This window comes from Watersipora subatra, chromosome 4, assembly GCF_963576615.1.
Source record: "Watersipora subatra chromosome 4, tzWatSuba1.1, whole genome shotgun sequence".
NCBI classification, from domain to species: Eukaryota; Metazoa; Bryozoa; class Gymnolaemata; order Cheilostomatida; family Watersiporidae; genus Watersipora; species Watersipora subatra.
The window spans coordinates 29,419,386-29,675,547 of record NC_088711.1 but is presented as its reverse complement, the minus strand read 5'-3'; the positions used below and the strand labels follow the sequence as shown (position 1 = coordinate 29,675,547).

Genomic DNA, 256,162 nt, shown 5'->3' with positions numbered 1-256,162 from the left:
TAGGAACAAGTAGACATTGAAAAAAAAGCCGTCAATTTAACCAAAAACATTTTTCTAAGAAGTCGCGATAATAGTGAGTAAATCTTAATGTTCACAAATAAGAGAGAAGACAAGTCTGCGCTGATGATAAGTATTTTTCAAGTGGAATTTAAAGCAAATAGTAAGTTGGTATATTGTGTCAAGTGGAATTTAAAGCAGATAGTAAGTTGGTATATTGTGTCAAGTGGAATTTAAAGCAAATAGTAAGTTGGTACATTGTGTCAAATGGAACTTAAAGCAAATAGTAAGTTGGTATATTGTGTCAAGTGGAATTTAAAGCAAATAGTAAGTTGGTATATTGTGTCAAGTGGAACTTAAAGCAGATAGTAAGTGGGTATATTGTGTAAGGTGGAATTTAAAGCAAATAGTAAGTTGGTATATTGTGTCAAGTGGAATTTAAAGCAAATAGTAAGCTGGTATATTGTGTCAAGTGGAACTTAAAGCAAATAGTAAGTTGGTATATTGTGTCAAGTGGAATTTAAAGCAAATAGTAAGTTGGTATACTGTGTCAAGTGGAATTTAAAGCAGATAGTAAGTTGGTATATTGTGTCAAGTGGAACTTAAAGCAAATAGTAAGTTGGTATATTTTGTCAAGTGGAACTTAAAGCAAATAGTAAGTTGCTATATTTTGTCAAGTAGAACTTAAAGCAAATAGTAAGTTGGTATATTGTGTCAAGTGGAAGTTAAAGCAAATAGTAAGTTGGTATATCGTGTCTCCGAGCTAATCAAACCTCAAGCTCAAGATGTTCATTAGAATAAACTAAATCAGGCTCTCCTTGCAGAAACCTAATGCAGGCCTTATGCTGTGCTCTTAGCCTATATTATTGTGGTCGTGTTACTGCTACAACCCTTAATTGATGCAATGTTCATTCTACAGGCATATTTGTTATAGTGCACAGTATATGGCATTATACTGTACAAGATTCCATTAAAATTTCTAAGCCAATTTTAAGTTGAAACCAAGTATAATTGTTTTTCTTATTCTTTCACCTAGACAATGTTTAATAAAAATAATGTATATTTAATGCATCACTTATTTTAGTTGGGTTTGTGAATGGAGATGATGGAGCGCTCAATCAATGCTTATAAGGGCTAGTATTATTAGCGTCTACTAAGTGCTTATAAGGGCTAGTATTATTAGAGTCTACTAAGTGCTTATAAGGGCTAGTATTATTAGAGTCTACTAAATGCTTATAAGGGCTAGTATTATTAGAGTCTACTAAATGCTTATAAGGGCTAGTATTATTAGAGTCTACTAAATGCTTATAAGGGCTAGTATTATTAGAGTCTACTAAGTGCTTATAAGGGCTAGTATTATTAGAGTCTACTAAATGCTTATAAGGGCTAGTATTATTAGAGTCTACTAAATGCTTATAAGGGCTAGTATTATTAGAGTCTACTAAATGCTTATAAGGGCTAGTATTATTAGAGTCTACTAAATGCTTATAAGGGCTAGTATTATTAGAGTCTACTAAGTGCTTATAAGGGCTAGTATTATTAGAGTCTACTAAGTGCTTATAAGGGCTAGTATTATTAGAGTCTACTAAATGCTTATAAGGGCTAGTATTATTAGAGTCTACTAAATGCTTATAAGGGCTAGTATTATTAGAGTCTACTAAGTGCTTTTAAGGGCTAGTATTATTAGAGTCTACTAAATGCTTATAAGGGCTAGTATTATTAGAGTCTACTAAGTGCTTATAAGGGCTAGTATTATTAGAGTCTACTAAGTGCTTATAAGGGCTAGTATTATTAGAGTCTACTAAGTGCTTATAAGGGCTAGTATTATTAGAGTCTACTAAGTGCTTATAAGGGCTAGTATTATTAGAGTCTACTAAGTGCTTATAAGGGCTAGTATTATTAGAGTCTACTAAATGCTTATAAGGGCTAGTATTATTAGAGTCTACTAAATGCTTATAAGGGCTAGTATTATTAGAGTCTACTAAGTGCTTATAAGGGCTAGTATTATTAGAGTCTACTAAGTGCTTATAAGGGCTAGTATTATTAGAGTCTACTAAGTGCTTATAAGGGCTAGTATTATTAGAGTCTACTAAATGCTTATAAGGGCTAGTATTATTAGAGTCTACTAAGTGCTTATAAGGGCTAGTATTATTAGAGTCTACTAAGTGCTTATAAGGGCTAGTATTATTAGAGTCTACTAAGTGCTTATAAGGGCTAGTATTATTAGAGTCTACTAAGTGCTTATAAGGGCTAGTATTATTAGAGTCTACTAAGTGCTTATAAGGGCTAGTATTATTAGAGTCTACTAAATGCTTATAAGGGCTAGTGTTATTAGAGTCTACTAAGTGCTTATAAGGGCTAGTATTATTAGAGTCTACTAAGTGCTTATAAGGGCTAGTATTATTAGAGTCTACTAAGTGCTTATAAGGGCTAGTATTATTAGAGTCTACTAAATGCTTATAAGGGCTAGTATTATTAGAGTCTACTAAGTGCTTATAAGGGCTAGTATTATTAGAGTCTACTAAATGCTTATAAGGGCTAGTATTATTAGAGTCTACTAAATGCTTATAAGGGCTAGTATTATTAGAGTCTACTAAGTGCTTATAAGGGCAAGTATTATTAGAGTCTACTAAGTGCTTATAAGGGCTAGTATTATTAGAGTCTACTAAATGCTTATAAGGGCTAGTATTATTAGAGTCTACTAAGTGCTTATAAGGGCTAGTATTATTAGAGTCTACTAAGTGCTTATAAGGGCTAGTATTATTAGAGTCTACTAAGTGCTTATAAGGGCTAGTATTATTAGAGTCTACTAAGTGCTTATAAGGGCTAGTATTATTAGAGTCTACTAAGTGCTTATAAGGGCTAGTATTATTAGAGTCTACTAAATGCTTATAAGGGCTAGTATTATTAGAGTCTACTAAATGCTTATAAGGGCTAGTATTATTAGAGTCTACTAAGTGCTCTCTTGCCATCATTACACACCAAATGCGGAAGGAGTTTAGCATTCTATTTTTGCAAAACTAGGAGCCAGGCGCAGGACAAGAAACCTTGAACATTAGCTTTGAATCTGTACTCAACTTACACCAGGGTTATTTTAGTTGTTAAATACAATCATATACAATCATATACAAACCTACAGGTTGATTAGAAATATTCATCGTAATCCTCATTATAATCAATACATAATCGTCCTCATTAATTGGATATTTTATATTTACCCCACGATGGTAAATATAAATACGCTTTAACTATAATAGATATCATTTCTCGCTATACAGAAGCTGAACCTATTAAAACAAAAACTGCCACTGAAGCTTCAACGGCTATACAAAAAACATACTCTAGATCTCCGCTAAACTATCTAACAACGATTATGTGCGATAATGGTCGAGAATTTATGGGTGAGTTTATCAAGTTGATGAAAGCACATATTAGTAATATTCAAAGGTCTTTAGACATGAAAAAGTAGCATTTGCACAAAGATTTAATAAGACTTTATCAACAATTTGTTTGCGCACTAATACAACGAAGAAATCAAAACTAAACAAACTAATCGCAAGTGAGTCGATCGACTTACCAAAGTAATAAAAGCGATAAGCGATGAAGAAACTAGAATGATTGGCACAAAGCCAGCAGATGCGATAAGATTAAAACCGTAACCGAGCACGAATAAAAAAATGAAGAGGTTCCAGATGAGATACGAATTGAATAGATTGTGCGCTAGTTATACCAACCAGGAGAAGAAGCTAGTTATACCAACCAGCTAGTATCAACTTATACCAATCAGGAGAAAAAGCTAGTTATACCAACCAGGAGAAGAAGCTAGTTATACCAACCAGCTAGTATCAACTTATACCAATCAGGAGAAGAAGCTAGTTATACCAACCAGGAGAAGAAGCTAGTTATACCAACCAGCTAGTATCAACTTATACCAATCAGGAGAAGAAGCTAGTTATACCAACCAGGAGAAGAAGCTAGTTATACCAACCAGCTAGTATCAACTTATACCAATCAGGAGAAGAAGCTAGTTATACCAACTAGGAGAAGAAGCTAGTTATACCAACCAGCTAGTATCAACTTATACCAATCAGGAGAAGAAGCTAGTTATACCAACCAGGAGAAGAAGCTAGTTATACCAACCAGCTAGTATCAACTTATACCAATCAGGAGAAGAAGCTAGTTATACCAACCAGGAGAAGAAGCTAGTTATACCAACCAGCTAGTATCAACTTATACCAATCAGGAGAAGAAGCTAGTTATACCAACCAGGAGAAGAAGCTAGTTATACCAACCAGGAGAAGAAGCTAGTTATACCAACCAGCTAGTACCAACTTATACCAACCAGGAGAAGAAGCTGGAGACAAAGATTATGGAGCAACTGATCCGATTTAGTCTGCAATCACGTATTTGATTGATAAAATCGGAGGAAAATCGGCAACCTTTGTACACTTGACAAGGTATTGAAGACAGAACACTTATGAGACAGCTACAAGCCATACCTACCGCTACACAATATTTGCATATCGAAATAAAATAATTTTTATATTTAAAAATATAAAAATTTACATTACTTTCGAACAACTCTCGGTAGTCTATTGTTTTGCATTTTTATATTACAAAGGTACTCGCCGCCATTTTAGAACCCAACATCGCGAGGCTTTCTGGTTTAAAATCAATGGGTCTAATTTTAAAACACATTTTTGTCAACACATCGAGATTCTACTACTCCCGCTGCCATGTTATATAATATTATAACATTATAATTGTTCATTGTTTATGTCATGCTGAACCTCTTAAATGATGGATTTCCCTAAAGGATTTTCCATTGCCTACTTGAATATAAGAGGCTTATCTTCCAAAATGGATGAAATCAAGTATTGGATTTCTAAGTATAAATTTAAAGTTATTGGTTTTTCTGAGACATTTCTTGGAGCTAAACATGGTGATAATTACTTTAAAATTTCTGGTTACAATATGATAAAGAATGATAGAAGATATAACTAGGGTGGTGGCTTGTTATGCTATGTTCACTACTCCATTAATTTCAAGCCTTTGGAAGTCGCTATTAACAAAATTGGTGCTCATAGTCGTTCCATTAAAGTCATTCCAGTTATTTCGAGACTTCACATAGTGTCTTTTGTTTATAGACCTCCAAATTCAACAGTAGATTGGATAACAAAACCTTCAAACTTCGCGAAAGATTGTTACAGCAACACTCAAGAAGTTTTGATACTGGATGATTTCAATGTCAATTTGTTGAACACAAAAGTGAGTTCCAGTGGGAAAGCAAAATATGTAATACACTGTCTTTAAAACAGTTGATTGGTGAACCCACAAGAGTAACTGGAAACTCCTCGACATTAATTGATCATGCGTGTACATATTTTTCTCATCATGTCAAGTTTTCTGGAGCACTCAAATTGTCTATGAGTGATCATAATTTGGTATTTACTGTAAGAAAAATTGGTGTTGCACATAAATCATTTCCTCGGATAATCACTTTTAGAGATTATTCCAGATTCGTTCTTGACAATATTTCAAATAAGTTTTCCTCCATCAGATGAAATGATATTCTGATTAAAAAGAACACTAATGACATGATTAACTTATTTAATCAAAAGTTTTTTCTGGCTGTCAATAAGTTAGCACCTCTTAAAACAAGAAAAGTCAAGTAATAATTTTTACCTAACTGGCTTGACAAAAAGTTACAGCAAAATATAAAGCTGCGAGAAAAACTGAGAAACTGCAAAGATTGGATTGCTTACAAAAAGCAGCCCAATTTTCTCATAAATTTCATTAAAAGAGAAAAAAAAATTTATCGACGAACTTGTTAAACAGTCAAAGCTTGGTGATACGCGCAAGCTTTGGCAAGCTTTGAATGTAAAAGATAAGAAGCCTCAAAGCACTTGTTTAACATCTTCAGAACTTAACTCACATTTTGTGTCTATTGCAAGAAAACTTTCAAGTTCAATTTTGCCGGCATCTAATCCTTATTTGTCTTGTCAAAACACTGAATCGAAGACCACACTGAATGAGTTTCTAAAATTCACTCCTCATGATATTGTAAAATACGTTGGTAAAATACCCAATTCAAAAGCATCAGGCTTAGACAATATTTTTGTAAAAATTATGAAAGCCACTTTTCTACTCATTGTACCTATTATCACTGATATGTTTAACAGAATATTGATTGATGGCTGTTTTCCTTCAGCATGGAAACATGCACGAGTTACTCCATTGTTTAAAGGAGGAGATAATAGCAACCCATCAAATTTCCACCCTATTTCAGTACTCCCTATTTTATCTAAAGTTTTTTAAAACCACTTAAATATCCACATCTACTCTTATTTGTCCAAAAATAATATTTTACATCCTTATCAGCGTGGTTTCAGAAAAAGTCCCTCATGCGCCGGTGCTGTTCATAAATCTCAGGCTGTTCAGATCTTAAAACAAGGGGTGAAAAGATTTGTTTTTGGATTTTAGCAAAGCTTTCGACTATCAATCACAAAATATTATTTCATAAGCTAAAATTTGCTGATTTTAGAAGTAAATCGTTGCAAATACTTTAATTCTGTTTTCACAAAAGGCGTTAAAAGTTTGTCACGAATGACAAGGAATCATTGACGCAAGACATAGGTGTTGGTGTTCCACAGGGGTCTCTTATTGCTCCAGTATTATTTTAAATATACTGTATATAAATGATCTTCTCAGACTTATTCCAAGAGGCTTTGTCTACGCCGATGATACTGTCTTTTTAAGTCATCACAAAGATGTGCAACTTCTTGAGGTAAACTGCAATCTCATCATGCAAATTATCAGCAGCTGGTGTACCTCAAATCATATGACAATCAATTTACAAAATTCACAATTTCTTCTTTATAAAACTGATGAAAACCTTGGAAACAGTTTTACTCTTAAGTTTAATAGCAAACCTATTACTTGACATGACAGCGGGTTCTCAACTCATTTCAACTTACCTGATATGAACAAACGTCATACAACCTCTCACAATGATTTTGGAAATATCATTGTCAGCTGCTTTAACAATCTTCCACCTAATATCCGTTCTTTTAGCAGAGAAAGGCATTTTAAACACTAATTGTCAAATTATTTATTCAATTTTAATGGCTGTTGCTTTTTTGCTTTTGTTGTTTTACTATTGTTGTATGTCCTAATTTGAAAAACATTTTCATTTTTAAAATGGAACTATTGCCCATAAAGTACTATATATAATATTATATAATATTATATAATAATAGGCCTACTATAATAGTATTATATAATATTATATAACATTATAATATCTTATAAAGCGTTTACATCATCTTTTAATATATAATTTGTTACCATTAATTTTATGCATATAATGTCACATTACTCTCTGTTTTTTTGGTTGAAAGACATGAGTTTGTGAGACTTAAGCGGGTTGTCAGACTTGAGTAGGTTGTCAGACTTGAGGTTGCGGTGTTATTATTTGAAGTTTTGGGTTATTAAAACTTTGCCACATCAAAATACACGGTTAATGGCGGTTAAAATTACCCATGGTGAAATTACGGTGAAATATAAATTTTGCATGTAGGCGCACTAGGTAGGCGCAAGCTCATCACTAGGTTTGGAGACGAGATCTTTAAGCTCATCCCTAGATTCAAGTTTTTTATTTTTGTGCTTCACACGATTAAAATCTTTTACCATTTCTTGATGCCTTATTTTTCAACTTTTGATTGTCTCTATGAGATGTATTTATAGCCAATATAAGAGGCGCTAAAAGTACTCCCTATTTACACAGGTGGAGTCAAGGATATCGGTTGTAATCATAAGTCTTGTTTATGACTACAACCTATAACTCTGCGAAATGTTAGGCAAATTATAAAAATGTGATCAAAGACGAATAGATAAAACCATAGATATATAAACCTAGGTAAACCATATAAAAACCATAGATATAAAAACCATAGGTATATATATCTATGGATAAAACTTATCTATAATATTAAGAGCGTGATAAGTTTTAACAGATTTTGCTCTGCCACAAATTATGGCATTGTGAGGATGTCTTGGTAACAATTCATTCATTCATACTACTGATCAATTCTACTTAGTTGATTGTTGACAAATGATATTCGTTTGTGGCTAACCAAAAACCCAAAAGCTTTACAATCGGCGATTGTAGCCTTTTTGCTAACTTTTAAGTTAATGTAATCCTTAGATTCCAATGCCACTAAATAGTTCATCCTTCATCATCAGTATTATAGATTTCAGGTCGATGACTAAACAGTATTTGTCATCGTAAAACGACTCTTGGCTGATTTCACTCCCAAAGCAATTGTCAGTCTTAAAATACTTTTTAGCCTGATACAAATATGGAGCAAAATAGTCAGCAGTAAACCGCTGATTAGTTGCGTCATCACTAGTCAACGCTAGGGCTGTTGTCGGCATCAAAAAACACGAGTATCGCTCTAAGACTCTCGAATGTGGCATTTATATTAATCTCAAAGTCTGATTCTTTTCTTTTGACTTCTTTAGTCATATGCACTTTATAGTAGTTTATAATGTGCGAGTAGTTTGAGTATTTTGTATGATACTCACAGCTACACTAGGCTCAAGAATGTAGTCGTATTCTAGGCAAGTGTTTTTAAGGAGGTATTGTCCACTAGCGAGCTTGAGGTGAAGCCCTACATTGTTATGAATAGCTTGCGGAGTAAAAACCGCATCATTCCGAAAGACCCAAAATTAAATACATATCTTTCACCGTGAATTGATCCGAGAGTATCACTAGCAGCCCTAATAATACTATGTCTCTTCTTTTTAGTGGCTACTGATGGGATACCTTTTTAGTGGCTACTGATTGGATACCTTTTTGCATCAACACTTTTCTGTACTCGTATTTAGGATACCAAAACTCATGATATATAGCCAAATGATCATATTTACTGGTTTCCGTAACGGTGTTACCATTTATGATCATTTGAAACTTTTTTATTACAGCTGATGTGAGATGATCGGGATCGCTGGTTTTGTCTTCACCATCATTAAGGTTTAAAATTATACATGAGGCTTAGCGAATTGAGATAAATGAAGCTGCTCGGCGTTAGTTAATTTTGAACTTTTAACAACCCGCTCATTGCCAACATACGCTTCTGATGGATTATGATTTACTTTGGCGTGTACTTTATACTTCTCCTTTACGAGTTCTCTTCTTTAGGCTTTGTCTATTTCTCATAGACGCTTCGCAATTTAGTTTTCTGTGTACATTCATTATACAATAAATATTATATTATCTCTGTTATATAGTAAATATGGAAGTAAAAGGCAAAGAATTTGGTTTTGATACAAAAGACATTTAGCAAACCCGTATCCGAACAGCCGATTAAGTTGGTTGACTATCCAGTAAATAATGCTAATTCTATTTTAAGACATGCTGGATTGCACGATATAGACATTATTATTTGAGCAAGATTTACCAATAGTGTAAACCATGAATTTAAATGTTTGCTTTCGAGTATTATCGTTGATGAAAAGCCAAAAATGGTGGCAAGTGAAATAATGCCATACATGTACAGCGAGCCATTCATGATGCAAAATTGCAGCTTCCATCTCCTTCTAGATACGATCCCACAAAAAATATGACTGAAATTCAAAGCCTAGATTTAATGGGAAGCTTCTAATTTAAATCACAAGGATATGATTGTGTACCATCCGAAGTAAGTTAGGAAAAGTGAAAGATGGAAGATGGCCATGTTAAATACTTGAGCAGCGATACAAACTGGAAAGATTTAACTAAAAACGTGACCTCGGAAAGTTTGTTAAACCCAACACATCTAAACTCACTCATCAAGAAAAATGCGATTTAAGATGGTTTAAACCGGTAACTAATCAAGCAAAAACAAATGAAACGGCCATATTTGAAGGAGAATATTTACAACGACTGCCCCAGTTACAGAAAAAAGTATCAATGATTTTACAATTAGTTTAGATGATCAATCGAATACTATAGCAAACCTCAACGAATCAGAAATTACGGAACATGAGATATGAAGATTAGATCAAGCGGCTCAAACTTTGAGTAGAAACATCGTGATTCAAATGTCAAAACTCCTAACGGTAAAGCTAGGTATCGAAGGGCAAAACCAAAATATCGAATAAGATCTCACGAATGCTGCGCTCAAGCCAAACTCAAAATATTTGAAAGAGAAAAAATGGCAATTTTTAATAGTTTAAACGCCGTACGTGTGAACAGGCCAACAGTCAAATCATATCCATCAAAGAAACCAGTTCACCAGTTCAAAGATGAGAGACTATAAGGTTTTGCCAAAATATTAGTCTGCTATTTTCCGAGCAAAGACTATTGATTGTCGCATTACTATCATCTACTGTATAGGCTTATTGATTTGATTACTAGTTCAACCAGGCAGCTCTAATAGTGTAAGCACTTCTAATAATGGAGGAGGCAGTTCTAATAATGGAGGAGGCAGTTCTAATAATGGAGGAGGCAGTTCTAATAATGGAGGAGGCAGTTCTAATAATGGAGGAGGCAGTTCTAATAATGGAGGAGGCAGTTCTAATAATGGAGGAGGCAGTTCTAATAATGGAGGAGGCAGGTCTAATAATGGAGGAGGCAGTTCTAATAATGGAGGAGGCAGTTCTAATAATGGAGGAGGCAGTTCTAATAATGGAGGAGGCACTTCTAATAATGGAGGAGGCACTTCTAATAATGGAGGAGGCACTTCTAATAATGGAGGAGGCAGTTCTAATAATGGAGGAGGCAGTTCTAATAATGGAGGAGGCAGTTCTAATAATGGAGGAGGCAGTTCTAATGATGGAGGAGGCAGGTCTAATAATGGAGGAGGCAGTTCTAATAATGGAGGAGGCAGTTCTAATAATGGAGGAGGCAGTTCTAATAATGGAGGAGGCACTTCTAATAATGGAGGAGGCACTTCTAATAATGGAGGAGGCACTTCTAATAATGGAGGAGGCAGTTCTAATAATGGAGGAGGCACTTCTAATAATGGAAAAGGCAGTTCTAATAATGGAGGAGGCAGTTCTAATAATGGAGGAGGCAGTTCTAATAATGGAGGAGGCAGTTCTAATAATGAAGGAGGCAGTTCTAATAATGGAGGAGGCAGTTCTGGCACTGTGAATGTCGTTAAAAAGGGTTTAAAAAAGCTGGCATCTTTCTTAAAAGGTTTGGCAGAAAAAGCCACCCGGTATCATTGGGCCATTAGTATCAACCTTATTAAAGAGGGGAGCAGAGGTAATCCCATTTTCTGCCAAACACCTTTGGGTATAGGCATAGCATTGATAAATTATCCAACGTATATTAACGAGTAAATTTGTAAAAGCTTTTTATACAATTATTTGTTTTAAAGCTGCCAACAAAAAGCTTCCTATTTTTGCTGCTCATCACTAAGTGTACAGCCTAGAGTAGGTTCCCTTAGATTTGGATAAGGGGATTCTGTTGGCTTTTTTTCAAACAACTTTGATATGATCAAAAGCCGAGTTTATCAAATATATCTCATTGGTAGCATCCCCAGGGTTGATACTCTGAACGAAACACCCACCTGGCTAGGCAGACCTGCCAACCCAAGAGTGGGGCAATGTGTGAGATTTGGTTTTGGGGCAATTGATGTATCAATGATAGTATATATAAAATTGTGGAAATTGGGGCAAAAATCTCACACATTTTCATTTTTTCTTTGGGGTGATTGCGTGAGTCTCACGCCCAATGCATGAGAGTTGGCAGGTATGTGGCTAGGCCCAGACTTTGATATTGCACCCTCGATCATCTGGTTGATCAATTTGAAATACAAACCCTAAACACTGGGAGTTTTCTAGGGGGCGCCCCAGTTCCATGCCCCGCTAAACATCCAATTCATAAGCTATAAAAATAATTTCCACTAGGCCTATAGCATGTGCATCCCCTATGTATCTAGGGGAACACCTAATCAAGCCAATCAATGAAAGAAATTGTTCAGCAAAATTAAGTAAATTATATTTGCCCCCCCCCCCTAAAGTAGCAAATTCACTGACAGTGCCCCATGGTCTGAACCCCCCTAAAACGTGATTTTGGGCCGAGCTTAATGGGCCTTTTTGAGGGAGTATCAACCCTGAGGTAGCATCTTGCTTTCTAATGAAACATCTTAATTCTTACTTGCTTTCAACTTCTACTAAAATTTACTGCAGTGACCGGTCTCTGGTTAATAGTTTTTATCTTATTTTTTTTCTACATAGATTTTTGGGATAAATCCGTTATAGTAGAGCAGGAGGGCGTCAAAAAGCTGTCAAAAAAAGTGATTTATTCCTTTTGGAGGTGGGCTACGTGATAAGAGTGGCACTTAGATTAGAATTTTGAGCTGATTTCAAATATCTGGTTTCTACACCTTTCAGACTGTTCATTTTTGAGCAATTTAATTAATATATTATTTTAATTAAATGAATGTCTGTAATGTTTCATGTGCTTCTACCAACAATGTAATAATGAAAATGGCATATAAATACTAAATAATTAGCAATAACCTAAGTTGGAATCAATTCTGATAAAATTAAAAAATTTATTCTTTAATTATTAAAATATTAGAATTGTATTACATAATATTATGTGTTCCCATTTCGGTTGATATTGTGGCAGCTTTACAGCTTGTCCTTGTTATTCCGCAACTCATATATCATTACAGATCTGCAAAACAAAATGAAAAGTATTTTTAAAGACTCAGACCATGTATATATAACATTTTAGTATACATATATTTATCATTAATGCTTATTATGTCGAACCGTTTACTTTGTTATGCAAGTGAAGTCGCAATTAGTCAGTCTTTTATACGGTGTGACACATATGTATTCTAATTAAACATGAAGTGCCCCATTGGTTGCATTACCACTCAAATGCTAAACTTCTAATTCACAGTCATCTGAGTCTTCTGTATCACTACTTTCATCACCATCCTCTTTATTTCTATTGCGACAGCAGCTGCTTCTGCACATGTCTGTACACTTGAGATCTGTATTGTTGCACTGACAGCGACGAGACTGGCACCCAGTTTTGCATCGACAAAACATGTCCACGAGCACATCAGGAGGTGCTGATTGTTGTGTTATCCATCTAGCTTTACGCTCTCCATTTCCCATAAACCATCCATGTTGCTGGGGGATGGGGCATTGATGATGATTTGCTTGGCTCTTCACCATATCGCGGCCTGATAGGCAGCCTTAGATATATGGAGATTTAACTCATCTAGTGTGGGTGGTAGGTTTGGTTGTGATGTCCGAGACGGTGAGCAGATCTTATACCTTGCTTCATTGATGGAATTTGTCTCTTCACCACATAATCTGCATATGAATGTCTCAACAGATCATCTTATTGCACCATCAACTTCAAAATCTGTTCCCAATGATTTCAGGGTGTTACAGAATTGAAGATTGTTCTTTAGCAGCTTGAAGAAAGTTATCTTCCCGTTGGAATAGAATGCGCTTACACTGTCATATCCACTTAGAGCATGGAGCCCGAGCAGTGCTTTGCATCGTTCGTTCGGATGTGAGGACAGTAGGCAGACAGCCTGTTTACATATCTCAACTGCTTCTTACCACAGCAGTAAATGAGTTTTTATAATGACAGTTCATTCGCTAGAGATAGACAGCTTAGGCAAACATCTGTGTCTTGGCACTTGGCTACAACTTTTAAGCTGGGTTTGTCTTCCATTAGCTTTGCGATATGTGATAACATACGCGTATCTGCTTCCTCGTGGTCTGGTGTCAAACTATCTATTTGGTTTACAGCGATTGATCCATCAAGGTCATAGCTGATCATGTGGCATTCTTGAGAAAAAGCTGTTACAAGATCTAGTTTCTGTTTCACAGTTGACTTCCTCCATGTATCCTTTAAAAATTTCACTAAAGCAGTCTTGTTTGAGCCATCTGCTAAAAATTCAGAAGTTCGGACTAAACACAGCAACCTTCTGCCTTCCTTTCACACTTCTATGACTTCTCTCACCTCCTTTAATGCTGATATCAGGGTATGTGTCACAAACAAAATCCACACGACATGTGTGATACACGCTTGCAATACTAACTGTCCGTTGCAAAAGCTGACTGGCAACCATGCCAAAAGTTGGAGGAGCTTTCAGAGTCTGAATTTCGGCCATAGCATCAACCACAACAGCGTCAAAGACTGGTAGCTGATCCTGATTAACATAGATTGATGGTTGAGCATCAACATCTTCGTCAACAGCAGCCATCAGAGCCGGCTTGGCAGTCTTCGATATAAAGCCATCAGAGTTAGCCAGGGACCAGCTGATGTTGTCAAAAGAGAATGATAACACTTTTCTCAAATCCATGTTACACTGTTGGCTGATCACTAATAAATTCTCAAACAGTCTGTGCGAACACTCTAGGACTTTTTCTTTCGATTTTTTCTTAGCTGAAGATAATGTGGGGAAGGTTTTGAGCTTGTTTGACTTGATGGATGCATTGAAATCAATCTCTTGGGTGCTTAACCTCCTCTGGACAAATTCTGAAAGCTGTTTCTCTCCTATCACATTTGCTATTTCAAGATCTTGCTTCACTTCAATGGAGGCTTTTGCACCACTGGTAATATGTACTAGCTTGGTGGTTTGAAACGCAAACGGATTTATTCTTGCTGTTATGAGTCTTTCATGACTTCCCTCATTTTCTCATCAGCCTTCCATGCCTTTACATGCATCTCATAACTTGCTGCATCCGAATCACCAGGCACTAGCATCTTCCTCATGTCTGTATGTACAGCTGTTCGTTCTGGGTGAGATAGAGTCCAGCATTGAGAGGCCGATGACTTCCTGGTAAACCCTATGATTCCACCATGAGACTTTGAGTCTCTTTTAACTGTTTGCTCAATAGATTGATCATAAGCGATAGAGCTGAATGGACAGTGATGTCGTGAGTGATAAGTAAAATACCCCTTCTTCATAAGAGCCTCATACACCTTGCTATGCGATACTTTCAAATTAGTCATCTCAGTACAGCATGCCATATCTAGCGTAGTTTGTGTGGTCATATGCAAAAAACCAAGGAAGGATCATACATGTAATTTATCTATAAATTTATGTCCAAATTGTAGGCTATAATACGTTATGTAAACTGCAAAGAGTTAATTTTGCTGCTCACAAAATGTGCAGACAAAAATGAAAATGTTTTCTTTTTCTCCCACCAACGTACCATCATCATTGAGTAATCATCATGAATTTGTAAAGCTATAAATTTCTGATCTCACCTCTTCTGCTGTATCACATTCTTTCTGTCTCTTCTCATGTCTTTTCTCAGCTCTTTTCATAACGAGTTTGTTATAATACTTTTTATAACAGGCATAATGACAACAAGTCTGAACTCTCATCAACGTTCTCAATGCTTAGCACTTTTTGAGCAATGCTCGCTTTTTCTAATATCAACCATCTGTTTGAATACTGTTTGGCTGTCTCATATTGAAATTTAGTCACTCTGACTAGGGTTTCATTCACAGACTAATCAAGACAGTGAAACAAGTGGTCATGCTGCATCCTTGGCATGGGTTAAAGAGTGGTGAAAATTGACTCACTTAATCTTAAATAAAAGCATTTATTAATTTTTGAGATTATAAAATAGTTTTCTTTGTCTGATATGTAAGGTTTTCCAACCAAACTTGGAGTTGCCCCCTCCCATTTCGAAAGTGTTCTCTAGCTCAAAAATGTGCAAACACATAGGTGTAGAAACATTATAATTGAATCAGCATAAATTTCTGACTATAAAACATCTTAGTTTGAGTAGCCCACCCTCCGAAGGAAAAGGCTGAAAGATAAGTTTAGGCCAGTTTATGTCTCTGCTCTACTATTATGATTACCAATGGAGCGACCGACATAATGTAACATCGCAGCCAAGCCGCATAGACGGAAGAGAACAACTCCCTTTCAGTGCAGCTGATGCATCAGGTGCAGTGTGTATTGTGACAAGCTGTTGTGTTGCTCGCCGCTCGACGGGGGGACAACTACGCAAAAACAACAGCTTGTCAAGACAGGCTAGGCTAGTACGTACATGTACTGGCCTTTCTTTACCTGTTCGAACATGTAATGTACATGTACGAACGGTAAATTATAAATACCGTTGTGTTTGCATATGTACTAGCGTAGCGCCTGCGGAGGTGCTAGGCTAGCGCAAATATTATCGTAACTACAGCGGCTCCATTTAGTCGCTTCACAAATATGGCCAAGCATTAGTTCATGCCTGTGAACATAATATGGAATTTGATGATAATTTTGATATTTGTAATGTTAATCGAAATTCGTTATCTGCCGATTATTGATGTTTTTTAAATGCTATTTTGTAAACTTTCAGACGCTTATGTCGTTGGATGGAAAACGTTGACGGGGTTATAAATTTATAATACAATTGCTAGCAACATCGTAATTAGTGGACCAAACCAATTGTTTCACATTGTTATGTAATGTCTGGTTGTGCATGCCTACCACGTACGTCTGCTTTGTGTATTCTGCTAGAAATTATTAAACAACAAAGCTTGGGCTGGTTACCTCTATCATCATCAAACATCCAGCTTTATTTTATTATTACATTATTATTATTATTTTACAAAGTATGGCACATAAATTGTTTTTTTTTGTAGCTGTTAAGTCATTGCTGTGTGGTCTGGATCATCATGCCTAAAAACAAATCCGTGGGAGGACGAAAAAGTGTTAAAATAAAGAAACTAGCGCCAAAGAAAGCTAAGCCAATCTATGTTTCTGACGATGATATGCCTGATGAGACAGGAGAGTCGTTCTACAAGGATGCTATAGACCTACATAATGATCAGAGTAGGCGCATTATACTGCTTAATATTCATCAGATCTCTAGAAAGTATGCACAGCTTTGTGCCAAGAGTGTTTCTTCTGTTCAAACCATATTGGCAAAGTCAAAATGACAATATCATCGTTCCTCTTACGTGTTATGTACGGGTCTATTGAAACAGCTGTAGACAAGAATAAACATTAATTAGTTATCCGTTACTTTGAGAAGAATTAGCGATATTAATTTCACAACAATATTGCATGAAACAATGTGCTTAATGTTATCTATCCATTCATAATCTTTTTGGAGTTTTAGTAGACTAGTTATAAATTAACAAACTTTTTCCCTCTGTGTAGTACATTGCACTAGTATTTTAGTTGACAAGGATTCTGATTATGAATATATGGCTGGTGCAATGCCAGAAGCCAGAGCTCCAAGGAGAGAGCCTGTGTATGACTTTTCTGACTCAGACGATGGAGAAGAAATGGAGCAGAGGCTGCGCAAGATAGAGGCAAACATACGACGCAGACAAATGGTCAGTTGATTTAATACACCCTCAGTGGTTAATCAGCACCCTTTCCTATCTATGCAATTTGAGAAAGTCTAGCTAAGCCTAAAAACTAAACACACAGTCGGTTTTTATTGATGCCGGACAGTTCTAGAACATTCTATTAATCACATTTTGCATTGCATGACAATACCTTGTCACCTTATCTCATCTAGTTTAGTAGATTACCCAATTGTTCAGTCACTGTTTAGGTTCCACTAAGCATAATGATTGTTGTCTTTAATTGCTCTTCATACCCATTTCATGTTGATCAGTGTTATGCAGTAACATCAAAATAGTTTTGTAATGTATTGATCCTAGGTTAAAAAATTCTATCAAAATACAATGAGTTCAAAAGTTTTTTGCTTAATACTGGGAATTAAGACTGTGGAGTTGTCTATTCAAATTTGTAAAAGTCAAACCTCTACTTATGAGGATCACCTCAAAATATGAATGTTTCAAGACACGCTGTGCAGTGCCATATCCCAACATATCAGCTTCGTGCATTTCCTGACTGAGCTCATATGTCAATTCACTCGTATTTCAAAGCAGCTATTTCCTATATAAAATAGCTAAATACAAATTAATTTGTTCCCATTCTTCAAAAAACACATAAAAGCGAGATTTTACAATAGAAAATGTTTTTAAGTCTATCAATTTACTACACCCGCTCACAAAGTAACAAATACTTATCTAGTGTTATGATATGCAATAAAATGTGATATTCTTATGTACAGTACTGTATGGAGTCCTTATCTTTGAGACAGATGGTAGCGGCTAACGACAGTGTTGGCGGAAGAGGAAGAGAGATATTAAATTTAACTTCAGTAAATTTGGCTTCATATGCACACACTTGAAATAAGTTTTTACAGAAATTTTACACTAAACGTAATTATGAGTTTTTTATTAGTTTTAATTTTTTTTCTTTTTTCTCCTCGGTTTCGTTTTTACATTTAGCCGGCCATTTTAAGTTTATCTTTGATCTCTCCTTCATAATCTTACGAAGATCACATAATCACAAGATCACAAAGTCCTCATATATTTCGCTGTTCATATCTCAGATGATCATTTCAGTCACGCTATCTCCGGCTTACTGTTTGCCTTCGTTTCATTTTATAAGAAGCCTATCCATCTCGTCATGAATATCATCACTGCGCCGCTTGCAAACGATGGTTAGTTCTTTGGAAGTGTTGATGCCCTTAATAGTATCCTTCTGCTTGATGATGGTAGATATTGTGGTGGTACTCCTCTCATATTGGTGAGCCAGCTCAGTCATGCTTACACCACTCTCATGCTTTCTATCATTCTATGCTTGATATCGATTGTCATCATACACTTCTCGCTATCTTTCATTGTACTGGCTTGCTTTAGATCTATTGCTTATTCACTTAATTCTGCACTGATTAACACAAACTAAAAACTTGTAACAAATCAGTCAGACGAGAAATACCGAGCAATGCTGTTCTCATAAGCAGCATCTCGCATGCTTTATGGTTTTCTTGCATAACATGCTCCTCTCATTTTGTTTGATGCTGTTGCTTGGAAACTAAACAGTTTAGCCAGCTTAAAGACTTTCACATAATTTAAAACATTGATATAACATTGTGTTCAGGACAATCTGAAAACATTGATATAACATTGTGTTCATGACAATCAGCAAACATTGATATAACATTATGTTCCGGACAATCAGGAAACATTGATATACCATTGTGTTCAGGACAATCAGGAAACATTGATATAACATTGCGTTCAGGACAATCAGGAAACATTGATATAACATTGTGTTCAGGTCAATCAGGAAGCATTGAAATAACATTGCGTTCAGGACAATCAGGAAACAATGATATAACATTGTGTTCATGACAATCAGGAAACATTGATATAACATTATGTTCCGGACAATCAGGAAACATTGATATACCATTGTGTTCAGGACAATCAGGAAACATTGATATAACATTGCGTTCAGGACAATCAGGAAACATTGATATAACATTGTTATCAGGACAATCAGGAAACATTGATATAACATTGTGTTCAGGTCAATCAGGAAGCATTGAAATAACATTGCGTTCAGGACAATCAGGAAACATTGATATAACATTGTGTTCAGGACAATCAGGAAACATTGATATACCATTGTGTTCAGGACAATCAGGAAACATTGATATAACATTGTGTTCAGGACAATCAGGAAACATTGATATAATATTGTTATCAGGACAATCAGGAAGCATTGATATAACATTGTGTTCAGGACAATCAGGAAACATTGATATACCATTGTGTTCAGGACAATCAGGAAACATTGATATAACATTGTGTTCAATACAATCAGGAAACATTAAATTTTATATAACATTGTGTTTAATACAATCAGGAAACATTGATATAACATTGTGTTCAGGACAATCAGAAAACATGAGGATTAAAAATGCAAACTCTCAGCACTCATGAAATATAGGGGATTAAGAGAAACAGCATCAGCTGTTGCTGCCATTTTTCTTGCTCACACTGGCATCACTCCTTGCTGCCACAAAATTAACGTCGAACAAGCTTAATGATTGTCTTTTCTAGTCTATTTTTGCCTGTTATATTTGCTGTGAGCCCTACTTGAGTAACTCTTATTACACTTTTGCCTCTTGTTGGTCACGGCACTCTTATAGCTAATAGATTTCTATATGTAAATGATTGCCTGAAATAAGAACTCTTGAGACAAGTCGACCAATCAAGTCAGGTCTACTTTCATTTAACAACTTTAGTCATCATGTAATATCTGAAGGTTGGGTACGGATCAATCATCATCTAATCTTTAGAGGATGGATACAGGTCAATCATCATCTAATCTCTATATGGATACGGGTCAATCATCATCTAATCTTTAGAAGATGGATACAGGTCAATCATCATCTAATCTCTAGAGGATGGATACGGGTCAGTCATCATCTAATCTCTAGAAGATGGGTATGGGAGTCATTCATCATCTAATCTCTAGAAGATGGGTACGGGTCAGTCATCATCTAATCTCTATATGGATACGGGTCAATCATCATCTAGTCTCTAGAGGATGGATACGGGTCAGTCACCATCTAATCTCTAGAGGATGGATACGGGTAAATCATCATCTAATCTCTAGAAGATGGATACGGGTCAGTCGTCATCTAATCTCTAGAGGATGGGTACGGGTCAATCATCATCTAATCTCTAGAGGATGGGTACGGGTCAGTCATCATCTAATCTCTAGAGGATGGGTATGGGTCAGTCATCATCTAATCTCTAGAAGATGGGTACGGGTCAGTCATCATCTAATCTCTAGAGGATGGGTACGGGTCAGTCATCATCTAATTTCTAGAGGATGTGTACGGGTCAGTCATCATCTAATCTCTATATGGATACGGGCCAGTCATCATCTAATCTCTAGAGGATGGGTACGGGTCAGTCATCATCTAATTTCTAGAGGATGTGTACGGGTCAGTCATCATCTAATCTCTATATGGATACGGGCCAGTCATCATCTAATCTCTAGAGGATAGATACGAGTCAGTCATCATCTAATATCTAGAGGATGGGTACGGGACAGTCATCATCTAATCTTTAGAGGATGGATACGGGTCAGTCATCATCTAATCTCTAAAGGATGGTTACGGGTCATTCATCATCTAATCTCTAGAGGATGGTTACGGGTCATTCATCATCTAATCTCTAGAGGATGGGTATGGGCCAGTCATCTAATTTCTAAATGATGGGTGCGGGTCAACCATCATCTAATCTCTAGAGGATGGGTATGGGCCAGTCATCATCTAATCTCTAAATGATGGGTGCGGGTCAACCATCATCTAATCTCTAGAAGATGGATATGTGTCAGCTATGTTAATAATTACACATCTTTGTCTCAGCAATTATCACAAACCTCTAATTTCACTATTAGCTTTCTGATCCTCAAGTTGGTAAATGAACAATTGTCATAGTTGGATGCCTTTAATACCAACTCCAATCTATACTGAATTCTGGAAATGAACCTTCAGTGCAAAATTTTCGCGTCCAACCATTGAGCCATAGTTTTCTTTGCGTAAACTTCTGTAGTGAGCTATTATTAAAATCGATTGTAAACATTTTTATAGTAATTTTGAATTGAATAATAGAACTCGGAAATATTTGTGGTATTTGAAGAGAAGCTAACTCCAAATCCTACTCTCAAAGAACATAATTATACTGCGTGTTGCTGATTTTTTGTTGTTGCGAGAAGTCAATTGATAGCTCATCATAACCGGAAAGCAATGTGTTTTGCAGACCAGCTTTGGTTATGACTAAATAAGATCGTAGGTATAGGAGCTATATATAGGATAGGTATAGGAGCTATATATAGGATAGGTATAGGAGCTATATATAGGATAGGTATAGGAGCTATATATAGGATAGGTATAGGAGCTATATATAGGATAGGTATAGGAGCTATATATAGGATAGGTATAGGAGATATAGCTTATTAAGTTTCCATTCTGCTTTGCTTTATAGCATGAGAGCAGTGGTTCAGAGGAGGAAGAAGTTGGTGATGATGAGGATGTCAAGGCTAGAGCATGGGGAAAAAAGAGAGAGGACTTCTACGGAGCTGATGTTACCACCAAGATAGATGTGGGTGTTTCATCCGACGATGAACAAGCAGGTGTGAATTAATGCCATGAGAATGATGATTGATGATAAATAAGTGGGATATATAATTGCACTTATTCAGAATTAGCTAATCAGAGCGTTTGTATTGCTTGTAGTAAGTTTGACCTTTTAATAAAGGTCAATTGTTCTAAACTACTAAAATGATCATATTTCCCAATAACATGACAGTAAGTGATAGTAAGTATCTTTAGTAAGTGATAGTAAGTGATAGTAAGTGTCTTTAGTAAGTGATAGTAAGTGATAAGTGTAAGTATCTTTAATTGCACTTTAAGCAAATTGCAAATTACTGACTGCTGTTTAGCAACATGAAATTAGTTTAGAAATTATGCGGGTGCAGGATGATGTATGTCTGATGTCAGGATGATGTATGTCTGATGTGAGGATGATGTATGTCTGATGTGAAGATGATGTATGTCTGATGTCAGGATGATGTATGTCTGATGTCAGGATGATGTATGTCTGATGTGAGGATGATGTATGTCTGATGTCAGGATGATGTATGTCTGATGTCAAAATGATGTATGTCTGATGTGAGGATGATGTATGTCTGATGTGAGGATGATGTATGTCTGATGTGAGGATGATGTATGTCTGATGTGAGGATGATATATGACTGATGTGAGGATGATGTATGTCTGATGTGAGGATGATGTATGTCTGATGTGAGGATGATGTATGTCTGATGTGAGGATGATGTATGTCTGATGTGAGGATGATTTATGTCTGATGTGAGGATGATGTATGTCTGATGTGAGGATGATGTATGTCTGATGTGAGGATGATGTATGTCTGATGTGAGGATGATGTATGTCTGATGTGAGGATGATGTATGTCTGATGTGAGGATGATGTATGTCTGATGTGAGGATGATGTATGTCTGATGTCAGGATGGTGTATGTCTCAAAAAGGGTAAAAAAAGCAATAACACTTACTACTAACTGAGAAAACCAGCAGTAATTTGTAGAATTACATCTGCCCAATTTTATGATTATTGATGAATTTAGTGCTAAATGTAGGAGGCAATTTAAACTAATTTGTCACCTGTGTCAGAAAGGTTTGGTAAGGCAAAATGGTGGAATAACCATAAATCTAGGTTTAAACCTCTCTTTTGAGACTTTGTGCAGGTTTCCCATTACAAAGATTTTCGCCAAATCAAAAATATTTATAAGGAACTATGCAGTAGATCATCACGAAATTCCGTGAAACTGTAGAAATTGGAAATGCAAGTCCATCATGTAATACTAAAAGTATTTGAATATTTCAATCAGTTGTAGTAACAAGATAAAAATTTGTGGATTTTCATTTGTTGTGCATTTATCATTATCAAAATTGTGATAATTTTCCAAAAAGCTGATAAGGTATCTGCTCGCATATGATTTAAATATGATTCATTTACATATTGTTGTTGGCCTTTTCATAATCTTTCTTATAAGAGTTGAGTAGCTGATGAGTTGATATGATGAGCAGCTCACCAACACTGTTTCCATCACCTTTAAAATCTCCTGAGCATGTTCATGGTCGGGAGTGTATATTTTAGGGTGATTTGCCTATCTGACACTTTAGTTTCTAACCATTCTATGGACAGCAATTAACCTTCAGCTCTTCGCAGACAATATATTTTTCTAGCCGATGCCTTTTGTAATCAATTAACAAGTGTCTTTTTAGAGGCAATCATGGAAGAACAAGAAGCAAAGTTGATGCAGCAAAAAATGGCAGCTGACATCACAAATTCTGATTGTGGATTAGACTTGTTTGATGGTGTACCTGACACTATCGCATCATCTGCTGCCACAGATCTGAAACTTCCCTCATTCTTTTCTAAGCATTCCGAAGTGCCTCAAACTGTGCAGGTTGACTTCTCCAAGATGTCTGAGAAGGAAAGGGCTCGCGCCTTTAAGCGCATTCACCCGGAGTACCTGCCTATTTACACGGAGTTTAAAAAGATGACAAAAGAGCTAAAAGAAAAGCTGTGGCCGATGCTGCAGCTAGGAGCGTGTAGCGTTATTCCCATAAGTCCAGGACTGAAGGTGATCAGCGATAAGTGTCAGCTGATGGAACTGTTTGTTGAGTGTGCTCTCATCTTCTTTCTATTGGTTGCTGAGAGAGAGGCTACGAAAGGACACCCTGTCTTTGAACGAATGCTCAGTCTACAGAAACTTATTAAGAAATATGATGAGATAGAGACAGAAACGTTTAAAGCTCAGATAGAAAAGGCATTGCAAATGGTATGGCTATTTATATTCTTACCGCCATGTTGGTTTCTGTCCCTTAAACTTGGACTTATTTCGTTGAGTTATTTTCTGTTTCTGTTGCATAAAGTTAATTTTGTTTTTGCTCATGAAGCCACAGACACTTTCATATCTTAGTTTCTCTAAATTAAGCTGCAGATCATTTTATATAGTTAACTTGGGACAACAAGTTTCAGATCGCTAATGCAAAAAATACTGGATCCTCGAAATCATTAACAAAGTAGCAAATATTACACTCTGTCTAAGTATATTGGTATTACACTCTGTGTAAGTATATTGGTATTACACTCTGTCTAAGTATATTAGTACTACACTCTGTGTAAGTATATTGGTTCTATACTCTGTGTAAGTATATTGGTATTACACTCTGTCTAAGTATATTGGTTCTACACTCTGTGTAAGTATATTGGTATTACACTCTGTGTAAGTATATTGGTACTACACTCTGTGTAAGTATATTGGTTCTACACTCTGTGTAAGTATATTGGTTCTACACTTTGTGTAAGTATATTGGTATTACACTCTGTGTAAGTATATTGGTTCTACACTCTGTGTAAGTATATTGGTATTACACTCTGTGTAAGTATATTGGTACTACACTCTGTGTAAGTATATTGGTACTACACTCTGTGTAAGTATATTGGTTCTACACTTTGTGTAAGTATATTGGTTCTACACTGTGTGTAAGTATATTGGTTCTACACTTTGTGTAAGTATATTGGTACTACACTCTGTGTAAGTATATTGGTTCTACACTGTGTGTAAGTATATTGGTTCTACACTTTGTGTAAGTATATTGGTTCTACATTCTGTGTAAGTATATTGGTACTACACTCTGTGTAAGTATATTGGTATTACACTCTGTGTAATTATATTGGTATTACACTCTGTGTAAGTATATTGGTATTACACTCTGTGTAAGTATATTGGTATTACACTCTGTGTAAGTATATTGGTATTACACTCTGCGTAAGTATATTGGTTCTATACTCTGTGTAAGTATATTGGTATTACACTCGGTCTAAGTATATTGGTATTACACTCTGTGTAAGTATATTGGTACTACACTCTGTGTAAGTATATTGGTATTACACTCTGTATAAGTATATTGGTACTACACTCTGTGTAAGTATATTGGTTCTACACTCTGTGTAAGTATATTGGTACTACACTCTGTCTAAGTATATTGGTTCTACACTCTGTGTAAGTATATTGGTACTACACTCTGTGTAAGTATATTGGTATTACACTCTGTGTAAGTATATTGGTACTACACTCTGTGTAAGTATATTGGTATTATACTCTGTGTAAGTATATTGGTATTACACTCTGTGTAAGTATATTGGTATTACACTCTGTGTAAGTATATTGGTACTACACTCTGTGTAAGTATATTGGTATTACACTCTGTGTAAGTATATTGGTACTACACTCTGTGTAAGTATATTGGTATTACACTCTGTGTAAGTATATTGGTATTACACTCTGTGTAAGTATATTGGTATTACACTCTGTGTAAGTATATTGGTACTACACCCTGTGTAAGTATATTGGTATTACACTCTGTGTAAGTATATTGGTATTACACTCTGTCTAAGTATATTGGTACTACACTCTGTGTAAGTATATTGGTACCACACTCTGTGTAAGTATATTGGTTCTACGCTCTGTCTAAGTATATTGGTATTACACTCTGTCTAAGTATATTGGTTCTACACTCTGTGTAAGTATATTGGTTCTACACTCTGTCTAAGTATATTGGTATTACACTCTGTCTAAGTATATTGGTTCTACACTCTGTGTAAGTATATTGGTTCTACACTCTGTCTAAGTATATTGGTATTACACTCTGTCTAAGTATATTGGTTCTACACTCTGTGTAAGTATATTGGTTCTACACTCTGTCTAAGTATATTGGTATTACACTCTGTCTAAGTATATTGGTACTACACTCTGTGTAAGTATATTGGTAGTACACTTTGTGTAAGTTTATTGGTAGTACAAATGGCTCTAAGCTGATGCTTGATATAATCTATAACTTTGGAGTAGATGGCAGAAGGCAGAGAACAAGAGGTCATGGAGGAAGTTGGTACAAGCTTTCAAAATTCTTCTATGGCAGTGGTAGGCTTGTTATTATCAGCTAGACTTGCAGACATAATGATTTTCTTTCAGAATGTGAACAAAGTATTATTTTCGTAGCTCCATGGAATGAAATTCAGTTCTTTTAAATTCAAAAGCTGGGGAACTTCCTGGCAAATGAAGACAATGCTTTTGAGACATATACATATGTACCCATAGTAATGGGGCTTTATGATTATTTTAGGACAATGAGACTTCTGTACGTCATAAGAAGACAAAGAAAGAAAGAAAAAGTAACGAGACTATAGTTTCTAATGAGGCATATAATGAAAACCTTGTGGAGACTACCATAGTGTCCGGCATGTCCAAGGTTAGTGCTCATTCAGCCACTCATCCAAGTTTAAGCTGACTGTTGTTGTTTGCCGTCTCACACGATTTTGAAATTACCTAGCTGTCATGCCTGCTATGGATTGGACAAGGAGTAGCCTGTCTTGACAAACTTGTTTTTGCGGAGTTGTTCCCCGTCGAGTGGAGCGAGCAAAACAATGGCTTGTCACAATACAAACTGCACCTGATGCATCAGCTGCACTGAAAGGGAGTTGTTCTCTTCCGTCTATGCGGCTTGGCTGTGATGTTATGTCCGTCGCTCCATTGGTAATCACAACGGATTTCGCGCAAATATTTATGTAGAAAAATTAAGATAAGAACTTTAAACCAGAGACCAATCTCTGCTGTAAACTTTAGTAAAACTTCAGAACTTAGGCAAAAACAACAACTAAACAGGTTATTTGTGCGCTCAGTCAGTTTTATTTGTATTTTTGTATCAGTCAGTTTTATTTGTTCTTATTGATTTTATTCTTAATTAATTTATTCTTAAATTCTACTAAAGTTTACCGCATAGACTGGTCTTTGATTAAACGTTTTAATCTTATATTTCATTGGTATCAGTCAGCTTTATTTGTTCTAAAGTAAATTCAGTTTCATTGCTCGCACATTCATTGTTTTTAGTTAATTAGATTATAAATAGATAAGTTATATGGATGCCGAAATTCAGTTACCATGGCCTCTGCTACAGAAGTTCAACATTAGCCAGATCAGGCCATTACAGTATTCATGACTTTTTGCAACCTCAGTTGCTATGTTAATGTTAACGTTTTTATTTATTTTTTCTACATAAATTTTTGGGCTAAATCCGTCATGATTGCCAATGGAGTGACCGACATAACATCGCAGCCAAACCGCATAGACGGTAGCAAACAACTCCTTTTCAGTGCAGCTGATGCATCAGGCGCAGTGCGTATTGTGACAAGTTGTTGTTTTGCTCACTCCGCTCGACGGGGGACAACTCCGCAAAAACAACAGTTTGTTGAGACAGGCTAGACAAGGAGTTGTACCTTCCAACTCTACATTTCAATACACGAGCTCGTCGTAACATCCTGCCAGTGTTTTTAGAGTTCATCTACTCAGCCTGTTAGCGAGAAGTCGCTCGCAGCCCCTGAGAATGTTACAGCTCAAGCGCTCGAACCGATACAGAAGAAAAAGAAGAATAAAGGAACAGCTGTAAAGGTGATACTATGTTGGCTAGCATTCTGATGGTTTAGTTATATACAAACCCCATATACTCTCACTCAACTAAACCAAACTTAATAAGATTGTTCACTGAACACGCTCTAGTCATTTACGGAGACAACAATCTTTAAATGTCACTGTTAGCAGTGACGGTTGCTCTATTAAAAAATGAAATTTTTGCGCTTGACTCTCTCAGTTCCATGTCTTTAATAAAGTCTACACTTCATCAGGAATTTCTATTTATTGTTATATATTTAGTAGAGTTACGGTTTCTAGTTATTATAACAACCACGTGTATTAAAGCTATGAAAATACTGTAACAGCATGTATAACAAGAGCATTTTCTTCGACGACAAGCCATGATTGGATATTGGAAAAATTAAGAAAAAAATTGCCACGCATCTATTTCAAACACGGAAATTCAGGTTAACAACCAGGCACGCTACCATCTGTACCACTAGACCAACTTGCTGCCTTGTAGAATAATTGTACAGATGGTTATTACGCATGATAATCTCTCATGACGCACCCGACTCCCTGCGTAGTAGTATTTTATAATAATATGTATTTGGATTCATTATAATAGTCATTATGGATCATAAATTCCTCTCTCAAGAAGGCTGGCCAATAGTAATAATAATATAATAATAATATCGTTTATTTCTATAAATAATAACCTCATTTCGTTGGTTTGTTGCTGCCCTAAAGTACTTATTACAACTAGAGAATAGAGAATCATTCCAACCATCCTATTAAGTCAACTACATTATACAGCTGTAGAGTTATCATCAGCTAGCTAAAGAGTTGTCTGTTTCTTACTGCAATCATGGATGAGGGAACAACTCCAACGGCATCAGCTCAGACGCATCTGTTGAAGCATGATTGTCAAAAAATCAAACTTTTTGTAGCAATTTTATCCTGTTCATTGTCATTCAACATCTTATTTGCCAATGACGGTGTTGCGTACTGATTCTTAAAAAATGTCTCAGAATCCAAGCTTTTTACGATCCACACTATGGACATCCCAGCTAATATGTTCCTTCCTCACCACATTACACTCAATGCGCAGTTACGGCGCAACTAGTAGATTGTCTAATACTCTAGTGCTTTTCATCTCATGGTGATGAACATTCGATAAAAACGCCCTGCGTGTATTCACAGACAAAAATGTTTGTGACTGTGATTAATCCTTGTAGCATTTTTTTTAATTCATTCTTTTATTGTCAGTTTGGATCAGTAAATTTTTATTAAGAATACTGTCACTGATTTCACTCTATATTTTAGGTTATATGTCAGTTTTTGTAACTCTAAAATACGTTACCAGAGTATCATGTTTACGTAATGTTATAATAAGCCATTGCTCATATAAATTTTTATTAAAGGCTCATTTAGTTTGCCTATGATCCATTACACTTAAATCCAGCAATTGCAGCACCTGCAGTCGATTAGTCTTGATATACCCTAGGACACTTATGTATTCACCTCATCTAACTTTCGCGTTTTTGCGGAGTCATCCTCTCGCGGAAATTTCATGTGCGAAACTAAACTATCATAACGAACGAGCGAAAACGCGAAATTAAATAGCTTTGTTCATTGATAGTCAGGCCTGTATTCACTGGTTGCGAGTTGAGGCGGCTAATGTTAGGCGACTAGTAATGAACACCTAGGGTGTGGAGGGGGCGGTGTAAGCCCCCAACAGGTTTCTCTCATGTAGGGCCTCCAGCCGGGCCTCTCGTTTGAAGTTTTAAAAATTTTTATCGGAAAGTATCAACATTTTTCTATTTTTTGAGATTTGTTTTGTTTTAGGTGATGTGACTGATGAGACATTTTTAAATTAAAATAGGCAAAACTTGACCTCAGTTAAAACGCTCAGAAAAAAGACATCTTTTTCTTTTGAACGTTTTAACAAAGATTAATTTTGCAGGTTTTATTTTAAGTTCATTCGGAGGTGTTACGCTTTCGATGGGACATGGCCAAGCGGGTGTTTGGTAAAACTTGATCTTTTGCAAACCTTTTTAAAAGTCGTTAACAAGAATATTTTGCTGCTGATGATAATAATGACGCCTAAGAACTACTAAAAGTTGATGTTTGTCTCTATGGCTTGGAATGAAGTGATATTCTACAGCGATAAAAACCGTGTCCATGGCCGTTGGGCAAATAACTTTTCGAATAAATGATGTTGAGGTCGAGTTATCTGAAAAATTCCCAAAAAGTTGGGTGGCTCAGCCGGCTCAGGGTATACGGGCCTGTTGATAGTCCAAGAAACAAATGGCAGCAAGCGATCAAATTGCATTATCGACCTTGCCCACACCACTCTACCTGCGGTTCAAAATTACAAACTAGTCGCAAATTGAAATTTTTTCTATCAGTAAACTGAACCTGAGGGATCTAATTATGTTTGTTCCACTGCATTTATTTTCACATCACTATATTTTCGCACTCATCAGAGCTGGGAAATAAAGTTGCTGCAAAATTTTACTCTGTATGCTACTCACGAAACTAAATACTAGCGAAGTATAAGTGTCCTAGGGTAGTTGGTGACCGACACCTTCTCTCGCAACTACAGAAGCTTCCAAAAATTTTCCCATAATCCTAAGTATTCATGTTGCACTGAGTTTCAGTAGTGATTCCAAAGTGACATTGAGTGTAAAGTGCTACTAGTAAATACATTAATGGTTTTTTTAACAGAAACGCATGCAAGACCTGTTGGATGTTGGTGAAGATCATGAGCCAGTAGAGGAAGAGAAGACCCTCACCACTGGAGAAAAGGAAGCCCTAGAGTATTACAGTTTGATGAGGAAAAGACAAAGGGCAGGCGAGGAGAACGAACTCGGTGAGTCAGCTTTTTCAGCCACAATACTCATTGATTGTGCCTTGTACGACTCATGGTTAGTGTTATCTATCTCCTAGCCATGCTATTCACTGCAGAGGAGAATGAAGGTGAAGTGGACATGATAGAGCCATCTCATACAGATGGTACCTTGGAGACAATTGGTGATAAACGTGCAATAACGGAAGAGATGCAGAAGAACAGAGGTATTGTGAGGCTATGCTTTTCTTTTTTACTTTGATATTTCATAGAAGCTAATTGAGATACATGAGTTGTAGCAGTAATTATACTATTTAAATAATCTACTAACAAGTAATTCAAACTAGCCATATGTCAAATTATGCTTGATTTTTGGAGTACCGAGTCTATTTCGGACTTTTCAAGATCACCAGGTGCCAATTACTAGGCTTTCAGAGTCAGCAGTGTTTATTCACGTAAGGACAACCAAAGAACGTAAGACTTCATTCAGTCCGTAAAAATGTTGTCTTTACTTTGTGTTCTGAAGAATATTTAGACTAAAGGAAACAATATTTTGCAGCACTAAAAGCTTAACTACTGACAAATGTTTCCTGAGAAACGAACATAAAACACACCCGTGTTGGCCTATGTTAAATGACAATTAGTTGAAAACAGTTAGTGATTTTTTCATGTTCCACTTGACATTACCTAGTTTTACTAAAATGTTCAGAGAGCATTAGCAATACACAAGCTTGATTGAAAACTTCAAAGTTCGCTAATATGTAATACTGATGATGGACACTGTGTAAAGTCTTGGTTATTATCAATATTAATTTTTGCTAATTGGATTGTCGTTGGACGATTGTCGTTGGACGATTGAGTGTTTTGAAATTTTGTTGTACGCATCAACTTTTAATCATTCCTTGCTGAAAAATTTTACAATTTAATCAGACTTTTATCATAAAACATCTCAAATGATTTACAACAGCTTAATCAGACTTCTATCATAAAACATCTCAAATGATATACAACAGCTTAATCAGACTTCTATCATAAAATATCTCACATGATTTACAACAGCTTAATCAGACTTCTATCATAAAACATCTCAAATGATTTACAACAGCTTAATCAGACTTCTATCATAAAACATCTCAAATGATTTACAACAGCTTAATCAGACTTCTATCTTAAAACATCTCAAATGATTTACAACAGCTTAATCAGACTTCTATCATAAAACATCTCAAATGATTTACAACAGCTTAATCAGACTTCTATCATAAAACATCTCAAATGATTTACAACAGCTAAATCAGACTTCTATCATAAAACATCTCAAATGATTTACAACAGCTTAATCAGACTTCTATCATAAAACATCTCAAATGATTTACAACAGCTTAATCAGACTTCTATCATAAAACATCTCAAATGATTTACAACAGCTTAATCAGACTTCTATCATAAAACATCTCAAATGATTTACAACAGCTTAATCAGACTTCTATCATAAAACATCTCAAATGATTTACAACAGCTTAATCAGACTTCTATCATAAAACATCTCAAATGATTTACGACAGCTTAATCAGACTTCTATCATAAAACATCTCAAATGATTTTACAGTTGAGTTTTGTTCACCTATACACCGATTGTTATTAAATAATTTGGTCTGTTACTTCTAGAAAATTATTTTTATGAACTCTACCCACTGTGAGCAAAAAACTGGCTTGTTACATACATGTAGACCACCACCACCTACATTAAAACATTACATATTATATTTGAGTATGGCGCAGCTGGCCTAAATCCTATTGTAGAGAGAAGGAAAATGGCATTTTTCTACAGATTTTGTGCAGAAGTCTTGGTGTTATATCTTATTGCAGTGAAGATTTACATTGATAACACAGTTAATATACGCACAATTTATGCCATCATTGCACAACTTGTATCGGTTTTTAAAACATTCATAACCTGCATGTTTTATGGTAAAGGTTTGACGGCTAAGAGGCCGAAGCATCTCAAGAATCCGAGAGTCAAGAACAAGCTTAAGTTCCAAAGAAAGAAGAAGATTCACAAGACAATGGTGCCACAAGTTCTCACCGAGATGAACAGATACTGTGGAGAAGTTGGTGGCATTCGGGCTGGTCGTGTTAGGAGTGTTGCCCTATCATAGAACTGGGTTCTAAAGCAGATTTGTCGCATCTGTATAATACTACCACAGACATCATCACCAGCAAAAGAATTATATTTCATTGAGATGATGTGCAACTCTATGAGATAATGTCATGATATATGAAACAGAGTGGGTAATCATGAGCACAAAAAAGTGTTTGTTATATAATACTTTTGTACTTTTGATGCCTATTACGTTTCAACTTCGATGCTATCTCTGAAAAAATTAGACAAGTTTAGCTTTTGATGTATCGATAAATTTTTAAATAGGGTAACATTTCAAGTTTTGACATTGTGGATGCAATGAGTACTGGTTAGAGAATGTAGTTTGTAAATGAGCATAGATTGGGCACTAATAAAATTTCAAACACATCTGTGGCATTAGTTATTTTGCCAAACTAAAGGTATTCATTAACGAATGTCCAGACAACTCTGTTTCTCCGCTTAATTAAATAAAAGCCAACACCGTGCTTTACGCACTAGTGTGCTTGTTTGTAAGCCTGAATACTACAGGAAGCTTGTTTCGCTGGAGGATAAGAGCAGGTTCAGGCCTGTACTCACTGGTATCAAATTGTGGCGGCTAATGTTAGGCGACTAGTTATGAACACCTGTGGGTGTGGAGGCAGACCTGCCAACCCAAGAGTGGGGCAATGCGTGAGATTTGGTTTTGGGGCAATTGATGTATCGATGATAGTATATATAAAATTGTGGAAATTGGGGCAAAAATCTCACGCATTTTCATTTTTTCTTTGGGGTGATTGCGTGAGTCTCACGCCCAATGCGTGAGAGTTGGCAGGCATGTGTGGAGGGTGCGATGTAAGCCCCTAACAGGTTTCTCTTATGTAGGGCCTCAGCCGGGCCTCTCATGTGAAGTTTTAAAATTTTTTATCGGAAAGTATCGACATTTTTCTATTTTTTGAGATTTGTTTTGTTTTAGGTGGTGTGACCGATGAGACGTTTTTAAATCAGAATAAGCAAAACTTGACCGCAGTTAAAACGCTCAGAAAAAAGAACATCTTTTTCTTTTGAGCATTTTAACAAAGATCAAATTTTCCCGATTTTTACGATCATACCGAGGTTTCCACGCTTTCGATGGGACATGGCCAAGCGGATGTTTGGTAAAACTTGATATTTTGCAAACCTTTATAAAGGTCGTTAACAAGAATATTTTGCCATTGATGATGATAATAATGACGCCTAAGAACTACTAAAAGTTGATGTTTGTTTCTATGGCTTCGAATAAAGTGATATTCCACAGCAGTGGTTCCCAACTACCTTGGAGCCATGGACCCCCTGAGCTCCTGATCTAAAAGTCACGGACCCCTTTATAAACATCATAGTATATTGCGTTAATAATAATGCATTGTAAATTGAAATGTTTTATTTTTCATGGATCTTAGTTAATTGCTGAAATTGAAGAGGGAGAGAGAGAATTACTTGTTTGTTGGTTTGAGGTTTTGTTGTTTTGTACTACTAGCCAGAAATCAGGTACTCTCCAGCGATTGATGCACATAAGGTCTGGACTCAAAAAACCTAACAAGACCACGCGACCACCCCGCGGAAACTGCATTAGCCCCGAAACCCAGGCTAGCACAATCCCAACAGAGCCCGATCATTAAACCCCTCCCATATGATAGCCATCGCCTATCCTTTTAGGGTTTTATATCATTGATCCAACCACTATAAGACAGAAATAGCTGTAAATAGCTAGCTAGGAAAACCAATGCTGGCACCAGCCTGTGAACCCCCTCAAAACTTCCTGTGGACCCTTAGGGGTCCATGGACCACCAGTTGGGAACCACTGTTCTACAGCGATAAAAACCGTCTCCGTAGCCGTTGGGCAAATAACTTTTCGAATAAACGATGTTGCGGTCAAGTTATCTGAAGCAATTTATCATTGCGTGCGAACAGACCAAACAAATCCGTTTGAGTTAACCTTATGTTTGAGATGAAATGTTACATTTTATCCGAGGGCGAGTTACCCGAGTTTGACTTTACTTAGCCGCGGAAAGTTCCTAAAAAGCTGGGGCGGCTCAGCCGGCCAGCCGCTCCAGGGAATACGGGCCTGAGCAGGTTAGGTGTAATATCTAGTATGTCTGGTGTGTAATAATAGCTACCTATGTTATATCAATGATATACAGCCCCTGTATACCAATGATATACAGGGGGCTGTATATCATTGGTTGTATTTAGCCGTCTATAACAAAATATAAAAAATTGACACAAAATAATCTCAAGTTATCAGTTGCAACAGCTATCTCAAAGCAGAGCAAACAAGCACTAGAATAGAACAAAACTGAATATAACATATAAAAGCATTTGTTTACGGTGACAATTTATAATACGTACATATATTGGTACTACATAATGTAAGATGTCAATTAGTCGGAATTCTCAAACAATAATTTGGTATGACTATGATCGTGTAGGTGAATGATTAATAGTGGAAATTACATGACATATACGTCGTTGGTACCATTGAACATAAAACCCCTGGAATGGCAATCACGTGACTTTTACGTTGATAATAATACGTAAAGTATGCACCATATTGGAGAGCTAATCGAATGCTAGTTCCGTTTGTAAACAAACGGTGAACAATGACAGAAATGTACATGTTGAATAGTTATTTTCCAGCTGGGTGTTAATGAAAGCTCCTCCTACACAATGTTTAGAGTGTCCTGATAGAAGAAAACCTATTTATAACATATGGAGTGGGATATATCGAATGATAAGTAGATGTACAATAGATTTTCGTGGACCATGTTACTCATACAAACTGTTGTATTACAAATGAATAAACCCAGCAAATGATATATTCAGGCAAATAACAACTGATCCATTATATTAAAATTTATATTACATATGCATACATGCATATGGAAAAACTTAACACATGAAGTATTTCGATAAAAACAACACATAGGTATGCTGCCAAAACAGAAACTGTTTTCAAGATTTAAGTGATAATAGCTTATGAATGTATGATATGTATAATACAGTATCTGTAAAAGATGGAATGAACTACTGCAACAACTAAACGGAAATTAAAAACAGTTGTAATAAAGGATAATCAAAATAATGCAAACAAGGAAATGCAGGAATTAGTGTAATCAGATGATTAAACTTATACATACACGTTAGAGAAACTGTGTAAAAGGAGATTTGTATAGAACTGGATATTGAGCCAAGGTGCATCAGAGTTTCTTAGATCTAAATCAGATTAGGAATAACAGCACAACAACAGCTGCCGATGAATATTACAGTGATTACATTGTTACTGGCCTTTAAAAAGTACCACCTTAGTATTGTATGCCACAAAGATGCACCTTGCAGTTTGAGTGTAGGATTTTAGCATAATGATGCTGTCGAAGATCATAAAACGACTGAATAAGGTTTTTCATCAATGACGCAGTGGTTGGATATGCCATCTGCCGTATCCGTAAGGTGTTTCCCAAAGCATAACACATCACTAGATCTTACACTACTGATAAAATACACCACACAATGGAGTGGATCTGGCTTGGTATTAACACGAAAGTATTGATCTGCAACTAGCAGGATCCTGATGGCATCGTCTGATGGACGCACCAATCCTCCATTGTTTTGTAGCTTGAGTAGAGTATAGAGATGTCAGTACTGGATACTCGACTTAGTGGTAACCAGCAACTGACGGCCAATGTCACGACAGCACTTTAGTTAGCTTTTGCACAATGTAGCCAGCTATATAGACTATACTGTTACCTATAACAGAAATTTGACATCTGAAATCATTGAGTTCCACAAACTGATCAACTTCTGGAGTAGCCTGTATGATGAGAATCTCGTTTTGAGCAGTAACATTACCTGTCTTACTAGCATCTGATTCTGCACCACATTTGCTGATAAGTTTGCGAAGGTAGCCTTAAACTGAGTAACAGTAGGATTATTATTCCCAACCCCTAAACAAAATCATCAATTATAACAATTACATAAAATCAACAAAAATGAATGTCTTATTCACATAAACATAGTACCTTAATATACAACAGTACATTTAATAAAATAAACAAAAATAAAACAGCTCCAAATGTTGTTTGAGGTTTATAAATTTTTTTTTAGATATAGCTACTTTACGTTGAGCAACCTTGCAGCACTGTGCTTAACAATATGGTTTTAAATTCAATCATTGAAAAGTATCATTCAGCATTGAAAAATATTACCTTTAAATGACTTCAGTCGAACGTTTTAACCTGCTGTCAAAACATGGATCAATGAAATGTTCGTTGCAGATAAGTGCTCAAGGATCAGGCTTATTCACTCTTCTGTGGTTGCGATACCATTGTGAATAACGAGAGTTCTCAGTTGCTTTGTTTGGAAATCTAAAAATTAAAATGAAACTGTAGTAGTTAGTTAGCAACAGTAGTAATAACAATAATATTATTACTCTTATCTCCTTACTGCTAGCTAGATCCAAGTACAACAATAAATAATATTATAAGCACGACAAACATTTCCTTCAAATATAAATATTTAGAAATAACCTAATGGGTTGTAGTTCCAAAATATTAATATAAAAAAATTCCAAATTTAAATAATAAAAAACCTTCGTTTTGAAGGAAGAACATTTTACTCACTAGCTTATTAATTTATTTAATCACCGACAAAATACAGTCAAACTCGTACACTCAGTAGTGACACTGATCGACTCTCACTCACCCAGTGACTAGTGTAGTAGAACTAACTAGTGGCAGTACTAACTAGTAATAGCACAACTATTAGTAGTCGTAGACTTGAGCAATAGTAATAGAACTAGTAGTAGAAGTGACTCACTTGTGAAATGTCATGCCTTTTCCTTTAAAAGTCCATTCTTGCGGTTTTTGCAGTTCATGGAATAGCAATAGCACTGTGCACCTACACCCTTATCTCTCGTACATAAATTATTAGTAGTAATCTCAGTAGTCTGTTCCTTTGATTGAGCGGTGTATTCGTGACCTTCCATAGCTGTTAAATCTGAAATTACTTGAACATTAACTGATAATGGCGTCGGCCAGATTTCCGTACTCGCAAATGACCTTTGCCCTTCCAGGGGTTTTTAGTTCAATGGTTGGTACCAGAGCCGTATAGTTTCACAGTTTTTTTTATGGTTGTGAAACTATACGACACTGGTTGGTACGTTTGGAACTTGTAGCCCAAGGTCGATTCAGAAGCCTAATAGCTCACATGATAAACGGCTCAGCAAAGCCAACAATAGACTGCTCTGACGCAATTGGCAAGGACTATATCACTGACATAGATATAGAACAGGCGTCACGAATTGCGCGGCATAGATTTATCCATCACATAAACAATAAGTGCTAAGCCTAATCGGAAACGACTTCAGGAAAAAAATCCAGCCAGTTATACTTCAATATGGTGTCTGTAGAACTATATGGTGGAGTGTTCTCTTCAACGCTGTTCAATCAATTACTCTCGCCTTCAAATCAAGTAATTACAATAAATATATCATACGTGCCCATTTTATGTAGTCAGGCCTGCCAACCCAAGAGTGGGGCAATGCGTGAGATTTGGTTTTGGGGCAATTGATGTATCAATGATAGTATATATAAAATTGTGGAAATTGGGGCAAAAATCTCACGCATTTTCATTTTTTTCTTTGGGGTGATTGCGTGAGTCTCACGCCCAATCCGTAAGAGTTGGCAGGTATGTCGGCTTATATATTTGCTGCCAAGACGTATTCGTTATATTATATTTTTTGTTATATTTCTGCCATCGTTAACTTACATAAGCTTTCAACCATTTCTATTGTTGTCGGTACTTCAAATTAATAGTTTCTTGATTACTTTTTTCGGTCACTTTCTGTACAGACCTGCCAACCCAAGAGTGGGGCAATGCGTGAGATTTGGTTTTGGGGCAATTGATGTATTAATGATAGTATATATAAAATTGGGGCGAAAATCTCACGCATTTCTCACGCATTTTCAATTTTTCTTTGGGGTGATTGCGTGAGTCTCATGCCCAACGCGTGAGAGTTGGCAGGTATGTTTCTGTATTATATCTGAATACCTCTGAATTTCTTTGTTGGACACTCTAAATCACTAGGTGCAAGTGGAGTACCTCAGGTGAAAACTATGTGCTACAGCGTTATTAGGTTGTTGCAGCGTGTAATGATTGTGCAGTTTTTGGCAGTACTCTCATGTCACATACAATTCTCGGTAAAAAGTTGCTTTAAAGTTCTTTGTAAAGTATACTGGAGGCAGCGTAAAAGCTTATTGAAGTGAGTTTACCACGGCTAGCTGCGCGTGTGACTATCATTGTTTCAGATCTGTTTTTTGATTATTTCATCATAACCTGATGAGAGAATACTGTGTCGTTTTTCATCTTGGAGGATTTTAGTGAATAAAGCCACCATGTGGTTCGCCTTCGCCTGGATAGGGTTGGAAGACTTGAAGCTGCTTGATTGCTCATGAACCTAACAGGTCTCCTCTGTACACCTTTGATCGAATTTATATAGCTTTGTTGGTAGGGTCCCATAATGTATCCAACCATCCATCCTTGTATTGCAAACCAACCATCATTTGACACTATTTTTACTCATGTTGTCTGTTTTTTAATTAACAAAAAACTATGCTGTTTTTAGGAAGGCATTCTACTTGGTCGCGTTGAACTTCAGACAAAGAACAGCATCAGTGACAATGATATTAACGACCAGAAGGAATGCTTGGTCTACAGTAAGACAACCTTTTATTTAGTGCTGTCTATTACTACAATTGCATCAAGTTGAAATCAATTTCGCTGTCAAAATATTGTTCAAACATTGTTTATATGTTCAAAAGACTGTCTATATTTAACTAGAATGTACATAACATTAGCTTAGCATAGGTTATGATTTTACAACTTTCTACTTTATTGGCTATTAAATAACTTTTAAGTAATTAGGCCTACTGTTTACAATTATGTATGTCAAACCTGACAATCTGTTTTGTAGTGATTGAGAGCACTCTTAACTTTCCTACTCCAAGGTGTTTTTACGACAAAGATGGGCGAATTTTACCAGAGAAAATACAGAGTTTACTTAATGGTCGTCCAATTGAGGTAACTTCCTTTATATATAGCTCTCCGCTAATGCTGATGTTACAACTTTGATAGAAAAACAGTACTCAAGTTTTGGCCAAATTAGTACATGGCATTGTGATTTGTGAAACAAGATGATTCGGAGTATTAGCCATGTCAAACTTAGTGGACCAGAACAAAATTAATTTAGCAAGCTTACAACGGATTTGTTTAACAGTTGTAATGAACCCTATTTTTTACGTTGCATATCTAGAAGTCACGATGTAAGAACATTGTGCAGGTGAGATGAAAAGAAAAATAAACGCACACAGACATTGTTTTACCATTTATTAAATACTACATGCTAAGGCTGGTTTCAAGCTAGCCATAGCATGAAATAGCTTACCACTAGCCATAGTTAGCTAGTGGTAAGCTATTTGCTTTGCCGCTTCAAATTATTAGCAAGAATTCCAAAATAATTCATTCTGGAGTAAGATCTAAGTAATTAACAACCCATACAAAGTTATTTGAACAATTCACAACTGATTTGCTGATCGATTTCAAATCACCGCATGTATAATCCCTGGCTGATGCCATCAACCAGTCATGCTGTATAGGTATGGCTACAACTATAGTCATGCTGTATAGGTATGGCTACAACTATAGTCATGCTGTATAGGTATGGCTACAACTATAGTCATGCTGTATAGGTATGGCTACAACTATAGTCATGCTGTATAGATCAGCTGAAAGCTTGTCTATACAGCATGACAGCTATGTCTATACAGCTTCAGCTATACACGCTGCGCTGAAAGCTGTATGTATAGCGATGCTACATGGTGTATAGTCATGCTGTATAGTCAAATATAGATGAAAGCTTCAGCTATACGGCTTAAGCTATGAAAGCTGTGCACTCACATCATGATCATAGTAATAGTAATAGCAAATGATACTATAATTTAAAATTGTCTACTCTTTTATGTAAAAGATTTGTCACAACATACTTCAAGCTGCTAGTGAGTCATATAGCCCACTCATGAATCATCTTATACATCTCTGCATCTCTGCTACTTTAACATTTTATGCTATAGAAGCGAAAATTTAAATGAATGACATATGATTTTCTTGTTTTACGTTATTTTATTTTACGATTCTTTAGGCATTACGCTGAGAGCCTCTGGGCACAAACTAAATAGTTCTGATTATATTTTGAGGTGATATATCTATATATATATATATATATATATATATATATATATATATATATATATATATATATGTTTATACATATATATTTATATATATATATGTATATATATATATATTTGTTCTGCAGTTTTTGGTTAGTGTACATGCATGTACATAAATTTTGTATAACACGAATCAAACCACAAGCAATTAAACACAATTTTCATAATTACTCACTTATGCTATCGTCTAGCACATGCAAATTTTTAATTAAAAATATTTGAGACCATTCTATTCATAATGCGTTATTCAAGGATTTTTACTAATTAAGAGCAAGGATGATCGCCTAGAATTATTGCTTTGCTATTTTCTAGAAGGTGATAGGCTGGTACAGATCACGGCAGCATGCAGCTTTTGAGATGACCATGTGGGAAAGAAGCATTCACTACAATCTTTCTGACTATATGTTGACGCAGCAAGGGGAAAGTCGGACTAACCTCATGTTTGGCATATTTACCTCCCAATCAAGCAAATATTTTTCTACTAGGCTACAGAGCACAAGGTTCTTGGTTCTCAAAGACTCTGGGTATGCCTGAATACCATTACATATACTTTGGTAAATACTTTATAAAGCTTTGCAGTGAAATTATGTTTTGTAGAAACTCAACAACTTTTATGGTACATACTCTACATTGATTAATACTTGAAAGGACAAATGTAAACAGCAAATAAACAATTATGAAACAAATAGCAGACATGTTTGCTGCGAACAGTGAGCTGTGGTACATAAGTGGGCTAGTAGTAAATTGACATCATATTTAATAGTTTTACCTTTATGGCGGATTGCTCCTCGCGAGAATGTAGCATACTTATGTATGAACACCTTCAGCACTCAACGTTGTCATCTAATGAGGAGTTGTTTCCTTTTGCCATTTTTGTTAAAAAAAGGTTAGACAACTTGCACTCATACATTTATCTCAAAATAACATGGAAGTACATGTAAATTAAAAATATAGCATATGTTGGCCAATGTTACAAGCTTAGTTTATATTGTTAGGTTTTGTATAGGGAATACTATGTGGCACGTTGCACTCGCTATATACATGTATAATATATTGTATAATAATTATACATTGTTACTCTTGTTACATTATACATATTCTTTAGAGGTGAGAGCAAAGTCGTGGCTTGTATAGCTAAGTAAAAGTGAGAGCTTTTATTTATTATAGTTTATTGGATTGACTAGCCAGCAATGGAAAGACTTGTTTGCCACAATTATGTATGCGAGACCAGCTGTTCACAAGAACCGGTTTGACATAGCAAATCCTTTGAAAATGTGGTTTCACTACATATAGAAGTATTGACAATCTTGATAGATTGTCTCATCTCAACTTATTATGCTGGATGCTAGGCATAGGACTGATCAGGCTCTCATATCTTTGAACCAAATTTTAATTCTGGTCATTTATTTTTTATTTGCAGTTTTGTGTAATCTTTTGTACGACTTAAATTAATAATTTTTGTCAATGTAAATTCTCAAGCCTTGATAGTAGCACATTTTTGAAATAGGGATTTATTTTGCAGGAAGTTTGCTCCTGTCGCAATGAATATAAGGAACCTAGGCAATACATCATCAGAATACAAGTTTCCCGTTTGCTCGGATTACTGCACATCCCAAAAGTACAGGGCCATATGCGACAAGCACCGGTAGGTTACTTACTACAAGCAAGATGGTAAAATCTGGCAAGTTCAGTTAGCTGCCTTTAATCACTGCCTTCTCTGTGGTTTCCAACTTTTTCTTAAGATTATGTTTGATCTGGTCACATGATGAAACTACTCATCTCTCAACCACAATCACAATCATGCTTCTATGTACTATGTACTATATGTACTGGTGATTTTGTACAAGGCAACTGGTCTTTCCCAAGCTATTATATAACAATTTCAAGTTGGAAAAGGCAGTAAATGCATTCAATTATACTTCGTTGGGAGTGTATGTTCATTTACGTCAAAAAAAATTTCATGTATATAACAATATATAAATTTCATGTATATAACAATATATAAATCTCATGTATATAACAATATATAAATTTCATGTATATAACAATATATAAATTTCATGTATATAACAATATATAAATCTCATGTATATAACAATATATAAATTTCATGTATATAAATTTTATTCTATTCTCTAAATCAACTTGTGGTAAGTGTAATCATATATTTTATATTGTTAACATTATATTGCTAACATAGAGAACCTGATATCAATATAGGAGGGGACAATTACCTGAATCAGGATCGGCTGATCAGGTGCCGATCTTAAATCAATCTAATGTTTGAAATGCTTTCTCCAAATCAACTATTGGTCATAGTAATATTATCTTAGCTAGGAATAATAGTAATATTATTTCTATTTAGACCAAAATATTATCTTAGCTTAGTGTAATATAGTCTTCTATTTACTAGCCATGTCTGTCGTTTGGATGATAGATGATTATTTATTTCTGGAATCTCGCTCCAAACTAACGCCCAAAAATAAGCTCACTCGTTTGCCATTATTTAGCCTGTTGTCCATTTGTAGCAAGCGAGTTACTCGTCGCTAGGATTGGTTCTGTTGACAATGATAGAAGACTTGTCTCACAGAATATGATCAAACACCAACAGTACTTAATAAAAACATTTGTCCTAAATTTGTCAGTTAGTTGATGCACATGCACTTTGATAATTGCATTCTTCCATACATCAAAAACTTCATTTGTAATTAATACATGGATATCTTCTTTCTATTTTATGTCATTAAATAAACACTCAACCATGGAACACAAAAGATCTTTAAAGAAAAAGGTTTTAGTAAGATTGGCTTGAACAACAGCTGGACAAGTAGGTGTAATTTGAGTCGTGACATCTTAGTGACAAGATCACAGATGAGCATTCATCTCAGCGTCCTAGACCACCCATTTAGTTCATGTAGTTAGTATATTGTTGACAAACCCTCCCATGCTCTGCGCACATGCTAGCATTTTTGCAATTGCAGGGCAAGACTAGTTGATGAGCCTCATCAAACAGTGCACTCAACCAAACAAATCGATAGCATATCTAATGACATGTGTCAACAGTTACAGGTATGTCAGCTTTTCCCCATTGCTGGAGTTGTCTTTTCTTTTATCTTCACTTCCATGGAACACTTTTTATAACAGCCCTATCAACATGTAGGACTTGTGCAGAGAAGTTGAAAAGAGTGAGGCAGAGAGGACTACATTGCTAGAGGAAGTAGAAGACATGAAAAAGATTCTCTGTCTCACAATTTCGCAGTCTGTAAATTTAAACCCAGCAATCAGGGAATCGGAAAGCTTTATAGGTGAAAGCCATGAGCCTCTTAACTTTGAACAACACGAAGGTATGTTTGCACAAAAGTGAGCATTAATGGTAGTGTGTATATGTTAGCATTTGTCAGCTTTGCAAGCTCTAGTTAATGCACTAGTTGATAAATGTTCACCATTACAAGCCGCCAAACTTTTTGTGCTTATAAAACATCCCATTACTATTAGGAATGTTCCTATATTTGCTAGTAATTGTATTTTATTACAAACTTTGCATCAAAAATCATCAAATTCTAGTGTTCAAACATGTTTGTTACAAAATTGATCATCAGCGGGCTGCTTCAAGGTAACTGCATTGAGAACAAAAACATTTAACGTTTGTTGTTAGCTATGAACAGTAAATTGTGATATCTTCTGTTAGAATCTACTTACTGAGTCCAACCGGCTCTAGCTTTGTAGTTTAGCTTAAATTATCAGTATTACTGTCAGGATAGTACTTAATGGTAGACATTGTACTTTAGCATTAGTTACCTATTATAGGGGGCCATCTTAATCTGGACCGAGTTATGTAATTGTCCCTAGCTTCTAATAGTACTTTGTTCGTATAGCTGTTCTGTAGTTGCTATCTTTGATAGTGTTTAATGCAGACCTGTTATTTTCTTGACATTTATGTACTATTATCTTGGCATACGGTGCTAAGTGCCTTGAGCCAAATGGATATCATAAAGGTTGATTTGCAACAAAATTCACATTACGGTTATTTAATACCAAAAGATTCACCATGTCTCACTCTCCTGTGTTGTAGGTGCAAAATATGTAGAAATGTGATTATAAGCTCTTAAAAACTCAAAATGAACAGTTCATCGCAGCCATCACGAAAACGCGGTAGATCGGAATCCCTTTCCAAAATGGCTCAAATGGGACGTACATGGAGATGGACACAAATGCTTCTGTTTACACTTTCATGCAGCCTCATTCGTCGAAATATTTTCACAAATATACTTCACACATTCAATAAAACCATGTTTATTGTCCTTGCGCGTCTGTTTCATCATCATTGTAATGCTGTCACATTGAGCACCGATATCTCAAAACCTACCGTAAACATTTGTTTAATTTTTTACCTTACCTCGAAGGTGTGCATATCATCCTCAGATAAACATGAAGAGCCTGTTGGGCACTTGTAATAGTCGAAAAATGCTGCAGAAATTATTCGCGCTGTTTAGCAGGAAGTATGAGTCACATGATTAGATTACGACCAGACAATTAGACCAAGCCGAAACAAAACTGTAAAGTAGCGAGCATCTATATTTGATCAGGCTTTCCGGTAGAACCCTGAAGTGTTTGTCATAAACTAGTGATACGAGACGTTTTAAATTGACCCTTTTATTGCCTTTAAATTCACATGATAACATCACGTGTCAAAACAATAACCAAAATGTTTAAGAACGTCATCAAAATAAAGAGATTCTAAACTACGGCATTTTCGTGATGGCTGCGATTAACTGTTTGTTTTTGAGCTTTTAAGAGCGTGTAATTACATCTCCACATATTTTGCACCTACAATACATACCTACCTACACAAATTTTGATTTCACATAACTGTAATGTGAATTTTGTTGCAAATAAACTTGAAATTCTATTATTAGCAACTGCCTTGTTTCAGAGCCTCGAGGGACAGTTGAATACCTCATTGACTTTGAGGACTACACAGCGAATCAAATGACTCCCGAAGCTAACCGTGTAAATGAGTGGAGCGGAGATGCCGTCGTTGAAAACCTAAACACGAATGATGGGCAATTACCTAAAGCTAAAAAAACTGGCATCGATGATCTTCTACTGCTGCCTAGCAACAGTTCCAATGATTTGGAGGAGTCTTTTGTCTTAGTTGGTAAGAACAGTGGCACATCACTTACAACTGTCACCCCTCAAAATAACTTGGCGACAGCGATGGATGATGATGAAAAAGACATGACACATTCTAGTCCTCCAGCATCTCCTATATATTGAAGCAATGCTCGAGATTTGTCCATGGCATCTTCAGTGAAGCGGATGCAATCAGTGATCCTATCATCTTCACAGATATAATCAAGAATAATTGCTGTTATTTCTGCACTTGCTCAATCATTACACGTTTTTTTTGTTTTATGTTCACTTTTTGTGAAAAAATGTGCAGCTTTAGTTATTGTGCCTTGAAAATGCATCATATCATGTAATTGTAACAGACAGCGCACACCTTTGCCATTGTGACTATATATTTAATACTTGACATACTTTGCACAACATTGTTTATGGCTCACCAATGCTATTTCTCAATTTAAAGAAACAAGAGCAGCCCTCGTAAGTCTGAATTCAGCCATTAAAAACTGGTAAAATTCAACATTTGCTCAAATCCAATATATCTATTCAGTCTGTGCCAATGTCAAATGAAAGGTATGTATAACTATATATTAATAGGCTTATCAGACTAACACAGTAAGCCATATATCCTTCACAGCTAGCCCATGCTTCATTACAAAATTATTTGCCAGATTTATTAAATTCTGAAACTGATAACACGCTATCCTTGGAATCTGCTAGCTATTGCAGGTAAGGAAAGCTGTTGAGTGGACAAATCAACATCCCCATGGGCTTTACCAAAGTCTCTAAAGATTGCAGACGTTGTTGCTCTGCGCAATGATGAAAACTGAGGTATTGCGTTGTTTCGTAGTATCCATTGCACAGTTTTGCGTCTTCTTTCTTCTGGTGACCATTTGCACAGAAGTTTTTTTTTTTCATCTTCATAGAACTTCCTAATGGAGTAATAACTTGTGCAGTTACCGGGAAGTAATGATTGATATTCCTTGCTTCCACGACTGAGGTTTGTTCCGGCAGTACTGGCCCTTGTACGGCTCTTTTTCCTAATCGCTACTGCTGGAACAGTAACTGTTGGAGCAACCCGGTGCATAGTTTCTTTGTGTTTGAAATCTACATCTAGTAAGCAGTTCCTTACACGAAAAGGATCTGAATTTGTTGTTGAAGGCAATAGTTTAGCAATATTGTTTTTCTTTGTTGTGTTGGAGGTCTTACAAGGCTCAATCGGCGGTTCCTGGCAGCTGTAATCCGGCCTACTTCTTCGTTCGTCGATACAGACGAGACTGTTTTCCCTGTAGACCATTGTATAGGCATGAATATCTCGAATTTCTCTTTGCAAGTCTTCAATCTAAAATTGCATATATAGATTACACTGTCAAAATTAGCTCAACACACATCTGCAAAGTTATTGCTGTGAACAAGAAACATTTCTCTCTCAAAATACATGTAAAAGTATTGTAGAGTTGTGTGAATTTAATATAGCATTATCTCGACATCAGTATCATCGCTGTAAACTGCAATAATGCAAAGTATTAGTTTGTTTTCCTATCTGTTCTGTGAGTTGTTTCCTCAAGTCTTTTGACCACTGAAAAAACCTTAGTAACAAGTTACCTGCTTTGCCAAATCTTCATCACTTCGCTTTTCTTCAGATCTAATCCGCAAGATTTCTTTGGTATGCCGCTCCCTTATTCGATCATTTTTTTGCAAGAGAACATGGGTTGTGTCTGCAGGTGTCTGACGATTTTTCATTGCTGCCATTCCACTGTTAAAAAAAGTCTACTAAGAATGCAACAGAATGTATTTTCAAACAAGCCAGTTCAAATAGCTAATACATCAAATATCTTTCTTTGTTAAATCGCCTAAATAAACCTTACCTACACTATAGCTGTCAAGTCCACTACAGCTTTAAAAGCTGGCTAGACTGGTGATGTCTTTTATCACAAATCCTTAGAGGTGATGTATGGATGAGGCCACCTCATCAAATAATGACAATACAAGGTAATTGTCAAAACGTGATAAGACACCGAGCTAGCCATCAAAGATATTGATTTAACAATGTTACCATAACAGAGCGTGATGTATATAGCTATAGCATACTCATAGTTCGCAGTAAATTCAACAACACTGGAAAGTCAATAACCATATCCGATGTCCCTTTATTCCGTGAGTTTTGACGCTATATTAAGACCGTTATTAATTGTTAATAGAAAAGCATATTTTTATTGCATTTTGGATGAGTATTTACCAACGGCAAACTCTCAAGGAGAAACTGTGGACCAAACAAATGGAGGCAATCAATAGGTTAATTGTGTGATATGTTTAATAGTAGCAGGTTTTGTTGTGCAACTGCGTATTATAGCATGACTATCACATTGATTATCGGTCTCCCACGAAATGAAGTGACGTCGCTGACTTTCTATTTGAAGCTAATTGTTTTACTTCACAAACATAACAACAGAGTGATTGTTCAAAACATGGAGGCTATTCTCCTGTCCCACTCGAGCCCAAAGCAATTTCTGTTTCAAATTTATAGCTGATTTTATTTGATAACAGTGCCAAATTCTCTGACTCACAGCACACTTGATTGCAATATAATACACAATAAAATAAGAACCATTGTAGCTGTAAAAAGAGGCAAGCATCATCTACCAATATAATGCATCAAAGTAATCAACTCAACCAATTTTTTTATAGGTGTGTCTTATTTACTGATGAGTAGTTATGAGAAGTAATTGATTAACTTTTATTAGATGAATATTACATTATAATGTCGTTAGGTTTAGCTTTGTATTGCATTGATTCCGTAAAAACCACCATTAGCCTTAGCCAAGGAACTACAAACTAACCTGCTACACCTCTTTTTATTTTTCATAAGATTTGATCTTCGCCATCAAATACAAAATTTTACACGAAGTTAAAACTGCAGTTAGTTACCTGAATGAAGACAGTCCGTTGCCAGCACCAATCTTATAGTTTATTCTGCATTCGCTCGCATCAGCAATAGATTAGGATGTGTCAATAGTCAATGGCTTTTCTAGCCTGACAGGTAAACAGCGTCGCAAGTTCCTAATCTTTATAGCCAACAAGCTGTTGTTAGTCAACAATGAATGTCAGTCCTATCTGAGCTAGCTCCTCCTGTTAGCCTTGTCAGTGTAAACCTGTCACACTTCATTAGTAGCAAGACAATGGACTAGTGTTGCGATTCTGTACAAGAAAGTGAACACTGAATCTACACGAATTGCTGAAACACAATACAAGTTGGTGAAGAAATATTTTGTACACATCAGAACAGTTATAGGTCTTGTCAGATTTAAGATAACCTAGTACTGCGTATTACACAAGCTGTAGCCAGGTTCAGCAACAAGAATATATATCATGCATAAATTGACTATCGATGTAAAATCTCCACTTACGACAGTTGCTGTAGACTTAGAATTGAAAATGGCAACATGTTAGTGAATTGGTAAAGCACGCTGCAGTATCTATAAGATACTTGTAAACACATATGAAACTCTTGATGTGGATATCTCGTACACAGGTCAACTCCAACATTTGCAGCCAACTTTCACAGTGAATTTCAAAATAGAGAGAAATGCATAAATTTAAATTCTTAAAGCAGACAACTATTATTTACACTAAATATGATCTAATCTAATAGACGAATTATCTGCTAAACACAACAATTTAGCAAGCTGTACCGTATACAAACAAAATTTATTTTGAGAAGAGGAAAAAAGCTGGTATATTCAAACACTGCAAAGTACCCTGGCTGCTATTAAAGTTGAAGCATCCCTTTGAACGTTCATTTTGTACTCAAAAGATTGATATGGCTAATCCGGTAATAAAGAGATCAAAGCTTTAACACATTGAAAGTTTTAATTCACACAATATTTCTGTGAATGCATAGATAATTGTCAAAACCAAGACTGTACAATAATTGTATCTGCAATTGGAGAAGGGAAGGCAACTCTTGATACAAGAAAATGATAGAACGGTTGACAAATTTATCCAGTGAGACTTCATCATTCGATAGCCATGAGCTCCACTTCAAATATTAACCTTGCATTAGGTGGTATTCTTAGAAGTGCAGTTAAGGAAAAATAGCATCTGTGTGAAAAACATAGTCTGAGGCAGGGCAGCAAGTAAAAACAATCATTGACATGTAGTTATCAACTAAAAGCAACCGTTGATCCTGAGCTTAGTCAGCAACCGTTGATCCTGAACTTAAAGTCAGCAACCATTGATCCTGAGCTTAAAGTCAGCAACCATTGATCCTGAACTTAAAGTCAGCAACTATTGATCCTGAACTTAAAGTCAGCAACCATTGATACTGAGCTTAAAGTCAGCAACTATTGATCCAGAGCTTGCGTTGAGTAAGTGTTGGGTAACTAACTTAAAGACAATGATCAACAAGTAACATGTGAGACTTTTATAACTCAAGTGCAACTACTATATATGTACTAACTACTACTGTACGACTACTATATATGTACTATCTACTACTGTACAACTACTATATATGTACTAACTACTACTACTGTACAACTACTATATATGTGCTAACTACTACTGTACAACTACTATATATGTACTAACTACTACTGTACAACTACTATATATGTACTAACTACTACTGTACAACTACTATATACAGTCAAACATGGATAACTCGAACTTCAAGGGACCGAGCAAAAGTGTTCGAATTATCCGAGCGTTCAAGTTATCAGAGCACTGTCACAAGCCCATATATTTACTTATTTATTAGTAGATACATGTACATATACAAACTATAATATAAATCAAAAGCACAAATGGCTTGTTTCAAATTAAATGCTTCTATGTAAAGTTTAAAACGTTTTCATGAAAAAGTATAGAGATTTTTCTATCACTTGAGATTGGTTTGTTTGAGGTGATGTTATTGCCAGGACGTTTTTCAGATTGACATTGGCAAAACTTGATCGTTGTTGAAATGCTCAAAAGAAAAGACATTTTTTTCTTTTCGGGTTTTACCCACGATCAATTTTGCCGTTTTTTCTTGAAGTTTATGCAGATTACCTTACTTTACCTGGGATTCGTTAAGAGCAACACTCCGAGGCAGTTCAATTAGAAGTTTTACGAGGTTTTACGGTACATTCTATATCACTCACGCTTTTTAAATAGATACTTATTGAATGTACACACGTATTCTGTGTTTAGGTCAAACGATGAATAGTTTTTTGTAGCTCAGACAACGTATACGTTTAATAAAAACATTTTTTAAGACGTTTTAAACATTCAACATTCCGACGTTGATTCAACACGGAATCAACGTCGGAAAACTATTCATCACGGGCTAGCCGGGTCACGCACTCAAGGATTTTCGCCACGCACATACAAAACAACATGCGATTTTTGTTTTGTATGTGCGTGGCGAAAATCCTTGCGCGCGTGACCCGGCTAGCCCGTGCTATTCATCGTATCGCAGTATAAATCAAATTTCACCAAACTTTTAGAAAAGTCGTTGACAAAAATATTTTGCCGATGGTGGTAATAACGACGCTTATGAATTACGAAAAGATGAAGTTTACCTCTATGGCTTTGAATAAAGTGATTTTCTAAAGCGATAACAACCGTTTCGGTAGCCGTTGGGCAAAAAAAACAGTTCGAATTAACAGTGTTGAGTTCGAGTTATCTATAGCAATTTATCATTACGTGGGAACGGATCAAAGGAAATGTTCGAATTAACCATGTGTTCGAGCTATCCGTGGACGAGTTATCCATGTTTGACTGTATGTACTAACTACTACTGTACAACTACTATATATGTACTAACTACTACTGTACGACTACTTTATATGTACTAACTACTACTGTACGACTACTATATATGTACTAACTACTACTGTACAACTACTATATATGTACTGTCTACTACTGTACAACTACTATATATGTACTAAATACTACTGTACAACTATTATATATGTACTAACTACTACTGTACAACTACTATATATGTACTGTCTACTACTGTACAACTACTATATATGTACTAACTACTACTGTACAACTACTATATATGTACTAACTACTACTGTACAACTACTATATATGTACTAACTACTACTGTACAACTATTATATATGTACTAACTACTACTACTGTACAACTACTATATATGTACTAACTACTACTGTACAACTACTATATATGTACTAACTACAACTGTACAACTACTACAGTCAAACATGGATAACTCGAACTTCACGGGACCGAGCAAAAGTGTTCGAATTATCAGAGCGATCAAGTTATCAGAGCACTGTCACAAGTCCATGTATTTACTTATTTATTAGTAGATACATGTACATATGCAAACTATAATATAAATCAAAAGCACAAATGGCTTGTTTCAAATTAAATGCTTCTAATGTAAAGTTTAAAACGTTTTTATCAAAAAGTATGGAGATTTTTCTATCACTTGAGATTGGTTTGTTGTTTGAGGTGATGTTATTGCCAGGACATTTTTTTAGATTGACATTGGCAAAACTTGATCGTTGTTGAAATGTTCAAAAGAAAAGACATCTTTTTCTTTTGAGCGTTTTACCCACGATCAATTTTGCCGATTTTTTTTGAAGTTTATGCAACTTCAAGAAAAAGTTACCAAAGAAAAATCCCTTACTTTACCTGGGATTCGTTAAGAGCAACACTCCGAGGCAGTTCAATTAAAAGTTTTACGAGGTTTAACGGTACATTGTGTATCACTCACGCTTTTTGAATGGATACTTATTGAATGTACACACGTATTCTGTGTTTAGGTCAAACGATGAATAGTTTTTTTAGCTAAGACAACGTATACGTTTAATAAAAACAATTTTTAAGACGTTTTAAACATTCAACATTCCGACGTTGATTCAACACGGAATCAACGTCGGAAAACTATTCGTCACGGGCTAGCCGGGTCACGCACTCAAGAATTTTCGCCACGCACATACAAAACAACATGCTGTTTTTGTTTTGTGTGTGCGTGGCGAAAATCCTTGCGCGCGTGACCCGGCAAGCCCGTGCTATTAATCGTATAGCAGTATAAATCAAATTTGACCAAACCTTTAGAAAAGTCGTTGACAAAATTATTTTGCCGATGGTGGTAATAACAACGCTTATGAATTACGAAAAGATGAGGTTTACCTCTATGGCTTTGAATAAAGTGATTTTCTAAAGCGATAACAGCCGTTTCGGTAGCCGTTGGGCAAAAAAACAGTTCGAATTAACAGTGTTGAGTTCGAGTTATCTATAGCAATTTATCATTACGTGGGAACGGACCAAAGAAACCGTTCGAATTAACCATGTGTTCGAGCTATCCGTGGACGAGTTATCCATGTTTGACTGTATATATGTACTAACTACTACTGTACAACTACTATATATGTACTAACTACTACTACTGTACAACTACTATATATGTACTAACTACTACTGTACAACTACTATATATGTACTAACTACTACTGTACAACTACTATATATGTACTGTCTACTACTGTACAACTACTATATATGTACTAACTACTACTGTACAACTACTATATATGTACTAGAAATTCCACTGTCATACAGCCCACGACCAAAGTGATAATAGAAGAAGAAAGGCTACTGATGGTTGAGAAATGCAATATTAGCAGTCAAATGGCACTGCAGTGCAATAGGATAACTGCAATGGTAGCCGTAATGTACTGGGTGTGGGTGTTATTATATACAACAAACGGCAATAATGAAAGGAAAAGATTATATGTTTATATCTCTCCTCCTGCAATAGGAGAAATGCAATATTGGCCAATATTAGAAGTAAAATGCACTGATATTATTAGAATAACCGATATTATTAGAATAATTAATATTATTAATATAGTAATAATAGAAAACCAATGCACAATTTTGTTTACATTTCAAAACGTCATGCATGTAGCTAACAATATCAAGAAGTTGTGATATTTATATAGAATTTTAGAAAATCTATTTAAAAGTGTTTGGTCATGACAAACAGCAATAATGAAAGGAAAAGATATGGTTATATCTCTCCCCTGCAATAGGAGAAATGCAATATTAGAAGTAAAATGCACTGATATTATTAGAATAACCAATATTATTAATATAGTAATACAGTAATAATAGAAAACCAATGCACAATTTCGTTTACATTTCAAAACGTAATAGCAACCAATATCAAGAAGTTGTGATATTTATATAGATTTTTAGAAAATCTATTTAACAAAACTATTTAGAAAAAATAATAACAGTAACATATTGCCCATCATCGATGTTGTTAGTGTGACTATAACACTTCAATATTCATCCAAATTTATAATTAAATATTGTAATAATCTCATAAGAATCGTTAGAAAAAATATCATCGTCATTTCCTTTACTTTCACTGCTTTGGAGATCAGTTAGAATACCAAAGTACTCAAAAGTTTCCAAAATGTCAGTTACTTTGAAATCGACAAAAGAGAAATGATTTCAGTACTTCTACGTTAATTACAGAAACCTTCGGCAATTCGCCAATGCTATAGACTGGTGAAATGTGCACATTAATCTTTCATGAAATGCGCACGACTTCATGGTTATATTCTCTGTCGCTCGGTGGTTCGTTTGCCGGTCTTAATTTTGATAAAAGCAAGGCTTGGCAAGTTTTAATAACGATTTTCGGCCAAATTAATCTGTCTATTTGTGTATAATCCGATCAGATGGGTAAGGTTTAGGAATATGTCGACAATTTTCAAAGACTTGATAACATATTTAAATATGTTTTTATGTGTTTTGTAGCGTTATTATACTTAAACGACTCTACACAAAAATGGTTAAATTTGTTGATGAGATTTCGGTACAAGGATTTGCGACGTTGTTGATGAATAATTTTCGCGAGTTGTGTGCACATGCATTTATCGTAAAACTCTCAAACATTCGCTCCGCTCGTTTGGTCGTGGGACTAACTACTACTACTGTACGACTACTATATATGGTATGCACTAACTACTACTGTACAACTACTATATATGTACTATCTACTACTGTACAAAGTTCTACTATATATGTACTAACTATTACTGTACAACTACTATATATGTACTAACGATTACTGTACATCTACTATATATATATCTTGTAGCATATGCTTCAGTTAGTGAGCTTGGGTAATGCCTAGGTAAAGTCCTCAACAAACGCAACGTAAGTTTAAACATGACTTGCTCGATGCTGATGAGTAACTAATTTTACTGAAATCAACTTTGAAATCTCAAACTGAATGATTCACTATGTTTCCATGATGCGCAGTGCTTCGGAGTTGCGCTATCTCCGAATCATGGAAACGGCGTCTTCGCACTGAAATCACTGCGCACTGATCAGTGCGAAGCCAGTGCAAATTCGCAGCAAGGAAACAGAGACTGCGCAGTGGCTGCGCATAGCTCTCATGCCGTGGAGACGGATTCTTCGAGGGCCATAAACTAGTACAAAGGTTGTCCTGCTAATCTTGTTTTTTTGCTGTTCTTCCGATCTTTTTGGACCTAAATTTAATTATGGTCTGCATTCACGAGGATGATGAGGTGATTACTTTCCTGGAATTTGTTATCGATGCCAACACTTTTCGAAAAATAGGTGGCTAGTCCTAAATTAACGTTTAAATAATATATTACTTGAAAATACTTTATTAAAAATATATTACTATGTAAAAAGTGTGTTAAGGTTTGTAAAACCTTGTGAATGTGTATTGTAAATAAAAGTATAATGACGACAGAATCATAAAAAGACCGTTTATGATGTTCGGTATCCGTGATCGATTCTATTTCTCCATCAGGCGATTCGATTTATACAATTTCTCTTCTCTGGCTAATTTGCGATATTTGCTGAAAACCACTGCGCAGCATGGAAACGTACAATCCTCTCGACTTCGGAGGGGGCTGCTTCGCAGTACTGCGCACCATGGAAACATAGTGATAGTGTAGTGCAACTGTGGTAAGAGGTTAAAGGTTGATTTGCAACAAAATTCACATTACAGTAATACTTCAACTTACGAGTGCTCCAACGTACGAGAAACGTGAGATACGAGCCAGCTTTTGAAGCAAGTTTTAGCACTAACATACGAGCCATATTTGAGATACGAGCACGTGAGTCAGTTGCTAAGTATGCCGGAGGTTTTATGTTTTATGACAAAAGCATCAATCTGTATTTTTCAACTGCACAGGTTATACTTTTGTACCGTGTTTTTGTGCACGCTTTTCAGTGCAGAATTATGTGAATTAAAAGTACTGTGCGTAGACCGAAAGTTTGCCAGTAAAATGAAAAATAATGCAAAGAAAAAGCAAATGATAACAATTGATATTAAACGGAAAATTGTTGAAAAATATGCGAAATGTGTATGCATGTTTGAGCTAGCTCAGCAATATGACAGAAATACATCCACAATTATCAAACAGAAGGATTATATTCAGGGCATTTAGCTCGCAAAAGTACTAACCGTAGTTTCTAAACGGCGCGGTGATCTTCACCACCGCTGATGGAGAGACCGCTCAGGCATTGGATATAAGATAAACAATTGGCCGGTGACAGCGTAATTGAAACAACGCTATTTGAAAAGGCCGTTGCTATCTATCAAAACTATAAAAATCGACATTCGGACAAGTTGGCTAGTGGTCGTGCATTAAACCTTTGTGACGACACCTGTGTTCGTCCTAATCGCGACATGTTGAAAGGGCGACAAAGGCAAACGTCCTTAGATAGGTTCATCTTAAAACGGCCGGCTAGTCGTGAAAGCGAAACAAAGGAAAAATTAGCTAACTAGTGAGAAACTTCAAACTATGAACGCTGAAGAAATTTTAATTACGTTAAGTTAAAAATGAAAGTTTGCTTTTAGATTTGCTTTTAAGTTTGTCTTTTAAGACTTTGATAAAATCCAAATTTATCAAAGTCAACTGTTGCAATGAAGGATAACTTATATATCTCTCTGGCAAATGCTAGCGTTAGCTGCTATTGTATGTATTTAATTTTACAATTTAATTTAACACATTTCCTTGCATTCTTTTTTATTTGTTGCTTTTTGAAAGCAAGCGGTAAGTTAGGACAATAACCAACATGTTCTTTCTGTTACAATATCTTGTTTTGAGTGTTTTATTTGCATTTTACAGAGTAAGGAAACCAATAAATATATATTTAATTGTTCTATATATAAATAAATTGCACCCCAACATGCGAGTAAATTGACATACGAGCTCAATCTCGGAACGCATTAAGCTCGTAAGTTGAAGTATGACTGTACAGCTATTTGGTATCATAAGATTCATTATGTCTTACTCTGCTGTGTTGTAGGTGCAAAATATATAGAAATGTGATTACAAGCTCTTAAAAGCTAAAAAACGAACAGTTAATCGCCGCCATCACGAGACTGCCATAGATTAAAATCTCTTTCCGAAACGGCTCAAATGGGATGTAGTTGGCCAAGATGGCATCCGTTTACACTTTTACGCAACCTCATTCGTCGAAAGATTTTCACAAATATACTTCACGCATTCAATAAAACCATGTCTATTGTTCTTACGCGTCTATTTCATCATCATTGTAATGCTGTCATTTTGACACTGATATCTCAAAACCTACCGTAAAAATTCGTTTAATTTTTTAACCTTAGCTCGAAGGAGTGCATATCATCCTCTGATGAACATAACAAGCCTGCTGATCACTTGTGATAGTCGAAAATGCTGCAGAAATTATTCGCGCTGTTCAGCAGGAAGTATGGGTCACATGATCAGATTACGACTAGACGATTAGACCTGAGTAGAACATAGAAAAGTATAGACAATCATGTAAACATTGTTTTATATAAAGCCTCACTTCCGGTGGCGGCATAAGTTCAGAACATTTGCATACCTTGCATTGAGCTGAAGTTTTTTTACGGTTTTTGAAGCTTAGAACTAGGGCTAAAAAATATATATATATTGACTGGAAAACTTTTATATTAGTCTAAACTAACAAAGAAGTTTAAATTGTAATAATAAAAAAAAATTATTATTCAAAAACGGAATTTACCAATTATTTGATATACAATTTTGGAGTTTTTTCAAACATTCGGGAAAGGAAAACTTTTAATATATGGGAATCACCAACAAAGTAAAGAATGGAGAACTAGAATTTTTGTGGTTAAGTAACCCTAGCTACTTTTTGAAGTGGGTTTTTGGAAGGTGAAAGTTAGTGTCTCAGTAATATGTTATCAATTGGAGGTGTGGCATTTCCACCACCACAACTAGCCAGCTATGACATCATTGTCTGAAGTCTAAACTCTTATAATCTTAAACTCAGAATTAGACCAAGCCGAACAAAACTGTAAACTAGCGAGCCTCTATATTTGGTAAGGGCTCTTCAGTAAAACCTGAAGTGTTTGTCATAAACTAGTGCAACGAGAAGTTTTATATTGAACCTTTTATTGGCTTTTCAATTTAAATGAGAACATCACGTGACAGAACAACAACGAAATGTAATGACTTCGTCAAAGAAATAAACTGATTTCAATCTCCGGCGGGTTTGTGATGGCTGCGATTAACTGTTCGTTTTTGAGCTTTTAAGAGCTTTTAATCACATTTCCACATAATTTGCACCTACAACACAGCAGAGTAAAACATGGTGAATCTTTTGATACCAAATAACTGTAATGCGATTTTTGTTGCGAGTAAACCTTCAAGTTGAACATAAAGCCCAGGTTCCCAAATCGATTAAGAGACTCCGACGGTAACTTGCGCAGCAAAACGTTTGCGAGGCTAAGCTCAGCGGCATCTGTTCACATATACGCTGCATCGCTAAACATAATCGCAGATCATATAAAATGTTCGTTCGCCATGCCGTTTCTATAATGGTGAACTTCACCTGTACAGGTCATTTCGGGAAAGTTTTGCCTTCGTCCTTTTGCGAAATTTGAACAGCACTAAACTATTGCGTTGCCGCCGGTAACAACCGGCGGTCCTCGGCACATAGGTTTCCATTTCACCGCTAATAGCCTGCGGTGCTGTCGCCGGTGCTTTGCGAGGCTTTAGCTGCTATTTAGCGAGTCTCATTGAATACCTTTGTTGAACATTTTGAATTACAGACCGAAAACTTTTACCCTTCGAAGTAGTCAGGGAATTACAATTACGTTTATTTTAGGAAGGCAACTCCAGAGTAGTGATTACAAACGCATTGTAGCTGATGAAACATCTCGCGAACCCCTTTGTGTAAAATCACAAGGCATCACAAAAACTTAAAGACACTGTGGGCACTAAGTATTAAACAGTTTGGGCAAATGTATTAAACAGTATTGAACATAGTCAATATTAATAGTCACAGTGTTACCGTTACAAAAAGATTTTTCCATTTTATTTGGAGTGATTTATAAATTGCAAATGAACTATGTAATTAGAGGCGAGAGTTGACAACGATGATTGTAACATTGCAGGGGAGTTTCATGATCATATTACGGATATGCTTGGGCATTTCTAAACTTCAACTCATGCAATTATTTTGAATCAAAAAAATAAAAGCAGATCAAGTCATCAATCGCCAATGATTTGGCTAGTGCTTGCCAACATAGAATATCTAGCGCTTGCTAAGTAAAATCTAATTCATGACCAAATCTGTTTCGCGGCACAACGACTTTCAAAGTAATATTGCCATTGTTGTTTGAAATAAACACCAAAAAGCAAAATTACATTTACAAGGAAAAAATAGGTGGGTGTAAAATATAACAATAGAGACCAAGCATTTTTCAATATGGGAACAACATCGGGATATCATTCAAAACAGTTAGAACAGGACAGTGTATGAAAGAGATATAGCCAGAAACCTTTCAACAGTTGTGAATGTGCATACCGAAGTTGCTGCAAATGAGAGTCTGACCCAACCATTGGCCATTGTTGAAATGCTAAAACTCTGCTACAATAATCTCCATGCAACCAGTAAAAACTAAATGTGTAAAGGATACTTTCCCTCGAGTCCCCTTTTGCCATACGCCCACTCAGGTTCTATTGTAATCTCAGCTTTTTCACCGAGACTCATGGTAAGTAGAGCCTCATCCCACTAATAACATACAGAAGAACCAGCATCTCAACACTATTACCCACTAATAACATACAGAAGAACCAGCATCTCAGCATTATTACCTACTAATAACATACAGAAGAACCTGCATATCAACATTATTACCTACTAATAACATACAGAAAAACTAGCATATCAACATTATTACCTACTAATAACATACAGAAGAACCAGCATAACAACATTATTACCCACTAATAACATACAGAAGAACCAGCATCTCAACATTATTACCTACTAATAACATACAGAAGAACTAGCATCTCAACATTATTACCCATTAATAACATACAGAAGAACCAGCATCTCAACATTATTACCCACTAATAACATACAGAAGAACCAGCACATCAGCATTATTACCCACTAATAACATACAGAAGAACCAGCATCTCAGCATTTTTACCCACTAATAACATACAGAAGAACCAGCATCGCAACATTATATTACCCACTAATAACATACAGAAGAACCAGCATCTCAACATTATATTACCCACTAATAATATACAGAAGAACTAGCATCTCAACATTATTACCTACTAATAACATACAGAAGAACTAACATCTCAACATTATTACCCACTAATAACATACAGAAGAACTAGCATCTCAGCATTATTACCCACTAATAACATACAGAAGAACTAACATCTCAACATTATTACCCACTAATAACATACAGAAGAACTAACATCTCAACATTATTACCTACTAATAACATACAGAAGAACTAACATCTCAACATTATTACCTACTAATAACATACAGAAGAACTAACATCTCAACATTATTACCCACTAATAACATACAGAAGAACTAGCATCTCAGCATTATTACCCACTAATAACATACAGAAGAACTAACATCTCAACATTATTACCCACTAATAACATACAGAAGAACTAACATCTCAACATTATTACCTACTAATAACATACAGAAGAACTAACATCTCAACATTATTACCTACTAATAACATACAGAAGAACCAGCATCTCAACATTATTACCCATTAATAACATACAGAAGAACTAACATCTCAACATTATTACCTACTAATAACATACAGAAGAACTAGCATCTCAACATTATTACCTACTAATAACATACAGAAGAACTAACATCTCAACATTATTACCCACTAATAACATACAGAAGAACTAACATCTCAACATTATTACCTACTAATAACATACAGAAGAACTAGCATCACAACATTATTACCTACTAATAACATACAGAAGAACTAACATCTCAACATTATTACCTACTAATAACATACAGAAGAACTAACATCTCAACATTATTACCCACTAATAACATACAGAAGAACTAGCATCTCAACATTATTACCCACTAATAACATACAGAAGAACCAGCATCTCAACATTATTACCTACTAATAACATACAGAAGAACTAGCATCTCAACATTATTACCCACTAATAACATACAGAAGAACTAGCATCTCAACATTATTACCTACTAATAACATACAGAAGAACTAACATCTCAGCATTATTACCTACTAATAACATACAGAAGAACTAACATCTCAACATTATTACCTACTAATAACATACAGAAGAACCAGCATCTCAACATTATTACCCACTAATAACATACAGAAGAACTAGCATCTCAGCATTATTACCCACTAATAACATACAGAAGAACTAACATCTCAACATTATTACCCACTAATAACATACAGAAGAACTAACATCTCAACATTATTACCTACTAATAACATACAGAAGAACTAACATCTCAACATTATTACCCACTAATAACATACAGAAGAACTAACATCTCAGCATTATTACCCACTAATAACATACAGAAGAACTAACATCTCAACATTATTACCTACTAATAACATACAGAAGAACTAACATCTCAACATTATTACCCACTAATAACATACAGAAGAACTAGCATCTCAGCATTATTACCCACTAATAACATACAGAAGAACCAGCATCTCAACATTATTACCTACTAATAACATACAGAAGAACTAACATCTCAACATTATTACCTACTAATAACATACAGAAGAACTAGCATCTCAACATTATTACCTACTAATAACATACAGAAGAACTAGCATCTCAACATTATTACCTACTAATAACATACAGAAGAACCAGCATCTCAGCATTATTACCCATTAATAACATACAGAAGAACTAACATCTCAACATTATTACCCACTAATAACATACAGAAGAACTAACATCTCAACATTATTACCCACTAATAACATACAGAAGAACTAACATCTCAACATTATTACCTACTAATAACATACAGAAGAACTAACATCTCAACATTATTACCTACTAATAACATACAGAAGAACCAGCATCTCAACATTATTACCCATTAATAACATACAGAAGAACTAACATCTCAACATTATTACCTACTAATAACATACAGAAGAACTAGCATCTCAACATTATTACCTACTAATAACATACAGAAGAACTAACATCTCAACATTATTACCTACTAATAACATACAGAAGAACTAGCATCTCAGCATTATTACCCATTAATAACATACAGAAGAACTAACATCTCAACATTATTACCCACTAATAATATACAGAAGAACTAGCATCTCAACATTATTACCCACTAATAACATACAGAAGAACTAGCATATCAACATTATTACCCACTAATAACATACAGAAGAACTAGCATCTCAACACTATTACCCACTAATAACATACAGAAGAACTAGCATCTCAACATTATTACCCACTAATAACATACAGAAGAACTAGCATCTCAACACTATTACCCACTAATAACATACAGAAGAACTAGCATCTCAACATTATTACCCACTAATAACATACAGAAGAACTAGCATCTCAACATTATTACCTACTAATAACATACAGAAGAACTAACATCTCAACATTTTTACCCACTAATAACATACAGAAGAACCAGCATCTCAGCATTATTACCCACTAATAACATACAGAAGAACCAGCATCTCAACATTATTACCCACTAATAACATACAGAAGAACTAACATCTCAACATTATTACCCACTAATAACATACAGAAGAACTAACATCTCAACATTATTACCCACTAATAACATACAGAAGAACCAGCATCTCAACATTATTACCCACTAATAACATACAGAAGAACCAGCATCTCAACATTATTACCCACTAATAACATACAGAAGAACTAGCATCTCAACATTATTACCCACTAATAACATAAAGAAGAACCAGCATCTCAGCATTATTACCCACTAATAACATACAGAAGAACTAGCATCTCAACATTATTACCCACTAATAACATACAGAAGAACTAACATCTCAACATTTTTACCCACTAATAACATACAGAAGAACTAGCATCTCAACGTTATTACCTACTAATAACATACAGAAGAACCAGCATCTCAACATTATTACCCACTAATAACATACAGAAGAACCAGCATCTCAACACTATTACCCACTAATAACATACAGAAGAACTAACATCTCAGCTGTATTATTACCCATTAATAACATACAGAAGAACTAACATCTCAACATTATTACCTACTAATAACATACAGAAGAACTAACATCTCAACATTATTACCCATTAATAACATACAGAAGAACTAACATCTCAACATTATTACCCATTAATAACATACAGAAGAACTAACATCTCAACATTATTACCTACTAATAACATACAGAAAAACTAACATCTCAACATTATTACCCACTAATAACATACAGAAGAACTAACATCTCAACATTATTACCCACTAATAACATACAGAAGAACTAACATCTCAACATTATTACCCACTAATAACATACAGAAGAACTAACATCTTAACATTATTACCCACTAATAACATACAGAAAAACTAACATCTCAACATTATTACCCACTAATAACATACAGAAGAACCAGCATGTCAGCATTATTGTCCACTACTGTAGTAGTAGCTAATAGTAGCAGGTAATAGTCCGAAAACTGGCCAAAAGTACGGTAGCTAAAACTCTACAAACACTGACAGATTAGAGGCTAAAGAAACAACATACCCCTCTGATAACAATTCCTTTGCCAACTTTGAATGCCAGCGGCTGAATTTTGCCTCGCCTCTGTGCTGAAATGATAGAATAATCAATTACAGCGGACAACTCGGCAAACTAAGACATTGTTTCAGATGCAGCCCAATAGTATACAAGAATCTGCTATTCAGAACAGCCGAACATCAGAGACCTTAACAACAAACATGAAACAGAGGACAAGATGTAACAAGCAATCATTTCTAGACATAACTCCTACTGTAAGATGCAATAACTCCTTCTTTATTTGACCATGGATATTGCCAAACTATATATATATCCCGTGAAGTATATAACTAACTCTATATATATCCCGTGAAGTTCGAGTTATCCATGTTTGACTGTATATATACAGTCAAACATGGATAACTCGAACTTCATGGGACCGAGCGAAAGTGTTCGAATTATCAGAGCGTTTAAGTTATCAGAGCACTGTCACAAGTCCATGTATTTACTTATTTATTAGTAGATACATGTACATATATACAAACTATAATATAAATCAAAAGCACAAATGGCTTGTTTCAAATTAAATGCTTCTAATGTAAAGTTTAAAACGTTTTTATCAAAAAGTATAGAGATTGGTTTGTTGTTTGAGGTGATTTTATTGCCAGGACGTTTTTTAGATTGACATTGGCAAAACTTGATCGTTGTTGAAATGCTCAAAAGAAAAGACATCGTTTTCTTTTGAGCATTTTACCCATGATCAATTTTGCCGATTTTTCTTGAAGTTTATGCAAAGATTACCTCACTTAAAGAATAGAGAAAGCATAATATTATTATGCTTTATTAGTTATCTCGAGGTGTTGACTGATGTTCTAAAAAAAGAATCAAGGAGATTGAGCCACTAGAAGCTGAGATATAGCCAGCCAAACATAGGTCTACCTAATAAAGAATCAGAGGAAAACCCTTCGAAAATCCCGAAAACTGTGACGTATAAAATCGACTTAATGTTCATGTGCCGGAGTTGGGCACCCTTACCGCCGTTACGTATAATGATTGTTTTGGCTACGAGATGTGAAACGCTTCTCGCGATAGTAAATAATTTACAGACTAGCTCTGGTTTCTCAGGAAAATCAAGCAAACATTCTGTGGTAAAGGCATTTGCCCACAACCCCTCGCCGTGATTTTTCAAAACAGAAGAGCAGATTTTGACTATTGTGCTTCAAATTTTAACTCGATCTCCACGGATATGCTCCGAAGATCCTCTGTTCAACGAACGGCGCGTGTATAGTCTATATGCGACATCCGCGATTGCAGTTCGTTTAGAATAAGATATGAGAATGTGAATTTTTGTTCATTCATCATTTTTCTATTGTGTATCTACTGCAGCATTTAGTTGATTTTCATGATTATCGTCACTATTAACAGACTGTAAGTTCACTACAGCCATAATCTTAAAAAGAATAACTTGACCGTGCTGCTCTTGCTGTAAGAAAAAAAAACGATAACTTTTGATTTGATTTTTCTATTGATCTATTATTTTATCTATGGTTATTTTTTATGACTAATATAATAATCATAATGCATATTGTACAAAATAATAATATAACTGCGTATAGAATAAATGATGTAACTAATGTAATTTGTAGAAAGTAATAGCAGAATGTTGCGAAATAATAGATGCGTGTAATTATTTTATTCTAAAACTAATCTACACGTCAGAGGGACTGGTTCGGAATTCTCAGAGCAATGATTGTTAGGCCCAATTTGATTGTTCTATACTTCCAGGGATTAAACCAATTAAAACGCCGTGTTTGTTATAGGAGAGCGCATTAGTTGGCTTAATTGACCAATGGCACATAAGTTGATTTTATGCGTCATATATTGATGATTACCAAAACACTTATGTTTTTTGGTAGACCTGTGTTTGGCTGGCTATATCTCAGCTTCTGGTTGGTCAATCTCCTTGATTCTTTTTTTAGAACATCAGTCAACACCTCAAGATAAATAATAAAGCATAAAAATATTATGCTTTCTCTATTCTTTAAGGTTAGAAGGCACCCTCAAAATAGTACTGTTTTTCAAAAAAATTATTTTCAAGAAAAACATGTTTCCTATATAATTCAAGTGTGCTCTTTCCATTGCTGCCACTAAAAAGTATGTCAAACCACTTTAAAACACTTATAACTTGGACTGAATGTTGGCCACTTCCAGAGACAATATGTCCAAGATATTGATCGCTGCCGGGTGGTACGTAGAAGCAAGGCAGCTGAACCTGTCATAATTGCTGCTAGGAAGGCAAACAGAAAGTCAGCTGCACCAAATGATAATACACATTCAAGTGGAGGGTTTTAATAATACATATTCAAGTGGAAGGTTTTAAAAGGGTATGAGACAACCCATATGCCCATAACTGTAAAAAAATCATCCGTTTTCTATTCCCAAACTTTAGGCAACGTTTTCTCATTATTTGCTTTTTGTCAGTGTTTTCAATCTTTAAAACGCTGTCATTTTGTCAATTTTAATGATATCGAGTTGAAATTTTGTATGGCTAATCCTTGAAACCTAACTGATGTTTTATGGTCTCAGAATTTTTCTTCTTTGTGTACGGGGTCCAACCTACGATCCAAACTCCAACCTGATTTTGCATATATGACTTTTTGCCTCTTTTTACCTGAAAAAAAATTGGAATTGAAAATTCTGCTCCCATATTGACATGATATACACTGTTTGGCACTATAATAACAACTTTTAAAGTGGGTACACTTAGATTTTCATCCAGATATTTTGCATGAAAAACATGACTTCAAAACCACATTCTGATTCATAATTGAGAACCGCTTGTCTGGTGAACAAACCAAGTATACCATTGGATATGTCTCAAAAAACCACACCAGAATATGACATTTGTAAGTTTGTAACACTATATATAGATGGGGGGTCTCTCCGAGGGTGCCTTCTAACCTTAACCTGGGATTCGTTAAGAGCAACACTCCCGAGGCAGTTCAATTCGAAGTTTTACGAGGTTTTACGGTACATTGTATGTCACTCAAGCTTTTTGAATGGATACTTATTGAATGTACACACGTATTCTGTGTTTAGGACAAACAGTGAATAGTTTTTTTAGCTGAGACAACGTATACGTTCAATTACAACAATTTTTAAGACGTTTTAAACATTCAACATTCCGACATTGATTCAACACGGAATCAACGTCGGAAAACTATTCATCGTTTGACCTAAACACAAAATACATGTACGTTCAATAAGTATCCATTCAAAAAGCGTGAGTGATAGAGTGATATACAATGTACCGTAATACCTCGTAAAACTTCTAATTGAACTGCCTCAGAGTGTTGCTCTCAACGAATACCACTTTCCTTGCTTCCGAAGGGCGATCACTAAGCGGATGTTTGGTATAAATCAAATTTCACCAAACCTTTAGAAAAGTCGTTGACAAAAATATTTTGCCGATGGTGGTAATAACGACGCTTACGAATTACGAAAAGTTGAGGTTTACCTCTATGGCTTGGAATAAAGTGATTTTCTAAAGCGATAACAACCGTTTCGGTAGCGGTTGGGCAAAAAACAGTTCGAGTTAATGGTGTTGAGTTCGAGTTATCTATAGCAATTTATCATTACGTGGGAACGGACCAAAGAAACCGTTCGAATTAACCATGTGTTCGAGCTATCAGTGGACGAGTTATCCATGTTTGACTGTACTTTCAAGGAAATAGAATAATTGCCGTTCCATATGATGTCGTGAATTTCCTATACTGAATTGCATATATTCACAGGAAAAATTGAGAGTTTGGTCGTATCTGCTAGGACATACAGAATAAAAACATGGAGTAGACCATAGAATTTATTTTCATTCATAACATTTTGAGGGCAGAACCGTTTAATGAACTAGTAAACTTCACTAGTAAACATAATTGGGCCATGCATCATAGTTTCTAAACAAATAGCAGTCAAATTACTGCTGTTTTGTGCTTCAAAAAAACAATTCCACAACATTCTAAAGTGCAAACAAGTGATTTTGCTTTTCACATCAACTATGAATGATGCAATAAATAAATTACCAGTCGATACCAAATTTATATTTCACCTGAAGATCTATTTACAGAGATTATTTGTTTGTGATAATTATAGATCAAAAGGAGGCCACGACTCCAAATTTTCATTTTCCACACTATTTTTACTATTGTTATAGCACATTGTTATTGTTAAATGCACCCCATTAGCTGTTGTTCATTGACCACTGTGTAGTACCGAGTGAGCTACAAATGTATGAACATTTAAAAATACCAGATACTAAGGATAATTCTGCTGTTATCTTTTATAACAGATCCAATCTGTTTAGATGGAATTTCAAGAGGTTTTAGTCAAGTAATAGAACGTCAAGTTGTTTTTAATGAAATTTTCTTCAAGTACGGTTACATTAATTCTAAGAAATTAGCACTCAGATAACCTTTAGAACATTGCGAATGTTTTCTATGGGATGTCTTATCGGGTTTCCAATAGATCTTGAAAAATTAAAATACTTCAGTAGGACAGTTTTTGCAAGTACAGTTGATGCCCCTACAACATGAATAATCCACCCCGAGAATGCTTACGTTATAGGGATTTTACATAATACAAAGCGCAAAATACATGTAAATAGCCTAATCTGTCCCTTAATATTCCTAAACCCACAATTTTGGCCCTTCAAAAAGGAAGAAATTGAACCAAACCATTCAATTCCTGTACAGCAGCTGTTCAATATCTGTACAGTAACTGTGGTATTATTGGTCAACAAGCTTTCTCATTTTTCTATCACCTTCATTTGGTTTAGGATTAGTGATTACAGTAAATTTTACATTCAGTTAAAGGGAGTGACACCTTCAATGTCAATTTAGATCAAGTTTTTCACTTTTTTTCTACACAGCCAAATCTATGCTGCCAAGGAAAGAAAAATATTGCATATTTTCAAAATGTTAAACAAAAATATATCTTTACTATAATAAGAGTGGTGTCTGCCTGTCCATCCGGGGTCAGGGTTGGAGGTTTGAGTATAAGATTGCTTTCAATGGCACTCCAACTGGTGACATTTAGCTTGGCAAACCGACACTCTAACACCTGAATTGATCAAACCTATTAGGTTATAGGAGCGCCTACTGTAATGATGTTCATAGAGGTAACACCTGAATCGATCAAACCTATTAGGTTATAGGAGCGCCTACAGTAACTATGTTCATAGAGGTGAGAAACGGTTCAAATATTTTATCTTTACACCAGGTGAATTTCAGAAACTCTTAAGGCACATATTTACTGGTGATGAACGACTGCTTGTGTAAACCCTTTTCAAATTAACATTTAAAATTTTATATTAGCCTTTTGCCCAAAGTCCTACTTGCTAAAAATAACTTTCATGGTGTAAAGAATATATAAAATAATATTGTTGAAGATGATGCAAAACATGATGTGCAGAACATATCCATCATTTTTTTACGTCATCAAGTCGTTTGCACATGCGCTCGTTCACAAAAAAGTTGCCATATTTGTAGAAAACGATAGTTTTTCTTTGATTTATTAGTACTTTTAAGTGTTGTTTTGATACTATAATAAAAAAATTGCAAACAAAAACATCGTTTTCGAATTATCATTGCAAAAGCTTTGTGTTTCTAACGATAAATTTGTCTATAAAGATGGCCGACAACGATAAAATGACGTCACAAAAAAACGAAGGATTGAATACATAATAGCCCCCTTGCCACCTGTGCTGAAATCTTGTCTGATAGATGGATCTATGAAGTGTAATCAGAGTTGTATTGACTGGTACTTTTGCATAGCTTGACTCAATTCCAATGGACCAAATATTAAGTTCAAAAAATTTTATATTTCACCCATCTAAGTGAAAACAGGTGAGTCCACAAACTGCCAACCAGGCGGAAGAATGGCTTTAATTACACTTTTTCAGAATCGGTGAGTTAATTGATTTCAAGAAAATTGACGTTGTTTTGCGTTCACTATTCCGGTCAACTCATAAAACCATTTGTTTTGTACTGGAATAAACTAATCGAATGTGACCAGTAAATTTGTTCTACAAATTGATACTAATAATGACTAAATAACGTTGACTATACATGACTTTTTGGGATGCAGTTGGTTTCGCCATATATTGGAACATATTCTTTTCAAAGATGGCGGCGTGCTTATTTTATTTAGTAGCTAGTTTCAGGTGTGGGTAGCAACTGAGAACTTAGCTGATACAAAGGCCGCGATGAAATAAGTTAACTCGACGACCTAATTACCGTAGACTGGCAGAATTGTAGTCGGTGTAGACTAGCAGAATTGTAGTCGGTGTAGACTAGCAGAATTGTAGTCGGTGTAGACTAGCAGAATTGTAGTCGATGCAGACTGGCAGAATTGTAGTCGGTACTCAAATGTTTACACAGCATTTCGAGGAAACTATTATGACAGATTTTCAATTTCCTTTAGTTGAGGCGTTTGAGACATTTATAATAATGTATCTGTAGGTAGAATTAAAATTTTATCCTAGCAATCATGAGCAAATACAACATAAAATATATGCCAATAGAGCCGCGTAGGACTAGACTTTTATCGTAATAGCCGATGTGAATACGAGAGATAGACAGGTTGTATCAATAATTAAATCATTTTGGGCATGTCGTTTTTTCCCTGAGCGTTTTTATCGCGATCATCTTTTGTCGATTTTAATCTTCAAATATCTTGAAAATGAGATCGTCTAACACAACAAACAACATATCAACTGATAGACAAAAACACTTTCTTTTAAAATCAACAAAAATTTGACGGAATCCAATCTTTAAAAAAAGGAACATTTTCATCTAACATACTAGACCTTCCTCAGAAGTACTCAAAATTTTATATACATAATCTTCATATTAAAAATTGATAACAAAATAGTATGTTAACCTTAGTAACTATAGTTACCTAAAATAACATATGTATTTGGTAGTTATGATCTGCAAAAAAATGTAACATTACTATGTACAGACGTACCATGGGGAGCTCTTATCCTTGAGATAGATGTGTAACTTAAACTCTGAATTTAACTTAAATGAATTTAGCTTACTAAACACACACATAAAGCTAAGTTTTAGTATGTTTTTTAATAAACTTTAATTTTGTCATTGTCTTAATCTTTATTACCTGTTTTAAGTTTCGTTTTCACTATAACTATAATACACACATAAAGCTAAGTTTTAGTATGTTTTTTAATAAACTTTAATTTTGCCATTGTCTTAATCTTTATTACCTGTTTCAAGTTTCGTTTTCACTATAACTTATAACGAATAAAGCTGAACTGAGAAAGAATGAGCATCGTATCTCTCTCAGTCGTTGTGGGAAAGATTTCGGCGATTGACCGCCAAATTTGAATTTGGAGAGACATTTTTGTTGATACCAAATGACGAAAAAAATACCATATGGCAAAAAAAATACCATATGGAAGGAACAAAAACATGAGTTCCACATCGTAAGGCAAAAAAACCATAAAACAGACGTTGTAATATGATGGCGCACTGTACTATTGCAACTAATAACTTGAGCATTTTCCAATTCCAAAAAAATTCCCACTATTATTATAGTGGGAATTACTATTATTATAGTTCCCATCATTATTATTATTATTGTTAAAAATAAGTAATCACTGTTACTAGTAATATTGCTCAATAGATAATGAGCAGAAGTCCATTGAACTACAATTTGTGCAGCCTTGGGAGCTACAATGCCTCATTCACCTAATAAAAATGAAGAAGAAATTGCAAAAAAATTAACATTTTTAGCAAATTTAAACCCAGCTCAGTTCTCAGCTCTCTAAACATGTTTTCTATTGGCTTAATGCTGGCAGATGATTGTTTCCTTTTGTTTTGGTATAAACGCAATAGGCTCACTAACAAGAAACATTTTATACAAGTCCTACAAAAGCAGCAGCACACGTCTCTTGGCCATACGCAAATGTGTTGAGCCAGACTATGAAACTAGTGGTACATTTGGTTACGTAATGAGCTAAAATACATGAACTAGTAAAAGCATCCTTGAAGGAATCAACTCTTTATGGTTCATTGAATACTATCATCCAGATATAGAAACACAGTGCCGATATGAGTGTTATGGTGCGTTTACACTGGCCGATTTTGTCACCGATTTTGTCGTGCACAGACAAATTTGATGAGTCGGTGTCGGTGTCGGTAGGTGTGAACAGAAAAATCGGTGTCGGCACCGATCTGAAAGTCGGTGTCGGAGCTACCCAGCAGTGCCCGGTTGCACCGACAAGTCGGACGCTCATCAGCCAATCAGAAGCTAGGAGCCTCTGGTTAAATGAGCCTAGGCTTTAATGACAGTGCTAAGTTTATGAAACGAAAGGGCTAGGTTTAATGAGAGGCTAGAAGACTGTCATTAAACTTTCCCTCGTTCTCTTTTTAATAGTGAACCAGCATGGCTAGCAACGATGTGAACGCGAGAGTACCAAAAAATCAAGTTTTTTTCTTTAATTTAAATTAATTAAAAGTGAATAGCCAGTTGTACGACTACTACTAGTTCTACTACTAGTACAACTGTAAAGAAATTTCCCGGTCCTTACTTGGCACGATTTAGATTATGTCATACAGAAATAAATTGCGTGTGATTTCATTCAATGTTTTATTAGCGAAGGAAATTCACTAGCTGAGGAGCGTACGGCCATTTGCTCTGTCTACTAAGTGAGCGTTGCTCCCTTATATACAATAAAATTGCCCGTTCCGGCTAACGGGACCGAGTGAGAACACCGGCTAGCAATGTTTAAATGGCCAATAATTAGGCCCGCTAGTGGGTTGATATGACAACATAAACGACGACGATATTGATAGCATAACGAGTAACAAGGCCAACAATAAAAAGGCAATAAAGAGAGAATAAGAAGGACAACTCATATAATAAAATATTTACAGACATATAAAATATATACAAACAAATAATTACAAGAAGTGTAAAGTGTTGGCCCGGCGTCCATCACACTACTACTACCACAAATATACATTCACCATTCAATCTTCTTCATTATTCATTTTATTTATTGTAATTACTCGGACGAAAGAACTGTACGTACAGTTCTTTGCTCGGATTTTTATTGCCTCATTATTCATTCATTGCTTGGCATTCAGTAGTTGCTTCTAGCAGTAGTAGTAGGAGCAGTAGTAGTAGTGTAGTACTAGTATATAATTTTCCACATCAGGTGCGTTGATTTTTATGTGTACTCGTCTTCGCGTGGTCGGGTGAAGGTCAGAACGGCGAAACGCTGTGATTGGCTGTTGGTACCGACAAAAATCGTTTGATCGTTGCAATGTAAAGTGGGAGTCGGTGTCGGCACCCATACGTGAAATGTCGGAGGTACCTGTCTGAGTCGGGGTATTGGCACCTAATCGGAGTCGGTGTCGGCCAGTGTAAACGCACCATTAAGTATCTGAATCGGTATCGGCCGATCTTTTCTTAAAAAATCAGAAACTTCAGATACTTTTTACACTTCTTACGACTGGCTACATCGATAGTGATAGAAGACAAAGACGTCTCACTGAGAGAATTGAATCACTAACGGTAATTAAAAGAAACATTTATGTGCTCTAAACTTGTACAGGTGCAGCAGTTCATTCAGCAGTAGAAGAGAGACTTCATTATCACAAAGAAAGTTGTACCACTAACAGTAATTACCATTATTAATAACAGATTTCAAGAAACGAGGACTGATTTGTTACTAGATGCACGGTATGTCAGTATGTGAATATATATACATGTATATCTTTTTTCCATAAATACAAACAAATAAATACATCAATATTTATATTTTCTTTGCATTACATGTATATTTATATTTGCATAAAAAAATTAACAATTATCTATGCAACACAAAAAAATCTGAATCGGTATCTGAATCGAATTATTTTTCAATATGAATCGGTATATCGAATCGGTATCTGAATCGGCGAGTAAAATTGGAATCGGGGCATCTCTAATCTGTACGGCGATAGGAAGTTTTGAAATTTCTATTAAATATTATATCTAAATATGCTCATAATCCAATGATATTTGGTGAAACAACGGTAAAATAGTTCAGCAACATACAACAAATGTCACCAAAAATAAAAATAATGTGTTTCACAGTTTTCAGGTTAAAACCATAAAAATTCATACATAGTTAAAAACTTATTCAAATCTTTACAGTAGCATCATATCCATCGAGCACACATTCATCATCGTTTATGACTAAAAATAATCTGCAAAATTATGGTTAGTATCATATAATTCTTCATCTGCATCACAATCATCTATGACATACCAAAAAATGGGTCGTATTAATTTTTTTCGCGATATCATCCTCGTAAAATTGTTATTATAACGAAGTAAGTAGATAAAGATATTTAAAAATGGCTAAAAATGGAAGTAAAATTCCCTATCTAATGCCTTGTGCAAGAAGTAATCTGATTGTTCCCGCTTGTACTTTAGAAACAGCATTTGTAAACAGCGCTATATGTATGCACAATTCTAACCACCAGGGTTTCTGACACACCCTACACTAAGCTGGAATATCGGCCGTCACGGTTCAAAGGGTTAAGGCAAGTAGTAAAACGATTAAGCCAAAAGGCACGGTCAAAATGTTTTAGCAAAAGGCCATTGTTTTTATTACACTTTAAGATGTGGTTGCGTCAAAAAATTTGATTTAATGGAATTAAGACCCATAAAAGGCTAAAACATCAACTACAATTTGATGCCATTTTTGTCTTTGTCGACCGACCCTGTCCATAGATATATGCGTTTGAATGAGGCCCTCTTTTAAAAAGCTCACGTTCCAGTGGGTGCTTCTTTCGTGACGTCACAAGCAATACATCTGAAAAGAAACCACGAGCGATAAATATGAGGTCGCTCCCTTAGCCAATCATCAGCGCAAAATTTTTATATAGGCCGTAATAAATGTTATCACTCGAAACACGCGTTGTCTGTGATATCAAATTTAGGGATTTTACTCTATTATTAAATCGCATGGACATCGATATTTACTAAATTAATTAACATCGTTACTTTAATGAATTACTCGATCGACACGTTTTATTGGCGAACAACATAATTGTAAAAATTGCTGTGAAGTTACTGCGAAGGTGACTCCGAGTTTTCTTGGCATCAGGTAGTTAAAGTTCTACGGAGGAAGATCGGAGAGTGGAGGTAAATTTATCTTTTACTTTTGAGTCTCCTATAGAGTTTCCGGTTGAGTTTACATTCAGATTATATTTCCCTGTTTGAGGCTAAAATGTAATTTCCTGCACGTGTGAGATACATATGTACAGTGAGTTCTTGACGGCTTCTTTTTAATCTTTAGCATCTAGCAATGCAATGGCTTAGATTGATGAATATACTTAAGGTAATATTTTAGTACTCATTAATACATGTACTAATTAATAAAATTATAACTTTTTGCTATCACTAATCATCGTTTTATATTTTTTTATCGGTTCACCTAACTACATTTGCTTCACATTTTCTGTGGCAGTTTTATCTAGTAAATTAGATTTATGATGACTTTAGATGTTCACTTTTCAATTGTAGAAAGTGAAAAAAATCGATTGATCAATGCAAATCTTTAACTTCCAGAACCGAAGCTTCGAATCGTTGGCTTGTGCCTTTGTTAAACACTTATTCATTTTTAAAATTACACTCGCAATCTATCAAACTCCCAATTTGAAAGCTTTCAGTAGATACGCTTTAGAATGACATATCTATGAATGACATATATTTATTGCATTTGTTTTACTGATTACAGGATGTTTATGTTGTCCCACCAGCCGAAGCAGCTTTGTCAGTGTGGAAACTGCCATAAAGGGGAAAGAGAGACTTGAATGTGTGCTGCATAAGCCATGATGTTTTGTTTGAGTTTGTTGCAGTAGATGAATTTGTCTTATTGTATCAGCTAAAACTACGTGAGTAGCCACGACTTGATGAATATTTTTAATAAAAGCTATATGTCGAGATGAAAATCTTTTTGCTTGTAAAAATTATACAATAAAATTATATGGTTGAAGATAATGCAACACATGATTTGCAGAATATTGTAGTGAATTGGACACGGTATATGGATGTCCGCAAACTTGGGGAATGTGAGTTCAAATCCAGTTTGCAGCAGACTTCCCATCCTTAAAACTCTATCACTATGTATATTCTTTTCAAAGACGCAGCTTGCTTAGTTAACTTACGGTAGTAAGAAATTAGTTTTCGGTGTTGGCAATGATATACAGCCCCGCCCCAAGGATAGGCGACGAACATAATGTGGGCAGGGCTTTTGGGAGGCTGTATATCGTTAGTGTGACTAGCGGCGGAACTGTGCTGATACAAAGACCTTATTCTACATAGTTTGCTTGACAGAATTACCGTAGACCGGTAGACTTGGTAGTCGGTACTCAAATGTTCACACAGCATTTGGAGAAAGTGAGTAAAACAAATTTTCAATTTTCGTTATTTGAGGCCTTTGAAACATTCATAATAATGTATCTGTAGCGGGGTCTAAAATTTTATTCTAGACAACACAAGCAAATACAAAATAAAATATATGCCAATAGAGCTGCGTAGGACTAGACTATTATCGCACTAGCCGATGTGAATACGAGATATATTGACAGATAAATCACGTATGACATCATTTTGGGCAAGCTTTTTTGGCCTGAGCGTTTTTACCGCGATCAGATTTTTTCGATTTTAATCTTCAAATATCTTGGCAATGAGATCGCCTAACACAACAAACAACATATCGAGTGATAGAGAAAAAAAAACGCTTTTTTTTAAGATCAACTCAAATTTGACGCAACCACATCTTTAACTAGACTATCCAATAACTGTCTCACCATGTATGTTTGTGTCGAAAACCTTTCCATTCTCCAGACTGCCCTTGTAATAAACTTTGACTGTGTCTCCTTTTTGTGGATAGTTAATCTTATTGCCTTTCTTTTGTATGGACTTTTTAAACTTTGGAGGGCCAGACTGCAAGTGAACGATGGCTATCTATGAGACTAATCACTACCCAAGCAATCGCAGGTGTATGCTGGGTAAGCAATAGCTACACTTTAAAACATAACTCAGCTTCTCAGTGTGTGTGTGTGTGTGAGTGAATCCAACCTTGTAAAGCTCTAAGGTGTGTGTGTGTGCGTGGTGGTGTGTGTGTGGTGGTGTGTATGGTGGTGGTGTGTGTGGTGTGTGTGTGGTGGTGTATTTGTGGTGGTGGTGTATGTGTGGTGGTGGTGTATGTGTGGTGGTGGTGGTGGTGTATGTGTGGTGGTATGTGTGTGTGGTGGTGCGTGTGTGTGATGATGCGTGTGTGTGGTGGTGGTGTATGTGTGGTGGTGGTGTATTTGTGGTGGTGTATGTGTGGTGGTGGTGTATGTGTGGTGGTGGTGTATGTGTGGTGGTGGTGTATGTGTGGTGGTGTGTGTGTGGTGGTACATGTGTGTGGTGGCGCGTGTGATGGTGCGTGTGGTGTGTGTGTGGTGGTGCATGTGTGGTGGTGTGGCGTGTATGTGTTTGGTGGTGTAAGCGTGTATATGTGTGTACGTGTCAAAAAAGGCCTGTTTACTTCTTAAAAAACACACAATATGAATGACTTCAGACAATACTATGGCAACAAGGTAAACAACATAATCAATACAATCCAATCAATACAATCCAATCAATACAATTGCAACCATTGAAATAACTTACCGTAAAACCTCTAATTGAATGCCACCTATATTTGAACGCCACCTCAATTTGATGGCCACCCTAAAGAAGGGCTGATTTGACCGCCACTTTAACATTTTTTGATCTTTACGAACCCATAATATCAATTGATCAGTAAAAAAGTGTCCACAAAATCATATTAATAATGAATCAATAGCAATTAACTTTTTTGTTGTCCAATTCTAAAGCTTTTCGTTTGTTTTCATTACAACTTTGAAAGCAACACTAAAAATAATTAATAACTGTCGCAGGCTAAAAATTCCTTTTTTAACACGGTCTTGATACTTCGAAGCACATTCCGAACAAATGATGTAAATATTTTTGCTTTAAAAATGTTAATTTTTGTTTCTGCGTGTAATATAAGTATGGTTCGTTTATGTCACTTGTTCATGAATATATATTTGCAGCAGCTGATAGATTATCATTATACAAAATATAATTTTGCAGATTTATAGCATATTATTTGATAGCATCATTGCGGTTATCTGATCTTACAATTGATCGACGGTCGTTGCTTTTCTTCCATTGCACATAAAAAAGTAGTTTTGGCTGCAAACTGTAGCAAAAATATCAATGAGTGCAAAGAACTTGTATTCAACATTGTTAAATATACATGTGGATATAAAATAAAAACATACCTTCAAAGTTAGAATGAAATAAAAACATGCCTTCAAAGTTAGAATAAAATAAAAACATACCTTCAAATTTAGAATGAAATAAAAACATGCCTTCAAAGTTAGAATGAAATAAAAAATTGAGAGCTCTAACAAATCACAAAGCAAAGGCTACAATACCATATCAGATAAGTGCAAGCAATAGATAACTGGTAGAGATATGTCTCAGCTTCTCCATGCATATCTTATTTTTAAAAAAGATATTTGACCAGTTGAAGGTAAGTTAGCAGATTTATTGCATCCAAAAGGTTTAATATCGGTCCTCTGGAAAGAGAAGGCAAAACATAGGCGAAATTCGCTTTGCCGGTAAAAGGGCTAAATTTATCTTCACAAAATTCTGACGAGCTATTTGAAAAATACAACGCCAGCCTCTATATGAACGCCGCCTCAAATTGACCGGCACTAAAGCAAAGGGGTTGAAAAATAGAGCGCCATGGTGTTCAATTAGAGGTTTTACCATACATGCAAATGTAAATTTCACAAAGCCACTTACATCAACTTCCAATTTCGCAGTAGCAGCTGTCATCTTCTCAACGGAATCACCAGCTGAGGCAGCAGACTTAGATGACTCATCAACATCTCCTTCCTTGCGGAACGCCTACGCGATCATAGAGATTTAAGGTATGACAGGTTTACAATCTTCAATAAATGACAATTGGTTCATCTTGCAAAGAGTAAAATGTATTTATAACGCTAAAGAAGATTATCACAAACTGACATGTAATAAAATTTGTAGACTTGTGAAATGTTGACCAGCAACATTGACCAGCAACATTGACCAGCAACACTGACCAGCAACATTGACCAGCAACATTGACCAACAACGGCTTGTAAGGATACCAACAGAGAAGAATTCTATATTTATAACACAGCCATATTTGGGTGCGCAACAGGAAAACCAAAACTTGACTAGGAGAAAAATCTCCCATTGGCTAAAATTTAGATATCACAGATGCCTGTTTAACAAGGAGTATTTGTCTGTACGCAGGTTGACTAAACAATTGCTCAACAAGTGAAACACATGCAAATGTTAAAGGCCAAAAATAGAATTGCTAATTATTAGTAAGTGCATTAACGAGTTGTTCACTAAGGGTCACTAACCTTAACAATAGAGAACGACTCTTGATTTTCCGTCAAATGTTTTTGAAAAGTTTTAAAAAATCAGCTGAAAGTATTGGCGAAAGCGAGGCAAAGACTGCCAAGCCTCAAAGAAAAGATAATAAAAATATTAAAACGAGGACAAAATTAGAGTTAAGTTTAGTACAAGATTAAAACTTTAAGCTTTAAGTGTGTGTTTAGTAAGAACTTCATACAGCATTGTACATAGCAATGTTACATTATATTGCAGATCATAACCACAAAATAGGTATTTGTTAATTTGTGAGCGTAGGTAGTTTACAACAATTACAACAATTCGGAGATGGGCACTCGAGTTAACATGCTTGCTCGTGCAACCCTTAAGGTGTAAACACACTAGGCGATTTTATCGCGAGCGTCATGAGGAGGGCGGAGATATCGCTAGCGTGTGCATAAACACACTTGAGCGATTCACTAGCAAGCGATATAATGGGCACGCCCACAAACTGCCAATAAAATTCCGTATCATTAGTTTCTTCGGAGTTGTTAATAAATTTAGGTCAGTCAATATGGCGCCGTCTAGGCGGCAACGTAAACAACTTACGCATTTGTTACTAAACCTGTCTCACTTTCACGGATTGTACACTGCCTACACTACAAGGAGACATAAGAAAAAACGATTATTGCATTTTAACTGTAATATTTTGTAATATTTTTATACATATTTTATTTTGTAGTGGTTTTTTTATATTTAGGCCTAATGTATTAAATATTTACCGTTCTCAAGATGGTCAACCTACGCAACGATTGACTCCAAATGTTGGTTTTCAACTTGGATTTTTTGTAATTTTTGTTTGTTATGGTGCACAGGACTGGGAGTGCTATTATTAAATTTATGAACAATTCAGTGCTCGTTCTGAAGATGTTTCAATATTAACAAAATAGCAAATTGTCGCTGCTGTACGTTGGTGAACATCGATAAGAAATAATTACCCGCCATAAAATTGCATTCTGGTAAAATCCAACCAATCGAAATGCATCTCGCTAGCGATAAAGTTGTGCAGAGAAAGTCTAACGTTATTGCTCTGGATGAGCACGCTGGGTGAATTCTAGCGCAGATTAGCGCAACGCAGCGCGATATCGCTCTAAATATCGCCTAGTGTGTTTATACCTTTAAGGTTGACTTGCAACAAAATTCACATTACAGTTACTTGGTATCAAAAGATTCACCATGTCTTACTCTGTTGTGTTGTAAGTGCCAAATATGTAGAAATGTGATTACAAGCTCTTAGAAGCTCAAAAAGAAAAGCCGCCGTAGATTGGAATCTCCTCATTTCGATGATGTAACCACGAAATTTGGCTATCGTCTTGTCACGTATGTTCTCACGTGAGTTGAAAGGCCAATAAAGAGCTCAATATAAAACTTAACGTAGTACTAGTTTATGACAAACACTTCGGGTTTTACCGAAGACTCCGTATCAAATTTACAATGTAGATGCTGGCTAGTTTACAGTTATGTCTTGGCTTGATCTAATCGTCAAGTCGTAATCTGATCATGTGACCCAATACTTGGCAAATAATTTTTGCAGCAATTTTCGATTATCACAGGTGACCAACAGGCTCGTCATGATTATCAGACAATGATATGTATTACTTGGAGCTAAGGTTAAAAAATTAAACGAATTTTTACGGTAAGTTATACGATATCAGTGCTAAAAGTGACAGCATTACAATGACGATAAAATAAACGCGTAAGAACAATAGATACGGCTTTATTGAATGCGTGAAGTATATTTGTGACAATATTTCGATGAATAAGGCTGCATGAAAGTGTAAACAGAAACCATATTGTAACAACTACGTCCCATTTGAGCTGTTTTGGAAAGAGAATCCAAACTACGGTGGTCTCGTGTGGCTGCGATTAACTGTTCGTTTTTTTAGCTTTTACGAGCTTGTAATCGTATTCCCACATATTTGGCACCTACAACACAACAGAGTAAGACATGGTGAATCTTTTGATACCAAATAACTGTAATGCGGATTTTGTTGCAAGTCAACCTTTAAAGCTCATCTCCCAAATGAATTGGAGTTAATCGATTCTCTGGTATCTCTTACTTACTGTAGAATTGTATTGACTACGAGCACTCGACAAGTAAGAATCAAATTGAGTCTTTACTGTCACCATAAGAAATTAACTTGATTCTCTACTTTCAATAAGCACAACGATGTTTCAATGTTATTACCACGCTGACGGAAAATCCATCATGAATAGGGATGTTCTAAGTTACCCGATCTGTTACTTGATGTGCACCAAATCAAAGATTTCAGTGCAGTTTTATGTTGCCAGCCGCACACATTTTTTCACAATAACATTGCGGATTTTTATTGGTCAATAATATGTACTACACACTAATATAACATAGCTGCATGGTAATATGTACTACACACTAATATAACATATAATATAATATAGCTCCATTGACAATAAGCTTACATATTTATAAGCTTTAAAACTGCTCACAAATAATTTCATTTTTACAAAAAGCCTTTAAAACGACTCACCTTTGTACCTATACAAAAACATTGTTCACAGATCGCGGTGTTAACAGATCCATCCAAAAATATCCCACCATAAATTTATGAAGCTAGGTTATCGTTTTACCAAAGCGAACCAGTTACATAATTTCTCCTGTACTCACAAAACATTATAAAATCATGCTTCAATTTTTTTTATTTCCAGTTTAGGAAGAATGAAAGGAATTACTGTAAACCGCGACCTAAACGTACTTCTGCAAGTGAAATTCTTCAAAACTGGACCAAAGATAGTTATGACTACTACATTTTTATAGTAGATAATGTGTGTCTGCGCTTTGGTCTGCAACTGAAAAAATGATAGCGTTTTTCTTTTGCAGCTGGTTTAACTAAACTACAAAAATATTAAACATTTCTTGTTTTTCAAATGCATTGATTGTTGTGCAGAAGTTTTTGCTGATACTAAAAAGCGTTAAATTGAATTTATATGAGTGAAACTGCTTTTACAAAAAAATAGAAATGTATGTCAGCAAAAAATGGTAGGCAAGACATAATTCCATCCACAAAAGCAATGAAACCCGTAGTAAAATAGTTGATACTTGCTATACAAACAGTCAATGGACTGAAGTAATGCGTGTAGCTAAATTGGCGATTGTAGGTTATTTTGTTATATGTATTGCCATAAGTCAAACTTTTTATTAGAACTTATATAGACAATCAATTTAGTTTATTTGGGAGAGGTAAATCGAGTCATTGAAGTTGTTTTAGACTAAGGAATTGAGAATTGAATTAAGCCTTTGACCAGGTATAAGCCCCCCCCCCCCCCAAAAAAAAAACAACTGAATCTCGTGAATCTCGTGTAAGTTATTTTCGAAAATTCAATAAAATCGATATTTTATGAACATGCATTCCCTAGGACACTTATGTATTCGCGGCATCTAACTTTCGCGTTTTCGCGGTGTCATCATCTCGCGAAAGTTTCATGTGCGAAACTAAACTATCATAACAAACGAGCGAAAAAGCGAAACTAAATAGCTTTGTTCATTGATACTGTATGATTGAATTTTATAACGACATTTATTTTAACGTTTTTAACGACCACTATAGCATCGTTAAAATATAAACCGACAAAATAATTTGACTGTCAACATTTATTACGTTATTATTTTGCAATTATTTAGGATTATTTTCCCATTAGGAATGATTTATAATGATAGGAATTTGATGTCAATGCACATGCATTAGTTAGCGTTATCGTTTGCTGGGGACGTGAATCAATGCAGTGAGCACCGTGTGTTGAAAGAAAATAAGACACTCGCAGTACTACACAAGCAGCATGGCTCTGGAAAGGTTTGGATTCACCACTGACACCTCTTCAATAACTTGTAATTTTTTTAGATTTGCTTTGTTTTAAGTGATGTGACTGACGAGACGTTTTTAAATTAAAATAGGCAAAACATGACCGCAGTTAATACGCTCAGAAAAAAAACATCTTTTCCTTTTGAGCGTTTTAACAATGATCAATTTTGCGATTTTATTTTAAGTTCATTCGGAGGCTTTTACGCTTTCGATGGGACTCGGCCAAGCGGGTGATTGATAAAACTGAATCTTTTGCAAACCTTTATAAAAGTCGTTAACAAAAAATATTTTGCCTCTGATGATGATAATAATGATGCCTAAGAACTACTAGAAGTTGATGTTTGTCTCTATGGCTTGGAATGAAGTGACATTCTACAGCGATAAAAACCGCGTCCATGACCGTTGGGCAAATAACTTTTCGAATAAAGGATGTTGAGGTCAAGTTATCTGAAAGAATTTATCATTGCATTGGAACTGACCAAACAAATCCGTTTGAGTTGACCTTGTGTTTGAGATGAAATGTTACATTTTATCTGAGGGCGAGTTTTTCGAGTTGGACTGTACTTACCGTAAAAAATTCCCAAAAAGTTAGGGCGGCTCAGCCGGCCAGCTGCCCCAGTGAAAACTGGCCTGTTGATAGTCCAAGAAACAAATGGCAGCAAGCGATCAAATTGCATTATCGACCTTGCCCACATCATTCTACCTGCGGTTCACAATTACAAACTAGTCGCAAATTGAATTTTTTATCGGTGAACCGAACCTGAGGAATATAATTATGTTTGTTCCACTGCATTTATTTTCACATCACTATATTTTCGCACTCATCAGAGCTGCGAAATTAAGTTGCTTCGAAATTTTACTCTGTGAGCTACTCACGAAACTAAATACTAGCGAAATATAAGTGTCCTAGGGTAGCTCAAATCTTAAATTTATTTATATGAACAAAAGTTTTCGTACATAAACATTCATTTATATATCTACTACTAAAAAAATACAACCATGTGCAAGTGTCCCTGTATGAAATGCTTGGAAGCATTTTTTTTTTTCGATAGAGTCAAACGTTATAATGTAGCCGTGAGAGCCACCATAACGATCGTTTTCTTTGTATATTCCAAGTATATTAAAAGTTCAAAAAGTTTACATCATTTCTATCATTTGAATTATTTTTATTCTGATCAGACAAAAAATTGCTAACGATCGCAGGATCAAATTATCTTTTATTTTACCGTTTTAAAAGTCGAGCCGATGTTGACTGGTTTTTTCAACTTTTATTCTTTTCTAAGGAGGCACGATTTGTTCAGCTTTTAGCACAAAGCAACGCCTCTCAGATAATCGTTTCGTATTGTAAATCATCGACTGAAATCTTTTTGATGATATTTAAAACTTACTGTTTTCGTTTCCCCAGCCAAAGGGTCAAGGGAGGTTTGCAATGAATTGGCAACTGAATTGATTTTTACACGACAAGATGCAAAGGAATTTGGAATTGAATTATTAATTTTTTGATGACATTTGAATCCTTTTTAAAACCTTATAAACATTTCTGCAACAAAACACACATTTTTCAATTGTAATATCCAGCTTTAGGTGGTTTTCATAGTATGGGAACAGATCAATTAGTATTTACTTATTTTATATACGAAATACTGCTTTGAGATACAAGGGAATTGACATGCGAGCTCAGTCCCCGAACGCATTAAGATGGTATGTCTAGGTATGACTTGACAGCCAACTGTTAGAGGAGCAAGTAATTTGTGGACCCAAGATTGACAAGTGTCCGATCAATAACTAGACACAACGGCCAGACATGAACTTATACACCTTTGTCTCACAGAGCTCTACATAGAACTTATATACCTTTGTCTCACAGAGCTCTACATAGAACTTATATACCTTTGTCTCACAGAGCTCTACGTAGAACTTAAATACCTTTGTCTCACAGAGCTCTACATAGAACTTAAATACCTTTGTCTCACAGAGCTCTACGTAGAACTTAAATGCCTTTGTCTCACAGAGCTCTACATAGAACTTAAATACCTTTGTCTCACAGAGCTCTACATAGAACTTATATACCTTTGTCTCACAGAGCTCTACGTAGAACTTATATACCTTTGTCTCACAGAGCTCTACGTAGAACTTATATACCTTTGTCTCACAGAGCTCTACGTAGAACTTATATACCTTTGTCTCACAGAGCTCTACGTAGAACTTAATGCAATCATCTTTAGATTTTATCTTCGCTATGTTTTTGAGAGCTCCTTTTAACTTCTTCTCTGCCAGAAACTGAAAATGATGTAAAGTAATAAGTAGTGAGTGGTAGTAGTGAGTAGTGATATTATTAGTGGTGGCAATAGTCAGTGACAGTAGTAGTGAGTGGCAGTAGTAGTGAGTGGTGGTAGTAGTGAGTGGTGGTAATAGTCAGTGATAGTAGTAGTGAGTGGGAGTAGTAGTGAGTGGTGGTAGTAGTGAGTGGTGGTAATAGTCAGTGATAGTAGTAGTGAGTGGGAGTAGTAATGAGTGGTGGTAGTAGTGAGTGGTGGTAATAGTCAGTGATAGTAGTAGTGAGTGGGAGTAGTAGTGAGTGGTAGTAGTAATAGTGAGTAGTAGTAATAGTAGTGAGTAGTAGTGAGCGGTACCTCCTCTCCAAATCGATTTGACATCCTGATAACTCACTATACGAGTTGATATTCTATGACCAAGCAGCTGCAAATTGACAGTCATAACTCGGGCCATATAAATTCGAGTAGTATACACAAGGAAATATGATATAGAGCATAAATCCAGATCGTGTTTCATTTGTGATGTCATTGTAGAACATTCTCACAGTATGCAAAATATCCAATATTCTTTGATTGTTCCATTAAACAACAAATTGATGGTAAATTAATAGGAAGGAGAAAAGAAAGAAAATATATGACACAAGAATCTAATTAGAAACCACATCGTCTACACATTCTCCGCAAGTATGACTAAGGAAAAAGCTGGCAGGGCACACTTTAGCGCAATTTGCCATATTAAGGTTCATTTCAAATGAGAGTGGTTTCTTTACTTCCCTGGTTTGATTACCACCTGAATCAAACATACTTATGTGCAGCCATTACAGTATACAGTAAAGGAGTGGTCACACGAGAGCCGAAACAAACTAAGCGATGCAAAGTGACGTCGGTGTCAGTTGTAAACTGTTCGGCTGAAGACATATCGGGCTGAAACGAACCATTTCGGTCCTGCTCGAAGTTTCATGGCCGAACCCCCACTCTTATTGGCTGGTTAAAATTCTAGCGAGCGCGCGTCGCATTTTTCCTTACGTGTGTGAGCAAAGTTATACTTCGTCAATTAAACAACATGAAGCAATTTACGACAAAGCTCACTCAGACTAAATAAAAAAGAGATGGCGTCATTTACGATATTTGGTCCTTTTCGAATGAAATGCGAGCACAAAACCATATAGAATTTGTTGGTAAATGAGTAAAATAATTAAGAGACGTCATCCATTGCCATATGATGATATATTATAAAAGGATGTTGCCGGGCTTTACTCAAGCACAAAGTAGCTTGTGATTGTGTTGCATAAATCTAACAAAAGGGTGTGGTTTTCCTTCGTGTAGAATAGAAGATATGTAGAAGTAATATGTCATACTCATCCTGATGAAGAATCTTTGACTGATTAATTTATGTAAAACCACAGTACTATGATAAAGACTGTTTTTGTTTGTTAAGTGTACTCAGCATTGAAAAACATTCATATGTTAACAAAAATATAATTTTGTTGATGGGAAGAGTTGGCAAAATCTTTGTATCGAGTAATTTATTTGGAGCAACTGAACGATCTTCTGATAAATCTGCTGCGTAATTATAATTAATAATTGGTGCTCAAAGTTTTTTGTTCACAATAGAATACAATAGCTCAAATACATAAAAACTACCAATGAAATTGTGTCCTGTCTCCATGCATATGGTATCTAGGAAGTGAAGTGACTTCGTATGCCGTGTTGCATGTGGCTTAACCGAACCAGCCTCCGAACCAAACCTAAGTAGGTTTGGCCATCGTGTGACCACGGCTTTAGGGTATACAAGTTAAGGTATATAGTTAAGTATACAGTAAATTACAATACAAAAGATACTGATGTTTCCATGTTGATATTTGTTGAATCTGGTCATATGTATGGGTGGAGGTAAGTGCGGATGGATATAAGTATGAGTGAATACATGGATGGGTGGATGTAAGTATGGGTGTAGGATGCAAGTATGGGTGGATGTAAGTCATGCAGACTGTAATTCAAAGGTTGACTTGCAACAAAATTCACATTACAGTTATTTGGTATCAAAAGATTCACCATGTCTTACTCTGTTGTGTTGTAAGTGCCAAATATGTGGAAATGTGATTATAAGCTCTTAAAAGCTCAAAAACAAAAAGCCGCCGTAGATTGGAATCTCTTTATTTCTATGACGTAACCGCGAAATTTGGTTATCGTCTTGTCACGTATGTTCTCACGTGAATTGAAAGGCCAATAAAAAGCTCAATATAAAACTTAAAGATGTAGTTGCGTCAAAAAATTCAATTTAATGAAATTAAGACCCATTAAAGGCTAAAACATCAGCTACAATTTGATGCCATTTTTGTCTTTGTAGACCGACCCTGTCCAGAGATATATGCGTTTGAATGAGGCCCTCTTTTAAAAAGCTCACGTGTCAGCGGGTGCCTTTTTCGTGACGTCACAAGCAAGGTATCTGAAACGAAACCACGAGCAATAAATATGAGGTCGCTTCGTTAGTCAATCATGCGCGCAAAATTTTTATATAGGCCGTAATAAATGTTATCACTCGTAAAACGCGTTGTCTGTGATCTCGAAGATTCTCGTAATTAGATCATTCATTCTCATCGTTACTGATTCAACGCGTTTCAACAATTACTAAGTTATACATAGTTTTAAAATGGCTTCAAGTTCGAGCGACCGCTACTCAAAGTTATCTGAGCAACTTTTAGTAAAAGATTAGAGTAGACAGCCTATGGTCAAAGCTGACAGGCGTCAGCAGCGTTTTGCTGCAGAGGAAGACAGAATGGAGGTAAATTAACTTAGAGTCTTCTATACCTAAGTAAATGTAATATTTTTTTAGTCATAAATACATATACCAATTAATAAAATGATAATTCTTTGCTATCTCCAATCATCGTTTCATAGCTTATCTGCCATTTTACCTAGCTATAAATTTTTTTTCGAATTTTCTTTGGTAAATTAGAGTCATGATTACAAATTATTTTCACTCGTAGGAAGTGGGTAAAATCGATTGATCATTGCAAATCTTTAATCTCCAGAACCAAAGCTTCGAATCGTTGGCTTGGCGTACTTGTGCCTTTATTAAATGTTTATTCGTTTTTTTTAAATTACACTCGCAATCTCCAATTCAACTTGCAATCCAACTCCCAATTCGGAAGCTGTCAATAGATACGCTTTAGAATGACATATCTATGAATGACATATTTTTTGCATTTGTTTTACTGATTACAGAATGTTTATGTCGTCCCACCAGCCGAAGAAGCTTTGTCAGTGTGGAAACTGCCATAAAGGAGAAAGAGAGACTTGAATGCGTGCTGCATAAGCCATGATGTTTTGTTTGAGTTTGTTGCAGTAGATGAATTTGTCTTATTGTATCAGCTAAAACTATGTGAGTGGCCACGACTTGATGAATATTTTTAATAAAAGCTTTATGCCGAGATGAAAATATTTTTGCTTGTAAAATTTATATAATAAAATAATATTGTTAAAGATAATGCAAAACATGATTTGCAGAATATTGTAGTGAATTTGATATGGTATATGGATGTCCGCAAAACTGGAGAATGTGAGTTCAAATCCAGTTTGCAGCAGACTTCTCATCCTTAAAACTCTATCCCTGTCTATATTCTTTTCAAAGACGTGGCTTGCTTATTTCACTTAGGTAGTATTCGGTAAGAATACTACTAGTAAGAAACTAGTACGTAGACGGTGTAGGCAATGATATACAGCTCCGCCCCAAGGATAGGCGACATAATGTGGGCGGGGCTTATGGGAGGCTGTATATCGTTAGTATGGGTAGCTGCTGAACTGTGCTGATACAAAGACCGCGTTCTACATAAGTGACTTGACAGATTTACCGTAGACCGGTAGAATTGGTAGTCGGTACCCAAATGTTTACACAACATTTGGAGAAAGTGAGTAGAACAAATTTTCAATTTTCATTATTTGAGGCCTTTGAAACATTCATAATAATGTATCTGTAGCAGGATTTAAAATTTTATTCTAGCCAACATGAGCAAATACAAAATAAGATATATGCCAATAGAGCCGCGTAAGACTAGACTTTTATCGCAAATACCCGATGCGAATACGAGAGATAGAGACATGCTGCCTAACGCGTGACATCATTTTGGGCAAGTCTGGGCACGTTTTGGTGGCCTGAGCGTTTTTACGGCGATCAGATTTTTTCGGTTTTAATCTTCAAATATCTTGGCAATGCGATCGCGTAACACAACAAACAACATATCAACTGATAGAGAAAAAAATGCTTTCTTTTAAGATCAACTTAAATTTGACGCAACTACATCTTTAACGTAGTACTAGTCTATGACAAACACTTCGGGTTTTACCAAAGTCCCCGTATCAAATATAGATGCTCGCTACTTTACAGTTTTGTTTCGGCATTATTCAATCGTCAAGTCGTAATCTGATTGTGACCTAAAACTTCGCAAATAATTTTTGCAGCACTTTTCGATTATCACAGGTGACCAACAGGCTCGTCATGATTATCAGGCAATGATATGTACTCCTTCGAGCTAAGGTTAACAAGTTTAACGATTTTTTACGGTAAGTTATAAGATATCACTGCTAAAAGTGACAGCATTACAATGACGAGAAAATAGATGCGTAAGAACAATAGACATAGTTCTATTGAATGCGTGAAGCATATTTGTGAAAATATTTCGACGAATAAGGTTGCATGAAAGTGTAAACAGAAACCATCTACCACAACTACGTCACATTTGAGCCATTTTGGAAAGGAAATTCAAATTACGACGGTCTCGTGTGACTGCGATTTTCTGTTCGTTTTTGAGCTTTTAACAGCTTGTAATCACCTTTCCACAAATTTTGCACCTACAACACAACAGGGTAAGACATGGTGAATCTTTTCATATCAAATAACGGTAATGTGAATTTTGTTGCAAGTCAACCTTTAAATACTTTATGTACATCAACTAAAAAGGCAAGACTAGGATTCTGGTTACATGATGCGTAATTTCAGACGATATTGCTTGATGAGATCCATTAAGCAAAGCTTTCGTATTTTCTAAAATCCTTTGTACAATATAAAACTATTTATGAAAATAATGTAGTAGGCAATATTTAATAGTTGTAGACCAACAATTTCCTATCATACTTGAAATGTAGCATGTTCTTGTATCCATGCTATGACCTCTTTTTTTCCAACTGTCTCTCCTTTTAATACTTCTTCTGTCCAAGGTAATTCAACATCCATGCTTGCAAATATCTAAATAAGAACAAATATATCATTGAGTAAATCAACTCGAGCCATGCAATCAATACTGCAAAATATGTATGCCAAGGTAGCGTTGTAAACTAACACTGTTTAATACCAGAACAAGGAAGATTGCTGTTAAGTTATATTTTTTATTTCCATAAAAATCAAAATTGAGCAAAATATTGCAATTAACTAGAATGGTTCCATTAGCATTTGCTGTTCTAGCTCTAGTAACATGTGTGCACAAAAGGTTTAAAAAATAGTAACCGGCACGCATAGGCCTAATTGAGAATTGACATGGCAACCATCATACGTGCTTGCATCATACATGTGTCGCGGCTTGAGAAGTATATTAATAATTGAGAGTTTATACAAAACCATGAAAGTGATTCGCTAAAAATATAAAAGGTAACTCATCAACACATGTAAAACTATATAACAATATGCACACACTATCACTAGATTTATATCAAGCTGTTGACAAGTACTAATCTACTATCAAAATCTTTATATTATACTGTTCATAAGTACAACCCTATCATTTATATTTAAATCAAACTGTAAACGCATGCCTACTATCAACATATTTACAACAACAAATAAATGTCCATCAGCCGTTAAAAATATTTGTGAGACTTTGTAAAGATAAATATACTATCAAAACAATTAAATAAGAAGATCAGTCATTTTTTACCTTTTCAGTAATTTGTACAAAAAATTTCCAAAATAATAAGGTGGCTTTATACTAACACACAAATCGCCTTTATAAAATTGAAATTGATCATAGCAAATTATTTATTCTTTGCATTAAAGTAAGGTAAAATAATAATTTAATAAGGTTTATAGTCCGAACCTCGACTGGTTTGAAACTCGACGAGTTTGTATATCGACAACGGTTGGTCCAATCTCGACAGCAGTTTTACTATTTTACCGTCTACTATTTTCATAGTAAATGAGCGATTTATATGTAAAAGATTTATTTGCGCAAAAATATATTGTTATCCATTTGATGCAGCACTCCCCAGCTTATGTAGGCCTAACAATATTTTGCCCAACCTAAATATAGAACGAATGCTAAAACAAGTAACAATCATAAATATGGTTGACTGTTTTGCTAGCAAAATGTTTTATTTGAAGACTAAACTTCAGTGAGTAGCTTTGGTTTTTATTTTTTGAAGTGAGGATAGAACTGCAAAAAGACATTAATTATTTGTTTTTAATTAAATTATTAAATTATTGTAAAACTGCATCAGGCTTTGTCGATGTTCGGACCAACCTTTGTCTAGATTCGGACCAACCTCTGTCGAGATTGGGACTTGTCTAGGTTCGGACTTGTCGATGTTCGGACTGTTTCCCATTTAATAATACAACCCAACTGAATTGTCCAAATGAATGCTAATGAACAACTACAAAAAAGTTCAATTTAAACTGCTGATGCACCCAGACCTGCCAACTCAAGAGTGGGGCAATGCGTGAGATTTGGTTTTGGGGCAATTGATGTATCAATGACAGTATATATGAAATTGTGGAAATTGGGGCAAAAATCTCACGCATTTACATTTTTTCTTTAGAGTGATTGCGTGAGTCTCACGCCCAATGCGTGAGTCTCACGCCCAATGCGTGAGAGTTGGCAGATATGGATGCACTCGACAGTTTTAATACACAATGCGCGAATAGACTTTCCTTAGCTACGGGCTTTCCTGCTGGAAGATAGAAATCGACATAATGAGTTATACAGATTTAAAAAAGTGAAACCAAAGCGTGCAATAAGTTTAGCATATTACTTAAGTATTGGCAAATATACACCCACACAATTAAAGCAAGCAATCTCAATAACAGTTCCACAAAATAACTAAACTATGTACTCCTACACTCCTACACTACGCGAAACATGCTGCCGGAAACCGAACGTTAACCATTAATCATTATACATTATAGAGTAGTGTGCGAATCTTTATTTCCAAAACAGTAGATAGCACCAGTTCAACCGAAGTTCTATATGCGAAATGATCGGTCTGTTCATTCAAAAGGTAATATCATAAATATAGTAAACCCCACTATGTCTATGGGTAATTGTAGCCTATTCAGGATAGACTCGTCATTGGATAGACTGCCCTTCAAAACAACTCACTCGTGGGCAAATGCACGGCCGAATATTGTTGTCAAGATGGGATTACTCTTAGCCTGTGTTGACAAACCGTTGTTTTTGCGGAGTTGTATACCGGCGAGCGGAGCTCGACGGGCCGTGTTTAAAGCACATAAATTTTATTATTATCTAGTTCAATACATCAGAGTATTTGCTTTGAAATTAGCCTTTATTCAACACACAAAAATAATAGAACTATGAAATACAGGGTGTAAAAAGTATGTCCTGCAATAAAAAAACACTTGGTTGCTGCAATGATATACAGCCCCCTGAGGGGCTGTATATCATTGGTTGCGGTTCCTACAATGTGATGACTGAATGATGCTAAATTATTTTTAGCCTTAGGTAGTCGACCCCCTTTCGCTGCCATTGAGGCTGCGCTTTTCTGTTTCCAATCAGTGCTGTACTAGCCTGGGCATGGCTCTCGTGGGGATTGGGAGAGAGCCTGGGACACATAACGAAAAAAAGGTAAGAAAACTTCTGTAAAACTAGTGACATACTGTACGTATGTTACATTTGATGCTCAGACTGATACTAATGGAAGCGTGTCGTTAGATTCAGATCTCACGATATATTGGGCGTTGAGCGTTTAAAAGTCTATCGTCGTGGTGACGTGACTCGATTTAGTGAAAGGCAGTAGTTCAACGTTTGCAGTTTCATTACATTTCTCTAATGGGTCTAATAAAAAATGACAATTATATTATCTTCGTAGGAAGAACCTCGGCATTTTCTCTCCGTTCGGTCAAACAAAGACAGTACGATATTTCATTTTTACATTTGTACCAGTATCGAGAGGTACCAGAATCACCGTATTCCAAGTGTTGATGAATAGCTTCTGGTAGAACAATAACCTTTTTCATACACACTGGTTGTATTATGTACTTTAGAGTTATCTTCCCACTATTGTACCAATATTATATTCGCATACCTTGTCTGTCCCATTTTGTGTTTCCTGTCAATAAACAGTTTCCTGTCACCTACCGCATGGATCACATCACGCTCACTATTACCATACTCTTACGTTATCAGAAACACCTACCAACAATACCACATGATGGCCAGTACTAATATTACATCGTGAGAACATTTATGTTAATTCCTTGCTAAAAGGTTTGTTGGTGTAATCTTCTTTCAATCGACGCTAAATATGGCAAAGTTTAACCCACCGGCAAAATTTGACTTTGTACCGGAGAAGTGAGCTGAGTGGTCCACCAGGTGGGGAAGATTTCGTAGCCTGTCACAGCTAGATAAGCAAAAAAATCAGCTGCAGATCGATAGTTTGCTGTATACAATGGAATCTAAAAGCGAGACAATTTTCAATTGCCTGGGACTGTCTACAGAAGACAAACAAAATTACACAAAGGTGAAAGGTTTTGACAAATACTTTTCTCCAAGGAAATACGTTATATTTGAGAGAGCAACATTCTTCAGATGTGACCAGCTTCTCGGTGAGTCTGTTGAAGAATTTATTCGTGCAATAAACCACATGACGGATAGATGCGACTTTGGAGATCGTAGATCAGAGCAGATTAGAGATCGGATCGTAGTGGGAATTGCGGACAAGGATGTTAGCAGAGAAATGCAAAAAATGGAACTGGACCAGCTTACTGAGGAGAAGGTAGTTGCCATGGCGAGACAAGCTGAGCAAGTTAAGCGTCAGATGAAGTTGTTGTGTCGGGGTGAGGATAACACCTCTGTCGACGCTATCCATAGCGATAATCATCAGAGACGTGAGCCAAGTCGCAATAGCCATCGCCTGCCCCCAGCCTCTGGCTATCAGCAGCGCCAAGGGCAACATCAACCATGTAGAAACTGTGGGTACTACCAGCATTCGAGAGATAGCTGTCCTGCTCTGGTGCTGTTGCCGGAAATGTTCGAAAATAGGACATTTTTCGTAAGTATGCTTGATGTCAGCCGGTAAGCCTAAGCCAGATTCCAACAGCCGTACGTCTGTCGATGAGATAGAGGCAGAAATAGAGAGGGTCTTCTTAGGTGAAGTTCAGAATAACCAAAATTACAGTAACCCATGGATGAAAAGTATTGATGTGCACACGGGTGAGCCAGAGTCCAAACCTGTGTCCATTAAGTTTAAACTTGACACTGGTGCTGACGTTTCTGTTATAACTAGTAGCTTGTGTTCTGGTCAAAGTTTAAAACTAAATGACAAGATTTTAGTAAGCCCTGGAAATAGTAGAGTACCTGTGCTAGGTTATTTTTCAGCAAGATTGTGCGTAAATAATGCTGAACACTATGAACGTCCATATGTAGTCAACCAGACAAAAGCGTTGCTACATAGAAATGCATGCATTGAGTTAGGTCTGGTAAAAGTCAGTTGTATTGTCGATCATGTGCATACTGTTAACCATTTTAAATGTGAATTTCCTAAGCTGTTTCAGGGTCTGGGCTGTATGAAGCAGGAGGCTGGTATCATGCTGCGAGCAGGTTGTCAACCGTACGCCATAAACACACCAGGAACTGTACCTTATCCGTTGCTCGACCACGTCAAGTCAGAACTCGATGAGTCAGAGCTCGCCTTGAGGGAGTAATTTGCCACATGGATGATGTGTGTATATAGGGAAATGACCAACAAGAATACGATAATAGAGTCCGTGCTGTGTTAGATCGAATGGTACAAGCCGGTATGACACTAAATGAATCCAAATGTCAGTTTGCCTGTCGGAGCATCAAATTTTTAGGCCACGTAATAAGCTCCAATGGCGTTAAACCTAACCCCGACGCCATCCAGGGCATCCGAGATTTTGCGACACCAAAAAATCTAAGTGATGTGCGGAGTTTTCTTGGCATGGCCAACCAACTCAGTAAGTTCACTATGCGTCTAGGTGATCTCAGTACACCGCTCAGGAGTTGCTCTGCAAAAACTGTCCGTGGTACTGGGGAGACCGGCAAGCTAAAGCCTTCACCAACATCAAAGATGAGCTGTCCCAATCTGTAGAGATGGCGGTGTACAACCCAACTCGCAAAACTATCATCCAGTCAGATGCATGTAGGAATGGCATTGGTGCTGTATTACTACAAGTACAGCCCGATGGTACGCTTTGTTTAGTTTACGCTGCATCACGAGCACTCACCGACACTGAGCAACGATATGCCACGATTGAACAGGAAGCCCTTGCTATTGTATGGGCATGCGAAAAGCTGAGAAATTACATTATAGGCATGACTGTTAGTATTCAAACCGATCACAAACCGCTCACCTCTTTATTTAGTGACACAGAACTCAGCAAAATGCTTGCTCGCATTCAACAATTTGGCATGCGCATGTTACGCTTCCGGTACCGGATGGAACACATTCCTGGGAAGCAAAATATTGTTGCTGATGCACTTTCCATTCAAAGGCCGTTCCTACTGTGGAGGACATAGCATTCTTGGAGGAAGTAGAAAATCATGCTCGCAGTACTCTGCTTTACTCCGCTTCCAATGAGAGACTCGGCAAACTCATAGAGTCACAGAAAAATGATGAGGTATTGGCAAAAATTCACCACTTTGTTAATACATCGTGGCCTGCGTATATGACGTCCAATGACTCGATAGTACGTCCTTTCTTTGAGAATTGCTCTAGAATAACCATAATTCATGGAGTACGTGTTTTCAACGATCGAATAATCATTCCGCTCGCTGACCATCTCGAAGTGCTACAGAAAGTTCACCAAGGCCACCTAGGCATTACTAAGTGCAGAGATCGAGCAAGGAAGTCAATTTGGTGGCCCGGTATGTCGCAACAAATTGCGGAAATGGTACGCTCATGTGAATCGTGTCGAAAATTAGCCCGAGTTCCTCCAGAGCCACTGATGAGATCAGAGTTCCCGTCTCGCCCATGGGAGCGTGTTGGTAGAGACCTATTTTATTTTAAAGATTGTTGGTATCTATTGCTAGTTGATTATTATTCTCGTAATGTCGAGGTCGCTATGCTGAAAGAGCTCAACAGCCTGGAGACCATTGGTCACATGAAAAGCATCTTTGCACATCACAGAATTCCTGAGCTACTGGTTTCAGATAATGGGCCCCATTACTCTTCGATAGAATTTCAAATATTTGTCACCGGCTATGGTTTTAAACTCATCACTAGTTCGCCAAAGCACCCGTAATCGAACGGCGCAGCCGAGAGAGCCGTTCAAACTATAAAGTTCATGCTGAAAAAAGAGACCGACCCTTATCTTGCATTGCTGGCATATCTTTCAACAACCATTGAGAAAGGGTTATCTCCTGCACAGTTGCTTATGGGCCGACAACTCCGAATGACTGTACCATCACTTCCCGTCATGCTGGAGGCCTCTAAGCCTAACCTCCAAAGCATTCGTGCTCAAGAGGAGGACCAGAAAAAGAAAAGCAAGATCTCCTATGACAACCAACACCATGCCAGAGAACTGCCACTGCTTGACCCTGGACAACAGGTCTTTGTTCCAGATTTAAACCATGAAGCTGTAGTAGCAGTAGCTGTCCCAAATGCTCCTCGGTCCTATCTTCTCTGAAACTCAAGTGGAACTTCAATTCGTAGTAACCGAATTGACATATGACCAATCGAAAATATAGCTGACGATGTTAAACCGCCACCAAACAATCCAAAGGGGCACTATATATTGAGGTCTGGTCGTACGGTTAGGCAGCCTGTGAAGCTCGACTTATGAATCCAACAGAGTGGTGTTAGCCCCCTGGTTCAGACTCTAGCACTCAAGGTTCTGTAACCTTTGTAGGTCGCTACACTCTTGTTAATATTAATGTGACAATCATTTCCCAATCAATATGTCTTTATGTAAATGTTACGCTTTCAATGGTCATGTTTGTCGGAGAAAGAGAAATGTTGTATTATGTACTTTAGAGTTATTTTCCCACTATTGTATCAACATTATATTCGCATACCTTGTCTGTCCCACTTTGTGTTTCCTGTCAATAAACAGTTTCTTGTCACCTACTGCATGGATCGCATCACGCTTACTATTACCGAACTCTTACGTTATCAGAAATACCTACCAACAATACCACAACACTCACTTCTACATGTATGCACGAATTGTTATTATTAATTCAACGTATTTAGGATTTTTATTTTTTCATTTCATATTAATGGTATCATTACCTAATCCTCTTTTGTTGTAATCGTAGCAAAACCGACTTAGTTTAGCTATTATTTGCTGATTATTTTACATTTACATCTGAACCCATTTATAATTGTTTTATCTTTTAATTTATTTGACCTGCACAAAAGATTTTCCTCATGGTATGAAGTTTGAAAGTTACAGTTGTTTGACAAAGTCCTCTCTTAATTTATTTCAACTACACAAAACACTTTTCCCATGATATGTAGTTTGAAAGTTAGACTGGAAAATGTCAAATACAAATCAATTTATTGTGCAAAGACTTTTGTATCGCCCAGACAACGCCGGGTAGCACAGCTAGTACATATATATGTATATATATGTATATACTTATATATATATACACGTATGTGGACAAATCAAATGTGGACAAAGAACAAATCAATTTTCTGTCCAAAGACTTTTTATTACCCAGGCAACGCCGGGTGATACAGCTAGTATATATATATATATTTATATATATATATATATATATATACTCATGCTACAGACAGTACTGTTTCGGCTATTGAAGCCTCATCAGTGCAGCTCAGAGCTTAGGCAAGGGACACAAATCCCATTACCAATGAGAGTTGACTTCCTGCCACGAAACAACTAAGTTGTCTCGCAGACTTTAAGAAAGTCAATGTGCTGGCACCAGAGTGCTCAAATCACAAAAGTGATGAGCTTTGCACAAAGGCTAATAGTGCCGCACCTCTCACAGAGCGCTCAACCAAACCGAAGTAAGGGAGCATATACTCATGCTACAGACAGTACTGTTTCGGCTATTGAAGCCTCATCAGTGCAGCTCAGAGCTTAGGCAAGGGACACAAATCCCATTACCAATGAGAGTTGACTTCCTGCCACGAAACAACTAAGTTGTCTCGCAGACGTTAAGAAAGTCAATGTGCTGGCACCAGAGTGCTCAAATCACAAAAGTGATGAGCTTTGCACAAAGGCTAATAGTGCCGCACCTCTCACAGAGCGCTCAACCAAACCGAAGTAAGGGAGCATATACTCATGCTACAGACAGTACTGTTTCGGCTATTGAAGCCTCATCAGTGCAGCTCAGAGCTTAGGCAAGGGACACAAATCCCATAACCAATGAGAGTTGACTTCCTGCCACGAAACAACTAAGTTGTCTCGCAGACGTTAAGAAAGTCAATGTGCTGGCACCAGAGTGCTCAAATCACAAAAGTGGTGAGTTTTGCACAAAGGCTAATAGTGCCGCACCTCTCACAGAGCGCTCAACCAAACCGAAGGAAGGGAGCATATACTCATGCTACAGACAGTACTGTTTCGGCTATTGAAGCCTCATCAGTGCAGCTCAGAGCTTAGGCAAGGGACACAAATCCCATAACCAATGAGAGTTGACTTCCTGCCACGAAACAACTAAGTTGTCTCGCAGACGTTAAGAAAGTCAATGTGCTGGCACCAGAGTGCTCAAATCACAAAAGTGGTGAGTTTTGCACAAAGGCTAATAGTGCCGCACCTCTCACAGAGCGCTCAACCAAACCGAAGGAAGGGAGCATATACTCATGCTACAGACAGTACTGTTTCGGCTATTGAAGCCTCATCAGTGTACCTCGGCTATATATATATATATATATATATATATACGTACCTCGGCTATATATATATATATATATATATATATATATATATATATATATATATATATACGTACCTCGGCATATGTACCTCGGTATATATACGTACCTCGGCTATATATATATATATATATATATATATAGCCGAGGTACGTCACAAAGCCATTACCGGATACAAGAAACGCCTTCGGCAGGTCCTACGGAGCCAGCTCAATGCCAAGAACCAAGTCATGGCAATAAATACCTACGCACTGCCAGTAATAAGATATCCAGCAGGCATAATAAAGTGGACTGAGGAAGCCATCAAGGAAACAGATATAGCAACTCGTAAACTGCTGACCATGCATGGAGCACTCCACCAAAAATCTGATACTACTAGATTGTATCTTAATAGGAAAGATGGCGGTAGGGGACTCAAAAGTGTACAGCAGACAGTGAAAGAGGAGGAGCAAAGCATCAAAGCATATGCAGCCTCCATGGCCATCTCAGATAAGTTGCTAGCTGAATTTCAATCGGCTGCTCTTACAACGGACCTACGCCCTGATGATGAGGAAATTGACTGGCACACGAAACCTCTTCATGGTGCTTACCACCAACAAATATCTAAGGTTGGCGATCTTCACCAGACATATATGTGGCTGAACAAAGGAAACCTAACGGCCAATACAGAGTCGCTAATCATGGCAGCCCAGGAGCAAGTGCTCCCAACAAGGCAACTCCAAACGAAAATCTATCACACTAGAGACGATCCTAGATGCAGACTGTGCAAAGATGCACCTGAGACCATCCAACACATCATCAGTGGATGCAAGCAGCTAGCAGGGAACGCATACACTGAGCGGCATAATCATGTCGCAGGTGTTGTGTATAGAAGTCTATGTGATGAGTATAGCCTTAATAAACCACAACACTGGTGGGAAGCTCCTGGTAAGGTCAATGAAAATGACCGCGCTAAGATCCTCTGGGACGTCCACATCCAAACTGACAAGCATGTCCTAGCAAACCAACCAGATATAGTGGTGATAGACAAGGAGAACAAGAGGGCTACTATAATAGATATAGCAGTACCCAATGACTACAATATAGCCAGCAAAGAAAAAGAAAAGGTAGAGAAATATCTCCCTCTTGGAGAAGAAATTGAAAAATGCTGGAATGTAAGAACAACTGTAATCCCAGTAGTCATTGGGGCACTGGGTGCAATAACACCGGCGCATAAAATGTGGCTTGCCCAAATACCAACAACAATCAACTCAGGTGAGTTGCAGAAAAGTGCGCTATTGGGAACAGCTAAGATCTTGAGGCGAGTGCTCAAACTCCCAGGTCTCTGGTAGGAGACCCGAGTTAGAGCAGAATTTACCACCCATACGGGGTATCCGAGGTGAGGAAACAATTTTATAAAAATTGTTTCCTCGTATTAGCGTATCGTAGGCGTAAATTAGCGTATCGTAGGCCGGTCTTAACTATTATTAAACCAAGCTTTTCAAGCGTTTTGTGGCAATTTTTGGCCGAGTTAAACTGTCTATTTATGTATAATCCAATTGGATGGGTAAGTTTTAAGATACTGTCGACACTTTTCAAAAACTTGGTAATATATTTAAATAGGTTTAAATGTGTTTTGTATCGTTATTATACTTAAACGACTCCACTGAAAAATGGTTAAATTTGTTGATGAGATTTCTGCACAAGGGTTTGCAATGTTGTGGATGAATAATTTTCGTAAGTTGTGTGCACATACACTTATCATAAATACTCTCAAAAGTTTGCTCCGCTTGTTTGGTCGTGGGATAAATCAGTGTTATATATACTACATAACACCGTTATATAACTTTATAAATCACTGTTACTTATCCTACATAACACTGTTACATAACTTTGTAAATCACTGTTATATATACTACATAACACTGTTATATAACTTTATAAATCACTGTTATATATACTACGTTGCACTGTTACATAAATTTGTAAATCATTGTTACACTATATATCCTACATGATGCTGTTGTATAACTTTGAAATTTTATTGATTGTATATGAGATTTTTACACAGCTTTCACATATGTGGTCGGTTGAAAAAGGAAGTCATTACTATCAAAAATATTTTTATATAATGTTCAAGCCATGGTATTTTGCCTTATGACGACATAGTAGTACAACTTTGAATTATATAGTAATAGAGATAAAGAGAATATTAGAATGCTTCAGAGCAGATTTCATAATATAAATCTGCTTGGCTTGCTTGAGCTATTTTTAGAATATTGCTTTTTTATTTCGAGCAATTAAATACTTGATATTCATAGTCATAGCTAAACTTAACATTCATATTCATAGCTAAACTTGATATTCATATTCATAGCTAAACTGGATATTCATAGTCATAGCTAAACTTGATATTCATAGTCATAGCTAAACTTGATATTCATAGCTAAACTTGATATTCATATTCATAGCTAAACTGGATATTCATAGTCATAGCTAAACTTGATATTCATAGCTAAACTTGATATTCATATTCATAGCTAAACTGGATATTCATAGTCATAGCTAAACTTGATATTCATAGCCAAACTTGATATTCATATTCATAGCTAAACTTGATATTCATATTCATAGCTAAACTTGATATCCATAGTCATAGCGAAACTCATATTGATATTCTTAGCTAAACTTGATAATATTCATAATCGTGGCTAAACTCGCACTACATGTATCACACGCTGGTAATTGAAACAGTACAGCTTATTTTATGTGTTGATGATGTAAGCACTGGCTAACACCTGCCCAATCACCTGATCCAATGGCTGTATCTCTGTCAGAGAAGGAGAGTCATTAGCTCATAAAAAGCATTGCTCCTGTACCAATTATTTATGAGCATAGGTTAAGAGAAGGCAGCAGTAAACCGCTAGCAAATGCTGTCTCCCATCAGCCCATCAGCCACAGTGTGATACCCTAATTATTATATTTATCCAACCTCTAAAACTAACCATAATTGATCCCCCTTCATCAGAAAGCTCAATTTTTGTTGTTTATCTTTTTATACTAGCTCTACGAGTTGATCAAGACAGATTTGTGTCGGGCTTTTTTCACATGATTGACTGCCACTACTTATCCATACTCTGACATTAAATATAGTTTTAATATGGAAGATGTTAAATGGTATTGTAATGCTATATATTTTTAAGACCTGTTTAGCGACAAGTTTAAAATACTTTGTAGACTAGCATTAATGGCAAAACTGAGACAGATGGCAACAAAGGTCTAATACCCTATTTTAATCATTGACAATGAGGTCATCTCTTTAGTGGAATTAGGAGACAGCTTGGGGCCATGAAGAGCAGAAAATATTAATGACATTTTTTGTAGACCGTTTTGGAGTTTTAAGTACTCCATGAAAACCTGCAAGTTTTGACAGTAACATAATATTGTTACTATCAAATAGACCAGAACAAACTTATCAATATCTGATCCTAAAATTTCTCAGAAAGCAGCCTGCCAAAGTAGTGTATGCAAGGATTGATTTAGGTAATGACAAGAGCGCACAGCTATTCACCGTGTCCTAATTATCCAGATGCATCAACTGATCAGGATAATGTTGGCAAGCAGAATTGTAGCTTACGAAGCACTTTATTCTTATTTATTTATGGTTATCCTTGTCATCAGTGTTACACATTTATTTGCCACAAGTAAAGAATGCTATTATGCATTGTTTTTTTTAATGTATAATAGCATTTAAAAAAATTTCTTGTTACCTATAAAAAAATTCACAATGCTGCAACTTCAAATTATCAATAACGGCAATTGTTGTAATAAAAACAAATTAAACCATTAACCTTTGAACTATATTGAGAAGCATAGATGCTTTATTTAGTACATGATGCCAACTGAACAAGCCATAAGTAAGTACAAGAGACAGCTAAATAACGAGACTGCAGAGGACATGCTGATCTGCATCTTATATGAATCATGAGGTGATAGAATTGTTGCATCTGTCTTTCGCCAATTCATTGTCAGTTGTGTGATTTATGACGCTCAGTGCAGCATGGTTCGATTTGTCAGATTTTCAAGGAATGCTTTTATACTGATTAGAAGAGATACTTTTGCCGATAATTTGTTGTAAATATTTATTTGAGAACACTGTTCTATTGCCAATATCGAGTGTCAATTTTTGCAGATATGATGAACTCAAGAGATATCAGCAGATTTGGTTAATCGACATCCAAAGCTAGCGAATTCGTGAGCTGAAGATCTTACACGGAGACAAGGAGTCAGCCTTTTAAAACTCATGCTACTGAATAGTCAATCAATGAGAACAAAATGGCACATTGTATGCTGTTCCTGACAGACTGCTGCGCCAACTCTGTTTTTAAATATAGTTTTAGCTTTAATACGAACTCAATGTGAGTGATAAAGTTCAGGTCTTTTTATCTTACACAGAATTTGGCCTTTACATTACATATAGATGGGTGGAGCTTTTACATTGCATATAGATGGGTGGAGCTTTTACATTGCATATAGATGGGTGAAGCTTTTACATTGCATATAGATGGGTGGAGCTTTCACATTGCATATAGATGGGTGAAGCTTTTACATTGCATATTATATAGATGAGTGGAGCTTTCACATTGCATATAGATGAGTGGAGCTTTTAAATTGCATATAGATGGGTGGAGCTTTCACATTGCATATAGATGAGTGGAGCTTTTACATTACATATCATATAGATGAGTGGAGCTTTCACATTGCATATAGATGAGTGGAACTTTTAAATTGCATATAGATGAGTGGAGCTTTCACATTGCATATAGATGGGTGAAGCTTCCACATTGCATATAGATGAGTGGAGCTTTTACATTACATATTATATAGATGAGTGGAGCTTTCACATTGCATATAGATGAGTGGAGCTTTTAAATTGCATATAGATGGGTGGAGCTTTCACATTGCATATAGATGGGTGAAGCTTTCACATTGCATATAGATGGGTGAAACTTTTACATTGCATATAGATGGGTGAAGCTTTTACATTACATATAGATGGGTGAAGCTTTTACATTGCATATAGATGGGTGAAGCTTTTACATTGCATATAGATGGGTGGAGCTTTCACATTGCATATAGATGGGTGAAGCTTTTACATTGCATATAGATGGGTGGAGCTTTTACATTGCATATAGATGGGTGAAGCTTTCACATCGCATATAGATGAGTGGAGCTTTCACATTGCGTATAGATGGGTGGAGCTTTGGCATTGCATATAGATGGGTGGAGCTTTCAATAGCTGAAAAAAACACAAATATGGCTGTTCCATAGAACACCAGTATTCCATTCCAAAAAACATCGGTATTCCATGAAACAGTAAAAATAATCACAGTCGATATCATGAGAGCATATAGCAGTGTATAGAACAACCATATGAGCTCAACGCTATGATTTCATCATCTGCTTCTCTCTATTACATGTTTTTTGCATCAAAAGGACAACATTAATAACCAAAACTTTTAGCCTGCGCTCCCAAAACTTTTAATTGGTGCTCTACTCAGCCAGTACAATCAACCTTCTGTCAGTAATTCTTACTCGCACAAAAAGGTAAATTTTGAGGAGAATGACATTTATACAGCTATGTGGAATATTTTCGGTTGGATTGCATTACAATTAGAATAGAAGGCATTAATTAATTTAATGTAACAAATTTAGGCATTTGGGATGACATTTCAGGCAAACCCAGGTCAGCGTGAACCATAGTTTTGCCACAATTACGTCACTATTCAGGGTCGATCAAGCACCATGGTTGCACTTTATATAATTCATTTGTATAGTCCTCGTTACACCGGACTGATTGCTCACATTGAAAGCCTTTACATAACTAGGTTCACCCATATTTAAATTACATGCACTCCACTTCTACTCTCTCCGTAAACACAAAACACAATTTCTTTCTCATTAAGAAAACTTTTTTGTCAGCAGATTCCTACTTCCTTTCGCATGCTGCTGCTGATGAATTTTGGAGCTGCAGAGTGTTCCTTTTGTTGCACAAGTTCCTACTCTCTTTCTGAGCATTTTAAATCTTTATTTCCTTTGAAACATCGGTTGTTTTAAAAAGGTATAGACTTTTCCACCATTATTTGCACTCTATACTCTACCTTTATATAGCTCAGACACACGACGTCAAAAACCTGAGCCGATGTCCTTGTCTTATTCCGTCTCTGACTATCAACTGCAATTCTGTTTACTTCATAAATTTGTTTTATGACTTCAGGCAGTCAACAAGCATTGTTCTTTCTATATGCATAGAGCAGTCTTCAATTTCAATCATAGATATATATATATATAGATGTCTATAATCGCTAATTGTTTTCCTAGCTTCAAGCACTAACACCACTTGAACATGATCAAAGTTTAGTTTACTCGTCACTATGTGTACAGTATTCAAAAGTATTCAGAAGAGAAGTTAAAGAAATGAGATTCTCAGACATTTCAAAAGTCACTCAACAATAAACAAACTTCTACAACGGAGTGAGTGACAGGCTGTGAAGGGCACCATGAGAGCACTAGCGCTCTCTATGACGTTGTGAAATAAATCTCTGGGCAGGCAATATCCTCATTGAGCCAATAGCTTGTCTAGTGACACTCTATAGAGCCAATCAGAAGTAAGGCAACAATAATTAATATCAGACATATGATAGAGCGAGACGTTGGAGTGCGCAGTTTGTTTCACACAGTACAACAAATAAGGGTAAAATGAAGACGCTGGCGATTGCTTCTGTTAGCCTATCATTACGCACACTGCTGTATTTATGGATTATCAATCTAGACTGCCCTGTTTTTGGTAGGCAATGAATCTATAACACTTCTGCTTCTGTATTCTGTATTTTCAACAATCACATGATGCTCTTAGTTTTAATGTGTTGCTGTTAATGGACGTAAGCCTGAATTGTTGCTATATCATAGACAGCGCTCATCACCTATCTACCTAATAGCCGTTCTTCTAGAATATTTTCTTGTACCATTTTTATTTAATCTTCCAGCAAATACGTACTGCGCCACTCTTTGACATCATGGAAGCATATCATTGGTTGCACAAACAGAACAAAAGTTCATGTAATAGTAGGTGTGTTTTATAATTAACATAATGTAAGTTTATTTACATGTAATATTTCTAATCCAGAAATATTTACATATAGTACTGCTGCTATAAAGTGCTGCAGCTATAAAGTACTGCTGCTATAAAGTACTGCTGCTATAAAGTACTGCTGCTATAAAGTACTGCTGCTGTCAAGACATTGAAATTAAAAGGTTCTGGCTTTAAAAATAACCTGTGAAAAACCTGTCCTTACTTTAATAGAAATACTCTTATGGCATCACTTCGGTGTTTGTGTTTTGGGTGCGTAGATATCATAGCGTTCAGATGTCAAGAGAAGGGCTTACTGAGTGGACACGCGCTGATCTATTGGATGTTTCTGATCTTTATTGAGCACTGCACGGCTTCATGTTCGCTGTTGAGTTCCAGCTATAACTTGCAGTCTTGGTGCTCCTTTGTGATGTTCGCTGTTGAGTTCCAGCTATAGCTTGCAGTCTTGGTGCTCCTTTGTGTCGATTCAGTATGTAGATCACTCGTAACTAAACAAAAATTCACCTCTAATCTTCAGCCATGGTAATTATTAAAATGAAGCGATGATCTACAATTACTCCGGTCTCATTCAAAAATCATATAAAGCATTCTTTAAATGTGATAAATTTCAGTTCTAGCTTCTGCGACTGACCAATTTGCTGCCGCGCTAGCTATATGCTGCTGTCGCGTTTTCAGTTGACATATATGTAGAGCAGGCAGCCTACTGAACAGTAAACATATATGTAGAGGAGGCAGCCTACTGAACAGTAGATATATATATATATGTAGAGGAGGCAGCCTACTGAACAGTAAACATATATGTAGAGGAGGCAGCCTACTAAACAGTAGACATATATGTAGAGGAGGCAGCCTACTCAACAGTAAACATATATGTAGAGGTGGCAGCCTACTGAACAGTAGACATATATGTAGAGCTGGCAGCCTACTGAACAGTAGACATATATGTAGAGCTGGCAGCCTACTGAAATCAGTATCCTAGAAGGAGAATTAAAAAAATAACTATTGGCGAGATATAATTTGTATTCTGGTGCAACTGCCGCCAGCTATAAACTATAATAAAAAATTTAATTCAAGCAATACAATTAATAGTAATTATAGAAGCCATTTGACTAGATAAGTGATTTGACGCACCAAACAGCTTTTGGCAATCGTCATCCAGCATAGATACGTGTATATGGGTGTACAGCTCTCAATACCGTACCTACATGTCTATGAGAAGGTGGCACACTCGATGCTGTCACTACATGTCTATGAGAAGGTGGCACACTCGATACTGTCACTACATGTCTATGAGAAGGTGGCACACTCGATAATGTCACTACATGTAGTAAACATTACATGTCTTGGTGGGAAGATAAGTTTTTAATAACACCATTTCATACACCCTGCTTACATATGAAACTGAACCTTGCTTAGATTGTAACATATTAGAAGGGAACGATATCGATTTAATGGAAGCATTTGATAATTTACATTACAAAGCAGTGCTGCCTTTTCTAGATACTAGTAACATATTTTACTAAGACATAGTTTGAAGGGCTGAGGTCAAGTGGGCCACTTGACCTCAGCCCTTGAAACAATCATAAAGACCTCATACCATCATCTATAGATTTGTGGGTAGTTTTATAATTAAATTGTTTTTTAACAGTAGAATAGTACGAATGGGGTAATTAATTTTGACGGGACATTTGACCAGCTTCCGAATAACTAGTTGATGATGCCTGCTGTCTTACGAGGAGTCTTAAAGACATCTGTAAACAGCAGTCTAGAGTGCAGTCTCATAAATGGCTGTTTACATGACAACTGTGCTAAGATTGTCATGTAAACACCTATTTCATCAGCAGCGACTAGAGTCTCCAGAGAGTTGAACCAAACCTAGGATCATTAGTGCCATTGCAGTTGGCTTAGTGCCATTGCAGTTGGCTTAGTGCCATTGCAGTTGGCTTAGTGCCATTGCAGTTGGCTCAGTGCCATTGGATTTTAATTTCTAGACACTAAATCACTATTTAAATTTGCAATATTATTAAGTTACCAACTTTTAAAACATGTTTGTTCGATTCACTCAACAGTTCCCGTTTTTTATTTTTTCATTTTGTTTCTTCCTTCAGGCATTTAACTCAAAACATCCTTTTCGTTGATTAAATGCCACTGAAAGGTTCTACATACATATATGATTACAATGAAAGGTTCTACTTACATACGTGATTAAAATGAAAGGTTCTACATACATATATGATTAAAATGAAAGGTTCTACTTACATACGGGATTAAAATGAAAGGTTCTACATACATATATGATTAAAATGAAAGGTTCTACATACATATATGATTAAAATGAAAGGTTCTACTTACATACGGGATTAAAATGAAAGGTTATACATACATATATGATTAAAATGAAAGGTTCTACATACATATATGATTAAAATGAAAGGTTCTACATACATATATGATTAAAGTGAAAGGTTCTACATACATATATGATTAAAATGAAAGGTTCTACATACATATATGATTAAAATGAAAGGTTCTACATACATATATGATTAAAATGAAAGGTTCTACTTACATACGGGATTAAAATGAAAGGTTATACATACATATATGATTAAAATGAAAGGTTCTACATACATATATGATTAAAATGAAAGGTTCTACATACATATATGATTAAAGTGAAAGGTTCTACATACATATATGATTAAAATGAAAGGTTCTACATACATACATGATTAAAATGAAAGGTTCTACATACATATATGATTAAAATGAAAGGTTCTACATACATATATGATTAAAATGAAAGGTTCTACATACATATATGATTAAAATGAAAGGTTCTACATACATATATGATTAAAATGAAAGGTTCTACTTACATACGGGATTAAAATGAAAGGTTATACATACATATATGATTAAAATGAAAGGTTCTACATACATATATGATTAAAATGAAAGGTTCTACATACATATATGATTAAAGTGAAAGGTTCTACATACATATATGATTAAAATGAAAGGTTCTACATACATACATGATTAAAATGAAAGGTTCTACATATATACGTGATTATAGTGAAAGTTTCTACATACATACATTATTGAAATAAAAAAAGAAATGAAGAAACAATGTGAATATTGCAATAGTTAATATTATGTTGTCCAATCAAATAAGAACTAAAGCTTTGTCTAGTCCAGCACGCCTGAGAATGGCAAATTATTCAGTTTCAAACATTTAGGCGATTTTGTCTGCTTCCTTCAATTGGAGTTTTTGCCATTAGAAGCGTCAACTCCGTTGTCAAGTAGCCATCCTTCAAAGTCCTTGTATTAAATGTTTGACTTTAGGTAAACGTATAATCGTAGACCATACGTGTACCTAAACATTAATACCTTCGATTAATACAAGTATGTAGATAAGCGTACTAAATATTCTAACATATTTTGGAACAAGAAACTTTGGTTATAATAAAAGCTAATAATTGTATGCTGCTGATCATGATGTACCACACACGATAACCAGCTACTATATTTGCAATGGCCTTGTAATATGTAAATCATTAAATTCATGAAATATGATATGACTAAAATGAGTTGAACAAAGATTTTATTGCTTTTGTATTCCACAAATGAAGAAGTCATTTTTGCCCTTAAACATTATTAGCCATCTAATCATGTCTAATATAACTCTGAGTCACTCTGAACAACTATACTTTGTACATTGGCTATGTTTTGTTTGTCTCCTACTAATATATCATATTATTTGTATTATTAAAATCGATATCTCTGCATATTGATAAATGTACGTGCCCAGATATATTGTAAATGCTCATATTATCACATGTTTGTAACAGTTTGACACTAAGACACGAGGGAGCTATGATTATTACATTATTTATTTTATATATCCATATACTAGTATCCTGGCAGTTCGATTTTCCTGTGTAATAACTATGTCTACAAATATTCTGGATTGTAGCAAGGTGATGGAGTGGTGCAGCGGTTAGTGTACTGTCTGCAAAATGAAATACTTGAGTTTAATTTCCATGCAAGACAATTTCTTTTCCTAAAGCTCTTAACTTGGCTTCAGACACACGAAAGGAGAGTCCGACACACCTCTTTTTATTGTAAACATTAATATGATAGCACGTGTCACACTCTTCACTCAGTTACATTTTAAGATAAAAAATGATTAAAATCCAGATTTGAACTTCCAGTATTCACATTCTACCACCAGCACACGACACCTGGCACGCGGCACTTGACTCTGCCGAAGTACTAGCGCATGTGCTAGAATTTTACAAAAGCAATGTTGTGACTTATACTATGCTAGCCCAGCATCTACCCATTTATTGAATTGTCAGAAGGTCATTATGTTTCTTTCTGATACTGTTTCACTCGAAGATTTGATATGAAAATACTTAATTAAATAAGAACCATTTATACCTTGAGTTATTTTTACTTGGCCTAACAGCAATCTCGTCACATATTATCACTGTGTAAATACTTGGCCTAACAGCAATCTCGTCACATATTATCACTGTGTAAATACTTGGCCTAACAGCAATCTCGTCACATATTATCACTGTGTAAATACTTGGCCTAACAGCAATCTCGTCACATATTATCATTGTGTAAATACTTGGCATAACAGCAATCTCGTCACATATTATCACTGTGTAAATACTTGGCCTAACAGCAATCTCGTCACATATTATCACTGTGTAAATACTTGGCCTAACAGCAATCTCGTCACATATTATCACTGTGTAAATACTTGGCCTAACAGCAATCTCGTCACATATTATCATTGTGTAAATACTTGGCCTAACAGCAATCTCGTCACATATTATCACTGTGTAAACTGCAGACATGTCTATGAGCAGTTTCTTCAACTGTATAAAAATAGATAACTAGGTTTGGAAAGTTGTTACAATGTCCAATAAGCGTGTATTTTTTATAAGAAAGACTTATTTACCTTTTCTTCAGAAGAAATATAACCAAAAATTTCAGTTGCCAGTAACTTTTCATTTGAATTTTGGGAGAGGAAGCTATAAAAGCAGCGTATGGTAGAAGGCTATATTGAGAGCCAAGGGTAGGTGTCTGTGGAAGAAGCCTGTCGGAGGTGTCTGTGGTCGAAGCCTGTAAGGGGCGTCTGTGGTAGAAGCCTGTCGGAGGCGTCTGTGGTAGAAGCCTGTCGGAGGTATCTGTGGTAGAAGCCTGTCGGAGGTGTCTGTGGTAGAAGCCTGTCAGAGGTGTTTGTGGTAGAAGCCTGTGGGAGGCGCCTGTGGTAGAAGCCTGTGGGAGGCGTCTGTAGTAGAAGCCTGTCGGAGGTGTCTGTGGTAGAAGCCTGTGGGAGGCGTCTGTGGAAGGAACCTGTCGGAGGTGTCTGTGGAAGGAACCTGTCAGAGGCGTCTGTGGTAGAAGCCTGTTGGAGGTATCTGTGGTAGAAGCCTGTTGGAGGTGTCTGTGGTAGAAGTCTGTGGGAGGTGTCTGTGGTAGAAGCCTGTGGGAGGTGTCTGTGGTAGAAGCCTGTGGGAGGTGTCTGTGGTAGAAGCCTGTCGGAGGCGTCTGTGGAAGGAACCTGTCGGAGGCGTCTGTGGAAGGAAGAGAGTAACATAAAGAGAGTAAAACCAGTATCTGTTTCAGCAGTTTCGTGTTAACCTCTAATTCATTTTTGTACAGTTTGATCTCTGTCACAGTGATAATTGGCGGAATGTTGAGCTGCAGTTTTTGAAATTACAAAAACTTACAAATTTCTTGTAATCTTGCTGAAGCAATTGGTAGATGATGAAATAGATACAAATACATGATAATGCTGAGCAAACAAAAAGAAGTTGAACAGGCAAGAAAAGCCATAAGTGATACTGAACTGGAGTGGTTTGAGGTGTAGAATTTATGTATTCTGGTTGGGATTTTACCACCAGCTTCTGAGGAATTTTATCTCTGTACCATGTATTCTACATCTTTTTAACAATCTTAAAGCACCATGAGCTAACAATCAATGTGCAGAGTATTTTTGTGTTGCCGCTAGCAACTAGCCGCTAGCAGGTGAATGCAAGTGCTAGCAGGTAAATGCAAGGTAATCATGTCATATTAGCTAGTTCTATAGTTTTCACTATCAACAGAGCTTTATAAATAGAGTGAAAGGAAGTTGCTAATGACAAGTGTGCTACTTGGCATATCTGAATAGGTTTTTCGTCACTGTCATCCCTTGCTATATATGTCAAGCATTTGATTATTAACTTGCATAGAGTAGATCTTTCTGGTGCGACGAGTAAGGTTTTTTGATCTATGACAAGGTCTATTTATTGAGAGATAAAAACTATCTTTATCTATCTTGCTTTTTGTTCATTACGATCAAAACCAAAACTTATAGCCTTAGAGATAGTCATTAGACATATAGACATAGACATATAGACATAGTCACAGCATTAAACATATTCCACAATGAATGAGCTGTCATAACAGCTTAAAACACTACAAATATAGGGCTGGTTACGACTGTTCAACAAACCTCGCCTTGCAGCTCACGGCTATATTAAAAAAGGAGCTAAGAGCTGAAAAGTCAAGGTTAAAATTAGTGATCGAAAGTTAGTAGGCAAATTCAATGTCTTACAATGTTTGAAATGAATAGCCTACCTTCATTATTGTAAAGGTTATAAAATATGATATACGTAATAATATAATAATAATCTTTACTATAATAAGAGCTGTGTCCGCCCGTTTGACGTCTGTCTAAAGCTAAGAAGCTAAGGCTAAGAGCGTTATGAAAATGATTGCACCGCCTGTGCCACTCGACAACTTGCGCCACATCTAAGAATAATTATGCACATAGTTATACATATATATAGTTACACCTGATGATCTCTCACGGCGCACGAGACTGTCAGCATACTAGCATAACATAATAATATAATAATAATAATATAACATAATAATATAACATAATATTATGCAATCGTTAAAGCCCTCTCTATTACTAAGTTTTCTCTTGTCTACTTGACAGGCCTCAGAGACTCGGTTCTGATGACAGAACAATTTGGTGCCAGGATTTTTTATCTTCGCTACAGACCTGTGAAGTACAGTTGGGAGGAGGCTCAAACAGCATGCACAGAAAAAGACTCATTCGTCGCCCGCTTCCCAATACCGCAGGCAGTTCTCAATAGTTTCGCTGACTCTGACGTATTTCAAGTTTGGATTAGTAATGAGGCTGGACAGTGCCGGACAGTGAAGGAGGAGTGCAGCCAGCAAGTGCAGTCGTCGTTTGGAAATTTGCGCTGCATTCAGAAACAATGGGTATCTATTCACATGGACTGCTCTGGAGCACTCCGCAACGTAATCTGTGAAGCAGGTCTGTCTTTATATATACTGTATTGGAAACCCTTTGTTAATTTTAATTAATGTTTACCAAAAATACTAATAGATATAATCATGATGTAAAAATATACGATTTAAATTTTCTTTTAATAGTTAAAATATTGAAGAAATTTTTTAATCAAATTTTTACCTATACCGCTCTCTTATCAACATTTTCAGCATTACCAAAATCTTACCATTTTTACTTGTGAATGGACGAGACGGACCTAAATTTAACTGAATCACCGTAAACATCATCAGAGCAAATTATTTTGGTGCATAAAATCTGTCACAAGTTTCAAATGTTATTTCCTAAAATTCTCCAGACATTCCTTCCTATTGCAATAGTTTCATATGTTTTTGTTTCACTCGACCTGTGTTGAAATGTAAAGGGCTTACAGCATACTACTTACAGCATACCACGGTGTTCAAAGCGTCAGCTGATGAAATATAGGTCAGAGCTTACAGCATACCACAGTGTTCAAAGCGTCAGCTGATGAAATATAGGTCAGAGCTGGCAGCATTTCTGGCAGCATCTCTGGCAGATTGGTTAGACAAACCAACTTTTTATTTCATCATGCCGACTATTCTGTCTTATGTTTATTTTACAGATCAAAACAATGGCCGTCATTTATGAAACCTGCCAAATGTTTGTTTTTTTTATTTATTGTCTGTTTTAGCTTGTCACTACATTAAAGAAAGGCTATCAAATTCTAGCTGAATTCTTAAAAAGTCAGTTATATCCATGATTTACTATTAGCTAAGCCAGTATAATAAGGAACCAGAAAGAACAAATTGAATACAGCCCTGTGTTTTATTATGGCCATAGCACACCATACGCAGTTCTCCTTTCAGCATATTCTGATTCGAGCCTCTATAGCAGTAGCTATATTTTTAGTATAATAGATCATTCTGCATACTATCTGAACACACGTGCAATACTTCATTTTTATGCAATCTACAAATTCCTCTCATAATTGTTACAGGTGCATAATTTATTGTTCTGACACTATATTAGCGCTATTAGCTGTATGCTTCATTACCACAGGATGAATATTAAGATACTATGGAAAGGATTTATTAGTAATAACTGCCTCAGTAAGAACAACAATATGTAAAACACTCAGCCCAGACAACATAACTATTTGCAGGTTTTTCGCTATGACACTGAGCAAGCAAGTAAGCCATTACAATTCTATGAATTCAATGATTTTTAAAACAGACACTGCGAGCCAAGTCACCGGTACTAGGATTGTCTTCCTTATAACTATGCTTGCAGAATACACGCTACTTAAACATAAACAGTTTTTGAATTTGGCTAATTAAAATTACTTTATTAAAATTACTTTATTAAAATTATTTGTCCCCATAAACTGAAGTCAAGTTGCTTTAGCAAATATACAATTTATGAGCAAGATTCACTCTATTGTTTACTCTATTGTTTACTCTAACCTAAATTCTATGTCTATGGAGGCGTAACAAATTAATAGTCGCAAAATTTACGATTGTCAAATGCATCCTTTTCGACACTGGAGCAAAATCCTTGTTTACCTCAGTTATTTACCAGTCACAACAAAATAGATGTATTTTGTTGTGACTGATCTATTAATTTCTTTATCTGTTATGATTGGTCAGCTGATCCCTCAGTTTGCGATGATTGGCATCAACCATTTGTGATCATCAACCCTTTCATTTGAATAGAGATTTTTTAAGAGTAGGTCAAACCTTTTTAGGTTATAAAGTTAATTTGAATTCTTGCAGAACTTGAAAACATTAACAACTAAATGGGTGGAACAGGTTTAATATTTATTTGTGTAGCCATATATTACTGAGTAGCCAGAGCTGACATTTTCTTTTCAATAATCAAGACTACTTTTGAGTCTCACAGAGTTGCTAACTGCCTACTGCTGGCTACCTGAGTTCAATCACTGCAATTATCTGACAAAGTAGACATGACTTCTTAAACCGATATTCCTTGATTGGTTTCATATTTAAAATCTCAATTCTGTTCAGACTTTTTACGATTTTATTTCTATTTAAAATTTTCATCAAATGTTCATAAATTTAGATGCACCACATGATATTTCATACTTTGGTCTCATCGTTTACTGGAGCCTTTTTTGACATCTCATCGGTCCTTATTATCTTAATTAGCATTCTTAAACAGTCAAGATGAGACAATTTATACAAGTAGTAGTAGTAGTAGTAGTAGTAGTAGTAGTAGTAGTAGTAGTAGTAGTAGTAGTAGTAGTAGTAGTAGTAGTAGTAGTGGTAGTGGTAGTAGTAGTAGTAGTAGTAGTAGTAGTAGTAGTAGTAGTAGTAGTAGTAGTAGTAGTAGTAGTAGTAGTAGTAGACTAGAGGGTTTCTTGAGATACTCAATTTTAAAAACCAGTCAAATGCTTACCGACTACGCAAAGGCAATAATCGCTATCTAAGGAAATCACCGTATAAAACACATTTTAACTGTAAGCTGACTTTTAGGTATATGGCTTGAGCTAGTTTGACTTGAAAATAAAGCCTATTATATAACTGATTTGATAAAGTCAGCCAGCTGACACCAGCATGTGATATGCTTGCGAACTATCAACTGTGTAACAAACACTGTGGTTCACCAGCAACTGTCTGCGGCTGGTCATAGGGTCAGCATATCTACCCAAGAACCTGCATGGCTACTGTTGCACACACACCCTTTGTTAAACTGTTTAAAGACAGTTGAATTTACTGAAGGTAGAACATTTTTAATAAATAAAATATTTCACAATAGTCGTAGAAACTTGGTTACACATATGTTTTTATTAAAGGATGTAAAAAATTGCAAACCTCAAGCAAAAGCAGAAAATGCTTTTCAGATGACATAGATTTATAACACGACTTATAACATATAATATAACATAAAACATATGACTTATAACATATAATATAACATAAAACATATTACTTATAACCTATAATATAACATAAAACATATTACTTATAACCTATAATATAACATAAAACATATGACTTATAACATATAATATAACATAAAACATATGACTTATAACATATAATATAACATAAAACATATTACTTATAACCTATAATATAACATAAAACATATTACTTATAACCTATAATATAACATAAAACATATGACTTATAACATATAATATAACATAAAATATTAAAATCTCAAATGATAGAAATACGGATACTTACAGATAAAATCTACTAAAACTTTGTGCAAGTTCATCTTTAAACCAAAACAAACCACAACATAACATATTATTATTATTAATATTAAAATAAAATTAATTAGAGGTTTTATATAATTGACTTTAAAGTGACGAGTATGCTAGCCAATCATCGATCGGGCTAATAATTTAGAAAAAGCCCTTATTATACTTGACTGACTACAACTGTTTTGAACTTGTTTAATTTGTGTACGAAAACATTCAGACGAAAACAAGTGACACTCCATGTTTTCACGCAAAAGAAGCTAACACGCGTTGATAACGTATTTGCGTGTGTAACATCAATCGGCGGTATAAATCAGTTGATCTGCTCATTTGCGAAATTAACTGTCAGTCACATAAATCAGCCAAACAGATTATCGGCTAGTCTACATGCAGCTTTGAATAAACTTAGTGAACTTTTAGAGAAAAATCGCAAAATGGGAAAGAAAGAGTATAATGTAATATTGTTAGCCAGACCATGTTTTTCCTTCTCATTTATAGCATGTAAATCTTATTGAGATTTTAAAACGGTCAATAGACAAGCTTCTTACAATAGGACAACCAATGGACAAGCCTGTTTTACAATTTCCCTTTTACTTGCTAATGCTTGGGTCACACGGCTTAATAATGAAGACTCCAACCATTTCTGTTTAACCTATTCAGCTACGTTTGGCTCATTTTATTTCAGCCAGTTAAGATCTGTATTCTGATACTAGCCATGTACGCCATCTAGCTCATAGAATGTCCTTTTCTTAGCGCATAGACTCATTTCCCTTTTTTGCAATTTGATTATCGCTTCTCTTAGGCTATAATCAAGTTGTAGCAGAGCTACATCATCTCCATAATGTAAGCACCTAAAAGCGCAGTCTTCTCTGAATTGTTAATGAGATTTGAGATGAAACAGTCTTCTCAGTTGACAGCGATGATGGTCTGTTTACAAGTCCATAGCTCTCTTTAAAGATAAACAGGGTGTCCTATAGCCTGCCATCTTCTCCAGTCCTTCATTAGTGACCCTCATTGATTTTTGCAAATATCGCCTGCAAGCATCGCCTGCATAAATATCTACGAAATGTTGCCAACTCAAAAATCAATACTGTAGGCCGTGATTGAAATAAATTATTGCTTTTTTCTAATAATTTGATTACTTTATAAAAAAAACTTTGTTCTAGTTTGTTTAGCGCTAGTATCAGAGCATTGCGCAATGTTGATCAACAGGATGTGTTTGATTTTAGCGATTGTAAAATCAAATAGCATCCTGACCGATTCATTCGCTATCTGGAATATTTAGTCAACTTTTGAGTTTCATGAACAAAACAAATTATGCTGACGCAAATTGAGCTTGCTGACTTTGTGTCATAGAAACAAGAATGTCATGATTAATCATCCCAAGGAGCCATCAAATAATTGTCAAGTTAAGAATATAGTCAAACCTCTTGTTACAACAACCTCAGCGTATCATTTTCCAACATGCAACGTAAAACTCAAGTTAATATTCACGCTAAATACCCTACGTAATTTTCGACAAACTGCATTCAAAGTCTCTCTTACTTTTGTAAATGTAAGTGACAAGGTTGATGCAGTTTAAAGAGAATATGTAAAAATATAAAAATGATTCAAGATGTACAAGTTAAGTTAGTTTTAATCTCACCTAGTCTAACTTACAGTAAGTTACACTGTGTATCTCTCTCACTCACCTTCCCTTTGAACTTACGCTCTGCTCTTCTATTCACTTACCTTTAAGGTAAGTGAATAGAAACAGTCAGAAAGTTAACAGTAAAAGCCCCTTTGTACTGACTTAATAAATCTAGTTACATTTTATCTAGTTTTTTACGGTTTTATACATAATTTTATATAATACGTTAGTTTCAAATGTATAATTATTATCTCTAGTCTCTATTGAGAAACAGATTAAACAAATTACGATGTACTCTTAAAGGCGATGGTAGTAGTAAGATAAAAGGCGGAGATCAGAACTATTTAAAATCCTATATAAAAGTTTGGTTTTATACAAACATTAGGTTTGGTACACATCTGTAAAACTAAATATGTTAATAAGATGCAATGATGAAAAGTTTACTGTATGTGCAGGAGTCGTTTAAAATAGATCATTAATTTAAAACCAGCTAGTTTTAGTTTTAGTGAACATTTGGGCTGTTTTAGTGAACATTGGGCTGTTTTAGTGAACATTGGGCTGTTTTAGTGAACATTTGGGCTGTTTTAGTGAACATTTGGGCTGTTTTAGTGAACATTTGGGCTGTTTTAGTGAACATTGGGCTGTTTTAGTGAACATTGGGCTACTGAGTATTTAGCTGTTCAAAAATTTTATACTAATGATGTCCAATAATGGTTTCTACAAATTAAAATATTTTGGCAAAGGTGGAGTTCATCACTCTTTTTCAAGTCCTCTGAAGAAAAAGGTGCGAAATACGTTAAGGGTATAATGTGGCTTAGAGGGTATAAAATGGCTTCCTTTAAAAATGTGTCAGTAGAAAGTCTTTTGCTACTTACTTCAAAGTTGCATATAGACATAACATAGCTTGTAGAGTGGCATATAGACATAACATGGCTTGTAGAGTGGCATATAGACATAACATTGCTTGCAGAGTGGCATATAGACATAACATAGCTTGTAGAGTGGCATATAGACATAACATAGCTTGTAGAGTGGCATATAGACATAACATTGCTTGTAGAGTGGCATATAGACATAACATGGCTTGTAGAGTGGCATATAGACATAACATAGCTTGTAGAGTGGCATATAGACATAACATGGCTTGTAGAGTGGCATATAGACATAACATGGCTTGTAGAGTGGCATATAGACATAACATAGCTTGTAGAGTGGCATATAGACATAACATAGCTTGTAGAGTGGCATATAGACATAACATGGCTTGTAGAGTGGCATATAGACATAACATTGCTTGTAGAGTGGCATATAGACATAACATGGCTTGTAGAGTGGCATATAGACATAACATTGCTTGTAGAGTGGCATATAGACATAACATGGCTTGTAGAGTGGCATATAGACATAACATAGCTTGTAGAGTGGCATATAGACATAACATGGCTTGTAGAGTGGCATATAGACATAACATGGCTTGTAGAGTGGCATATAGACATAACATAGCTTGTAGAGTGGCATATAGACATAACATAGCTTGTAGAGTGGCATATAGACATAACATGGCTTGTAGAGTGGCATATAGACATAACATTGCTTGTAGAGTGGCATATAGACATAACATGGCTTGTAGAGTGGCATATAGACATAACATAGCTTGTAGAGTGGCATATAGACATAACATGGCTTGTAGAGTGGCATATAGACATTACATTGCTTGTAGAGTGGCATATAGACATAACATGGCTTGTAGAGTGGCATATAGACATAACATTGCTTGTAGAGTGGCATATAGACATAACATGGCTTGTAGAGTGGCATATAGACATAACATTGCTTGTAGAGTGGCATATAGACATAACATGGCTTGTAGAGTGGCATATAGACATAAAATAGCTTGTAGAGTGGCATATAGACATAACATGGCTTGAAGAGTGGCATATAGACATAACATTGCTTGTAGAGTGGCATATAGACATAACATGGCTTGTAGAGTGGCATATAGACATAACATAGCTTGTAGAGAGGCATATAGACATAACATGGCTTGTAGAGTGGCATGTCAGGGATGACAAAGTATCGGTAAAACACTCTTCGCAAATTACCAACCTTATAGGGAGTAAACTTTTATATATTAAGGAGACAATTGATGTAATTTTAACATTTTTTAGGGTTAGCACCATTTCTTGGGGGTGGGAGTTCCAAGCTATCTAGTAAGTGGAAGCATAACATGACAACTAGAGGTACCCAGGGCAGTATCACAGCTTTAGCTTATCTCTCAGTTTAGTCGGCTGCCTTCATTCATCATCAATTTTTTGTAGTCTTTTTGGATCACTGGAGCACTAGTTTGCAAAAACATTTAATCTATTATGTTGTCAATTTGTTTTTATTAAAAGCACTGATAGCGATTACAAGCAGTAATGCTTCTGACCGGAAGGCTATCAAATGATTGGTGCAATACTAGTGCAATAATGAACTGAGTGCCTAAAGAAGGAACGCACACAAGCCTATGAACATGTGCAAGTCTATGAACATGTACAAGTCTATGAGATTGTACCAGTCCATGAACATGTACAAGTCTATGAACATGTGCAAGTCAATGAACATGTACAAGTCAATGAACATGTACAAGTCTATGAGAATGTCCAAGTCAATGAACAGGTACAAGTCTATGAACATGTACAAGTCTATGAGAATGTACAAGTCAATGAACATGTACAAGTCTATGAGCATGTACAAGTCTATGAACATGTACAAGTTTATGAGCATGTACAAGTCTATGAGCATGTACAAGTCTATGAACATGTACGAGTCTATGAACATGTACAAGTCAATGAGTATGTGCAAGTCTATGAACATGTACGAGTCTATGAACATGTACAAGCCTTGAACATGTAAAGGTCTATGAGATTGTACAAGTCTATGAACATGTACAAGTCTATGAACATGTACAAGTCTATGAACATGTAAAGGTCTATGAGATTGTACAAGTCTATGAGTATGTGCAAGTCTATAAACATGTACAAGTCTATGTCCATGTACAAGTCTATGAGATTGTACAAATCTATGAATATGTGCAAGTCTATGACCATGTACAAGTCTATGTCCATGTACAAGTCTATGAACATGTACAAGTCTATGAGTATGTGCAAGTCTATGAACATGTACAAGTCTATGAGTATGTGCAAGTCTATGAACATGTACAAGTCTATGAACATGTACAAGTCAATGACCATGTACAAGTCTATGACCATGTACAAGTCTATGAACATGTTCAAGTCCATAAACTAATAAGTATATGGGCATACGCAGGTCTATGAGCAGATACAAGACTATGAGCATACACTGGTCTTTGATTAAGTCTATGGACATTCGCAAGTCAATTAATAAGTCTACAAGCATACTCAAGGCTATAATTAGGTCTATGAACATACATAGGTCAATGAATAATGATATAAACACGCATTACGTCTTGTTTAGTTTGTTTCACTGCTCAACAACTTCATGATGACTCCAAGTGACTAAATACATAAAATAGTAGCATAAAATAATGTACTATAAAAGCTATGAAAAAATTAAATTTAACAGCTATGTTCCAAAAAATTAAACAAATAAAGAAATTACAAATAAAAAAGTTGTTTATTACCACAACGCCGTAGCTTTAAAAAAGGGCGGAACAAAAAACAGATGGTGTGTACGTCAAGGCTGTAAAAAATGGACAAAGCTAGGCTGAGTTGAACAAACTAACATATAATTAACATCCCTTACTGTAAAACCTCAAATTGAACGCCACCTCCATTTGAACGCCACCTCTACTTGACTGCCACTATGGAAAAAGGGTTGAAAAATAGAGCACCACCCTCTATTTGAATGCCATCTCTATTTGAATGCCACTTTGACAATCTTTGATCTTTATGAACCCATAATATCAAGGGATCAGATGAAAAGTGTCTACAAAGTCGTATTAATAATGAATCATTTACATTAATAACAATCAATTCTCTTGTTGTCCAACTCCAAAGCTTCTCACTTTTGTTTCATTAAAACTTTGAAAGCAACACCATAGAAATAATTAATAACTGTTTCAGGATAATAGGAGTTCCTTGTTTAACACGTTCTTAACACTTCAAAGTGCTGTATGCCTATAAAAAAACGGTTTACATTTACGATGGTGCAAAGGCTACGTTTAGCGAGCAAAACTTTTACGCCTTGCATTTGTGCTAAATGCAAAGCGTAAAAGTTTGCTCTGCTAAAAAAACTGTCTCGACGCTAATACCAACTAGTTATGCAGTGCAGAAAAAGAGTTGACGTCACACCACATTGTGGGAGGTAATGGACAACCATAAAATGTTCGTTCTATCAAAAGCAACAATCAGAACGCTGCTATCCGATCAAACGATGCAATTATTAAGTATGATTTGTTTATGTCACTTTTTCATGAACATTTATTTATAGCATTTGATAGGTTATCATTATATAACTGACAAACTTACAAATTTATAGCATATAATTTGATAGCATCATTGAGGCAATTTGATCTTACAGGTGATCGACCATTTTAACACCTCTTCTATTGCACATAAAAAGATAGTTTTTGATGCAAACTGTAGCAAACATGTCAATGAGTCCAATGAGATTTTATGCAACTTCAGTAAATCTATATACACGCATATACATTTTTCAAAGTTTGTGTCTTTGCATGTCCAGCTGTAAATATTCAAATCTTGGATTAAGAATGAGATTTGATCTCAGACCCTCCCATTCACCAGTCCAATGCCTTACCAATTCAGCCACACGAGCTTGTTGGACTCCTTAGGTGATATATGCCACTATATGGGAGCAAATACACTACCATGCTCCGTTACTACGCAATGTGACGGCGCAACGTTGGGTAACCAGAGGATAGCGTGATTTTACGCGTGCTAAAACACTAGAGCAAGTAGTTAGCTCTTATTAGTAAGCTTACTCAAATTATTCATTGACATTGTGCCAGGCTAATAGCAAGTGGCAGGCAACTACATTACTCCTCATTGTTTATAAGCTGATTTTTAATACCCGGCCAACCCTGGACATCCAGCTAGCAATGGCAAATGTTGTTATATGTTAAATACAAATAAATTTTCTGTCCAAAAAATTTTTTATTGCCTGGGCAACGCTGAGTAGTGCAGCTAGTATACATATAAAATAAAAATATGTCTTCAGATTTAGAATGAAATAAAATTTGAATGCTCCAACAAACTGCAAAACAGAACACAGGCTATAATATCATGGTAGGTTTATTGCAAAGGATAACAACTGGTAGAGATATTTCTCGGTTTCTCAATTTATATTTAGTAAGAGATCTTTGATAAGTTGGAGGTAAGTTTGCAGATTTATTGCATCCAAATGACTTAATATGAGTTAATAAGACTTAATATCCAAATGACTCCACTGAAAGAGGAGGGTTATATAGACGAGCCATTTGAAAAATACAATGTCAGCCTCTATTTGAATGCCGCCTCCAATTGTCCGCCACTATATAGGAAGGATTGAAAAATAGAGCGCCATGGCGTTCAATTAGAAGTTTTACGGTATATATACTTTTTCTTAGATTTGATAATTTTTAAAAGTTGATTATTTATTTATTACAGCCAGTCTCTCCTCTCCACTTGTACCAGCTTTAAGCTTTTTTTCAGTATCACATTAATTTTATTGTTCGTAATAACCATTAAATGGTTTAAAAGATTTAAAAAAATTTATCTAAAGAAGTTGGCGTTTGTTTTTTTTGTATTATTTCTTGTTTAAATTCGAGGAAAAGTGCTGACTTTTCTTACCATCACTGCTCTCATAAATATTTTTTGCGACCCGCGATTCTATATTTATATACATATATTACTAAATTTTTAAACTAAAAGATAAAGATATGAAATGCTGTTTAATAATATCCAAACAGCATAGGACCAAACTGTGTGAAGAACAGCAAACATATGCAATGATTTCCAGAACTGCCAGGTTTGGACAACTTCCGACTTGGTATTTTAGCAACTACTTTGTATGCTGAGATCAACATTTTCTCAAATAGTCTATTCAAATAAATCCCATTTTATCATTGTATGTGTATGTCTTTGTAAAGGTTATGCGTTTTCACATCGTTTGGCTAATTAGGCTGCATGTAAACTTTACGTGCATATGCTCTGTGTCATACTCTTTACGTGCATATGCTCCGTGTCGTACTCTTTACGTGCATATGCTCCGTGTCGTACTCTTTACGTGCATATGCTCCGTGTCGTACTCTTTACGTGCATATGCTCCGTGTCGTACTCTTTACGTGCATATGCTCCGTGTCATACTCTTTACGTGCATATGCTCCGTGTCATACTCTTTACGTGCATATGCTCCGCGTCGTACTCTTTATGTGCATATGCTCCGTGTCGTACTCATTACGTGCATATGCTCCGTGTCGTACTCTTGAAAATATATATTTACTAAAATATTTTATAGCAAAACTACGTCTGGTTCCTGAGAACTGGCCTTTCAAACTCCAACTACGGGCTATCTGACAACTACGGGCTATCTGACAACTACGGGCTATCTGACAACTACGGACTATCTGACAACTACGGGCTACCTGACAACTACGGACTATCTGACAACTACGGGCTACCTGACAACTACGGGCTACCTGACAACTACGGGCTATCTGACAACTACGGGCTATCTGACAACTACGGGCTATCTGACAACTACGGGCTATCTGACAACTACGGGCTATCTGACAACTACGGGCTATCTGACAACTACGGGCTATCTGACAACTACGGACTATCTGACAACTACGGGCTACCTGACAACTACGGGCTACCTGACAACTACGGGCTATCTGACAACTACGGGCTATCTGACAACTACGGGCTATCCTACAACTACGGGCTATCTGACAACTACGTGCTATCTGACAACTAAGGGCTATCTGACAACTACGGGCTATCTGACAACTACGGGCTATCTGACAACTACGGGCTATCTGACAACTACGGGCTATCTGACAACTAAGGGCTATCTGACAACTACGGGCTATCTGACAACTACGGGCTATCTGAATGAGAACAAAAACCGTACATCACCAGGTTTTTGCTAGTATGTATAAGTTGAAAGGTTTGTGTCTTGAGCTGATCACAAATCGAGGTTTGATTGTGGTTGTGCATGCAATACTCAACTCACAATACCTGCTGGGTTGAAAAAGTTAGTAATTTAAAGATGAGGTGATAAGACTGATAGTCTGACAGCTATAGATGGTCTTGCACCATCCTTCCTATTCTAGCTCTATGATTCTCATCAACGGCTTACAGGCCTTAACCTTATAACCTTTTGACTGTGAAAATCATCTATGTTTATGCATTCTCAAATATTTCACAAAAACTAATCTGTAGAAATCTTTGTAGGCCAACCTCCACTGGTAACCACAACAACTACCACTTCTACAACATCTACTACCACCACCACAACCACCACGCCAACCACAACTCCAACAACAACCACGACCCTAGCAACAACCCCACCCCATCCTATTCGAACTATACATACAGGTAAACCTGTCACCTACCTCATACCTACAGCGCCGGGAAAGCCTAGTCAGGTTCCGGGAGGAGTGAAAGATATCGCCAAAAGTGCCGGAACATTCTTAATTGCTCTCGGAGCTGGGGACAAAAGCTTCTTAGGTATGAATTTTTCTTTACCTCCAAACTGTTTCTATTTACAATCTGTGTTATTTAATCTTAAAAAAATCTAAAAACAAACCTCTCTTTAAAAAATTTATCAAAGATATTGTACAGCTTCAATCCATCGCAAACGAACTACATCACCATAGTTCATATATACTCTTGGGCAAAAAAATCGACAAATTCCAATTTAGCGAATGTCTTAACTTTCAGAAGTCATGATCGGACATCAGTGATGTATAAGAGTTTCTATCAGCATATAGATGTGGTTATCTCGCAGTTAGAGCTGTATAATTACAACTCTGCATTCTATTAATTTATTTTAGGTATTTATATTACATAGAAAAGATGTTTATTATATTAAACTAATTTCAACGGCCAACTAACAGTACTAACATTAGTGATTAGATTGTAACAGTTAATACAAGTTTCTGATTCCATGTGCCGAAAGATCCTTGAAAGCATAAAAACAGAAGTTCAGTTGGAAGGCTGTATATAACAGAAGTTCAGTTGGAAGGCTGTATATAACAGAAGTTCAGTTGGAAGGCTGTATATAACAGAAGTTCAGTTGGAAGGCTGTATATATATGTATATAAATCTTACTGTTTGTCTTTTAATTTCTACCGACGTTGTGTCGAGCTTTGGCAATTAAAATCTAGCTATGGGAAATGGCTAGCAGACTGGAATTGAACTTGCAACAATTGCAACTGCGAGTATACAATCACCTGCATCTAAAGACAAAGCTAAGACGTTCTTATCTAACTTAGCTCAACTACGATATGCTCATGATTAAAGCTGAATATGTTTTATTATTAATTAATATTGCTTTTTGCGTTTGCTCTTCTTTTGAATTTAAAAAAAAAGCCATTTCAGATTCCATAATTCATTTTTCGTTATTTGTTATTGTTCAATTGTGCTATTTTCATTTCAAATGTTCCGTTACAGTGCAACTGTAATGGCACAATTTCAATATTCAATTTCTGGTTATTGCAAAGGGCAACCGCTAGAAATTGTAAACCAAAATATATTTTCAAGTAGAAATTGCCTCTACATTCTCTAACAATTCGGTCAGAGAAAGTACCCTCGTGCGCTTCACTGATGTAGTTAATTTCGATATCTTATTTTACGTTTGTGCCAGTATCAATTATTGAGAAGTACCACTATCGTATTCAAAATTTTGATGGATAGTCTCTGCGACAATAGTACCCTTTTTATACGCACAATTCTATGTACTCATCGTTATTATTAATTCAGCGATTTGCGATTTTTATTTTGTTTTATCAGTTCGATTTAGTTGTATCAGCATCAATTAACTTTTTATTGTAATTATTGTAACATATCATATTTCATCTAGCCATCGCTTGCTGATTGTTTCACAGTTAAAGACCTTTACAGTTGTTTCAGTTTTTCTGTTAACTTATTTGAAATGCACAAAACACTTTTTTCATGATATGACATTTAAAAATTATGATGATAAATGTTGTATATGTCAAATTAAAATAAATTTTCTATGCAAAGACCTTTTTCTTACCTGGCAACGCCGGGCATTCAATTAGTATCTGCATATCTCACACAATATTAGTATCTGCATATCTCACACAATATTAGTATCTGCATATCTCACACAATATTAGTATCTGCATATCTCACACAATATTAGTATCTGCATATCTCACACAATATTAGTATCTGCATATCTCACACGATATTAGTATCTGCATATCTCACACGATATTAGTATCTGCATATCTCACACAATATTAGTATCTGCATATCTCACACAATATTAGTATCTGCATATCTCACACAATATTAGTATCTGCATATCTCACACAATATTAGTATCTGCATATCTCACACAATATTAGTATCTGCAAATCTCACACAATATTCGATGCACTGTTTTGCTGTAAAAAAGAAACCTTAATAAGTTGCCCAATGAATCTATTTACATCACACTCCCCAATTGTAAATTAAAGATGTCAGCACAGTTATTTTGATTGATAAAACAATCAATGCTTTTATAGATTTACAAAGTTCACATAGATATCCATAGAGCCTGTTGAATAAAAGAATTGAATGTTGCTGTAGCATCATTCAATTGAACTGATCAAATCGAACTGTAGCACCCCCTATGATCTAATCGAACTGTAGCACCCCCTATGATCTAATCGAACTGTAGCACCCCTTATGATCTAATCGAACTGTAGCACCCCATGATCCAATAAAGTGTTTTGACAAGGCACACTTCTTCGCCATAAATTTGGAGCTGTTCAAATGGCTATTTAAAATATTAATCCAGATTTATGGTAAAGCACATACCTCAACTATACCGCTGTATGAAGTGCTAAAAATTGCTAAAAATAAATGCTGGAAACTTTAACCAGTTGTTTTTTAATTTCCCACCTCTATGTATTGTATAAAACGAAATATCTTTCTGAATTACCCGTCTGCAGTAAACGTGCCTTAATTGTATTCAGGAGTAGTTAGACCAATTGAACCCGCTACAGAATGAGCTGTGGTAATGAGTCACAAGACAGTCAAACCTTTACTGGTGAACTTGGTTTGTTCCAAGGTTTGCTTTGCATGGTAGAGTAAATATTCTCAGAAAAATACACTGGAATTCATTTCATTCGTTTCATGTCCCAAAAACTTACCAGAATTCCTTTATAAACGCGTCAGATTATATTTTAAAAATGCAATCATATAAAACTAAATGTCAAATACAAAATCATCTTTAAAAGCTAAATTAATAAAGCAATCATGTATAAAATACATTTCTATTGTTGCTGTGTCTTAGAGTGGCGATATGCAGCTTGACTTACTTTAAGTATACTTACTCTAAGTATACTGTCCAATGTTTAAACTGACTAAGTTTCTACTTTTTATTTATTTTTACATTTTCTTACAATAAATTTTTATTTATTCCAGCTTTTTTTCTTTTACTTACAAATTGCAATGGTTTGAGATGCTTTCAATGTAGTAAGTTTGAAGATAGGTTGGAGCTTGAAGCCTGACGTTACTAAAACTTGACGTCATATGGTGGAAAAGTTGCATGTTGTGTTGATGATAAGTAAAGGCCAGACTGTACTGATAATCGGCTATATCGGTCATACTTGTTGGGGTTTCACTAACATAAGTTTCACAATCTCTCAAACGTGTTCATATCTATTAAGAAACAAAACTCGTAAGCTTAGAACATTATTTCTAGTTTTATGTCAGTAATAGAAGGAATGTAAACTACATAGTTACCTAGAAATTCCACTGTCATACAGCCCACGACCAAAGTGATATTGGAAAAAAGAAAGGGTACTGATGGTTGAGAAATGCAATATTAGCAGTCAAATAGGATAACTGCAATGGTAGCTGTAATGTACTGGGTGTTATTATATACAACAAATAGTAATAATGAAAGGAAAAGATTATATGTTTATATCTCTCCTCCTGCAAAAACAGAAATGCAATATTGGCCAATATTAGAAGTAAAATGCATTGATATTATTAGAATAACCAATATTATTTATATAGTAATAATAAAAAACCAATGCACAATTTTGTTTACATTTCCAAACGGCATAGCTAACAATATCACGAAGTTGTGATATTTATATAGATTTTTAGAAAATCTGTACTACGTAGTCATTGTCCTGTAGTCATCCAAACTTATAATTAATAATTGCAATAATCTCATTTGAACCGTTAGAAAAAATATCATCGTCATGCCTTTACTTACACTGCGTTAGATTTTTAGAAAGTCTGTACTACGTAGTCATTGTTCTGTAGTCATCCAAACTTATAGTTAATTATTGTAATAATCTCATAAGAAACGATAAAAAATATCATTGTCATTTGCTTTACTTATACTGCGTTGGACATCAGTTAGAATGTGAAAGTATTTAAATGTGTTGGCAAATGAAAATGAAAAAATTGAAATCAGCAAAAATGAAACGATTTCTGTACTCCTATGTTAATGGCCAAAACCTTCGGCAATTCGACAATGCTATAGACTGGTGAAAAGTGCACGTTATCTTTTCGTGAAATGCGCAAGACATCGTCATACTTCATCGTTCTGTTTTCTGTCCCTCGGCGTTTTAATTTCCGGTCTTAACTTTTATTAAACTAAGCTTTTCAAGTGTTTTGTGGCGATTTTCGTTGAAATTAATCTGTCTATTTGTGTATAATCCGATCAGATGGGTAAGTTTTAAGATATTATCGAAGGTTTACAAAGACTTGGTAACATATTTAAATAGGTTTAAATGTGCTTTGTATCGTTATTATACTTTAACGACTTTACATTCCGATGCTTAAATTTTTTGATGAAATTTATTGACGAGGGTTCGTCTCATTTTTGATTAATAATTTTCGTAAGTTGTGTGCGCATGCATTTATCATAAAACTCCCACACTTCCGCTCCGCTCGTGTGGTCGTGGGATTATTTTTATGATTTCTAGTACTCTGGCAGTCAAGTGTGCTGTGAGAGATAGTCAGGTGTACCGCGAAAGCATAGCAAATAACTATCTCCATAATTATTCTGAAAATCTAGAATGATTGATTGGTGCAGGCGTTTGAGTGTCAGACTACTACGCTAGAAGTCGGAAATTCAAATCCTGTTCAATGTAATAATTTTTCCCACCCTCCAACATTGGCTTTAAGCAGACGGACATGACGGACACTACGGGCACTACGAGCACTACGGACACTACGGACACTACGGGTACTACGGACACTATGGGCACTACGGACACTACGGGCAGTACGAACACTACGGGCACTACAAACACTACGGACACTATGGGAACTAAGGGTACTACGGACACTATAGGCACTACAAACCCTACGGACACTACGGACACTACGGAAACTAAGGGCACTACGGGAACTAAGAGCACTACGGACACTACGGGCACTACGAACACTACGAACACTACGGACACTACGGGCACTACGGACACTAAGGGCACTACGAGAACTACAGACACTACGGAAACGACCGACATGACCGACACGACTCGTATCATAGTAAACAAGTTTAAAGTGGTTAGAAACATTTAAATATGAAGTTACTTTTTTCGCACAGATGATAAACTGAACACGGTATTGTTTCGAATGCATTCCTAAACTTTTTCAAAACCAGGTTGTGTCAGCATTCTTTGTCAAAACAGTTTTGCTTTATATTTCTATGGATTGTTTTATTATAAGTGAGATAGAATTGCGTCTGGACTATGAAGCTCTCATATAAATTGTTTAAACATTTTAAATTTGTCTTAGTTGGGTGAGTTGAACCTTTCTATTTTATACACAACAGACTGAAAACTAATAGTTTTAAACAACAATATTTATTGTTCATACAAAAACGGCTGAGTTTTGTATTTAAGTATTCAGGTACACTGTATAAGTGTGTTAGGATGTTATGAAATGGGATTTAGGGCTACTATCAGCAGTAGTTCAAATGCTATTCATTCGCAAAGTAGGATAAATCTTCTTACGGCGTTTGCTGCCCGCTGCCATGACCTCGGGTATCTCATGACTAAACCACTTTAAAGGTTGACCTCGGAGAGCTAAGATGACACTACAACTAAATATTGCATTTTTATAAAGTGTCATGGCTCACAACCATAGCCACTTTGTTCACAGGAGAAACATTTGCAAAATAATAAGTCTTACCTAGTGTACATGTACATCAAGCATCACCTGATATGAATTGACATTGTCTGAAACAAACTCTTAAACACCAAGTGCAAGTATTGAAATAACTTACATTTTAAATATAGTTGAGGCAAATGTGCCTAGAAAAACCACTGTATCTTGTACCAGAGACCAACACCTTCCCAAAAGCCACTGTATCTTGTACCAGAGAGCAGCACCTTCCCAATAAACAGTATAAAACAACGTTACGCAAACAGAGACTCTTCTTCCAATATTGATAACGTTAAAGGTTGACTTGCAAAAAAATTCACATTACAGTTATTTGGTATCAAAAGATTCACCATGTCTTACTCTGTTGTGTTGTAGGTGTCAAGTATGTGGAAATGTGATTACAAGCTCTTAAAAGCTCAAAAACGAAAAGCCGCAGTAGATTGAAATCTCTTTATTTCTCTGACGTAGTCATTACATTTGGTTATTGTCTTGTCACCTGATGTTCTCACGTGAATTGAAAGGCCAATAAAAAGCTCAATATAAAACTTATCGTAGCATTAGTTTATGACAAACACTTCGGGTTTTACCGGAGACCCCGTATCAAATATAGATGCTCGTCACTTTACAGTTTTGCTTAGGCTTGATCAAATCGTCAAGTCGTAATTTGAACGTGTGACCAAATACAATGCAAATAATTTTTGCAGCACTTCTCGCTTATCACAGGTGACCAACAGGCTCGTCATGATTATCAGACAATGATATGTACTCCTTCGAGCTAAGGTTAAAAAATTAAACAAATTTTTACGGTAAGTTATAAGATATCACTGCTAAAAGTGACAGCATTACAATGACGATAAAATAAACACGTAAGAATAATAGACATGGTTCTATTGAATGCGTGAAGTATATTTGTGAAAATATTTCGACGAATGAGGTTGCATGAAAGTGTAAACAGAAGCCATCTTATAACAACTACTTCCCATTTGAGCCGTTTTGGAAAGCGAATCCAAACTACGGCGGTCTCGTGTGGCTGCGATTAACTGTTCGTTTTTTAGCTTTTAAGAGCTTGTAATCACATTCCCACATATTTGGCACCTACAACACAACAGAGTAAGACACGGTGAATTTTTTGATACCAATTAACTGTAATGTGAATTTTGTTGCAAGTCAACCTTTGAGCATGAACTTTTTGCTCATGGTCTAATCGGCTTTGAACAGTGATAATAATGTTCATATCTATTTACAAAATGGAATTAAGAGGATTAAAATGCAGGCACTAGGGGTGACAGTGTCGACTTGGTTTATTTTTCACTGTTGAATAATTTTGTAGCAACTATCCAGGTTGACAGAGACCAGCAAAGCATGCTAGGCTCGCTAGTTACCTTAACACGGCTGCGTTTAACAACATTTAAAGGTTGAACTTTTATACTCCACAATAACAGACGCCCTTCTGTAAATCATCAGATGTCATATCTACGAAAGCTGTTATTATAATCCTCCTTTGGCTCTGCCTCCACTAACCATTGCTGGTCCACAGCTTTCCTTCTGTAATTGTTAGTAACAATAGACTAATTTTGCATCAACTTTCATACTCTCTGGTTAGGTAAGCAACCTGAAAGTGCGAAATCAAATACAGTAGTAGATACATTCACTAATCTAATAATAGACACATTTGTTGTTTTATGAACATACAGTTGATTAGCCTGAGGTTGCTTACAACTAGGCTTGTGAAATTATAAGGCTAACAGCGATATTTTGCTCTATCACTCTCTAAAACTATCAAGTCCTAGTGGATCATGATTTATAGCTAAATAATTATTCAAAAACTGAAATTGCTCAGCTTGGCTAGAAATTCAATGTAAACTTTAGGTTGTATATAACAGTGCATATTACTATAAGAGACAAGTGACTACAAGAGACAAGTGCTTATTTCTGTAGTGTTTACAAAACGTGCTTACAACTCATTCACCGGTTGTTTGCCTCGCAAATTGCTCTTTTTCGTGTTACTCCACCATAGCCACTACTGAACAAACACTTGGAAGAAAGATTTCAATCTTCTTCACTAATTACGACTGGGCATTCTTTTGGTTCCGTAGATCTACAGCCTACAGTCTAGATAGTATCTATTTTGGCAGATCCCTATCGGAGGATTTCCTGACAGCACACCCTCTTAGCTCTGACTCATGCTCATGCTGCCTCAAGGGCCCAAACCAAATAAAGAGATCTATCTAATTTAGGGATGACACCTAGCTTTTGGTCTTGAAAATGGTTTGGGTAACTTTTGAAGTGCCTTTGATGACATTAGTGTTAGAACATCTCCTAATACTAGCTTCAAATGTGCATGTAAATCTTACTGAGACACTGCACATTTTAGCTTAGTACAACGGAACCAGTGATCGACAGCGATGTTGATATAGCTCTGCTAATAAGCCTGCTTCACATTGGTCGCACCAACTAATAGAAACTGGTCGTGTCATTAATTAAGAAAATCGTACATAGCGCAAGCCACTAATATGTAGCCAGCCGTGTGAGCGCCATAGAGCTATGCTAGTTTGTTTCCTATTGTGATAACATTACATAGTCTATTTTACTTTTTCTCTTGACTGTTCAGCCTTACGCTTGTGATTATGATTTAAATGCTACAGTTGTCTACACAACTGCCTTGTAAACTAAATGCCACAGTTGTCTACACAACTGCCTTGTAAACTAAATGCTACAGTTGTCTACACAACTGCCTTTTAAACTAAATGCTACAGTTGTCTACACAACTGCCTTTTTAACTAAATGCTACAGCTGTCTACACAACTGCCTTGTAAACTAAATGGCACACACCCCTTGACTTCCAAGTGATCCAGCCCACTGACCCTGCCCACTAGTGGGTCAAACGGATGGATGCTTGCTTCATGAGCACTCTGGAAAGGTTTTCTTCTCGCATAGAGCACCAAGTTGTGCGCCAATCTCCTAAAGCATTGGGAAGGCTGTGTAACAACAGCAATATTCTGTGGTGGAGCAGAACCTGCTGCTAAGCCGTCGTAGTGTCGTTGCAAATACAGAAGCTCAAAAGGAAGCTGGGATGTACTTTCTATTTTTAATGTATTTCCTGTAAGTTAACAGCAAAACAAGAATGAAATACAGAGAACTAGCATAGGAGAGGTGGTAAATCTCAGCTGCTGTTGAGCAACTGAAGCACCAACTGTAACCACAAGCCACACTCCTAGTACAAATCTGTTTAAAACATTCAGTGAGATAGTCACAAATTAGATTTTCATTGATATTGTGCAAATTAGTTTTTAAGTGATAATTTCTTTTACAGCAACTACCCATTAGATGGCCAACTGGTTTGTAATACTGAAAGGTTTTTATATTGGTATGATATATATATCTTGATATAGGAAAAGTATCTTGTATATGAAAGTTTTACTAGGTGGCAGACTGCAGAATGAAATCAGGCACCTGTGGCTATATTTGATATGCCTGTGCATATTCTATTTCTCATGGCTTATTATTCTTTATAGGCTTGATCATAGCTGTGGTTACCGGAACGTTTCTCATCTCAGCTCTGTTTATCTGCATCTGTTGCGCCTGCCATAAGAGGTCTCGGACTTACGGGAGAAAGAGGTAAATGACTCTTTCTTTCACTCAGTGTTTTTTTGCCTCCACAAAATCCATTGAAGAGAAATTATTGTTGAGGATGATTTTCGAAGGAAATAATCTGAATTAATAAGTGCCATTGTTTATATGGTCGTATAGTCGTTTCATAATTCAAATCATAACTTTGTCTCAAGTCTCCATGCTTCGATTTAATTCGGAGTTGCCTACTACTGACAGATTTGCCCCTACAGTTTCAATGATTCGGAGTTGCCTACTACAGACAGATTTGCCAATACTAGCATGCATCCGCGATGTATCCCTCAAAACTTGTTAAAATAGACTATTAGCAATCCATCCTTGTCATGTAAATGTTAATGTAAAGGCAAACAGTCAAACAGAAACATTAGGGAGTAGCAGTAGAATGTTTTCATAGCAGAGACCCGGGTGGTTGAGCGCTTAACTGAGCTGATTTTTTAAAAATCTTCACTAGGGAGAGCTTTGCCAAGTATTACAAAGCATGGAAATGCAATGATTGTAAAACATTCTGAAAGAAATAATCGAAACAAACAGGTGACCCGAGGTCAATACTAATTTGAGGGATGCATCACCAACTCTGCTAGATTGCTAGGGTTCAAAACCTGTTAAAGAAAACCTTTTTATTCCACAGCTGTCATGTTTCGTTATAATGTTTGGCAAGGTTTGCTTTGAATATCTCAAGTTTGCGCTATTTTATCTTCCGGTATTAAACAGTATTTAATTGGCCAGCCACCGTTTATAATTCAACACCTTTCCATATTTGGTCTTACTGACAAGTGTAATTTAACAGGATGGTGTGACCATACCATATTTGGTCTTACTGACAAGTGTAATTTAACAGGATGGTGTGACCATACCATATTTGGTCTTACTGACAAGTGTAATTTAATAGGATGGTGTGACCATACCATATTTGGTCTTACTGACAAGTGTAATTTAACAGGATGGTGTGACCATACCATATTTGGTCTTACTGACAAGTGTAATTTAACAGGATGGTGTGACAACTATGACAAATATGATTTTAAACATTAACTTTGCTACGTCTTCCTTAGGAAGTAACTTCTTCGTGCCAAATGTTTTGACTAAACTAAAATTGCTAATTTATTACAACACATCAATCCGTTAGGTTGAATGGTTTTGTGATCTCTTTGGTTTACAGAGAAGCGTATTTTAATTTTTGTAAATTTTTTCTGTTGCTTTTTCTGTAGTTAGCTTGCACATGCAGTTTAAATTTTAGGTATGATGTCATTCATGGCTCGTCAATGAACACATTAGGTGGAGGGCAGCGTACAGATACAACTACGGATACAAGCCTAGAAGATGGTAGCAGCGATGATCGAAGCCACAAAACAAGACATGATAATTATTACGATGGAATTGAAGCTCCACCTATGTTTGCAACTCCGCTAATGTTCCAAGACCAGCCAACCAGTGCCAGTGTTTGTGATTTTCGACGTGCAGTAGATGATATGTATCCAAGAGGCTATCACACTATGGGTGGAAGATTTTCTATGGACAACGCTATAGATAATGGCCTCTATACTTCTATCATTCGGAACCACCAGTGTCCAGACAGCACACAGGATTTACCCCTACCACCACCTCCACCTCCTATAGATCAATTGCCTGAGGAGCTTCTACCTAGACAGCAGTCACGCGGTAGCATGGCTGGCTTCAGATCTGACCCTGGTACTGTAATTAGCTCCCGCTCAAAACAGAGCAGGCAAAGTCGACAGAGCAGGCAAAGTAGAAATAACAAGAAGTCTAAGAGAAAGTGTGGGACTCTACCACCCAACCCTGTGACGTATAGCCCATCCAGCAGTTTTTCTGCAAGATCCCACAGCAGTAGGAACCAGCGAGATGAGCAAGCCTTTAGTTACCTCTGAAGGAGTTCTGAAGCTAGAAAATGGGTCGAGGTGCTCGTTTAAGGCTCACTTAAGCTGAGTGAGAAAAGACTAACCAATTGGAATAAGGCAGTTGTAAATGCAGGAAACAATGATAGCCGACTTTTATTCAGAAGCATACTTGTTGAACCTGCCATGTTGAATGGCTGCAATGCAGTGCAAAAACTATTACTAAATTCAATTACTATGTTTCAACCTAACACAAATATTGTAATGGACTATGAATGAGAGTAAAATCAAATCCCATTTGTAATCACACGGCTACCATAAAACCACTCTGTATATTGCCATTACTCACACAAAAGCATTAAATTATATTTTTTTACATAATTCTAACAATATCACTATTAAAATGTTATTCATTTATTGCATGCGATATTATGTAACCATATTATGTAACCATTCGCCATTTGCAGTATTTTTCTTCAACACTTTTCAACTAGTATCCGCCAACCTTTATGATTCGTTGAAGCTGATGAGGATTCTTTTGCATATTTATTTTTGATTTTATGGCTACATTTATAAACTATATGCTAAAATATAGCTAGACATTAGTGCTTGCTATGCCAGTATTTTTATGCACTTATTCACACGCACAAATAAGTGGCATTGCAAAGACTAGTACATGGTGTACTTGCATGATTATAATTGCGCTGTCTAATGACAAGAGAACACAACTGCTTCATATCAGCTTGCAATAAACACTAGAACAATAAAGCATTATTTTTCATACATACTAAATGTTTGCGAAAGCCATTATGGAAGCAAATTATAAACGTAATCAATAAAAAGTTGTGGTAGTCGATTCGCATAAAGTTGAAGTTGATTTTGAAAAGGCAAACTGCGCACAGGTTGATTAGTACATATGTACACCATGCTACGAGATTAGAGAGGTAGACAGTAAATCTATCAAATCGGAATTAGTAACACGATTCATCGACAGCTGTCACATGATTTAATCGGAGGTTTAATTACACTGTCTAATCAGAAGTAAGGAGCTGAGAGTGAAACAAAAATTTTCATCTTTGCTGTAGCTCGGTCATAGGTAGAAGTATTTTAGTTTTCTGTGGATGTTTTTAACCTAACGAGATAATTTTGTCATACTGTATCTAAATCTGAGTGTACAGTAGCCTGCCAGGAGGTTTCACCTGAAATCTGTGTAAACCATTTTGTAGTGAAATTATCACTTTCATAGATAATACCATAGAAGGCATAGATATAGTAAGGTATAGGGGTTACTATATCTATGGATAATACACATGTTAAATTGAAACCGAACACATAATTTTGAGAATGTTTTATAAGATCGCTAATAGGTACATCATACTTCGTTAATTGAACGAGAAAACAAATTTTTTGCAGCTATTTTTACTAGTTTAGCAAGTTCAAAGTTGAAAATATATTTAGGTGCATTTACCTCGGGACGTCACTGATTCTCAATTCAGCCGTTTCTTTACTGCCGTTTCAACTGTTTCTTTACTTATTCCTTAGTGAGATGTCTGTTCTTTCTTAATGGAAATGAGAGCACAACTCTTGAAAACAATAGTTTTTTGTCCAATTCTTAAGTCAAAGACAAAGCTACATGTATATCTGAATATTATCTAGAAGACAGCATGTTGTTGAGATGAACATTAACCTCTTTCAAAATGATAGTCACTGCTATATATATTATATACATACCATGTGTATGTATATAATATATATAACATGCTATAATAGCTGCTGCTATATATATTATATACATACCTTGTGTATTGGCATGCTATAATAGTTGCTGCTATATACATACCTTGTGTATTGACATGCTATAATAGTTGCTGCTATATATATTATATACATACCTTGTGTATTGACATGCTATAATAGTTGCTGCTATATACATACTTTGTGTATTGACATGCTATAATAGTTGCTGCTATATATATTATATACATACTTTGTGTATTGACATGCTATAATAGTTGCTGCTATATACATACTTTGTGTATTGACATGCTATAATTTCCTCTCTCACTCGTTAAAGCAGTCTTAAGGCTACAACTAGAACAGTGTTTCAAGTGGTGTGTTGGTGAACATGTTCAGCGGCAGACTTTTTTGGAGACTCACTAGATTCAAGGCTACCCATAGCTTTTGTAATGGTGGAACGATAAGCCTCATCCTGAGGCATTTCACATACGCCATTCTCAATGTACACTCACCAGTTTTTATCACTTTTCTCTTTGTTTATGTTAAGTACTGCCTCTAAGTTGTCCTGTCCGAGTTTTCCATGTTGAAGTAGTTGGTGAGGCATTTTAGTACTTATGAAGCGTGAGCATGCACTCAAAGAATTTCTACAAGTTTTTCTTTTCGACAACATCCTGTTTTTGAAATAATATCTCAGACTAGTATCTTTCATAACTGCTAGTTTTTGCCTAGCCCGAGGTTTACAGCAGCAGGTTACAGGTTTACAGCAGCCTTAACTAAGAAACTACATGTATGTCACTTCTATCAATATATTGAGCTGGAATGAAGCATTCAATTGTGGTTCTGGTATAGATGAAGGCCAGATAGTCTTACATGAACAATAGCTTCAATATTTGCTAAACATTTTCAAACTGAGCCAATTATAAGTAAATCATGGACATTCAACGTTCATATGTACATTGTGAGGCAGAAAAGCAGCTAATTTTAATCAGTTATTTTTCATTGGCAAAACTTCACAAATTATATATTCGAATAGAGTGCAATAAAAATTAAACTTTAACAGTTCTGTATTAATAGTTTAATTACTTAAACATGAAAAGCATAATAAAATCTAGCGATATTTACCTCTCATGGCATTATTGAAATAGCATATGAACTGGAACTTTTGAGAAGCTTAACTGCTCAAACTTTTGGTGCGTAACATTGCAACATGGCTCTGCTACATTGCGACATGGCTCTGCTACATTGCGGAATGGCTCTGCTACATTGCGGAATGGCTCTGCTACATTGCGACATGGCTTTGCTACATTGCGACATGGCTCTGCTACATTGCGACATGGCTCTGCTACATTGCGACATGGCTCTGCTACATTGCGGAATGGCTCTGCTACATTGCGACATGGCTCTGCTACATTGCGACATGGCTCTACTACATTGCGACATGGCTCTGCTACATTGCGGAATGGCTCTGCTACATTGCGACATGGCTCTACTACATTGCGACATGGCTCTGCTACATTGCGGAATGGCTCTGCTACATTGCGACATGGCTCTGCTACATTGCGACATGGCTCTGCTACATTGCGACATGGCTCTGCTACATTGCGACATGGCTCTGCTACATTGCGACATGGCTCTGCTACATTACGACATGGCTCTGCTACATTGCGCCATGGCTCTGCTACATTGCGTCATGGCTCTGCTACATATCAAATATTTTATTTTTTGATTGAGATCCGATGCAGCTAAATATTTACAGGTGTTCAAAAGAATTAGCAAATAGTTGTTTATCACAACGGTGACCTAGGCAGCTTTGGAGCACTTTGTATAAAATTTCAGCAATCAAAAATACTACCACTGAATGTGTTTTAAGTAAAGCTGATTTTGTTCATGAGCAAGCAAAACCCATGCTTGCTACTTATCACAACAAAATGGTCATCTAAAAATTGAGCATGACCAAGCTTAATTTGGACTCAATAGTCAGCAAGTTTTTAACCAGATGATAATAAATAATTACTCCCAATGACCAGTTGATGTAATTTAGCAAAATCTTAATTATCAGCTAGTGTAAATTGGTCAACAGTCGATAACATTTTACGCTTTTTTCGAGATAGCATCTCTCAAAAACCATGACACAATGTTGACCCAAACGTGTTTAGACAATATTCTTCTAGCACTAAACGCTTTGAGAGAGTCCAAAGAAAGCCAATTTGGTGACTCTTTAGTTATTTACATTTTTATTGATTTACCCTTTTATCAACTATTACCATTTCATTGAAAGACAAATACTATCGCAGGCATGAAACAGAACTTATGGTGGATATGTATGACTGAGAACTAATGTAAAGTAATAGCTGAACCATAGCAACATCGATTTCAATAATATTTAATGAATATAAAAGTGGCCTTAGTAAACAACAAAACTGAGGTGCAAGAATGAATGCTAGCTATAGCAATGATGTTTGAAGATATTGAATAAACATGGTCGAAAGCTGTGAGCAATCAGACACAGGGTTCATTTTCATGTACACTATAAACTGTCTCCTGATTTTATTAAGCTCGGCAAGAGTGCTATGGCGCATGAGCTCTACCTCTCCACCAGCCGGTAGTCTAATCTTATCTCCTGGCATGGCGCTTCTTTGACAATTCACGATGTGCTTTACCGTTTCATTAGTTACTTTGTCAAGTTCATACATAAAATCTGTAGCCTGAAGGGGCTGTGCAACTGTGCTCATATTTGGTGGGGGAGGCTTAGACTTGAACAAAGCATCTTCAATAGGCTCCAAGGCTAAGTCGTTATCAATCTGTAGAATGAATAAAGGAGAATCCCAGCGAGTCTGTCCGTTTGGCTCCTCATATCTCATTATCAACTCCTCCATGAGTTTGTCGGAATACTTATCTTTCGACCTCTGATGGTTCAATTCTAATGCTCGATCTTTACCAATATCGCACCATAACACGCAATGAGGCGTCTGAGCGGCCTTGGTTATGCAGTGTAGCTCGTATCTAAAGCCTTTAATGTAGTTGAGTGAATCAACTATGACCAGAGTATCCTTATTTAAGTGCTTCTGCGTTTCCGATTTGAGGAAAGCTCTCAAGTTTTTTTCATTCCTAGAACTTCCATAAATCACTTCTCTGTCGAAGCCGTTGAACTGACCATCATTAACGACAACGATATCCTTGTGTTTGGCGTTGAAGCAATTGATGATTTTTTCAACTCTAGTTGTTTTACCGCTGCAGGGATAACCAGTCACCACCAACAATGGCATATTTCAGTAACACTGTAAAGTGCTGCCTTGAACTTTCTGAATAAATATATGGAAAGGAAGCTGTTAATCAAATAAATATCAGTCAAATGCAAGAAAAAATAAAACCCTAAGAATAGGCAATTAAAAATTATAAGCCTGGCAAAACTGAGAATAGCTAGAGCATAGTTTTAAGAGTAGAATCAAATTGCACCATTCACCCTCATCGATTCAGCATTTAGAGAAAACTATGTTTAGTTGCCTTGCAGAAAGTAAGACCAGACATTTTTAAAGAAATTGGAGGTGTGGTATACATTTTACCGAGTCCAAAAAATACATGAGCAAATCATCTTCAACTGCCTAAAGAACTATTTTGTACTTTGATGCATGTTTAGAGTTCTTGCGCTAATGATTAAAACTGGCAACCGAATGTTAGTATAAAATGTTGAAGTTATAATGCTAATTGTAATTCTGTTATTGGGTTAATGGTTTGTGGAGGTTGTGTGCCTTCTTGACTAGGGAACAAACTTCTGCGAATTAATGCAAAAGGTGTTAATAGTAGTAATAGTATTAGAGTTTGTTATCCATAATTGTGACTTTTGTTGACTAACCTGTTAATCTAGTAATGTCTAATCTACCTTAATGCTAACCTGTCTAATCTAGTAGTGTCTAATCTAGCATAAAACACATCAATTACATATTTTTTTATCATATATTTCAATACAGCAGTCTTGGCTTTCGAATGAGCCATTGTTTGACACGGTGAGACAGACATTGGTTGGTGTTTATAGGATTTTCCCAGAGCTTTACCGCAGAAATGTTCAATAGTATTGGCTCGAAAATTGTGACATCACAATTTTCATATTCGGTGTTGTGTGCTCTTACCGTTTATTTTATTGCTTACCGCTTATATTTATCAACTACAACAATGACTATTGGCAGGCGAAGGTAAGACAACTCCAGAGAACCAATGAAAATAACAAAGGAATCAGTGTCATTAGCTCTTCATGTACAGATTATTTCTATGACAAATAACTCAGATTCCAAGTATCATAGTGTTTTCCCGATGATATTATGCACTAGCCCTCTCTTTTTATTGTGATGTTGAGGGGTACGACTGAGACTAATTAATTTTAGCATTGCGAGATCTCTCGAAAGTGTGATTGACATATAGTCCTAGGGCCACGCACTTGCAGGTCGTAATTTAATCGATGTGATTTCATTACCTTAATCAACAACAGAATATTTATTGAAGCATGATTAATTAACCCAGAACATGTGTTTGTATTGGTCGCGTTAGCACGATCCCCGGGTATTGTTGATTATCTAGAATCCTAGTTTATTATTAGCGCTCTTTGGGTTTAGAAAAGCACAGCCTCAATGGCAGCGAAAAGGATCAACTACCGAAGGCTAAATAATAATTATGACATCACATTGTGGGAACCACAACCAAGTGTTTTTTTATTGCAGGACATATTTTTGACACCCTTTTTTCATAGTTTTATTATTCTTTGTGTATAGACTCATTCGAAAGCCAAGACTCTGATGTATTGAACTATATAATAAAAAAATTATGTGATTCATGTGCTTTAATGCTAACCTGTCTAATCTAGTAATGTCTAATCTAGCTTAAACCATAACTGTCACATAAAACTTTTATCGTATTTGCTAGGTAAATCAGACGCGCTGATTCCGATTTTGTACTCAAAATAAAGATTAGTCCACTGATTTTTAGAGTAATGAAGGGTTTTTTACAGCGTTTTTATATCGGTCTCGAAAACAACACGATCGGCACAACAAGCTCCGCCCATAAATACGTGACGTAACCTAGCTTTTTAGGAACAGAAGTTACGTAGGGATGTCTAGACCGATTTAGAATAATAGATATGGTTGTTTCAAAATCTATTATTATCTAAATTAAGCCTTAAAAATAATCTGTCTTTTCTGAAAGGTAGATAAGCTATTTAACATTGCATATTTTAAAAAGCGCGATAACAACGTTAGCTTGTGATAAAACCGCGCTTTTTGAGCTCATTTTTCTCGACGTTCAGCCTATTTAAAAATCATGTAACAAGCTACGAGCAATTTTAAATAGTTTATATACCTTTCATATAAGACTGAGATTATTTTACAGGATGGATTTAGATAACAATAGGTTTTAAGACACCCATCTCTATTATTCTAAATCGGACTAAACATTCCTAACTTCCGTTCCTGAAAAAGCTAGGTTTCGTCACATATTTATGAGCAGAGCTTGTAATACCGATTGTGTTGTTTTCGAAACGGATATTGAAACGCTTTAAAAAAGCCTAAATGACTTTGAAGGTTAGTGGACCAATCTTTATTTTGAGTACAAAATCAGAATCAGCGTGGCTGATTTACCTAGAAATTACGATAAAAGTTGTTCGTGACGGTTATGGTTTAATGCTAACCTGTCTAATCTAGTAATGTCTAATCTAGCTTAATGCTAACCTGTCTAATCTAGTAATGTCTAATCTAGCTTAATGCTAACCTGTCTAATATAGTAATGTCTAATCTTGCTTAATGCTAACCTGTCTAATCTAGTAATGTCTAATCTAGCTTAATGCTAACCTGTCTAATCTAGTAATGTCTAATCTTGCTTAATGCTAACCTGTCTAATCTAGTAATGTCTAATCTTGCTTAATGCTAACCTGTCTAATCTAGTAATGTCTAATCTAGCTTAATGCTAACCTGTCTAATCTAGTAATCATGACTAAAAACAAAAATAAACGGCTCAAGAGTAGTGTTTGCCATATAATAGCATTTCTGTGGAATAGATATGATTGCATCTGTTTATTTGTAAAAATTCACAACAGCCACTGCTTATTTTCAACAAAATGTGTAACTGTGCTCTTTTTTGATGTGCTAGCATACAGCATCTCTCTTCCCTGCAACAAATATTGTGTTCTGAAGCTCTCCAACTCATACATGAATTAACAGTCTGAGTTTAAAATACACATAAATCTATGGTTTCACATGGAAAAATGTTTTTTCCATGAACATAAGAATAAACAACAATTAATTTATTGTTCCATTTTGAGAATCAAACGTATTTCAGCTGCTCAGCCTTGAATCTACATAAATCTATATATAGTGTTACGAAAGATGGTTTTACTTTAGTGGTGTAGTTAGAAATTGTGTAAACCTCTGTGTGAAAGCCATGCACAGTACGCGCTCCTACTACATGTATGTAAATAATCCGTTCCACTAATGTTTACGTTAAAGGGAATTGAGCTATAAGAACAGTAAAATACAATTGAATTGCCTAATCCGTTCCAAGATATTTCCAAACTAATCTCTTTGGGCATACAAAAAACGAAAAAACTTGACTTAATTTTTTTAGTTTGTAGGCTGTACTGTAACTGCAGCATTATTAGTTTACATCGACAACTTCTCTCCTTTTTTCTGATTAATACCACTGGTTTTATAGACCATTATTGCGGTAAATCCTAGAAAACTTGATGGAGAGCGCACATCTTCGATGTTTATTTACAACGATTTGCTTATTTTTCTAAACAACAAAGTGTACTCTGCACAGTAAAGCTAATAACAAATATTTTATGCGCCTACATCAAAGCAAAGCAACGATACATTTTACAAAAATCAGTACTACCGTGTTTTATCGCCGTCTATCAGTATCCAGGGGGTCAAGGTTAGGATAAAAGAGAACTTTTGACGATACTTCAACTGGTGACATTTGGATTGGCAGACCAACGCTGCTCCAATCAATTGCCTTTGTATTTATGAACAATGCGCAGCTACCATATTCTGTTTTGTCAACACGTCTGGCTATCTATTATGACGAGCCGACTGTAGCAAAAGTTTTATATAATACAAATGTAGGTACAGCATAACGCTATATACACATTGTTTTTTCTTTTGCAAGTGCGGGGAGATAGATTAACATTCAAATCAAATTTGAGAACTCACCCTACTTGGGACTTAACGTTATATAGAATTTTTTAAGTAGTACAAATCAAAAACTTCACACAAAAATTTTAGGTTATCTGGAATTTATGTTATAGGAGGTATATTTTATAGGAGCGCATACTGTATTCAGCATTGAAATTTTATACTAAAACAATTGCACACATACACACAGCTTCATCATTCACTTCACCATCTTCAAAGTTCTTGGTAAATTGCTGACTAAAACAAAAAGCATACTCTAGAGCAAGAAATACGGCTTAACACAGGTTAGGTTCTGAGCAATGATACAGGATTGACAAGATGTGAGAACCTAAACATAAAGTAATAAAAATGGCTCATTATGCCTCCTTTCATCAAAAACCTCTTCCTACTGTGAAATCACTGATTCGTATTTAGCCTCAGATCATACCATCAAATGTCGATTTAATCTGAAAGTACAGGGCGATATGTAATAGCCATTTGTCTGCAACCATAGCTATTAAAATATAGTGAGTCATTTTGACTAAGATATTCAGACATCACTGGGTAGAACTCACCAGTGACTATTAGTTATGTTTGAGCCTCGTTAGTATAAATAGTCATACTAGCTCTTCCTGGTAAAATTTAGGCACACATTTACAATCAAGTATAAATGTACATTTTCCTCATGGTGTTAAACTTGGTTCAATAAATGTATCGTGAAACCTTTAATTGAATGCAACCTCTATTTGAATGCCATCTCTATTTGAACGCCACCTCCATTTTACTGCCAATTTGACATCATTTGATCTTTTTGCGCCCATAATATTAACTGATCAGTAAAAAAGTGTCTACAAAATCGTATTAATATTGAATTGTACATATCAATATCAGTTAATTATCTCGGTGTCCAATTCCAAAGCTTTTCATCTTTTCCATTAAAACTTTGAAAGCAACACCATAGAAATAATCAATAACTGTCTCAGGCTAGTAGTAGTTCTCTGCTTAACGCAGTCTTTCTACTTCAACGTAGCCTACATTTATAAAAAAACGGCTTAAATTTATGATGGTAGATGAACTTTCAAAGCAACGATATATAAATAATTAATGTCTTAGACTAATAGTGGTTCATTGTTTAACGCATTCCCGATCCTTCGAAGTACATGTATATAAAATCGGTTTAACTTTACGATGGTAGAACTTAGAAAGCATCACCATAGAAATAAACTAGTATCTCAGGCTAATAGTAGTTCCTTGTTTAACGTGATCCGAATATTTCGAAGGACATGCATATAAACACCGGTTCGCAAGTTTTGGACCAAAGATTACGTCAGCAAACTTTTACATGTTACATTAGTGCTAAATGCAGCGCTTGAAAGTTTTGCTCCGCCAAAACGATTGCTTGGAGGCTAATATCGACTAGTTCTGCAGTGCAAAATTGAGGCCAGAAGATATTGTGAAAGGTATTGGACAGCCAGAAAATTCTTTTTCCATCGAACGCAACAATCAGAACGCAGCTATCTGAACAAATGATGGAAATATTTTAGTTATAAAACGTAAATTTTGGTTTCAGCATGTAATATACATGTAAGTATGGTTCATTTGTCACTTGTTAATGAAAATATATTTGCAGCAGCTGATAGATTATTGTTGTATAACTTATAAATATGCAGATTTATAGCATGTTATTTAATAGCATCCTTGCGGCTATCTTAACACAACTTACAATGGATCGATGCTCATAACTCCGCTTCTATTGCGCATAAAAAGTTAGTTTTGGCTGCAAACATATCCGGGAGTGCAGTGAGCAGAATTCAACAATATTAAATATGGATATAAAATAAAAATATGTTTTCAAATTTAGAATAAAATTTGAAAACTCCAACAAATTGCAAAAAAGGACACAGGCTATAATATTATCGCAGGTCAATTGCAAGCAATAGATATCAACCGGTAGAGATATTTCTCAGTTTCTCGATGCACATTTATTAAAAGATCTTTGACAAGTTAGAGGTAAGTTAGCGGATTTATTGCGTTCAAAATGTTTAATATCGGTCAACCGGAAAAAGAGGGCAAAATTTAGGGGACATCGCTTCGGCCGCACTAGAGCTAAATTTATCTTCTGAATTCTTTGACGAGCCATTTGAAAAATAGACCGCCAGCCTCTATTTGAACGCCACCTCCAACTGACCACCACCATAAAGGAGAGGTTGAAAAAGAAAAGGCCATGACGTTCAATTAGAGGTTTTACGGTATATTGACCTTCACTCATAACTAAGAAAACTATAACAGCAAACTGTGAATTTGTACAATATAAGAAGTCACTGACGAGGAAGCGATGACAAAAATGCGGAGTGCTTAACTTTATTACTGGTGATCAAAATAGATTTCTACATCTTTACACTGATAGTAGAATCTGTCGAAACAGCCTATCATGCCTGTGATAAATAGCCCAGTCAGCGTTTTCCCTGCAAATACATGTACGGTAGTATAAAAATATTTAATTATTAGACATATCATGTAATTGTACTGAACGACGATTAAACTATTACTGCATAAGTGCAGTTTGAATTATTCTGCTTTATCTAGTAAACATCCTACTCCCATTTGTGTCTATTACTTAGCTTAACATCAAATATGCATGAAATTGCATATTTGCGTTAAGCTAAGTAATAGACGTAATTGCAGTAATAGAAGTAATTGCGCTTGTATTCTGAGGTGCAAAACGCTAAGACAAAATTTATGATCTAGATTTGTTCCTCATTAAAAAACCTAACCACTTATAACATTAAAGAATAACTGCTTTGTTGTGGTACAGAGATTTAGCTTGATTTAGCTTATCAAGGTCTAGATCTTATTGTAATAAGTAGACGTGGAATAAGACACGAGCCATCTTGAGTATTGACCTGTCTCCTCTCGGTCTCAAACTAACTATTGCCAAACTTGAGACAGGAAATAGAACTAAAGCGCCTGCGTGAAAAGCCTGTTAAAACATGGCTTATCGCGGTAACAACAACTCCATATATTGTAATGTATTGCGGGCAACTGTCTATAAAGTTATACCCGGTCCGTTACTACTTGTCGTTATTGATTATGTTGGCCACCGAGTCTAATCATGTAGTCTGGACAACGGCCCTTAATATATTGTAGTCCGATTCGATGTTCTTAAAACAGATACTGGGTCGTATCCAATTACCCTCCGGATAATCCGATTTAATAAATAAGACTTCTGCACAAATAAATAAGATGTCTGTACTTTATCGTATCATGTCTAAACACCAACTGACCTTCATGAGATTCAGGCCTCTTTTATATACTACCAATTGCGGGTAAAACTTGCCTGGTCACGGAGAAACAAACTAATAGTCCTAACGACCATAGTCCGTGTTCGGGTAACAATGACATTTTCGTTAGTTCAATATAAAAATATATACTGTACCGTAATTCATACAATTTCATGAGTACAATTTAAATATAATTCACATACTACAGTTAATACACAAACAAAACTTAACATAAATGAAACAAGAATGAAAGTGTTATCGTGTGTTCTTTTAGTTGCGATACTTCTTTGTAGATCCGACGGCTATCGGTTTTATTACACATTTTACTACATTAAAAAGTAAGACCTATTCAATAGATGGTAAAAATATACATGTACAAAGTAATATGTTTATCCTAAATATCATCAATCAAACTCAAAATTTTTAGAAATCTATAACTTCGCTATTTTAGAGCTGTTTGTTTTACTTTTACTTACAAAAGATGCATGCATATCGCTATTAAAATGTTGTATTTAAATCGTTTACACTAGGTAAAAATTTAATTTAAAAAGAGGTTTATCAATTTTATATATCAAGTGCGCTAGTCCTTGTGTAGTGAAATCATCACCAAATGCTCATTATTTTACTGTCTCGTGTCTCGAATTTTTACAAGACAGTGTCTCGAGTCGAGTCTCGAACTTGAAAAACTTGTCTCGTTCCACCTCTAGTAATAAGGCACGCTTACCCCAGAAATTCTTAAAGGTTGACTTGCAACAAAATTCACATTACAGTTATTTGATATCAAAAGATTCACCATGTCTTACTCTGTTGTGTTGTAGGTGCAAAATATGTGGGAATGTGATTACAAGCTCTTAAAAGCTAAAAAACGAACAGTTAATCGCAGCCACACGAGACCGCCGTAGTTTGGAATCTCTTTCCAAAGCGGCTCAAATGTGACGTAGCCATGGTAGATGGTTTCTGTTTACACTTTCATGCAACCTTATTCGTTGAAATATTTTCACAAATATACTTCACGCATTCAATAAAACCATGTCTATTGTTCTTATCAGTTAAACCGCGTCTGTTTTATCGCCATTGTAATGCTGTCACTTTTAGCACTGATATCTTATAACTTATCGTAAAAATTCGTTTAGCTTTTTAACCTTAGCTCGAAGGAGTCCATATCATTGTCTGATAATCATGACGAGCCTATTGGTCACCTGTGATAATCGAAAAGTGCGGCAAAAATTATGTTTGAAGTATTGGGTCACATGACCAGATTACGACTTGACGATTAGTTCAAGCCGAAACAAAACTGTAAAGTAGCGAGCATCTATATTTGATACGGGGTCTTCAGTAAAACCCGAAGTGTTTGTCATAAACTAGTGCTACGATAAGTTTATATTGAGCTTTTTATTGCCCTTTCAATTCATGTGAGAACATCACGTGACAAGACAATAACCAAACTGTCATGACTACGTCAGAGAATTAAAGAGATTCCAATCTACGGCGGCCTTTCGTTTTTGAGCTTTTAAGAGCTTGTAATCACATTTCCACATATTTGGCACCTACAACACAACAGAGTAAGACATGGCGAATCTTTTGATACCAAATAACTGTAATGTGAATTTTGTTGCAAGTCAACCTTTAAATGTATAGCAAGCTGTGCTTCACATACTTTTACACTTCCAAAAGTTGGCAGTGAATTTCTCAGAATGTTATTTGGAATGAAAAAGGAGTGCTTTTAAAGTTTGTGAGCCGAGGTTAAGATAAACATGCCTATAACAGTTTATATGGGATCTGCTACCTTTTTAGAAGAATTACCAGAACCATATTCCATTTATCCAAAAACAAACTAGAATCAGGCTAAGAGCAAGGATAAATATAGCTGTTGAGCTATATACATGAAGAAAGAAAATATAATGCATCTTTTACTTGGCAAATATTTGGAAAAACATCTTCAAAATCTTTCAGGTTTAGGAGAAAGCCTTGTAGGCCTATAGCTCCTACTTTGTCAGGAGTGATTTTATTGAGTGCTGTTTTGAACCACTGTAATATGAATGATTGTATAGAATGTCAGAAACAATAAAAGCTTTCAAAGTGCCAGTAAAATAATGAATTAGTCTAAAGCGTAACGCGATTTGTTGAATATCCTACGAGAAGTCTTTGCCTATTTTGTTGTTACGAGCAGCTGCAAGAGTTAATGAGATTGTTGAACATATAACCTCTCTTTACCCCTAGAACAAATGCCTACGCGTTAGTTGCCAAGTATACCAACATACAAACCAAGCGCAGCAAAAAAATGGTACTATTTAACAAACATTTGGTCAAGACCAAATAAATAGAAATATCATAACAGTTGAAATACTCAAGTAATGCAGTACTATACGAAAGTTTCAATCCACCATTTGCTTTCATTTTCCTTTAAGATATCAAAGCACGTTTAAGGTTAAAACTGTAAGGTAATACCGCACAGGAATTACGATCTGTATTTACGACATCACGGGCGGAGGAGATCAAGGACAAAGGAAGGAAGGGGATGTTTCTGGGGGAGGGAGATCGGCTGAAGAGAAGGGAGGACCGGAGGCTACGACGAGAGCGGGACTATTCTGGGCGCGGTTCACGGAGGAGGAGCAACTGACGTACGCATAATCAAGTAAGATCATATAGCTTCATATGGTGTCAGAATATATCGAACCTACAAGCGTAATCATGTAAAACGTTGCTGTTTGTGTGACGGTATTTTACAACGGCGAGCTCGACAAGGCACAGATTCTCTGGAAGCTGTTGCGTTGAGGCAAAGGATCGGATATTTGCTGAGATATCGCAGAAGGCTTACTTTGTGTGGAGCAAAATCTTGCTACCCTGACTCTTAAAGACAATATAGTGAATTATACTGTCACTCTCATATATTTTGGTGTTATCTAACTTGTTTCCTGTTAATCACGATCCATAGTATCTTCTTGATTGTGGTGAGCTGCCAATAAAACAGTATAGAGTATGTCTGCTAGTGGTGAAACCAAGCCTGAAAAGTTCGTAAAGCCCTTGGATTTTTCCTCGGGCAACCTGGCTACCGCCTGGAAAGTTTTTAAAGAGCAGTTTAATATATACATGTATGTGATTGTGAAGAAACTACGAGAACTCACTGTAGACGAACAGATCGGTCACATGCTTATGGCCATGGGTAGTGACTCGGTACCAGTTTACAATCAGTTCACCTTCGTGCCATCTGACGAAAACAAAAAGAAAACACTGGCCAACTGCATCAAATTTTTTGATGCGTATTTTGAGCCTGTTAAAAATGTTATTTTTGAGCGCTCAGTGTTTAATAAAATGACTCAGCAACCTGGCCAATCTCTTCACCAGTTTATAGTTAAACTCCAAGTTAAGAGTGAGAATTGTGACTACGGCGATATGCGAGATGACTTGGTAAGGTATGTAATAGTGGTGGGGGTGCGTGACATCGAGCTTCGCAAGTACCTGATTGATGTGCCTGATCTCACACTCAGGTTATGCATTCAAAAGGCGAAGCAATATGTATCAAATCAGGAGCATGTAGCTGCGATGGCGTCTACGTCTGGTGCTCTGGGTCCCGGTAAAGAAGAGTATGCTGGGAATGTAGACTCGGTACAGCGATATAAACCCAAATCGTCTAAACAAATGACTGACACTGAGGAAAACAAAAGCAGTAACGCAAAGGACCAGCCATGCTCCAAATGTGGAAAGTGGAAGCATTTTGGTGGTCGTTGCCCGGCAGAAAGGTCAAGCTGCGACAAATGCAAGAGAAAAGGTCACTGGGCAAAAATGTGCAAAGGAGCCCAGCAAGTATCTGCACTGGAGGAAAATGACGATGGAGTAGATAGCTTGTTTTTAGGAAATTACCAATGACTAAGCCGCATAAACTACATTGATACCATTGACACCATCTCGGAAACAGAAAATGCCTGGTACATAGAGTTACAGATGAACTCAAAAAATGTGAGATTTAAAGTAGACTCGGGTGCTGCAGTTTTGGCTATTCCAGTTAGTGTCTGCGATGCTCTTGGGTTGAAACTGACACCTACTACTCGAGAATTGTTCGGCGCGGGAAACACTAAGCTTACAGTACCTGGAGCAGCTATCGTTGAACTATCTCATGAAGGAAGACGCCACAAAGAGAGGGTTTACGTTGTTGAAGGGCTTGCTAGTCCTCTGTTAGGCAAACCGGCCATCAAACAGCTGGGCATTCTCAAAGTGTCTGAAATCGCAGAAGGTTCGTCAACAGGTTGGAAAGAGATGTTTCCATCATTGTTCTCAGGCTTAGGTACCATGAAATCTAGAGTTCATATTCAGCTGAAAGATGAAAGAACTCCTTTTGCTCAGTCTACTCCTAGAAGAATAGCTGCAGCTCGGCGCCGGCCGTTACAAGAAGAGCTCCACCGAATGGAGAGGATCGGAGTTATCTAGAGGATAGAGGAGCCCACAGACTGGTGCGCTCCTTGTATAGTTGTGCCCAAGAAAGATGGGAAGATCAGAGTATGCATAGACTTTACCCGCCTGAATAAAGCAGTAAAAAGGGCTTACCACCGGCTTCCAGCCACTGATGAGACAATAGCCAGTCTGGGTAAGTCACGAGTGTTCTCGAAACTAAATGCAAACAGCGGGTATTGGCAGCTTCGGTTGGATGAAAGTTCGCAGAAACTGACTACTTTTATCACACTGTTTGGTAGGTTTTTCTGCAAGCGTTTGCCGTTTGGCATTTCATCGGCTCCCGAAATATTCCAGAGGAAGATGCAGAAGGCTCTGCAGGGCATTGAAGGTGTTATGTCAAATGGATGACATCTTAATCCATACGGAAACTGAAGATGAACACGTCAGTAAAGTGAAAGAAGTGTTATCACGTCTGGCTTCTGCAGGCATTACTCTAAATGAAGAAAAGTGTGAGTTCTCTCGGACTCGTATCACCTTTTTGGGTCATGTAATAGACGAGTCAGGTATTCATGCAGATCCAGGAAAAGTATCAGCCATACAAGATTTCCCTATTCCTAAAAACAGGAAAGGCTTAAAGAGATTCCTTGGTATGGTCAATTATCTTGGTAAGTTTATGTCTACCCTAGCAGATGACACCATAAAGATGAGATCTCTCCCCAAGCTGAAAGATAACGATTGGTATTGGACAGCTGAAATGACCGAAGAGTTTGAGGTGCTGAAGCAAAAAATCTCCTCTTTCCCGGTGCTAGTCCCATTTGATATGGAAGCCAAGACTTGGCTTTCCACCGATGCTTCCTCCTATGGTTTAGGAGCGGCGATTTTCCAGAAAACTGTTGATGGCTTCAAGCCTATAGCATTGGCGTCGCAGGCCCTTACGGACACAGAAAAGCGGTATGCCCAAATAGAAAAGGAGGCTCTGGCCATGTGTTGGGCAGCAGAAAAGTTCTACTACTATCTAGCTGGCCGCGACTTCAAAATCGAAACAGACCACAAACCTCTGGTATCGATTATGGCGGAGAAAGAACTGTTCAAACTCCCCATTCGTGTTCAGAGATTTTGTTTGCGCATGATGCGGTTTTCGTATGATGTCACATACATCCCTGGAGAGAAGTTGATAGTTGCTGATGCTTTGAGCAGAGCTCCAGCAGGAACAGAAAAAGTGTCAGAACCGGAGCCGTTACTCATTCGAGAAATGATGGAAGAGCTTCCGATATCTCGAACCAGAAGAGAGCTACTCGAAGTTGCCCTCTCAACAGACCCCACAGCTAATCAATTAATGAGGTACATTCAAGAGGGTTGGCCAAACTACCGTGATCTGCTTCAATATCTGAAAAAGTACAATTCGTTCAAAGAGGAGTTGACTGTTGTGGGAGGATTGCTGTTTTATTACAACAGATTGTATATTCCCTTGAGTGAACGAGAGAGGGTCCTGCAGGACATTCACAGGGGGCATCTGGGGGAGAACCGCTGCCTCAGAAAAGCCCAGAGTATGATTTGGTGGCCAGGGATGTCTCAGGACATCAGAGAAATGGTTAAGCGCTGCAACACATGCATTCGGTTTAGGAAAGTACCCACTGAGCCATTGATCCCTACTCCTCTCCCAGAGAGACCCTGGTGGCAGCTTGCAATGGATTTCTGCACCGTTGATGAAAGAGGTGATGAGTATTTGGTTATTAGTGACTACTATAGCCGGTTCATGATTGCTGAAAAGTTTCCCTGAGCCACTGCTGCAGAGATGTGCAGAACTGTCAACAAGCTCATATGTACATTAGGGGTACCTCACATTATTGTAACAGACAACGGTCCACAGTTCATTTCTGAAAACTTCGCTCAACTAATGAAGAAATGGGACATTATTCATCGAACCAGTCAGGTAACCATGTTACCTAGGAGAGAGAACTCGACAGATACCGGACCTCGGCAGGCGCCTGTGCCAAATGCACCTGCTTCCGAACCTCTGCAGTTACAGACTCCTCAAGTGAATAGGACCGTTGAGCGGTCACCTCCCTCGAAAAGCGGTTGTTCTCCGCAGGCACCGACTGCGGCTCCCACTAGGAAGCGCAAAGAGAGTAAGGGATCAACCAATCTCAGTCTTCAGTCTCAGCCAGCACTCATCCCCTCTAATACTCATCGTCAGGGTGTACAGACCCATCAGACACGGGCCGGGAGAGTTGTAAAACCTCCAGATAAACTCAACCTGTAATGGGTTATTCTTTGTTTTGTAAATATTGTCCGTCTTTATACTCACTGACTTTCATGTGGCTAACATTGTTATTCTACTAATTTCGAGTTTTGTTCCCCCCATGATGCGGCGACGTCTTTAAAGATTTGCATAAATCTTGAGGGGAAGGTGTAAGGTAATCCCGCACAGGAATTACGATCTGTATTTACGACATCACGGGCGGAGGAGATCAAGGACAAAGGAAGGAAGGGGATGTTTCTGGGGGAAGGAGATCGGCTGGAGAGAAGGGAGGACCGGAGGCTACGACGAGAGCGGGACTATTCTGGGCGCGGTTCACGGAGGAGGAGCAACTGACGTACGCATAATCAAGTAAGATCATATAGCTTCATAAAAACAAAGTCGTATGCCCTTGTGGTTAGCTTAACAAACATCGACATATACGCGTGGTTTATGGGAGGAGAGGGGAGAGGAAGAGTGTGGTTCGAAGGAAAAAGTTGGTTTCCTGTTACAACGGTTAATTAGTTGACTCGCTGCTAATCCTAGTTGTTATACCCATTGACCTCAAACCCCTGGAATGGCAAAGGTTATTCACGAGTACGGAAATCTGGCTGACGCCATATTCAGTTAATGTTTGAGTTAAGTTCATTGTGTTTTATGTGAGAAAGAAATCTAATTTCAGATTTAACAGCTATGGACGATCAGGGATACATTGCTAAATCAAAAGAACAGACTACTAAGACTACTACTAATAATTTATATAGGAGACAGAAGGGTGTAGGTGCCCAGTGCTATTGCTATTCCATGAACTGCTAAAACTGCAGGAATGAACTTTCCAAGGAACGGGCTTGACATTTCACAAGTGAGCCACTTCTACTACTAGTTCTATTACTAGTGCTAAAGTCCACGATTACTAGTTGTGCTACTATTAGTTAGTACTGATACTAGTTAGTTCTACTACACTAGTCACTGGGTGATTGAGAGTCGATCAGTGTTACTACTGAGTGTACGAGTTTGACTGTATGTTGTCGGTGATTAGATAAATTTATACTATAGCTAGTTGAGTAATTTTTTTTCCTTCAGAACGAAGGTTTTTTATTATTTAAATTTAAAATTATTATATTGATATTTAGGAACTACAAACCATCGCGTTATTTCTAAATAAATATTTGAAAAAAGTGTAGTGCCTATAATATTATTTATTGTTGTATCTGGATATAGCTAGCAGTAAGGAAATAAGAGTAATAATACTATTGTACTACTACTGTTGCTAACTGCTACAGTTTAATTTTTAGATTTCCAAACAAAGTAACTGAGAACTCTCGTTATTCACAATGGTATCGCAACTGCAGAAGAGTGAATAAGCCTGGTCCTTGAGCACTTATCTGCAACTAACATTTCAATGATCCATGTTTTGACAGAACAGGTCAAAATGTTTGACTGAAACCAGATGCTGTGCTCACACTGTTTACACTGCCCAGTCATTTATTTCTTAGATTTATTTTTCAACGTTGAATGTTGCTTTTCAATGATTGAATTCAAAACGATATTGTCAAGCACAGTGCTGCAAGGTTGCTCAACTTAAAGTGGATATATCTTAAAAATTTTCAAAAACTTCAAACAACATGTAAAACAGTGACAGCTGGCACAGCAAGTGCTTATGAATATGTCTGCAGTTTAGCAGACGATGTTACTGTGAATTTATTTAGTAATGCATCTGTGACAATGGTCAGTACTTCTTTGCAGTATTTATGCAATTTGTTTGTTGTCATTTCTATTGAAATAATCTCATGGATGCAACCCATTTTTGATCAATGTTTAATTAATAAATTTCTACTAGGCTTTATGCCTAAGATGTGTGTGAATGACTTTCAGTGAAAATTGCCACATTTTCATTTTACATAGCGATATGGTAGCATTTTGATCTATTTCATTTTCGCTTATTTTATTAGCTGTATTGTTGTATCTTAAGGGTACTATGTTTATGTGAATAAGACCTTCAGTTTTGTTGATTCTATGTATTTGTTATAATTGATGCTTTTGTTTAGGGGGTTGGAATAATAATCCTACTGTTACTCAGTTTAAGGCTACCTTTTTGCAAACTTATCAGCAAATGTGGTGCAAAATCAGATGCTGGTAAGACATGTAATGTTACTGCTCAAAACGAGATTCTCATCATACAGGCTACTCCAGAAGTTGAACAGTTTGTGGAGCTCACAATGATTTGAGATGTCAAATTTCTGTTATAGGTAACAGGATAGTCTATATAGCTGGCTGTATTGTGCAAAAGCTAACTAAAGTGTTGTCACGTGACATTGGCCGTCAGTTGCTGGTTACCACTAAGTCAAGTATCCAGTACCGACATCTGTATACTCTACTCGAGCTACAAAACAATGGAGGATTGGTGCGTACATCAGACGGTGTCATCAGGATTCTGCTAGTTGCAGATCGATGCTTTCATATTAATGCAAAGCCAGAACCACTCCATTGTGTGGTGTGTGTGTGTGTGTGTGTGTTATCAGTAGTGTAGGATCTAGTGATGTGTTATGCCTTGGGAAACACCTTACAGACACGGCAGATGGCATATCCAACCTCTGCTTCATTGATGAAAAACCTTATTCGGTCGTTTTATGATCTTCGACAGCATCATTATGCTAAAATCGTACATTCAAACTGCAAGGTGCATCTTTGCGGCATAAAATACTAAAGCAGTACTTTTTAAAGGCCAGTAACAATGTAATCACTGTAATATTCATCTGCAGCTGTTGTTGCGCTGTTATTCCTAATCTGATTTAGTTCTAAAAAAACTCTGATGCACCTTGGCTCAATATCCAGTGCTATACAAATCTCCTTTTACACAGTTTCTGTAACGTGTATGTATAAGTTTAATCATCTGATTACACTAATTTCTGCATTTCCTTGTTTGCATTATTGTGAGCATATGTGTTGTTTTTATCGAAATACTTCATGTGCTAAGTTTCTCCATATGCATTTATGCATATGTACTATAATTTTTAATATAATGGAATAGTTGTTATTTGCCTGAATATATCATTTGCTGGGTTTATGCATCTGCAATACAACAGTTTGTATGAATAACATGATCCACGAAAATCTATTTTACATCTACTTCTCATTTGATATATCCCACTCCATATGTTATAAATAGGTTTTCTTCTATCAGGGCACTCTAAACGTTGTGTAGGAAGAGTTTTCATTAACACCCAGCTGGAAAATAACTATTCAACACGTACATTTCTGTCATTTTTCACTGTTTGTTTACAAACGGAACCAGTATTCGATTAGCTCTCCAACATGGCGCATGCGTTATGTATCGCTATCAATGTAAAAGTCATGTGATTGCCATTCCAGGGGTTTTAAAGTTCAATGGTTGCGGTATACCCTAGATATCCGTGAACGCTATCACCGCAAAATCGCGCGCTGAATCGAAATTCACTGTAGCTAATATTGTCTCATATTGTTAATTGATGGTTTTTTTAAAGCAGACACTATTCTTGTTATGATGATTTCTAACTTTAGAAAACGTTGTTTGAAAATTAAATAAAAAATGTGTACCTGTCTCCATGTACTGGGCTAAACAATATTTTTAACAGGTTTTTGAAAGTAAAGGAGCTCCCTTTATTTTGTAACACAGACCTACTATGTATGTTGTACTTATTGCCGTAGTTGGTAACTAATTACTAAATAGTAGGCGTAAAACAATACTATGTAATGTAATAACTATTCACAATTTTGTTTCAACACACAAATGCAACATTTTGTAACGCAAAAACACTATGTGATACTTATTAATAATAGTAGGCATAGAACAGAGTATGTGATATATGTTAATTGTATGTGTACAATGCAAAGTAACACTGTATGTGTAACACAAAGTAATACTTGTAAAAATTGACAGTATGTCTACAACACAGGGTATCTGATACCTGTTCCCAATAGATGTGCATGCACAACACAGAGTATGTCATCACCACTTACAGTAGACATAGAACACAATGAAAACTTATTATCAGTGAGTATATAAGACAGAGTACATGTAACCTGTAAAAAACACAAAGACAGGCATAAAAATATAGGTTAGAGTTAACGACAGGAAATCTGCCAAATGAAATAAAAACAGCTACTGCAAGCACCTGTCCTTGTCAATATGGGGTTACATAAATAATCACAGGTAATTTATTAGTGAAAAGGTGATGATATCTGTTGGCTTGAGAGTTATACATCTCCTGTGGTATCACTTGTATCGCAAGTACTGCATTGAATCAAAGATACGCTATTCTACGATAGTCATTCTCAAGCTGATGCTTGTTGTATGGCCAATGATACACGGTAAACCTACAACAAACCAGGCGTAAAACCTATGAACCACAATAAATAATCTCTCCATCCAAGTGTTTCCAAATGGATGTCAATGTGAGGTATACAACATGCACACAATGGAAAAAACTGAGCAAAGACAAACTTATTAATAGAAATTTAGCCTCTAACAGTAAAGAAGTAGTGAAGAAAAATCTTGCAAAATAGATAGTCTTTTCAGTCTCCAGTTGTGTTTCATGAAATGTGCCACCTTTTCCGAGAGCTGTGCTTACATCATCAAAAGTGTGCTGTGATTATTTACTATGATTTATACAATGAAGCCTTACCTTTTCACTGATAGTGTGGGCTCTAATTCGTTTGACCTTTGGCCTATGAACCACTGAAAGCAAATTCAAAAAGGATAACGGAAACAGATAAATTAATCATAAGGCTTTTCTATAAACGTATATGGCTTTAGTAAACTTAATAATATATCCTTTAGAATGATAAGCAGCAACTGGCAATCCCTTGAACATGGACAAGAGCTGAAAGGTTTGCGCACATTCAGGAAAATCCGATCTCAAGATCGTAAAGTTACTATTTATCAGCTCCCAAACCAACTCTCAATATTTTACTAGACGCAACAACATATAGCATACTATAAATACTAACGCAATAAAAAATTCATTTTTAATTGAAGCATAAAGATTTCACAATTAATTAAAATTTTCATTCTATTTTCCTAAAATTGAACCATTTTATCTGTTTTTATCTGTTGAATAACTCTATCTGAATGATTTGACTACACTATATGCTCACTGTTTTACATGTAATATACGAGGACACACTTCGAAGGACTGTCCTGAAAGAAGGTGGTTTAGTCCACAGAAGCAGGGTTACCATAGTGGTACTAATAGGAGCCCTGATAGGCGTTATCACAGTCCACGTAAATACAGTCATAGAAGTTATAGAGATAACAGTGAAAGTCCTCTTAGAGTGCGGTTTACAAAGGTTAATCAGTGATTACATGGCAGTAGTAATAGCATAGTTCGCATTATGAAGGTGAAATGTTCTAAAACAAACTTGTTAGGCCTACCACAGATACGTAGCCTTATCTTGTTAGCAGTCATTAATGCTTTAAGTTCTGAAGGGTTTGACCCAATTGCCGATTTCCTTTCTGTTTTTACCGGTTTGTGGACAATGTCATTTGAGATTTTTTTAGCTCCAGAATTCTTAGTGAAGAGGAGCAGTGTTATGAGTATGAGTTCCAACTGTCACAAGCTATTCAGAGTTACTCAAGGAGTTGCTTCACGTGAGGGCCCAATTTCAAAGATCACGTACGCCTGCAGCCTTGTCTGTGGAAGGTTCCAGCGGTCCCAAGGAGGGTGCGCACAGCGCAACCCCTGTGTCCCCTGGGAACAGCTCATTATCACCTTTTACATCAAAGGCTACTGTAGCTGAGGCTTCGGCCAATGCTGTTTCTAGTGCTGAGGCAAGTGATGCCGAGGCTTCGTCAAGTGATGCCGAGGCAAGTGTTGCTGGGGCTCCGGCTGAAGCAAATGATAGCAAGGCCTCGACCAGGTTCGAGAGGAAGGGCGAGGAAGAGGTTGAGTCACACGAGGCTACTGCCTCCGACAACGATGAAGAATTACATGATAGGCTTCTTGGGACTGATGTTGAAATGAAGGACAATTTAAGTCCTTAAATTACCACTGCTAAATTGTTACTAATAGTCAACTGTTATAGTATGGAAGTTTTGAAGTCAGCTACATGTATACATATTTACAATTAATGAAATATCTGTGAAATGAAATATAAATAAATGAAATATGAAATTAATGAAATATCACTTCCTATTGCTTCCTCCTTTGCCTGCCAGACTTTCTCTATCTTCACTCATTCTGATTCTGTCGACAGATTATACAAGGTTCCTATTTTATAGTTTTCAGATACTCAAACGGTTATCCTCTTACATGTCGATTTACTCAGTGTCATACAGTGTCCCTATACGCCACTGGGTTCACTACTCAGGCGAATATCTTATATTTTGCAGCAATCAGCGAGTCAACTAAGGAACCATTGTAACAGGAGACAAACCTTTTTTAGTTCGAACTATATCCAGATATACATGAACACATCCATCCAGATTTTGATTGGATACTAAGGTAAGAGTTTGGCACATTGAACTTAAAATTCCTGGAATGGCAATCACGTGATTTTACATTGATAGCGATACGTAATGCATGCGCCATATCGGAGAGCTAATCATATACGAGTTCTGTTTGTAAACAAACAATGAAAAATGACATAAACATACATGCTGAATAGTTATTTTCCAGCTGGGTGTTAATGAAAACTCCTCCTACACAACGTTTAGAGTGCCCTGATAGAAGAAAACCTATTTATAACTTATGGAGTGGAATATAATAAATGATAAGTAGATGTAAAATAGATTTTCGTAGACCATATTATTCATACAAAATGTTGTATTACAGATGCATAAACCCAGCAAATGATATATTCAGGCAAATAACAACTGGTCCATTATATTAAAAAATATATTACATATGCATAAACCATAATGGAGAAACTTAGCACATGAAGTATTTCGATAAAAACAACACATATGCTGCCAAAACAGAAACTGTTTTCAAGATTCAAGTGATAATAGCTCATGAACATATGATATGTATAATACAGTATCTGTAAAAATGGAATAAACTACTGCAACAACTAAACGGAAATTGAAAACAGTTGTAATAGAGGATAATCAAAATAATGCAAGCAAGGAAATGCAGAAATTAGTGTAATCAGATGATTAAACTTATACATACACGTTACAGAAACTGTAAAAGGAGATTTGTATAGCACTGGATATTGAGCCAAGGTGCATTAGAGTTTCTTAAAACGAAATCAGATTAGGAATAACAGCACAACAACAGCTACTGATGAATATTACAGTGATTACATTGTTACTGGCCTTTAAAAGTACTGCTTTAGCATTTTATGCCGCAAAGATGCACCTTGCAGTTTGAATGTAGGATTTAGCATAATGATGCGGTCGGAGATCATAAAACGACTGAAAAAGGTTTTTCATCAATGAAGCAGAGGTTGGATATTTTATCTGCTGAGTTCGCACGGTGTTTTCCAAGGCATAGCACATCACTAGATCCTACACTACTGATAACACACACCACACAATGAAGTGATCTGGCATTGCATTAATACGAAAGTATCGATCTGCAACTATCAGGATCCTGATGACACCGTCTGATGGACACACCAATCCTCCATTGTTTTGTAGCTCGAGTAGAGTATACAGATGTCGGTACTGGATACTTGACTTAGTGTTAACCAGCGACTGACGGCTAATGTCACGTGACAGCACTTTAGTTAGTTTATGCACAATGTAGCCAGCTATATAGACTATACTGTTACCTATAACAGAAATTTGACATCTGAAATCATTGTGAGCTCCACAAACTGATCAACTTCTGGAGTAGCCTGTATGACGAAAATATCATTTTGAGCAGTAACATTAACCGTTTTGTAAAAGGTAGCCTTTAACTGAGTAACAGTAGGATTATTACTCCAACCACCTAAACAAAAGCATCAATTATAACAATTACATAAAATCAACCAAAATGAATGTCTTATTCACATAGACATAGTACCCTTAAGATACAACAATACAGCAAATGAAATAAGCAAAAATGAAATAGGTCAAAATGCTACCATATCACTATGCAAAATGAAAATGTGGCAATTTTCACTGAAAGTGAAAGTTTAAGCTAAAGCTTAATTAAAATTTATTAATCAAGCATGACTCAAAAATGGATTGCATCCATGAGATTATCTCAATAGAAATGACAACTAACAAATTGCATAAATACTGCAAAGAAGTACCAACCATTGCCACAGATGCATTCCAAGAAAAATTCACATCAACATCTTCTGCTAAGCTGCAGACATATTTATAAGCACTTGCTGTGGCAGCTGTCACTGTTTTGCGTGCTGTTGGAGGTTTTTGGAATTTTTTAGATGTATCTACTTTAAGTTCAACAACCTAGCAACACTGTGCTTGACAATATCGTTTTGAATTCAATCATTAAAAAGCACCATTCAACATTGAAAAATATTACCTTTAAATGACTGGGCAGTGCAAACAGTGTGGGCACAGCATCTGGTTTCAGTTGAACATTTTGACCTGCCCTATCAAAACATGGATCATTGAAATGTTAGTTGCAGATAAGTGCTCAAGGACCAGGCTTATTCACTTTTCTGCAGTTGCGATACCATTGTAAATAACGAGAGTTCTCAGTTACTTTGTTTGGAAATCTAAAAATTAAAATGAAGCTGTAGTAGTTAGTTAGCAACAGTAGTAATAACAATAGTATACATTACTCTTATCTCCTTACTGCTAGCTATATCCAGGTACAACAATAAATAATATTAGGGCACTACAATCATTTTTTTCGAATATTTATTTAGGAATAACGCGATGGTTCATAGTTCCTAAATATTATTATAATAAAAATATTTAATTTAAATAATAAAAAACCTTTGTTCTGAAGGAAAAAAATTACTCAACTAGCTATAGTATAAATATATCTAATCACCGGCAACATACAGTCAAACTCGTACACTCAGTAGTGACACTGATCGACTCTCACTCACCCAGTGATTAGTGTAGTAAAACTAACTAGTGGCAGTACTAACTAGTAGTACCACAACTAGTAGTAGTCGTAGACTTTAGCAATATGTAGTAATAAAACTATTAGTAGAAGTGACTCACTTGTGAAATGGTATGCCTTTTCATTTTTAAGGCCCCCTCCTCTTTTTTATTTTTATAAATGATATGCCAGTGGCTATCAAGACCTCTAGACTCCGAATTTTTGCTGATGATGCTCTCTTATACTCCCAGATTGATTCAGCCAGCGGCTGTGCAAATCTTCAAGCGGATCCTGACTTGCTCATAGACTGGGCTGATAAGTGGCAGATGAAATTTAACATCACAAAATGTTAGACAACTTTTTTTAGGTCTCATGAGAGCCCCTTTTTTCACAAATATCTTACGAAAGGCCAACAACTAACTTATGTCAATCACTTTAAATACCTCAAAGTCATTATAGACAATACAATCAACTTTAACCTTCACATAGAAAAGACTATAAACAAATCCATATCTACACTATACATGCTCATGAGGTCCCTCAGCAGTTGCTCACCCAAAACAAAAACCCTTTCTTTTAAAACCATCAGCTGCCCAGTTCTTGAATATTCATCAACTGTCTGGTCTCCATTTTTATTCAAGCACGTAGACTCCCTCGAGTCTGTGAACAGAAACACTTTTAGGTGGTATTTAAACTTGAAAAAAATGAGAGGATTTCTGACCAATAATTTCTGACAATAAATAATATTAGGACGTTACAATCATTTTTTTCGAATATTTATTGATATATTTATGAATATTTATATCTGGCTGAGTGGTCATGGGCCACTCTAGCAGAGCATCGGAAGATGGCCGACCAAAATCTCAAAAACAAAATAATAAATGAGGAAATTGCAATACCAACCCATTTTTTCTCAAATGCCCACTTACACAAAACATGCCACAAAAGCACTAGAGGTGCCATCAACACCAATGTTAAACAACACTTTTTTTGTGTGGACCCTTAACAGCTAACCCATTTTTGTTTTGTTCATGCAACCCGATTTAGAACTTTCAGTATTTATTGAAAGTTCTTGTCCCCACCTAATCCCTACCCTCAACTTTAATAACAACATTTCCTCAACCAAATTTAAAAATCACAATAAAAAAAGGGAATGGGAGGAAGGGAAGAAAGAAACCCAAAGTAAGAGTAATCTACTCATGTTACTTGATAAAGATATCGCTCTAATGCCCTATTATGGTGCGAATGCGATTAATTGAATTCACTTGAAAGTCCATTCCTGTGGTTTTTGCAGTTTTTGAAATAGCAATAGCACTGTTGTATTAATAAAAGTATGAACAAATCCAGATAGCATAATGGAGAAACGCCTAAACACGGAGACATGCGCAATATTACAATGAACATGACACCTAAGACATTAGAGGACACGCAATAAAGGCAGTCATCATATACTCATTTACAAGCTGCTTAGAAACATCCTGTTGAAGCAGCTCATGAGGAAAAGACCTGCCAGAAAACCATTAAAAGATATCAGGCCTGTACCAGACACGACCAAGACAATCGGAGTTAATCATCATTTCTAATCTTTACACTCCCATGACTTACTTAAGACAAGTTCACTCAATTGCTAATCCTCTGCAACATAAAGAAAAGAACCTGAGCTCCTAAACACCTTCTCACAGGCTAACAAGACATCTATAAAAGAGAACGGTTCTAATGACTCTGGGGGATTTGCAGTCGGTCTATTTCTCCTTCCTGAAGGACCTGCTGAGGCTTTCTCCGCCTGCTGAGGAGCGTTTCTCTGCCTCTGGAGCCTCCCTCCTTTTTCTCTCTGGAACCTCCCTCTCTCTTGCCCTCTGCCTCTGGAGCCTCTATCCTTTTCCTACCTATGGAGCCTCCAATTCCATCATCAGCTGATTCTCTTCTACTTCCATATTTCAACTACCGAGCCTCTACATATAAGGACTGTCATGACTCTCACCTGACTATCGAAACGCCCAGCCATACGAGACCAAACAAGCAAACAGGGACGACCGTTCCAGTAAGAGTGTAACTTTTACTAGCTATTTTAATCTTTTGCCAATAATATTATTGTTTAGAATTTTGTTAATTGTGTATTTCAATTAATGAACCTATAGAATAAATAACTAACTTTGACCAGTAAATATCAGTATTGCTTACAACAGCTTAATACCTTCACTTGTACCTGAACCAGTAATAATTAAATTAGCTCCCACAAGCTAGGCAAAAATACACAAACTGGACATAATCAAAAATAAAATGACAAATCAAATTCAGCACTGATGTTGTGTGTAGATTCGGATTAGTTATGCATAACATAATTTCTCCACAACCACCCATAACAGCACTGTACACCTACACCCTTCTGTCTCTTACATAAATCATTAGTAGTAATCTCAGTAGTCTGTTCTTTTGATTTAGCAGTGTATTCGTGATCTTCCATAGCTGTTAAATCTAAAACTTGAAGAAATCTAAAGATTTCTTTCTCACATTGAACACAATGAAATTAATGGATGACTGGCCTTCTCCTGAATGGCGTCGCAGACTTACTGACTTACTGAGTAAGGGAAAAAATTCTAAGTAAATCTGTTTCAGTGGATACTGAACTTTCCTTGCAGCATTGTGAGGCATATCCGTCTACTCGTGTAGGTGGAATTAAATCTAATATAAATACAGAGACTAAGAGAAACTTCTTCTTTCATCGAAATACACGCTTATAACATATTATCTTGTTTTACAGTCTTTAACCACTTGTATACTATTCACTAACACCATCTGGCAGTCTAAAGTTTTGAAAAAACTATTGACTCCAATCTCTAGTTCTATAGGATATCACAATAAGGCTTCTGCACAGGAGCGGATGTGATTAGTGAGAAGAACTCAAAAGCTAACTCAACATGGCGTTGGCCAGGTTTCCGTAATCGCGAATGGCCTTTGCTATTCTAGGGGTTTTGAGTTCAATGGTTTAGTACACATGGTGTCAAAGAAGTGGAGAACAGATTTGTTGCATACTTTTATGATACCGGCATTATCGAGGTGTTTTTCACCGTCTCAGTCGTTGGTGAAATCGAATTATGGACGGTTAGGCGACAGTCAATAGGGCGACAGACACTTAGGCAAAACTTTCGGTTCGAAAGGCGACAACTTCAGACAGAAGGGCGACACAGCGGACAAACAGGTGACAATTCTGGACATTGAGGCGACAATTCTGAGGACAGGATTAATTCAAAATATTAAGTCCTGCTATGGCCTGTTATGTTGTTGTGAATTAGTAGTGAACACTAACAAGACACCAACTTTATTGATGCCCAGATCGGAAATCTTGCATTAGCATACTTTTTACGCATTGCTCCACCTTATTTCCTTGGCATCTATTACCTGCTTATATCCTCATTAATCTGATTACATTATTCTTTTACACACAGTAGAATTTCATATTGTATTAATGAATGTACCAAATATTTATTTAATTGAGATAGTTATTATTTAAAAAATCTGCCGAGACTAATCTGTCTTTAATCACCCAACTATTCTTCTGTTCATCCTTTTCCACAAATTTAACTCTAGAGTCTGTCAACACGCTCAGAAGTCATTTAGCCAGTCACTATTTTCTTTTTCACTCCCTTCCTTGAATGCTTAGAAAAACTGGCAAGTTGCTTATCAGTGTGGCAAAAGTCTGAGGTTCCTTACCGCCTAATTTATGACATCATAGAGGTACCAACTTTTTCAACCCTTTTGAAGCGATGCATTCTTGAGTCACTAGCATACCGCTGTTGATGAGTCATTATACTACCTTTGGCTCATGTATCATGTATTAGGACCCTCAGTAGTAGATCTCAAATTAATGTATATTCTTGTTCTGGTTGCAGTATGAAAATAAATACATACATATAAGTTTAGCTTTATACATTTTAATAAATTTGCTTTTTGGTATATTTATACAAATATTAAAGCTGATTTTTATCATATATAACTTTCAAAAAGACGTATATCAATAGTTTTCAGCATTAATTTTTTTACAATGACTTTATACTGATTGATACTATGTAGATAAACCCATCTAGCGATACAACTTCTCTTTACTATCTAGAATGACGAGATCAGGTTCACGGCTATAAATTGGCAACTGAATATTACTTTTTACTAATTCTAAAACTTACATGAAAAGATAATTTGAATTACAGGAGTATAATTGTACACAGTGACTTGCAGGTGCTCGAATGCATTTGCACTTCCAATCATACACAAAAATAATTGCAGGAAATTCCCTACACCACTATTTAATAAAGTTGTTATTAAAGTTCAAGCCAATGGCTGTCTATGTAATATCTTCCCATCTTTTCTGAAGTCTGTCCTTTGTTAAAATAGTCGCAAATAAAAAAGATTCATAGTGCGTGTTAAAATGCAAAATATAGTATATGATGTGGTGTATGGCAGCATTAACCTGCAGCTGAGTATATATCACAAAAGGTCTTTGAGGTGTTGATCACTCCTCATTGTCTCAAACTACAGGTTGTGTGTGCCATCGGGATCTGTGACAAGGGTAATTCGGTCAAATATCTCAAGTGACTCTAGGGTAACATGGCATCAGGACCAGTTGATTTCTATGCTTTGGAATGAATCATTTCTCCATAAGCTTTCTGTGATCCTGTTTAGTCTTCTTGCAACAAGCTGTAGAAGTTGGTAAAATATGGATATATCTTAGACACCTATGTCAGAAAAAGCCTTCACTCTTCATACTCAAATAAAATCTCAACAAACATAGATCAGTGTGAACCGCAATTTAGCCTATTGAGTTTGCATTATAATGAAATTGAATTATTATCATAATTGTAAAGAAACAAGGATAAGGAAATCATTATTTCCACAAGTAAATGAGAAAATAATAGGGAATTGTCTTTTCATCTCACACAAAGAGCAAACTCTTCTCCCAGCTACTGTGAATTTTGACGATCGAAACCATAAAATTATTTTTTCTCGAGGTAAGATAACTCTAAAGTTTCAACAATCAGAGAAGGGATAACTCTAAAGTTTCAATAATCAGAGACAAGATTGTCGACAATTCAGCCGAGAACGTGACTTTTCGAACAGTTTTGAACAAACATGCTGATACAAAAACAAGTTTTGGTGTTTTAATTGAATAAGCTAGATGCATTTAAAAAAAACCTTAATATTTTGTCAATTGTCTGGGCTAGCATAATCAGAGAAATCCCAATCCCGCCAATGGCGTTTAAAAATACATGCTGCAATTTCGATTTATAAAAAAATATGTTAAAAAAACAATAACAATTTCAAGGCTACGTTTCAAAAATATACGTAAGCATAGCACACAACGACAGCATCTCATAGTTGAGGTATTTTTACGCACCAAATATGGCTAACAGACTTTTTAACAGACTTTTGTATGATCTCTATTTATATTAGTATATTTTGCTCTTTTTAAATATTTAATGATTAGATAAGTCAATTGTGAATAGCTGAGATAAGTATTTATTGAAAAATAATGACGTTTTTGGTTGTTTTCTGATCACTATCTCACTCAGTCAAAACCACCGTAACGCCATGGAAAACTTTGGGAAATCCTTTTCGCGAATGCTATATGATCTCTGAATGAGATCCGCAGTTTCGCATGAGTGAGATAGTGATCAGAAAACAACCAAAAACGTCATTATTTTTCAATAAATACTTATCTCAGCTATTCGAAATTGATTTATTTAGCCATTAAATATTTAAAAATAGCAAAATATACTAATATAAATAGAGATCATACAAAAGTCTGTTAAAAAGTCTGTAAGCCAATTTCGGTGCGGAAACATATCTGCATAGTTTGTCAGTACATTACCTTGCCTTCAACCAAACAGCAAACCAATTTGCTGTCTTTTTGTCTAGAAATGTCGCCGCTTTGTCTGCCGTGTGGCCTTTCCGTTTGAAGTTGTCGCCTTTCAAACCGAAAGTGGCGCCTAAGTGTCTGTCGCCCTAGTGACTGTCGCCCAAAAGTCCAGTTACCGGTGAAATCTAATAGCTCGTGCTGTCGCTACTACGAGCCTATATCCGGACTGATCGCGGCTTCGTTTTATCGCCATTGTTAGCTAGATTAAACTCGATTCTCTGAGTAACCGTAATTGCAGAAGTAGTAATTCAGGTATGAATGGCGGCAATCGTATGAACAAGATTCTTGCGATTTAGGAAGTTTTTCGTTTCTACTAATGTTTTTTTTACGACATCAGTTTTAGTTCATTTACGAACAGGCCTGCCAACCCAAGAGTGGGGTAATGCTTGACATTTGGTTTTGGGACAATTGGTGTATCAATGATAGTATATATAAAACTGTGGAAATTAGGGCAAAAATATCACGCAATTCTCTTGCATTGTCATTTTTTCTTTGAAGTGATTGCGTGAGTCTCACACCCAATGCGTGAGAGTTGGCAGGTATGTTTACGAATTAAAGGTAGTCTTACTAGCTGAGAAAAGTAGGAGTAACTGGGGTAATACGAGTCACTCTTTTTTCAACACTGACTGCATTTAAACCTGACGTAACCACATATTCTAATCTCGTATACATGTATATGATTAAAAATAAATGTACAGATTCAGTAAAAATATCATCAAAACTTGGAGTTACAACTGATTTCCCATAAATTGTCATTGTATCATACTACCACGCTATCATGACTCACTGATCAATAAATGAAGCCAGATATTTGTCGATGTATTATCGAGTTGATTGATAACAATGTGCTTTGAGTAATACACATGCAGTAAAATGGGAAATTACTCGAGAGTATTAACATAATATATGTTACATCTGTTGTTTGTGTAATGATGATTAGCTTTATTAATTGATAAGTAGCAGAATAATATAAGAACCAGAATAACTCAGCATGTTCTCTAAGCCAGCTCTGAAACCGGAAACCCCCAGCGAAGCTGCAAACCGGCTCTAGAATATTAGCGAGCCCACTATTATTATAACATCTCCTCTTCTCTGAACGCAGTAACAATAAGATAATATTGTCCCCTAGCAGCCCGCGTAGAGGAGTGTACAGTATTATGTGTAAAAAGGACACTCAACGAGTATTTGGGTATAATAGTAAATAAAAAGTTAAAAACAAGGCTAAATACTAATGTGAAGAAAGCTATCTATAACCTAATTACTAACTACCTTTACGGATCTAAGCTACTAAACTACAGTACACACGTCCTTCTAAACGGTCATAGTAATGACTACTCAGTTCTGAACCTCAGTGGCTTTCTAACAGTTCTGCCACTTCTGGTGTGGGTAACAGGGGTCGTTGGTGTAGCAGACAGTGAACTTTGAGTTTGATTTGATAAAGTGCCGGAAGTTTCAGCCGGTCTGACCAGTGCTTGCTTTGGAGTACCTGGTAAAGACACAACGGGTAGTTTTTCTGACTGTTTGCTACCGGTCTGATTGACAACTGTCTCGGGCCCTGTATTCAGAAACTGCTGCGGAGTTGGTTTTGATACAGCCATACTTACGGGTGCAGTATGTGGTTGAGTTTCGTCTTCTCTCAACTGCTGCCTGTTTCGTCGGATAACTGCCCCTGTAGCCAAATTTCGGATTAAGTATGAGCGGGTCTGACTTGCATGACTGACCACTACAGCTTGCTCCCACTTACCGTTCAGTAACTGGAATCTAACAGGCTTTCCTAGCGCCAAAACTGACCTTCTTTACCTGTGCACTTGGCGTCATGATTGCTTTTTATGTTTTCTTGTCTAGATATCATTTTGGACTTAACTAACTCTCTATTGTATGCTCTAGGGAAAAGAGTGTGACATTGCGCTGGCAAACCATCATAGAGGGTGCGACCTTGTAAAAGCTGCGCAGGGGAAAGGGAGTTTCCTTCTAAGGGAGTGTTGCGAAGCATGTGCAACGAATGCCAAAAACACTTGCCATCTTCTGAGGCTTTGATCATTAACTGTTTTACTGTTTGTATTGCCCGTTCGGCCTGCCCATTAGAACGCGGAAAACTGGGTGAGGAAGTGACATGCTCGATTTTGAGCTGTTCAGCAAATTCCTTGAATTCCCTAGGTGCATATTGAAGGCCATTGTCGGATCTTATTTTAGAAACTTGACCAAAATCTGCGAACTGCCTCCTGAATTCCTGTATGATGTCTTGGCTTGTCAAATTCCTTAGTGGTGAAACGTTTACCCATTTTGAATAGTATTCTACATTTAGTAGGTAGTGTTGATCTTTGATTTGAAATAGATCGCTACCGATGATTTGCCATGGATAGCTAGGAATTGTCACTAGGTATCAGGGGACTGTGTTGTTGGGCTATGTCATGACGTTTGCATACGCCACACGAACTAACTCTATCCTCAATGCGCTGGCACATACCAGGCCAAAACACAGCTGTACGAGCACGCTGTTGTGTTTTAGTGATTCCTTGGTGACTATCATGCAAACGCTCTATAATTTCTGATTGTTTGGTATGAGGAATTACTAACCTCTCGCCGTAGAACAACAAACCACTATGTTCACTGATTGTGTCTCTGAACTGCCAGTAAGGTTTAGCCAAGGGATGGCATGATTTCTTTTGCTTTGGCCACCCTTTCTTAGTGTACTGAGAAACGATTTGCAAGCTATGATCAATGCTGGTGGCTTCATAATACTCATCAAGAGCCTTACTACCACGTATAACAATGGCACAAATTTGTGGCATGGGATCATCTAGGCTCAAGTTTTTATCAGGTGCTGTGGCCTTGCAAAATCTAGACAAATAGTCTGACAGATACATTTGTTTCCCAGGTACATGTTTGACAGTGTATTGGTAATGTTTCACACGCATTTTCATTTGCTGAAGCCTGGGCGTAAGCTCATTCAGTGGCTTTTTGTTGATCCTAACTAAAGGTTGGTGATCCGATTCTACTGTGACCTCTCGGCCATATACGTACTGATGAAAGTGTGTTAAACCAAACTGAATTGCCATCATCTCCTTTTCAACTTACGCGTATAAACATTGGGTAGGAGTGAGCGAACGGGCCGCATACTCTACTGGTTTGCCTTCCTGTAGCAACACTGCACCTAGACTATGTGAACTAGCATCTACATTGACTGTGACTTCTTTGTTTGGGTCAAAAAGTGCTAAAACCGGTGCATTGACTACTAGCTTTTTGAGCTCACTAAAAGAATTTTCCTGCGCCCCTTCCCAGCAAAAATCGACTGTTTCTTTGAGTAACTCCCTTAGCGGCTTAGTAACTCCCGATAGACGTGGACAAAATTTGGCTAGGGGTGTTGCAAAACCTAACAGGGATCGAACCTCAGCTTTATTCTTAGGTTTTAACGCATCTACTATGGCTTGCACTTTTTCAGGAGACGGTTCAATACCCCTCTCAGAAATTATGTTACCCAAAAATTTCACGGTATTTTGACTGAAATGACATTTGCTCGAGTTCAACTTTAAGCCAGCTTTCCTAAATCGTGTCAGAACTTCACGGAGCTTACTGTCGTGCTCCGCTTGAGTAGGGCATGTATGAGAATATCGTCTATGTAAATTTCTACACCTGAGAGATCTCCTACGATATCATATATGGTTTTATGAAAAAACTCTGGAGCCGACGTAATGCCAAACGGTAATCTCTTGTTACGAAATCTACCAAATGGGGTCAGAAAAGTCGTTAGTTTAGAAGACTCGTCATCAATTGCTATTTGATAAAAACCGGATTGTGCATCAAGTGTAGTAAATACTCTGGAACCAGCTAACCGGGCATAAATGTCACTTATTTTGGACAAAGTATAGCGCTCTTTGATGGTTGCTTCGTTTAGTCTCTGCGGATCTAAACATATTCTTAGTGTGCCATTAGGTTTGAGTACTGGGACTATGGGGTTTAACCACTCACCTGGCTCCTGACATTCACCTATGATGTCTAATGAGACTAAATGTTCTAGTTCGGTTTTGAGTTTTTCTCTAAGAGCATGTGGTACTGACCTTGGCGGGCAAACCGCAGGTATTGTATTGGGTTTGAGTCTTATCTTATGTGTGGTACTTAGTTTGCCAAAACCAGTAAAAACATCTTTGAACTCACTTAGTATGTACTTACGTGTGATTTCCACTGGATTGATGGATGTCCCGTCACTACCGATGGTTAAGACAGTGTCAATGAGACCCAGCTTTGTAATTGAGGGTAGCCCTAGAAGTGTCCGAGCTTTTAGTTTTTCTCCAAGTACATGGAAAGAAAGCATGTGGTCAACATTTGCATGCTTCAATGCGATGTGGGCTACACCTACAATGGGGATTGTATGGCCAGAGTATGCTGTGAGTTTAGTGTGGCTAGGTCGAATAGTTGACTGTGGAGAAACCCGCTGAAGTTCAGAACTCGATATGACATTAGCTTGAGCCCCAGTGTCTACTTTGGCCCTGAGGTTAAAACCATTTACTTGAAAATCCATTAACCATTCAGTTACTACAGCATCAATAACAAAAGCTTCAGCTAAAAACCCTGCATTAATGTCAACGACGACGTCATCTGCGTGTATATAGAATTCACCCTTCTGCTCAGAAGTGTTGTCTACTGTCTCTGCCACCTCAGCCACAGCACGTGAGGATTGTTGTTGGCAGACTTTAGCAAAGTGATTGCGCCTCATGCATATATTGCAAGTCTTTCCATACGCAGGACAAGAACGTGGTGGATGAGATCCTCCGCAGTACTTGCAAACTCTTCCTTGGGTAGAGCTACCTGTTCCTCTAGCTCCACCTTGATTTGACGTAAAGTTTCTAGGCTTCTCTGACGAAGTACCACTTCTAGCCTTATCTGTAGAAGTATTTTTCATCTGAGATTTGACAACTTCAACCTTAGCCTCTGCTTTCATTTGGTTTTCTATGGTTTCCTTAGACTTCATCTTTGCAGTGACTGCTGCTAGGGTGACCGCTTCATCTAGCTGTAATTCTGCACTTAATGTAGTATCTAACATTCCAGAAAGCAGCCTATCTTTGATCATGTCTTCTTTTGTAAGGTTCACCGTAAAATTACATTTGCTGGCTAAATAATGAATGCCACGGATGTATTCTTCTGCTGACTCATTGACTGTTTGCTTACGGTTATAAAACTGTGTTCTATAATGCAGTACATTTGAACGAGATTGAAAGTACAGAGCGAATGCTGCTATCACCTTATCTAAAGTTGTATCACCTGCGATCACCAGCTGCTCATAAATGTGATCGCTCTCCGAGCCTAGAATGTAAAGGAAAGTATCGATTTGTACTGACTGATCTTGTGCAGCTAGTCCGCTGATGTTCTTAAAACAATTAAATCTTCGCAGCCATTCTGTCCACTGTGTGCTGGCATTGACAAAATCCAAAGGCTTAGGTGTATCTACCTTGATGCGTAATGGTGGTGGTGGATCCCCCATATCAATAGGATTTGTTACATAAATGAATTGAAATTCTAATATCTCTATTTAGGCAAGTACTAGTTGTGTAAGTAAGTGTATGAACTTAGCTCTTCTGCCTTTGCGCCTAGGTTACAGAGGCCAGGTATACCTAGGCATTCAGGCGTGAGGTCCTGGCACCTGACACCATGTTACATCTGTTGTTTGTGTAATAATGATTAGCTTTATTAATTGATAAGTAGCAGAATAATATAAGAACCAGAATAACTCAGCATGTTCTCTAAGCCAGCTCTGAAACCGGAAACCCCCAGCGAAGCTGCAAACCGGCTCTAGAATATTAGCGAGCCCACTATTATTATAACAATATATAGTAAAAACCATCAGAAAATTTTGTATAGCAGTGTTTGAAAAGTCTATGCAAGAACTCATTGTAACACTGCAGGCTACAGAGGCACTACCTACAAATTGAAGGGCTTGTAGTCTAATGACAATATTAGCCAAGTTGACAAATTTTGTATGCTCTGACAACTGTTAGCTGTTGCTGTTTTGTATAACAAAAATATCGCTTGTAATTCAGTATCTGTTGCAGTAAACACCAATCGTACACCATTCCTATGTAGTATTTAATCCATTTTTGAAGCCAACCTAACTAGCACATAATTACCATTTTTAGTATGTCCTTCATGTATGCTTTTTTATCTATGCTTCTCATTGAGCTTCTCAGCGAAAATATCATGTAACGGCACGATATCATCTGTAACTGATACTAATTCATCTTTCACTGACACCTACCACATTATAAAAAAGCCTATTATCATAGATTTATCTGTGAATGCAGCAATAACGTTGTCAACATAAATAAAAAAGGACCCAATAGATGTTGGCTCCTCAACAGTAGCATGTGCCTCTAAAACAGCCAATTTTGACGTCAATGTGACAATGGCTGTTACTCATCCTTTATGATTTTTTCATCGTTATTGTTTCAACATTTGTATTGAAAAAAAACTGCTCTAGGGTTACAGTCCTTTCTAAAGCTTTGGTGCCACACATGAGTGGAAGGGTGAAAGTATTTTGTGTGTGTGGCTGATAACTGAACTGAGTTGCTTGCTAAATCATCATTTGAAAGCATTCTACTGTTTAGTGGGAAAGTTCCAGGATTAAAAAATGCCTGTTTTTAGATTTGATGCTTCTAGAAGCATAGCTGTAGTCGGCTCAGCCAATTTGTATATTGTCAATGTTCATAAAATGATCATTTAATGAACATTTGACAATAAAGTAAGCAGCAACATCAACAGGTTGTCGTCCGTGTGTGCACCACCTCCGTTTCTTTAGTCACTGAAATTGCTTTAGTATAGACACGTGTGTCATGATTATCAAGCAAAATCACCACTGAGTCATCCTTTGTTGCTACAATATGATGTTTGAAGTTGTTCAATCAGCTTATGAAAATGTCTCTTGGTCAGTCATATGGATTTCCAGCGCCCATTGTACTAGCTGGAGCCTCAATTAGCACGAGCTCTGTAAAGTAAACCGTGGGAAATATAAGTGCGTTAAAATTTCCTGACTGAGGCTCAGCTAACCACGGGCCATATAACACCTCTTTCTGCTGAAGTGATTTGACCACCTGTTTGACAGATTTATTAGCAATAGTTAGAGAAAAATGGGGCAACGCAAGTCATTTTTTCTGTTTTTTATGTCAAGATAAAGTCATTGAGAATAGGTCAAAAATTGGCATAGGATTAGCATTGTATGTCGTAGCAATGAAACTATGTGTAGCTCATAATCTTTTAATGGCTGCCAGAATTAAGCATTGTTGCAGCATGCAGTCGGTAGCTCATGTTGCCGTGTATATCAGCCGTTTTATCGTGTAAATTGAGCCATTGCACTAACGCTGCAGTTTTATATTGAGCCTTTTATTGGTCTTTCAATTCAAGTGAGAACATCACGTGTCAGAGCAATAACCGCAATGGATTGATTACGTCAGAGAAATAGACTGATTCCAATCTACGGCAGTTTCAAAATGGCTCCGATTAGCTGTTCTTCTTTGAGCTTTTAAAGCACATAAATTGCAAAGTACTTTTATGATATATTTCAGTACATCAGTCTTGGCTTTCGAATCAGCCTATATTCAATACCCAAAGAATAATACAACTATGATAAACAGGTTGTCAAAAGTGTGTATTGCAATAAAAAAACACTTGGTTGCGGTTCCCACAATGTGATGTCATAATTATCATTTAGCCTTGGTTCGTCGATTTCTTTCGCTGCCATTAAGGCTGCGCTTTTTTTGACAATCGGTGCTTAGGTGCTGTTAAACCCAGAGAGCGCTAATAATAAACTAGCATTCTAGATAATCAACAATGCCTGATCAATACAAACACATGTTTTGGGTTAATAGATTTCGGGTGATTCTTAGAGTTTACTTTTTTCATCCTTTCGTTCATTTTAAATGTTTATAGTAATTATTATCACATCGTTTTCTACGATGGCATTGTTTGTCCCATTCAGAAAAGATTAATAACTTGATTAATAACTAATTAGTAATTAAATATCAAAGAAAAAAATATAAACATTTAAATATTTATATTATATTCGAATAAATTACAGTATATGGAAAATGGAGAACAGGTGTATTGGACAGTTAAATTAATCACTTTGTGTATGATACTAGCTTATAGGCAGATTAAGTTATTTACAGTAGGCTTCTCTATTTTGAACCATCCCGGAAAAACAGTGAGTCAACCCCAACGATTGATTGAATTCAATACACTTCTACAACAAATTTGAACAAAAACAGAAATTACTAACAACATAACATACCTGGTTGTTAACAACCCATGGTGGTAAAGGTAATGAAATCACATCGATTAAATTGTGACCTGCAGTGGCATGGCCCTAGGACTACATGTAGATTGCACTTTTGCGAGATGAAGCATTGCCTGAAATTAATTAGCCTTGGTCGTGCCCCCTCAACATCACAATAAAAAGGGAGGGCTAGTGCATAATATCATCGGGAAAATCTAGTATGGTGCTTGGAATCTGAGTTATTTATCATAAAAATAATCTGTACATGGAGAACTAATGACACTGGTTCCTTTTATTTGTCATCTTCATCAGTTCTCTGGAGTTGTCCTACCTTTGCCTGCCATTAGCGTTATTATCGTAGTTGACAAATATAAGCGGTAAGCAATAAAAATAAGCGGTAAGAGCACACAACACCGAATATGAAAATTGTGACGTCACAATTTCCGAGCCTATACCATTGAACATTTCTGCGGTAGAGCTCTGGGGAAGTCCTATAAATACCAACTAATGTCTGTCTCACCATGTCAAGCAATGGCTCATTTGAAAGCCAAAATATTGTAGAACCTGAATAAGCCGAAACTGTACTTATGTAATTGATGTGCTTTAACCCTTTCGCGGGCAAAGCGACGTTTTTGTCGCTTTGCGTTACTCCTTCAAATGGGCAGAGTGACATTTTTGTCGCTATAGTAACATATTTCTTTTATTGCGGCTTTTGGTTTGCTAAAAGCCGTTGTTGTTTACTCTGTTGATCGATAGCAAGCTATGATATATTGGCTTCGGTTAGCCTCTAAAAAATTTTTCTATATGCACAAAACGATCGTTTTTAGCAGCAATAAATGAATAAAAATTGTGAAAAAAATTAGCAAATCGTTTAAAATAATTTTTAATTATTTATTTCTTTTTGGTTCTGTTTTAGCCGTTATTTACTGAAAGCTTCGAGAGTTTTAATTTAGTTTATCGTCATGACGACTTCTAAGAGAACTCTCTGTGATTATTCTAATACAACAAGTATTAGTACCGGAGTTACTAAGAGAATCACAGCTGACTGTGACTTTTTAGATTTAGTTGCCAAAATGACAATGAATCAGGTTTAAGTTGTGATTGTAATTATTTTACATCTGGAAGTGATATTGATGAACAAGCTGGTAGCAGTAATGATGAGGTGATGCCAGTGCCTGGAAGATTATTACCAATATGAAGAGAGATAAATCTCCTACCATTCATCAGTTTGTAGTAGTGACAGGTCCAGTATTTACTCCAGTAGATGCTGTGTGATTGGTACAAAAAGACAAGAATAAGCACATGGTGCAAAGACTGTGATGTAGGCATTTGTAAAGGAGAATGCTTTTGGATATATTATACAGAAATCGTGCTTATTAAAGTGAACCCTTGTATCATAAAAGATGTACAATATATACATGTATATTTATCTTGGTAGATCTACATTTATAAATATTTTTATGTTATACATTTTTATTCATTTATAATATATGTACATTTGGACATATACATGTATACATATGCATGTTTATACATAGATATATGCACACAATAACATACCAAAAGAGTGTATAAAACTTTTAAAAGAAATTGATTTTCTGGAAAAATTAATTCGCTCAGGGGAGTCTGATATAGTCCTGAAAATTTGCCCGCGAAAGGGTTCAGAGTTTGTAATCACATTTCCACATATTTTGCACCTACAACACAATAGAGTAAGACATGGTGAATCTTTTGATACCTTGTAACTGTAATGTGAATTTTGTTGCAAGTCAACCTTCAAGTGTATTTACAATTTGTACAAATGTTATATCTGAGTTTTGTGGGGCTAGGAACGAATTAGGAGTGGTTTCTACTTACAAATTTTTCATGGCCATTTAACTATCATAGGTTGGCCAATGACTTTGTTCTTGCATTTTATCACCATCATCGACTAGACAATAAGGCTATTTTTGAAATCACAGTTACATTGTATCAATCCACACTAACAGCTCACAGTAACAATAAAATGTATATCACAACTTATTTTTGTAGGTTTCCTTGTTTGAAAATTGTGGATGCAGCAAGTGGCAGCTGACGAAGAAACCTTCAAATCGTATTTGACGTCATAGTATCATAGAGAATTTTTATATTCATTTTGTTTACTTTTCGTGATTTAAAGTAAGCTTTTCATACAAAGAAATGGCAAATTTAACTGGTAGTTTTCACTTCTTTCCTGTCTGCAACAACGAGGTAAGTCTGCAAATTCATAATCATTGTGTATATAAGTGTAATTGAAGGACTGGCATTCAACTGTGTTAACTGGATTTCATTAACTTTACCAAAAAATTCTTTTGGTAAAGTTTTAGTAATGATGATAATTTAATGATCATCATTTCAAAGTATTTCAGACATGAAAGGAAGCAGCAGTTAGATGTATCACCATTCAATACCCTCTTTATAAAAATAGATGACACAACATATTAAGTATTTGTACCTATAAATTCCTAAAGTCGCCTTGCTGGTGTTTCGCACTGACCAGGGAATTAAACTACTGTCATGCATTCTTTCTGGTCGTTCAGTATTGAGCGTTCTCTAGTATGCTCTGTTTTTGGTATTTAAAAATGTTTACTAAATAGGTTTTATTTTTAGTACACTTGAACTCCTCGTAATTTTTACAGCAAGTAGTGTATGATTTTGTATATATATGATATATATATGATTGATATATAGTTTCGTCGTTTATTTTTTAAAATACAACCAACATTTATATGCAGTGTTTGCATTTGCGTTTGTAGAGGTCTTGGAGTTGTTGGCTTCTCATTTTGTTATTAGTTTGGTCATTTTTTATAGACATTGGCTTAAATTGGATTGCCAATTTCATGTCTTTTTTAATGTTTTCAGTGAGTCCCACTGATATTGTTCTCTTGTTGATCGCTTGGAGTAGCAGTTATTTTTTGTTTTTCACCAAGTACATCAGTTTTCAGCTGAGCTAGTTCACTTGATTCTCTGCTACAGGTAATTCCCAGTATTACCCAGAATACCCTGCTGGTTCGTGAATACTTTTTGGCTCGTCTTTTAAGCTTAGATTTGAAGTAATGTTCCAACCTCATTTTAGGTGCTTCTCTGCTTATTTTAAGAAATGCTTTCTTGAGCAATATTCCGATTTTGAACTCATAAATTCTATTTCATGTTTGATGCCATTATTTTGTCTTTTTCATCATTTCTGCGACACTTTTTAGTATCATATCTTTGATGTGTTAGGGAGCTTAGTTCATGCATAATTTTCACCATTGCACAGAAGATATAGAATCAACGCATCAAGTTTCCGAATTGTTTGTGATTTATGTGACTGTTCTGATCTTTAAGACTTGTATAAAACTTTGGAAATAAACAAAGTTTCTTGTAAATAATCTTGACCTGACACTCTACCTTCTAGGGTTAAACAAATACTGCAGACACTGCAATGCCTACCAGGCTTGCATGTGACTGTGACTCGGCAATAAGTGATTTTACTTATAATATCTCATCTTTTAAATCCTAAATCTACAAATTTCTAAGTCCATCTAAATTTCCATTGTTAACAATTGCTTAAAAAGTAAACAAAAGGTGAATGTATGTTTCATGATGTAGAAGGTGGTTATGTTCTCATCACTGGCAAGAAATCACCTAGTTCTTATCATCTTCAAGCCAATAAGGTTCCTCAGTTGTTATAAATGTACAGTATGCGTTTTGATTTGTGCGCTTCTTCAAACAAGATAAGCTCTTAGTTCTTGTATGTCTAGTTTAGTGTTATACAAGTTTTATTGAAGCATTTTCTTTAGGTAGTATCAGTAAATTCGGTTGAATACAGCACTGAGGAAGCAATTTCATTTTTGCTTGCTCTGGAGCAATTAAATATCGCAAATTGTGTGCTCAATCTTTTCAACTGCTTGGAAGCTATATGCATGTATATTGTCGACATGCTGTAATTGTCCTCTATCAAAGTCGTTACAGCACCATCTTAAGGCTACAACTAGAATAGTGTTTCAAGTGGTGAGTTGGTGAACATGTTCAGTTGCAAACTTATAGTATGAACATTTTTGGAGGCTCACTTCATTCATGGCTACCAATAGCTTTTGTAAAGGTGGAACGATTAGCCTCATCCTGAGGCGTTTCACATAAGCCATTCTCAATGTACACTCACCAGTTTTTATCACTTCTCTTTGTTTATGTTAAGTACTGCCTCTAAGTTGTCCTGTCCGAGTTTTCCATGTTGAAGTAGTTGGCGATGTGTTTTTGTACTTTTGAAGTGTGAGCATGCAATCAAATTTTCTGCATGTTTTTGTTCAGGACAACATCCTGTTTTTGAAAAAATATGATGGTGTCCACTACATCCTGTTTTTATTTTGCATGAACAACAGTTATATTAATGAAACCTGAAGTGGCCTTGATATTTAGTACAACCAGCTTTAAGATTAAATGAACATAGATCCTTACTAAACAACCAGGGGACAATATTACCCAGTGTCCATATGGAACAATGGTTCGTTTTGCTCCTTAGTCGAACACTTATATATGCTTTGGCATCTTGAGCAAATCAAAAGTATTTCATTACAAGCTTTTTGGAAGTAAATTCGTCTGAACACATGTTATTATCTAAGAATAGGATTGTTTGCTAAGATGAGTTACATCATTACTGTTGTTGGTTCGTCCCCTGGACAACATGCACATGTCATGCTTTGTTCGATTTCCCTTTTTACCACTTCGTCTGCTGACCTAAAATTATTTTTTTCTGTCCCCGATTTTGCTCGTGTTATGGTATTTGTTGGTCATCCAATCACTTTTTTATGATTATAGTAGCAACTAATGTCTTGGCGTCTATTCGGGCCATTATTTTCAGTCCCAATTTTTTTGAACGTTTGTGCAGCACATATGGTTTATTATTTGGGTCTTTGCTAAGATCTGCTGCGAACTTGGAATATTAAAACCTGTAAAAGTATATCTAAACCCCCTCATAATCAAATGAAATTTGGTAAAAAACTGAAAAGGAAATCAAAAACGCACTAAAAATGTCTACAAGTGAAAAAGTCAATTTTTGTTTTTGGGTAAAAAATGTCAAAATATTTTACTCAACTCTCAGAAAATGATGACAAACTATATCTGGTAACCTAGAGCCAACGATTTTATTTCAATTGACAAAAACCAGGAAGGAAAACAAACCTACAATACACTTACATTCATGTCCAACATTTCTGTTTGGTATGGTAAGCTCTGAAGCAATTGGTGTCTTCTACCCCCGACACTTGCTGCATGGAGAATATTTCTAGTCTTTCAAAGCTTTGGCATGTCTGCATATGAAGCATCAGGATTTTGTTTTTTTTTACTTTAAATTGTTTTTCAAAACAAACACACCTTTGGTTTGTTCAAGTACCTTTCGCTCGTTTATTAAGTGAAGTGGGTCCACCTGAACATTCTGAAGACATCTTTTTGCCCAAAATACGTCTTAGAAAATAGACAGGTGCATCACATGTGTAACCCCACTTGTTCTGTGCAGCTTCTTTATGCACTGATAAAAAGTAAGTGTCTTTGCATTTTGAACCCGGAGGGGGAGCAGTTTTTATAAGTTAAATCAGAATTATACACAGTCGACATGAAGAATTTTGCAATCAACCTTGGCCAGCTGTAATGACGTCAACTACCTTGTAATTGCGTGAGCTGATCATTTGTCTCAGTCCCACCCATGTACTGATTGTAACTTTTTACAGCTTTTGTGCACTCTACCTCTTTTCTTCTGTATGGTCTGCTATTGTGTACCTCTGCAATTGGATTGATAACTTGATTTGCTGTTACAAAGTTTTTTAATATCTTGTCGCACTAGACAATAGCTGGTTAGTTTCTATTGAAGAGTAACCTGTGTTCACTCCCATTCATCTGTGCACCTGTTTAGGAAAATTCCTTCCATTTGTCATAGCTGTTCCAGTCATGAGAGCCACACATCTAAGTGACAAATGTTTTCAGAGCCACAAATGCGTAGAACCTGTCTATATAAAACCATAGGTTTTTCCAGCATGTGGTGCACTGATACAACTCACCAGATTCTTTGTGGCTCCAAGTTCCACAACAGCATTGGCGTCATGTCTCTCCGTGAATATTTCAGCATTTACAATTTACCGAGTTTCCCCTTCACAGAGGAGAAAGGACTTCAGAACCCATTTGATAGGCTTTGTCTGTATGCATCATTAAGGTTAGAGTTTCTTTTACCAACACACTGCAGCATGGATCGAAGGGCACGAAAATGATCAGAAGACATCCCACAAAGCTCAGTGTGTAGGTTATTTCGTCGTGTTGCTCTAAATGAAAATAGGCCTTACACCTTTCCATGTACATACTCATCTCTGTTAGTCTCCTTATTAGAAAGAATTATTTTGAACTCTTAGAGTCAACTTTTTAAATGGTTTGGTCGCATTATTAGTAGGCTTTGCGACAGCGTGTCGAGTAGTTTCCACTATGATTAGGTTTCACATGTCCACACTTCAGAAAAGTTCAAAGCATTTCCAAGGCTTTACATCATCAACAACGTTGAGAGACTAGTTGCTTATGCCAGTACTTTTCTTGGGTGTTAATGCTTACTGCTGAAAAGTAGTACGATCTACACCCCATCCAGGAGTGTCCCTTCGTTGATGTCCATGACTGTTTCCCATTGAGAGCCTGTTGTTGAGCCTGGTCCTGGCCTCAACAACCCCTACCTCCATCATCACCCTTAGCCTGATTATCCCCACCTCCGTCTACATTATTTTTTCCCCTTTTAGTCCATTACTAACAGCGCTGCGATAGTCATTTGCATCAGTATCACTTCCAGGTTCAACATTACTCCCACTGTCAGACATCCTCCATACATTGTTATGTGCGCCGGTAAAGCTTGCAGTATCATCCCAACTATCAATCGCAGTTTCATCATCACTTTCTGGTTTAAAATCATATTCATAGTTCTTCTAATTCATAATTCCTCCCCTAATTTGTCCTCTGTGCCACTAGCATCTACCATCCAAAACCTGATTTATAGCAACCTCTTTAGACATTTTACCCCACTGAAATAATCAGAAATACAAAGGAAATTGGTAAAGAAATATCCGAACTTAGAATGAAACTACTAAGAAAAATGTCAGCCTGACATGTTATGTAGCAACTAATCTGATTAGTTTGCACTGTTATTTGACATGCCAATTTTAATTCTGTTGAATTCTGTCCTAGTTCTGTTGACTTGGAATATGGTGTTTGACCATGGGGTGACATCTTCATTTTCAAGAATGCCATCCGTTGTTTTCATGAAAAGTCATAGATTTTTGCTTGGTTTCTGTGACTTACAAAAATTGAACTGTAGTAAAATGATTTATTTGTTACCACGCATATTGTGCTATAAGTTTAATCGTAGACTCCAAAGCATGCCTTACCTAGACAGTTGTTCTCACATTCCAGGGTTGTCGGCAAAGGCGTCTCTCAAGTTCTTGCTAAGCAAGTGCAGGCTTTGTAAAGCAACCGCTAGCAACATCGGCTTCATTTACCTTTTTGCCCTGTATTCTTCGAACACATTTGCCCTATTTTCCATACTATTCAAATGCCGAAAGGTCTGGAAATGATCAATTTTTGTTATCGGGAGCAGTAGCCAACCAAATGCTGTGACAAGGTTGCAGCATAGTTTGCAGGCTAGAAAAAAGTGCAGTTTTTTTAATGTTTTTTAGTTTTGTCATTAATTGAGACGTGTCAATACTGGAAATGTGAGGTCTGATCCAAAAGTTCTAGGAATGGAATTGTGTACACTTGCATAGAAGCGTGGTGAGAAATCCCATTGCAGTAATCGCTGGCAAGCATCTTTTGAGTATTGTGACCAGTTTCAGGTTGCTACGAGCGGGTTTCCACGTGAGCCAATGCTATGTCAAGGTCAGTTAGCTGCTCCTAGTGATTTGTTGATAAATTCATCAGAATGTCAAATTTGTCGAAAAATACAAGTGTTTAATTAGCACAAACATTTTCGTGAATGTAGAGACAGCACTGAAGATGATGCGAGGTCTGGCAGACTAGCATCAGCAAGAACTTGTTCATAAATTGACAGTGTAAGGTCGCTATTCATGGCATATGATTGACGGACTGCTAAAGAGCTATCTGGAGAAACTGGACTTGATTTTGGGACTGTTGGATAGACTGAAGGATTTTAACTGTCTCTTTGAACATGATAAGAGTCTCAGCAAAGTATGTGCCCGCACTGCATTTTTTGTAAAGCAGTTTTACGCTAAAAACTACATGGCCATGCTGTCTCATCATCCATATCCACCAAATCTGGCTTTCTGTGACTTTTGGCTATATCCTAAGTTAAAACTGACTATGAAAGGGACCGGATTTGATGGAGTAGAATTGATTTAACATGCAGCAACAAAGAGCTCAACAGCATCGTCGCCGATGATTTTCAGCACTGCGTGGCATCACGCCAAAAGAGGTGAGACAAGTATATCAGCATCCAAGGGGAGTACTTTAAAGGCGACCAACTAGATAAATTAAAGCAATGCGTTTTGAGTTATACTTTCATTCCTGGAACTTTTGGATCAGACCTTATATCTTCTTGCTTTGTTCATTTGACAAACCACTTTTTTATATCAGCATTTTAGCTTGGCAAATTTCAAACCACATTCTGTAGCTATTTAGCTTTTGAGAATTGTCAAATATAACCTTTTTTCCGGTAGCCATTTACTAGCCAGTAACGCTATCATATGCATCGTTTGAATTGAGCCAATGAGTTTACACATCCCTTTAATCGTCCAGCAATTATAATTTTACCAGCACATTTAACAGTAGTTGATTCAAAATTGTATATCTGCAAGTCGTTCGCCATATTGTTTTGCCATCATTGAGTTGACCCTTTCATGCCGATTCATGTTTTTTATGTCATGGTCTTCAAATGTACTGACCTTTTGTTCATCTAATTTGTGTCATTAATAGTGGCTTTACGAAAACCATAAAAATTCTCACAAAAGATTCTAGCTGAAAGCGTAATTTTAGATGACCGACCCTTTACAGGTAAAGTTAAACCTTCACACATCCTGCCTGTTTGATAAAGCGTATATTTAGTCTAAATCCTAAATCGGTGTCGTGTGATAAGTTTCTTGTAAGATTGTGCTTGTGCACCATGAGAAGTAAGAAATTACATATCAAAACCACTGAAGTTAGGCTAGCATTCTACTCTTCCTTAGGCACTCTACTATTCATTTGATCTTGGCTAATTTTCATTACCTTGAACCAAATTATCAAATTTTTTTTCAACAAAGGTGAACGTGAATATATAACATATCAGAGAGCTGTGTAAGCTAGTCTCATAATAGTTTCACCATATTGTGTACATTGTGACAGTAGGTCTTTTAATATGAGGGTGAGACTTTTTATCTTTGTGAGTTTTATTCTATGGATTTACCAAGACTGAGTCGCTAGGTTTGCATTTGTCTTAACTTTTTTATATTGTTCGGTGAGGAAGCTTACACTTTATTTACTCCAATTAACCTGCAAAGCTTTTATTTATTGCATCAGTGTAAATTTTGCATGTTCAAATATTGCTTCACAAGCTTTTGTAGGAACGGTAGTGTTTGTCCACTTAACAAGTACCATAGGTTACTTTTTCCATCTGGTCTTATTGCTTGTTAATTTTAAGTTTGCAAAGGATCAGTTTGATCAGTCAGATCATTTACCAATTCCAGCGTAAATTTAGAAATGTTTTAAGATGTGATTATTGCAGAATCTACAAAGTATACATGTCAGCTTCGAATCACTTAGGCAATAGCGCTTACTACCATCCTTTAATAATTGATCTATCATACAAGCCTAAAACAGCTGATCTCAATTGGTTTGGATTCTTCAACTGTTTCAGTAGGGCATTCATGCTCTACTGCACCATCAGTACCATCAGTACACTTCCCAGTTCAGTTTTCAAACTAGCATTTGGCAACGAAATTCCAGGCCCATAAACAACTACATGTATGTGATTAGCTCAACACAAATATATCTAATAGTTATTTGTGTTGAAAGTCTTGTCAAAACTATTTTAAAAATTTATTATTTTTGGGCATTGGCGCAGTAATAACTAGAAAAAACACGCTTGGAAAAAAGCTGTTAATTCAGGTTTTAATACAGCAAGCCTTACATTTTGTAGGTTATCTGTACATGTATTAGACATTACCAATCAACCAAGATTGACTTCATGTGATCAAAAGCAAGAGGCAAATAAAATTAGGAATACCACACAATCGAATTAGACCACACAATCGAATTAGACAACGCAATCGATTTAAACCACGCAATCGATTTAGACCACGCAATCGAATTAGACCACACAATCGAATTCGACCACACAATCGAATTAGATCAAACTATCGAATTAGACCACACAATCGGATTAAACCACACGATCGAATTAGAACACACAATCGAATTCGACGGTAATAAGCGAAATGAATTGGCTGAGAACATTTTTAGCCTAAAGTTTGACAAGTTCGACTATCGGCCGATTGGGAAGCATATATAAGTGAGCTACAATTTTTAAATACCTCTGACTTGTTGCGTTACTCATTTGTCAATAGATGATCCCTTATTTCTGTGACTAATCGTGACTGGTGCAGCAGGTTGGGGAATAAAAAGTTTACAACTTTCTACTTGCAATAATTATCATTGTCATTTTTACAAAGAAGTACTGAACAGTGGCGCAAGATAATTTGGCACTTTAAACCATAACTGTCACAACTTTTATCGTTTTTTTCTAGGTAAACCAGAACACTGATTCCAATTTTGTATTCAAAATGAATATTGGTTCACTAACTTAAAGTCGTGAAGACTTTTTTAAAGCGTTTCAATATCCGTCTCAAAAACAACACAATCGGCACAAGTTCCGCCCATAAATATGTGACGTAGCCTAGCTTTTTAGGAACGGAAGTTGGGGATGTTTAGTCCGATTTAGAATGATAGAGATGGGTGTCTTAAAACTATTATTATATAAATTCAACCTGCAAAATAACCTGTGTTTTATGAAAGGTGGATAAACAATTTTAAATTGCTCGCAGCTTGTTACAGGATGTTTTTGAGCTCATTTTTCTCGACTGAACGCCGAAAAAAATGACACCCGTCTGTATCATTCTAAATCGGACTAAACATGCTCAATTTCCGTTCCTAAAAACCTAGGCTACGTCACATATTTATGGGCGGAGCTTGTTGTGCCAATCGTGTTGTTTTCGAGGCCAATATTAAAACACTGTAAAAAAGCCTTCATTACTTTGAAAGTTAGTGGACCAATCTTTATTTTGAGTACAAAATCGGAATCAGCGTGTCTGGTTTATCCAAAAGTTATGGCAGTTTTGGTTTAATGAAAAGATTGAGGTTAAGCAGACTTACAAAAAAGCAGGGCATATAAACCATTATTACCACTAGAAATTCCACTGTCATACAGCCCACGACCAAAGTTGTATTGGAAAAAAGAAAGGGTACTGATGGTTGAGAAATGCAATATTAGCAGTCAAATGGCGCTGCAGTGCAATAGGATAACTGCAATGGTAACTGTAATGTACTGGGTGTGTGTGTTATTATATACAACAAATAGCAATAATGAAAGGAAAATATTATATGTTTATATCTCTCCCCCTTCAATGGGAGAAATGCGATATTGGCCAATATTAGAAGTAAAATGCACTGATATTATTAGAATAACCAATATTATTAATATAGTAATAATATAAAACCAAGGCACAATTTTGTTTACATTTCAAAACGTCATAGCTAACAATATCAAGAAGTATCAAGAAGAATATCCAAACTTATAATTAAATATCGTAATCTCATAAGAATCGTTAGAAAAAAATATCATCGTCATTTCATTTACTTACACTGCGTTGTACATCAGTTAGAATACCAAAGTACTCAAATGTGTCTAAATTGTCAGATACATTGAAATTGGCAAAAATGAAACGATTTTAGTACTTCTGCGTTAATTACAGAAACCTTCGACAATGCTATAGACTGGTGAAATGTGCACGTTTTTTGTGTGAAATGCGCATGACTTAATCGTTTTATTCCCTGTTGCTCGGTGTTTCAATTTCGGGTCTTAACTTTAAAAAAAGTGAGGCTTAGCAAGTTTTAATAACGATTTTCGTCCAAATAAATCTGTCTATTTGTGTATAATCCGATCAGATGGGTAGGTTTTAAGATAATAACGACGGTTTGCAAAGACTTGGTAACATATTTAAATAGGTTTGTATGTGTTTTGTATCGTTATTATACTTTAACGACTCTACAAAACGTTGGTTAAATTTGTTGATGAAATTTTGATACAAGGGTTCGTCTCATTGTTGATGAATAGTTTTCGTAAGTTGTGTGCACATGCATTTATCATAAAAACTCCCAAACTTTGCATCCGCTCGTTTGTTCGTGGGATAAGCAGTTCATTATAGCAACCAGTATAGTTTCCCAGCGTCACTCTGCACTATGAATGTTAATTCATCATCGAAAAAACCTTTTTTTATCAAGTTTCCTGTTTGTATCACTTTTTAATGTCTCCGACTTTTCTGATTTCATTTTAATTGCTCATTGATTGTTGATGAGCTTTGCTTTCCACCGCAATATCTAGGTCGTTGAGTTTCCTGTCTTTGAAAGAAAATCTTACCAGAACTCCGTTACCCACAATTACTCTGTTACTGTTAGGCATGGATAAAGGTTGCTGCATGCATAAAACCTATGAATTTAGACCACTGCTCACAACATCAAGCTGATAAAGATGTGATATAAGGCAGAATGTCTAGCACCATCTAGGACTTGAAGTTATTCATACTGCTGTATTAACTTCATCGGCTTTAAATTGTCCTTATTTTTATATCAATAATTTAATGAAAACAACTATGGCAGAGTTTTATTTCCATGGGTGGCATCTAACTTGTTTTATGAAACTCATGAGAAGTTATTATGCAATTATATAGAAATTACAAAATTATATAGAAATGGCATAGAGAGGTTGTAGTAACGAAAGTAACTGAAAATTGCTGTATATAATTTGAAGGTATTGCCAAAGATGCTAGATAGTCATATTTTGTACAGCACTGAGTGTAGTTGTAAGGGACTAGTATTTTCATTGTGAATTTGAGATGCCTGGAGTTGGTAAGGGCAGAGTTATTAGCAATAGAATAGGCAAGAATGTTCCATAATCACTAGAGAATTAAATGATCAGTTCATCACCACCTAGGCCATTAACCAGTTTGTGTTTCAATCTCACCATAACCGTTCTGAACTTGTATAACTTTGACCAAACCAAAGGCAAATTCTCTTGTACAAGTGAGCAAGAGTTGAGTCTGGAGATGCTTGTTGCAATTGTGGTATATTATATTCAAAGTTCGAGTTTTTAATCTTTGCTGAAGAATGTATCATGTAGTCCTGAAACTTGTTCCTCCGTATCATCAAAAAATTAATTAGTATCAGGTATAGCATTTGGCTAAGTGCCATGAAATTTCTGTCATGTTTTGGCTTGGAGCATTTTTATTATATTCATACTATAGTTGTACCTTTTAAATTTTCATCCACGTCCTTTGTTCTCCAACTTTTTAGATTTAACTTAGTAGTTGCCTTTTATGGGATATCAATCATGGCCAATCGCTTGCTAGCCTTCAAAAGACTTAATTTTACGTCCACTTAAATTGCTTTACCACTGAAAATGTGATGTCAATGTTCACAAGAGTTGAAGTTCAAACATTTAACATCTTGCACATGAATCGCCGCTGTCATTGGTGTGTAATAATTTTTGTATTTCCATTATGATCATAAGGATAAAAATCGGCCTTATCTGACAACACAAGCCATCACAAAAGGCTAGAATGCCAAAATCGTATGCATTTTTTGTCTGCATTTGCTTATAACTTAGAATCTCGAGTTTCAAGATCAGAATGTTTCTTGAGAGTGGACTCAATGTTGTCTAACATAGTTGAAGGCAGAGATTAGCAGTGATATATTTTGCACAATACAGATATTCTAAATATACATTGCTAGTTGAAGATATTCAAAGAGCTTTTGCTGATATTAATAGCATTTGGAAGTTATAATAAAATTGTTATTTATCCATCCTTGATGGATAGTCATATGATGGCAGTTATATAAAAAAATCTTCTCAGAACTCTTCTCTCACTTATTTTAATAAAACCAAAAAAAATTGGTTTGCTCGAGTACATATTTATAAAAATAATTTCATTTCAATTTAGCTTCTATCCAAACATGTTCATTGTGCCATTTTAATGTTATTTTCATATTTTACATTTATTTATTTTAGACTGTCTGCAAGTTTGAAATTTTATGTTTGAACGTCTATCTATTTTGAGTCCAAAAGCGTCTATAATCTGTCATCCATAATAATGTGATTGATGTTATTACCATTTTAAAATAACTAATATTTATATGATATTCATAAGCACCATGGAATTTCTACTTTGAAGGGTTTATCAAGGCCTGAAGTTGTTTCTATTATTATATTTAATCTCTCTGGAGGAAGATCTGAGGTACATGTAGTCTGTTGAAAAAATTATTTTTCTAACAAGGCACATGTTTGAATTACTTCAAATACATTTTCCAATACCTCAAATGCAGAAGGTTAACAAATAGTTTTGGAGAATACAAGCCAATCCAAGTTTGATGTCATTATTCACTTTATCTCAACCTCTTTCTATATTCAGCACAAGTGTTAGAATTATTTCTATTGTGGTTAGCTCCTTTAATCCTAGACATAGACTGCTCTGACTAACAGTCATATTTAAACACATAGTTAACACAAAATTGTCATCTACTCACAATTGCATGCGCTGTAGTATAATGAAATTATGTTTTTGCACGTATGAAAGCCACATGTTATCACATAATTCTGCTTTGTGTGACCACTTGTATGTGGTGATGTGATTTGCAACAGAAAACCAATTAATGAAAGTTTTTAGAACCAAACACACCTCAGAAAATGACCAAATACCCTTCTCTCAAACAACCATCAATACTTAGTTAACCTTCTTACATATTCCATGGTATACACAGTGTAGGAAAATTGCGTAAAAATTGTGAAAACTTTCTATATATACATGTATATGTTACGAAAAAACGACTATTAGATATTGGTGGCCTTGAAAAGGGTCAGACTCCAGAGAGTAGACCCCAGAGTTTGGTGGAGTTAGAGCGCCTCGTGCTGGCCTGCATCTTGGCTGCTTGGGCTCCCTAGAGTATTGCTTTTGCTCTTGTGTTGGACGAGGCTCGAGTTGCCGTTTCTGGAGACGAGGAGACCAGCTTTTCCTCCATTCTGTCTGAGTACTAATGGACTTTCGGTGAATGCATTCCTTAAGCGTGGCCAGCTTCTCACACTGGTCAAAGTAGCAATCACAGAGTAGTGCTGTTATATGCTCAATCGGCTTTGATATAGGAAGTCTGTATTATCGGCTCTTGCTTGATTTGCGATGGTTCATACGTAGTCTGTTATTGGCTGTGATTTAGAGAGTCTGTATTGTCGGCTCTCGCTGAAATCGCTCTGGTATATAGAGAGCCTGCTATCCGCTGTCATATACAGAGTATGTATTAATGGCTCTGGTATATAAAGAGCCTGCTCTCCGCTGTCATATAAAGTGTATGTATTAATGGCTCTGGTATATAAAGAGCCTGCTATCCGCTGTCATATAAAGTGTATGTATTAATGGCTCCTAAGCTGGTTGCGCAATAGTGTGTGGTTAATTTTTGGCAGTGTCTCGGCGACTAACAAAGCCTCAGTTCTTGCTTGGCCTGGTCTGGGGGTTGCCTTAGTTTTACTTAAATAGTCTTCTCATAAGGTATTTTTTGTAGGCTGTTTTGTTTTTAAATTATGCATGTCTACAAATGACGTACAAGGTATTTTGTAATTCATCTCATTCCATTGATTCGGCTCTAAGAAATAATACAGATCCATAAAACTTGAAGGCCAATCATTTCAATTTACTATTTTAATTTGCTACGAAAAACTCGGCAGCTTATAATAGTTAGCATCAGCTTTTATGACAAAGGATGGAGACAAGACAATGAAGGATTTCATTGCATAAATGTAGTAACGAAATTCTCTAGAATATAGATAGATCTTCATGCAGCACAGCTGTGATAGGTAATTAATAACAGTTTTCTCATGATGAAAAAATAAGGTCAAATATTCATTTGGCCAAGTATGGTCTACGCCAAGCAAGAACTTACATAAGTGTAAAGCTTGTCAATTTAGAGTTGTTACTATGAGATGTGGAATGGAGTTTTTCTGCGAATTAAAAAAAATGTTTCCATTTTTCTGTAGATTATATAGGTCACCAAGTTTTTGCTGTTTTAGCAGAAAAGAGGAAAGAAATTGTGTGAAAACAGTCTTTGAAATTGTCATTCGCCTCATTCACAGATGTGATGTTATCAAGGTCATCCATGAATGTTATAATTTTATTGACAATTAAGGTAGAAAATACTTGTAGATTTTAAAAAGCAACTTAAAATGTCTCAGATAAACTTGGCATTAATTAATCTACTCACTCAGTCTGTATTGAAATAGAAATAGAATGATTTGAATTACTAGTTTTTAAATCGAAAGAAACTTAGTTTTTAATAAACAGGTGCGTGCATGGTATGGAAAAAACTGAATTCACATGAAATGTGAATGTGATCTCTTTTAATTCTACACAAATTTTTAACACAGAGTTTCTCAATTCTGTGAGATAGAGTTTATTTCCATCATAGTATCTTTGATTTAGAGCGTCTTCCGTAGCTGAATTCAATCCTATCCGTCTTTTACTTGCCATTTTGAAACTGAGGACCATTCAAGAAATCCTTACTCAACAAAATTTGTTTTGATAAGGCAGTTTCATCAAAATAATTGGATTATTAAGTCAAGCCTAGATGACAATATTATCTCTAGTAAGTCTCATTTTTTACAAAAAAAACATTTACTGTAGTCTTAGATCAACACTCACAGTTTTCTTTGAAGCTGAACATTTCAATTGCTCTCGAAGTGTGAATAAAAAAATCAGTCAAAAATTAATGCATGCTTTATTGCATGCTGCCGTAAAATAAGTGTCATTTTTGCTCGATGTGGCTCATATATTTTTTGTTTGCTGGCTATTTCACTGTTTCTGATGTTCATCTCAATAGATCAATAGTTGCAGCAGCTTCTAAAACAAGTTTCATGGTATTTCAGTTGAAAAATTATAGCCCACAGTTGCCCAGTTTGAAACTGTTATTCAGCAGCAAAACAATATGGACTTCACAAACAATTTCTATCAATATTCAATAATTTTAATGCTATCAAACAGTGAGATACTACAAAGAATATCTGTGAATGTGTTAATTGAGTGAAAACCTGGTGGCCAATTGATCTGTTTGACAAAAGGCACCTTTCTTACTCTTAGATCGCCGTTGTAACCCACGAATAAAAATGTACAGTGGTTGAAATGATCTTTCAACTGCTTCGGTCACCTGGAGGCACTGATTAAAGTCGGATACTCATATTAAATAAGTTTGTATATTCTTTTAGCTAAATAGATTGGAAGCCTCTTCTGGATTTATTACTGATGGTCCACTTTACGCCAACAGAGGTATTGTGATATGCTTGTATCTTTTGGCAATGTCTTAATTCGATTGGTTGGCGCAGTTGTAAGGTTTCAATTGAATGCTGTACTACGTTTATGGCTTGAAATCTGTTTAAATTTGGTATAGACACTCAATACGTTTGCATAGGTCAAAGACTTGAGTTGTCAGATGAGGATGTGGTGAACGTGCGCAAGGAGCCGATTGCTATAGATTTGCAAGTTCATGGTGAGATTTTCCTTCTTGACTTGAGTTTACATATTGACATTTGACATAAATGCATGTAAATTGTAATATGTTAATATTGGACCATTGAGGCTGGTTTGGGTTGGCTTAGATTCTATCACTCCAACCATAGATGGACAGGATGAATTTAGCACAGCCCTCATTGCTTCATCTTGATAAATTGGGCTGCAAAATGACCTGCTCATTTTGCAGCCAGATTCATCAATGGGCAGGTTTAATCTTTATAATTATATATATATATATATTTCTATCATGTTAATTTCCTTTGAAATTTATTGGTATTTCACCAATTTATTGATAAATATTAGATATTTATTGAAATTTATTTATTTCACTAATTTATTGGTTTATATCACTAATCTCTGCTTCAGCTTTTAACTCATTCACATCCGACTAACTTTCATGCGATATACTATAAATACCAGTCATTTCTCAGAAAATTGCTTTAATTTAACTTACTACATGTACAAGAAGCTGAATTGAGATAAGTTACCCATTCAATTTTCAAAATAACCAGCCAAGTCTCCTCTTTCAAATGATGTAAAATTCAGAGAGAGACGTCATATAACTTACATGTAGACATGTGTCTCAAAGAAGGTAGTGTTAGATAATTTCTGATTTTTAAAAACCTTGCTGAAACAGTTAGAATTTCACAATAAAAATGCTAAAAATATAAGTAGTTTGGCTAAAATTATTGTTTTGTTACATACATTACACAGTTATAAATAATATTTGTATAAATAATATTTGTATAAATAGCGGTCAGTCATGAACGTAAAAATCATGCAACTCTTATTTCGAACTTTTCCTCGCGAGTATCATCCTTCAAACCATAACAGGCCACTATAACTCAAATAAATTGTCATAAACATGTTTCAAATAATAAAAGTATGTTCAATGACTCTGTTCTTGACCTTTTAGATTTCATAGACAGCTTCTAAGAATCAATATGATCCTATCGAAAGTAAATGATAACTTTAGTCTGACTACGGCTGACTTTAAAAAGTGCACTTTTATTCTAGCATAACAATTCAAATTGGCAAAATTGAAAGTTAATAAAAACTTTGAAGCATTAAAAGTAATGTTTTAATTTGATTTATACAGTCTTTCACTGTCTTACCACTTCTGATTCTGCATATTCACTGATAGAGTTGAAAAAAATGATCGCAAACGATAAAATTTTTAAGTTGCCGTGATCATTTCCGGTTTAGGTAGATGCCAGTATGGGTTTAGTATTTTGGTTAAAATTTTGTCAGAGATATCATTGAGGCATATTTTTGAGTTTTTCTGATTGGCCAGAAATTTTTCTTCATAACTAATCAAAAATGTTCTTCTATAACTTAAAAGTAACTGTACATGGAATGGGTAAATTTCCAAGGCAAGATGACTTGCGTTGGTAACCTAGCTGCGATGGTTGCGAATGAGTTAACAGCCATCATATGTATGGTATGGTATTTGATACGGGGTCTTACAGTATGGTATGGTCTTTGATACGGGTAAAACCCGAAACGTTTGTCATAAACTAGTGCTACGATAAGTTTTATATTGAGCTTTTTTTTGGCCTTTCAATTCACGTGAGAACATCACGTGACAAGACAATAAATAAATTTCATGACTACGTCAGAGAAATAAAGAGATTCCAATCTACGGCGGCTTTTCGTTTTTGAGCTTTTAAGAGCTTGTAATCACATTTCCACATATTTGGCACCTACAACACAACAGAGTAAAACATGGTGAATCTTTTGATACCAAATAACTGTAATGTGAATTTTGTGGCAAGTCAACCATTGACATTGATTTTAGGGAGATATATTTTTTGTAAAATAACCCGACAAACTTTTTGGTTGTATTCACACAAAACAGTTTAATAAAATCAATATCACCATATCGAAAGAAAACTCTTTGTTTTCACATTTTTTCTCATTGTTTTTAATTTTTTGAAGGTTCAAGTCTCAGTGTTGTTCTTTGCATATACATGTATATAGAAAAAGTCTTGATGGCAATTTTTATGAATATTTATAGAAACAGGTTTAAATTGCTGATTTTTTTGTGGTGTAATTAAAGTTAAGATGCTTGAATCATTTTAAAAATCTTTGATATGTCTAGATGAAAACTAACTTCTCAAAAGATATGATGAGCATCAACTAGAAAAAAAGACATGAAACAGGACATTGCATTTCGTTAGCAAATACTTTCGGAAAAGGACCTGATTTGAAACTGCTTTGGAGTATAATAATTGACATGACTATTTACCAGTTTTGTAGCAGGGGGCTACAGTCACTCATTAGTTTGTAGCAGAGGGTTACAGTCACTCATTAGTTTGTAGCAGGGGGCTACAGTCACTTATTAGTTTGTAGCTGAGGGTTACAGTCACTCATTAGTTTGTAGCAGGGGGTTACAGTCATTCATTATTTTGTAGCAGGGGGCTACAGTCACTCATTAGTTTGTAGCAGGGGGCTACAGTCACTCATTAGTTTGTAGCAGGGGGTTACAGTCACTCATTAGTTTGTAGTAGGAGGTTACAGTCACTCATTAGTTTGTAGCAGAGGGCTACAGTCACTCATTAGTTTGTAGCAGAGGGCTAAAGTCACTCATTAGTTTGTAGTAGGGGCTACAGTCACTCATTAGTTTGTTGCAGGGGGTTACAGTCACTCATTAGTTTGTAGCAGGGGGCTACAGTCACTCATTAGTTTGTAGCAGAGGGTTACAGTCACTCATTAGTTTGTAGCAGGGGGTTACAGTCACTCATTAGTTTGTAGCAGAGGGTTACAGTCACTCATTAGTTTGTAGCAGGGGGCTACAGTCACTCAATAGTTTGTAGCAAAGGGCTACAGTCACTCATTAGTTTGTAGCAGAGGGTTACAGTCACTCATTAGTTTGTAGTAGGGGGCTACAGTCACTCATTAGTTTGTTGCAGGGGGTTACAGTCACTCCTTAGTTTGTAGCAGGGGGCTACAGTCACTCATTAGTTTGTAGCAGAGGGTTACAGTCACTCATTAGTTTGTAGCAGAGGGTTACAGTTTTTCATTAGTTTGTAGTAGGGGGCTACAGTCACTCATTAGTTTGTTGCAGGGGGTTACAGTCACTCATTAGTTTGTAGCAGGGGGCTACAGTCACTCATTAGTTTGTTGCAGGGGGTTACAGTCACTCATTAGTTTGTAGCAGGGGGCTACAGTCACGCATTAGTTTGTAGCAGGGGGTTACAGTCACTCACTAGTTTGTAGCAGGGGGCTACAGTCACTTATTAGTTTGTAGCAGAGGGTTACAGTCACTCATTAGTTTTTGAGTGTGGTTGGTGATTGAATTGATGGTTTGATGTTTGGTTTGAATTTATGGAAATTGAAAAAAACCAAAAGAGCCCGGACAGGTGGAGAAGTTTGATAGATATTGTGAACTGTTATGATTGTTTTGAATGAGCTCTTTTCAAGAATATTTGGACCTGAGTGATTATTGTTATTAAATAATGTACATTAAGTATAATTTCTATTTCTTGGACCAATTTGCCACTTATGTATATTTACAGAAGATTTTCCTGATCAACGAAGTATTCGTCAGGCACCAATTGTTAATCTGGACAGGCGGATATCCATTCCTAAAGATCGATTAGGTCTGATAGATATTTGTCAACCTAATTTTGTTCAATAAAAATAATTAGCAAGGCGATGCTAGTGAAGAAAATACCTCCCAATTTTCTATTGTAAATAGTTGCAAACAATAGATGTCATTTGCTCATGCGTTTTATCCAGTCGTTGGCACAATAAATATATTCCTGTTTTCAGATCTTTACTACTCCATGTGTAAATCAGAAAACATACCCATCAAAAACTTGGAAGAACTTGAAAGAGAACGCCATGTCCAGAATAAAATTCGCAGCGAGAAACAACATTGGAGAAACCATTCAAAACTTAATGGTACTAGACACTCATATTTGCTAATGGACGTACAGCGTTCACTTCTATACCAATAAGTGAATATATATATAATATATATGTATATACAGTCAAACATGGATAACTCGAACTTCACGGGACCGAGCAAAAGTGTTCGAATTATCAGAGCGTTCAAGTTATCAGAGCACTGTCACAAGTCCATGTATTTACTTATTTATTAGTAGATACATGTACATTTACAAACTATAATATAAATAAAAGCACAAATGGCTTGTTTCAAATTAAATGCTTCTAATGTAAAGTTTAAAACGTTTTTATCAAAAAGTATAGAGATTTTTCTATCACTTGAGATTGGTTTGTTGTTTGATGTGATGTTATTGCCAGGACGTTTTTTAGATTGACATTGGCAAAACTTGATCGTTGTTGAAATGCTCAAAAGAAAAGACATCTTTTTCTTTTGAGCGTTTTAACCACGATCAATTTTGCCGATTTTTCTTGAAGTTTATGCAAAGATTACCTTACTTTACCTGGGATTCGTTAAGAGCAACACTCCGGGCAGTTCAATTAAAAGTTTTACGAGGTTTTACGGTACATTGTATATCACTCACGCTTTTTGAATGGATACTTATTGAATGTACACACGTATTCTGTGTTTAGGTCAAACGATGAATAGTCTTTTTTCAGCTAAGACAACGTATACGTTTAATTACAACAATTTTAAGACGTTTTAAACATTCAACATTCCGACGTTGATTCAACACGGAATCAACGTTGGAAAACTATTCATCACGGGCTAGCCGGGTCACGCACTCAAGGATTTTCGCCACGCACATACAAAACAAAAACAACATGGTGTTTTTGTTTTGTATGTGCGTGGTGAAAATCCTTGCGCGCGTGACCCGGCTAGCCCGTGCTATTCATCGTATAGCAGTATAAATCAAATTTCACCAAACCTTTAGAAAAGTCGTTGACAAAAATATTTTGCCGATGGTGGTAATAACGACGCTTATGAATTACGAAAAGATGAGGTTTACCTCTATGGCTTTGAATAAAGTGATTTTCTAAAGCGATAACAACCGTTTCGGTAGACGTTGGGCAAAAAAACAGTTCGAATTAACAGTGTTGAGTTCGAGTTATCTATAGCCATTTATCATTACGTGGGAACGGTCCAAAGAAACCGTTCGAATTAACCATGTATTCGAGCTATCCGTGGGCGAGTTATCCATGTTTGACTGTATATACATATATAATATATATATATGCACATATATATACACATATCTATATATATACATATATATGCTTTGTTTCATATATGTATACTAAAAGTGCTCAGTATAAAATAGAGCTAAAATACATAAAAGTATTTGGGTAAAGTTTATTCAATTTATTACTACAACCATTGGTTTCATACAGCCAGCGAGCTAGCTGCAAGCTCAGCTCAGTAACGTTTTGGTTTTTTGCGTGCGTGAAGGATGACTTGTGGTTGGAGGATTGTGTCTTGAAGCTTCCTTCAGTGAGTCCTATATAGCTTTCTGTCTTGTTGTTAGATGTTACACTGCATTGGTAGATGACACTGCTCTCAAGGCATTTTCCATTTAACAGGCACTGTGCAGGCTGTCGACAGTTGCATTCCTTTGAATTTGGTGGGCTTTCTTTCCTGCTTAGAGTTCTCTTATTTTTGCTGTCAATGATTTTAGCGATGTTTGGCATGCATGAGTAGCTAACCTTCAGTGTTGTTCGTTTGAAGATTTTGCATAGCTTGTGATTGGCTGGGAATTGTTCTGACACAATTTTCAGGAACTCGCGGCCAATGTTGGTTTTTACACTCTTGCTGTATGGTGGGTTATACCTTGCGTATACGCTTGCGTTGGTTTCCACATTGTCTGAGTGTCTCCTCTCTGTATTCTAGTCTATATTTATATCCACTCTTATCATACGTGCATCAGGAATCAAATCACCCCTGTTCTATCCATAAAAACATCCCAGAATCCATTAATAGAAGACTATCAGCTATATCATCCTGCGAGGAATCTTTCAACCAGGCAGCCAAGATATACCAAGAAGCTATTGATAGAGTGGATATAACTATAGACTAGAATACAGAGAGGAGGCACCCAGACAATGTGGAAAACAACGCAAGCATAGCATAATCTGGTATAACCCACCATACAGCACGAGTGTAAAAACCAACATTGGCCGTGAGATCCTGAAAATTGTGTCAGAACAATTCCCAGCCAATCACAAGCTATGCAAAGTCTTCAAACGGGCAACACTGAAGGTTAGCTACTCATGCATGCCAAACATCGCTAAAATCATTGACAGCAAAAAAAGAGAACTCTAAGCAGGAAAGAAAGCCCACCACCTTCAAAGGAATGCAACTGTCGACAGCCTGCACAGTGCCTGTTAAATGGAAAGTGCCTTGAGAGCAGCGTCATCTACCAATGCAGTGTAACATCTAACAACAAGACAGAAAGCTATATAGGACTCACTGAAGGAAGCTTCAAGACACAATCCTCCAACCACAAGTCATCCTTTACGCACGCAAAAAACCAAAACGCTACTGAGCTGAGAAAACACATATGGCACCTAAAGAGCAACAATCTAAGATATACAACATCATGGAACATTGTCACCAATGCGCAGTCGTACTCCAACGTAACCAAGACTTGTAGCTTATGCCAGACAGAGAAACTGTACATTATATTTAGACCCGAGCAGGCAACTTTAAATAAACGATCAGAACTCGTGTCATCATGTAGACACAGAAACAAATATTTACTTGAGAACACATAATGGCCAATTATACCTCTATGGTTAGCAATTCCAACTTTGAGTTTCAAGCTTTTAGCTTTTTAATCCTTTTAATCCTCCTAACATTTAGTGATGAAAACAACTGCTCTGTACACATTCACACTACCTGACGATTACAGCTAGCTCGTTGGCTGTATGAAACCAATGGTTGTAGTAATAAATTGAATAAACTTTACCCAAATACTTTTATGTATATATATTTATATATTTATAGTACCAAAAAAGTTAATAATTACATAAAAGATAACTACTTGTGTACAGCTAATAAAAATGGCTAAACATAAAGTGTAGAGCTGAATCTATAATTAGTATAATATATACTACCATTACTATAATATATATGTTATAGCTAATTTTTTTCAAAAGCATTGCTAATTTAATTGTTTTCCTCACTTTCATCGTCGTCAGTACCCCTTTAAACCATTACACCTATCTTGTAGGCTTTAGCCTTTATCCGTGATGATATTTGTATTTAGGGTAACTTCTTCAGCCGACATCTTGGATTCAGACAAACTGTTTTAAGTTTGCTCTTTTCCTTGAGTTCACTACTTTCTTAGCATGCTTGGACAAGTATATCAAGAAAGTTTTACAGATTTTAGCCTCATCTTTATGTAGTGAACAATAGATTTGTTCAGCCCATACTTTCTTGTCACAGACTTGGAAATACTGCCTGTTTTAATCATATCTTTTATGTTCGTTAGATAATTTTAAGAGTTGTGTTGTATTGAAGAGATGTGACAAAGGGTGACACTGTAAGAGTCGTGTTGTATTGAAGAGATGTGACAAAGGGTGTCACTTTAAGAGTTGTGTTGTATTGAAGAGATGTGACAAAGGGTGTCACTTTAAGAGTTGTGTTGTATTGAAGAGATGTGACAAAGGGTGTCACTTTAAGAGTTGTGTTGTATTGAAGAGATGTGACAAAGGGTGACACTTTAAGAGTCGTGTTGTATTGAAGAGATGTGACAAAGGGTGTCACTTTAAGAGTTGTGTTGTATTGAAGAGATGTGACAAAGGGTGTCACTTTAAGAGTTGTGTTGTATTGAAGAGATGTGACAAAGGGTGTCACTTTAAGAGTTGTGTTGTATTGAAGAGATGTGACAAAGGGTGTCACTTTAAGAGTTGTGTTGTATTGAAGAGATGTGACAAAGGGTGTCACTACCACTTCGCACTTTTACACTTCACACGGAACTTACAAAACAGGGAACTGCGAGAGGCGACATTTGCTATTACAATGCTTACGGAAGGGATTTCGCTCGCCCCAGTATAAAAGCAATTTAAATATATATAGATATATATATATATCAACTCTTTCGCGGTATTACAAGTACTGACCGTAAGCTGATGTATCGGTTTATTAATAGGGTTTCACTTTTCTTTTCATTACGAAGCCCACACATTAGCTAGACTAATCAAGTTTGGTCTCCAATGAAACAACCTTGTTGCCAATCATATGCAACCAATAGAAAAAATTTTGGCTCAACAATTCCAGTCCTAATTATTTTTCAAAACGGAAAACCAGATCGTTATCGTCACGGCAATAAGAAACACACCGCATTCGTTCAACGTAAAAAAAGCGTTCGAAGGTCTGCGAGAGTATGATTCACAAAACAATTATATACTTATCTTGTAGAGAATTTTTTTCGGAGTTAGATACTTTTTACAGTAAAAAGATATCTGTTTTGATTCTCGAGATATTGCTTGAATACTAGCAGTATTTTTTTTTTTGAAAATCTGTTTTAATAAATTTAGCAGAATGCCCAATTAATTTGGTAGCGAAAGGTTAATGAATGTTTTTACCTGCGAAGTACTGAAGCCCTGCAAGCGGAACTGTGAAGTAGCAAGAGAACGCTATAGTAATTTACATTAATTAGTAATTTATATTTACGTTTATTACCGTTTCATTTACGTTTATCCACTTACGCTAGGTAGAAATTTCTTTGTACCTTTCCATCATGCCTTTTAGGCCAATGTTCTTTTCTCGGTTCAGGTGTTATCATCAAAAAAGAAGCTGCTGTTGATTCTAAGCAGTATTCAGTCCCAACGAGAAAGCTGATCTCTGACAGCGCCATTCATGTTCAATTAAATGAACTGGAGTCTCTTCCGGAAAATCTTCTAAACATATCAGTGAATCATATGTTTCCACACCGCCCACCCATGTTGACAGTTGCAGATCCGCGCTCTGATACTCCTCAGAATGTGCCCGTGATTCCATCTATACAGGAGAGACATGCACATTCTTCAGAGATATCCCTTCAATCATCAACATCAGATGAACCTTCGTCTCAAGGTTTATATTACAACAGTAGTAGTAGTAGTAGCGGCAGCAAGAGTCAAGAAAAAGCTTGCTTTTTTGCCTCTAATGTAGGTGCAAATCAAAAAACTAGTTGTTTGCGGAAAAAGGGCACTGCGCAGAGCATCAGTTCTGTACCACCATATTCTACTAACCAAAGAATGCAGGCCTCCTTGAGAACCAGACACAGAGATCATGAAGAAGTTTTGAGCCAAGTAAAGGTTGAAACGGACTTTGAGACAAGGTCTATACTGCCCCTTTACAATAATCAAGAAGTCCAATTAAGTGGTTCAGGTATGGATTATTTACTATCAGTTACCTCTGCTAAACTCTCCTCTATATTGCCAAGCAGCTCCGAAAATTATCTTACCACATCCTTCATTAGGACTACAGAAATAGCTGTTTACAGGTTGCCCTACTCCTAATAGAGTTGTCAGTGGTCCACCTTCTCCACATCAACCTTCCCAACGACAAGCCGCTGGCCAGTTTTGGAGATCTCACTCTACCCCTAGCAATTTGCACAGTAGAGTTTCATTAACAAGGTACAAAAGGTTTTTTATATGTGTGAAGCATGTCTATATATTACATATATATTTTATTTTTCTATACACATACAGGTACTTGATTGACAGTACATGCATGCGCTCTGGATTTGAGAATAGCTCATTAAATATTCTTGTCAACTGTTCATATGTAGAATTGCCATAGTTGTTGTTGATGCATTGCCTATTGGTAGTATCTTGCTATTCAGGTTAGAGAAGCTATCAGACAAGTTAACGGGCTATGATGACTATCCTCAGCCATTACGCACCCATCAGCGAAGACCGATAGTCTCAGATGTCTTGAATCTATCACAAGAAGAGCTGAATACACTCAGCCAGTCAGTCAATTCTATAAAAATGGAGCCAGTTGTGCCAACATCTACTCCACCTGAGAGGTACTCTCCTAACCTTACCATTGTCGTTACTGAGAGGTACTCTCCTAACCTTACTATTGTCAGTACTGAGAGGTACTCTCCTAACCTTACCATTGTCATTACTGAGAGGTACTCTCCTAACCTTACCATTGTCGTTACTGAGAGGTACTCTCCTAACCTTACTATTGTCAGTACTGAGAGGTACTCTCCTAACCATACCATTGTCGTTACTGAGAGGTACTCTCCTAACCTTACCATTGTCGTTACTGAGAGGTACTCTCCTAACCTTACTATTGTTGGTACTGAGAGGTACTCTCCTAACCTTACCATTGTCGGTACTAAGAGGTACTCTCCTAACCTTACCATTGTCAGTACTGAGAGGTACCCTCCTGACCTTATTATTGTCAGTACTGAGAAGTACTTTCCTAACCTTATCATTGTCAGTACCGAGAGGTACTCTCTTGACCTTACCATTGTCAGTACTGAGAGGTACCCTCCTAACCTTACCATTGTCAGTACTGAAAAGTACCCTCCTAACCTTATTATTGTCTGTACTGAGAGGTACTCTCTTAACCTTATCATTGTCAGTACTGAGAGGTACTCTCTTAACCTTATCATTGTCAGTACTGAGAGGTACCCTCCTAACCTTACCATTGTCAGTACTGAAAAGTACCCTCCTAACCTTATTATTGTCAGTACAGCATACAATCCGCATTCTGTTATTCTGGTTTGAAATTTTCATTTCCGTGTTCGCTATTATCAATCTTGTAAGCGTTTTTCATACATACAGAGCTAGTTTATGAATCATACATAAGCCTTTCATAGCATAAAGTGACATCATTACATGACAATCTTTTTGAAAACTCGGACGTTTTAATCCTTGTGACAGAAATTGAACTATTTTGTCTATTACTTTTGTGTATTTTTTCGTTGTTATCTAATGATCATCATTAGCATCATCTAGGAAGACTTGAATCACATTCATAGCCTTAGCTCACACTATCAGTACAGGCCTATAAGAGAATATTCATGTGAATTAACGTTTTGGAAATTACAGTTCGTGGCTTACCTCTTAAATCTATTTCTTTAGATGAATGTATTTTATCTGGGTTCCAATGATTTTTAATGATGAATCATGAAGATCTCCGGTCTATTTTAATGTGTTTCAGGCTCCAGTTTTACTAGTAACTTAGAGACAAATTCAGCTCTCAAATGTGATAAAATTGCCTATTTTTATGATTCTATGAAATTTCTATGAAAAATATGTTTAAATTCAGTTTAAGCTATTCTAAAGAAATATTAGGATTTTCAGTAGATAGATTACAAGTTGACGTTACACTATTTTTTTGATTGAAACAATTTAATTGTCAAAAACTAAAATTTCATTGTTTTCAATTAGGTCTTTGATATTGCAAATACCGGTAACTTTGAAAATTATAGTACAGTCAAACATGGATAACTCAAACTTCACAGGACCGAGGGAAAGTGTTTGAGTTATCAGAGCGCTCAAGTTATCAGAGCACTGTCATAAGTCCATGTATTTATTTATTTATTAGTAGATACATGTACATATACAAACTATAATATAAATCATGCATCATAATTTGAAAAGCATGAATGGCTTGTTTCAAATTATATGCTTCTAATATGAAGTTTAAAAATTTTTTATCAGAAAGTATAGAGATTTTTCTATCCCTTGAGATTTGTTTATTGTTTTATTTGATGTGACTGCCAGGACGTTTTCAGATTAAAATTGGTAAAACTTGATCGTTGTTGAAATGCTCAGAAGAAAAGACATCTTTTTCTTTTGAACGTTTTAACCATGATCAATTTTGCCGATTTTTCTTGAAGTTTATGCGAAGGTTACCTCGCTTTTCCTTGCCTTCGTAGGACCATCGCTAAGCGGATGTTTGGTAAAAATCACATTTCACCAAACCTTTAGAAAAGTTGTTAACAAAAATATTTTGCCAATGATGGTAATAACGAAGCCTATGAACTACGAAAAGTTGAGGTTTACCTCTATGGCTTGGAATCAAGTGATTTTCTGAAGCGATAAAAACCGTCTCGGTAGCCGTTGGGCAAAAAACTGTTCGAGTTAACGGAGTCGAGGTCGAGTTATCTGAAGCAATTTATCATTGCGTGGGAACGGACCAAACAAAACCGTTCAAGTTAACCATCTGTTCGAGCTATCCGAGGGCGAGTTATCCATGTTTGACTGTATTTGTAGCTCAAGTGACTAGTTAATAGGAAAAAGATATTTAGCTGTACATTGATAGCAAACAGCTAAAAGCATTGGAAAAATGATAATTTTGGCTGTTTGTGAAGAACCCGCCAGTGCCATGGGGCATGCAAGTACTTTGTCATATAGGACTGTAAGCGTTGAGGCAGAGTACATCTACGGATTACCATAAATGGGATTACCATAATGCACTTACTGCATAGCATCGCTCATTGACCCACGCATAAGGGTTGTACTTAATTTTATTCGTAATCTATGTTTTTCAGATGCCTCAAGTTGTTGTTGTTGTTGTTTGTTTAAACTAGGGTTAACCTTTTACAATTGTTATTAATGTAACTGGAAGTCTATTAATTCACATTGACTGGTTTGTTTTGTAGTTCAGATGATGATATCATATGGGATGATGAGATAGCAGAAAGTGAGACTATAAATTTACAGCACGGCCAAAATGAAAATGGAGCGCTCGACATTTATGCTGATAGTGATAGTGAATATTTGCTTGACAGAGTCGATGAGCTTCTGCAATAAGAGTTTGGAGGATTCTATTTAACGTTGGATGTGACCCCTATGTGACCTCTATGTAACCTTGATGCACATGAGAGCATTTATTCATTGGGTGTGGCTCTTGAAAATCTGGTGTTGCGCTGATTCACCATCTTCTCCGTTTTGGCAATTGGCATACCAAGATTTTTGAGCATGTTCTGACTATCTATCATGTGTCACTTGCTAACTTTCTGTGATTGAGTTGATAGTGGAGAATGCTATATCATCTAGGTAAGGTTGTACTTTTTTTTGCCCGCACTTGCATCTAAACTACATGTAGAATAGTACGCTTTTTAGCAAGAGGAAACATTTATTTATTTGGTCTACGGTCTAAAGGGGACATGAAATAAATAAAAAATGATGTCTATGAGCTTTACATAAGTCTTTGCTTATGCATTTTTAGGTCTACTTCGGTTCTGAAAGCTGTGGATTGAGTCATGAGGAACATCAACGCATGAATTTTTACCGTGTTCAAATAAAAATGACCAACTACATGTACTCGAAGTGCGCTGCGCCTAGGGTCTCACAGAAATGCTTTTTTCAAAGTAGCTAACATTTTGTTGGATCATTCCTAAGCATTTTGCTGGCTAAAGATGCTTGATTTGCCATAGCAAATAGCACACTTCGGTTGGTAATAAGCAAATTCATTGACAATTCCATCGCTAGAGTTTGTTTAACATGTGACAATTGTGATAGGTAATCTTTTTTAGCAGTCGAACCATTCGTAGATTTCTCTATTAGTATTTGGTCATGAAATAGCCTACAGTAACGTCGTAGCACGAATTGGCTAAATGCAGTTGCCAATAAATTAGAGTTGATGTTTCCTTTGAAACTAGCTAAAACTGTTAAGAAATTTATGCTAGAAATAGAAACCTAGCGCTGTTAGCCATTTTGGCATGACATATTAACTGCCTAGAATATGCCTTGGGGTGCAGCGAAATAAATTGAAAGCATTTGTTAGCTATAAATAGCTGGCGATTAACAATTCCAGAACATGAAACTTTGCAGCCAGCATGCTGAGAAGCTGACCGGTAATGACCTACCATTCACAATATACACAATCTCTCATTATTATATTGGAACAATGGGAATCTATGATTTGAGCTATGATCAGCTCTACCGCATGGAGATGCTTTCTTGACAACACAAGACTAGTAAGAAAATACGGATATTTTCTCAATATATTCAGTTGATATTACTGTGCAATGGAGTGGCACTACATAGTATCATCTCTTATTTGTAAATGTATTTTGTAACAGGTTGTTTTTAAATTAACAATCAAAGACCAATGTTAACAAGTCAAAAATCAATGCTTTGATTTTTAGCATAGATTGTGTAACTGTTTTTAACCAAAGAAGTCCAACATTTAAAGAAAAACGATTTCCCTTAACACATTGGCCTTGCGTGATGAAAGGGTGTATCAGGGTTGTGTGCTCACACTGACTACTTTCAGAAGCGGTTTTTGAGGCAGCGCGACAAAATATTGTACTAGTAAAGTCTGAAAACATCTCTTTAGCATCTGTGATACAATGTTTATAGAAAAGGAACATTGCTTGATGTTTAGAAAAAGGCATACCTATACTTAAAACGAAACATGTACGCGCTAATATACACATTTGATGAAGTAAGCTCAGGTGGCTATAAAGCTTTAAAATGATCACCCCCTAAAAGATGCCAGTTTTTTAGATATAAAGCAAAGTCTACTAAAAGTATGCTAGTGGTATACATTTCCCAGTAGAAGGGGCTGAAATTCAAGCAAGACTTGCCTCCTAATATGCCTATGGTTAGTGTGATTGAAGGACGTAGTGCTATGGTGAGTGTAATCGCACAAATATTTTATACTTGTGAAGGATTACAAGCTTGATAACCTCTAGTGGCAAAAGCATTAATCACTTATGTTGAATAGTATTAAAGGTTCATATAACAAAAGCGCTATCATAGCTGCTATTGTATCATCACTATCATAGCTGTTTTCATATCCTCACTATCATAGTTGTTATCATAACATCACTATCATAGCTACTATCATATCCTCACTATCATAGCTGCTATCCTATCATCACTATCATAGCTGCTATCATATCATCACTATCATAGCTGCTATCCTATCATCACTATCATAGCTGATATCATATCATCACTATCATAGCTGCTATCATATCATCACTATCATAGCTGCTATCATATCATCACTATCATGGCTGCTATCATATCATCACTATCGTAGCTGCTATCATATCCTCACTATCATAGCTGTTATCATATCATCACTATCATAGCTACTATCATATCCTCACTATCATAGCTGCTATCCTATCATCACTATCATAGCTGCTATCATATCATCACTATCATAGCTGCTATCCTATCATCACTATCATAGCTGATATCATATCATCACTATCATAGCTGCTATCATATCATCACTATCATAGCTGCTATCATATCATCACTATCATGGCTGCTATCATATCATCACTATCGTAGCTGCTATCATATCCTCACTATCATAGCTGTTATCATATCATCACTATCATAGCTACTATCATATCCTCACTATCATAGCTGCTATCCTATCATCACTATCATAGCTGCTATCATATCATCACTATCATAGCTGCTATCCTATCATCACTATCATAGCTGATATCATATCATCACTATCATAGCTGCTATCATATCATCACTATCATAGCTGCTATCATATCATCACTATCATGGCTGCTATCATATCATCACTATCGTAGCTGCTATCATATCATCACTATCATAGCTGCTATCATATCATCACTATCATAGCTGCTATCATATCATCACTATCATAGCTGCTATCATATCATCACTATCATAGCTGCTATCATATCATCACTATCATAGCTGCTATCATATCATCACTATCATGGCTGCTATCATATCATCACTATCATAGCTGCTATCATACCATCACTATCATAGCTGCTATCATATCATCACTATCATGGCTGCTATCATATCATCACTATCATAGCTGCTATCATACCATCACTATCATAGCTGCTATCATATCATCACTATCATAGCTGCTATCATATCATCACTATCATAGCTGATACCATATCATCACTATCATAGCTGCTATCATATCATCACTATCATAGCTGCTATCATATCATCACTATCATAGCTGCTATCATATCATCACTATCATAGCTGATATCATATCATCACTATCATAGCTGCTATCATATCATCACTATCATAGCTGCTACCGAATCATCACTATCAAATCATCACTATCGCAACTACTCACTGTTTGCTCACAAGTATTTAATAGCTGACTACTTGTGATTCTACAATCTATATAAATCTACATGTATATAAATTTATATAGGAATATAAATCTCAGTCTGTGTATCTGTGTGTAGTTCAGTATGTCCAGCTATAGGTGTTAAAATACATGTATTGGAATGAAGAATCCATATTGAAGAGGATTTGATTTTGGAACCTCCTGTTTGCCAGGCAAATGCCTTATAAATTTACTTACGCGAGATTGATAGATTCATTGGTCGACATACCGTGAGAGCAAGTAGTTCTTATTAGTAAGCTTACTCAAATTAGCCATTAGCAATGTGCCAGGCTAATGGCAAGTGTCAGGCAACTACATTACCTCTTATTGTTTGTAAGCAGATTTTTAATACCTGTGTCATTCATTTAGTCATTCACTAAACTGAAGTCGGTACAATTTTACTAAAACTGCAACATCTTACGTAACAGCATTTTACAGGACTCACTAGCTCATGAGTTGACCGAATACTCCTATAGCCTATAACCGTGAAACTTGAGTATTATTGAGCTCTTCAGAAAAATAGACAAAAATCTTTTTACCTTGTCTGTCCGATAGCTTGGGATAGCTGGAGAGGATTTAATGCGAAAAAACTAAGGAAACTACATGTAGGTATTGTCATCCCCTGATCTTATCCATCTATCACATTACTATGGTACAATGTACATGTAATTTTCTAGCAGTAAAACTGATGAGATCGCCTTGAAATTTACTGAATGACTAGATAGGTATCATGAACAGTGACAGCCTGGCAAATGCTATATACATGTATTTCTTTAGGAAGCCCCTTTAGGAGGCCCTGTTGTAAACTTATGAACTGGTTTGAAGTGCTAAAATACTTACAAACAATATTAAGCAACCTTCATACAACCTTCATACTTATATAAAATGTTAGAATGCGGCTTGCATACCAGAAGTCATAAAATTTTGTTTGTTAAAATCTTATAGCCAGCACCAAATATAAAGTTGTGACAAGCGCAGGTGTCAATAAATTCAATAATAAAGTGAACTACTAAGCTTGTCTAAAATAACCAGGACTTTAACGAAATGCACAGGTTCAGTTTTCATGTCCAATAGTCAATTCGCAATAAAGGTTACATGTCATTCAGTAGCTTACTTGTTGTGTTTCAGGTAGAACAAAGCCGGTGTTATCAGGAAGCTGTTGCAAAATAGGGTTCCAAAAAGCTGGTATATTTATTTTACTCGCTTCCGCTTTCCAATTGTGACACACAATTGCCCAAAAATGGGTCTCGCCAAAGGAGCACGCTTTTGAAAGTGTCCACTTAAAATTCTGTTGCATGAGTCCAGGATCCACAGTATCAAAGTGCGCCATTATAAAAAGCAATTTCAAAACGTCACGCCACAAATCATATTCTCTCTTTAATAGATTTCTTATGCTTGCTCTTCTTTTTAGATTTTTTGCTTTTTTTTCTTAAATGTTTATGAGAACTTTTCCTCTGTACAGTCGCACTATCAGAGTCAGTAAGAGTGAAGACTGGTGGCTCAGGACCATACGCTCCCCCTCTAGAGAGGGGGAGCGTATCTCCCCCTCTAGATGGCTCCCTTTGATAGCTCGGTTTAGATTTTTTTTTGTTCAACTTCGTCTGCACCTCATCGGCTGACTTACTCGAGAAACTAAAACAAATGACATTCGAAAAAATTAAATCTGAATCTCCAGTGATGCTAAATGGTCTTTCTAGTAAATCCGGTAAAGAAATATGAACTACATGAAAGGTCATACCTAGAGCGAGGTGAATTATTTCTGAATTCTTCAGGGTAAAGCTCTTTGTACCCTCCATGTCCCCACCTGTAAAATATGCACCAGACAACACCAGAAGCCACAAACACTGATTTCTCCCAGTTTTTACTATCCTTCTAAATAACAGTAAGTAGTTAGAAGTAACAGCAAGTACCGATAGTTCATTTAGTAGAATGCTTGGAGAGGTAGGTATATATCTCCTTAAAGCGATTGATCACTTGTAAACAGATCAACTGACATAGTGACCCAGCCTTGATGACGAACTGTTTGAAATTTCAGCCCTACCACTGACAACACAAAGTCAATTCTTAAAGGAGTGTAACAAAGAAGGTGACAAGGGAGAAATGAAACTGGTTTGAAAAGAATCAGGTAGTTACTTACAATCTAATCCAAAATTGACAAAAACTCTAATATGTTTTCTTTCGTAAAAAATCTCTCATCATATTACCTCTCATCACCAAGAGATTCTTCATAACGTACAAGCTCAGTCATCCATTTATGGCTTCCCGATCTCCCTCTAGCAGTATCCTCTACGCAATCTTCCCTAGCTAGACATCTACCAGATGCAGAGGTGCTACATGCTTTCTTAACATGATGTCGACTTGCTCGGTGCTCTGCTAGGTGCTCCTCTCGGCGTTTTCGTTTCAATTCTTTTTCCAGTTTCATATCTTCAATTTCCCTGGTTCTCAAATTCCACATGTCTTTCTCTTCCACTCTCTACTCTCCAAAGAATAGACAAAAATTAGACAACCTTGGCAGAGCTAAAGTAAGTCTACAAATTACTAAGCGAAAAGCCATTTATCCACCTAAGGCAGCCTTTTGAGTAGATGGTAACCCATGAACTCCCTTTTAATAAAAAGGAATAGAACTGAACCAGCAACAAACACTCAATCGCTAGAGGCATCAATCCAATCTACGACCGGCCCGCTTATAAAATTAAGATTTTCAGTTGTAGCCCAAGTCTCGCATGCGCATAGCAATGTTATATCAGTATAGAGTAGAATGTATACTATTGACCAGTATAATAATATTATAGTATTATTATTACAATAATGCAACACATGTACATGTATCATAGTAAAATGGCATGCCATATATCCCCAGTCATATTCTAAGCAACATCGACTTTATCTGTACATTACTGCCTTATAGAAAACTTCAAGTTGAAGATAAAAAAGTAGCAAAGCTTACAATTAAATGTATTTGTTTAAATGCTGAAAAATGAAGCGAATTGTACAACTTGACCATCGCATATGAGAATATATTAATAATTTCTCTAATATTTGAAACGATTTTGATACAAAATGATCACTCTTTTGCATATAGCAACAAAAAACAAGAATAGCAGCTCCAGATAATGTGTTCACCAATCCGATAACCGATTGTTCAGTAAGTAGAAAGCATCAGGTTGTTTGGAGATGCCCATGACACATAAGAATACAAAAGGGATAGAGATAACCCGCTGGTACACAGCGCTGATAGCCAAACAAGACATCTACTATGTATCAGTAGGATGTGGAGACATTGGAGACACTGTTGTGACACTTACCTTGTTGTGAGCCTCAGTTCGTCTCACAGCATTCATTATCAACAATTTTGATGTTTTGGACACCATCCTCCCTAGCAGATGTATTCTCTACAAACATTACCAAAGTTAAACAATAGGATGACTTGTACACATTATTTCCTCTCATCATGCAGTCACTTTTGATGAGTGCGCTAGAAGAATATTAGACCATCACAGAGATTTTCAATGTGAAGATACATTGTAAAATGGTATAGAGAGACAAATAATATCATATGAGAGACGGAGAATATCATATGAGAGACGGAGAATATCATATGAGAGACGGAGAATATCATATCAGAGAAGGAGAATATCATATCAGAGACGGAGAATATCATATCAGAGACGGAAAATATCAGAGATGGAGATTATCATATCAAAGACGGAGAATATCATATCAGAAATAGAGAATATCATATCAGAGACGGAGAATATCATATCAGAGACTGAGAATATCAGAGATGGAGAATATCATATCAAAGACAGAGAATATCATATCAGAAATAGAGAACATCATATCTGAGATGGAGAATATCATATCAGAAACGGAGAAGATCATATCAGAAACGTAGAATATCAGAGACGGAGAATATCAGAGATGGAGAATATCATATCTGAGATGGAGAATATCATATCAGAAACGGAGAATATCATATCAGAAACGGAGAATATCAGAGAAGGAGAACATCAGAGATGGAGAATATCATATCAGAAACGGAGAATATCATATCAGAAATAGAGAATATCATATCAGAGGCGGAGAATATCATATCAGAAATGGAGAATAGGTATCATATCAGAAACGTAGAATATCATATCAAAAACAAAAAATATCAGAGACAGAGAATATCATATCTGAGATGGAGAATATCATATCACAAACGGAGAATATCATATCAGAAACGGAGAATATCAGAGATGGAGAATATCATATCTGAGATGGAGAATATCATATCAGAAACGGAGAACATCATATCATAAATAGAGAATATCATATCAGAAACGTAGAATATCATATCAGAGACGAAGAATATCATATCAGAAACGGAGAATAACATATCAGAGACGGAGAATAACATATCAGAGACGGAGAATATCATATCAGAGACGGAGAATATCATATCAGAAACAGAGAATAACATATCAGAGACGGAGAATACCATATCAGAGACGGAGAATATCATATGAGAGACATAGAATATCATATCAGAGACGGAGAATATCATATCAGAGACGGAGAATATCATATCAGAGACGGAGAATAACATATCAGAGACGGAGAATATCATATCAGAGACGGAGAATATCATATCAGAAATGGAGAATATCATATCAGAAACGGAGAATATCATTTCAGAGACGAAGAATGTTAATGCATCTCAGCTTTGGCTTAAAATCAGTTGTATAAAATATATCCTATATATATATTAGATGGCACTTGCTGAATGTGTTTGCATGCACCAGATACCAGAAACAACTTGCAGAGACATTATGTAGGGGTTGTATAGGTGTCTCTAACACTATTAACATAAAAGACACCTATTCACCGATGCGCTCTCAAGCATTCAACCCTACATTCACCGTGTCTGTCTATAAACTTTTTAATATGCCTCAGCCAACTGAAACCGTAACTAAAGTAGACTGTAGTAGCATGTACCCTTGACACGATCTCTAACGTCTTAGACCAAAGCTTAAGCTTTGTTGATTACCCTAGGACACTTATGTATTCGCGGCATCTAAGTTTCACGTTTTCGCGGTGTAATCCTTTCGCGAAAATTTAATGAGCGAAACTAAACTATTATAACGAACGAGCGAAAACGCGAAGTTAAATAGCTTTGTTCATTGATATCCACAATAAAATCGTAATATTAGAAATGCAGGCAACTTTCGTCTGTGGTTAGGATAAATGGGAAATTTCTAGTAAACTCATTATAGCTAATACACCAACTGAGCAGCATGGCAAAGCAATATCAGTTTAGTCACCGAATTTGTAACTGGTGAGAATGAAAGTCTGGTAGGTGAAGTCGTAAAATTGAAGAATAATTATTGCAGTGATGAATTTTATTACCATCCAAAACAATATCAACCCTCATCAGGTCCAACCACATTATCTCTTTCACTGCCAATCATGTACAAATTCGTTACCGGCCTAGTGCCAGCCATTTTACCGAAATTGCCGATATTGCTTCATGATATGTATACAGTATTTTTCAAGTTCTACTTTAATTATCTGTATAATCACGAAAATCTAAACTGGCTATTATGTCATCAACAACTAATTACCTGTTTTATGACTCGCGCGGGGTAGTTAAAGAACTCACAGAAAAATGTTCGTTTTTAGATTAGAAATTCTCAAACAAAAGTTTAAAATTGCTTCGTTGTTTTAGGCTGATTTTATAGAGAAATCTTCGGACAACACAGTCAATTTCATAAAACACTTAAAGACCGTGGGTTATGTGGTCAACAAATAATAAAATCAAGTTACCAGACAATTGCTGAGAAAGTCAGAAAATGCGTTTATGTCAGTGACCCCTAGAAAACGCATAAATGCGTTTATGGCAACGTAAGGATTATACAGTTTTGGTTGTGAAGTTGGTTGTTACCTATCTATTTTCTTCTTCTTGGGATTAGAGTGTGAAAGTCACGGCAGGAGGGACCTAGACGTCATTGATAGTCTAAGAAACAAATGGCAGCAAGTGATCAAATTGAATTGTCGATCTCACCCACACATTTCAACCTGTGGTTTACAAATACGAACTATTCCCAAAATGAATTTTTTTCTTATTAGTGAACTGGACCTGAGGAATGTAATGTTTTTTCCACTGCATTTATTTTCACACCACTATATTTTCGCACTCATCAGAGCCACGAAATTAAGTTGCAGCGAAATTTTATTCTGTGTGCTACTCACGAAACTAAATACTAGCGAAATATAAGTGTCCTAGGGTACGTGTAGAGTTCTTACCTTCAATACAGACGTGTAACATAAACGCTGAATCTTACTGGTATGAATTTAGCTTACTAAAAACATACTTGAAAAAAGTTTTCTTATGCATTTTAGTAAACTTTTACCTAAAGGTTATATCACTGATCTGTTTGCATACCATTGTTACTATAACGAATGAGGCTGAACTGAGATATAATCTTTAAATTTCAATTTCAAAAAGAATTATTCTTGATATCGTTTTGCGGAAAACAAATTAGCCCTAATACGGCAAGGACGAAAAACATCGCGTTTCATAAAGCTAAAAGAGTTTGTAGAGTTTCACTTAATACGTAAATTTGGGTGAGAAAACATATATACATTATGTAGTAAGATGTACATATATACATTATGTAGTAAGATGTACATATATACATTATGTAGTAAGATGTACATATATACATTATGTAGTAAGATGTACATATATACATTATGTAGTAATATGTACATATATACATTATGTAGTAAGATGTACATATATACATTATGTAGTAAGATGTACATATATACATTATGTAGTAAGATGTACATATATACATTATGTAGTAATATGTACATATATACATTATGTAGTAATATGTACATATATACATTATGTAGTAATATATACATATATACATTATGTAGTAATATATACATATATACATTATGTAGTAAGATGTACATATATACATTATGTAGTAAGATGTACATATATACATTATGTAGTAATATGTACATATATACATTGTGCAGTAAGATGTACATATATACATTATGTAGTAATATGTACATATATACATTATGTAGTAATATGTACATATATACATTATGTAGTAAGAGCGAGGAATTGCAAGAGATTAGGTGGACTCGTGGTTATGGATTGCAGACTGTGGCTGCAATCTTTGTGAGTTTAAATCCAGTGAATTGTGAAATTTTAATTCCAAATTTTAAAAGCTATAGCTGAACATACCGAAGGTCGGCAGAAAACGGATGACAAACTTTGAGAAATATATAGATAGATGGAACACGGTTTATAGAGTATTTGGATGTGACTTATACAGTAGTTGAATTGGGAGTTGGGCAATTTCAACACTAGTTAAAACAAAGAGTGCTAAAAGATTTGTTCTAACACTCTCAAAGATATAATAATACAATTCCGTATTGTAGGTTATATGAAAACTTCAGCAGCTGATTCTAGTAGATACCTGCACAGCTGTCAGCTATATTAATACATTACATAGCGTTGTAAATAAGAGTAGATGCCTGACGCTGTCAGCTATATTAATACATTACATAACGTTGTAAATAGGTGTAGATACCTGCACAGCTGTCAGCTATATTAATATATTACATAGCGTTGTAAATAGGTGTAGATACATGCACAGCCGTCAGCTATATTAATACATTACATAGCGTTGTAAATAGGTGTAGATACCTGCACAGCTGTCAGCTATATTAGTACATTACATAGTGTTGTAAATAGGTGTAGATACCTGCACAGCCATCAGCTATATTAGTACATTACATAGCGTTGTAAATAGGTGTAGATACCTGCACAGCCGTCAGCTATATTAATACATTACATAGCGTTGTAAATAGGTGTAGATACCTGCACAGCTGTCAGCTATATTAGTACATTACATAGTGTTGTAAATAGGTGTAGATACCTGCACAGCTGCCTAAAAATTTTCTAAAAATCTATATAAATATCACAACTTTTCGATATTGTTAGCTATGACGTTTTGAAATGTAAACAAAGTTGTGCATTGGTTTTCTATTATTACTGTATTACTATATTAATAATATTGGTTATTCTAATAATATCAGTGCATTTTACTTTTAATATTGCATTTCTCCTATTGCAGGGGAGATATATAAACATATAATTTTTTCCTTTCATTATTGCTGTTTACCATGACCAAACACTTTTAAATAGATTTTCTAAATATCTATATAAATATCACAACTTCTTGATATTGTTAGCAATGATGTTTGGAAAGCTAAAGAAAATTGTGCATTGGTTTTCTATTATTACTATATTAGTAATATTGGCTATTCTAATAATATCAGTGCATTTTACTTCTAATATTGGCCAATATTGCATTTCTCCTATTGCAGGGGAGAGATATAAACATATAATCGTTTCCTTTCATTATAGCTGTTTGTTGTATATAATAACACCCAGTACATTACAGCTACCATTGCAGTTATCCTATTCGACTGCTAATATTGCATTTCTAAACCATTAGTACCCTTTCTTTTTCCAATATCACTTTGGTCGTGGGCTGTATGACAGGGGAATTTCTAGTAGTAATGATTATAATAATATGGCTTGTTGCTTAGTTATAACTAGTTCTGTTCATGTTAATCACAGATTCTTTTTATAAAACTGTTTAAAACAATCAGGATATATCTTTAATGTGTTTATAATAACAGTACACATAAGACTATTGGCTGTTCATAATAACAGTACACATAAGACTATTGGCTGTTCATAGTAACAGTACACATAAGACTATTGGCTGGAACTCTATAGATAAGTAAGATACAGGGAATATAAGCGCAATGTAGGAAGTGCCTTGATTTAAGAGTTGTAGATTAGTCTGTATTTATTAACCTCGAGTTATGTGATGAGCGCGCAACTCCTCTATTTCATTAAAGCTAGTTATCTATGATAGCGGGATATACCAAAGTATAACAAGATGAGTTCTAGGGAGCGACTCGATCAGTCCGCCCAAGTTGTACATAGCTGAGAAGAACTGAGGAGTAGAGTTATATCTATGCAACTCTTTGATTTGAAAAGGTTGCATATATTTATACCAGTGTCTCACTTAATGCATCTTTACATTGATTAGTACTCTCTGAGAGTTGAGTTAATCTTTGACCCTTTGACCCTGGAGTACTTAAACACTTAGATAAAACTGTTGCTAGATGGTATGAAATCAAAGCTGTTATTTGTTTTTATTTAAGAGAAGTCTACTTTTTAAACCGAAATTCATTTGAAACCCACTTTGAACAGAGGAGCGAATAAGTCAAATACCATTTGTCTGTGGGAGTTAAATTACCGATAGTTACATATTTTCCTGTTATCTGCTGCTGCACGGAAATCTGCTGACGTGATACAAAGTAGTATTTCATTAACTTAAATTCATTAACTGAATCACTACAGATTCAGTTGTCACCTCTATTTATTATTTATATCGAGTGTTCAATGTTATAGATAAACCCTTTAAAGGAACATTTGACAAAAGAAACAGTTACAGTTGAATCTCCCTGGAGCCAGGCTTCATTCCACTTCAGGGGATATTTTTAATTGCGTGGACACCTTAGAGCATTCCTGAAGAGGACTTCAGCGCTCACTAATACAAAAGCAATACAAAACCATTTATTGATACCGAGCTATGAACCCTGATGATTGGCATTACTGTAATCGGCAGCGGAAATCTAAAAATCTTGAGAGTATTCAAACAACACCCCTCGTGGTGACAGAAATACTGGTTAGTGTAGGCATCTAGTAAGTCTTTGTGCTGACAGAAATACTGGTTAGTCTGGGCATCTAGTAAGTCTTCGTGCTGACAGAAATACTGGTTAGTGTAGGCATCTAGTAAGTCCTCGTGCTGACAGAAATACTGGTTAGTCTGGGCATCTAGTAAGTCTTCGTGCTGACAGAAATACTGGTTAGTGTAGGCATCTAGTAAGTCTTCGTGCTGACAGAAATACTGGTTAGTGTAGGCATCTAGTAAATCCTCGTGCTGACAGAAATACTGGTTAGTCTGGGCATCTAGTAAGTCTTCGTGCTGACAGAAATACTGGTTAGTCTAGGCATCTAGTAAGTCTTCGTGCTGACAGAAATACTGGTTAGTGTAGGCATCTAGTAAGCCCTCATGCTGACAGAAATACTGGTTAGTCTGGGCATCTAGTAAGTCTTCGTGCTGACAGAAATACTGGTTAGCCTGGGCATCTAGTAAGTCTTCGTGCTGACAGAAATACTGGTTAGTGTAGGCATCTAGTAAGTCTTCGTGCTGACAGAAATACTGGTTAGTGTAGGCATCTAGTAAATCCTCGTGCTGACAGAAATACTGGTTAGTCTGGGCATCTAGTAAGTCTTCGTGCTGACAGAAATACTGGTTAGTCTAGGCATCTAGTAAGTCTTCGTGCTGACAGAAATACTGGTTAGTGTAGGCATCTAGTAAGCCCTCATGCTGACAGAAATACTGGTTAGTCTGGGCATCTAGTAAGTCTTCGTGCTGACAGAAATACTGGTTAGCCTGGGCATCTAGTAAGTCTTCGTGCTGACAGAAATACTGGTTAGTGTAGGCATCTAGTAAGCCCTCATGCTGACAGAAATACTGGTTAGTCTGGGCATCTAGTAAGTCTTTGTGCTGACAGAAATACTGGTTAGTGTGGGCATCTAGTAAGTCTTCGTGCTGACAGAAATACCGGTTAGTGTGGGCATCTAGTAAGTCTTCGTGCTGACAGAAATACTGGTTAGTCTGGGCATCTAGTAAGTCTTCGTGCTGACAGAAACACTGGTTAGTGTAGGCATCTAGTAAGTCTTCGTGCTGACAGAAATACTGGTTAGTGTAGGCATCTAGTAAGTCCTCGTGCTGACAGAAATACTGGTTAGTCTGGGCATCTAGTAAGTCTTCGTGCTGACAGAAATACTGGTTAGTGTAGGCATCTAGTAAGTCTTCGTGCTGACAGAAATACTGGTTAGCCTGGGCATCTAGTAAGTCTTCGTGCTGACAGAAATACTGGTTAATGTAGGCATCTAGTAAGTCTTCGTGCTGACAGAAATACTGGTTAGTCTGGGCATCTAGTAAGTCTTCGTGCTGACAGAAATACTGGTTAGTGTAGGCATCTAGTAAGTCTTCGTGCTGACAGAAATACTGGTTAGTCTGGGCATCTAGTAAGTCCTTGTGCTGACAGAAATACTGGTTAGTGTAGGCATCTAGTAAGTCTTTGTGCTGACAGAAATACTGGTTAGTGTAGGCATCTAGTAAGTCTTCGTGCTGACAGAAATACTGGTTAGTCTGGGCATCTAGTAAGTCCTTGTGCTGACAGAAATACTGGTTAGTGTAGGCATCTAGTAAGTCTTCGTGCTGACAGAAATACTGGTTAGTGTAGGCATCTAGTAAGTCTTCGTGCTGACAGAAATACTGGTTAGTCTGGGCATCTAGTAAGTCCTCGTGCTGACAGAAATACTGGTTAGTCTGGGCATCTTGTAAGTCTTCGTGCTGACAGAAATACTGGTTAGTCTGGGCATCTAGTAAGTCTTCGTGCTGACAGAAATACTGGTTAGTGTAGGCATCTAGTAAGCCCTCATGCTGACAGAAATACTGGTTAGTCTGGGCATCTAGTAAGTCTTCGTGCTGACAGAAATACTGGTTAGTGTGGGCATCTAGTAAGTCCTTGTGCTGACAGAAATACTGGTTAGTGTAGGCATCTAGTAAGTCCTCGTGCTGACAGAAATACTGGTTAGTGTAGGCATCTAGTAAGTCCTCGTGCTGACAGAAATACTGGTTAGTCTGGGCATCTAGTAAGTCCTTGTGCTGACAGAAATACTGGTTAGTGCGGGCATCTAGTAAGTCCTGTTGCGGACAGAAATACTGGTTAGTCTGGACATCTAGTAAGTTCCGCTATAAAGTGACACTGAGTTGTTGAGCAGCGGATGTTATTGAACATCACTTTATCAATAAAGAAGCCTGCCCTTCCTTATACATTGTGAGTTCCTAATACTGTGCAATGTCTAAACATGACTAGCTTAAAATCAGTGTACTGGGTTCCACCTATCAGGAGAAAATGCGATAAAACAGGTTTATATTTGAAGCCTTTCCAAATAAGTACATTGGTGTTTCTGTAAACATTCTAGTAAGTGTTGTACTGCAAGACTCCATAGAGTGTACGAGTGAATATAGCTGTTTTTTTACCAGGAACTTTGAAAGCTTTCTGCGTGAAATAACTTGGCAAAGAAAGTTCCTGTTTAACTCATTATTAGCAATGAAATTCCACTTAATTTGGTGCAAGTTTCTCTTTAATGTATTGGTTCCATTTATTATGACTAGAAATTCCACTGCCATACAGCCCACCACCAAAGTGATATTGGAAAAAAAAGGCACTGATGGTTGAGAAATGCAATATTAGCAGTCAAATGGCACTGCTGTGCAATAGAATAACTGCAATAGTAGCTGTAATGTACTGGGTGTGGGTGTTATTTTATACAACAAACAGCAATAATGAAAGAAAAAGATTATATGTTTATATCTTTACCCATGCAATAGGAGAAATACAATATTGGCCAATATTAGAAGTAAAATGCACTGATATTATTAGAATAACCAATATTATTAATATAGTAATAATATAAAACCAATGCGCAATTTTGTTTACATTTCAAAACGTCATAGCTAACAATATCACGAAGTGATATTTATATAGATTTTAAGAAAATCTATTTAAAAAAGTGTTTGGTCATGACAAACAGCAATAATAAAAGGAAAAGATTATATGTTTATATCTTTCCTCCTGCAATAGGAGAAATGCAATATTAGAAGTGAAATGCACTGATATTATTAGAATACCAATATTATTAATATAGTAATACAGTGATAATAGAAAACCGATGAACAATTTTGTTTACATTTCAAAACGTCATAGCTAACAAAATCAAGAAGAATATCCAAACTTATAATTAAATATCGTAATCTCATAAGAATCGTTAAAAAAAAAAATCATCGTCATTTCCTTTACTGAAATGAAATGATTTCAGTACTCCTACGCTAATTACAGAAACCTTCAACAATGCTATAGATGGGTGAAATGTGCACGTTATTTTTTTCGTGAAATGCGCACGACTTTATCGTTCTATTCTCTGTCGCTCGGCGTTTCAATTTCCGGTCTTTAACTTTTATTAATCCAAGCTTTTCAAGCGTCTTGTGGCAATTTTTGTCCAAATTAATCTGTCTATTTGTGTATAATCCGATCAGATGGGTTAGTTTTAGGAATTTGCGGTAACCTTTCAAAGGCTTGGTAGCATATATAAATAGGTTTATATGCGTTTTGTATCATTATTATATTTAAACGACTTTACTGAAAATTAGTTAAATTTGTTGATAGAGTTTTGTTGCAAGGGTTTGGTGATGGCCGTTAACGGATAATTTTTCGGGAGTTGTGTGCACATGTGCATTTATCATAAATCTCCCAATCAATCGCTTCGCTCTTGTTTGGTCGTGGGATAAATGTATCGCCGAGTTTGTCAACAAGATTTGCTGTCATTGTAGGTGATTCTTGGTCATGAGCAGGACGATTAGTTAGGATGATTTCTCAAGCGATCAGCCTATTGCGTTAAAGTTTACTATGTTTTCTGTGGAGTATATATGTCAAACGGTAGTTGGTTATGAGCATGTCTTTAAAGTGAGTGATAGTTGTCAATGTCCCCTCAGAAAAGCTAACAAAGAGCGAGTTTCTCCCATACTGGAAAAGTTACCTAGCATTTCCTGGCCTACTGTTTTTGATCTCAACTGTATAGGTACACATACATATTTGAAGTTTTTTGTCTGCCAGTTTTATGAAAAAGCGGTAGATAACGCATGCATTTCGGCATATTTACATGCAAGGAGAGATAATAACTTTAGATTGCAATGGCGTATACCATCTCGCCAACTTGTGTCAGACATTTGGCCAAGTCATTACCATCAAGTCATTTTTTGTAAGTAATTAACCTATAAATACCAAAGACAATAAAGTATGACTAAATGTATTCAGCTGAAGGCTTGTAGAATATAAATGTATGTCAAAAATTAACACTAAAAGTAGTAAACTATATGGACATAGAAATCATGTTCGTTTCAGTATAAACCAAAATGTTTTTTTAATTCTAAAAATAGCACAGGCTTTCAGAATTTACACAAGGAAAACAATGATTATAGCCAATTCTAAGTTTCCCCAAATAAATGCTAATTGGCATAGCACACCTGCCCATCATGACAAGAGATGACAAATAGACACCTTCTATAAAACAGACAATGTAATCAATAGCATCTAAGTTATCAAAGACTGAATGCGACGAATGCAAAATACACCTAAACTGGGCATGATTGTCCCAACTGTTATACAATAATAAAGAACAACACAAATTATTATAAATATTAGATTAGTAATAAAATATATAAAATAACCAGCTGTGAACTCATTTTTCCATGCAGAAGAATTGCATTACATGCATCAGTTCTCAATTCTCTAGATCTTTGGCTATGAAAGTCTAGACCTTGACCCCAAAATTTCTACAACAAAACAAAGCCAACAAGCATAAACACTCTGAAAACAAAAGGGTCAACAACATGCCAACAGACATGGACTGCAGGTATAGTTGTGTCAACAGACATGGGGTGCAGGTATGGTTGTGTCAACAGACAGTGCAGGTATGGTTGTGTCAACAGACATAGATTGCAGGTATAGTTATGTCAACAGACATAGAGTGCAGGCATTGTTGTGTCAACATACATAGAGCGCAGGTATGGTTGTGTCAACAGACATAGACTGCAGGTATGGGTGTGTCAACAGACATAGACTGTAGGTATGGAGCGTTCCCAAGAAACGGTAGGTGTAAGTACCTACTACAAAGTAATTTATTTGATTGAGTGGCTCAGTGAAAGTAATATAACAAAATTTGTATTAAATATAATAATTGCTACAAGTTTAAAAACCTAATAATTTTAATGCAACATAAAATGATGCTTGCAACTTCTAATCAATGTTGATACTAATTACAATAATTGTATGTTTTTAGCCTACCGTAACTCATCAGCTTTTTCTCTCTGAGACTCCAATTCTTTGTCTTTTCCTTGCATGGAGCTGGCGTTGCAGGTCAACTGAGAGTCTTAACAAACAATAGCGGAAATCATGCAGAGTGACTCGAAATAGTTATTTAATTTAAACAAAAAGTTCCAAAGATGTGAATAGCTTGTATCTGTTACCAATCATGGATGACAGACTTTTCTGTAACGAAATGAAAACTAAGAAGATAGTAGGAATACGACGAAAAGAAGATTTGACCAATCAAGTCGCTTACTGTCAGAAGACCGAATTGACTAGTTGAATATCTCTCCTTATTGTCTCATCACTACATTGAGGCGACGTTATTTTACAACTCAGATTCCCGTATTTGAGTCGATATCAAATGGTATCATTTCTAAAATTTGTGTGATCATCTTTTTGTAACCACAACAATGCCAGATACTCTTTGTTTTAAAAAAAATTTACTGAACATTCATTTTGTCCCACAACTGTAATAACTAGAGGTGGAACGAGACAGGTTTTTTAAGTTCGAGACGAGACTCGAGACACTGTCTTGTAAAAATTCGAGACACGAGACAGCAAAATAATGAGCATTTGGTGATGATTTCACTACACAAGTACTAGCTACTTGGTATATATAAAATTAATAAAACTATTTTTAAATTGAATTTTCACTTGGTGTAAACGATTTAAATACAACATTTTAATAGTGATATGCATGTAGTTTTTGTAAACAAAAGTGACACAAACAGCTCTAAAATACCGAAGTTATATATTCTAAGAATTTGAGCTTGATTGATCATAAATATTATAAACATATTGCTTTGTACATGTATATTTTTACCATCTATTGAATAGTTCTTACTTTTTAATGTAATGAAACCGATAGCCGTCGCTCTACAAAGAAATACCGCAACTAAAAGAACACACGATAACACTTTCATTCTTATCGTTTCATTAATATTAAGTATTGTTTGTGTATTAACTGTAGTATGTGAATTATATTTAAATTGTACTCATGAAATTATATTAATTACTGTATACATGCACATGTATATTCTTATACTGAGCTAACAAAACGTCATTGTTAACCGAACACGACTATGGTCGACACGGCCTTTCGTTCGTTTTTCCGTGTCCGGGCAAGTTTTACCCGCGATTGGTAGTATATACGTAAAAGAGGCCCGAATTTTATGAAGGACAGTTGGTGTTTAAACACGATACGATAAAATACAGACATTTTACCCGCAAAAGTCTTATTTATTAAATTGGATTATCCAAAGAGTAATTAGATACGACCCGGTATCTGTTTTAAGGACACAGAACCGAACTAAAATATAACAGGGTCGTTGTCCGGACTACATGATTAGACTCAGTGGCCAACATAATCAATAGCAACAGGTAGTAACGGACCGGGTATAACTTTAAAGGCAGTTTCCCGCAATCCATTACAATATATGGAGTTGTTGCTACCGCAAGAAGCCATGTTTTAACAACCCTGCGCAGGCGCTTTAGTTCTATTTCCTGTCTCGAGTTTGGCAATAGTTAAGTCGAGACGAGACCGAGACAGGTCGATACTCGAGACGTCTCGTGTCTCGTTCCACCTCTAGTAATAACGTGTTACAGAGCAATGATTTAAAAGGATTTGACGTTTTATTGATAATACCAGAAATGTTGAGTAGACTTACTAACTTACTGTTATGCTGTGTCTCCGCTGAGCTTAGGGCTGATCTGTAAAATATATCAATCTATTTGTAAGAAACTGTTGTTCTAATGATTTCTCAGTCAATCTCAAGCAAAAATTATTTAATTCAAAGAGATTTGCTTGATCAATAATCTTTCTTAGTTGTTTATTTGTTATTTAGACAATAATCTATATATCCTATTCTATGTTCTAATTTGAAATTATTTTGCTTTAGTAAGCTTTATTATTTATTCTTATTACAGTTACTTATAGTAACTGTAATAAGAATAAATTACAACATGCATTACAACATGCCGTGTAAACCCTAGAGAAAGTGTTTTATGATTGTAACAGTGAACATAATAGCTGAGATAACAAGTTCACTGTTTAATATAATAAATCTGCAATTGATCCTAACTCTAATGTTTACCATCTGACAATTATGTCTAAAACAAATAGAGTGAACATCTCTAGAACTTACATAATGCTATAATACCTGCTAGGAATTGCTGCCTCCTGATGTTTTGTTACGGTAGGTAGCTTCCCAGGATTCACTGAAGTCACTGGCCCTGTAAAAATAGTACAAATACATAAAGGTGACAGGATAGACGTCTGTTTTAGTGTAAAGTCTTTTGGTAAATCGAGGCACTACTGGGTCTTATTGTGCATAAGCAATGGTTGATTGTCAGCTTTGTTGCTACTAATATCCAATATTATAAAAAGTATGTTTTATCGTATTTGACCACGCTAGTAAAATGAAATAGAGAGAAAGAGAAACCGGTGTAGAATGCTTGGAAAACCACAAAGCATTTACTGCGAATATATGTCAACAATGTGAATATATGTCAACAATGCTCAGTCATGCAATGTGATGGAAAATGTGATGGATATGTGATGGAAATTTTTGAAAGTTAAAAATTTTGGTGCAAGACCGAGAGAGGACAATTTAGCTATAGGTTTTTTGTTGAAATCAAATGTTAATATTGATAAGATAGTAAACAGTAAAAATTTGAGATGTTTCATCAGTGTTTCTAGTTCAGAATGTTAGAAATTGAATTAGGTAAACCTGATAATGCAATATATAGTACTAGGTATAATAAGTAACATTGAAAAGTTTTCTTTTTCAAGTTTTCTTCAAAATTGTGTAAAATTTAGATAATGTCATGCACTAACTCAAATCAAAAGAAAATTTACCTTTTCATGTTATTTTACAACCCCGCATCAGATTATATAACTGAATAAAATTTAGTATTATCAATAACTGAATTTGAAATTTTGAAGGGGGCAGCTAAACTATGCATGATCAATGATTCGCAAACTTATGTATTGATGACACACTAGTCGCTAGAGGTAGATAAATAGCTACTAGAGTGCTCCACCTCTCTTCTACAAACAAACATTGAACCATTCTAAGCATTTTTGAAAGTTTTGCTTACACAACAAAGCTTGTTTGACACTTGAGAAATATTTCACAATACTTTATACAGCTTTGGCTCGATGTATACCCATAAAAAAGGGTGCAAAGAACAGAAACACAAACTGCACTCCTTCCGCTTATTAAACCTCTACCGACTAGACCTCGACCGACTAGACCTCGACCAACCAGACCTCGACCGGCTAGACCTCGATCGACTAGAACTCAACCGACTAGACCTCTACCAACCACAATCTACCTACTTGAAATACTTCTTTGCTTGTTTAGGTTTTTTGTAGTCGAGTTAAAAGATGGATTTCTCACAAATCTTCAGCAATAATATCAACCTGGCTGCAACTCCTATCGATTACACATAAATCTTTTGTTTATGATAAAAAAAGTTTTTCTGATTTGATCTTCAAAACAACAATCCATATTTCTTAGCTATAATGTCGCTCTATTTAGCGCTATGCTAGAGATTAGAGCAAAATAACATTACTACCAACCCATTTGGATTCTTATCTCTCGTCTGCTTTTTGGTGTTTCCTGTGCATTAGAGGCTAGCTGTAACTCATTCTGTTTAGCTTTCTCATTGATGACTCTTCGCTGAAGGCTGGTTAGTAATTTAGAACTACACCGTGGTGAGACTTTGGATGATGGCTGCTCAGTGACAGAAGTGACAGGTCTGTTAGAAATCATAGATGTTGGTAAGTTATCATTAGTCTTTAAGTCAACCGGAGGTAGAGCCTGAGATTTAGCAGGTTCAGTTGTATTTCTAGATGAGCATGGATTAATCTCTATAGTAGGACTAGCATTTTCATGACTAGATATTTGTAATGGTAAAGCAGTGTCTTTTAGGGAGTTATGGCTGTCATCTGATGACATCATAGATACACTTGAGTCATCACTAGCGTTCCTTTCTTGTTTTAGTTGATTTCTACGATGCTGACGTAGAGCTTGCTGCCTTTCAGTTTTGACTTCGCTTTCTTTCACCTGTCAGCGGCGTAAGAATATATAATAAAACTTGTTATATACGTCAAATTAAAAACCCCGTTTTCTGTAAAATATATCTCAAATAGTAGTTTGTTATAAGCCCCAAGCGTATTTTTAAAACAATTGATGGGTGGGTGTAGGAACAAGTCGTTAGTTTTACATCCTAAAATTTCCTCTCAGGAAAGGTTACTAAGAAAACAAACCCAAATGGCATTTAGTCATTCTATTATGTTTTGTTATGAAGTAACACTTATACCTATACATAACCCCACACCTATACATAACCCTACACCTAAACCTATACATAACCCTACACCTATACATATACATACCCCTACACCTAAACCTATACATAACCCTACACCTATACATATACATAACCCTACACCTATACATATCCCTACACCTATACATATACATACCCCTACACCTAAACCTATACATAACCCTACACCTATACATATACATATCCCTACACCTAAACCTATACATCTCTCTACACCTATACATATCCCTACCCCTACACCTATACATATACATATCCCTACACCTATACATATCCCTACACCTAAACCTATACATCTCTCTACACCTATACATATCCCTACCCCTACACCTATACATATACATATCTCGGCACCTATGAAGATAATTTCACTACAACTAGGCTTATATAGATGACCAAGTCTATGTTCATGAAACAGCCACTAATTCAAGGCTGGTTCACACTGTATCGCCGGTATGTCGATTTTGATCATACAATACTTTGGTGATGGTCCCTAATAATAATGTTCACACTATCGCAAACCCATCCGCGTTTACATCAGCGAATAGTCTGTGGTATAGCTTCTCATTATACAATGTGGTGACGCAAATGATAAAATATTGCTCCCACAGCAGCTGCTATGAAAGAAAATACAGATTGAGCACTTTACAACAGCCAATCATCATCGCCAAAATGGTGCACACTGCATAAGTTGTGGTGGATGCTCGGGGAACTATCAGGAGGTTTTGACAGATGCAAGCATTCTTGACGTATTCGCATTGCCTTCACAAAGCCATCGGACACGGTGTACATAGTTGATGGAAGATTTTGAGAGAGCAACGCTGACATATGATGATATAGTGTGAACCAGCCTCAAAAGAATAAAAACATTATAAATAATGTTTAACAATAGAAGTTAAAATGAAGTAAAACTATAACTTACTGCATCATTCATGGCAGCATACATGGTTCTATTAGTCAAAGAATAAACGATAAGATTATACATGTTCAGAGAGTTGACATTGTTTAGCAATGAAAAAACCCGTTTTAATACTTTGTATTTACCCTTTGTAGCCTAATCTCTCTTTCAAGAACACTTTCACTTCTTTTTACACCTTTTCCTTTGGCTTTCTCCTTTGGAACCGCAAGAAAATTTGAAGCATTCTACAAAATAATAATTTTTAGCAAAAAATTTATACAATCACTTTGTAAGCCACCTACTACTTGAGGCAAGCTTATAACTAATCCAGGTTACTGCACTCAGGTAGCAACCCTGTTTATTACATAACAGTCAAGTCTTTGCTCTCTACTGTTTAATTTGTAAGTAAAATATTAAACCTATTTACAGCTGTGAAGAGTGGCATTTCAAAGTCGAAAACATTGCAACTTGTTTAGAACTCAGATCCACATGTTGAAGGTATGAGCAATTACTGGTAACATGTGAGCGATTACTGATAACAAGTAATTGCTAGTATTATTTTTAACTCAAGTCGTTTAAGCAAATTGCTTATTTGAGTAAGTTGATTACCTATTTTTAAGTTGTTTATGGTGTTAACACATGGTGTTAACACCATGTGTTAACCCCATGCGCTAGCACATAGCGTTAACAATACTCTTTGCACTTTGTGGCATTTATTATGGCTTCAAATTAATCGATTTGTAACGCTTCACCTTCCAGACTTAAGAGCAGCATTACTTAAACTTAAATCACTCTTCTGTATGATCACTCAGTCTGTTTCTGTAGCTATCTACCATCCCTCTTCTGTATGGTCACTCAGTCTATGTTTCTGTAGCGATCTACCATCACTCTTCTGTATGATCACTCAGTCTGTTTCTGTAGCTATCTACCATCCCTCTTCTGTATGGTCACTCAGTCTATGTTTCTGTAGCGATCTACCATCACTCTTCTGTATGGTCACTCAGTCTATGTTTCTGTAGCTATCTACCATCACTCTTCTGTATGGTCACTCAGTCTATGTTTCTGTAGCTATCTACCAACCTTTAAAAACTTGGCTTACTGTTTTGAAAGCAAATATGGTCGACCTAACAAGATAACATTGACAATTAAAATATTTTGGTCTTGTTTCTGTTTGTGTTAATTATTAAAATTTGCCCACCTTGTTGAATTGTATTCCAATCGTAATTATGCATTTCTCACAGTGTTATGTAAAGTTTAAACATGACAGATGTACAAAACCAACTATGTCTTATGAATGCAAGTTCACAGATGTTGAACAACTGTCCCCTACATGTTTGTGAACCACTTGAGAATACACCCATTTAGCAAATTTACGACTTTGAGCATCATCGAGGGACCAGATCAATGAATGCGCTGTATCGGGTATAAAAAAATCTCAAAGGATTTGGCACTTCTTTTGAGGAGATAACATGTATTTAAATGAGCCTGCTCTAAGGAATGCAGCTGGGAGTAGTGGTTTGAGTCAAGATGACAGACACAAAACAATCAAAGCTTAGAAGAACTTCGTACACTATTATCTGTTTTCTCTTTTTAGGTACTACTAGCTGAATTCTTGATGTTCCACGGGTAATAAAATAATTACCCAATGAATTTGGGTAACTTAAGCTAATAACGTAAGCTAGTCTAAATCATTACTATAATGAGAGCCGGGTCTGAAGCCAGCTAAACAATCGTTACGTGCGTAATGATCTCTCATGCAATTAAGATTTTTAAGCGGGCTAGTAATAACCAATGATATTTTAAAGAGTTTTAAGCATGTGTATCATAACCGATGTAAGGAGTATTACCACAAGTATTCCAATGTATAGCAATGTAGCCGCTTGGTCTAGTTGTTTAGCACACCTGCCTGCAGCTCTAGAGGTTCCGAGTTCAAATCTTGTGCGAAGCGCATTTTTTATTCCTAAAACTTTACCGTTATAATAGATACATCAACAACAGACCAACAGACAAACACTGAGATATATATATATATATTATATTATCCCACGAACAAACGAGCGGAGCGAATGTTTGAGTTTTTATGATAAATGCATGTGCACACAACTTACGAAAATTATTCATCAACAACGTCGAAACCCTTGCATCGAAATCTCATCAACAAATTTAACCATTTTTTTGTAGATTCGTTAAAGTATAATAACGATGCAAAACACATACAAATCTATTTAAACATGTTACCAAGTCTTTGAAAGGTTACTGCAAAATCTTAAAACTAACCCATCTGATCGGATTATACATAAATAGATAGATTAATTTAGCCGAAAATCGTTGTTAAAACTGGGCAAGCCTTACTTTTATCCCCATTAAGACCGGCAAACGCAACGCCGAGCGACCGAAAAGAGAACAATTAAGTTGTGCGCATTTCACGAAAAAATAACGTGCACATTTTACCAGTCTATAGCATTGTCGAATTGGCGATGGTTTCTGTAATTAACGTAGAAGTACAGAAATCGTTTCTTTTTTGCCGATTTCAAAGTAACTGACATTTTAGAAACTTTTGAGTACTTTGGTATTCTAACTGATGTCCAAAGCAGTGAAAGTAAAGGAAATGACAATGATATTTTTTTAACGATTCTTATGAGATTATTACAATATTTAATTAAAAGTTTGGATATTCTTTTTGATACTTCTTGATATTGTTAGCTATGGCATTTTGAAATGTAAACAAAATTGTGCATTGGTTTTCTATTATTACTATATTAATAATATTGGTTATTCTAATAATATCAGTGCATTTTACTTCTAATATTGGCCAATATTGCATTTCTCCTATTGCAGGGAGAGAGATATAAACATATAATCTTTTTATTTCATTATTGCTGTTTGCCATGACCAAACACTTTTTTAAATAGGTTTTTAAAAATCTATATAAATGTCACAACTTCTTGATATTGTTAGCTATGACGTTTTGAAATGTAAACAAAATTGTGCATTGGTTTTATATTATTACTATATTAATAATATTGGTTATTCTAATAATATCAGTGCATTTTACTTCTAATATTGGCCACTATTGCATTTCTCCTATTGCAGGGGGAGAAATATAAACATATAATCTTTCCCTTTCATTATTGCTGTTTGTTGTATATAATAACACCCACACCCAGTACATTACAGCTACCATTGCAGTTATCCTATAGCACTGCAGTGCCATTTGACTGCTAATATTGCATTTCTCAACCATCAGTACCCTTTATTTTTTCCAATATCACTTTGGTCGTGGGCTGTATGACGGTGGAATTTCTCATATAGTATATATTATATATATGTATATATATATATATTAGCTGTACTACCCAGCGTGCCAGCATAATAAAAAAAATTTTTGACAAAAAAGTGTTTTTATTTAACATATACAACATTTACCCTTATAACTTTTCAACTTCATATCACGAAAAAATGTTTTGTGCAGTTTAAATAAATTAAGAAACAAAATAAAACAAACATAAGCGTTTAAATGTAAATGTAAAGTAATTAGCAAGTAATAGTTAAATTAAATCGGTTTTTTACAGTTACAATAAAAGCTGATTTGGTAATGATACAATTAATAACAACTGAGAAAACCAAATAAAAACTCTGAACATCTTGAATTAATGATAACAATTATTGCATGGAAGTGTGTGTATAAAAAAGATTACTGTTCCAGAAGAAGCTATTCGTCAAAACTTTGAATATGGCGATACTGGTACCTTTTGACACCGGTACAAATATAAAAATGAGATATCGTACTGTCTTTTCTGACCAAATGGTGAGAGAATGTAGAGGCCATTCTTATTTAAAATAATACTATTGTTCTCTTGAAAAGCATAAACCTTCACCACAATTTAGCAATTGAACCTTACGAAAAATCGGAAACAGAAGTTCATAAAAACGCGAAAAAGCATCGCGTTTCATAGAGTTAATAGAGTTTCAATGAATAAGTCATTTTGGAAGTGAAAACCAAAAGAGTGTATACGTCATGTAGTAAGAGTGGTGAATCGTAAGAGCTCTCGAGGTCTCGTGGTTAGTTGGATTGCAAAACAGCGGTTGCAATATTTGTGAGTTCAAGTCTAGCATAATGTGAATTTTAATTTCAAAATTTTAATAGCTATAGCTGGACATACCAGAAGACAGACAACAAACCACAAACTTTGAGAAATATCTACATGTATATCGATAGATAGTGTCTAACTGCTCAAAGTACAGTTATGCTACCTGAAAATTACAAAGATTTATATTACAGTGGTGTGCATAAACTTGGAATCACATTGTTTTGTTCACTCTATATCGAATGGATCTTCCATTTGCTTTCTATTTTCCCGCCAATTATGATGCCATGCCAGATATTATATATCAATCTGATCAGCAGAAGATGCGCTTTCAAACAATGCATTGATTGATTTAACACAATCATTTCTGAGTGATTTATATTAATCCTATTAAACAGATTAGCAATTTTATCTGGTCTTGTACGTAATCTGGTTATAACAGGTTAGCACAAACCTTCCCAGCTGAGAAAGTTTACTGCTTGTCAAATTTCAAAGAAAGTGAAATATCCTAAACCCCATCATGATGGCATTTCAGTTATGCAATTTGCTGACTGTTGCATATTTAAAGCAGGACACTTGAAGTCTTATTCATTCTCAGTTTAACTTTGAACTCAGTTTGACTTTGAACTTTACCATGCTTAAAGTGTTATCTACAGAGAGAAGAGCCATCATTCTGCACCTTCACAAACAGCAAAAGACCCAAAGACAGATAGCTGCGGAAGTTGGTTGTTCTCAGAAGGCAGTCTACACAGCAATCAAGACTTGGACCTCCAATGGCAGTCTTAAACCCACCTACTCTGCTGGACGACCCAAGAAGACGACTATCCGTGAAGATCGGTACCTGGTACGAAGATCCCTCGCTGACAGACATCTGAACAGTACTCAGCTTTGTAAGGAGATCAAGGACAACAGAGATATTGAGATTCACCCCAGTACAGTGCGAAGAAGACTGCTTGAAAATGGTTTGAAAGGCTGCAAGGCAAGGCGCAAGCCCTTAGTTTCTGAGAAACAGCGAAAGCGTCGTCTAGAGTGGGCTAAAGATAAACGGTTCTGGACAACAGCCCAATGGCAAAGGGTCTTGTTCAGTGATGAGTCAACATTTACCATCCAAAACCACTCTGGAAATTGTTATGTGAGGAGACGACCTGGAGAGGAGTACAGCCTGGCTTGTACGCTACCAACCATCAAGCACCCTACTGGAGTCGTGGTATGGGGTTGCATGACAGCTTTTGGTGTGGGAAGACTCTCCATTTGTGAAGGCATGATGAATGGAGACAAATACATCAAGACCATGGAAGATGTCATGCTTCCAAGTGCTCGGAGCCTGTTCCCCAGCAACGACCAACCCTGGTACTACCAGGATGACAATGCACCCTGCCACCGTGCCAAGAGCGTCAAGGAGTGGATGACCAGAAGTAATGTGAGGGTAATAGACTGGCCAGCACAAAGCCCTGACCTGAATCCCATTGAAAATCTTTGGCAGCGTATTGGTGTGATAGTCAGCAAAGATAAACCAAAGACAAAACGGGAGCTCATAGAGAAGATTATTCATGCTTGGCATCACATCATCACTCCTGAAGAGCTCAGAAAGTTGGTAAACAGCATGCCTCGACGGTGTCAGATGGTGATCAAGAACAAGGGCTGGCCAATAAAATACTAATGCTCAGCTCAAGACACCTTACCAGTCCTTCTGAAGACCAACAATAACCCAACGGCCCTTTTCAGGGCCACCAATTTGTATAAAAGAGTTTGTTTGTATCCTATTTTATCAATTTTCGCTAACAACATTCATAGCCTGCAATAAGTCTGCCTTTCGGTAGATCCACCCCCAGCGATAAAAATCTGAGAATATTTTTGAATATTTGGCAGCAGCTTGTTCTTCAGAATTTTCCCTTTCAAATGATATATATATTGATAGGGTTGAGGCACTTAACTCCAAAGAATTTCTTAGACAACAGCATATAAACATACATATTTGAATATTTAACTGGTGATTCCAAGTTTATGCACACCACTGTATATAGCATTATTATATGTGTACACATGTTACACATATAACATTGTTGTATGTGTAGCCACAATAATTTGGTGATAAGGCAATTTACATAGTCAGTAGGCTTTTTGGCTCTTGCTAATTAACTAAATAAGCTACCATGTAATAATATTAACCAATCAGGAAAGAGAATGCAATTATGACTATGGAATTATTTTGATTTACTAGTGTAAAATTCACATTCGATGTAGTTATTGCATGAGTGTCTACTTCTAATGGAATGTGATTTATCAGAGCACATTCTTCGCTCAATCATCAATAAGCTTCAGCCATCTATGACCTTGGCAATGTGGTTAGTTGATTGGTGGTTAGTCAGCCAATCGGCAATAAAAATTCGTGAACAATTGTTATATAGATGACATTGTTTAAACAACCAAGGCTTTTAACACTTCTATGGAAATTCTATCATCCCGATAAAATGCTTTAAAACGTGGCTTTCTTCAGCAGTGATTGATTGTCATTGTAATTCTATCAAACGATATATAGAAGACCAAAGAAAGCCCATGTTCTACCATTTAATAGTCATAGTTCTTTGTGATTAATTTGTGTCATACCACATGTGGTTAGGTAAATTAATTTTAAATTATATTCAATTGGAATTTATTTGAATAAAACCCAGTTTATATATAGAGTAGCTGTAACTAATAACTATGAACAGTTTACATATACAGTAACTGTAACTAATAACTATGAACAGTTTACATATGCAGTAACTGTAACTATTTAAATAACTATGAACAGTTTACATATACAGTAACTGTAACTAATAACTATGAACAGTTTACATATACAGTAACTGTAACTAATAACTATGAACAGTTTACATATACAGTAACTGTAACTAATAACTATGAACAGTTTACATATACAGTAACTGTAACTATTCAAATAACTATGAACAGTTTACAGATCTGGATGACACTGGTTAAGGAAAGTAAAAAGTGATTAATTGAAGTAAAACCTTTAAAGATGTGAATGTGTCAAATTCTAGTTGATTTTAACAGAAAGTATGGATTTATTCCTATCAGTTGAAATGTTGTTTGTTGTTTTAGGCCAGGGGTGCTCAACCTTTTCATAGTGAGGGCCAATATGAAAAACTATCTGTAAGCAGGGGACCGAGATTACATCTACATAAGTTAGGTCAAAGTTGCTATACTCCTTGTTTGCACAAAGAGTTCCGTGAACTGATTAATTAAGATTTACAGTGCTATTTACAGTAAACTTTATTTAGGCTAGTAAAATAAATTGTACAACTAAAGTAAATGAGATATACATGTACAGGTACATAAATTGAACATTTCATGGACAGTTACAAACACTAAAACATGTAATTAGATATTTCAGTGTGATACTTGGCTTTGCTTTTCTCTGACTATTCTATCAATGTCAGGCTGGGTAGCTGAGGAAGCCAGTCTTAGTTGCTGGGTCAAGTGTTCATCAGTGATAGTTGTCCTGTATTTATTTTTGGTATGCTTCATACGGCTGAAGAACTGCTCGCATAGATAAATTGAGCCAAACAAACTGCCCATGAGTAAAGCATGTTTGTATAGGCCTGGAAATCTTTGTTTTGAAAGAAAATCACGGTAAAATTCTACAAGTTCATGGCTGTTGTGATGCTGGCTCAGCCTTTTATCAGCTTGAATATCAATCAGTTCCATTTGTAGAGAAGCAGGTGCTTCTTCTGCGTCGACTGAGAATGGGTCTTCAAAGATGTTGATATGCATGCAAGTGCCATCAAATTGAGCAAACCTTCTGCCAAATTCAGCAGCAAGGCCAGTCAGGAGCTTTGCATATGGCTCTGCACTGACATGATTTTCAACACTCTGTTGTCGCTTCAGCAGGCTCTTAAAATGTGTGCAGTTTCCATTTTGAAGTTGACCGGCCCACAGATTTAATTTACACCGGAAAGCTGTTATATGGCTCCACAGAGATGATACATGCTGCTGCTTTCCCTGTAGTTTGCGGTTGAGATCCGCCATATGCTCAGTAATGTCTGCCAGGAAAGCAAGATCATTTATCTATGCCACATTTCTGAATTCTTCATGGTTACGTCCTTTGCCTCTCATGAAAGTATCGATGGGATCTAAAAGACTGAGAAACCGACGAAGTGTTTTTGCACTACTGAGCCATCTCACTTTCCAATAATATGTCACGTCTTGAAATTCTGCTTCAATCTCCTTCAACATCTTTTTGAACTGGCGGCGGCTCAAAGCTCGAGCCCTTATGTAGTTTACTGTGGATACAACCAATTCCATGACATGTCCCATCTTAAGGTGCTGTGCTCCTAAATTTTCCTGGTGAATGATGCAGTGGTACACGATAGGAGGGACATTCCACACTCTGGACTTCAATAGCAAGCCAATTAAGCCTGTATGTTCTCCAGTCATTGCCGCGCACCATCAGTGCATATCCCTGATAACTTCTCAAGTGGTAGATTGAAATCTTTAAGTTCTTTGAGCAGGTTGTCGAATATGTCTTGACCAGTTGTGGTGCCGTGAAGGCTGCTCATTGTGAGAAAATCCTCTGTGATGCTGAACTGATCATCAACACCTCTGACCATGATGGCAAGTTGTGCTGTCTGAATTATCTGTACTCTCATCAAGCGCAATGCTAAAGTAGATAAAATTGCTTGCAACCTCTTTGAGTTTGCGCTCAATGTCCTTACTCAATGTTTCAATCCTTCTAATTACTGTGTGTCTTGATAAAGAGATGCTCTCCAGTGCTTCTTTCTTGTCGGGGCAAAACTCTTCCACAAATGCTGTCAGTACCTACAATACAATAGTCAATAACAATACTTTCATGTGCTGTTGAATATGCTAATAAAATTTAAATAAAACATAAAATGCATGCAAATATAATAAACATATAAATGGTACCCAAACAAGAACTGGTAATATTCAGCATATTGATGAAATAGAGATAAACTTACCTCTTTTGCCAACTCTCCATGTTGAAATGGCAACTGCCTCTGGCCAATTTTGTTAGCTATCACCAAACTACACTTTGTAGCCTTTTCACTGATTTCAGTGTAGCGGGTGAACAAGTGCTGCTGTGATGCGAGATTTTTTGACAGTGTTGCATACTTCTCTGCTCTCTCTCGGCCACTGTGCTGGTCATACTGTTGTGCATGGCGAGTAGTATAATGCCGTCGAATATTATATTCTTTGAGAACTGCTATAATTTGGTTGCAAATTACGCAGACAGCCTGATTTACAGAGTGGTGTTTCACAAAATAGCTTAATTTCCAATCGTTATTAAATTCTCTGCCCTCTTTGTCTATCTTCCTTTTACTTGCCATGCTTGTGTTTAAATGAATGAACTGATTTATAAACCAACAGTTAGCAGGTCAGTTAGGGAAATTCCCTAAAAACTGGGGATTTTACCCACATGTGCAGTAATATCAAACAGGAAAAAAAAGTGATCCAAGGGAAGGGGATTTCCAAGAGTCATAGCATAGATGTTAACATGGTCAGAAAGTGTGGTTACAATTGGCCTACATTTCTGCTAAGTTAGGGCCTGAACTTGGGCAGAAAATTCAGTATAAAAATTTTAAATTGGTAAAGTCTCTGGGGGGCCGCATAAAATCAGGCTGAGGGCCGCATCCGGCCCCAGGGCCGCCTGTTGAGCGCCCCTGTTTTAGGCAATCCCATTGTCAAGATATTTGAAGATTAAAATCGACAAAAGTTGATCGCGATAGAAATGCTAAAAAAAAGATGTGCCCAGACTTGCCCAAAATTATGTACAAAGTGAAGCATCCTGTCTCTATCTCTCCTATTCACATTGGCTATTGCGATAAAAGTCTAGTCCTACGCGGGTCTATTGGCATATATTTTATTACGTATTCAGTCATGGCTGCTAGGATAAAATTTTAAATCTAGCTACAGATACATTATTATAAATGTCTCAAATAAAGGAAATTAGAAATTTTTTAAAATCTGTCATCTTAGTTTCTTCATCTTCATGAGAGCAGTGGATGAACTTGTCATGTCCTGGAAGCTCCTATAAATATTAGCGACATGGTATCTGATGGTGAGTACCATCTCAACCGATAGCTCAGCATCGCCTTTACATACGCGGAATACGCATGGTTCTTTATTTCCTCTATCTAAGGGAGCAACTCTTTTTTACCTTTGCGCACCATGCTCTAGTCAGATTTTTGGCCAGATTCTTGGTCCAATGCCAGACATCCTATCAAAAAATTACAAATAAATACCACTAAAGTTAATACGTTTGAATTGCTTCTAAGCCGTTGCCTACAGTGTTACCACCACCACCACAAACACCATCACTATTACCGCTATCTACCACCATCACCAACACACACTAACACTCCACATAGTTGAGTAGTTATACCTGATTGTAAGTATAGGCTAATCACTTCAAGCGATCTGTAAAGCCTATATTAGTAATGATAGCATGAATATAGAAATAGTAATGCAATCCAAATTTTATGATTATATTAGTCATGTATTTTGTGAACAATTAAGGCATTTCTGACAATCCAGACCGCAAAGAAAATTTAAATTCCCTGACTAACTTTTACTCAGTTAGCCAAGTTAAGTCAAGTGAATCAGGTTAAAATCAAACGTAGCCCGAGTCTCATTGTCACCGAGTAATATTAAATCATTGCTTTGTACTCTTGTACAGTACTAAATATTTCTAATTATTATATTTATTAATTTATATTATAAAACTACTATATTGGTTATTAATATTTATTTAAAATTATTTATAAATTACTTACAGTTGAGGTTTTCCTGTTCGATGATGAACCCTTGCTGTATGGTACAACACCATTAGGAAATGGAACTTCTCCCTTTTTCACCCTTAATCTTGTGGTTGTCCCAAATTTTTCAGAATAAAGCTGGCTCTCATGGAAGTGCCTAATGCTCACAACCGCACTAGCAGGTAGTCTGCGAAAAGTTAAATCGGCACGCTTTGCCTTAGACAGCCACAATTTTACTAAATTTGGCGACTGAGACACAGGAACTTTAAAAGAAGTTATGCCACGACTTCTAGTGTCAGATTCGCAGTTAGCAAAGAGACAAATACGCATTGTAACTAACTGATTGTGGCTAAACAAAAAAATTCAAATGCGTTAGACGTTATCTCACTAAGGAATAAATTACTGGAAACTGCTGAATTAAGACTCAGTGATGGTCCAAGGTGAATGCACCAAAATATATTTTCAACTTTGAACTTGCTAAACTATTAAAAATATCTGCTAAACTTTTGTTTTCCCGTTCAATTAACGTTGTATGATGCATTACCAATCATATAAAACAATCTTAAAATTACGTGTTTACTTTCACTTTAATATCTGGTCCGTTGGAATTGAGCTATGCAAAAGTACCTGTCAATACAGCTCCGATTACACTTCATAAATCAAGCTATCAAACAAGATTTTAGCACAGGTGGCAACGAGGCTATGATGTATTCAATATGTTCTGAAAGTCATAGTTTGCATCATCTTCAACATTATTATTTTATTATATAATCTTTATAGACCAAAAAATTTGCATTTCAGCAAAGTTTTTATTAAATACATTCATCCAAGTTGTGGTCACTCACATGGTTTCAGCTCATATAATGAGACAAATTAATCTACTGCAGCAAACTCAAACAAAACATATTATGGTTTGTGCAGCACGCATTCATGTCTCTCTATTCTGTGTATGGTAGTTTACATACTGCCACAACTGCTCCAATGGTGGTGCCACATACAAATCCTGTGATCAATAAAACAAATGTGATAAATATATGTCATTTATAGATATGTCGTTCTAACGCGTATCTACTGAAAGCTTTCAATTTGAGAGGTAAATTGAGAGTGTAAAGTTACAAAATGAACAAATTTTTAACAAAAGCATGAGCACCCCAAGCCAACAATTAGAAGCTTCGTTTCTGGGAGTCACTTTTTACAAGTGAGAAGTGAACATAAATTCTCATCATAATTCTAATTTACTAGCAAAAATTACCAAAAAAATTTGAAGCAAGTATTATAGCAGGTGAAACGATAAAAAAGTTATGAAACAATGATTGGTGATAGGAAAAATTATAATTTTATTAATTAGTAAATGTATTCATGAGTAGTAAAATTATTACCTTTAGTATGGTATATTTATATAGGCCACTCAAAGTTAAAGGTAAATTTACCTCCATTCTTCTATCTTCCTCTGCAACATAACGCTGCTGATGCCTGTCAGCTCTAACCATAAGCTATCTGCCTTATGTCAGTAAATCATGATGTCATGCGGATTTAGTAATGGAGTAAAATCCCTAATGATGAGAATCTTCGAGATCACAGACGCCGCCGTTTTAGGAGCGATAACATTTACTATGTTGACCTATATAAAAATTTTGTGTTGATGATTGGCTAAAGAAGAGATCTTATATTTATGGCTTGTGGACTCTTTTCATATGTATCAGTATATACGTCACGAATAAAGCACCCGCTCGAATCTGAGTGTTTCAAAAAATGATTTCATTCAAACGCTTATATCTCTGGACAGGGTTAGTCTACAAAGACAAAAGTAACATTAAATTGTAGCTGATGTTTTATCCTTTTATCGGTCTTAATTTCATTTGATAGACTTTTTTGACGCAATCACATCTTTAGCAGAGATAAAACTAATAAAACAATCATTCGTTTAGCTAGCAGATGTATTGTTAGCTAACACTAGTGACTTGATGTAAGATTAGAAAGAGAGACAAAAACGGTAACATTAGGAGCTACCTAGCATTGCTAGACCGACCAATAGGAGCTACTTAGCACGGCTAGACCGACCAATAGGAGCTACTTAGCATGGCTAGACCGACCAATAGGAGCTACTTAGCACGGCTAGACCGACCAATAGGAGCTACCTAGCATGACTAGACCGATCAATAGGTGATGTCTTTGAGTACAAAGCCAGTTCATTGCTCATAAAAGACATTTCAGGACTGTATGCATTTGGTAATATATGCTTATTAGCTTGTCTACCATCTTATCTCTTCAGATAACTATACCGCTACCTACATTAACTGGCTGCCAGGAAGCATCGGGAGACTGTGTTACCGACAGCAGTTCTTGTTCTGCTGCCTTGTTCACGCTGCCATTCACTTTAGATAGTTTTATGTCAGTAACTTTAACCTCTGACATGTGGTCTACAATTGAGAAGAGTCAATGACTGTAAATAAGTGTATGTGGCTTGGCCGTTATATACATGTATATTTCAGTGAAGTTATTTAATACAAAGGTTTTTAACCAAAATAATAGCTGCTGTCGAAAAGCAATTTCAATTATCAAACAACTGGAAAATCTGATCGGTTAGTTTTCCATAATTGGTTAATTAGTACTATGATTGGGTAGTTTAACATATATTGCAAACTCATAAGAAATTCTGATGCAATTATAAGATGTATCCCTTGTTAGTAAGTTTTGTGAACAGTGAACTTATGTGAACAGGTCAACTATTGAACTATATTTACGCCAGGTAACTTTTGCAAACCTGTTTCTGTTAAAATTTGCTGGGGATGCTAAGTAATTGAAGCTAGCAAAATTCACCCCAAGTGCTTTATAAAAAGATGCATTAAAATGTGTGAAGAGTGCACTTTGGGTGTAAGGAGATAGACATGTACACATCGAGTGTTAGGAGATAGATATGTACACATTGAGTGTAAGGAGATAGACATGTACACATTGAGTATAAGGAGATAGACATGTACACATCGAGTGTTAGGAGATAGATATGTACACATTGAGTGTAAGGAGATAGACATGTACACATCGAGTGTTAGGAGATAGATATGTACACATTGAGTGTAAGGAGATAGACATGTACACATCGAGTGTTAGGAGATAGACATGTACACATTGAGCGTAAGGAGATAGACATGTACACATTGAGTGTAAGGAGATATACGTGTACACATTGAGTGTAAGGAGATAAGCATGTACACATTGAGTGTTAGGAGATACGCATGTACACATTGAGTGTTACGAGATAGACATGTACACATTGAGTGTTAGGAGATACGCATGTACACATTGAGTGTTAGGCAATAGACATGTACACATTGAGTGTTAGGCGATAGACATGTACACATTGAGTGTAAGGAGATACGCATGTACACATTGACTGTTAGGAGATACGCATGTACACATCGAGTGTTAGGAGATACGCATGTACACATTGAGTATCAAGAGATAGACATGTACACATTGAGTGTTAGGAGATAGACATGTACACATCCAGTGTTAGGAGATAGACATGTACACATTGAGTCTCAGGAGATATGCATGTATACATCGAGTATCAAGAGATATACATGTACACATTGAGTGTCAGAAGATACACATGTATGCTGCTACAAAACCATACGTAGTTCCAACTCTTTGGAACATCATACTGAATTGTAGCTACAAATGCCTTTGGAACATCATACTGAATTGTAGCTACAAATGCCTTTGGAACATCATACTTGATGCCTTTGAGCTTTCTATATCTTAAAAAGGGCAAAATCGATTTGTAAAAAACCTAACAATGCTTGAGCCACATTTGCTAGCAATTTAGATCGCGTTATTTTCTCAAACAATTTTCTTTTTACATTTGGTAACATAAGTCAGCTATGAAACAACGACTAGTACAGGGATGACTCAGAGCCTGCCCTTTACGCATGAGATGTGCCACCTCCTTACACTATGAATGAGCTAGTGTCCAGGTATGTTTCTTCCTAGGAATGTCCTACTGCCCACAATTTAAACATGCATGATGAACATGTATGACAAAAGAGCTTTTAAAGCATCCAGACTCACTATAATAAAGTTTGTCAAATGTTCAATTTATCAGTTGAATGTGTAGCAATACCTTTCTTTGCCTCGGTCGGTTGCTCTCGGCTCTCGGCTAGAAAATTATTAGCCGCAAAGGATCCTTCCAATATAATACATAATCGTCGAGGTAGAGCTCCCCGCCCGCATAAACAGTTTAACTTTTTAAAATTCAGTTCAATTCCTGTGTCTGTAAACTCGATAGCATCGGAAATCCAATCTGGTTCAGTACTAAAGTTGTATTCGATGACATCTTCCATGGCCTTGACTCATCAACCCTTAATACAGTTCGGACAGTATTCCTTGAGATTTAAGCGCCTCTCTCGTTGTCTTTATAAGTACTTGTGGTTTTATTTGAGCTAAAACAAAGCAAAAACACATAAAGTGACTGCATGAATAAATGAAAACTGAGATGTCTAATCCCATCAATAACTAAAAGTGAATATAATAGATATCAGAGATCAATGTGTCAACTAAACACAATGAACGTATTTGTTATTCTAAGATTGAGGGGTGCTTTGACTACCTTTATAGAAAAAACAGTTAACTTTGTTCGACCCCCTTCGGTCGAAACAGCAAATATAGAAACTTGACAAACAATTACAAAATAATTACATTCTGTATACATGCCACTACTTTTATAATGAGTTTCTTACTCGTGAGCTTATAGAGTGAGTTCAACTTTCGCTCTTGGGATATGGAGAGGTTAGCTTATATAATTACCAAGGTTAGAAGGGTATGCAGCAAACTTCAGTCTGACAGTTCAAAAAAAGGTTTTTCGACAAAAGATTTGTCAGTAGCCTTAGTAAAGTAAAGCGGATAAAATGTTTCTAACTGTACAAGTTACTCATAATTTCTTCTTTGAAATTTCCTGATGCTAAGCAGTGCCGACTTTTTGACAGTCACGCTGATTTTTGTAACATCACTAAGACAAAGAAATCATTTGGGAATATTTCAAAGCATAGTGAGGTCTTCATAAAACGTAAAAAAACACTAAAAAGAAACAGCTATCAACAACGTTTGAGTTTTAAACTAATTGGTGACCTTCGCAACTCTGAAATCAGTTTTTGTATGAGATAATTAAGCGGACGGCGAGCTAACAAATACAGTGTAGGCAACAGTTGGTCAGCAAATAAATGATTAGTATTTGACAGCAGTATTTAAACCCTCATGTCTTCAGTTACCATGAAAACAAACTTAACAAATATTACTAGCTTTTTAGAACACCGAAACATTAGTCTGAAGTTAGCCAAACACGGAGTAAACTTTTGGGAATAATTGCCCGAAATCCTGAATCGTGACAAATGTCATGTCGCGAAGATTTTAAAATGACTCGGAAGCCGTTTGCTATTTACAAAGAGTGCTGTAGTATTGTAGTCTTACCTTATAGTTAGTACAATCTATGTGAAGATAGAGAGTACAAGAGAGAAAAGTTGCATCCACCCCAATACTGCAATGACTTGTAACAGTAGTGCTTACACTGTATGAGGCGTCGCAATGTGATGCATACATGGCACAACGCGGGCAATATAGCGACTGATGATGAATTGAATGGCTTTCTGAGCTAATCTATAGCAAACAATGGCCAGTTTCAAAGGACACCTTATGTAAACATGACCGATGAGCAAATGGCATAAATATTACACATTGTAACAAAAGCAGAAGTATGAAGCAAGATAATGGAGTCAACGGACTCCTCATTTATTTATTTAAAACTAGCAACTGGTTGTAAACAACACATTCCTACTGTTAAGAATAGCGAGTCATTCTGTAATATAAACAATATGGCAGTTTGACCTTTCTCATATGAATGACTTTTTATATTGATTTTGCAGTCAGCAGTGCAAAATGGAACCTTTGAGCCTGCTCAGTTTAATATGATACTATTAATCCGTGATATTGTGTTTACTTCTCAGGCCTGTCTGGTTCAAGTGGTGAACTTGGCTGATGATACAGTTAAAGAGAGATTTCTTTTATCCGTGTTCAGTTTTAAAACTGTTTTTTTTGTCAAATGTGGCCAGTAAAGCTGTTATTTATGTTGCATGAAACTAAAGATTTTCCACCTATAGCTTTTCTGACATTTTAATTTTTGCACTTAGTAAATTTTTTATAAATTTTGCTTCGAGATCGCTTGCAAAACCAAAAGATGGTAAAATGAATTCTAAACTTTATAACTTTAACATGTATTTCATGTCGACAGTTTATCTCCTTTTTAAAAGGATTTTAGCAAGTCTGTTTAGATGGCTAATATAAATGTTCAATTTAAATAAAACAAATAAATTATTTATAATAATACAAATGCAATCTTGGTTAGAATGGCTAGGGTCTATCGGATATGAATGTTGAAGATAGCCAAATTGCAATCTCCTAATTTCTGGTAGGATTCAGGTTGTAGAAGCTTTCCATCAGCTGAGGTTGCTACTAACGTTCCATAACTATTAGCTACTCAAAACAACTGAATACCTTTCTTAAAATTCAGCAATTACGGTGTCTACAGGCAAGAAATGATGCGGGTAATGACCTCTGCACGACCTCTGCATACCGGACTAATTATAAAGCAATATAAACTTGAGAAACTTTTGCGGCTTTGAAATTTCAATCAGCCACTTGAAAATCTGACAGGCCATCAGTTGTTGTAGATCAATGGTTATCCAAAAGCCTGCAGGGCATCAGCTGTTGTAGATCAATGGTTATCCAAAAGCCTGCAGGCCAGCAGTTGTTGTAGATCAATGGTTATCCAAAAGCCGGCAGGCCATCAGTTGTTGTAGATCAATGGTTATCCAAAAGCCTGCAGGCCATCAGTTGTTGTAGATCAATGGTTATCCAAAAGCCTGCAGGGCATCAGTTGTTGTAGATCAATGGTTATCCAAAAGCCGGCAGGCCATCAGTTGTTGTAGATCAATGGTTATCCAAAAGCCGGCAGGCCATCAGTTGTTGTAGATCAATGGTTATCCAAAAGCCTGCAGGCCATCAGTTGTTGTAGATCAGTGGTTATCCAAAAGCCTGCAGGCCAGCAGTTGTTGTAGATCAATGGTTATCCAAAAGCCTGCAGGCCATCAGTTGTTATAGATCAATGGTTATCCAAAAGCCTGCAGGGCATCAGTTGTTGTAGATCAATGGTTATCCAAAAGCCAACAGGCCATCAGTTGTTGTAGATCAATGGTTATCCAAAAGCCTGCAGGGCATCAGTTGTTGTAGATCAATGGTTATCCAAAAGCCTGCAGGGCATCAGTTGTTGTTGTTAGTTTATTTTCATCATAAAAGCAGATGCACACAGAGACATAAACTAAATAAATATACATATATGAATAAGCAATCATAATACAATAGGGAGTAATGAAGGCCCTAGATAGGCAGCTAGCTAGCTACATGCTTGGCTCACAGTAAATAATGTATTGATATTTTAGGGAGATGTTTGCACTTTTTTTAGGGGCATTCGGTTAGAAATGCCATCTTTGAAAGGGTTAGTATTTTGGAAATGTTAAGTGTTGAATGTGAGTGTCAGAATGACCAGTTATTGTTAATAATAACTGTTAACAATAACTGTTAACAGTTATTATTAAAAGAGTATTTAACTAGTTATTGATCAGAAAGGAACTTGTCTTCCTTTATTATTAAATATTATAACTATTATATTTAATACTATGTGTGGTACTATGTAATGCGTAGAAAAGTTCTGGCTGCCGAAGCAACTCGACAAACAGATATCCTCATGACCGATTCTTGTCAGAGTTGACCATCAAACTTCATCGTGTTGACTTTAATGACGCGTGCCAACCCAATCAACCGCAATACAGCAATTGAGCTTTTAAAATACTGTTAAAACCGGAAAAATGAAAATATTATTGGTTTAGCTAATTTGTCAACATTAATTTCCATGCCCATTAGAATATCAATGAAACTTTCCTAGGTGCTCTACCAGACATGGGTACCGCATATTGATCATATTGAACTCATGATAAAACTCTTCTACTAATGCAAGGCCGGCACATTAACTAAACCCTTTTAAAGACCTTCCTCAGATAAGCCTCAACTAATTATAGCTGCCTGATAAGATACAGTCAAAGCAGTTGGCCTACTACTAGATTCTAGTTAGAAGGCTTCACTGCAGCAGCGCTTTACCGAGCTGACAACGATAGGACTGGGTGCAATACCGTTAGCAGAACATTTCCAAATTAAATACTGGAGTTGTCTAACCTATGAATGTACAACTCTGCAAGGGTAGAATGAAAGCATCCCTAAATGAATTCATTGTTTTGGTCGTAGACATTTGTCAATTATCCAAGTATTTTGTTTAAAATGTTCCTAGAACAAATTATATGCTTGACATAATCCTGTCCTCCATGCTAATTAAAATTACTGTCAAACACAGTTAATTCACCCAGAGATAAATCGCCGACAGATAGCTTGAACACATGGTTAACTCACCCTGAGATAACTCGCCCACAGATAGCTCGAACACATGGTTAACTCACCATGAGATAACTCACCCACAGATAGCTCGAACAGATGGTTAACTCACCCAGAAATAATTCGCCCACGGATAGCTCAAACACATGGTTAACTCACCCTGAGATAACTCGCCTACAGATAGCTCGAACACATGGTTAACTCGCCCAGAGATAACTTGCCCACGGATAGCTCGAACACATGGTTAACTCACCCAGAGATAACTTGCCCACGGATAGCTCGAACACATGGTTAACTTGTATGGATTTGTTTGGTCCCTTCCACACAAGTATAAATTGTTTTAGAAATATTGAATCCATCATTAAAATCTCAAGCAGCATTTGTTCCTTCATTTTGCATAGAAACAATTGTTAATAGAGCGCGGTTTAAAGCAATGATTTCAGAAGGTCACTCATACCGAGCCATATAGTAACCATTTACATTTAATATTATCAACATCGATTATACAGAAAAAGAGGATATGAGCGCTATGTGACCAAATGCCACACTGATTTGGGTGGTGTATAGCCGAGTCTGATGCAGAAGATGAAGATGAGCCTGAGATTGTTGAGCCTGAACTACAGCAATTGGCTCAAACCAAGTTTTACATGTCCTGAGAGATTAGCGTGAAAAGACTGCAACCCGTTGCGACATCAAGTTGGATATCTGGGGCATCAGTACTTTGCAGGGTAAAAAAAGTCTTGAAGATTGAAAAAGAATAAATAAAAATTAAAATCCATATATCTGACTCATGCTTTTTCATATCTACAAACATGTGACTTCCCACTCCCAAACAAACCAGTTAACCACAAGACCAGATCAATCTATCGAATATTCAGACCAGATCAAGTCTATCCTAACATGTGAATGCAATCTCTGGCTTAAAATACAGTCGTACTTCAACTTACGAATGCCCCAACATAGGAAAAACTTGAGATACGAGCCAGCTTTTGAAGGTTGACTTGCAATAAAATTTACATTACAGTTGTTTAATATCACCAGATTCACCATGTCTTACTCTGCTGTATTGTAGGTGCAAAATATGTGGAAATGTGATTACAAGCTCCTAAAAGCTCAAAAACGAACAGTTAATCGCAGCCATCACGGAAAACGCCGTAAATGGTCATTACTAAAAAGAAATTGTGATGAACAATAAAGTTTTAGCAAAACGAAACTAAGCTCATGATGGGTTGTAAACAAAACGAAACTAAGCTCATGATGGGTTGTAAAGAAAACGAAATTAAGCTCATGATGGGTTGTAAAGAAAACGAAATTAAGCTCATGATGGGTTGTAAAGAAAACGAAATTAAGCTCATGATGGGTTGTAAACAAAACGAAACTAAGCTCATGATGGGTTGTAAAGAAAACGAAACTAAGCTCATGACGGGTTGTAAAGAAAACGAAACTAAGCTCATGATGGGTTGTAAACAAAACGAAACTAAGCTCATGATGGGTTGTAAAGAAAACGAAATTAAGCTCATGATGGGTTGTAAACAAAACGAAACTAAGCTCATGATGGGTTGTAAACAAAACGAAACTAAGCTCATGATGGGTTGTAAAGAAAACGAAACTAAGCTCATGATGGGTTGTAAAGAAAATGAAACTAAGCTCATGATGGGTTGTAAAGAAAACGAAACTAAGCTCATGATGGGTTGTAAAGAAAACAAAACTAAGCTCATGATGGGTTGTAAAGAAAACGAAACTAAGCTCATGATGGGTTGTAAAGAAAACGAAACTAAGCTCATGATGGGTTGTAAACAAAACGAAACTAAGCTCATGATGGGTTGTAAAGAAAACGAAACTAAGCTCATGATGGGTTGTAAAGAAAACGATACTAAGCTCATGATGGGTTGTAAAGAAAACGAAACTAAGCTCATGATGGGTTGTAAAGAAAACGAAACTAAGCTCATGATGGTTTGTAAGGAAAACGAAACTAAGCTCATGATGGGTTGTAAAGAAAACGAAACTAAGCTCATGATGGGTTGTAAAGAAAACGAAACTAAGCTCATGATGGGTTGTAAAGAAAACGAAACTAAGCTCATGATGGGTTGTAAAGAAAACGAAACTAAGCTCATGATGGGTTGTAAAGAAAACGAAACTAAGCTCATGATGGGTTGTAAAGAAAACGAAACTAAGCTCATGATGGGTTGTAAAGAAAACGAAACTAAGCTCATGATGGGTTGTAAAGAAAACGAAACTAAGCTCATGATGGGTTGTAAAGAAAACGAAACTAAGCTCATGATGGGTTGTAAAGAAAACGAAACT

The 256,162-nt window shown here is 36.1% G+C and overlaps 11 protein-coding genes and 1 long non-coding RNA gene across 14 annotated transcripts; 5 read left to right on the top strand and 7 right to left on the bottom strand.

The window, feature by feature from the left end:
* The first annotated feature begins 10,435 nt into the window (after positions 1-10,435).
* LOC137394137 (uncharacterized) lies at positions 10,436-11,134 on the top strand. Its single transcript, XM_068080857.1, has one exon. It carries the CDS (start codon positions 10,436-10,438, stop codon positions 11,132-11,134), a length of 699 nt encoding a protein of 232 aa, XP_067936958.1.
* A 5,484-nt stretch (positions 11,135-16,618) lies between these two features.
* Positions 16,619-33,337, top strand: LOC137393513 (something about silencing protein 10-like). The gene is made up of 10 exons (XM_068080092.1): positions 16,619-16,808; positions 17,160-17,317; positions 21,848-21,995; positions 23,669-24,228; positions 26,302-26,373; positions 26,576-26,701; positions 27,784-27,897; positions 30,589-30,733; positions 30,829-30,936; positions 32,687-33,337. Exons 1-10 carry the CDS (start codon positions 16,652-16,654, stop codon positions 32,866-32,868), a joined length of 1,770 nt encoding a protein of 589 aa, XP_067936193.1. The 5' UTR covers positions 16,619-16,651; the 3' UTR covers positions 32,869-33,337.
* A 2,303-nt stretch (positions 33,338-35,640) lies between these two features.
* On the bottom strand, positions 35,641-37,831 carry LOC137394699 (uncharacterized). Its single transcript, XR_010978350.1, has 3 exons — positions 37,680-37,831; positions 37,070-37,228; positions 35,641-36,611 (listed from the first exon to the last, which is right to left on the bottom strand). It is a non-coding gene; the product is annotated as an uncharacterized lncRNA (long non-coding RNA).
* Positions 37,832-38,235: 404 nt separating this feature from the next.
* Positions 38,236-46,426, top strand: LOC137393152 (BRCA1-A complex subunit Abraxas 1-like). Its single transcript, XM_068079579.1, has 8 exons — positions 38,236-38,333; positions 39,487-39,577; positions 39,835-39,941; positions 41,462-41,673; positions 42,672-42,794; positions 44,131-44,218; positions 44,310-44,493; positions 46,083-46,426. The coding sequence occupies exons 1-8, from the start codon at positions 38,259-38,261 to the stop codon at positions 46,424-46,426; spliced, it is 1,224 nt and encodes a 407-aa protein (XP_067935680.1). The 5' UTR covers positions 38,236-38,258.
* Positions 46,427-46,965: 539 nt separating this feature from the next.
* LOC137393153 (uncharacterized) lies at positions 46,966-49,443 on the bottom strand. 2 transcript variants are annotated; one of them, XM_068079580.1, is made up of 3 exons: positions 49,205-49,443; positions 47,882-48,032; positions 46,966-47,618 (listed from the first exon to the last, which is right to left on the bottom strand). In XM_068079580.1, exons 2-3 carry the CDS (start codon positions 48,026-48,028, stop codon positions 46,977-46,979), a joined length of 789 nt encoding a protein of 262 aa, XP_067935681.1. In that variant the 5' UTR covers positions 48,029-48,032; positions 49,205-49,443; the 3' UTR covers positions 46,966-46,976. The 2 variants fall into 2 exon arrangements, with proteins under 2 accessions (XP_067935681.1, XP_067935682.1); XM_068079581.1 differs by lacking the exon at positions 49,205-49,443 and adding an exon at positions 48,145-48,493.
* Positions 49,444-49,965: 522 nt separating this feature from the next.
* LOC137393154 (peptidyl-prolyl cis-trans isomerase FKBP3-like) lies at positions 49,966-91,339 on the bottom strand. The gene is made up of 7 exons (XM_068079582.1): positions 91,232-91,339; positions 86,000-86,101; positions 79,347-79,451; positions 77,312-77,447; positions 64,455-64,519; positions 60,243-60,337; positions 49,966-50,347 (listed from the first exon to the last, which is right to left on the bottom strand). The coding sequence occupies exons 1-7, from the start codon at positions 91,328-91,330 to the stop codon at positions 50,293-50,295; spliced, it is 657 nt and encodes a 218-aa protein (XP_067935683.1). The 5' UTR covers positions 91,331-91,339; the 3' UTR covers positions 49,966-50,292.
* A 15,563-nt stretch (positions 91,340-106,902) lies between these two features.
* Positions 106,903-138,945, top strand: LOC137393657 (uncharacterized). The gene is made up of 5 exons (XM_068080296.1): positions 106,903-107,008; positions 114,321-114,665; positions 126,937-127,212; positions 136,365-136,467; positions 137,717-138,945. Exons 1-5 carry the CDS (start codon positions 106,921-106,923, stop codon positions 138,363-138,365), a joined length of 1,461 nt encoding a protein of 486 aa, XP_067936397.1. The 5' UTR covers positions 106,903-106,920; the 3' UTR covers positions 138,366-138,945.
* Positions 138,946-142,430: 3,485 nt separating this feature from the next.
* LOC137393652 (protein KTI12 homolog) lies at positions 142,431-143,595 on the bottom strand. The gene has a single exon (XM_068080290.1). It carries the CDS (start codon positions 143,333-143,335, stop codon positions 142,514-142,516), a length of 822 nt encoding a protein of 273 aa, XP_067936391.1. The 5' UTR covers positions 143,336-143,595; the 3' UTR covers positions 142,431-142,513.
* Positions 143,596-172,213: 28,618 nt separating this feature from the next.
* Positions 172,214-211,184, top strand: LOC137393163 (uncharacterized). The gene is made up of 10 exons (XM_068079592.1): positions 172,214-172,285; positions 182,328-182,525; positions 197,824-197,884; positions 198,027-198,104; positions 201,646-201,729; positions 201,902-202,033; positions 206,814-207,410; positions 207,526-207,658; positions 207,868-208,053; positions 210,649-211,184. Exons 2-10 carry the CDS (start codon positions 182,475-182,477, stop codon positions 210,797-210,799), a joined length of 1,473 nt encoding a protein of 490 aa, XP_067935693.1. The 5' UTR covers positions 172,214-172,285; positions 182,328-182,474; the 3' UTR covers positions 210,800-211,184.
* Positions 211,185-214,887: 3,703 nt separating this feature from the next.
* LOC137394579 (uncharacterized protein NKAPD1-like) lies at positions 214,888-217,539 on the bottom strand. Its single transcript, XM_068081312.1, has 4 exons — positions 217,445-217,539; positions 216,344-216,612; positions 215,878-215,943; positions 214,888-215,771 (listed from the first exon to the last, which is right to left on the bottom strand). Exons 1-4 carry the CDS (start codon positions 217,508-217,510, stop codon positions 215,504-215,506), a joined length of 669 nt encoding a protein of 222 aa, XP_067937413.1. The 5' UTR covers positions 217,511-217,539; the 3' UTR covers positions 214,888-215,503.
* Positions 217,540-218,358: 819 nt separating this feature from the next.
* Positions 218,359-218,814, bottom strand: LOC137394136 (uncharacterized). The gene has a single exon (XM_068080855.1). The coding sequence runs from the start codon at positions 218,812-218,814 to the stop codon at positions 218,359-218,361; it is 456 nt and encodes a 151-aa protein (XP_067936956.1).
* A 9,353-nt stretch (positions 218,815-228,167) lies between these two features.
* LOC137394323 (uncharacterized) lies at positions 228,168-250,972 on the bottom strand. 2 transcript variants are annotated; one of them, XM_068081042.1, is made up of 9 exons: positions 250,832-250,972; positions 249,489-249,807; positions 247,658-247,785; positions 234,645-234,743; positions 232,828-233,314; positions 231,389-231,476; positions 230,920-230,954; positions 229,221-229,305; positions 228,168-228,709 (listed from the first exon to the last, which is right to left on the bottom strand). In XM_068081042.1, the coding sequence occupies exons 2-9, from the start codon at positions 249,706-249,708 to the stop codon at positions 228,688-228,690; spliced, it is 1,164 nt and encodes a 387-aa protein (XP_067937143.1). In that variant the 5' UTR covers positions 249,709-249,807; positions 250,832-250,972; the 3' UTR covers positions 228,168-228,687. The 2 variants fall into 2 exon arrangements, with proteins under 2 accessions (XP_067937143.1, XP_067937144.1); XM_068081043.1 differs by having other exon boundaries at positions 231,404-231,476.
* Between the last annotated feature and the right edge of the window lie 5,190 nt (positions 250,973-256,162).

Bases quoted from the DNA above. Each gene is read 5' to 3' on its own strand.
- LOC137393657 (XM_068080296.1), top strand. From the start codon at position 106,921: ATGAAGACGCTGGCGATTGCTTCTGTTAGCCTATCATTACGCACACTG. The intron at 127,213-136,364 runs GTATGAATTTTT...TATTCTTTATAG, and splicing joins TGGGGACAAAAGCTTCTTAG to GCTTGATCATAGCTGTGGTT. The intron at 136,468-137,716 runs GTAAATGACTCT...TTTAAATTTTAG, and splicing joins CGGACTTACGGGAGAAAGAG to GTATGATGTCATTCATGGCT.
- LOC137393163 (XM_068079592.1), top strand. From the start codon at position 182,475: ATGGCAAATTTAACTGGTAGTTTTCACTTCTTTCCTGTCTGCAACAAC. The intron at 198,105-201,645 runs GTGAGATTTTCC...GTATATTTACAG, and splicing joins TATAGATTTGCAAGTTCATG to AAGATTTTCCTGATCAACGA. The intron at 207,411-207,525 runs GTATGGATTATT...AGCTGTTTACAG, and splicing joins AGTCCAATTAAGTGGTTCAG to GTTGCCCTACTCCTAATAGA.
- LOC137394137 (XM_068080857.1), top strand. From the start codon at position 10,436: ATGGAGGAGGCAGTTCTAATAATGGAGGAGGCAGTTCTAATAATGGAG.
- LOC137393154 (XM_068079582.1), bottom strand. From the start codon at position 91,330: ATGGATGTTGAATTACCTTGGACAGAAGAAGTATTAAAAGGAGAGACA. The intron at 79,452-85,999 runs GTATATAAGTTC...ATGATCGCGTAG, and splicing joins TAGAGCTCTGTGAGACAAAG to GCGTTCCGCAAGGAAGGAGA. The intron at 50,348-60,242 runs GTATCCTTTACA...TGCACTTCTAAG, and splicing joins AAAAGGGGACTCGAGGGAAA to AATACCACCTAATGCAAGGT.
- LOC137393513 (XM_068080092.1), top strand. From the start codon at position 16,652: ATGCCTAAAAACAAATCCGTGGGAGGACGAAAAAGTGTTAAAATAAAG. The intron at 16,809-17,159 runs GTAGGCGCATTA...CTAGTATTTTAG, and splicing joins AGACCTACATAATGATCAGA to TTGACAAGGATTCTGATTAT. The intron at 26,702-27,783 runs GTTAGTGCTCAT...CAGTGTTTTTAG, and splicing joins TAGTGTCCGGCATGTCCAAG to AGTTCATCTACTCAGCCTGT.
- LOC137394136 (XM_068080855.1), bottom strand. From the start codon at position 218,814: ATGATATTCTCCGTTTCTGATATGATATTCTCCATTTCTGATATGATA.
- LOC137393153 (XM_068079580.1), bottom strand. From the start codon at position 48,028: ATGGCAGCAATGAAAAATCGTCAGACACCTGCAGACACAACCCATGTT. The intron at 47,619-47,881 runs GTAACTTGTTAC...ATGCAATTTTAG, and splicing joins ATGAAGATTTGGCAAAGCAG to ATTGAAGACTTGCAAAGAGA.
- LOC137393152 (XM_068079579.1), top strand. From the start codon at position 38,259: ATGGTGTCTGTAGAACTATATGGTGGAGTGTTCTCTTCAACGCTGTTC. The intron at 39,578-39,834 runs GTAAGACAACCT...TCTGTTTTGTAG, and splicing joins GAAGGAATGCTTGGTCTACA to TGATTGAGAGCACTCTTAAC. The intron at 39,942-41,461 runs GTAACTTCCTTT...GCTATTTTCTAG, and splicing joins TTAATGGTCGTCCAATTGAG to AAGGTGATAGGCTGGTACAG.
- LOC137393652 (XM_068080290.1), bottom strand. From the start codon at position 143,335: ATGCCATTGTTGGTGGTGACTGGTTATCCCTGCAGCGGTAAAACAACT.
- LOC137394323 (XM_068081042.1), bottom strand. From the start codon at position 249,708: ATGGAAGATGTCATCGAATACAACTTTAGTACTGAACCAGATTGGATT. The intron at 247,786-249,488 runs GTATTGCTACAC...TCTCAATTGTAG, and splicing joins ACCGACCGAGGCAAAGAAAG to ACCACATGTCAGAGGTTAAA. The intron at 229,306-230,919 runs GTAAGTTAGTAA...TTGTTTGTTAAG, and splicing joins AGCGGAGACACAGCATAACA to ACTCTCAGTTGACCTGCAAC.
- LOC137394579 (XM_068081312.1), bottom strand. From the start codon at position 217,510: ATGGTGTCCAAAACATCAAAATTGTTGATAATGAATGCTGTGAGACGA. The intron at 216,613-217,444 runs GTAAGTGTCACA...TTTGGAGAGTAG, and splicing joins GAACTGAGGCTCACAACAAG to AGAGTGGAAGAGAAAGACAT. The intron at 215,944-216,343 runs GTAATATGATGA...CATATTTTACAG, and splicing joins GAATCTCTTGGTGATGAGAG to GTGGGGACATGGAGGGTACA.